We start from the raw sequence: 281827 nt of genomic DNA, 5'->3' as shown, positions 1-281827 counted from the left end.
CAAGGGCATGAGTTCAATCCTTGGTAGGAGAACTAAGATCCCTCAAGCTGTGTGGTGCAGACCAAAAAAAAAAAAAAGTAAAGAAAAAGGCTCTTAGATAACTATCAAATACTGAACAGATAACTAAAAGTTCAAGGGGAATTTTTCCACTGGGCTATAGACCTGCCTGTTCAGCAGCTTCTGGACTCCATAAGTGCAAACTCGAACTCATATTTTGCCTCAAACTGCCTGTGCTCTGTACAGCTATCAGTGTCACCTCCATCCACCTAGCTGACCAAGTTAGAAACCTGGATTATCTCTGACCGTCTCTGTCCTTTCATTCCTGTGTCCACCTACTTGCCAGGTACTGCCCTCTGTGTGTGCATGCTCCGTTGTGTCTGACTCTTTGCAGCTCCATGGACTGTAGCCCGGCCTGGGATAGAACCCACGTCTCCTGCATTGGCAGGCGAACTCTACCACTGTGATATCCAACACAGCTTCCCTGCATCTGACCTCTCTCTTCTTCACTGCCAGGATATGCTTTTTAAAGCCCAAATATATGTCCTTACTTGCTCAAAAGCCTTACTTTTTCTCCTGTTTCCTATGGAATAGCCAAAACCTCTTAGAATAGCACCCAAGGCTTTCCATTATTCAGTCCACTCCCCCACTGCCTCTTGTTTGGGTGATGCTCAGGGTTTAACTTCCATTGGTCACTGAATGGTGACCAATTGCACAAAGTGGTCAACCCCACTGAAAGAAGTTTTATTACTCACAGTTCCCAAGAGAAAGGGGCATACACCAAGCCATGCAGGGCCGCCTGGGGAAGCCCTAGGTTCAGTCAGGAGGCTGAAGGAGGGAGGGGAGAAGATGGCCCAGAATTTAGGGTGGTTTCTGTGGGAAGAAATAGGTGAGGTAGAGTAGATACGTTTGAGCAAACTTAGGATTGGGTAGTTGGAATCAGGTTGGTCTCTAATTGTCCAGTACTTGGCCCTAGGGTGATTTAGGGAAGGGGAAATATTGGCTTGGTATGTGGGAGTTAGATAAAGGAAGTGGTTGGGATATGGGCTTTGGATCAGTTGCTTTGTCCATGGAAGGCAAGTGTTTATTACTCCCGGAATTAGCTCATCCTCAAACGAACAGTTCTTCCCAGGGCTACAAGGCCCTAAAATGTCAAAGCATTGTAAAGTGTAAAATAAAAAACATGAGTAATACACATTCCTTTCCCATGAACCCTCTATTCATAGCTCTAGTTGCCCCAGAAAATGTCCTTTATGAATAAGTTCTGTAGTGCTTCAACACTCTGCCACCACCCAGAACCCTGACTGAGTGACGCCCCCAAGTCTGGTACCATGTAACATGACCCCTCCCTGTCCCTCTCCCCCGGAGCAGTAATGGCCCTGGTCACAGGCAACCACTCTATAGAGAGGCTGGTCACCTGTGACCAGTGTGACCTGCCTGAAAGAGATGAATTGGGCCGATCAGATTTCCTCTTTTAAGGATTTAAAATGAGAGCCATAAAAAGAGATAGCAAATTGATGTTAAGACGAACAGGGAGGTTCTTAAGTAGCCTCAGGACCTTCCCTCCCACTGTAATCTATACCCACTCCAAAATACTACAACTAGTCTATAATAATTATCTGGGGCTAGTGCTAGAGTTCTGCTCTGTTTTATGTTTCTTTCAAGTACCAGCATTAACAGAGATTCACAGAGACTGACAAAATGTAAATTCAGACTGGATCAGGTCAGAGAGGGAGGGTGCAATGAAGCCCCCAAGTGTGTTGCAAAATGTTTTAAATTTCATATAAACATTTAAAGGACTACGATCTAGTGCAAATGCATTTTGCAGCTTCAAAGCAATCTCCAGTTTTATTTAAAGTTCTCACACCGGGCTACACTCCTGAAAAAAAAAAAACACTTTGGGCGGAGCCAAGTACTGCTCCTCCTCCTCTGGGTCGCGCAGAACCAAATCCGCAGACTTTGTCGATTGCTTCTGTCTGGGCAGACCAGCCTGGATCGACTGCTCCCGTCTGGCCCGTCCGCGGGCGCGGGAAAAGAGTTTGAATCCAGTCAGACTGCCGCGGCGACCTCCTCAACCTTCACAATCCTCACCAGCCTCAGCCGCCTCCTCTTTTTACATCCCTGACTCCAGGAGGTCTCCCGAATCACGAGAGTGGAATCGGAGACGCTCAAGCCGCCGCCATGTCCGAGGCTTATTTCCGGGTGGAGTCGGGTGCGCTGGGTGCTCAGGAGAATTTTCTTTCCTTGGACGACATTCTGATGTCCCACGAGAAGCTCTCGGTGCGCACGGAGATCCCCATGCCTCGCCTGGGCGCTTTCTTCCTAGACCGGAGCGGAGGGGCCGAGACTGACAATGCGATCCCGGAGGTAAGCGATCCCGTCTGGAGAGACTACAACTCCGAGTAGGACTTGCGGGCTTTGGGGCGCTGCGTAGCCGGGCGCGATGCCCTCTGGGATTTGTAGTTTTACAGTACAGGGAGGCCGAGCCGAGCGCTGAGTCCTGTTCGCCGCCCGCCCCACTCCCAACCCCCAGCCTTCGCGACCTCTGCGGAAACTAAATTTATACTGGGTCGTCAGGGGCCCTCCAACACGGATTTCTTTTTTGAAACTATCCAAATTCAGCAGTGTGTTTTCTCCCGGTGTGTGTTGATGCTTAAGGATAGGCGCCTACGGACCAGGGTTCTGATCAATTTTTGCCTTAAAGCAAAACAACAGTTTTGGTTTCTGTAGCAGCAAATGATGTCTGGGAGCTGCAAACTGCTATATTCGTTCCTGAAATGACGATGACATCAGCAACCAGTTCCTGAGAGATTTTAGTGCAGGGATCTATTACCCCTTTAGTCCTTTAACAACCCTATATTCAGATGTTGTTACACATAAAGAAATTGAAGCCCAGATATGTTGGGTTTCTTGGCCAGGGTGCCAGGGTCTTATTGTAAGTGGGGAACTGGGATTCGAACTTAGAACTGCATGACTTCAAGTTCGAGTTTGTCCCAGGAACATGGCTTGTAATGGTTCTTATTTTAAAATATTTATTTGGCTGCGTGGGGGTCTTAGTTGCCATGTGCGAACCCTTAGTTTTGGCATGTGGGATCTGGTTCCCTGAACAGGGATGGAACCCGCCCCCGCCCCCCACCCGCAGTGAGAGCTTGGAGTCTTAGCCACTAGACCACCAGGGAAGTCCCATAATGGTTATTTTTTATTTCCAATTTAACCCAAGTTTTGTTTAGAAGGGCGTTTTTGTTTGGTGTGTTTTGAGTTATTTTTATCAAAGTGAGACATATGCAAAGTTTAAAAAGACAAATAATACCCAAAGATTTATAGAAAAAAATAGGAGGCCCTGCCTTGCTCTCCCTTGTGTCCTTTCCATTTCTACAGGATCTGTCTCCTTTTTTCACAGTCTCTTCAAAATTCACCTCCATATTTCTAATTAATGTTCTTAAATGTATCTTGAGTTTTTAAACATTTAGACATTATTTTTTGACTTTCTATTAGAGTACTTAATTAGTTGGTTCTCTTACACACTGATAAACAGAGGTGTCCCATCCATATCTTATTCATATTTCCTTCGTTTTTACTTAATGTCCTTTTTCTGTTCCAGGTTCCCATCCAGGACACCAAATTGCATTTAGTAATTGTATGTCCTTAGGCTCGTCTTGGCTTTGACAGTTTATCAGCCTTTCCTTGTTTTTAATGACCATGAATTTTGTGGAGTGCTGGTGAGGTATTTTGTTGAGAATATTCCTCATTTGAGATTTGTCTGTTGGTTTTCTCATGATTAGACTGTGTTTTGAGGTGGAAGACCATAGAAGCAAAGTGCCATTTTTACCACATCTTAACAAGGGTACATGCCATCAGCATGACTTGTGTTGATAGGAACCTTGATCACTTGAGCTATGTGGGATTTGTCAGGATTCTTCATTGTAAAGTTACTCTGTTTTTCCACCTTCCAGACTGTCTCTCTGGAAGGAAGTCTTTATGTACAGCTATACTTAAGGAGAGGGGAGTTATGGTCCCCTTCTTTGAGGGCGCAATGTCTACATATACTATTTAGGATTCTTCTGCATGGGAGATTTGTGTAGGAAGGTTTTTACTGATATATTTCATTTCATTCATAGACACAGGGCTATCAGACTTTCTATTCTAGTTTTACTCTTGGTACATGGTTTTTCCACCCTGGGAATTTGACTGTTTCACCTAAATTTTCAAATGTAGTGGTATAGTGTTGTTCAAAATATCCTTTTACTATCTTTTAAACATCTGTACAATTGTAGCTGTGTCCTGCTTTTTATTCTTGATATTGAGAAATTATGATCTCTTAAGAAAGATCATAATTTCTCACTAGGAGTTTATCACTTGTAGCAGTCTTTTAAAAGAACTAAATAATGGCTCTGTCAGCTTTCTCATTTGTACCTTCATTTTTAGGTCATTTAATTCTTATCTTAATTAGTTTTCCTTCTATTTTCTTTGGGCTTAATTTTCTTTGTTCTCTTGCAACCATTCACATTTTGAGATGGGTACCTAGGTCATTGATTTTTCAGCTTTCTTTTTTACATTTTTAGCTGTGCTTTTTCCTGTAGCTTTAACTACATTTCACAAGTTTTAATTTGGTTTTCTAATTTTCACTATGAATTCTTCTTTGACTCATGAATTATTGAGAAGACTGGTGCTTAGGTCCAAATATCTGGGGACTTTGCTATGTACAGTTTGGATTTTGATTTCTGGCTTAGTTCCACAGTGGCCAAACAACATAGTCTGAATGATTTCAGTTTTTTGAAAGTTAGCATTTGCTTTAAACGGCAGCATAAGATAACCATTCAGTTTGTGCTTGAAAGGGCTTCCCTGTGGATCAGCAGTAACAAATCCATGTGCCATGGCAGGAGACTCAGGTTCGATTCCTGGGCCAGGAAGATACCCAGGAGAAGGAAATGGCAACCCATTCCAGTAGTCTTGCCTGGGAAATCCCATGGACAGAGGAGCCTGGCAGGCTACAGTCCACGGGGTCACAAAAGAGTTGAACATGACTTAGCAACTAAACACCAGTGATATGCTTGAAAAGTTCGATATTGTGAAGTCATGGTCTGCAGTACATAATCTATACATAAATTAGGTGAAGTTTTTATTTGTTTTGTTTAGATTGTCTATGTTGTTATTGATTTTTTGTTTGCTACTTCTCATTTATCAAAAAGAGAGATGTTAAAATCTCCCATGATGAGTGTAGATTTGTCATTTTTCCTTTTACTTCTGTTAATTTAGACAGATATTTCTATTTTTCTAATAGATTTAATGACCATTTTATTATCAAAGTTCCCTCTTTATCTCTAGTAATGCTTCTTTCTTTTGGTTACTGTTTGTATAACATTTTTTTCCACCTTCTATTTTCTGTTATCTGCAGTTGGGTAGTTTTTATTTACGTTAGTTAGGAAAACCTTCCCTTTGTGTCACATTTTTGTTCTTCGCTGTCTTTTGGGTATAAATGCTTTTTCTCTCTCTGTTCCATCATGACATAAAACGTCAGCCCACACAGTTCATTTCTTAAGTCACAACTACATCTTCTGTGTTTGGCAGTCATTCCCCTAGAGAGAACAGGCAGTACTGATATTCATTCATTCCCTCAGGTCACGTGCACAGTAACACATTAACTATGTTACTCGTGTTTAAAACCTACAATCCTGTGTGATACAGGGCACAAAGCTTGAACTCCCTTTGTGGCTGGCAAAGGGACTTTTTGACAACAAGCGGCGGATCCTTTCAGTGGAACTTCCCAAGATCTACCAGGAGGGTTGGAGGACTGTGTTCAGTGCAGACGCCAACGTGGTGGACCTCCACAAAATGGGACCACATTTCTATGGGTTCGGCTCCCAGCTCCTGCATTTTGACAGTCCAGAGAATGCCGACATCTCCCATTCTCTCCTGCAGGCAAGTAACTGACATGAAAACCTATGGCACTGCACAAGACTCAGGAGATAGCTGTGCTGGCCACCAGATGTTACTCTTACCCAGGGGAGTGTATGATTTATGCGATCAGTGTATTGTTATTCTAGGTCAGCCTACAGTTAGGCTGTGTTTGCCTATTACATATGCATGTAACTATGACTTGTGTGCTGCTCTTTATATTTGCTTGCTAAGAGTTGGAACCAACAGGAAATCCTGGAAATAAGAAAGGGGTAATGGTTGATCACAGGTGATATGCAGAGGAGGCTCAGACCTCCTTCTGACTGAATCCCAAACCAAATTCTTGCCTTTAAGTGTTCAGGGATTTTAAAAAATGTATCTGATTTCTCTCTGGCACTTCTTCTTCAGACGTTTGTTGGACGTTTCCGCCGCATCATGGATTCTTCCCAGAACGCTTACAATGAAGACACGTCGGCACTCGTGGCCCGGCTAGATGAGATGGAGAGAGGCTTGTTTCAAACAGGGCAGAAAGGACTGAATGACTTTCAGTGTTGGGAGAAGGGGCAGGCATCTCAGCTCACAGCTTCCAACCTGGTTCAGAACTACGCAAAGAGAAAATTCACTGACATGGAAGACTGAAGGCCAGAAGAACACAGAATTTCTCCCTGTAGACTTATCCCTCTGTGCATCCCTGATAGGAGCCACGTTGACCTTGTAAAGGGCCAGAATCATGTCCCATCTTGTGGCTTATTCCCTGTAGCAGTGTCAGGAGTGATATGATATGCTGGGGGTTGTCCCTGGCCCTCTAAGTCTTCCAGGACTGTCCCACCTGCTGACCCACAGCCTAGGCCTCCTTAGGCGAGGAACCCACAGCCAAGGTCCTTCATAAAGAAGGATTATTAACACATATATCGCAATAGAGTTAGAACCAGGATTCCTTGTGCCTGGGAGTTTGGACAGCCTTCGATATCCAGTTTCACCAGCTCCAAAGGATGGGTACAAATGGACCTTTCCTGCCTGTTCATAAGACGTCCTCTTGAGCTGAACTGCCTCATCTTCCTTGTGGTTGTACAAAGGACCCCCGGAGATGCTGGCCCTCCTTGTAAGTATCACCTGCCACCTTCCCATGGGGAATTACCCAGTTTCCAAAAACAATTGCCAAGAATAAGGAAGGAAAAGGGGAAAGGCTGATGAGTGGCCTGGCTTTTACTAAAGAGAAGATGTTGTTTTCCTTTTCTGTGATGAGGGCTTCATACACTGGTCTTCACAGAACTCTACAGTCAGCCTAGACGGGAAATGGTTAAACTGAGCTTGTTTTTGCCTCTGAGATCCTCAGTTACTTCATGCCCTCCCTAGGAAAGCTATCAGAGAGTCCTTTGGAATTGCAAAGTAGTTATTAAAGGGTGTTAACCAGCCCTTCTTACATTCAGATCAGGACTTCAGTATTGCTGATTAAGAGCTCTGTTTGAGGAGCTTAGCATGGCAGAAGTGAGTGGGCAAGAGACCTCGGTCATGGTTTTTTCCTCTTCAAGAAATTTTGCAATATGATTATATGTGGATTCCTGACCAGTTACCAAGAGTCTCTGTAAGCAACCACGAAACTCTTTGCTTGGAGATCAAGGAGGAAACCTCAGCAGAGTAGGAAACAGCATCCCTGGGGCCCATTGGACCTTTTGAAGGACAGTTCTCTCCATGCCATGGCTCCCCTCCCAGCTTCCCACAGCCGGTGAAAATCACCTTTGTCAGTGGAAATCACAGTGGAATTTGGGTCTCCAGATTGTGCAGATGTCTAGATGCAAACTTAGAATGTCAGAAATGTTTTTTAAATGCCTGTTTTAAGATGGAACTGATGTTTTTAAAGTTTGATTTTGGTGCTAAATAAATGATCCATTTTGCACATGAACACATTCTGTACAAGTGATGTTTCTGGAACTCGAGTACTACAGATGATCAGACAAAGCTCTCAGAGAATTTTATCTTTGATCATACTTGACAGTAATGCCCAAATAAATCCATGTTTTAGCAACTGCTCTTTTGTTTGCACAACACTCATAAATATGGAAGACATTCCCTATAGGGATGGGCTGTGTCCTAGAGAAGAGGGACTTCCATTGATATCACAGCATTCACATGTAGCCCGGGCCCCCAGAGATAATTCAGAGTCAGTGAGAAAAACGTTTTATTTAATTTTTGAATTCACAGACATCTTTGTTTGTAAAGTCAATCCTAAGGCTGCTACCATTTTTTTTTTGCCACCCCACTCCGCATGTGGGATCCTAGTTCCCTGACCAGGGATGAAACCCATGACCCCGGATGCTCAGAGTCTTTGACTACTGGACCACCAGGGAAGTCCCTGGTACCATTTTTTTTATTTTATTAGAGACAATTTTTTGCTCAGAGGCCACATGTCAAGAATATGTGAGTACACACATGAAAAATATATTTCATTTAAAATTTTGAACAAATTATATTGCAAGGAGTTTCTGAAGCCCCATCTCCAAATTACAGATTTGCTTTCCAGGCTGTCAATTCCGAACCTTCTTCCCCACAACCATCCCCCAAATCAGTCTCTTGATGCCTTCAAAGAGGTGAATTTTTTAAGTCAACAAATTGGCTCAAATACTAAATCACTCTTAACAACTTATTGACTAGAGATATATTAATATGTCTTCTGTTACCCAAATGTTATTGACTGGAGTGTTTCAGTATTCACTTACAAAACAAATCGCTGACCACAAGTGTCAGTTTCTGCAAAAATCCCCCAGTCAATAAAAATCAAGGGGGGATGTACACTCTTTCCTCTTAAAGGCTCTTTCCCCACGTAATTCTGGCCTTAATTATATACAAAAGACCTCGCCATCTTCAGGCTTTTCCTTCAAGTACAGGTTGGGCTGCTCGGAGGAGTGGAGGCTTGGTCTCCTAGGTCAGTTCCTTGCACTCTCCTGACTTCTGTGTTTTGGACGGCTCCAGCCTCAGTCCTTGGACCTCTCCTAACCATTCTGACTCCCTCCAGTGTCGTTTGTCAAGTTTTAAATACCACCTCCTATACACTGAGGACCCCCAAATTCCATCTCCAGCCAGACCTCCTTTAAACTCCAGACTTGCAGGCAACCACCTTGACCTTGCTCTTCAACATCTGACCCCATGTGGCTAGAACTGAAGCCCTGATCTTACTCTCAGTCTCTTCTCGTCCTCTCTGTCATCTGTTTCTGACCACTCCATCTTTTCCTACTGCTTATGATAAGAATATAGGAATCCTCCTTGGCCATCTTTCTCTTACTCTCCTTATCCTTTGGGTCAACTTTCAAAACATTGGCAGAACCTGCCCACATCTTCCCCATCTCCACTCCTGTCTGGAGTCTCTGTGGCTACCTTCCACCTGCCTCCCTGCATTCATTCACCACCCCCACCCCTAGCCTTCAGATTCTTCTTACCAAAGCAGCCAGAGTAGTCTTGTTTAATCAGGGACTACCCTGGTGGTCCAGTGGTTGAGACTCCTCACTCCCAATGAGGGAGACCTGGGTTCAATCCCTGGGTTGGGAAGATCCCCTGGAGGAGGCCATGGCAACCCACTCCAGTATTCTTGCCTGGAAAATCCCATGGACAGAGCAGCCTGGTGGGCTACAGTCCATGGGGTTGCAAAAGAGTCAGACATGACTGAGTGACTAAATAGCAGCAGTCAGAGAACTGAGATCCCCACATGCCAGGGGGTACAGAGGGAAAAAAGCAATCAGAGCTTATTATTTCTCTGCTCAAAACCACCCCCCGCCCTTGTCAGAAAAAGGCCACTCTTGTCATCAGTTCAGTTCAATTCAGTCGCTCAGTTGTGTCTGACTCTGCAACCCCATGGACTTCAACACGCCAGGCCTCCCTGTCCATCACCAACTCCCGGAGCTTGCTCAAACTCATGTCCATTGAGTCGGTGATGCCATCCAACCATCTCATCCTCTGTCATCCCCTTCTTCTCCCACCCTCAATCTTTCCCAGCATCAGGGTCTTTTCAAATGAGTCAGCTCTTTGCATCAGGTGGCCAAAGTATTGGAGTTTCAGCTTCAGCATCAGTCCTTCCAATGAACACTCAGGACTGATCTCCTTTAGGATGGACTGGTTGGATCTCCTTGCAGTCCAAGGGACTCTCAACAGTCTTCTCCAACACCACAGTTCAAAAGCATCAGTTCTCTGGTGCTCAGCTTTCTTTATAGTCCAACTCTCACATCCATACATGGCTATTGGAAAAACCATAGCCTTGACTAGACAGACCTTTGTTGGCAAAGTAATGTATCTGCTTTTTAATATGTTGTCTAGGTTGGTCATAACTTTTCTTCCAAGAAGTAAGTATCTTTTAATTTCATGGCTGCAATCACCATCTGCAGTGATTTTGGAGACCAAAAAAAAAAAAAAAAGTCTGCCACTGTTTCCACTGTTTCTCCATCTATTTGCCATGAAGTGAATGGACTGGATGCCATGATCTTTGTTTTCTGAATGTTGAGCTTTAAGCCTACGGTTTCACTCTCCTCTTTCACTTTCATCAAGAGGCTCTTTAGCTCTTCTTCACTTTCTGAGGTTACTGATATTTCTCCTGGCAGTCTTGATTCCAGCTTGTGCTTCATCCAGCCCAGCATTTCTCATGATGTACTCTGCATATAAGTTAAATAAGCATGGTGACAATACATAGACTTGACTTACTCATTTTCCTATTTGGAACCAGTCTGTTCCATGTCCAGTTCTAACTGTTGCTTCCTGACCTGCATCCAGATTTCTCAAGAGGCAGGTCAGGTGGTCTGGTATTCCTATCTCTTTCAGAATTTTCCCGTGTATTGTGATCCACACAGTCAAAGGCTTTGGCATAGGGAACTCTCTTGCTTTTTCAATGATCCAACAGATGTTGGCGATTTGATCTCTGGTTGCTCTGTCTGTTCTAAATCCAGCTTGAACATTGGGAAGTTCATGGTTCATGTCCTGTTGAAGCCTGGCTTGGAGAATTTTGAGCATTACTTTGCTAGTGTGGGAGATGAGTGCAATTATGCAGTAGTTTGAGCATTCTTTGGCATTGCCTTTCTTTGGGATTGGAATGAAAACTGACCTTTTCCAGTCTTGTGACCACTGCTGGGTTTTCCAAATTTGCTGGCACATTGAGTGCAGCACTTTACAGCATCATCTTTCAGGATTTGAAATAGCTCAGGTGGAATTTCATCACCTCCACTAGATTTGTTTATAGTGATGCTTCCTAAGGCCCACTTGACTTCACATTCCAGGATGTCTGGCTCTAGGTGAGTGATCACACCATCGTGATTATCTGGGTCATGAAGATCTTTTTTGTACAGTTCTTCTGTGTATTCTTGCCATCTCTTCTTAATATCTTCTGCTTCTGTTAGGTCCATACAGTTTTTGTCCTTTATTGTGCCCATCTTTGCATGAAATGTTCCCTTGGTATCTCTAATTTTCTTGAAGAGATCTCTAGTGTTTCCCATTCTATTGTTTTCCTCTATTTCTTTGCACTGATCAATGAGGAAGGCTTTCTTATATCTCCTTGCTCTTCTTTGGAACACTGCATTCAAATGGGTATATCTTTCCTTTTTGCCTTTGCTTTTTGCTTTTCTTCTTTTCACAGCTCTTTGTAAGGCCTCCTCCGACAGCCATTTTGCTGTTTTGCATTTCTTTTTCTTGGGGATGGTCTTGATCCCTGTCTCCTGTACAGTGTCACCAACCTCCGTCCATAGTTCATCAGGCACTCTATCGGATCTAGTCCCTTGAATCTATTTCTCACTTCCACTGTATAGTCATAAGGGATTTGATTTAGGTCATACCTGAATGGTCTAGTGGTTTTCCCTACTTTCTTCAATTTAAGTCTGAATTTGGCAATAAGGAATTCATGATCTGAACCACAGTCAGCTCCCTGTCTTGTTTTTGCTGATTGTATAGAGCTTCTCCGTCTTTGGCTGTAAAAAATATAATCAGTCTGATTTCAGTGTTGACCATCTGGTGACATCCATGTGTAGAGTCCTCTTGTGTTGTAGGAAGAGGGTGTTTGCTATGACCAGTGTATTCTCTTAGCAAAACTCTATTAGCCTTTGCCCTGCTTCATTCTGTACTCCAAGGCCAAATTTGCCTGTTACTCCAGGTGTTTCTTGACTTCCTACTCATGTCATACTAGTACCATTTGTTAAAAGTCTGTCTTTACCCCAGTAATTAGGTATTGAATTTTCTGCTTATTTAGCAGAAATAACTTGTTCCTCATTTTAAATAAAAATTTCACCATCTAAGAGATTTCTGAGCATTTTAGAGACCTTCTTTTTAATCTCTCAGCACCACTGAACCTCCGAATCACTGAACCTGAGAAGTTTCTGGAACCACTGTGTCTGACATCGTGAAACTGGAATGCAGAAATATGAGCCTCTCACTCAAGTTCATACAGAAGTTAGTCCCACTCAGTCTCTCTGTTATTTTCTGTTCCACCGTCCTCCAAGAAAATACGAGGAAAGCTTTTCATCTTCATGCTTGAGACAATTGTGTTTAAGTAAAAATATTTTACACTGATCTTGGCAAAAGAAAATAATTATGGAGGCCATACATGCATTTCTGAAGTAGGTGTCTTTGTGTTCAAGAGAATAATCTATACTTGAAGTAACTTGTTGCACAAAATATAGGCTAGATGCCTAAACTGTAAGAATTACTCCAAGAACCTTAATTTCTTCTAGAAACCTGGCTTTCCCTAACTTTAATTAGTCCTTATCTAATGTAGGTAAACTGAAAATTTCAATATTGATTGCACATAGAAACAATTTTTAAAAGACAACTGAATGTCCTGAACCTAAAGAAAAGTGTCTGTGATTTGGAATTCTCTTGCTATTTCTTGATAGTGGCATTTTGAATGAATAATAAATCTTCCATCATTAATGAGTAGTGAATAAAATATATAGGGAATCAAGAGCAAGTCTGAGAAAATATGCAGCTACCCTCTCATGAGAGCAGATGATTAACACAGGTGACAGGCCCAGCCTGTCTTTGTTTGAGCTCATTTCGTTGGTTTTCCAGGCTTCTGCCTTTCTGCCTTGCTAATTAAAGGAGACGTGGTGCAGCGAGACACAGCCAGACAGAGCTTGCTTGCCAAGCAGCCTTCCTCTAGGATGCGAAACGAACCTTCTCCTTCCTGGGTGTGCTCTCCTGTTGCCTGCATTGTGAGCTAAAGGAAGGTATTTGGCTGGGCAGAAAATTTGTTCTGGTTTTTCCAAAAAATCGAATGGAAGCCCAATGCACAGCAGACCACATCTAGAAGCCAGATCCTATCTGTCAGAGATCAGAGTCAAGTCAACTAAAGGGGCGTCATTTCATTAAACGTTTTTATTTGAAAATAATTCCAGACTTACACAATAGTTGTAAAACTAAAATAGAGAGTTCCTCTATATCCTTCACCCAGCTTTCCCTGACATTTTACACAATCATGGTACATTTATCAAGTACCGTTAACTAAGTTACAGGCTTTAGTCAGATTTCACCAGACTTTATGTCCTTTTACTCTTCCAGAATCCAATCCAAGCTTCTACTTTGTATTTAGGGAGCAATATTTGTTTTTGATGTGGACCATTTTTACAATCTGTGTTTAATTTGTTACAATAATATTTCTGTTTTGTGGTTTTGGGGGGTATGTTTTGGCTGTGAAGCATGTGGGATCCTAGCTCCCCAACTGGGATCAAACCTGGCCTTGCTGCATTGGAAGACAAAGTCTTAATCAATGGGCCACCAGGGAAGGCCCTGGGAGCAGTGATTTTTGAGAGGAGTTTCGACAAACAAAACAGCATCAGACTCTTCCCTCTGTTAATTTCAGAAGGCTCGTTGAAAAGGCGTCTTTTCCTTGGGTGCATACCTGGAGCCAAGTAGGAGCCTAGCAGGGATTGCTCAGGAGCAAGCTGTCGGTGGGCTCCTCAAGAAAGGAGAGAGGATTTGCTTTTCACCTGAAATTTTCACTTTCCCCCCAGTCCTTGCATCTAATGGGAAACAGCTATTTTCATTTTACCTCAAGCTTTTCACTTTCTCTCTGTGACAGCAGTAACTTGATTTTCTCCCCTTTCCATTCTGACACATACTCGCTAATTTTCTTTGCGTCTAAATTAGTTTAAAATGAGCTCGGCTTTATACACCAACATTATTAACAAATGTCAGCACGGCTCTGAAAATAGTGCTTGGGACCTGCTGCTGTTTCAGAACCCATAAAGGGAGTGCAGAGAACCGGCTAATCCTTGCAGTCTTCTCCCACCTATGGCCAATTTAAAAGAAGAAAAAAGAAATCCCAGAGGTTTATACCTTTGTGACATTCTCTGCTCCTGTATCACCCTTGAGACAGAAGTTTTTTTTGATTCTGGCATGATTTGCATGACTCTCTTTCTGGGCAACTAAAATTCTTCCCTGAAGATAGTTTCTTTGGCTGCAGGAAAGCAGTACCGCGTGCTAAGTTGATGCAGCCATGTCTGACTCTTTGCGACCCCATGGACTGTAGCCCACCAGGCTCCTCTGTCCATGGGATTCTCCAGGCAAGAATACTGGAGTGGGTTGCCATGCCCTCCTCCAGGGGATCCTCCCGACTCAGGGATCGAACCTGCAACTCTTAAGTCTCCTACATCGTCAGGTGGATTCTTTACCACTAGCACCACCTGGGAAGCCCATGATGGGGAGAAGCAGGAAAGCAGATGAGATCCTAAAAGTTATAGATGTAGGTGCAACAAACGAGACAGGTGAGAGAAAGATGGTGTGATTTGTTGAAAGAAATGTGTAGTGAGGAGGCATGTTTTGATGCTTGAAAAAAAGACAGAAACCAGTGGTCAAAAGTACCATTGTTGGGGTCACTGGAGGGAGAGATGACAGCAGTTGTTCCCAGAGAGTGGCTTTATCTTAATGGGAACAAGAGAGCTTGGCGCTTGGCTATCTCTTAGGTTCAAGAGCAAAACATTTTAAAAACCTTTGAAAAGACACTGTCATTTTCTAATTTAGCATTGTATGTTCACGCATTTCTGCATCCAAGAGGACAGATAAAAATTAAGTAAAGTGCTTCTCTTCCAGTCATTGAGCAGTCCAGGAAGTGTTTTCTGAGGTTTTGAGCCAACTTAGCCCCTGATCAACATTTCAGAAGGTTCTACTGGCTGAATTTTCAGATTGTTTCAAAGATTTGCAGGGAGTGAAAGCAAAGTGTAAGTTGCTCAGTTGTGTCCAATTCTTTGCGACCCCATGGACTGGAGCCCACCAGGCATCTCTGTCCATGGGATTCTCCACACAAGAATACTGGAGTGGCTTGCCATTCCCTTCTCCAGGGGATCTTCCTGACCCAGCCAGACTCTTTACCATCTGAGCCACCAGGGAAGCCCCAAAGCACACCATATAACACACGTTTATGTATGGTCCACAGTGAAAATTATGTTCTCCAATGTTTAAGGCATTTCTATTTATGTTTTAAAAATTGTATTTACTTTGTTTATATTGTATGTATTTTGTATCTATTGTATATATTTTATTTGTCTTGTATGTATTGTATGTATTTGTCTTGTGTCTATTGTATGTATTTGTCTTGTATCTATTGTATGTATTTATTTTGTATCTATTGTATGTATTTGTATCTATTTTATGTATTTGTTTTGTATCTATTGTATGTATTTGTCTCCTATCTATTGTATGTATTTGTCTTGTATCCTATTTGTCTTGTATCTATTGTATATATTTGTCTTGTATCTATTGTATGTATTTGTTTTGTATCTATTGTATGTATTTGTATTTGTCTTGTATCGATCGCATGTATTTGTCTTGTATCTGTTGTATGTATTTGTGTCTGTCCTATGTGTTTGTCTTGACTGTTCTGGACCTTTGTTGCCGTGGGGGCTTTTCTCTAGCTGTGGTGAGCAGGGCTCCTCTCTGGGAGCAGTACTCGCCATTCTCATTGCGGTGGCTTCTTGTTGCGGGGCACGGGCTCCAGGACACCCGGGCTTCAGTAGTTGTGGCTCCTAGTTATTTCCACAGACCATTGTGATTTGAAAAGGCTTTTCTGCTGCTGTAAAGTCAAACAAAGAAACCATAGGGGAAAAAAAAATGTCTTGGCTTATCGTAGATGCATCTGTTGAGTCAAGTGTTTGGCTGAGTTACACGGAGGTGGATGAACTGCCTTGCTTAATTACGGCTCAAGCATATCCACCTCCTTCAATGTCATCCACACCACGTGGCAAGGTCCCTTGGGGACTCACGCGGTGAAATAAATCTCTCAGGAAAGAGCTTGTGTCTTCAGGCCTCCAAGATGGCCTTTAACCCAGGAAAGCCAAAGACAGAGAATTAATGTAGGGGTGACTTCTCAGTATTATTCTCTAGGGGACCCCTTTGTTCAGTGATGCCATGCCTGTTCCCTTTGTAGAAGTGTAATGGACAGTAAATGTCTCCTGGATGGCCCACTCATTCCCTGTCTGATTCGGGCCAAAGTGCAGGAAGGTGCAAGCCAGTTTTCCCAGTTTGAGGGCAGCCTGGGAGCCATGTCAGCCACAGTTTACCCTGTCCACAGGATTGTTCTCTGCCTCTTCTCACCTCTTCTCCAGCCTCCAGTCTGGGTTTTGTGCCCAAGATTTGTTTTGGAGGCTTCAAAGACAGCGTCATGCCTGCCCCTTCCAAATTCTTCCCAGAATAAAGAGATGGTGGAGGAATGGAGAGTTTCTTATTGTCTCCCTACATTGGTAGCTGCTACCAAGTGGTTTAGAGCTGATGGGGCCAATAAGGATTAACTGCTTTCCAGGCTGGTAAAATAACTCTTTATCATGTTATATTTAATACATGGAAAGGAATTCGTGTAACATATCTTTAGATTATGAAGTGTTATAATAACAAGGACACACAGGAACTTCCGGGCACTCAAGTTCTAGAAAGTTATCAATGCTTCTGGTTCCTTCTACATGATTTCCTGCTGCCCCCCACCCCCAAAGTTACCATGATCTTGGGTTTTATGTTTATTATCTCTTTAAGAAATGTTTTTCAACTGGGAGAGTAGCACTGACTATATACACTACCATGTGCGGAACAGACAGCTAGTGGGAGGGAGCTCAGCTTGACGCTCTGTGAGGACCTAGAGGGCTGGGTGGAGGCAGCGGGAGGGAGGCTGAAAGGGGAGGGGATAATGGACACTTAGAGCTGCTTCACTTCATTGTATGGAAGAAAGCAACACACCATTGCAAAGCAGCTATTCTCCAATAATAAAAAAGATTTTACTGAAGTCTGGTTGACTTACAAAGTTGTATTAGTTTCAGGCGTATAGTCCCTTTGTTTCATGTATCTGATGAATATGTTGTTTTGATTTGGTTTTGAACTCTGCAAAAATAATACCCTACCCCACGTGTGTTTCTTTCACTCGATTTTACATTTAAACCTTCAACCATGTTTTTGCAGTTCATTTTTACTGCTGAATGACTCTGTATTCCGGGAACATGCCACGATCTCTATAAGCATTCTCTCATTACTGGACATTTGGTCTGTTTCCAGTCCTTTTGTCTGTTACAGACATTGTCACTGTGCATATTTGTGCTCATATCTGAATCATTTACTTAAGAATCTCTCTCAGCGAAGTTTCACCTGAAAGTTAAAATGCTGGCTTGTAAATTCTGTGAGTGCTCAAGTTCACAAGATGCTGCCAGAATGTACCAGATTACTCTCCCATCTGCTATGTATGAGTCCTCATCATCAGAGTTCTTAATTTTTGCCCAGTTAATGGGTATAAATTGATACCTCATAGTGATGCTGATTTGCATTTTCCTGAGCACTAATGAGGCTGAGTATTTTATTGTATGTTCATTCATGCTTCCTCTTCTGTGAAATTCCTTTTTATGCGTCTTATCCATTTTTCTATGAGGACATTTGTCTTTGTCTTACTGACTTATAGAAGTAGTCTGAATAGGAGTCGGTTATCTGTGTTGTAAAATAAAAAAAAAAAAGCTCCCAGTTTGTGGCTTGTCTTTTCATTTTCTTTGTGGTATCTTTTAGTGAATAGAAAAGTTCTTAACCTAGCTTTTTTTTTTTTTAATAGAAGAGAAAATGGGCACAAATAGGTAAGAGGAATTTTCAACATTAAAGTGTTACTACACAAGAATGATATTGGACCCTTACCTAAAACCATACACAAAAATCAACTCAATATGGGTTAAAAATCAAAACAAGAGTTTCAGTTTTGCAAGATAAGAAAGTTCTAGAGATCTGTTGCACTACAGTGTGAATACATATAACACTGTTGAACTGTACACTGAAAGTGGTTAAGATGGTAAATTTTTATGTTATTTTTTACCACAATTAAAAAATTTTAATGTTGTAGCTAATAATAGCTATTATTTGTTGAGTGCTTACTCTGTGCCAGACACTGCAACATCCACTTTATACACATTATCTCATTATCTCATTTACTCTTTACAACAACCCCGAGAGAAAAATTATTGTTTCCCCTCATTTTCCAGAGAGAGAGACAGGCTCAGTGAGGTTAAACAACTGCTCAAGGTCACAGAGCAACAAGTGCTGAGCCCAGGGCTGGAACCCTGATCCAGGTGCTCCTGAAGGCAGATCTTGCTGCTCTACTGCACTGACCAGTAAGCAGCAAGAGCCCAGCCAGGAGCCATGGACATCCTCTTCCCACCACACCACCAGCCATCTTTACTCTTCAGCACTGGCCCTTCCAACACAGCTTCCACACCATTACTTCTAAATACCTCCTTTGGGAACATTGGCCCAAGCTATGCCTACGTCATGTAACCATTATCTGCAATATAAATAGGACTCGTCTTTCTGTTTCAAAACACTGCTCATGTCATTGACAATTCATGCTCATTCCTGAGATACAAGTTACTATTTTTGAAGAGTTATTTTGTGTGGCATCTCGCCCCAGGGGCCCTTGGCCTGCTTAATCTGGTATCTTAATTGGCAGAACACAGTGCAGCCCTCTGGATTTGATTATGTGTCTTATCTGCAACTTTGGCTGTTCCCAAACCTCCCCTTCCTCCCTCCATCCCCACCCCAACCCCTGGCTCAAAACGAAGTGCTGGGTGGCTAAGGGTTGGCCAGATGGCAGGCAGGTTTGCAGAAAGAAGAGCCCATGGGGCAAGACTGGCTGGTTTTCTGGCCACTTCCAGTGTGGATTTCACTGAGAACAGAAACTAATCCCATTTCTTCACTTCTCCAAGGATGCTCTACCCCAGCGGTCCCTAACCTTTTTATCACCAGGGACCGGTTTCATGGAAGACAGTTTTTCCATGGACCAGAGTTCTCAGCGTGATTCAAGCACATTACAGTTATTGTGCACTTTATTTCCATGATTGTTACACTGGGTTATGTAATGAAATAATTATACAATTCACCATAATGCAGAATCAGTGGGAGTCCTGAGCTTGTTTTCCTGCAACTAGACAGTCCCATCTGGGGGTGATGGGAGAGCACTGGGGAGCAGCTGTAAATACAGATGAAGCTCACTTTGCTCACCTCCTGCCGTGTGGCCCAGTTCCTAACAGACCATGGACCATTACCCACCTGGGGGTTGGGGACCCCTGCCCTACCCTGTGACTGTGCCCAGTGCAGGGTCCACAGCGGGCAGAGAAACGTCATTTCTCCCTGCCCTTGTGGGGTTTACATTCCCAAGGGGAGTCAGATCTGATCGACACAGGATATGTGATGTGAATTAAAGAGCGATGGAAGGGGAACAGCTCAGGGGACCTTCTTTCAACTGCGTTCATAGAAGGCCTCTCTGAGTTAGGGTGTGGAGTTGGCCGGGTGCAGAGCCCAAGAAAGAACATTCCAGGCAGTGAGGGTAGCAGGTGCCAAGGTCTTGGGGCAGGAAAAGGGGAGGGATGGTCTGTGGCTTAGGCTGTTCTGAGGAAGAGAGAGCAGGAGTATGGAGGGCAAGGATGAGAGTGACAGATAGGGAGGTGGGGAGAAGGAAGCAGGGGCAGACCTTCACAAACAGGAGGCCATACAAATTGCCTGAGAGCCAATGGCTGAAGCACCATCCCAAGGTTGGGGAAGGAGTGGGAGGGAGGGGAGTGACACTTAAGCAAGATCCTGTAGCAGTGAGTCTCAGAGTGTGGCCCCCAGACCAACAGCATCAGCACCACCTGTGGATTTGTTAGAAAGGCAGGTCTTCAGGCCCCACCTCAGACCTACCACATCCCCGGGAGCACAAAGCACCAAGCTTGTGCCCAGTAGATGCCCCACTGACTGAACGGTTGAATTGCGAGCTGTCCACCTCCAGAATGTGCCCCTGTGTTGAAATGCAGCGTCCTGTGGTGGGGGCACACAGTGGCCAGTGGGTCGCATCCACCCTGGCATTGAACAAGGATGGGGCCTGGCTCGCATGGGTCTGACTGATTTCAAGGTGCAAAAGTAGAGACAGAATTGCATGTCTACAGCTCTGCCAAGTGAAACTTCACACTTGGCCTCCGTGTGCCCTGGGGTGGTGCTTAAGACTTTTACAAGGTGTGGAAGGAATTAACATTCACTGGAAGACTTTCAACTGGTCTTGAGTTATAAAAGTCAGCCAAAAAAAAGAAAACCACAAAAACACAACAAACACCCCACCATGTAGAAGGAAAATGATTTTATCAACCTCAGTTGACTTAAGACCAGCTGCAGAGGATGTAACCGAATTATTTGTTAAGGAAACTTACCTTGAGGGTGAGAGGGAGCCCAAGACATCAGTCCCCCATGAACCCCCACCCGGGGTGCTTTTGGAAAGAAAGTTTTCTGCCTGAGCTCAGAACAGAATGCTCAGTGTTAATAAGCATCTCCTCCACAGTGCTGCAGAGCATCAGGCCTGGACACTTTAATTGCTCTGAGAGAAACAAGTTAATGGGGTTTTAATAAAAATAGACCCAAATAGGCATTGAGTCCCCAATTTTCTGCAGCCAGGGTTTCAATTCCACAGGTGTTAGAGCTGGTCCCCTTTATGCAGTGAGACCCTATTGAGAATTACAGAAGGGAAATGGGCTCATGCTTTCAATATTTTTAAAGTCCACAAAAAGCAGTTTGAGAACTCTCTCCATTATAGCCTGTTCTTAGAGAAAAAACAGGTCAAATCAGGTCCCCAAACCACCATAGGCATTGAAAGCTTGGGGGTGAGCGGTCTGGTGCCAGTGTGGCCAGTGAAGGCCATCAGCTGCTCCTCCAGCCAGTTCAAAGCTTTAGAAAGTAAATAGCGTGCTGGTTTGTTGTTGTTGTTGTTGTTGTTGTTGTTTTTAATCTTATTAGTGGTTTAGGCAGGATCATTTAGTAATGAAAGGTCCAGGCCTTGGGCTGAAGTCACTGGGTTCAAATCCCACCTTGGCCACCTAAGAATGGCCCAGCTTGGGGACAAGCTGGTTATCTGTAAAATGGTGTTGGCGATCGTATTGGTTTCACACAGTCTTGCGAGCACTAGATGAGAGGTCCGTAAAGTGCTTGGAGCAGCGCCTCGCCCATGGTGGTGGTAGTAGTAGCGTTAGTCACTCAGTCGTGTCCGACTCTGCGACCCCATGGACTATATCCTGCCAAGCTCCTCTGTCCATGGGATTCTCCAGGAAAGAATAATAGAGTGGGTTGCCATGCCCTTCTTCAGGTTATCTTCCCGACCCAGGGATCAACCCTGGTCTCCTGCATTGCAGGCAGATTCTTTACCATCTGAGCTACAGGGAAGCCCTTTGCCCATGGTTCTTGAAAAAAATAATGCTGGCTAGTGGGGCAGATTGGGGATCAAGCAGATGTGAGGATTTCAGACAGGCATAGTCCCAAGAAGCAGATACACAGGCTGATGAGATGGAGAGACTGGGAGTCAGAGGGGTGGAGTGTAAGGAGTAGCCAGGTTCACAGGGGCAGGGAGAGCAGAGACCCCGGGGAAAGGCCAAGGTGGGTGGAACACAGTGGAAGAGGAGGAAGTGAGACGTGGTTGTAGCCGCAAGCGAGGGCCAGCTCCTACAAGGGCTCAGAGATCAGGACAAAGGTATTACTATAAAAGCAACAACCAAATTAGGAAGTGAGCGAGCCGAGTTACCTTTTTAAAAGCTCAGAGACCATGCTGGCTGCTATGCAGGAAGAGACGGGGTCCCGGAGAGATGGCCTTTGGAAGCCGGAAGACTTGTTAGGCAGCCACTGCGATCATGCAGGGAGAGACGGAGATGCCTAGACCAGCAGTGGGGATGAAAGAAGTGCAGGGAGCAGAGGACGCGGTGACGACGGATGGTGGGGGAGGGAGAGCGGTGTGGGTCCAGATGACACGCAGGTTTGTGGCCTTGGGAGAAACAGGTTTGGGCCAAGATGCTGTCATCTCACCTGGCTAACCGTGCCGGCCGTGGTTCCTTCACCTTGTCCCTGCACGCCTTGTGCAAGCTTCTCGGGGCCCGCTGGGTACAGTTTCCCACTTGGCTTTTGTCACTTAATTTCCACACTGCTCCAAGATCTCACGATCGCTGCTCATGCTTAGGGCATAAGACTGTGCTGTAGGACTGCTCCCCATTTACATAACCATCTGCCCCTGGCTGGTGACTGAGCCTGTTTCTAATCCTGACAGTAACCAGGACTGTGGTCCTTCCTGAGGCTTCCTGGCAGCTTGGACTTGGAGCCTGTGAGTCAGCCCTATGGTGGGGTGCCAGGGAGCAGGGGAGAGCATTTTGGAGTTTGGAAGCTTTTTTAATTTTATAACTCTTTCGTAGTTTTACTGTGTGCATTTTGTTTGGTTACATAAATAATATGTAAAAGATTCAGACCATCCAGAACAGAACATAAAGTCCCTTCACCATCACCTCCCCACCCAGCTCCCAGGACCTCCCTGCGAGTCACCATCATCAACAGCAGGTGGCTTCCTTCCAGTCGCCTTTCAGCACTTTCACACTCTTACACCCAGATTTTATGTATGTTGGACCTTATTACAGATTCTCTTCTGTAAACTTCCCTTTAGTATTTTGTCTGAGAGAGCTCTAACTACTGTTTTCTCTTTTTAACAACTGCACAGGTTTTATAATATGGTGGTATTATATTTTATTGACTATTTTATCTATTTTATTTACTCACCTTCTCTGAGGGTTTGGCTGTTTACTAATTTTCTCAGTAATGCTGCCGTGAATGTCATTAGGCTTACATTCGGGCTCACATGCAAGGATTTCTGTCAAACATTCCTGGAAATGGAATTGCTGGGTCAAAGGGCACATACCCTTAAAATTTTGAGAGCTACCTCCAAATTGTTTTTCCCAAAGCTGCCTTTTTCTTAAAAAAAAAAAAAAATTCCTTCAGTTACAAAAAGTAATTCGTGCTCTTGCAAAAAAATGTAAAGAATACAAATAAGACCAGAAAAGAAATTTTAGCACACGCATAATTCCAGCATCTTGGAATGACAGTTGTTAACATAAAATCTATTTATTTGAGTCTTTTTATAGTACTTATATGTACATATGGATTTTTAATGAAAATGTATTTATAATGTGCAGTCTTTTTAGAAACCTGCTTTTTGCCATTAACTATATCTGACAAAAATCCTTTTGAGTCATTAAAGGGTGACATTCTAGGTTGCTAATGTGGTTTAGGGACAAGAGGAGGAAGGCTTATGTGGAAGGAAAGAAGCTAAGAAGAGTTTTTCTTAAGACTATGCTAAATAGTTGATAACCCAAGTGCAGGATGTGTTCACGTGAACTATTTATGTAGAAGAATTATTCTACACCCCTGGTTCTTGGATGTATTTGAGAAGCTGATAAAGCCATCTTCTTCCCAGCCATGTGTATGATCACCCAATTTGAATATATTTCTAAAGGTTCGTGTCCCTTCTCTCCCCAGTGGGAAAAAATGCATTGTCTACATCATCATTTTAAATGGTTGCACTAACTGCCTCAGTGTGGCTAGGGCACAGTTATGTAACCACAGGTTGCTAAGAATATGGACTCTTGAGTCAGGCACACCTCATCAAATCCTGGCTCCACTGCATGCCCTTCAGCCCCTCTGCCTGTTCCCCTACATGTAAAATCCAGACAATAATAGGCGGGTTCTAGGGTTGTCCGGAGATTTAAAAGGTTCGTGTACAGAAAATGTTTAAAACAGAGTCTGGCACATGGTAAGTGGTAATTAAATGTCAGCTCTTATTATTTCCAGTGTTTGGGTTTTGTAACATGTCTAGCTCTCTTGTGATGACTTCCCACGGATAAATTCCTAGATGTGGAATAGCTGCATGGAGGCATTAGTGTTATTTATGACACTTTGGATACATCATGCAGAACCCCTCTATAAAGATTTAGATCCAGTCATTATTCCAGGACTGGATTTCCATTGGTGAAATGGATGAAAATCTCTGCTTTGGTGGAGTTTATATTAAAAATGGGGTAGACAGTAAGCAAAATAAGGAAGTGACCTACTAGAAAGAGATAAGTGCTATGGAGAAGAGGCAGGGGTTGCAGTTCTGAAGGGACAGGAGGTCCAGACAGACGACCTAAGTATGGAGGGCTTGAGGGGCAAAAATATGCCATGTTGCCTGAGGGGAAGCCGGAAGAGAGGAAGGAGACCCAGAAGGGGACAGGGACACGTCACAGAGGGCCCGCAGACTAAGTGAAACTGCACTTTGGGAGCAGCTTTAATTCTGTTCAGTGATCCGTCTAGAAAGGATGAAGTAGGTGTTCAAGGGAACACGTAGAATGAAACTTAGAATGAACACTTAGAACTGAAATTATGTCTTCCTTGTTCCAATGTGTGCTTAAGAGCACTAAAAGGAAAAGGCGGCTCTCAACTTTTCTCAAGAAAATCAGAGGTTCTTGTTTTCTGAGTAAAACATGTGAATGTCTCACATACTCGAGTCCAGTCTTTTTTTTTTTTTTCCTTCCTAGAACAGTGAGAACCAAGAATAAAATGAAAAGACTACAAGCTTGTTTTGTTTGTTCTCGGGCCGTGTTCCCAGGACAGTCTGTTTGCCAGGTGTGTGGTTTTGAGACCGTGTTTATCAGAGAATTTAGGTCTACAAGTCTCAGATGACCTTACCCAGGTTTGAGGGTCCTGAGCCCCCAGGCCTCCCCTGCTCCTGCACCCACAGCCACAAAGCATCAACCCCACAGACCCCACAGCTCAGAGGCTGGAAGTCAGAGCAAAGAAGTAGCAAGCCACACGTTCATCTTGGGGACACCACAGCAGAAATAAGTGGCCTGGAATTTCTACTCACTTCCTCCAGCTGCAGAACTTCTGCTTCAGATAAACTAAGACGTTCTGGGGGCTTGGGAAGGACCAGACTAGGAGCTGAGATGGTTATAAATGGCGGGGGATGAATTTCAGTGTAGCATGGAGGCTGGTGGTCCCCTGCTGCCACATGGGGTCAAAGCTGAGCCCTGACACGACGGCTGCTCCTCCTGTTTGGGCATCATTGTCATCTTCACCGACGCTCCCATTTGTGACTCTGCTTGTTGACCGTGTGTCGTTGATCGCCTCCTGTATACACCAGTTCCCACCCGAGGAGGGAGGGACGTTTTGCTTCACTTGTTGGCTGAATGCCCACCAGCCTCGCCTGCTCCAAGTTAACACCCGTCAGCTGGTTGCTTCTTTGTCTCTATTCTCTCCCTTCCCTCCTTTCTTTCTTTTTGCAGCTGGTACAGTTTTATCATTATGCAGCGGGATTAGACCTAATAGATAACTTCTCCTGATTAAAATTAAACTATACCTCAGTTTAATTTTTTAGCAGATTTCAATAAGCAGGTTTATTTATTTTTTCCTGTGAGGCCTCTTTAACAAGCAAGTGTAAATGCTTGTTGAAAAAAATAAAGCTATATGAAAACATCCAAAGAAGAAGAGCAACTCTTCACAGCTTTTACCTCCTCCTCTTCCTCTCCCGAGATACCCACTGTTAATATATCAATATTTTTACTTTCCAGCTTAGACCTTTTTTTTCACGCACACACCTATTCTGCATATAATTTTTATACAGAAAGCATAAACTCCTGTTTAATTCATGTCTGTGTTTCGAGCTCCAGGAACATGATATTATTCATTCGCGATGTTGTGTCCGACTCTGCAACCCCATGGACTACAGCATGCCAGGCTTCCCTGTCCTTCACCATCTCCTGGAGTTTGCTCAGATTTATGTCCCTTGAGTCAGTGATGCCATCCAACCATCTCATCCTCTGTCATCCCCTTCTCCTCCTGCCTTCAATCTTTCCCAGCATCAGGGTCTTTTTCAGTGAATCAGCTCTTTTCATCAGGTGGCCAGTGTATTGGAGTTTCAGCTTCAGCATCAGTCCTTCAGTGAATATTCAGGGTTGATTTCCTTTAGGATTGACTGGTTTGATCTCCTTGCTGTCCAAGGGACCCTCAGGAGTCTTCTCAGCACCACAGTTCGAAGGGACATGATAGGCATTGAAAATATTTGTTGAACAAATGAATTAAAAATTTCTGAAGTTTGTCTTTCTCATTCAAAAATGCACCATGGACACCCTTCCGTGTTATCTAGCACATTTGTTTTATGGCTACATAGTACTGTACAGGGCCTTCCCTGGTGGCTCAGTAGTAAAGAACCCACCTGACAATGGAGACGTGGGTTTGATCCCTGGGTTGGGAAGATCCCCTGGAGAAGGAAATGGCAACTGACTCTAGTATTCTTGCCTGGAAAATCCCATGGACAGAGGAGCCTGGCAGGCTACAGTCCATGGGGCTGCAAGAGTCAGACAGGATTTAGCAACTAAACAGCAGTATTCTATAGAATGTCTGCACTGTTGTCAAACAGCTCTACTGGCGACTTTAGGCTTCTCTGCGCTTTCAATATCCTCCCACATGCATGTATTTCTGAAGTCAGTTGTGTAAATAAACAGAATAATGGTTTTCCAAAGAGGCCCACATCCTAATCCTCAGAACCTGTGAGTTTGTTTCCTTCTATGGAAGAAGGTCTTGCAGGTGTGAGGCTCTTGAGATGGAGGGAGTCTCATGAATAATCAGGTGTGTCCAATATAAGGCACCTTATAAGAGGGAGGCAGATGGTAATGAGTCAGAAGAGGAGGTGCGGAGGTGCAGCTAGGGGAGGTGAGGACCTGTGCTGACAGAGCGAAGGGTGGGATGACACCATTGCTGGAAGTCCTAAGTCAAAGTATGCCAACACCCTCCAGAATCTGGAAAAAGGCAGAGAAATGGGTTTTCCTCTAGAGCCTAGGGCTTCCCAGGTGGCCCAGTGGTAAAGGATCCACCTGCCAGTGCAGGACATGTGGTTTCGATCCCTGGGTCGGGAGGATCCCCTAGAGAAGGAAATGGCAACCCACTCCAATATTCTTGCCTGGAAAATTGCATGGACAGAGGAGCATGGTGGGCTACAGTCTATGGGGTCGCAAAGAGTCAGACACGACTGAGGAATTGAGCTAGGGCCTCTGGAAGAAATACAGCCTTGCCTCCACATTTTAGACTTTTGACCTCCAGAACTGTAAGATAATAAATTTGTGAAGGTTTTTCAATTATTTTACTGTGATAAAATACATATAAAATTTACCGTCTTAACCATTTTTAAGTATACTCTTCGGTGGTATTAAATACATAATGTTTCATCAACACCATCCATCTGCTTAGCTCTTTTCATTTTGTAAAACAGAAACTCTAGACATGTTAAATGATAACTCGCCATTTCCCCCCCACCCTGGCAACAAATCTTCTACTTTGTCTCTATGATTTTGACTGCTCTAAATATCTCGTAGTGGAATCATACGGTATTTGTCTTTTGTGGCTGGCATTTTTCACCTGGTGTAATGTTCTCAAGGTTCATCCATGTTGTTGCAAACATCAGAATTCCCTTCTTTTCTAAGGCTGAATAATATCCCCAGGGGTGGTGGTGGGTTTCTAGGCAGAATTGAGAGAGGTATTCTTAACAGATTCCAAGAGGAGGTTAAAACAGTATTAGAACATCAAGGTAGCTGATTCCAAGCAGAAAAACCCACTGACAAGGTATCACTCTATTTGAATCAGCTGTAATTAAGATTATTGATAGATGATGGGTTTCCCTGATGGCTCAGACAGTAAAGAATCCTCCTACAATGCAGGAGACTGGGTTTGATCCTGTGGTTGGGGAGATCCCCTGGAGGAGGGCATGGCAACCCACTGCAGGATTCTTGCCCGGGAAATCCCATGGACAGAGGGGCCTGGCGGGCTACAGTCCATGGGGTTGCAAAGAGTCAGACACGATTGAGCGACTAAGTACAGCATGGCACACATAGGTGGCGGGGTGGTGAAGGACCTCTTTGACGATGTTATCAAACTTGTGATGTTTGAATTCAACAAAAGGTTTACATAACAGATTTCAGAAGGAAATCTAGTCTGTTTTATTTTTGCTTTCAAAATATTTTTGGATTTTCCAGTTTGCCTTCTGCTACTGATTTCTAACTTTATCTCATTGTGGTCAGAGGAAATACTTTGTATGACAAGTTATCTTTTTAAATCCTATTGAGACTTTATTTCTGTGGTCCAACATATGGTCTAACCTGGGAAATATCCCTGGGTACATGAAAAGAATATGTATGCTGTTGGTGGGTAGAGTGTGCTATGTCATGTATTGTTGGTTTGTTTTATCTATTTCCTTCTGTCTGCTTGCTCTTTTCATTATTTCTTTTCAGTTCTATCCGTTTTTGCTTCATTTATTCGATTGTCTGTCGTTAGAAACATAAATGTTTATAAGGTTACAGCAAAAAGATATATCGAACTTGTATTAAAATATAATGTCCTACGTTGCCTCTTATAAATTTTTTTGATTGAAAGTCTTTTGTCCAATATTAGTATAGCCTCCCCTGCTCTCTTTTGGTTACTATTTGCGTGGAATAGCTTTTTCTATTCTTTCTCTTTCAATCTATATGTGCGTTAGATCAAAAATGCACCTCTTGTGGAAAGACTGGCATATAGTTGGATCATGTGTTTTTATCCATTTTGCCAATATGTCTTTTGAATGGGGAGTTTAATCTGCTTATGTTTAGGAGTAATTACTGGTAAGGAGAGACTTCTGTCATCTTATTTGTTTTCTGGGCATGTTTTTGAAGCTGTTTCCAGAAGAGATTAACAAAGAGATTAGAAGAAAATCAATAGTAGGCTGACTAAAAAAAGATCTGCCTTCACCAAAGTGGGCAGGCCTCATCCCATCTATGAAAGGTCCGAAGAGAACAAAAGGGCCAAGAAAGGGCAAATTATCTCCCTCTTCTTCAGCTGGGACATCCGTCTTCTGCTGCCCTCAGAGACATCAGGGCTTCTGTTTCTTGCATCAGCAGCCCCTCACCCTCTGGGTCACAGGCCTTCAACCTTTTACTGAATTACACCCATGGCCTTCCTGATTCTCCAGATGGCAGACCATGTAACTTCTCAGCCTCCATAACATGAGCTGACTCCTATAATAAATTTCATGTATACAGATGGCTCAGTGGTAAAGAATCTGTCTGCCGGTGCTGGAGACAAGGGTTTGATCCCTGGGTCAGGAAGATCCCCTGGAGAAGGAAATGGCAACCCACTCCAGTATTCTTGCCTGGAAAATCCCACGGACAGAATAGACTGGTGGGTTACAGTCCATGAGGTTGCAAAGTATCAGATACGACTGAGTGACTGAGCATGCGTGCACATTATATATATAAAAAGAGAGAGATCTATATAGAGACATTAATCTATATATATCATATTGGTGCTCTTTCTCTGGAGAACCCTAATACAGCATCCTAGTCTTTAATGTTTGTCTCTATAAAGGGGGGAAAACAGAAAATGAAGAGGGAAGAAGAAGGTACCAACCCTTTAACTCCCCCGGAAGTCACTTCCACTGGAGGGGGCAGGGCAAGAACAATCTGATTAGAAGCAGCAATAGGCAATGGGAGTGTGGATCTCTAGTATTTGGATCAGGGTCCTTTTTTGCCTACCCTGGCTCCACAAGCTGTGTGCAAGCTGCTTCAGGAACATGTGCACAGCTGCCCACCATGGGGATGGGGGAACAGATAACTGCTATGCTCAGAGCTGAAAGTTACCAAAATGGACCACAATTTACTGTCCAAGTCTTTCCCTGGAAGTTGCAGTCCTTCAACAGACTCCAGAGTTCCAAAATACTTACATCAGATTCTGCTGGTACAATTGTCTAGGGCATATTTAGTCATGTCCGACCCTTTGCAACCCTGCGGATTGTAGCCTGCCAGGCTCCTCTGTCCATGGGATTCTCCAGGCAAGAATATTGGTGTGGGTTGCCAGTTTCTCTTCCATGGGATCGTCTTGACCCAGGGATTGAACCCACATCTCCTGCATCTCCTTGAATTGGAAAGCGAATTTTTTACCCTGAGCCACCTGGGAAGCCTAATTGTCTAGCAAGGGAGACATATTCCCGGTGAGACATATTCCTGGCGCTTCCCATCCCACCACCTCTCCAGAATCCTTTCAATCTGTGTTCTTTTAAGCCACATAGTTCATAGTAATTTGTTACAGTAGCAGTAGAAACGAATTCAGCAAGAGCCCTGGAAATTGCTCGTTCAAATTATAAATTCATTTTCTCACTTACTGTCCCTCATATACACATGGTTTCTATCCTGGTTGTGGCCCTCCAGACAATTCCCAGTGTGCCCATGTTCCTCTCAAACTGTCAATCCCAGAATGACCCACTTCTTTAGACCCTGCCATTGGTACAGAGTAAGCATTTTGTTAGATTTGATCCGTGTGTCTGGGACTTTCCTAGCTCTGCTCATTAGCGAGAAATGAACTGAACATAAAGCTTCCTCAGTTACATCTCTTCTGTCCTGTTCTCATGTCGTTTGTTTTTGACCTTGGGACATGATTCTTTCCTCCTTTCTAAACTTCATGTTGACTAAACAGTGAAATATTAGCACCTCTAGCATCAAGTTACTGATCAAGTTACTGACTAGTTGCTTGTTGGCCATTTCAATTCCTTGTGCTTTTGGAGACTAGAAAGAGCAGGTAGATTTGGCCCCTTAATCTCCAAGGAAGCTAACAGAGGCAACATTATAAATAGTAGGTAAAAACCTTCATATCAAAAATGGCTCAGCTTCATAGCTTTAAATGCCTAAGATGTGATTTATAGGGGAAAATTCACCAGAGAGCCCAGCTCAGAGCAGGGGCCGAATTTATGTTGGGAATTTATTTTGTCATCAGTGCCAGAGTGGTCAGGCCAGCCAAATGTTGGCCCGGGTGCTGCAGGCCTCCTCCAGTGCCAGCAGAGAGGAGGTGCCCCTGGGAGCCTGAAGCCTGTGCATACCCATGTGACAGGCATCTCCTTTACCCCTCTGGGGCCCTGCTCAGTACTCAGCTGAGCAAACTCTCAAGGACTGACAATTCCTTGGCTCTTTATTGTCTGATTGGGGGTGGGTAGTCTACAAATTCAAGGGGAATTAGAATTTTGAGAGAGCCAATCCCATCCTGACTTCTTTTTTTACAGAGACATCTGAGGGCTTCCCAGGTGGCTCAGTGATAAAGAATCCGCCTGCCAATGCAGGAGACTTGGGTTCGATTCCTGGGTTGCAGAAGATCCCCTGGAGGAGGAAATGGCAACCCACTCCAGTATTCTTGCCTTGAGAATCCCGTGAACAGAGGAGCCTGGTGGGCTACTGTCCATGGGTTGCAAAAAGTCAGACATGATTGAGCACACACATAAGCAGCCAAGGCTAGTTTGTGTAGACTTCAGAGTTATGTCAGTTATGCTTTGGGGAATAGCCTTATGGAAAGGCTTTGTGGGTATTTTTCACTCCAGCCAATAGTGGGTGCACTGGGCCAGACCAGGAAAAATGCGTGCAGACAAGGCTCACACATGCTCACATTGGAAGCACTGTATCCTAGGGTGGCTGTAACCTAGTACCATAAACTGGGTGAATTAAAACAATGGAAACGTCTTGTCTGTCAGTTCTGGAGGCTGGTGGTCTGGAGCCAAGGTGGCAGCAGGGCCACGTTCTCTCCACAAGCTCCAAGAAGGTCCTCCCCTGCCCCTTCCAGCACGTGCAGGCTCCCGGCATTCCTAGTTGGCAGGTGCATCATCCCGGCCTCTGCCTCCATCTCCACACGGCATTCTCCCAGTGCATCCCCACATCACCTTCCCGCTGCATGTGTCCATCTCTGGGCCCAAACTGCCCCTCTTATAAGAACACCAGTCCTACTGCATCAGGGCCTGCTCTGACTTGACTACCTCTGCAAAGACCTTGTTTCCAAATAAAATCACATCCACAGGTACTGGGGGTTAGGATGTCAATATCCCTTCTAGGGACACAATTCAGCTGTAATAGGAACCTTCTACTAGGAGACGGAAGGAAGCAGGTAACAAAGGTCCAGGGATGCTGGCTCCATTAGCCATTTCTAACTGAGCAGAGACATTACTTTGCCAACAAAGATCCATCTACTCAAGGCTATGGTTTTTCCTGTGGTCATGTATGGATGTGAGAGTTGGACTGTGAAGAAAGCTGAGCGCTGAAGAATTGATGCTTTTGAACTGTGGTGTTGGAGAAGACTCTTGAGAATCCCTTGAACTGCAAGGAGATCCAACCAGTCCATTCTGAAGGAGATCAGCCCTGGGATTTCTTTGGAAGGAATGATGCTGAAGCTGAAATTCCAGTACTTTGGCCACCTCATGTGAAGAGTTGACTCATTGGAAAAGACCCTGATGCTGGGAGGGATTGGGAGCAGGAGGAGAAGGGGACGACAGAGGATGAGATGGCTGGATGGCATCACTGACTCGATGGATGTGAGTCTGAGTGAACTCTGGGAGTTGGTGATGGACAGGGAGGCCTGGCGTGCTGCGATTCATGGGGTCGCAAAGAGTCAGACACGACTGAGCGACTGAACTGAACTGAGATGTGAGGTCACCTGGACAAGCAACCCTCAACACTAGTATTCCTGGCTGACCCTGAGTGGGGGATCATAGAAGGAAGGCCTGGTACAGGGCTGGGTCTCTGTACTGTCCTTTTAAAATTTTTTATTTATTTACGTATTTGTTTACTACACTGGGTCTTCATTGCTTGCCGTGGGCTTTCTCTGTTTACCGTGAGCAGGGGCGAGTCTCTAGTTGCAGTTTTCAGGCTTCTCAAATGTGGTGGCTTCTCTTGCTGCAAAGTACGGGCTCCAGGCACACCGGCGTCAATAGCTGTGGCACGTGGGCCTATCTGCCTCTCAGCATGTGGCATCTTCCCCAACCAGGGATTGAACCCTCATCCCCTGCATTAGCAGGCAGATTCTTAACCCCTGGACCAGCAGGGAAGTCCCTGTACTGTCTTGAGAACCCTTCTCAGACTCCAACTTGCTTCCTTGACTCGGCAAAGCAAGGTCTGGAGTCCATGCATCACCCGGGATCCAGTTACCGTCGTTACGACTTACATTATTCTACCCTTCCAGAGCACTCCTTCTACCCCGCACACAGCGCCCCTGAGAAGAGCTCTGGTTAATTCAGATGATTTTTCTCCCTCTCGCTGCATTTCCAGCATGTCATGTGGCCTGTACAGAGCAGCAGCCCAGGCAGCCCCTGACACACTAGCCCTTTAGCCTCGTTCTCCTCGCAGCTCTCGGCAGTGGAGAGTGAGGCGGCCCCATTCCTGGGCCTTGTCACCAGAGAAGCTGACGTGCTTAGGTGTTTTCTGGTTCTAAAACATTGCCAGTGACCCGCGTGCTGTAATGCTCGATGAGACTCCTCACTTCAGTTAAGGCTTCCAGATACACCCAAATCCATCACCTGGTAAATACTAGGAACCATCGTGTCCTGTTAGCCTGGAACCACTCAGGCCCATCGGTTCCACAGGGGCAGCAGGGAGCTCCACTGCTTCACTCCAGGTTCTTGCACCCTTGACTGGAAACATTTTGCAAGCCCACTGAGGCCTACCTAGAAAGCTACAGCAAGACTTTTCTATCAGGCGGCTCTAGAAATGCCACCTTAGAGAACCATGGACTTGCCTGCAAGAGACGGGACCACAGGTCTTAAAGTGTGAGTGTTGGACTTCCCTGGTGGTCTGGTGGTTAAGACTATGGGCTCCCAAACCAGGGGGCACAGGTTTGATCCCTGATGGGGAAGATCTCACCGGCCATGAGGTGTAAGGGCCCCCCAAAAAAGAGTGAGTGTTCCCCATTGTCCCAGGCCTGCTGGCAAGGGCCTCGACACTGCCCTCTCCATCTCCCTTTATACCCTCTATAGAGGGCGCTGTCATTGCCCGACAAGTTCTGGGAGGTAGAAAGGGGCAGAACCATGCCAAAGGAACTCAGGTCAGTGGCTGCATATTTGCAGCAGGGGCCAACCAGTGCGGCTGTGGCATCTCATCCATGCAATACACTGTGAGCCTCCTGGAGCTGGGCTCTGGCCATGGTGCAGAGGCCTGGCAGGGTGGGGCAGGCATGAGTGAATGAAAAGGAGTTTTCTGGAAAGGAAAGTGTGTAACTCATGGAAGCTGTGTGTGTGGGTTTTTTTAAAAAATATTTATTTATATATTTATTTGGCCGCTCTGGGTCCTAGTTGCAGCATGTGGGATTTAGTTCCTTGACCAAGGATTGAACCTGGGTCCCTTGGATTCTGGAGCGTGGATTCTTAGCCACCAGGGAAGTTCCAAGTTGTGTGCTATTACAGAGGATGGTCACTAGACCGAAAGTGCCTATGCCGTCTGTACCTGAATCCCCTTTGTGCTAAAAAAGGCATTAAACACTTGGGACTTTGGTGGGCTGTGTTTCCTTGAGCCCCTGCCCCAGGAACGGACCACATGAGTGTCAGAACCTCAGTAGGTTTCTGTGTACTTTGCCTTCTCTAATCCTTACAATACCACCTGAGGTGCCAGTGGTATTATCATTCCCATTTTACAGATGAGGAAACCTAGAACCAGGCAGATTAGGAGAGTGGTTGAAGGTCTCCCTTGACTGGTTTGTGCAGAGCTGAGACTTAGAGCCCTGGCCTGGACTTCTCAGTACTTCCCGCCTCCTTGGATCTGTGTGCCCTGAGTCAGAATGGCCCAGTCCAGATTTGGGAATTGGGTGCTCCAATGCCTGGAATTGGCCAGAGTTCTCAGAGCCCTAAATAGACCCCATTCCCAGTGGGTTGTGCTGTGTGGCGACACCGAGTCTCCCTGGAGCCCAGGAAAAGCATCAACAATGCCCATGAGGAGAGTCTGCTGGGCTGCCCAGTGCCCCCCAACCCCTGCGGGGAGAGCACAGAGCTGGCTACCAGTCCTGTGGGGAAGGAAAGCCTGCCCAACCTGCTCCTGGCTCTGTATTGTTACACAGTCGCTCAGTTGTGTCCAGCTCTTTGCGACCCCATGGACTGCAGCAGGCCAGGCTTCCCTGTCCACTATCTCCTGGAGTTTGCTCAAACTTATGTCCATTGAATCAGTGATGCCATCCAACCATCCATCTTCTCACCCCATTCTCCTCTTGCCTTCTATCTTTCCCAGCATCAAGGTCTTTTCCAATGAGTCGGCTCTTCGCATCAGATGGCCAAAGTATTAGAGCTTCAGCACCAGTCCTCCCAGTGAATATTCAAGATTGATTTCCTTTTAAGATTGACTGGTTTGATCTCCTTGCAGTCCAGGGGATTCTCAAGAGTCTTCTCTAGCACCACAGTTCAGAAGCATCGATTCTTTGGTGCTCAGCCTTCTTTATGGGCTCTATGCCTTTCTCCATTTAGCCTACAAACAGCGGGCACCCTCTGAACGCCCCAGGACTTCACTGGCCATGGGGGCCACAATGGCCAAGAGGAGGTAAACGTGAGTGGGTCCTTCCCAGCAGGCTGTGGGTATGAGATTATAAATAAGTGACAGTTTCCATAGTTACTGCACTGTCTGCTCTGAAGCAATGAGGGTCAGGGCCCCAGAGTCAGCACCAGGTTCAAGTCCTGGTTCCTCTACAGTTTTGCCTCGTGATCTCAGGCAAGTGAGCCAGCTGGCAAGACTTTGGCCTTGAACTCGTCTCACCCTCACGACTGCTTTCCCTCCAGACCAGCACCCTCCCCCGCCTCCATCCCCAGCGAGCACACGAGTGGTGCCAGGACTCGAGTGGTGTGGTATGAACTGGACTCCCTAGCACCTCCCGTGAAGACAGGTCCAGAGTTTGGGGTTCAAGCAACCCATGGGGAGGAAGACATCCTCCAGACCAAGGGAACCCAGAGCCTGGGCTCCTGGCACTTTACCAGGGTGGCTGGAGAAGGGGCTGCACCAACCCACAGGGTTCCCCCTCCTTCTGCCATTCCTGGAGCCTCTTTGTCACGCGCTGCCGTATCTGCTGAGCATCTACTCATCTGTCCTGTGCTAAGAGGGAGCCACCCGGTCTCTGGCGTTTATTACCCAGCCTGAGCTAAGACAGTGCAGCGCCAGGCAGAGTGTGCGTCCAAAGCCTCTGGTTCATTTCCACCATTAGGTTCAGAGCCAAGCAGCAGTCAGCCAGGGAGCTGCACCTGCCACCATCAGGCTCTCCAGGGCTGATGGCCGACCCTGCGTTGGCTGTCTGCTTCCTCAGAGCGGAGCCCAGCTCATCCGCCTCTTGGTACCAGGCCTTCCACATGCAGTCCTGAGTTGGCGGGGTGTTTGTGCCAGGCCACTGTTCCCAAGGGCTTCCCAGGTGGCGCTAGCGGTAAAGAACCCGCCTGCCAGGGCAGAAGAAGACAGACACAGGTTTGATCCCTGGGTCAAGAAGATCCCCTGGAGGAGGACATGGCAACTCACTCCAGTATTCTTGCCTGGAGAATCCCTTGGGCAGAGGATCCTGGCAGGCTGCAGTCCATGGGGTCACAAAGAGTCAGACACGACTTAAGCAACTTAGCACACACACACTGTTCCCATGTACCCCACTCCAAGAGAAATCTCTGCATGGCTCCCAGGTTCCTGAGATCTGACATATAAAAGCCTCCAGCCCCATACCCCCACCAGCCCAGCTGGAGGGGATGCATCAGGGACTCACAGGGTTTGCGAATGTGTACATGTGTGTTCACAACACAGTAAGCTGGCTTCTTTCCTGATGTTTGACTTCAGACTGAGGTTTGCTGCCAAAGAAGAGATGGGAGGGGTCACACATGAGAACAGGGGTCAATTTCTGGAGGATGAGAGGCCAGGCAAAGGGTGCCCGTCCAGAGAAAGAGGATGTCCCAACAGGCAGGTATGCAGCATGCAGCCATAGGAAATTCACTCCGTGCACAGGAATTAAGTGCCTGCTGTTTTCCAGGGAGCTCTGGAAAGCTCTGGGATAGCTCTGGGGAGCTCTGGGATAAAGACTGGGCGAAGACCAGGGGCTGCTTAGAAGTCAAGCTCTGGAATCAACCACCCCTGGTCCACTTCTGGCTCCTACATTTTTAGTATCTATATGAAGCCGAGAACATCTGCTTTTGTGTTTTTTTTTTCCTGCCAGCATCCATTCTCAGCCCCTCTGGTAACAATATCCCTATTGTTCTCTGGGAAACCACCCCTGTGGTTCATCTTGTCCTGGAGAAGCTGACCTTAGGTCCAGTTCCTGGGGAGAGTACGGGGCCGCCCTGGCCCCAAGCCAGTCACTGCCTCCCGCTCCTCTAGCCAGGGCAGGAGCAGGGGGGTGACCAAGTCAGGCCCTGGTCAGAACCCTGAAAGTGAAAGCGTTAGTTGCTCAGGCTTGTCCATCTGTAGCCCACCAAGCTCCTCTGTCCATGGATTCTCCAGGCAGAAACACTGCAGTGGGTAGCCATTCCCTTCTCCAGGGGATCTTCCTGACCCAGAGATGGAACCTGGGTCTCCTGCATTACAGGTGGATTCTTTACCACTTGAGCCTCCAGGGAAGCCCATGGTCACAACTCTAGATGACCGTGAAACCAGACAGGTAGAGACCAGAAGTCCTATTTCCACCTGGCCACCAGACAGAGCCCCAAATTGAAGCAAACACAGAAGAAGCAAGAACCAGAGATGGGGGGAACCGAGGCCTGCTAGCATGTGAGTCCTTAGAGTTAGCCATGCCTGAAATAGCTGCATCCTTGCACCTCTCAGTTCAGTGAGTAAATTAATTACCTCTTTCCTTTTAACTTATTTTCATAAGCCAGTTTAAATTAGGTTTCTGTCGAGTGCAACTCCTCTAATGCCCAAACGTGCCCAAAGCAATTGCAGATTTATGAAAACGGAGAATGAACCAAGACAACAGTGTCTTCAGGTTGTACTTGGTTACACGTGGCTGGTGAGGGGTTATGGATAAGGGGTCAATCTATGGTTTGCATGGGTGATTGTCTGATGTAGGCAGAAGGGCTTCTCATCTAAGTGGTTTGTGAGTACCAGATAAAGCCTGACCTTTTCCCCTTCTTTTTTGTGAGTGCCTCATAGGCAGACTGGTTACTCCTTGGGTACCCCAAGGGGTAAGACCTTCACCCCTTGCTCTAGGGACCTTGAGGTTAGAGGTTTTCGACTCCCTGCCCTGATAGCCTATGATGGCCACAGCTCCAGGCAGACTCACTGACCCTTAAGTGAGAGCGCTTTCAACTCAGCGACAGGATTCTTAGATCAACAGAGGGCAAGGAAGAGGGGAGATATATATATAGCTGACTCAGCTTTCCAGGTGGCTTAGCGGTAGAGTCCACTACCAGTGCAGGAGACATAGGTTTGACCCCTGAGTCGGGAAGGTCCCCTGGAGAAGGGAAGGGGAACCCACTCCAGTATTCTTGCTTGGAGAATCCCATGGACAGAGGAGCCTGGCAGGCTACAGTCTATGGGGTTGCAAAAGAGTCGGACACACAACTTAGCGACTAAACAGCAATAGCTGATTCACTTTGCTGTACAGCAGAAACTAACACAACATTGTAAAGCAACTAAGCTCCATTAAAAAAAAAAGACATAAGGGAATGTCTTGATACATAGTGTTTAATGACATGAGTAAATTCTCAGGTAATAATAAATGGGAAGCCAGTTAACAATTTTAAAATATATTACATAAATAGGGCCAAGGAAAATAGAATAAAATATAAACTAAAAATTAGAAAGAGAGGGGCAAGGAAAGGCACATTGCTGGAGAGAAGGCCCTCTGAGCAGGAGATGGAATTCTGAACCCATGTGGGGAGGGGCAGGGGGATCCTAGATATCTGTCAGCTTACAGAGTCTGGCACACATAGGTGCTCAATAAGCTGGTTCTTCTGTAGATATGAATGAGTGAATGAGCAGGCCTCACAGAGGGATGGAGTATAGACATGGTTATTATACAGGGAATTTCCCAAGATGTCAACAGACCTAGGGATGTGCCTCAGATTCATCAGATTTTTGCCACATTTGCATGCCACCTGACTGTTATTACTTAATGTTTTTATTTTAAGTACCCCCTCATTTTTAACTGAAATAAATATACCACTATGGCAAATACATGTACAGTGCAGATGCAATGATTCTAAGCGGAGGCTGTTCTCTTTGTTAAAAAGGATTAGCAAGAGCTGGAGAGGTGTTAAAGACACCCGGCACCTAATAGACACTTCCTCTTTGTATACTAAGCACTGAAAGGAAAGACTTACCATGAGATTTACTGCTCTTTAATTATTTGTTAGGGTATTCACTCAAAATCATGTGTATCGTCTATATCTCAGGAGATAGCAGCATAGCTCAGGGATGTTATGAATTCAGTTCCAAACCACTGCATTGAAATGAATATTGCTTTAAAGTGAGTCACATGAATTTTTGTTTCCTAGTGCATATAAAGGTTATGTTTACAGTATCCTGTGGTCTCTAATTTATTGTCATATTTCATGTAAATATTTATTTAATGTTATTGCAAAAATTACCTCTCTGCCCAGCTTCACTTATTATGCTATTCTCTAGATATATCATGTTGCTGCAAATGGCAATATTCTATTCTTTTGATGGCTGAGTAATATTCCATTGTGTGTATGTGTGACACACACACCCCACATCTTCTTTATCCATTCATATTCATGGGCATTTCAGCTGTTTCCATGTCGTGGCTATTGTTCACAGTGCTGCTGTGAACACTGGAGTGCATGAATCTTTCTGAATTAGAGTTTTCATCTTTTCTGGATATATGCCCAGGAGTGGGATTGCTGGATCATGTGGTAACTATTTTTAGCTTTTAGAGGAACCTCTAGACTGTTTTCCATGGTGCCCATGGCACTAATTTCTATTCCCATCAGCCGTGTAGGAGAGTTCTCTTTTCTCCACCCCCTTTCCAGTATTTATTATGTGTAGACACACCCTTTCCAGTATTTATTATGTTATTAAGTGTAGACTTCCCATGTCAACTTAGGTAATTATTTACATTAAATTCTCTCCATTCAAATATTTGATGTGATTTCTGTCACCTACATGGACTTTCACAGATATACCATCGAGCTGCCAGTTTAAGAGGCAAATACAATCATGCCACTTCTGTTTAAGACCTTTTCATAGTTTCCCATCCCCAACCAGATAAACTGCTTAGCCCATCATTCAAAACTCTTCAACGTCCAACAAACATATATACATGCACACACTATATACCCTAAATTGTGGGCACAGCCGGCAACTTGCTATTTTACAAACACAATTCTAGCTTTTCCACAACCACCACCCGAAGGAAACTTTGTACCTCCTCCTCTCTTTGCCTGAAACGTCTTCCTTCTCCTTCTGGAATGTCACCTGCTCCTCCTGGAAAACTTCTGTGTCAGTTACCTCCTCTGAGAAGCCTGCCTTGATTTTTCTCAGAGAAAAGAACGGCCTCTCCTGGACTTCAGTATCCTCCCAGAGCACATACCCAACTGTGTGGGTGTGGACACCACCGCCTCCCCCAGATCAGGGGCTGCTCAAGGCCGGGGATCCATCCATGTTCTTCCCGATTCCTGTGAGCCTAGAACGCTGACACCGAGCAAAACTCAGTTCATTTAAGGGGTGCTCTCTTTTTTTTAAGATTTTATTTTTTTAATTAATTTATTTTTATTTCTTTATGGCTGCACTGAGTCTTTGTCGCTCCATGCAGGCTTTCTCTGGTTGTGGCGAGCGGGGGCTACTCTCTAGTTGGGGTGCTTATGGCTCTCACTGTGGTAGCTTCTCTTGTGGATCACAGGCTCTATGGCGCCCAGGCTCGGTAGTTGCCGCTCATGGGCTTAGTTGTCCCGCAGCATGTGGGATCTTCCCAGACCAGGGATCAAACCTGCATCTCCCGCATTACAAAGCAGATTCTTTACCCCGAGCCACCAGGGAAGCCCTCAATTCACAATTGTTAAATGAAAGCATAGAAACAGATCTATCCTTCAGCTGATCTGCAAATTTAAGTCAAATTATGCCCAAGGGCAAAGAAAAATGGTGTCTAAGATTTAACAAACGATAAAGTTAACATTTTAAAAACTCAAATCCCATCCCATCTTTTTAAAACACACACACACACACAAATGTATGAACATAAGCATTAGCCTGGGTCTTGTTTTCTCTTTTTGTGCAGAGTTCTGCTCATTTTCAGAGAGAGGTCTGCCTCTTGGAGTGACTTTAACAAATTCATGAAAAATCATTTGACAAGTTATAAAAGTTCACTTCACAGATTCATAAAAGCCAGACTTCCCTCATACTTGGCCAGAAGTATCAGTTTCTTCTTCTTGAATGCATATTATTTTTAATGATACTAACTGTATTCTCATTTTATTATTAAAATTATATGTGCTTTTGTAAATTAAAAGTAATAGATAGTAAAACAGATGATAGATGGGTAAAGACAAAACTAGAAACTCTCTTAAAATCCGCTACCCAGAAATAATCATTCTTCGCATTTGGTGAACAGAATGCACCAGTAAGAACCCAAGCTGCCTCTTTTAAAAATGATCTAGTACTTTAGATTTTTCTTTTCATGATTTCATGAAAAATCTAGAAGTCCTTCTGTCCTTCCGCCTAGTTGCTGAGCCAGGGCACATAGACAGTCAAGACCTGACCTTTGGGAAGCAGGTACCCCAGTTACAAAACACAGGTGTCCCCTCTGAGATCCACAGAGCTGGTGTGAGCATGGATTCAAAGAGAAAAACAGCAGTGGGAAGATATCTGGAGGGTAATGAAATGACAGTCCAGTGAACATGTTTCAAAAGCACATTCAATTTTCAAAGACAGAACTATTAAATTAGAAAAAGGGAACATGTTAGACCCAATAGAGCCAAGTTTCCGAATGTCTTTTTGAAATAATTAACTCCAGGCATGGGGAACTGGGTATATTCACTGCAAGTGGGAAGTGATTGCGGAACCCAAAACTGGAAGGTGGATCTGGAGAAGGGTGTGTGGAAGAGAGCTTGGGGGAGCCCACTGGTTCCATTTTCAGGGTCCTAGGATGAAGGACAAGGAACTAGGAGACAGGATTCTGGAAGGACTCATTCCAAGGGTGTCTGGAATGGTCCCCGACAGGGTGCTTGCCCTCTTACTTGTCACAGTGGGCCACCTGCTTTGGAATCATTAAAGAAGCTCGTTAAAGACACAGAGTCTTTGGTGCCTCTGAGCCTTCCTAACCAGGGTCCTGGGGTCAAGGCTCAGGGGCTGTGTGGGTCACAAGGTCTCCAGATGATTCTGAGAACCTTCAACGAATCACTCAGGACTTGGATGATTCATTGTGAGCACTTAAAAGCGTGGAGGAGAAGCAGAAATGCCTGCCCTCTGGTTTTATATGCTAACATGTGCCAAAAGCCTTAAATTCTGAGGAGGAGGGAGAACATTCAGTCCAAGGAGTGATTTGTTTTGTGTAATTTCCTGGAGTTTTCATTCTTATTTTCCAGAATTCCCTGATGCCAGCCAGGACATTAACCAGCTATTAACTTTAGTCACTGCCCACTTTACAGACATGGAAACTGAGATGAAGGTGACTCAGCTGTTGCCTAGACATCGACCATTTGGGTCTGCAAACCTCTAGCTTCTCACTTCCCCCTCCCCAAGTGCCCTTCCTCTCAAGAGTTTGTAATCCAGACTTGTCCTTCTGGGATTTCCCTGGTGGTCCAGTGGCTAAGACTTCATGCTTCCACTGCAGAGGGTGAGGGTTCAATCCTTGGTCAGGGAACTAAGATTCTACATGCATAGCACAGCCAGAAAAAACTTGTCCTTCCTTGCTTAGAGGAGAAGGCAATGGCACCCCACTCCAGTACTCTTGCCTGGAAAATCCCATGGACAGAGGAGCCTGGTGGGCTGCAGTCCACGGGGTCACTAAGAGTCGGACACGACTGAGTGACTTCACTTTCACTTTTTACTTTCATGCATTGGAGAAAGAAATGGCAACACCAGTGTTCTTGCCTGGAGAATCCCAGGGACAGGGGAGCCTGGTGGGCTGCCATCTATGGGGTCACACAGAGTCAGACACAACTAAAGTGACCTAGAGGGAGGCAGGATAGGGCGCCTGGTCAAAAGATGTTTATCAGCCATCCCTCAGGCCCTGTACTGATTGCCTCATCTAATCCTCCACTCAAGGAAGTAAGTTCAGTTCAGTTGCTCAGTCGTGTCCGGCTCTTTGCAGCCCCATGAATCACAGCACGCCAGGCCTCCCTGTCCATCACTAACTCCCGGAGTTCACTCAAACTCATGTCCATTGAGTCGGTGATGCCATCCAGCCATCTCATCCTCTGTCATCCCCTTCTCCTCCTGCCCCCAATCCCTCCCAGCATCAGAGTCTTTTCCAATGAGTCAACTCTTCACATCGGGTGGCCAAAGTATTGGAGTGTCAGCTTTAGCATCATTCCTTCCAAAGAACACACAGGACTGATCTCCTGTAGAATGGACTGGTTGGATCTCCTTGCAGTCCAAGGGACTCTCAACAGTCTTCTCCAACACCACAGTTCAAAAGCATCAATTTTTCAGCACTCAGCTTTCCTCACAGTCCAACTCTCACATCCATACGTGACCACTGGAAAAACCATAGCCTTGACTGGACGGACCTTTGTTGGCAAAGTAATGTCTCTGCTTTTCAATATGCTGTCTAGGTTGGTCATAACTTTCCTTCCAAGGAGTAAGCATCTTTTAATTTCATGGCTGCAATCACCATCTGCAGTGATTTGGGAGCCCAAAAAGATAAAGTCTGACACTGTTTCTAGTTTCCCCATCTATTTCCCATGAAGTGATAGGACCAGATGCCATGATCTTAGTTTTCTGAATGTTGAGTTTTAAGCCAACTTTTTCACTCTCCTCTTTCACTTTCATCAGGAGGCTTTTTAGTTCCTCTTCACTTTCTGCCATAAGGGTGGTGTCATCTGCATATCTGAGGTTATTGATATTTCTCCTGGCAATCTTGATTCCAGCTTGTGCTTCTTCCAGCCCAGCGTTTCTCATGATGTGCTCTGCATATAAGTTAAATAAGCAGGGTGACAATATACAGCCTTGACGTACTCCTTTTCCTATTTGAAACCAGTCTGTTGTTCCATGTCCAATTCTAACTGTTGCTTCCTGACCTGCATACAGGTTTCTCAGAAGGCAGGTCAGGTGGTGTACTATTCCCATCTCTTTCAGAATTTTCCACAGTTTATTGTGATCCACATAGTCAAAGGCTTTGGCATAGTCATAAAGCAGAAATAGATGTTTTTCTGGAACTCTCTTGCTTTTTCCATGATCCAGCGGATGTTGGCAATTTGACCTCTGGTTCCTCTGCCTTTTCTAAAACCACCTTGAACATCTGGAAGTTCACGGTTCATGTATTGCTGAAGCCTAGCTTGAAGAATTTTGAGCATTACTTTGCTAGCATGTGAGATGAGTGCAATTGTGCAGTAGTTTGAGCATTCTTTGGCATTGCCTTTCTTTGGGATTGGAATAAAAACTGACCTTTTCCAGTCCTGTGGCCACTACTGAGTTTTCCAAATTTGCTGGCATATTGAGTGTAGCACTTTTACAGCATCATCTTTCAGGATTTGAAATAGCTCAGCTGGAATTCCATCACCTCCACTAGCTTTGTTTGTAGTGATGCTTTCTAAGGCCCACTTGACTTCACATTCCAGGATGTCTGGCTCTAGGTGAGTATCATACCATCATGATTATCTGGGTCATGAAGATCTTTTTTATATAGTTCTTCTGTGTATTCTTGCCACCTTTTCTTAATATCTTCTACTTCTGTTAGGTCCATACCATTTCTGTCCTTTATCGAGCCCATCTTTGCATGAAATGTTCCCTTGGTATCTCTAATTTTCTTGAAGAGATCTCTAGTCTTTCCCATTCTGTTCTTTTCCTCTATTTCTTTGTATTGATCACTGAGGAAGGCTTTCTTATCTCTTCTTGCTATTCTTTGGAACTCTGCATTCAGATGCTTATATCTTTCCTTTTCTCCTCTGCTTTTCGCTTCTCTTCTTTTCACAGCTATTTGTAAGGCCTCCCCAGACAGCCATTTTGTCATTTTGTATTTCTTTTCCATGGCGATGGTCTTGATCCCTGTCTCCTGTACAATGTCACGAACCTCAGTCCATAGTTCATCAGGCACTCTATCTATCAGGTCTAGTCCCTTAAATCTATTTCTCATTTCTACTGTATAATCATAAGGGATTTGATTTAGGTCATACCTGAATGGTCTAGTGGTTTTTCCCTACTTTCTTCAATGCAAGTCTGAATTTGGCAATAAGGAGCTCATGATCTGAGCCACAGTCAGCTCCTGGTCTTGTTTTTGTTGATTGTATAGAGCTTCTCCATCTTCTCAATCAATCTGATTTCAGTGTTGACCATCTGGTGATGTCCATGTGTAGAGTCTTCTCTTGTGTTTTTAGACGAGGGTGTTTGCTTTGACCAGTGCGTTCTCTTGGCAAAACTCTTATTAGCCTTTGCCCTGCTTCATTCCATACTCCAAGGCCAAATTTGCCTGTTACTCCAGGTATTTCTTGACTTCCTACTTTTGCATTCCAGTCCCCTATAATGAAAAGGACATCTTTTTTGGGTGTTAGTTCTAAAAGGTCTTGTAGGTCTTCATACAACCGTTCAACTTCAGCTTCTTCAGCATTACTGGTTGGGGCACAGGCTTAGATTACTGTGATATTGAATGGTTTGCCTTGGAGATGAACAGAGATCATTCTGTCATTTTTGAGATTGCATCCAAATACTGCATTTCAGACTCTTTTGTTGACCATAATGGCTACTCCATTTCTTCTGAGGGATTCCTGCTCACAGTAGTAGATATAACGGTCATCTGAGTTGAATACACCCATTCCAGTCCATTAGTTTGCTAATTCCTAGAATGTCGACGTTCACTCTTGCCATCTCCTGTTTGACCACTTCCAATTTGTCTTGATTCATAGACCTGACATTCCAGGTTCCTATGCAATATTGCTCTTTACAGCATCCGACCTTGCTTCTATCACCAGTCACATCCACAACTGGGTATTGTTTTTGCCTTGGCTCCATCCTTTCATTCTTTCTGGAGTTGTTTCTCCACTGATCTCCAGTAGCATATTGGACACCTACCAACCTGGGGAGTTCCTCTTTCAGTATCCTATCATTTTGTCTTTTCCTACTGTTCATAGGGTTCTCAAGGCAAGAATACTCAAGTGGTTTGCCGTTCCCTTCTCCAGTGGACCACATTCTGTCAGACCTCTCCACCATGACCCGCCCATATTGGGTGGCCCCACATAGCATGGCTTAGTTTCATTGAGTTAGACAAGGCTGTGGTCCGTGTGATTAGATTGACTAGTTTTCTGTGAGTATGGTTTCAGTGTGTCTGCCCTCTGATGCCCTCTTTCATCACCTACCATCTTACTTGGGTTTCTCCTACCTTGGACATGGGGTATCTCTTCACGGCTGCTCCAGCAAAGCGCAGCCGCTGTTCCTTACCTTGGACGAGGGGTATCTCCTCATGGCCGCCCCCCTGACCTTGAACGTGGAGTAGCTCCTCTCGGCCCTCCTGCACCCGAGCAGCCACTGCTCCTTGGACATGGGGTAGCTCCTCCCGGCCGCCGCCCCTGACATCGGGGGTGGGGTAGGTCCTCTAAAGGAGAAAGCAAATAAGGCACAGAGAGATTAAGCAACTTGTTCGAGGTCAAATAGCTCTAAGGCTGTGGGCTCCAGGGGCCCTGGGGAGTTCTGTTCCCAACCTTAGTGCTTCACCGAAGCACCGTTTCTCAGGCCCCGCGTTGACTTTGCTTGTGGCTTCAGGACCCAGAAGGGGCAACTGAAATGTGTTCAACTGTGAGCACTTAAACCCATGCCCCTTGCCCACCCCATATAGAACATACACTCATGCCCTCCTCTCATGACACACATACACATACACACAACATCCACCCATGCACACACAAACTGGCAACTCAAGCTGGGGCTGTGATAAGGGGATGGTGAGCCTGGACTGTGCTGGCTGCCCCTGCTTTGTTCAAAAAGCCAAGAGCTAGGTGAAAGCATCAACTGGCTGGGCAAAGAGGAAACTGCTTTCCTGGGTGGGAAGAGGGGACCAGCTGTGCTACACCCCAGGAGTCTGCTGAGACCCAAAGAGGCTGCAAAAGAGGAGGAGAGGAAGGAGAGAAGATGAGAGAGAGAGAGCTGCCCTTGGTCCTCTCCAGGGGACGCAGCGAGGTCACAGCCCTGGCAGGCGGCATCTGGGCGACTGCAGGAGGGAAGTAATGGGCCATAAATAATGCATCGGGTAGGCAGGGGGCAGCTGGTAGGAGAGACTCTGGCTTTGGAACCAAGGGAGCCAGGAAGGAATCCCACCCTGGCTTTGAATTAAGGGAGGCCGTGACCTCCCTCTCATGGGCTCTGTTTCCCCAAACGTAAGCCAGGGGCACTCATCATATGCCTGGCCACTGGGAGAAGGACAAGAGACAACAGGATGAGGATGGCCAAGAACAGAAAGGTAGGGTCCAAATGTTAGGCGGCGTTATTGCTCTCAGAATCATCCTTCCCTCCAGAGACAGTAGAGCCCAGTGGGGAGGAACAGAGACCCTGGAGCCCCCTGCCTTCGTTCAGTCCCAATTTCTGGCCCTGACTTTACCCTTCTAGGCTTCAGTTTCCTGATTGGTAAAATAGGGATAATGAAGGCACCTGTCACATGGAGTCGCTATGAGGGCTGAGTGGGTGAAGGATGCTCAGCATAGCAGAGAAGGACACAAGAGCTGGCTGTTCCCTCCCCTGGTGAATCGGCATCATCCTGGGACTTACACAGTGGGGCTTGTTATGGATGGAATGGTTGTGTCCCCCAAATTCATATATTGAAGTCCTAAGGCCTCCAGCCAATGCAATGGTATCAAGAGTTGTTGGCCTTTGGGAGGTGGCAAGGTTATGAGGGTGGGGTGTTCATAAATGGGATTAGCGCACTTATAAAAGGATCCCAGAGGGCTCTCTCTGGTCCACCCCCACCTCCCCATGTGAGGACACAGTGAGAAAACAGATATCTGCCACCCAGAAGAGGGTCCTCGCCAGGACCTGACCATCGTGACATTCTGATTTCAGACTTCCAGCCTCTAGATCTGTTTATTAAGCCACCCAGTTACGGTATTGTGTTATAGCAGCCTGAGCTGGTGAAGAGTTGGTGAAGTCGGGACCTGCCTGCAGAGGTAAAGATCCAGTGCGTGGCCTCCGTTCTGCTTATGGAAGCAGCCGGTGGGCACCCAGAGATGACACCCTTGGTCCTCAGGCCATGGACAGTTGTCCAGGATGCTGACTTTACCGGTAAGCAGCACTGCTCACTCACACCCTGGGGCTCCCTTCCCTAGAAAACCCCTCATGTCATTCTCTGTGACCCCTCCTCTGCTCAGCCTGCCGAGCCAATGGCTTGGTCTCAGGATCAAACTGTAACCCAAACTCTTGTTGTTGTTCAGTTGCTAAGTCGTGTCTGACTCTTTGCAACCCCATGGACTGCAGCACACCAGGCTTCCCTGTCCTTCACCATCTCCTAGAGCTTGCTCAAACTTATATACACTGAGTTTGTGATGGCATCCAACCATTTCATCCTCTGCCACCACCTTCTCCTCCTGCCCTCGATCTTTCCCAGCATCAGGATCTTTTCCAATAGGCCTCTGATGCAATATATCCAAAATATACAAAAATGCTTTTTTCTTGTCTATCTTTCCTGATAGTGAAGTACATACAGTAATAATCCAATTCAGCTCAAGTCATTTAATAAGTGACCACTAAGTGCCTGGAAAGTCCCATGGACAGAGGAGCCTGGTAGGCTGCAGTCCATGGGGTCGCGGAATGTCGGACACGACTGAGCGACTTTACTTTAACTTTTCACTTTCCTGCAGTGGAGAGGGAAATGGCAACCCACTCCAGTGTTCTTGCCTGGAGAATCCCAGGGATGGCAGAGCCTGGTGGGCTGCCATCTATGGGGTCGCACAGAGTCGGACACGACTGAAGCGACTTAGCAGCAGCAGCAGCAGCAGCAGCAAGTATGATCCTTGGTGTCAGGCACTGGGCACCATACTGGTTTTTATTGCTGGTGTGAAAAATTACCACATTAGTGGCTTAAAAATCACACCACTTTTCTTATAGGTTTGGAGGTCTGAAGTCTGGAATGGGTCTCCCTGGGCTAAAAGCAAGATGTTGGCAGGGCCGGATTCCTATTGGCGGCTCTAGAGGAGAATCCATTTCCTTGCTTTTTCCAGCTTCTGGAGACCATCTGCTTCCCTTGGCATGTGGCCCTTTCCTGCATCTTCAGAGCTAGCAATGCGGTCAAGCCAAGTCCTCACGCTGCCATGTCGCTGGTTCCCTCCTGCCTCCCTCTCCCGCTTTTAAGGTCCCGTGTGATCGTATTGGGTCCCCCCAGATAATCCAGGATAATCTCTCTGCTATCAAGGCAGCAGATTAGCAACTTCATTTCATCTGCAACCTTCATTCCCCTCCGCCAAGTCATGTAACATATTCACGGGCTCCAGGGAGGAGGACACAGATGTATTTGAGAGAAGGCATTTTTCTGCTAACCACAGATCATCCATGGTGTGCTAAGCACTGCGTTAGTACTTTGCAAGCATTCACTCATTCACGCACGTATTCAACAAATACTGCTGGAGACTCCCACCTACTGAGCCCATCCTAAGTAGCCCAGTGCTAGGTGCTGAGGCTCAACCACCAACAAGACACAACCCCTGCCCTTGGGAAGCTCATAGTCCAGGGCAGAGATGGGCTGGCACACAGACATCCATTGTACAGTGAAGCCAATGACTTCACTTCTCTGAACCTGTTTTTTCACTTGTAAAATCAGAAAAACAAGGGATTTACCTATCTCTTGAAATGTTGGGAGAATCAAATGAGATCCTGTATGTAGGTAATGCCTTTAGCACTATACCTGGCACATAGTAAGGGCTTCCTAAACGGTATACGATGATTAGTGGTATTATTATTGAGAATGTGATATGATGGGAGCACAGAGGAAGGCAATCAGGTGTAGTCTAAATTGACATTCCCCAGGGATAAGCAGGATTAGTCCAGGGAGGTATAGGAAGTGGAAGGAAGGGGTCCCTGGGCAGACAGAATGCATGTGCAAAGGTCCTGGGGTAAGCAGGCCTCTCCATCCTCATGATACCCCAACAGCCCATCAGATCTCTTCCTGCTGTGTACATGAACTGTGTTCCTACTCCCAAAGTCCAGAAACCATAGGGAGCCCTGGCTTATAAACACCCAGCTCCAAGGCAGCAGGATGTGTCATTGCACCCACTGTTCTCGTCACAGGGATCCCACCCACCCCCATACATTGTGCCTGGAACCACAAAATTCATTGTCCTAAGAGCCACTAGTCAATGGGCCCCAACTAGGCCCTGGGCTGAGGGCTCTTCAGTCAGCAACTCATGACTCCTTACTGCTTAATGTTAGACCTGTTTGAGAGAGGAGGAAACTCTGCAGGTTTGTGATTTTACCCAAGGCCACTAGGGAGTGGGTGAAACCCAAGGCTGTCTGACTCCCCACCTCGAGGCCTGCTCAGGCCAACAGCCTAGGCTTTGATGGCTCAGCTCCATGCGTGGAGGCTGGACTGTGAGGAGATGGGATGAAGTGGGACCTTAGAAGAAGATCTGGTCTACCCTAGAGTTGACCTAGGGGTGCCTGGAGTCTGGGCTAAGGGCCAGGGCAGGGACTGTTAGAAAGACCGGGCTCCTCTCTTTCCCAGGATAAGCTCCAGATAAGAAAGGACAAACGGCTTGGACACTTCAGGGAGGGTCCCAGACTGAGCCCTCCCACCCTCAGCAGAGCCTGTTCTTTTCCAAGAGCAGGGACATCTGACCCGAGCTCACGCGGGAGCCAGAGGAAGCTTCCCAGTTCATCTGTTCCTTGACTGGGGACAAAACTGTGTGGACAAACAAGAATAGCGTGTATATCAGATTCCTGATGTACACTCATGGGTCCTGGCCCTTCTCTCACCTTCAAAACTAACCATGTGGATTCCACGTATCTTCTCTTGGGGAGCGCTAGCCCCTATCACGCCAGGGTGTCTGGACTACCTTCTTGCAGTTAAGCCTCCTTCCTTGTATGACATCACAGTGAAAACAGATGACAATTTGCATATGTAAGTGGCAAAATAAGTGATTGTCATCATTGCCCTAAGGGGTTAACTCAGCAGGCTTGAGTGCTCAAATCCTGTTCTTTCCCCAAAAAGGACTGGCCCTTGGTGATCTCAATGCCTGACAGGAGTGTTCCTGTGTGTCTAAGGCCTTGGGCCACACTGCAGGGTCTAATCAGACAGTGAATGCTCACAGTGTGACCTCTGGGGAAAGCCTGTGTGGCCCTGGGCCACACTCTGTCATTTTCACTTCTGGGCCCCTGGAGACCGAGTAGCTTAGGTCAGTCACTTGGTGCTGTGTGCCTATGTGACTGACTTCCAATTAAAGCCCTGCGCCCAGGGCTCAGGTGCACAGCTCTGGTTGATACACCACTTGTGATGTGACATACCAGTGCTGGAAGCATTGACCGTGCCTGTGTGTGACTCCTCTGAGAAGGACACCTGGAAGCTTGCGCCTAGAGTCTCCCAGACTCTGCTCATGTACCGCTCTCTCTTTAGGGATTTGACCCGAGTCCTTTCACTGCAGTAAATGGTAACCATGAGGGAAGTGATGTTTCTGAGTTCCGTGACTCTTTCTAGTAAACCAAGCTTGAGGGTGGTCTTGGGAACCCTCCACACAGCATCCTGCGTCAGTTCCTCAGTTTTTATTTTCTGGAAACTTGGTTAGAATCTCTGACTCCACCCAACCCTGTTATCATGGTGCCAAGGACACTGTGGGAGCACTGTGGCCCCCAGGAGGGCAGAGTGCCCGGAGCCACTCAGCCTAGGGGCCAACCCAGGTGTGGAGCGTGGCACCCCAGCTCAGCCTACGGCTTTCGCTCGGGTCTGGGGTGGGTTTGGGACAATCACCCTGTAGGAAGTGGGCCATTCTCTCCAGAACTTCAGGACAGAGGCTTCTCCAGAATTGTGTGTCCTCTTTGGAAGGAGAATGGCTTAGCTATCCTCCAAAGAGCAAGTTTTAGCTTTCTGTCTGCTTGCTGCAAATTGCTGTTTACCCAGGAGTTCCCTGGGGTCTGTAGGGGAAGCTGTACCTCCTCCCTGCCCTCTTGGTTCTCCCTTCCCACTGCAAGCAGGGTTGATCAGGCCCCTGAAGCTCACGATTGAGGCCAGCAGCAGAGTTAGATCCAGGAAAGCTTGGAGAGCCACCCACCACCCACCAGGAGAGCTGTCTTTCCCTGGGACGTTTCCCACCCTTCAGGGGAAACTGAAGCAGGGAACTCTTATTTCTGGTCCTTGTGACAAAGTGTAGACTTAAAAACGTTAGTTCCTGAAACTGGGCCAAATAGATCCCTCCAGGACTACCTGAACTTTGTTTGTTTGTTTAAAATTTTATTGGAAGTAATGATAGATTTACAGGAAGTTGAAAAAAAAATTACAGAGAGATCTTGTGTACCCTTAGCTCAGTTTCCCCCATTGGTAACACCTTACAAGATAAAAAAAGATTAGGCTTTAAAATGAAATTAGCACAATTGGGAAGGTGGGATAATCACTCACTTTCCCCTGAGGACCCCTGAATGAACCTGCATAGGTACAAAGCCAATCAGGGCACCACAATACAGGTCTCCTGTTAAGGATAGATGGGCCGACCTTGGCAGAGGTCAGAGAAGGCAGAGGTCAAGTAGCCAAGCAAAAGGAGGCTGCAGGGTGGCCTTAGGAGGTCATCCAAGAGATGTGAGCAAAGTAGCATCTTGGCATAAATTACTAGCAACAATGTTTCTAACTGAAAAATTGGAAACATTCCTTCATGCCCAACACTGTGGGACTAGCTCAGAAAATAATGCAGCACCCACACAATAACGGGCTTCCCTGGTGGCTCAGCTGGTAAAGAATCCACCTGCAATGCGGGAGACCTGGGTTTGATCCCTGGGTTGGGAAGATCCCCTGGAGAAGGGAAAGGCTACCCACTCCAGTATTCTGGCCTGGAGAATTCCATGGACTGTATAAGTCCATGGGGTCACAAAGAGTCAGACATGACTGAGCGACTTTCACTTCACTTCACACAATAAAGACAGTGTAGCTCTTCTAATTGCATTGCAGAAGAGTAATTTGATCAGGGTCAATGTTCATGATCTACTGGCAAGTGAAAAAAGATAGAGTGGCAAAAGTATATGCAGTATGATTCCTTGGGGAAAAAACACAAAGTGCTGAAGGACGTACCCCTCCCCAGTGCTAACGTGAACGTTGGTTATCTTTAGGCAATGGAATTATGCGTGGTTTTAATTTTTCCCTCTGCACTGAGTGTTCTGCATGGAGCAGAGATGACTTTTGGAATTTTAAAGATATATTATCAGATCACCCCTTTGCTGGACTCGGCATATACTGGGGCTGCATATGTCTGGTGAAGATTCCAGGGGAGATGGAGCGCACTCTCAAAGGGAACTGGTGGGTGCTCGGCTGTCCTCTGGCATGGGGGAAGACAGAGTAGGGTGTCTGGAGTTTCCTGGAGAGCAAAGGGTGGACCCTGCGGGGGGTAGGGGAGGTCTTTCCATGTTATGGGGAAAAGGAGGTGGCAACATAGCCAGTGAGTAGTCCGGGGTGGCCCAGGAACAGGGAGCAGATAATCTGGTGGCTGGTGAAATTCCAGAGTGCCTGAGATCAGGCACTTGCCGCTGCCCACTTGCTCATTTCAGCTTCCTTATCATCTGCTCATGCATACCCGGCCTTTTCCACGTCAATCCAGGAGCTCCTGATAGAGGGCAAGGCTGCAGCACGCTCAGCTCTTTGCCTCCCGGAGCTTATCACGGGGCCTGGCTGACCCAGTGTTGGATGGATGGGTGGATTCAGGGATCATCTCTCCCAATCACCCCCTCTTCTATCTCCGTCCTCTGACCCGCCTCTCTGCAAGCTCAGATGCCTCTTCCTCCATGAAGCCCTTGCTGACCCCTCCAGGCCCCCACTGTACTGCACAGGAACCTCAACTGCACATGTCAGCAGAGTCTGCTCAGAACCCAGATTATGGGACTCTGAGCTGGCTCCCTGCACTGGTGCACAAACCTGAAAGGCAAGGTCAGGGCCTGGTCTGCTCTGGTTTCTCCAGTGCCCTCAGCACAGATCTTGGCACCGAAGAGGCACTCAGCCAAGCCTGTAAAAAAGGAGAAAGGATCCTCTCTTCTCTCCCTGAGGCCGTCTGACTCCTGACCAGCGAGTAGGGAGGGTCAGTTGTGTGTGGGGGGGTACCACTTCTGCTCACCCTCCCCTTGCTAAGAGAGGACGCTTCCATGGCCCCAGGCTCCTCTGCGCCCCTGACCCCACCTGCTGGCTCTTTTCACTTGCTCCCAGTCATGGTCACGAGGGGACTGGAGAGGGATGGTGACTCAGCCCAATTCATCACCACAATGGAAAAACACAGTCACCTGTCCTCCTGGCAGCGGGACCAGAGCTGCCTCTGCATCTGGAAGGGCAGCAAGCCATACTGTCCTCAAGGTCCTTGTGTCTTTCACCTGCTGAAAAATCAAAGACTGAAGGATGTAGGAGCATCCTTGCCTGACACTGTAGATTGGCAGTGTGATATGACTTTCAACGACCTAGGATACTGTGTTCCCTCCATGCCAGGCTCAGAGCTGAGTGCCCGTGTGCATCATCTCACAGCAGTTTCATAACGAGTCCATCATTATCTGAAGTGGGCACCCGTCACTCTTTTGGCCACCAGCATCTGACATGCCCTTCCTATGAGGCAGGGTCCACCTCCCACCAGAGGAACTGAAAATACCTTTTCCCAGCCTCCCTTGAAGCTTTGACAGAGTACGTGGTCCAGGCACCTCCAATTAGACATCCCATTCTTGTCTGTGAATTAGTATCTGGTAACATAAGAAAGCCAAGACCATATGAACAATTCATCCTGGTGACAATTCAGAGGCAGCCATGGTCTGATGCTATTATCCCACATCCCTGCCCAGGGGTGGTGCTGCGGTAGCATCTATGGGGGCATAGCATCGATGCTTCGGGATTGGGCCTGCATCCTGAGATCCCCAGGGCTGCCCTCCATCTTTCTAACATAGCTCTGATTTGCTTACACCAGACGGAGTAGGTTTCTAGTTCCTGCAGCCACCCAGACTGATATCTTTGCTTGAGTTTCCAGATCAGGAAATGAAGGCCCAGAGAGATCTTCAGATAGACTGGATCTTGTCTGCAGCTGAGGCAGTCTCTTCCCTGGTCTACAAATGGGAGAAAGGTAAGTCCAGAGAGGGCAGCAACTTTCGCAGCCTTTTTCTCGTAATTAGGAGTGAGGCTTGAGGGACATGTCTTAGAGGCCCCCTCTCCCAGCCAACACCCTGGCCATCTGCCATGCCCTGCTTTCCCCTGTTAAAAACCCTGCCAGGGGCTTTCCTGGTGATCCAGTGGTTAAGAATCTGCCTTGCAGTGCAGGGGACACTGGTTCCATCCCTGGTCTGGGATGTTCCCACATGCTGCAGAGCAACTAAGCCCAGGTGCCGCAACTACTGAGCCCACACTCCAGAGCCTGTGCTTTGCAACAAGAGAAGCCACCAGAGTAAGAAGCCCGCACACTACAACTAGAGAGTAGCCCCCACTCACCAAAACTAGAGAAAACCCATGCGCAGCAACAAAGACCCTGCACAGCCAATGAGTAAATAAAAATTTTAAAAATATATATTTATATATATGTCTAAAACTCTGCCACCCAACCTGCCTCTAAACACCATGCTTCCATCACAAGGATGAAGAAGAGCCCTGGAGAAAAAGGAACGGAGACCTTGTCCATCTACTGACTCAGCTGGGACTCCTCTGCCCACCGTGACTGACTCTTCCAGAAGGGCTCAGAGCCCCTCTCCCTGCCTATACCTGAAGCAACTTTCCTTGATGCAATAGGCCCCGGCGAGGGCAGTGTTCATACAATCACATGGCTTCATCATCTGTTGAATCGCTACATTTTCTTAGGACTTCATATCCTCAACCTGACCCCTTGAATGCCCACTTGGGGTTCATGCATTCTGAGCCAGGTGGGTTGTCCACGTTACTTCAAGTCCCGGGCAGACAGCATTCTGCACAGAGACAGTTGAGTCACAGCGTCAAATCTGTTATCAGGCAGTCTTTTACATCCTCCTGGGGCCTGTCTCCCTCCAGGGAATTTAGAACAGGCTAGGCCTCATGAATTATGTTACTAGAACATCAGCAGTCAGTTTTGTTCAGTGACTAGCTCTGAAATTATTGGAAAGGGTAGAATTCAGAAAAGCCTGGAAGAATCTCTAATACAATAATTACAGTTTTATCATCAGTAATCATAGGGACTATTTACTGAGCATTTCAACTGTGTGTCTGGCACTATACTAAAGCATTCTATGCCATCAGTGAATTCTTAGGCACCCTCTGAGGTCAGCATCATCCCAGTTTCACAGAGTATGACATGAAGCCTCAGAGAGGATAAGTCACACAACCAGGAAATTGTAGAACCAGCCTGTGCTCTTAAGGACCAGCTCCAGACTTGTATCTATAGAACCGGCTTCCTGGGTGTTTTGGATATAGAGGTTTACTCTGTCACCACCTCCCCTCAGCATCCCCTTTGCAAAGGAGGAAACTGAGAGGCAAGGATTTCCCCAAGGTGAGCCCCAGGGTTGTAAGGAGAACCTAAGCTTGCAGTCTATATACTGCACCCCAAGCAGGAATAGGCACCCCATCTGGGGCCACCAAGTCTTACCAGCTTCCTAAACATTGGTGAGTGGGTTAACTCAAGATCATAGTAGCTTCCTCTGAAGCCAGGAGTTGAGGGAAAGATGGGACTACAAACTAGTCCAGATAAAGATCCAGTGAAGAAGGGAGAGACCTTGAAGAATCACATTGACCTCTCAGCCTGAAACACCCCAGACTGCCCAGATGGCCAGGTCCCATCCAGTCACTGTGCACCCGAAAGGCTGGAATCAGGAGAGGCAGAGCCCGCCCAAAGTCAGTGGCAGAACCCAGGTAGAACCCTGGTCTCCAGGAGCCCTCCACTTGAACTGCCCCCCCTCCCCGCAAGTAAAGTTTCTCAGGTCATCTCATTCCCATTCTGCCTACAGTAGGACTCCATCCGGGCACGCTAGCGCTCCCTCTCTTGGGGTCACAGGTGAGAACAAGGTTCCTGGGCCTGACCAGAGGGGAGCGTGAGGACCAAAGGGGTCCCCAGGTTCCTACTGGCTCAGATGATGGAGGGTGAATGGCGGAGAGCAGGGACTTGGACACATTCTGTTAGGGGGGTGGGGGTGGGAAGCTCTGGGCATAGGGAAGGGGAACCTGAGGGCCCCAAACACCTGTGCCTGGAGTTACTCCCGCGTGAGTTTCCCCAAGGAAACCCTCAGGCTCTGCAAATAGGCGACGACGACCCAAAGCCCCGCTGAGCACCTGGCTCTTTCAGACCCCCCAGGACTGTCCCCCAGCGGTTCCCAGCCAGCGACAGGGGCGGCGGAGCGGGGTGCTGTCTCCTCCGGCTCCCGGGGAATCTAAACAAAGACTGTGGCAGAGACCGCTCCCTCCCTCGGGAGCTCGACGTGGTGCGGCGACCAGGGGACGGGCGGGGCGGGCGGGGCCTCCCACCTATCCCGGCGCACTCGGAGCAGCGGGGACCCTTCCTCCGGGCGCGTGCAGGAGGTGAGGAGCAGGCCGATCAAGCCGGGCTCTCCGCTGGGTTAGGGTGTCCCGGTGTCTAGCTCGCTGCGGGAGAAGCCGCGCTCCCAGGAACCGCCTCCCGTGTCCAGCCCCCAGGCCCGGAGCAGCACCGGGACAAGCGCCCACCCTCCCCGCGCCCTCCTGGGCACGCCCCCCGCGGCGCGCCGCCCCCGGCCCGGCCCCCGCCCGGCCCCCGCCCTCAACAGCGGTGGCTCTGCGGAGGGGCCCTGGGTTGCCCGCACCTGCACCCGCGCGTTGGCGGCGGCGGCGCGGAGGCCTGGCTCCCCGCCTGCGCGTCTGTCTTGCTCGCGTCTCTCTAGGTGAGTCGGCAGCGCCCCGAGGCCCATCTCCCGCCACCTCCCCGGCCACTGCAGCCGCGGCTGGCCCCACCGCCTCGGTGCAGCCCCCGCGCGCAACCCAGACCCGCTAGCGGGCCGCCTTGTAGCCCGGCCACACTTCGCCTAGGAGGGCGGCATCTCCTCCCCACCCCACTCCACCCTGCCAGGGCTCTTCCCTTCGCCTCCCCGGCCCGACACGGGGACCCCGCCACCCCGGCCAGGGCCAGGGCCCCGCCGCACCGCGCCCCCCCCGCGCCTCCCCGATCGCGACATCGGGGGCGGCAGGGCCTTTTTGTACGCGCGGCGGGCAGAGGGGCCCCCTCCCGCCGCCTCCCGGAGTGTCACCCGCGCCCACCCCGCGCTCTCTCTCTCCGCCTCCCGGAGTTCACCCGGACCAGGTGGCGGCGGGCGCCTTTTAGGGGTGCGCGGTCGTGCAATTGGTGGATTTTTTTAAACCGGTTTGGAGGGGGGGAGCGCGGCGTGGGGGGCGGCGAGAGAGCTCCCGGCTCCCGGCGGCTCCTCCTGCTCCGCTCCTCGCTCTCCTGCCGCTTCCCTCCTCGCCTCCGGCGCTCCTGTCCCTGGCTCCGCCGAGCGCACTCCCCCGACGCCGTAGCCGCGAGACGGGCAGCGCCGGACGCCGAGATGAAGGTGCTGGGACACAAGATCGAGCTGCTGACAGGTATCGCCGACCCTTCCCGGCCGCCGCCCCTCGGCGCGGCCTCGCCGCCCGCTACTTTCCGAGTCGGAGCAGGAGTCGGGCGCGGTGGCGGCGGCCAGGGCTTTGGGGTGTCTCGGGTTGGCGCAGGAGGAGGGGGTGCGGACACCAGCTAATTCCTACCTTATGCGCTGCGGGTTCCTGTGCAGAGCCGGGCTCCGGGATGGGACTTGGGGCGGTGCCCTGCCCAGCTTTGCTCTGTGAGTCTCCGCGGCCCGGCGTCGGGGTGGGTAGAGCGCTTGCTGCCGGGATGTGGTCGGGGGAGCGGCCCGTTGGAGTCAAGCTCTAGTCAGGTCTTCAAAAGAAGAAAGGGAGCTTGGAGCCCCTGCCCTTCTATCAGTGTCGATCGGTTCCCCCCAAGAAGGGAGCTCCCTGGGCTGGCGAGGGAGGGGGCTCGGATTTCCGGCTCCCTGTGACAATCTGAGCAGCCCTCCCTGGGAGGAGAAGTTACTCGCTGGGAGTAGAGGCCAGTGACCAGGAGAGTGGGGAGCCAGATTGGACCCTGATGACCAGGAAACTTCAGCCTTGGGCCCCTCTGAAGAAGTGGCTAGCCACTCTGCTGGAAATCACATCCCGGGAGCAGTGGCTGGAATCAAAAGAGGACACTGGGTCTGCTCTGGAGAGGAGGAAGGAGACGGGGCAAGGGGTCTGAAGGGTGGAGACACACTCCCAGACAGGAAGGGCCAACCCTACTGGTGGCTCCTGTGGTCTCCCCAGGGGAGAGGTGCAGAGAGACCTAGACAGGAGGATGGGGGCTGGGAACAGCAGGGAGGTCCAGATGCCCCCAGGTGCCGGGCTCTGGGGTGCCCCGGCAGCGTGTACTGCAAGGACACATGGGTTCCAGAAAATGTCCTCTGGCACCTGGGAGGTTCAGTCCCTCACCTGGAGGACCTTGCCACCGGGTGCATGGGAACAGAGGACAGACAGGGAAGGGGGCTCGGTGTGGGGACACACTCAGGAGGCAGGTTGGAGCCTGAGGTGGGAGATGAGGGGAGAGGAGAGATCTGAGCGTGTGGCAGCATTTGAACTGCACCCTAAAAGACAGATTTTCTATTAATGGAGAGGAAGGCAGTGCTACAGGCTGAAGAATGGAGGGACCAACATATGCAGAGGGCTTGGGATATGAGAGAGGCTTGAAGTAAGCAGAGGCTGGAGGGCTGGAGCGTGTGTGATGGAGTGCAGGGGAGGGGTAGGTAAAGTTTGGAGTTGTGGGTACGGGTTCAAGTAACAGTGAGCCCTCCTCAGCTCAGGCCAGGCTCATAGAGAAGAGGAGACGGGCGCTGTTCCTGGAGCACTGGGAACGCTGACCAAGCGCACAGAAGAGCGAGATCTGAGCCCAGTTAGCCAGTGGCTCCCCCGCCAGTTCCCTGCCTGTTTTCTCTGTAGAACTCACCTGAGGCAGGCCAGTCCTCCTGACTTCAAAGTGAATTGCACAGGTGGCTGGACTTGTTAATCCCCCGGAGCGAAAGTTTTCACCACTCCGTGGGTGGGTTTTTAGAGCTCCCCACGCAGGACAGAACTCCTGGATCCTTCTCCTTTAGCCCCAGAAGGGCCTGGAGGAGGAATATGGGTGGGAGACATGTGTGGGGGCTCTGCTGGGGCTCCAGGCTTTGGGGTCCCAATACAGTGTACCCTCATCCTCTGGCTACACAGGTCAGGGCCCCTCCTCCCTCATCAGACAGACTTGCCCACTTCTCGAAGACTCTGTGCCCTGGCCAGGCTGGAACAGGGCTCCCTCGGTCACTGTCTTCAGTCCTGGGTCCCCTTGCCATTTTTTCTCACCAGGCCCTGGGAGACAGGGCATGCCTCCCCTCCAGTGGTTTTTCCAGCCTTCTTTCTCCAACTCCCTCCCATCCTCTTCCTGGTCCCACCAATCTGGGTTCTATCCCACTCCCTCTGCAGGCCAGCTGCATGACCTCAGATAGGTGGCTTAACCTCTCTGACTCCAGTTTTCTCATCTTAGAGGTGAAACTGTTGACCCTTCCCTTTGTAAGCTGGGGTGGAGCTTGCTGAAATGGCACAGGAGACACTCCTGGCTGGGGCCTGGCCCCTGTGGGCACCTCGTGGGCTTCATCTCCCCTCAGGTCCCTTGGTCTTAGCTGTCCCTGTGATGGAGAATCCACCTGCCCTGCCTGATTGGCCGCTGGAAAGTCTGGATCTGCTTTCACCCGCTTTATCCCTGTTGCATGCATCTGTGGAAACCTGACCCATCTGCTCCATTGGGTGATGAGCAGGTCACAGGTGGTGGCTGGTTTTTTGTGGTGGCATACAGTAAGCACTCAATAATTGTTGACTGAGCCAGGCTCAGCAGCATCTCCAGGATAATTTCATAGAGGTCTCCAACTCCCTGCCCGCACATCATCATTAGGAAATTATTTCACTGAACCTCTGTTCAACTCATGTTTATTGAGCTGTTTATAGTTTTCACATTCTCCCATTTCATTATTGTGATCATTTTACCAGGGAGGCCACTCTCTGCCTCACGTCATACGGCTGAGAAGAGGTGGTGCTTTGTTTCGAACCTGAGTCCTGAGCCCTGAGCCATCCTATGCGTTTCTAACTGCCTGGCTCCTCCAGGCCAGTCTCACAGCTGCTCTACCCTTCACTTTCCTCATCTGTGAAATGGGCTCATCCTGGTGCCGCCCACAGTGGTGAGAATGTGTAAAACGTCGAGAGCAGCTGGCAGGTGGGCAGCGAATGGCAGAGGTGGGGCCATTGTCCCTAAGCTATATCCTGGGGTCTCCTCCCCTTCCCTCTGTGCTCCAGTCACCGGATCCCTTCTTCAGGGAATTTCCAGCTCCTTTCTTCCTCGGGACTCTCCACACAATCCAGGCCTCCTGAGATGTGCCTCTGGGGGACTCTGCTTCAGCCTTAGGTTCCCCGTCACATGGGAAGGGGAGACATGATTTTCTAGGGTTGGGTCCTGCTGGTCTGATGCCCACAGCTCTGACACAAGGTAGGGAAAGCTAGATCCCCCTCACTTATGGGGCTGGAAGGATGCCCATGAATTGTTATGGGCAGCCTGAGCCTGTCTTTTTGTTTCAGCGAGACGAGGGGGTGGTCCTTCGCCCTCGAGCAATGCTTAGGCGGCCAGCACCTAGTTTCCAGATGCCCTTCCAGGGTGCTCCCGCACAGGGAGAGCAGGGATTCAGGAATCAGAGGGTATGAATGTCAGAGTCTCCTCTCTGCTCTCAGCTCCTGAGCATATTCTTAATTTCTCCAAGTCTCCGTCTGTTTATCAATAAAATGGGAACAAAGGCCCTCCCTCGTTAGCATGGTAAGAAGGACCCAGGACTCTGTCCTGCCCACGCACAAGCTCTCTGCGGCCTCAGAGGACAGACGCTCGGTGCCTTTTTTTATTCCTTAGTGAGATGGGAAAAGTGGGACATATGTCTGTCTGCAAGCAGGAAGGTGATGGTTTTTGTGCATTTGTTCTCCAGCAGTCTGTCTCTAGGAGGGTTTGAAGTCAGAGCTCTGAAATGGCAGATTTAAGGCTCTGAAAAATGGTCCCTTGGGAGCCTCAGTATTAGACGCTGGAAACTTTCAAAAATATGCTTGATGTGTGATTAGAAAGCCGAACTTTGGCCAGTTCAGTCTGGAATTTTGGTATCATTTTAACGTGTGGAATGTGTATTTAAATAGTGTTAGATTGTGGGCAGGTATATCTCTGACCCATATATTTATATGTGGGGGAAACTGAGGCATAGATTTACCCCCCCCCCAGGACCCTGAATCCTCATTGCTAGCCCATCCATAAACTTCACTGCTTCACTCAGGTGCTGGCGTCAGGTGTGAAGAGACACGTGGGCTGCTGGACCAGGTGGGAGGGGATCCGATCCTTACACGGGGTGTGGGGAGATGGGCAAGCTGTTCCACTGGTGCAACTTAATGAAGGGCACGATGGCAATGATGTATCAAAAGCTCAAAAATATGTATGGTCTGTGACTCAGCAGTTGAATTTTTAGGAGCAAATAAAGATGTGTTCAGAGGTGTTTGTTCAAGGATGTTATCACGTAGTTGCTTATAGAAAGGAAAGAAAAACAACTGGAGACAACTTAAACCCCTAACAGTAGGGGAGGCTAAATAAGCAGGAGCACATTCGCAGCAGGGAACCTCAGGCAGCTGGAATTTGGCTACGGGAAGCCACTCACCCACCTGAACAGATGTCTCCTGATGTGCATATAACAACGTGATGACAGCTCACACTTCTCTGGCATTTGTCGTGCGCCAGGCACAGTCCAAAGCACTTTCTGTATGTTAACTCATCCTCATAAGCACCCTATGAAATATGGGCTGTTATTTCCTCCTTTTAGACAGATGAGGAAACCAAAGCCCAGAGAAGTTAAGTAACTTGCCTAAGGTCACACAGATGGCAAGTAACTGGCTGAAATTTCAACCAGGAGATCTGGCTCCAGAGTCCAAAAGATGTTTCAGAACAGTGTTTTTTTGTTTTTAGATGTACAGATTAGCACTGGAAGTGAAAAGGGATAAGCAAAAATGTTAGCAGTGGTTTCCTCTGGTTACTAGGATCATATGTGATTTTTTACTTCTTCTTGCTCTTCTGTCTGACTTTTCTCAGTGAACGTGTATTGCATGACATTCAAGTTTTATTTTTAAAAATGAAAAATTAACAAATGCATAGGGGAACGTGCGAAGCTCTGGGGGTCTGATGAAACCAGAATTCCTGGGGGAATTCTAAAAGCGGTCTGAAATCTGCTTTTGTGGAGAGGGTATGTTCTTGGAAAACTCTAGGGAGGAAGGGTCATTCGTGGTAGATACTGAACTTGCCTTTCTGTAAGTACAGAGAGGAGGAAGTCATTGTAAGCACAGTGGATAACACACAGCTGGGGTGTGTGTGTGTGTGTGTTTACACACGTGCTAGGGTGAATTTTAGCTCCTGAATATATTATGATCCTAATTCCACAGGGCTTCCCTGATGGCTCAGCAGGTTAAGATGCAGGAGACACAGGTTGGATCCCTGGGTCAGGAAGATCCCCCTGGAGGAGGAAATGGCAATCCACTCTGGTATACTTGCCTGGGAAATCCCATGGACCAAGTAGCCTGGTGGGCTGCAGTCCACGGGGTTGAGAAGAGTCAGGCACAACTGAGCACACGTGCACACAGACCTTGTTTGCAGTATGTGGGGTCTTCAGTTGCGGCACTCTTAGCTCACTCTTAGTTCACACTTCAGTTGTGAACTCTTAGCTGCAGCATGTGGAATCTAGTTCCCTGACCAGGGATCGAACCTGGTCCCCCTGCATTGGGAGTGCAGTGCCTTAGCCAGTGGACCACCAGGGAAGTCCCAATCCTAAGGTGCTTTAAACACCAAACCGACCAAAATGACCATATGTCTTTAGCCCCATAACCTATTGAGGACCTTTGAGGTCCTTTGAGGACCTAGATGTTTTTTCAGTTCATGTTGGGGCAGGGGTGGGGAGAGCAGCGTAGGCCCTGTGTGCCTGGTGATGCTCCAGTCCTGGGCAAATGAGAATCCTGGCCTGTCCCACCTGAGAGCACACACCTGCTCCTCACCCATCAGGTGAGAGCTCTGGGTTCAGACCCCATCTCTGTGGTGATGAACCCAGTCCATCACCCCATTGACAGCACCCCCTGGCTCGAGTTTAAGCCAACTGCCTGGGCTTTCCCCTCAACCCCAACTTCTTTTTCCCAAGGCCTTCTGGACCCATAAACAGCAGCTCTCTCCCTCCAGTGGCTCAGGACAAACCCAAATCACCCTGGACTCTTCTTTGTCTCTCATGCCCCACATCCGATCCACCCGCAGCTCCTGCCGGCTCTACCCTCAGAATATACCCGGCCACCACCTCCACCCGGGCCTCCAGCATCTCTTTCCTGGATTACTGCAATGACTGGTCTCCCTGCTCCCACCCCCATGCCCTAGGTCTGCTCCACACATAGCAGAAGGGAGACTTTAACATGGAAATCCTATCACATCACCCTGCTGCTCAAAACCCTCTAAGGCAGAGACTTCTCTGGTGGTCCAGTGGCTAAGACTCTGCACTCCCAGTGCAGGGGGTCCAGGTTCGATCCCTGGTCAGGGAACTAGATCCCTGGTGCTGCAACTAAAATCTCCCACATGCTGCAACTAAAGATTCTGCATGCTGCAACTTAAAAAAAAAAATCCCACATACTGCAACAAAGACCCCACATGCCACAAGTAAGACCCAGTGCAACCAAATAAATAAATATTTTTTAAAAACCAAAACCTCTAAGGTACCTCAGGAAAAGCCAGAGTTTTTCTAACAAGCCTTCTAGATGAAACGTGATCTGATGCCTCCTCCACTGTTCACTCACTGTTCACCCCTCCCTCCCCGCTCCCCTCGATTAACTCTGCTCCAGCCTCACTGGCTGCCTTCCTCACATCTACCGGAAGCCACCAGGCAAACACCTGCCTCACGGCCTTAGCACTTGCTGTTCCCTCTGCCCTGAGCACTCTCCTAGGCATCCACACAGCCCCCTCCCTCAGCTCCCTTCGCTCTCATCACCTTCTCAGGGAGGCCCACTCTTACACTCTGTTTCAGATCACAGCCTCTCGCTCCTCCCCCTACTGTGAGGTTGCTTCCTGGTGCCCCTGGCATGTCTGGCACACCATGTATTTACTTGGATTTGTTGATTGGAATTCTCCTGAAAGTTCCACAGATGTAGGGCTTCTTGTCTGTAATCATCGGTCTTTTATCTCCGGTGCCTGAAACAGTACCTGGCACATAGTAGGTCAGTATTTGGCAATTGAATTAAATAAGTGAATAAATGAAGGACGTAGACCTGAGCCACTCGGCCACCCTGAGAGCGTGGTCGTTCCTGTACCACGTGGGCTGAGAATGAGGCGGGGGTGACATTTCCTCAACCAGGTACTGCTATGAGAAGAAATGGCCTGGGCTGAGCGGCGCTGACACACGGCCCCACTTCTGCAGACATTGTATGTGACTTGGGGAGACCCTGGGAGTGGCTCGGGGTGGGCGATTTCCTGCCAGCTGTGTGCTGTTCCTCAAAACAGGAATACAAGAGGCAATTCAGAGGGGACGGGGGCTTTCCAGGAGAGAAATACGCAGTCAAGAAGCTGCTCCTTCAGGCTCTCTTTCCTGCAGACCTGCAAGCCGGGGGAGACTTGTTGCCTTGTATTACCCCACTTTGAACCTTACACAAACATCCAGTATCTTTGTTTCCAGGCCTTTGCCAAATTAGACAAAGATACAGGAATGAATCGAGGCACCTGTGTTAAAGAAACTTGAGAATTTGTGGCCCCAAGTGCCAGACTTTTAACTTTTTAACTTTTGAATGTGGGTCATGGTTACCAGTGTTGATGCAGCTTCTATGAGCCTGTGAGGGGTGGTCTGGAAGGGGCTGGCTCACTCTCTGAAGTGACAATGCTGCCTGCTGCAAAGAAGATCTGCAGCCCTGGAATTTCCCTGTGTCCCCTTGGGCAGGCCCCATCCTGTTCCTTTTCTTTGGGTTCCTTTAGCATGTTAGACTGGGACTCCAAGAAAAATGTCCCAAGTTTAAATTAGCTTCGATGGTATGTGACAGAAAGCCAAGGATAATAATAATGGATTAAACAGAACAGAAACACCCAGACATAGAAAACAAATTTATGGCTACCAAAGGTGAAAGTGGGAGGAGGGATAAATTAGGAATTTGGGATTAACAGATACACACTACTCTAAAATAGATAAACCAGGACCTACTGTGTAGCACAGGGAACCATATTCAATATCTCATAATAACCTGTAACAGAAAAGAATCTGAAATATATATGTAATATATAATATATATATATATAACTGAATCATTGCTCAATACCTGAAACTAACACAACATTGTAAATCAAATATGCCTCAATTAAAATTTAGATAAAAGAAGATAAAAGTTTCCCTCTTTTATAAGCAGAGTCTAGAGATAGGCCATCCAGAACTGTGGCTTCATGATTCTCAGGAACTTGGACACTATCTATAGTGCCACCCTAGCACCTTTAGTATCCAGCCTCAGGGTCTAAAATGGCTGCTTAAGTTCCCACCATCACATCTGTATTCCAGTCAGCAAAAGGAAGGAAGGGTTTAAGAATGGCATGTCTCCTCCCTTTAAGACCACTATCCCAAAGTCACATGGTTCCATTTACATCTAACTGGCTGATTGTTGTCATAAATAGGCTTTATTCCCTTGTCTACCTGCTCATCTAAAATTTGGGGATCTAGTATTAAGAGTATCAAGGGGAGAACAGATACTGGGGGACAATTAACAGTCTCTGCCCCAGTAGGACTTTTTCCTGGCTCCATACAGAAGCTGCTTACATGGAATATATTGTTGGGATTCCCATTCTGTCTGCTCTTGGTCTGAGGGTTGGAGGTTTGTTATGTCTGTGTTTAATGTCTGGAACCATGTTGTGTATAGAAACAGAGTTCACACATGGGTGCTGTGCCTCAACGGAAGAAAATTTTATAAAAGAGCTATGTTATGGCAACTCTCAGATGCACATTTTCTTAATAACATCTCTGACATATATCCTCTCTTGGTGAGGTGGGCACCAGGACCACTGTTTTGCCATCACAGTACACCAGAAGGTGTAGTCTGGTGGGAAGTCCTGGAGGTGGTAGCGGAGCCCTCTTGGGAAATGCTGTACCAGTGACATTCCTGATGTCAGAGGAGCTGGGACTCCATGGAAAAGCACAGCTAGCCGCAACCTCAAGACAGAGTGGGACTTCGCTGGTGGTCCAGTGGTTAAGAATCCACCTACCAACACAGAGGATGCAGGTTCAATCCCTGGTCAGGGAAGATTCCGCATGCCGAGGAACAGCTAAGCCCACCACAGCTACTGAAGCCAGCAAGCTCTAGAGCCTGTGCTCCACAACAAGAGAAGCCACTGAAATGAGAAACCCTCGCACTGCAGCTAGAGAGGAGCCCCCTTAGAGAAAGCCCTCTTGCAGCAACGAAGACCCAGCACAGCCAAAAAAAGAGAGCAATTCAGAAACATCAGATACTGAATGTGAAGAAGTTTTAGGAAGAACTGATGCAGTTTATTTCACTTCTTTTTTTTTCCACTTCTATTTCTTTTTAAGAATTTATGAGCATTGTACAGCAACTATACTTCAATTTTTTTTCTTTTAAAAAAATTATTTATTTTAATTGGAGGTTCGTTACTTTATAATATTACAGTGGTTTTTGCCATACATTGTCATGAATCAGCCATGGATGTACACATGTCCCCCATCCTGAACCTCCCTCCCTCCTCCCTCCTCATCCCATCCCTCAGGGTCATCCCAGTGCACCGGCTTTGAGTGCCCTGCTTCATGCATCGAACTTGGACTGGTCATCTATTTTACATATGATAATACACATGTTTCAATGCTATTCTCTCAAATCATCCCACCCTCGCCTTCTCCCACAGAGCCCAAAAGTCTGTTCTTTCCATCTGTGTCTCTTTTGCAGTCTCGCATATAGGGTCATCATTACCATCTTTCTAAATTCCATATATATGTGTTAATATACTGTATTGGTGTTTTTCTTTCTGACTCACTCTGTATAATAGGCTCCAGTTTCATCCACCTCATTAGAACTGATTCAAATGTGTTCTTTTTAACAGCTGAGTAATATTCCATTGTTACACTTCAATTTTTTAAAAAAGAGAAAGAACTTATAAGAGTGATAGATGTGGGTCTAAGTCTAAAAGAATAAAATATTTTTAAAAATTAATTACCAAAAGTTCTGAATGATAGGAACTCGTTATGTTAGTGACAGTTCTGTGTGTATAGTAGGAATGAGCTAATAAACAAAAATATTGGGGATAATGATAGCCAGGTTTCTCACTGTGGAAGAAAAACAATTACAAATAATGAAAGGGGGGAGGTTAGAATAAACTGAGTGGTGTTGAATTGGAATTAGAGATGTCAGTATAAATTCCAGATTTTTAACAGATATACAGATAACATACGTAGATGGAGAAAAGTGTGTGTGTGAGGCAGAAAAAATATAAGATGAGTTTGGAGTAAATTAGAAGGTACTAAAAATTTTAAAAAGACAGTGAATGGTGAAAGGACCCAAGAGCCAACTTAACTCCCAATGGCCAAATCTGGCACAATCAGAACAATAAAATAATAATGGAAATGGATTATAACCCATAGAATAAAATAAGTAATTGAATAAATCAGTGAATGGAGAAGAAAAGACGACTCTGTTTCTTCCAGGAGAAATCCAATTAATAAATGTAGAAGGGACGATGGAAATAGAAAACGATCATCAAGCAAATTCCACTGTAATAACTGTAGGCAAGCCTCATCCACGGTTGCTAAAATTAGTGGGCAGAAAGTATGATGAGAAACAAGATGTCTGCGTAGTCTCAAAGTATCTTCCCATGAGATACGTGTTAGTTACAAAGGGGAAAATAGTAACTTTACACTGGAGAAATCCCAGAACCTGAGTCAGGTGGTCAAGCTTAAGGTTCCCCAGTAATGAGACATCTTGCACCCCGTGAAATGGCACAGTGGCAAGGGCGCATCTCTTCTGCTGTATTCTCTTGAAAAATACAAAACCTCGGTCTAATCATACAAAAAAAAGAGAGAGACAAATCCAGACTGAGGAACAGTCTACAGATTTTAACTACTCAGTGTTTCTCGGGTGTCAGCTTCATAAAAGACAGACTGAGGAACTGTCCCTGAGTGGAGGGGACCACGTGGCAGCTAAGGGCAGAGTGGCATCCTGGACGGGGAGACTGCTGGAAAACTGGTGAAATTCAGTGACCGTCTGCAGATTGCGTCACCAAATTATATCAGTATTTTCTTTCCTGGTTTCTCTAATTGTTTAAGATTCTGTAGCATGGTAACATTCTAGAGGAAGCTGAATGAGGAGTATGTGGGAAGTTTCTGTGCTTTTTTTTTTTCCTGTGATTTTTCTATAAATCTGAAATTATTTCAAAATAAAAAGTTAAAAATGTAGGGGGCAGTATTAATTTCATCAATAATGTTTTTTTTTTTTCTTTTCTGTTGGTACATAAAATGTTAGTGTCAGCTCTAATTGATGGTATCTTAGATTTGATAAGATCTGCTATGTAGAATAAAAGTCTCCTTTTAGACTCTTCCAAATACATATTTTTCCTCTGAAATGAGCATTGTTATAGTTACCCTGATTCATTCGAGGACCTTTTTTCTTTTTTAATTTGCAAATAAATGTATCTGTTCCATGCATGTATTTTTCACATAAATGGGCTTATTTATTTATACTTATTATTCTATGCCATGCCTTTTTCTCTTACCTGCATATTTTAGAATGCCTTCCCTATCTGTTTGAGTGGAGCTGTCTCATTTTTTAAATAGCTGTGTGATGTTCTGGGGTATAGATGTGCCAGGGTTTATTTAACCGTTCTCCTGACATTTATTTTCCCTGTGATGATTCTTTTCACTGTTTTTCCTGTTCTAAAGAGCGCTGCAGAGTGCACCCCTGTGCATAGCCTCTTCGTGTTTTTCTTCAGGATAAATACCTAGAAACAGAATTATTGAGAGAGATTTGCATTTTTACAAACTATCAACTTGCCCGCCAAATCAAGTTGAACCCACTGCAGTCCAGCCAGTGGTGTATGAGAATATGTATTGTTTCCCCACAACCTCATTGACACTGAATGTTACCAATCATTTAATACTTTACAGTCTGAGCAAGGAATCGTTCATTCATTCATTTCATGCCGTTCAACAAACACACATCGTGTCAGAAAATATTAACAATTTATTTTCATTATTATTGCTGTTGTCATTGTTGTGGGCAGGTGATGGGGAAAAGCATTTCAGGCAGAGGGAAGAGCGTGCACAGAAGCACGTGCTTCCTGCAGGAATAATGGGCCGACTGGGTCAGCTGGGGTCTTTAGCTGTGAGTGTCGGCATCCAGATATGGCAGTGGGAGTCTCTGTGTGTGTGTGTGTGTTGGCAGGGTGGCGGTGGTTGTGGAGAGATAGGAATTCACGGGCCCAAATCAAGGAAGAAGCAGGAGACGTGGTCTAGGTCAAGTTCGGCATCAAGCAAAGGGCTGTAATGGGAGAGGAAATGGAGGCTGGGCCAGAACACAAGATCATGTTCGCTGCAGCCTCCTGTTAGGCCATCTACCCCAGGGAAACAGAATCTGTGTAGAGTAGGGTTTGTTTGTTTTTTATGGGGTGGCGGGCAGGCAGTCGACCGCAATGTAGCCTGCGGGCTCTAAGTTCCCTGACCAGGAATTGAACCTGGGGCCCTGGCAGTGAGAGCACTGAGTCCTGAGCCACTGGACCACCAGGGGATTCCCTAGAGTTGGGTTTAAGAGCACGGGCTCTGGGGTTGCTCCCTGGATGTGCCACAGGGGACTTGCACCAGTCACTCCCTCCGTGCGCCTGTTCTTGCCTCACCTGTGAGATGGGGATGCTGAGGGAAGGTCTGTCTCCATCCCAGGCCCGCTGCCAGCACTGTCCCAGCCCTCTGAGGTCAGCGTCCGGACAGTGAGAGTGATATGACGAGGGGCCAGCTACTTGGACAGCTCTCAACCCTCTACACAGTGCAGCTGGAAGCAAAGTTCCTGATTTCTGGGTCCCTGAGTTCTGGGACTTCTTTTCAAACCACAGTGCTGGCGTGGTGTGGGTAGATGGAAGGGCATCAGGTGCCCAGGCTTGAATGTGAGTGAGTCTGAACCTGCCCTAAGCGACCTCCTTCTCAACCTGTGGCACAGACCCTTCCCCAGGGCAGAGCTGCCCAGGTCAGATTGGCTCTGCTCCTTGTTCCATTTGCTCGAGGCTCTTCTCGTAACAGGACATCATAACTAGGGCTTTCAGGAGTGCAGCAACCACTGAGCGCCTTGGACCAAGACCCTGACCATGACCTGCCAGAGACGTCCTCCCTCCAATGACTGAGAAAACAAGGAAGTCCACCTCTTTTATAGTTTGCTTTCTCCCTGTCCCACAAGATCTGGTTCACCTGCATACGCTAACTTCACCCTGTTGGTGTCTGGCCTTCCTTCTCCTTCAGCCCTTGTGTCTCTCAGGGGGGCAGCTCAAGGTGTTTCGGGGTGGGGAGCGATGCTCCACTGTGCTGCAGTGTCCCCAGGCAGCCTTCCTTGCTTCTGACTCCTAACTACTGTAGGCGCCCCCGCTTGCTGCTGCTGCTGCTAACTCGCTTCAGTCGTATCCGCCTCCTAGCGACCCCATGGACTGCAGCCTACCAGGCTCCTCTGTCCATGGGATTTGCCAGGCAAGAGTACTGCAGTGGGGTGCCATTGCCTTCTCCTCCCGGTTGCTGAGACAAGCTCAAATCCCTGCATGTATTTCCAGATGCCCCCGACTACTGACTAAGCTGGGCTTCTACTCAACGATGGCTTTATTCCATAGGATGCATAACTGCCACTGATCAGTTTAATTGAAGCATTTATTGAATAGGTTCTGGGCTTCCCAGGTGGCTCAGTGGTAAAGAACTCACCTAGCTAATGCAGGAGATACAGGTTCAATCCCCGAGTCGGGGAGATCCCCTGGAGAAGGAAATGGCAACCCACTCCAGTATTCTTGCCTGGGAAATCCCATGGACAGAGGAGCCTGGCAGGCTACAGTAGTCCACGGGGTCGCAAGCAGCTGGACATGACTGGGTAACTATGCACCAACTACGCACCGCAGGAACGATCATAGTAATCATTTACATTTTAAACCCTGTTAAGTCTGAGGGTTCACATGGCCCAGGTCTCAGCACAGAATCACATTTAAAGAAGCACAAAATCAGCAACCAAAAGTAATAGAAAAGAAATGCAATTCCTTTTAAAGAATTCACCCACATTCACTCTGCTCTAGGGCCCCTTTCTGTCACCCAGCCAGAGGCATGTCTCTCCCTCATCCCTTTCCTGTCCTTTTATTGCAAACATCAGCAGAGCCTCCCTGCCAGCAGGTATGAACCCTTCTTAAACAGGAGACAAGAGAAAAAGAAAGTCCTCCAAGCAGGCAGAAGAAGGTTAGGAGGACCCCAATCAACCCTGTGATTTTTGTCCCATCCAAATGGGTATAGAAATCTTCTATTTTAAAAGCACATTTCTCAGACTCACAGATTTAGAGAATAAACTTATAGTTCCTGGGCTGAGGGGAAGACTGTAGGGAAGGGATAGGGAGTTTGGGATGGACATGTACACACTGCTACATTTAAAAAGGATAAGCAACTAGGACCCACTGTATAGCACAGGGAACTCTGCTCAATGTTATGTGGAAGCCTGGATGGGAGGAGAGTTTGGGAGAGAATGGATACACGTGTATGTATGGCTAGGTCCCTTTGCTGTTCACCTGTAATTATCACAACATTGTTAATCAGCTATACCCAATACAGAAAAAAAAAAAGTTTTAAAAAAAAGAACACCTGGTATATAGTAAAAATACTAAAAATAAATTACAAAAACACATTTCTATCTGTTGTCTTTGTTGTACCTCAAAGCTTTCTGAGGTGGGCAAAGGGAGGCTACCACTCCCATTTTGCAGCTAAGCAATCCTATTAGTGGCTTGCTCAAAATAAAGCTAGGCAGTGAGTGATACAGAAGAGATTCCGGTAACTGCAGGCCTAACCACTGAGAAGCTGAGGGTTGGAATTCATCCCAGGCCCATTTGTTTCTAACACTCTGTGTTGCCTTTAGAGACTTGGGGATTAAGCGGAGGGGAAAGACAGAGTGAAAAGGCCCATAGCTATGGCTCCAAGACCCCCTCCCCGCCAGGCACCTCCCACCCCACCTGCTCTGTGCCCCCTGACTCTGTACAGACCTGAATCAGGCTTCCTTGTGGGACTTGATAGGAATCTCGCTCTCTTTTTTGAAAGCTTTTTTCCAGCTTTATTGAGATACCAAAGTTGACATATAACATTGTATAATAAGTTTAGGGTATACAATGTATTGATTTGATAGGAATCTCATTTTCTTGTAGGATTGTCTAGCTGCCTTCTTTTAATTGTTAGAAACCATTTCTTTCTTGGCTGTGCTGAGTCTTTGTTGCTGCTCTGGGTCGTGCAGCAGCCGTGCACGGAGCACGGGCTCTAGGGTGCTCAGGCTTCAGCAGCTGTGGCTTGCTGGCTCTAGAGCACAGGCTCAATAGTTGTGGCTCACGGGTTTAGTAGCTCTGTGGCATGTGGGATCTTCCCATATCAGGGATCGAACCCACGTCTCCTGCATTGACAGGCAGATTCTTTACCACTGAGCCACCAGGGAAGCCCTGCCTTTTTTCTTCCGATCACAACTCTCTTAGGAAGGAACTTGTCCGCCACCACCCTGTGGGAATGCCTGCTGTGGCCTCTGTTCTGGAGCCCCACACCACCACCTGCTGGGCTGTGGGCTGTCCCTGTTTCCCTGGGGCTGAGACATCCCCGGTTCTCTGGAGTATGAGGTTTCTCTTTGCAGCCCCCTTCCCCACCACCCCCTCCCTCACAGGCCATCTGTCCCTGCACTGCCCACTCTCAGCCCTTTTAATAGCACCGTCCTTGGGAAGGATGGGTCTCCAGGGTGGTTTCGTAACAGACCTGGGTGAGGGCGGGGACATCCCAGTCCTGCCAAGGCGTTTAATTCAGGGAGGTTGGAGGCAAAAGACGCCCTAATGGGGAAGAGACTTCCAGGCTGGGGGCCCTTCTTTCAGCTCCCCACCGGATGGAGGGATGAAAGTGCACAAATCAGAAACGATGGAAGAGAAAGTGGGGGAGGGGAGAGAGGACGCCGTTCTAAAAATACAGCCCGTGTGCATTGTGTTAGCCGGTTTCCCTGGAAACCACTGGGAACAGAGAGCTCCAGGGTGGCACAAGGTGCGGGGACCTGGGCGCCTGGGCGGGCAGGGGCCTTCCTGCCTGGTCTCTCCGTGCTGGGGACCAGGCTCTGCCAGGGGTGGCGGCACAGAGCTGGATTAACTTTCCAGCAGGCTTGGGTGGCCAGCAGCGCCCAGCCCAGCCTTAGCGCATCTCAACCCCAGACTAGACTGTGGTGGGGACCACCACGCAATCACAAGGCACCATCTTGATAGCACTCTGAGGGCTAATGCTTCCTGCTTCTGATAGCATGGAAGGAAGCCCAGGGGAGGTCTGGAGCTGCAACCTGGTCTCAGGACCGCCCACAGGAAATGAGTTCCAGCCGATGTCCTTGGGTCCAGGCAACCACTGTGCCCACTCCCCATCACTAGGGCTTCTATAGGGAGAAGCCAAAGGAGCAAGGGTGGGCAATGATGGGGGGCACCTTCTTGACCAACCAGCTAGTGGGATGGTCAGCCTTTCAGGGCAGAAAGGAAAGTCTGACGGCTTCACCTTTAAGAAAGACCGATAGAATTGGGAAGGAAGGAGAGGGGAGGGAGGGAGGCTGGGAAGAATAGGAAGCCTTCCTTCCAGGACGGACAGTGTTACAGAACCAGCATGGGGCTGGATGAGGAATCCAAAGACTCCATTTCCAGGCCTGGCCCCATCTGGGCTTGCTGTGGAACTTCTCTGAGCTTTGGTTATCTCGCATTTCCCATCAGGGTGAAATCTAACAACACAGGAACGTGCCTTGGGAGCCGTGGAGTGCTTTGTCAGAATAAAGAATTGTTAATAATCTTCGGTAGTCTTTCTTAATGGTTTTTTTTTCTCCCTGACTTCAGACTATAGGCGCTAGTTTTCTGCCCTTCACTCTGGGATAATACCTGTTAACTTTATAAAAAGCCTTCCAGGCTGTTGCTGTTGTTTTTCTTTTTGGTGAAACTATTCATATTTCTCGTAATTTGGATAATATTGTATGCGTTATAACTTCTTTTTAAAAATCTATTACAACACAAGCATTTTCTCACATTATTAAATAATCTTACAAGTTATTGTCTTCCCTATTTGTGGACACTTGGCTTCTTTTAGTTTAGTTTAGTTTTTTTTTTCCCCTATTATAAATGGCACTGGGGTGAGCTTTCTTAGAGATAAATCATTAGATGCTAGTTTTCCTAAGGAAAGCATATGGTTTCCTTAGGAAATTTCTCCCAGGGAGAGGACTGCTGAGTCCAAGAGTAAGAACCTTTTAAATGATTTTAATTCAGTTCTGTAAAACTGCCCTTCAGAAAGATGTGCCAGTTTATACACTCACAGCCGTATAAGCGAAGTGCCCATTTTGGTGCATCTTTGCCAGTGCTGCAAACTGTACCAATTCCATTAGCCAAAAAAATATATATATCTTTGATGTCTAGTACGCTTTAATATTTCCCCCTGTATTTATTGGCTAATTGTAATTCTTTTATGAGTTCTCAGCTTGTATTTCTGACTAGCGTTTCTCTTGGTGCATTCTTATTTATGCCATCCTGCAGTCCCAGTGAAGAATGGTGGTGCCAGGCTAGACGGATTGTGGGGTCTTGGCACCCTTTCTGTCTGCCTTCCCCCCAACACTGGATCCTCCAGACACACACAGGTGTACATTTGACCCTTCCTCTCCTGGGGTTCAGAGGCCCAGAGTCTCCCCAGAACCTGCAGCCATTAGGCCTGGGCCCCTCCACCTGGTGGCTGTGGTTGAGGGGTCACGGGGTCACCCCTCCCTGCTGGTGGTGATGTCACCCTCCCTGCTGGTGGTCTGTCGACTGGCACCCTTTCCTGCAGTGTCACGCTGCCAGCCCCCTCCCCTCTCAGAGTCCCCCTCACCCAGGCTTGTCCTCAGCACTGAGCTCAGCTCAGTTCCGTGTCCTCCAGACCCCACTGTCCACTTCTGAACACCGGGGGCTTCCCTACACGTGTCCCCCTGCTTCTTAATAAATGGAATTCACTTGAAGTTGTTTCAAGGGTCATCGTATATCGTGTCGCTTTGTTTTTCCTTTCTTTTTTCTTCTCTCCTTTTCCTTCCTCCCTTCTTTTCTTCCCTTTTCGCCCCTTCATCCTTTTTTGCCCCTTCTTCCTTTCTTCGGGTGCTTGGGGGAACGTGTTTTAAGAACAAATAATGCAATGGCCTCCCCTGAGCCTTGCTGCCCGGGAGAAGCGCTGAGCTGGGCCTGCTCTTGGGGACCGAGATCCGGGGATGGAGCGGAGCGGTCGGATGGGGCCTGGTGCCCCTGTCCCAGTGCGGGGTGGCGCTGTCCTCTCCGCCGGGCTGAGACGTCCCCGCCGCACCAGGCCCTAACCGCCCCCGTCCTCGCCCTCCCTTCCCAGGGCTCCTGCTCCACGACGTGACCATGGCCGGCCTGCAGGAGCTGCGATTCCCCGAGGAGAAGCCACTGCTCCGGGGCCAGGATGCCGCGGAGCTGGTGAGTAGTCGCGCCTTCGCGGTCCTGGGGGCGGAGGGCGCCACCTCGTGGCTAAGAAGGAAACTGCGCGCCTTTTCTCTGGTCTGATGGCAAGCAGCCGACCGTCCATCCTTCTAGTCTGGCTGATGGCAAGGAGCTGACCCTGCGAACCGCGACGGAAGCCAAGCGCCAGGAATCCTCAGGCCACCCTGGGAAGCCTTGTCCCTGCCGGGAGAGAGTTCCGCCCGGGCTGAGCGCCCACGCATCTAATATCCAGCCAGCCTCGCTGGGGCTTTGGCTGTCTTTGAGGCAGGGAGGCTCTTTAGAAGAGTTATTCTCATTTCGGTGATGAGAGAACTGAGGCACAGAAAGGGTAACTCACTTGGCCAGGGGCACACAGCTATCAGGGAGTGAGGCCGTATTCAACCCCTGGTCCTGGGAGGCCTTTGGACCCCAACAGGGTCCCAGCTGGCCAGTGCTGCCGCCAGCAGCAGATCCACACTTCCCTCCTCGCTCAACCCCCTCAGGTAGGCAGCTTCTCTTTTCTCCTCAGAAGCCTCCGAGATAGGTGGGCAGGCATTACCAGCAGAGCCCCAAGGAGCAGTGGGCCCAAGGCACTGGAGGTTGCGATTTTACCTGAAAGGGCCCTCATCAGGACCCCAGACATCAGATTCCAGAATTAATTCTGCCCGCACTTTCTAGTAATGGTCACTTCCAGCATGGCTCCCCTTTCCCTCCCTGCAAGGAAAACCTGGGGGTCCACTGCTCGCGGAATTCTGGAGCAGCATAGCCACAGCTGTCTGCTGGTTATGCTGCCAGGCCCCCTCACTTTGCAGATGGGGAAGCCCGGGAGCCCAGTCCCTGGGTGCTCAGCACACCCCCTTTCTGCCCTGCCCCACCTCCCACAGCCTCCCTCCAGAAGGAGGTGAGCCCTAGAGCTGCTGAGCACCGTGTGTGGGGACAGAGTGGCTGTGCAGGCCCCAGGGGGCCAGCCGCATGAGGCTGGCAGTCCTGCCCCAGAGAAGGGCACATTTTAAAAATTTTATTTTTAACTGGAGGATAATTGCTTTACAATGTTGGGTTGGTTTCTGCCATACGACATGAATGGGCCATAAATACATGTATTCCCTCTCTGCCCCCATGCTTGGGTGCATGCTCAGTCACTCAGTTGTTTCTAACTCTATGGACTGGAGCCTTCCAGGTTCTTCTGTCCTTGGGATTTCCCAAGCAAGAATACTGGAGTGGGTTGCCATTTCCTACTCCATGAGATCTTCCTGACCCAGGGATCGAACCTGCATCTCTTGCATCTCCTGCACTGGCAGGCAGATTCTTTGCATTAGTGCCACCTGGGAATCTCTCCTGCCTCCCCCACCCCATCTCTAAGACAGAACCTGGAGCTAACTTTTAAGGCCTGATTGCCTAGGGCAGCCCCCAGCAATGGTCAGGAAACACTGGTGAGCTGGACACTGTAGACTTTTTTTTTAATTTAATTTTTTTAATTGAAGGATAATAACTTTACAGTATTGAGTTGGTTTTTGCCAAACATCGACATGAATCAGCCATAGGTATACATATGTCCCTTCCCTCTTGAACCTTCCACCCACCTCCCTCCCCAGCCCACCCCTCTAGGTTGTAGCAGAGCCCTGGTTTGAGTTTGCTGAGTCATACAGCAAATTCCCATTGGCTCTCTATTTGACATGGGCTTCTGTGGTGGCTCAGACAGTAAAGAACCTGCCTGCAATACGGGAGACCTGGGTTCGATCCCTAGGTTGGGAAGATCCCCTGGAGGAGGACATGGCAACCCACTCCAGTATTCTCGCCTGGAGAACCCCATGGACAGAGGAGTCTGGTGGGCTACAGTCCATGGGGTCACAAAGAGTCGGACACGACTGAGCGACTAAGCACACTCATCTAATTTACATATGGTAATGTATGTTTCCATGTTACTCTCTCCATGCAGTCCACCCTCTCCTGGACACGGTAGACTCTTGACTCTGATTCCACTCCCTCCCTGTTCCAAGCCCCATTGTCTCCTCCAGGTGCCCCATGCCAGTACAGGATGTGCATCTGCGTGTGACAAAGAGAGCTGAGGGCACCTTGACTTCACATGTTCTCTTCCACTCCTCCCCTTGGCAGGGCACCCCAGGAGATGCCCCCACACCCCTTCTTTCTGCTTGGAGAAGCCGCCCCACTGGTCTCCCTACTCTGCCCACCTTTTAAAGTCCATCATGTCCTTCCTGGCATTCTAATATGCTCCATTCCCTTGTTCCAGCCCTTTGTGAGTCCTGCCCTTGGGCTTGGTAAGTCACCCTTGAATCCTAATTATAAATTTCCCTTTTTGCTTAGGCCGACAAGATTTGATTTCTATTACTGGCCACCATCCCTCCCGAGGCCTGTTTTTAACTATTGTTCTTGGCTTTGGTAAGGGACTCGGGTAAATTTATCCTTTTTTGCATACACCAAAAAATAAATAAGACATCCCTGTCATTTTCCGCATTGTTGCCCAGCAGCTGCCATTGCTCTCAGTTACAGCCACAGTCCTTCCCTGGGACCAGCATATGCTCTGTACCACCCCCAACCTCCCCCCGCCCCACTCCTCTCCTGTCTCTTGGGCTCACTGTTCTTCCATGACCCAGCTGATCATCTTCCCAGATGTTCCCTCTGCCTGGGATATTCTGGCTGCAGAATTTGCAGAGCTGGCCCTTCATTTTATTCAGGCTCTGCTCAAATGCCCCCTCTTCAGAAAGGCCTTCTCTGACCACAGGGTCTAATACTGACCCCTCTGCACACCCTCCAGGCCTGGCCCTTGCCACTCTTGGGCCTTACCCTGCAGCTCCTGGGGCAGAGACCTTGTCCGTTTTGTTCCCTGATCCCCCCAGTTCCCAGCACAGCACCTGGTACCCAGTAGGCGCTCAGTAAAGACTTGGGCCAGGTGGAAGCTGTAGACTGTGACAGGTTCCAAAGAAAGAAGTTTTCCAGAACTCTCTGTAAAGTTCCTCCTGCCCACAAACAGCCTGTCTTTCTAGGCATACAGGCAGAGACCGGCCTTCTTGTGAGGGCATGATGGTGGCTCTCAGGGACCCCTGCCCCCATCACCAGGGCTCAGGGGCAGGGGGGCTGCCTGCTGACACAGGGTGTGCAGCTGTGGGTGGTCCAGAGAGATGAGGGCGCCGCGGCCTCACACGTCCTATGCGTCTCTCTCACTCCTCGCCTTGGCAGGACACCCCAGGAGATGCCCCACGCCCCTTCTCTGCCCAGTCTGGCCTGGCACCTTGCTGCCTCTTCCTTCTCTGGTTGGAGTCCCTCTGACCAGCCCCCGGGCTCTGCCTTCTTCCTGCTGCCCTTGGTGTCTCCCCTCATCCCACCTGGACCTGAATATGCCTGTACCCCCAACCCCTCCCACCCACGAGGACCCGCGTCTCTGTTCTCCTCCGAGGCTGCAAATCCCCAGCTCAGTTTCTCCCCTTTCTGCAGTGGACCTGGTCACCAGTCACATCTGCTTCTGAGTGGCCTCAACCCACCGCCCCCCAGATCCCCCTCCGTGCTCCCAGTGTGGCCTTCCCAGGTTTCAGTGACAGCTGGTACAGTCCTGCCTGCCTTGCTGTTGGCCTCTTTCCCAGGTGGTTACATCCACAGAGTCCCCCTGTCTAGCTACACGGGATGACAGTACCTGTCCCCTGTCCTTTTGCACTTTTTAAAATCTTTCACCACCTGCCAGGTGTAAATTCCCTGGGTCTACTGAGGAGTGAATGCGTCCATGATCACCCACCATCCCTCCACTATTTGAGACTCTGAAGTCGTCGCTTGCTGTGTCCAGGGCTCCATACCTGCATCCCCCACCTGGATCTCCTTAGGCTGCTCCTGGGCCTCCTCGCCTCCCCCCATCTGGGCCCTCTCTCCCACCTGTCTTCCTCGAAATGTTCATGTGGTTCCTCCCAGCCTCCGGCATCTCCAGATTGCCTTGTGTTATTCCTGCTGTTTCTTGGTTTGGGGTCCTGCCCCTTCCCTTGAAAATCTCCTGCATGCATCTCTTTCCCTGCCCACCCCCCTTCCCAGGCCAGGTCTTCTGGTGACAAAATTTGTGAATATCCAGCCTCCTTCCTTTCCCCCAGGGCCCCACCCCCTTCCTCGGAGGGCCCGGGAGTGGCTGCCTCTGTGTTCTCCTCCCCTCCCCATGCAGAGAAAGCCCCCCGGCCCTGGGGGAACCAGGAGGGGAAGGATGGCCGTTGTTGATGTCACCTGAGACAGGTGACAGCCTCTTGGTCTCCTTTTCGGTGTGAGAGCCTCTAGTCCCGTCTGATTCTGTCTGCCACGCCTCCACTCCAGCTGCCGGAATGCAGGTGGATGGACTTTGCATTCTGAGAGGAGAACCTCAGCATCACTGGTTTTCTCTCTTTCCCTCTCTTCCCTGTGATGTGGGCTGATTTCCTTCTTGTTGCGCTCGGGGCCCCTGCCCTTCTCTTGCTGTCCTCCCATGACATCCTGGTTCTAGTCTGTCTCCTTTGTCCACATGGTTACCCAGCAGCCTCTGTAGCACCCAGAGCCCAGTGCAGGGGTGCCAGGACAGAATGACTGCTCTCCATGCCCTCAGTCAAGCCTCACGGACACTGAGGCTTGGAGGCTACGCCGCCTGCCCACAGCGAGCAGAGGGGAGCAGCGAGGGTTCTCGGCAGACACGAGAAAAGGCAGAGTAGAGGCCCCAGATCTCTGCTCTTCCTGGATATGTGGGATCCCGCCTGCCATGAGGTTTCATTCCCCAGATAGAGTCCCAGAGAGGGTGCAGATTGTCCAGGGGCCTGCAGGCTACATCAGGGAGAGCCTGGCAACTCAGACACAGGGGGTTTGGGCTCCCACTCCGCTCTCCACCTCCGCCACCTTTTAAGCACTGGGTATATCTGAACCCTGCTCCCCTCCTTGTGACGCCAGACTTGTTCACCCAGGGCTGCTTGAGGAGCCTGGTCCATGCCAGGCTTGATGCTGAGAGCCGAGCCAGACATGGTCCACCCCCTCTGGGTACCTACCGTCCAGTGGGAAGAATAGGTACCAATTAGATGGGCACACCATCAGCAGAAATGAGCCGAAAAGCCAGCCTTTGAGAGGCGGGTCTGAAAAGGTGCGGGCAGCTATGGCACGAGCCCAGGCAGTGCCTTTGTGCAGATCAGCAAAGCCCACTTCTCCCTCAGGGTGTGGGGCTCGGCTTCCCCATCCTCACAGTGGCTGTGACAGTCAGGCCCTCATCCCCCAGCCTCTGAGCTTGTGCCCCAATGGTCGACCTTGAAAACCATCTGAGGGGCCAACAGGCAGAGTGATGAACAGCAAGAATTTGGGGTCAGAGATTGTTCCGTCACTTTCTCGCCATGTGATTCAGCCTCTCTGAGCCTCAGCCTTCTCACCTGCAAAGTGGAAATCTTCACATTTTAAATTAATAGGTAAAAAAACACTAGGAGGTAAAAATCCATGTGTGTAGCTGCTCGTAGCTTCATCTGTCACATACTTAATGGCTTGAAACCTGGTGCATGGAAAGCCCTGGGTCACTTTTGTTCACATTAAGATAGACTAGGGAGGGACTTTCCTGGCGGTTTAATGGTTAAGACTCTACACTTCCACCCCAAGGGATGTGAGTTCAATCCCTGGCCTAGGAACTAAGATCCTGCATGCTGCAAGGCTCAGCAAAAAAAAAAAAAAAAGATGGGAACAGCAAGTGATCCTGCTCAAGGCAGAGCCCCTCCTGGTCACCCTTCCCTGCCCGGACAGCCTGGGGCCTAACAAACCACCTTTCTCTGTTTGCCCTCCTGTAGGAGAACTCTGACTCCTTCCTCTTGGCTGTGGACACAGACTGGAAGGTAGGTCCCCACTCAGCTTCCACAGATAGGGGACCGACTGCTGGCCAGCCCCCCCCGACCCAGCCTATTTCAGACGAGGGTCACAGCCCTTCTGAGTGCCCCCAGCCTGAAGCCACAGGGACTCGGCACCTGGCAGGCTTCAGAACCATCCCTACTGCTCACAGCAGCTTTGCCTGGCCCCCTACCCCATGGAGAAATGTCCCCTCCCTCCCTGAACAGGACAGGGGAAGGTGGGGAGGTCTGGGGGAGTGAGGATGCTGTCATCTGAATCAGCACTTTCCTCCTATGAAAGCCAGGTTGATGCTCCTAATAGCTCTTGTTTCCATGGCAGCAGTTGCTCGGGACAACCATGTCCTCTTCAATTTGATGCCAGCTTCCCTGGGAAAACTGAAATCAGTCTTTGTGTTTATTCCTCCACATGATGATTTCTGATTTCACTCGGCCCGCCATTTCTCCCGTGAGTCCCAAGGTGGCCATTTATTTCTAGGTCTCGGAGAACGCGTGATAGCAGACAGAATGGGAGCCTCACAGGGTTCCAGGGGCCCCATTGGCCATTAAACGCTATTGACCAAAGTCAGACCTTTCTGGGACCTTCCTCCTGCCTGGCGGGAGCTAGCCCTCAGGCCACCATCCAATTTAGGTCAGTCTCTCAGACCCATGACAGCCTCGGCCTCGTGGTTTGGACGCAGGGGTGACGTGGGAGGTGGAGCGGCCTGCAGACTCCTCCCCCAGGAGCATGGCTCTGCAGCGAGGATCTGAGAATGTGGATCTAAGCCAGGCTTTGGACCCTGGGTCACGTGCCCCTTCAAGGACACAGCGGAGGCGTCAGAGCAGTGCCTGGGCACGTGCTCCCGTCTACTGGGAGCTCCAACTCCGATCACAAAGGCCTCTGCTGCCAGGGAGGACAGCTTGGGACCTGGAGGAGTGGGGATCCAAGAGCCAGTGGCAGGGGAGGGGTGTGTCCGCAAGGTAGCCGAGGCCAGCCAGAGTGCCCTTGGTCCTCCTTGCTGCAAGTGAGGGCCGAGGAGTGTGAACACACAGCCCCCTTCCTGTGTGAGGGACTACTGAAATAAAATCCAGGGCAACGAGCCGCTGCCTGGCCCTGAGTGGGACTCCTCAGATGCCAATGGTGCTGCCAGCCCCCAAAACACACACACCCTGGGAGGTGGATTGGGGGGTGAAAGGTGACAGAATCCTGGAGTCCTCTGTACCCATATACTGGGCCCAGGCCAGGGTGGGTCACCCCATGTGTGTGAGACCCTGGTTCTCAAGATCTTTGCTTGGTAGAGGGCAGCATGTATTAAAAAGCACCTTACTCTCTGCTCTGGTTATTCCACACAGGTTGCTTTTTGTTAAGTAAAGCAGCGGCCAGGATGGTCCTTATCTGGGCCAAGGCCTGGCAAGGATTTTATCCTGTTCAGTCCCTGGCCTCAGGGGGCCCAGCTAGTGGGGGAGGCAGAAGGACTTGGTCCAAGTTGTGACCCTGCCATGTGACCACCAGCACAGCTCACTACCTCATTCGTAGTAGCCAAACCCTGGCAGGTTTGACCTCCAGATCAAACCTGGAGGTCAAGTGTGAGGCAGCTCAGACCCCGGGTGTTTGTAGGCTTGATGATGGTGCCCTCGTCCCTGGGCTGACTGTGACTAGTGGCCTCCGTGCAGCCCCTGGCTCTGAGCCCTCTGGCTGTGTGATGTTAGGCAGGACCTCTCTGTGCTTCATTTTCCTTGTTTCTAAAGTGGATGTTCAGAGGACAAAATAAGGTAACATAGCAAAGCATTTAGATAGGAGTCTGGCATGCTAGAGAACTAAGGCACTAAGCATTTACAACTCTTAATAATGTGACCTCATGGGACTTCGCTGGTGGTCCATTGGTTAAGATTCCGCCTTCCAGTCCAGGGGGCTGGGGTTCAATCCCTGGTCAGGGAACTAAGGTCCCATGTGCCTCAGGGTGTGGCCAAAATTTTTAAAAATAATAAAAGATAATAATAATGTGAGGTACCGGTAAGCTCCACTGATTCCTCGCTGAGTGGGAGAATTTACTTCACTGTGCTTCAGATTCTTCATCCTTTCTCATATATGGTCTTGTGAAGATTATGTATTATCCTTGGCAGCTACTTATGCCAGCAGCTACTTTGCTGTTCTCCCATTTAAGATATGACGGCTCAGAGTAGTTGACTGACTTGCCAGAGGTCACACAGCAGAGACTAGCAAGGTTTGGCTCCCAGGACCTGAGCCTGCCTTGTTCAGCCCCAACAACTGTATAACCTCCAGGGAAGAAGAGACCCACAGTTCGGAGAAGCACACAGATTACTGCATTTCTCCCCTGGGCAGGCCTGGGGTTGGGTCTGTAGTGATGTATGTAGCTTCTTATCATCCTCCTAGGAGCTCTGTGAGGAAGGCGCAATTCTTGTTTGATAGTTGAAGAGACTAAGGCACAGAGGAGTGAAAAAAATCTTGTCCGAGGTCATGCAGCTAGTGGATGGGAAAGTTGAGACTTCGACTCAAGTCTAGGGATTTGAAGCCATTGAGCTGAGCAGAATTGGGGGGTCATGGCTTGCAGTGGCTAGTATCCAAGGTCACCTAGGCCCAAGGGTGAAGAAGGCCACTCAGAGGTTCAGGTGGGCATAAGATTGGATGGGGACCGTGGAACAGGGAACGTGGGCAGGACGTGAGGTGCTGGGGGACTCCCGTTCCAGGTCCTGGCTGCCCTTGGAGTGCACAGGCCTCCGCACTCTGCACCAGGCCCACATGGCGAGAGGTCAGAAAGGGGAAGGGAAGTTATTGATGCTCGCTCCCCGCAGGCAGAGGATGTGGCCTGGAATAGCATCGAGGGTGGGTGCTGACCAGGTCACTAGGCACCCAGAGACGGGGAGGTGACTGCCTTTCCCCAGGGCAGCCGGCCAGCATGCACGGCTGTCCATACAGACTGGGGCGAGTGGCAGGTTCCTTCACCAAAGTGACAGAATGGGGGCGCGGGCGCCCGCCCCTCTTTGTTGCTCCTGCTTCTCTCAGTCCTTGGGCTCCCTCCTCTGCGCCCCTCCCTGGCCTATTTCCTCTCCTCCTGTGTTCTCCTTTGCCTCCTGCTTCTCGTCTGAGTACCCTGCCTGCCGGTCTCCAGCCAGCTCCTCACCCACATCCTGAGCCACATAACCCCCAGCACCTGTCCTGCTTCTCAGAGACTCAAGAGCCAAGCCCCAGGCTGGGTGACCCCAGAAAAGAAGGCTGGGTGTGGCTATCCGGAGCCGGGCGTGTCCACGTGGACAAGCTGCCCCGCCCCCGTTCCACCTCCTCTCTCTCCAGGGGAACTCTGGCCTGGGTGCAGGATGAGGGTGCGGGAGGACAGAGCTGGTGTATGCCCACCACATCCCTGGTCCCGAAATCTCTCCAGGCCCCCTGGCCCCAGAACCCTCATTTCCCTTCTCCAGTGGGCAGGCACTGGGCATACATGTGGGCAGATTGGGGAATGCCCAAGGGGAGACCCTGCGGGTGGAGGAGGAGCAGCCTCCTAGAGTAGAGTCAGGGCCCAAGTTGCTGCAGGCAGCAGTGACTCCCCACACCTCTCCAGGTGACAGGATCCAGGCCTTCCCGATGTGGAGGCTGAGCTTGGGAGCTGCTCAGGCTCTCCCTGCTCCCAGGGTATGGGTCAAGGGCTGTGCTGTCTAGGGCACCCTGGCCTGCTCTGCTGTGAGAGGCTAATCTGTACCTGCCACCGGGCGCACCTATACATGTGGCCTCTCGTCTTTCGGGACCCGGTGTGCCGCTGCGGTTCCCAGCCTCTGTGCCGGGGAGGGGGAGGTGAGTGGGTTGCCGGCGCTGGGGACCATCCCGACGTATGTGTTGCTGGGGGTGGGAGGAGCAGAAACCGGGGTGAGCGAGGACCGTGGAAGCCAATCGGAGCCAAGTTTTGTCTCCTGAAAGCCAATCCAGGAGCAGGGGCTCCGGGTGAGCGAGTGGCTGCTCACAAACCCCGCAGGGAGGAGGGGCCAGTCCAGGCCAGGCAGCTCCCCATATAAATGGCCCGCGAGCTGGGGCCCCACCATAGAGCCGCTGGTCTCCCACCTGCGCAGCCCCCTCCCTCTGGACTCGGGTGACTCAGGCCTTTGTTTGCCCTTCCTGGTCGAGGCGGCTGGCCTCCCTCGGCAAGATGCCGGAGTGCTGGGATGGGGTGAGTGAGGACTCTGGGGACCGCGAGGTCAGCGGGGAGGCGGGGGCGTGCTCTGCCTCTGTCCGGCGGTGCTTCTGCTTTCAGTTGGCGCACCCTGGGGGGTCACAAGGCAAGATCAGCGGGTCCCAGGCTTCCTGGTGACCCTGGTCCGCTGCGTGGTTGGGAGGAAATGTTGGTGGGTCCGCGGGGGAGGACGGGGAAGACTGAAATCTCTGCGGAAATCGAAGAGGGCTGTGACTTGTCTGTCAGCCCGTGTGGATGGGTGTGCGGGCGTGTGTGTATCCCACTGACAGTGTGCCCTCTGCCTGGCACGTGCCCAGCTCTGCCTGGCGCCTGTGACCCCTTCAACGCTGCAGAAGCTGTTCCCTGCGGCGTCTGAGGGGTCCGTACCTGCAGGTGTCTGACCTCCTGACCCTGCGGGGGTTGTCATGGTTGTTTGGGGGGACTGCATGCAGAAGCAAAGAAGTCTGGGTTGTGTGTGGTTTTAACTGGGCCGTCAGGCTGGGGTCCCTGCAGGTGAGGAGCTGAGAAGGGGGTCGTCTCTGTGCTTTATTTTCTGCGCATAGAAGGGCAATGCTGGGGCGATGAGCCAGCAGGGTAAGGACCTGGAGGGGCGGGGCGGGGGCGGAGGCGGGGGGAGGGTGGGGAAACAGGACACCTCCTCCCTGGGGCAGCAGGTGCCCTGAATCCGTGCAGTTCTAACTCTAAGAAGGAGAGGCAGGGGCAGACCCATCCCTCTACTCCCTGGCCTACCCTGCGGGGTCCAATAGCCATGGGGCCACCTCTGACACCCGCACCCAAGCAGCGACGTCAGCGCCTCCGCGCCGCTGCAGACTTGGTCCTCTGAATTATTGATGTGGTTGACGAGAAGAATCCAACCAGCCCCACACGTGCGCGTCCTGAAGCCCGAGTCGCAGGGCTCCCCCCGCCACTCCCCGCCCCAACCCTCAAGGTCATGGATGAAGGGAGCGGGACAGGCAGAGAGAGGACATCAGAGCCCCCTCCCCTCTGCCGCAGTGCCTGGCGCTGGCGCCCACCTGGAGGCGGGGACGGGCTCTGACGTCACCGGGAGCCAATGAGAGCCCTCGGCCCTGAGGGTTGGGGGGCTCCGAGCGCGTCCGCCTGCGGCCCTCGGGACGTCCCTCTTGGGGACGTCTGGCCTCTATCAGGATGAATTGGATCTGAAGTTCTGGTTCCGAGCGGGTGCAGGGAGGTCGGCGGAGGGTTCAGCCAAGGTCACTGGGCAACCGGGCCGGCGCCCACGACGGCGCGCCCAGCCCCAGCCCTTCCCGTCCCCTGGGAGCTGAGCCTTAGTGGGGCAAGCGCCACGCTGAGTCTCGCCGTCCTGGGGTGATGGGGGTGGGTCAGGGCGGGGATGGGGACCCAGGCAATCACACCGAGACTGGGGCAGGCACCCCCTCACGCACACACACACACACACACACACACTTAGGGGCGGTGGAGAGCTGCGAAGACCCCTTCTTGGCCCTGACGTGCTCTGCAGGGCTAGAGCTGACCCCACTGCCGCAGGCAGCGCATTGCAGCTCTAGTGCCATGGGGGCCCTCTCCTGCCCCAGCCCCCACCCTCCATAGCACCGAGCGTCCTTCCTGCCCCCATTCCTTGCCCTTCACAGAACTGAGTTCCTTCTGCCCACCCACCCTACCCTGTAGCATTCATAGCACTTTGCACCTCTCCTGCCCCCATCACACCCTCCATAGCAGCCTGGGTCTTTCCTGCCCCAGCTTCTATCCTTCATTGCACTGGGCATCCTTCCTGCCCTGCTCCCTGCCCTTCATAGAACTGAACTCCTTCTCCCAGCCCCCTCCATAGCACCATGCACCCTTCCTGCTCCCTACCCCACCTTCCAGAGCCAAGAGAGCATGGCCGGGGTCGGAGGGGATAAGGCAGGGCCCCCCAGCAGGGACAGGCAACTATGGGGAGGGGTCTGCTCAGAAGTCTCTTGGGTGGAGCTGGATCTCTTCCTCAGATATAGCAGCCTGAGAGAGGCACCCCCAAGGCCCACCCTGCCTGCCCTCTCTGAGCTTGACCTTGGGCAAGTCAGTGCTCCTTGGCCAGCCTCAGTTTCCTCCTCTGTGAGTGAACAGAAAGTACATGAAAAGTGTCTGGTCAGTGAGCAGGAAGTGCTACTGAAGAAGGACAGGCCTGGGCCGTGCAAAGGCTGCGGTGGACCCAGAAGTGTGGCTCCCGGGGTGTGGCCTTGGGCCCCAGGGTTGGCACCACCAGTCCTTCCCTTTTGGAGAGGGGGCCAGGCAGTGGTCCTCTGAGCCCTGACCCAAGAAGGCCAGTCACCTAAGGCTCCCCTTTCTTATCGGAGGCAGAAACTTTGTTTCTCTCTGAATGTGAGTGTACTCCACGTAAAAGGTGAGGAAAAGCGCTGCTTCTGTCTCGCATAACACCTGGCACACAGTAGGTGCTCAGTCACATGGTGATTCTCCTTGACCTCAGCCCGACCTCCAACTCCCCTGGAGGGACCGCCACCTCCTACAGTCCCCAAGACTCTTCCTGAGAGGGCAGGGCTGTTTATTCAGTTTGACAGACCCTCTGGAAGGCTGCCCGTGAGTGGCCAAGAGGGACCAATTCCCAGAAAGACCAGCCAGCAGGGCTCAGGGGATGCACCCACCAGTGGCAGCCCCCTTTCTGGGGCCAGGTATCAGCTCATCTCGTTCTCCCTGAACCCCCATGAGATGCTCAGAAAGAGGTGGCTGAAGCACAGAGAGGTGTGTGTCCCGCTCAGAGTCACACAGTAAGGGGCAGAGTGGGCCCTGAACCTGCAGCACTCCGCTTCTGCTTCCTGAAGGACTGATGACCTCGAGCAGCAAACCCAAGGGGGCTGACCCAGGAGGAGCCCAGAGGCACCACTGCAGAAGGCCTTTGGGGGAGGGGATGGTGTCTAGCCTGGCCCTGCCCAAGGGAGGCCTTGGGGATCTCAGAGAGGCAGGAGCAAGAGCCTGGGGTGGAAACAGGAACAGCTGTGGAGGTGGGCGGCTGGACTGGCTGGCATGGGGTCTTCACCGTGGATTCTAGGTGGGCTGCGGCCCTTTTGCAGGGTTCTGAGTCCAGGGGGAACATGATGAGGGTGGGACTCGGTGGGGATGGCAGAGCTAACCCAGAGGGGCTGCAGTGAGATGGGGAAAAATGGGCCTCACTGGACCCTGGAGGGCTGAGTGCTGCTGGGCTGGGCCGCCCCGCTGGCTGGTTTGCGGAGGAGACCGGAATGTTTACGTGCAGCTCAGTTTATGTTGCCCCTATGCTGAACACCCACGGGGAGGGATGCACCCTCTGGTTTGTCCCCTCCGGGGGCTGCTGGGGGTGATGAAAAGGGGATGCCTACCCTATGGGGGGAGGGGTGAAGGTCCCACCATAGGCCCAGCAGCCCCCAGGCTGCTCCCCAGCCTCGTTTCCCAGAAGAGCCAGGAGTGGGGGCTGCCCACAGGGTCCAGTGCGGTCTCTCCCCTCCAGGAACATGACATCGAGACGCCTTACGGCCTTCTGCACGTGGTGATCCGGGGCTCCCCCAAGGGAAACCGCCCAGCTATCCTTACCTACCATGACGTGGGGCTCAACCGTAAGTGTGCCCTCCTCTGCCTAGGGTCTGCCGGAATAGTGAGGCCCCCTCCCTCCCCACAAGGCTGTGTGGATCCCCACTCACGCTTAGCTCTATGCCTCCAGCCATGTGGGTCTTGGTTTCCCCGCTGAACCATGAGGCTGATCATCACCTCTGCCTTGACCTCCCTCCCAGCATCCGCGGGCCTCATGGGCCTCCCCACCCCCCCATCCCTTCCTCCCACTTCCCCGGTTCCTTGGCTCAGCCAGAGCTGAGAGCTGTGTCTTTGCAGACAAGCTGTGCTTCAATACCTTCTTCAATTTTGAGGACATGCAGGAGATCACCAAGCACTTCGTGGTGTGCCACGTGGATGCCCCCGGTCAGCAGGTGGGGGCGTCACAGTTTCCTCAGGGGTAGGTACCAGGAGCGCCCCGCCCCCAGCTTTCTCTAGGGCCCCCTACCTCCAGCTGCCCCGGACCTGACTTCCTGCTCCACCTGCAGGTACCAGTTCCCCTCCATGGAGCAGCTGGCCGCCATGCTCCCCAGTGTGGTACAGCACTTTGGGTGAGTCCCTGCCCAGTCCCCCACCCCGGAGGTGCCCACCACCGCCACAGAGCCAGCAGCTTCGAGCTGAGGGCTCAGGGCTATGGCTAGGTCTGCACTGGATGGCCATCACGGGAAAAGAAACCCCTGGAGTTGACCAGCATGCTCTCTGTCAGGTTCAAGTACGTGATTGGCATCGGAGTGGGAGCCGGAGCATATGTGCTGGCCAAGTTTGCAGTAAGTCTACCCACCACCACCCCCAGGCCCAGCTAATCCCAGGACTGGTCCCCCCAGGGGCAATCCTGCAGGAACTTTCTGTGTTCTTTCTTCCTCTCTTCCTCCCTCTACTTCCTCTTCACTTAGAAAAGTCCTTTTTTCTTTCTTTCCTCCAAGGAAATTAACTTTAAAAAACAAAAAAGTTAATTTTTTCATACATTTCCTTAAAACACTATACTCCGTAAGTTGCTCAAACCATTATCCAAAACCAACAAGCTATACAACTAATGAGCCACTAAGTAAGGATTATCCTAATTCCTCATTCACTAATTAGAGTAATACTTAAACATGAATAATTTTTTAACCAAAAATTACACTTACATTAAGTTTTGCGGTTTAAAAAAAGTCAGATTTCAGAAACATCATGTCAGGCAGGAGGAGCCTGCAAGCTTTCCACCTCTAAAAAGAAAACCTTAATTTTTAGGACTCAAAGTATTTCTTTCTTCAAAACAAAGAATAAAACAAAAAAACTGACCAAGAATTTTCAACTCCAGTTTCAACTGCAGTACTTAACCACCTTGTTGACTGTCAGTCATTCCCTGCCACCCCAGACAACCTTGACATGACCGCAGTATGTATATATTACCATTTTCTCCTAAACACGGGCAGACAGTCGAATGGAAAACTCCAGTCTCTTTTACAATGTCTAACACAGAACAGGCTTTGGAAAGCTCAGTTTCTTCACATCACTAGGGCTTTTTCTATGAAAGCAAAGAAACAGTATTTTATTGAAGATGTTTAGTCCTCAGTGTTGCAATAGCAACCTCTTCAAGTGAAAGTCATTCAGTCCTGTCCGACTCTGCGACCCCATGGGCTATACAGTCCATGGAATTCTCCAGGCCAGAATACTGGAGTGGGTAGCCTTTCCCTTCTCCAGGGGATCTTCTCGACCCAGGAATCGAATTGGGGTTTCCTGCATTGTGGACTGATTCTTTACCAACTGAGCTATGAGGGAACCTCTTCAAAGATATATTTAAAAGCTGAAACAGTTATATAGGCATAGATTCCAAATAAAAGGATTGTGAAAAGTTCCAGGTGGAGAGGAGGATGAGCAGGGCTGGAAGGGGCGCAAGTTCTCAGTTGAGGGCACTTGGTCATCGATTGCACCTTGGAAGCCCTTACAGAACACGCCCTCCTCTTCAGACCCTTACCACCCTCACCGCCCACGAGACAGGCAGGGTTGTAACTTTACAGTCCGTTTTCTAAGTGGAAAGATTGGGGCTCCCTGCACCCCCTCCCGCCCCTCAAGTCCTGTCTCCCTGTCACGCCAGCTCATCTTCCCCGACCTGGTGGAGGGGCTGGTGCTGATGAACATCGACCCCAACGGCAAAGGCTGGATCGACTGGGCGGCCACCAAGGTGAGCGCGGTCCACCTGGACGGGGCCAGAGCAGGGGGCAGGCCGCAGCCGGAGGTGGAGCGGGGTGGAGCCAGGAGCGGAGCCGGGGGCGGGCCGGAGCCGGGGCGGGGGCGGAGCCGGAGCCGGGGGTCGTGCGAGGCGTCACTTACCCTGGCCTCCGCCCGGCCCGCAGCTCTCCGGCCTGACCAGCACTTTACCCGACACGGTGCTATCCCACCTCTTCAGCCAGGTAAGGGTGTGCGGGACGACCTCATGCAGGAGTGGGGTGGCCGGGCTAGGAGCCTCCCGAAGAGCCTGGTTGGGGTGGGCTGGGGCGGGATCGGCAGTGGATGTAGCATCTGCGCTGAGCTGCCGCACCCCTGCCCTGTGGTGAGCCCGGAGACTGCGACGCCGAGGACTGGGAGGGGCTCCCTCGCCTCTGAAGGTCATGGGCTGCCCACGACAGTCTTGCTGCCTCCCTCTCCCCACCATCACTGGGGGTGGCGCAAGGGCTGCTCTGCGATGCCCACTCTGACGTCCCTGTCTGTGGCTCCCCTCCGTGGATGCCGCTCACCGCCCCCTTCCCCTCCTCCCGTCCCCGGGAATCCAGGAGGAGCTGGTGAGCAACACAGAGTTGGTGCAGAGTTACCGGCAGCAGATCTCGAACGTGGTGAACCAGGCCAACCTGCAGCTCTTCTGGAACATGTACAACAGGTATGGGCGGCCGGGGGGCCGGATGGCAGCACCAAGACGGGAGGGCTCACGTAGCTGGGGGATCCCTGATTCAGCCGTCCGAGGGAGGAGGCGGGTTGCTGGCCGGCTGGCAGAAGAGCAGACTATCCAGCCTCCGATAGGGGTGACCTCTTGCCCAGGGTCACACCCCTGGAGGGGCAGAGGGCGAGCCGGGCTGGAGCAGAGGGCATCGCTGGCAGGAGCAGTCGGGGATGTGGGCGCCACCCCTGCCTCCACCACCCTGAGCCTCAGTGCTGACAGCCAGCCCAAAGTGGAGAGGAGGAGGGATGAAGTGCTCGGTGGAACCCCTTCGGGTTAGTCCCGCAGGGGAGTATCCTGCAGCTCCCAGGGGCATGTCCTTCCTTCTCTTTTTTCCTACAAATATTTCTTGAGCCCCTGCTGTGTGCATGGTGCTAGAGAAACACTGGGGAGGGAGAGGAGTCCCAGCCTGCCTCCCTCTAAGGCCCAGGACTCCCAGCACAATGGTGGTTACAGCCCGTGATGACAGCCAAACGTGAGGGCCCATCTGGCATGAGCTGGAGAGTCTGGGAAGAAGTCACATGCGGGGGGCCCTAAGGCCCTTAGGTCCCTGTCTCCCCATTTCACCAATGGCATCCATGAGGATCTGTCTCACAGTCGAGACACCAGAGCGTGAGCCCCAAGTCTGGGACCAGCCCGGCACCTGGATGGATGTTGGGCCGTAATTGCCACGTGGAGGGATTGGGTATGGCTGAAATATAGCAGGTCAGGCTCGGGGACATGCTCCAACACACCGCCCCGGGATCCCATCCTGGGATGCCCGCCTCTGCCTCCCCGCAGCCGCAGAGACCTAGATATTAACCGGCCTGGGACAGTGCCCAACGCCAAGACGCTCCGGTGAGTGGCCCTCCCCCTCCAGCCTACCTGGCCCTTGCACACACTGCCCCCCACCTTGCTCCGGTGCCCAGGCCAGACGGCCCTCTTCCTCTGTGCCTGCAGCTGCCCCGTGATGCTGGTGGTCGGGGATAACGCACCTGCCGAGGATGGCGTGGTGAGTGAGGATCGTGCCCAGGTGCGGGTGGGAGGCAAGGGTAAAGGGTCACTGGCTCCTGGCCCGCAAGGCCAACCCTTGACCCAGCCCCTGGAAGCCTCGGGGTGGGCCCTGGCTGCCGGGCTCCTCATCCCACTTTCCCCCATCTTGCCATGCACTTCCGCCTGGAGCCACCCCATCCTTCAGGTGAGGGAAGCCTGGAGACAGGAGGGCCCTGGGGCCAGGATCAGGCTACTTATTCCCTCTGCCAGACCCACAGCAGTGCAGCCCCTCTGCAGTCTCGACCCATTTTAGGCCCAGAGACTAAGACCTCTCTTTTCTCTAGAATCTGACTCTGGTTATGAAATAATCTGTGAGCACAGGAGCACATACCCCGTTACATCTGGGACCATGTGTCACCTCTCCTGTTGGAACTCTGACAGCAGGCAGCCTGGGGGTTTTGTGTCCCGCTTAGCACAGAAAGCCGGGGTTCAGGAATGCCCAGGGAAGCCCCCCTGCCCAGTGTGCACCCAGATTGTGCCCGAGGGCCGGGGGAGCGCGGTGGGGCTGTGCCTGCTGTCTTAACACAGGCAGGGCCACAGCTTCAGAGGCTTCAGGTCTCCTGCTGACCTTCGGCCCTCCCTCACCTTGACCCCTGACTCCTGGGGTCCCTGGTGCTTCCCCAGCCTCTCCTGCGGAGGTGGCCCTGGCTTGCTGTGAGGACTGGGCCCAGCCCCCACCCCACCAGCAGTGGTGAGTGGAACAGAGGGTCTCAGGCCCTCAGGAAGCCGCTTCCAGATCCCCAGGGCCTTGACCTTTCTGAAGGTGCCCAGGGAGGTGCTGGCTGGCCTGTGTCTACCCCCTGCACCCCCTCCCTGTCTCCCAGCCCTGGGGAGAGAACCTGCCTTAGCACCTGGGGCAGGGGGCGCCCCTGACCCCCTCAGGTGCCTCACCATGCTGAAGCTGCTCCTTGTCCCCAGGTCGAGTGCAACTCCAAACTGGATCCAACCACCACGACCTTCCTGAAGGTGAGGCCTCCCTCTCCCCACCATGGGCCCCTGTGCAGGGAGGGGTCCCAGCCAAGACGGGAGCAGGATGATGTGTCTGATCAGGGGACCAGCCCAGGTTTGCAAGGGACAGGCAAGGTGTGGTGGGAGGTGGCCCCTGTTCAGTTCACCCCTTCTTTTCCCTGCAGATGGCAGATTCCGGGGGTCTCCCCCAGGTCACACAGGTGAGACTCTTGGCCCTCCTCCCATCCCTTACCTGGCCCAGGGTGGGTGGGACCTCCCCCCTCCGCGAATCCCAGGCCGCCAATCAGACCCTGTGCCTGTCCCTTGTCCTGCAGCCGGGGAAGCTGACTGAAGCCTTCAAATACTTCCTGCAAGGCATGGGCTACAGTAAGTGTACTCCCCCCACCACACCCCGGTGACTAGGGAGCAGGCAGCAGGTGTGCCTGTGAGCACGAGTCCTTTTCCAGGGCCGGATGTTGTGCCTGGGGACTTCTAGGACATCTTCGCCTAGGCAGTTAAGTTGGTGATGCCAGGCCGATCCCTGCCCTCCTGTGCCCTTGGAGAGGGAGGCTTTGGGGCACTGTTTTCATGGCAGGGGTGGGCCTTTTGGGTGAGGGGGTTCTCCCAGCCCTAGGGGACCCAGGCCTGGGGCTGAATCCTGCCAGGGAAGCCTGCCTGGGGGTGAGTCATCCACACCATGCCCCCAGCTGGGCCTCCAGCACCCGAGAAGGGCTGGGAAGGTGCTGGATGGTGCGAGGGGCAGCAGAGAAGCGAGCCTGGAGTCTGGGAACTGGGGAAGGCACAGGAGGCCATCTTGCTGTGAGGAGAGCTGAAAGCAGCCAAGCCTGGGGGCAGCAGACCTGAAGACCCTGAGGTCATAGGGGCTGTGGGTGGGTGGAACCGGCTCCCTGCCGCCTCCAGCTTCCCCTCCCGGCTCCCTGCCGCCTCCAGCTTCCCCTCGTGCTGGGCTGAGACCCTGCTCAGGAGCCTCTCCCACATGCACACACGGCCCTTCAGTGACACAGGCGTATCCCGAGTTCCTCCCGTCTCCCCCTTATGCCTGGCTCTCCTCCTAGAAGCAGACTTCCTCTCCCTGAATTTGTTTTCTTCCCCCTCCACTTCAGTCTCTGGAGCTTGTGTCTCCTTGGTAGGACAGGCCTATAGGGAAAGACCGGGGTAGGAGGGGGGTCCAGCCAGGAATTGAACTCCTCCCGGCCTCCAGGGGACTGGGACCCCTGCCAGCCTGTCTGGGGACAAGTGGGGCAACGAGAGGCCAAGCCCCACAGTGAGACCCGGCAGGGACACAGAGCTGCGGAGGTGCCTGAAGAACACAGCTGGGATGGGTGGCTAAGCGGTACTTGTCTGGAGAACACAGCTGGGACGGGTGGGTAAGCGGTATTTGTCGGGGCTGGGACCTGTTCCTTGAGCCCTGGGAGGAATACCACCAGGCAGCTCAAGACCTGGGAAGATTTGAGAGATTATACAGGCCTCTATCCAGGGCTTCCCAGGCAGCTCAGTGGGAAAAAAATCCACCTACCAATGCAAGAGACCTGGGTCCGATCCCTGGGTCGGGAAGATCCCCTGGAGGAGGATATGGCAACTCGCTCCAGTATTCTTGCCTGGAGAATCCCATGGTCAGGGGAGCCTGGCGGGCTACGGTCCACAGGGTCACAAAGAGTCGGACACGACTGAGCACGCACGCATGGGCCTCTATCCACGGGGATACTGAGCCCAGTGGAGTGGTGAGGGTGCGGGAACAGGTTAGGTGTCCTCAAAGGCCTTGTTGGCAGAGCCCCCAGGACTATAGCCCAGCCTGGAGAAGCGGAGGCAGATGAGTGCCCCACCCTGCTCTCTGGGCTCCTCGGGGCAGACTGACATCAGTGGCTCCTTCTGGGGCCGCTGCAGTAATGGGGGGGCGGGGGGGGGGCCCTGAGGCTCCGGCCCTGCCCCCAGCCTCTCTGTACCCTCCTCTCCTCTCCGGCCCATCTCAACGCCCGGGCCTCGCCCGACCTCCTCTTCACCCGTGTTCCGTGTCTCCCCCCCCGCCCCCCTGGCTCTGTCTTCTCTCTTAGTTGCATACTTGAAGGACCGAAGGCTGAGTGGAGGAGCAGGTAGCCCGCAGCCCCTCCCCTGCTGCATGGATCCCCCGCCCGCCACGCTCGCCCGGGCCCCTCTGCTCCTCCCTCTATGCAGTGCTGCAGCCAGGCCGCATCTTGCCGCTTTTCTGTGGGCTCCATCCCGTTAGGGCTCCGGAGTGGCCAGGCTTTAGACCAGTCGTGCTTCTAGGTTCCCCGGGGCCCCACGGCTTCCAGAGCCCTGGCAGTTGGAGCCAGAACCTGCCAGAGGTGTCAGGCCTGGGGTCAGGGGCAAGCCACGCCTGAGCTGGACAGGTGGCTGGCGGAGGTCAGGACGGAAGCATTTGCTCCCTGCGAGTTTATCTCACTTGTGTGACTCTCTGAATAATGGACTGAGGGCCGTCTGAGGCTACCACACCTTGCCCTTCTTTACAGAACTGATCCCCCACCCGGCCCCATTGTCCTCTTGAGGGAAGCAGAATTAGAAAGAACGTCCCATCCTTCCCCAGGCTCAAGGACACCTGGTCGGTCATCAGCTGCTGCCCCGCTGGGCCACAGCTCTGGCCCGCTCTTGTGAGGAGGGTCCTGCCAGCCCCTGTGGCCCCCGCCCCTTGGGCGCACTCCCTGTTGCTGGCGTTGCATGTCCGTAGAGCCCTGGCTGCGGATGGGCCTCCGTGCCTTCGTCGGAAGAACGGGTCTCGCTGGCCGCTTTGCTTGTGTAAATCCTCCCTTCTCCCACGTGCCCGTGCCTGCCCCGCTGGCCAGTCCTCACCCCCGGTGCCTTCTCTGTCCGCAGTGCCCTCGGCCAGCATGACTCGTCTTGCCCGCTCTCGCACCGCGTCCCTCACCAGCGCCAGCTCGGTGGACGGCGGCCGCCCGCAGGCCTGCACCCACTCGGAGAGCAGCGAGGGGCTGGGCCAGGTCAACCACACCATGGAGGTGTCCTGTTGAAGCCCCAGGTCCTGCGAAGACACCCACTCGCGCCCCCACCCACATCGACGTCCCATGGCCACCCTTTCGCGGCTCATTTCCCCTTTATTTTTGTGAGGGCGAAGGGGAGGAAATGGGGTTACTTCTCTTTTGTTTAAAAAGAAGAGGGGATCCGTCTAGAAGCTGCAGCGGAACAGTCTCCAGATGGTTTGAGGGGCTCACTCCTCCCCACCTCATTCCCCTCACGCACCTCGTTAACTTGGCTGACTCAGTCCCTCTCTTCCGACTCCCCAAGGCCCAGGCACAGTAAGGGCACCGTTCCAGGGAGGGAAGGGGATTAGCTCAGGAAAGACTCAGAGTCCTCCTCTGACCAGGATCCAGGATAACATCCTGGGTCAAAGCAAGCATGGGTTGACCCCCTGGGCCAGGCAGGTTTGAAGATGGGGAGGAGGTTTTGAGATGGTGGGTGCTGGGCAAGCAGGAAAACGGGGTCCAGCTCCTGCGCTGGTGTGAAAACCAGGAGCCAGCCCCTTTACCCTGCAGCCCCAACACCGAGCACATCTGTTTCTGGTCTTAGCACCTATGACAATCGTCTGAACAGAAGCCACAAGGGGGCGCTACTCCCAGGCAGCAGTTTAGCGGTTGCTCTCCTGGCAGGCCTGGTGCTGTAGGGCCAGGCAGGCAGGGGCTGAAGGGGGCTGCTTCGCCTGAGGAAGACAGAACACGGAGGACCTGGAGGCCAGGAACCCCACAGACTGTCCCTTCCAGCCCCACACTCGGCCACCTCCTGGCCCTGGCCCGCTGCTGAGCCAAGGCCCCGAGGCAGAATGTCACCTGGTCCTCTGCCTCCATAGGGAGCTGACTGGGGCTGAGGTTAGAGGCTGGGATAGCCTTTGAGTGTTGGATGCACTTCTGAGAACTTCGTGGTGACTGCTTTTGGAAGCCTGCAGACAGTGGCGGCTCAGAGTTCCCACAGAGTTCCCTCAGAGACCCCCCTTTGTGCCCCCAGGTTCCATGGAAGACAGCTCAGTCAGCAGCAGCGTGGCCAAGGTCACTAGAAACATTTCTAGAGAGAGTTCTCATCAAGCTCTGCCAGCGTTTCATGCGGGCATCACTGAGCATGCTCATGTGGAGAAAACTGTCCAAGGTAGCCCCACATCACCATCCTAGTCAGGTGGAGGAGGCCTAGGCTGGGGCTTGCTGGGTCCAGGGGTGGGAGGTAACATTTCTGGAAGTGAACAAGGGCCAGGCAGAAGAGCAAGGCTCCCCACACACCCCAGCCCCTTCCTGTCACCTGAAGCCCAGCACTGTGCCATATACTTCCTATCCACCCCCCTTACCAGGTAGAATCTCCTGGCCCGGAAACCAGAAGCCATTTGTCTCTGAGCTTAAATCAATTGCCATAAGCCCCCAAATGAGCAAAGAGAAGAGGAGAGGGCAGTGAAAAATGCAGGACTGTGGAGGGGGGTGGGTGCGTGTGGGGCTGAGGGGACGCCTGCATCCACATTTCCTCTGCACACGTCACCCCCTTTTATACTCTTAAGCCATCACTCTAGACTGCTCTAGAGCCCAGTGGAGTGTTAGTCTGCCCCCAGTTCTGTTCACTCGCGTGCTTCCTCTGAATATCAAATGTGACTGTTTGAAAAGCTGGTAGAATTAATCCCTTACTGTAGATAGCGCTGTGAAACTTGGATTTCTTTTCTGTGTTCTTTCAGATGAGATATCTATAAATATCTATACATTATATATATATGTATATTGGGTACCCCCGCGTGTGGCTTTCCATTGGAGGTTGTGTCTTCTTTGGTCAAAGTGAACTTTTAATGGAATTTATTATTTTCCTCTCTGTACAAAGTGAAGAGCCTACTCTTGTGTATTCTGGTGGCTGATGTCGTGAGACTTTGAGATGACAAAATGTAAAACAAAACCCCTTGTCAACATAGAAAGAGTTAACTGTGCTGAAAAACTAATAAAGTAATAAGAAGAATTTGAGTATGGTGATGCTGTGCCTATCGTGGGACGCTTTGAAAGAGGAAGTATAAGCTGGTGAGGCTGGTGCTTCCTGGGTTTTAGGTAGGGTTGAACGTTTATAGTGAAGAAAGGCATTTCCATCCGTCTTTGTATTTCCAGATCTTGTCACATTCCACAAGGTAGATATTAATTATCCTAGTTTCACAGCTAAGAAAACTGAATTTGCCCTAACAAGAGACCAAAGTGGGAGCTGACCTTGGCAGTAATTGACTTCAAAACCCAGATCTGTAATCTCTGTATTTGCTGCCTTTAATTTCTTAAATTTAACGACATGCTATTTCCCCGTGTTTAACCACCATTTCTGATTCATTCACTATCCTGCTGTTTGTCAGTTACGAAAGAACCAAGTAAATAAAAGCAAACCCCTCCTTCTGCTCTGCAGAAGCAAGACGAGGTCTGCTCTAGTTTGAAGAGCCCCGCCCACTCCCCACGAAACAATACGCAAACGGCTCTATTCGCGCTCCCAGCCGACCTCTCGCGAGGCCTTCCCTTCGCATCCAGAAACCAGATTTTGCACTTCAACCGGGCTTTTACCTCTGCTGTCAGAGACCTAAGCGGGAAAGCGTTGTGCCTGGCTCAGACCACGCTCAAGGCGGCAAAAGGACACACCTTCATGCACCCAACCGCACGTCTTCTAAACCCAGCTGCGGACACTTGGCCTCAAAGATTTTTCAGCGGGGATGATATCAGTTCAGTTCAGTTCAGTCGCCCAGTCGTGTCCGTCTCTTTGCGACCCCATGGACTGCAGCACGCCAGGCCTCCCTGTCCATAGCCAACTCCCGGAGCCTACTCAAACCCATGTCCATTGAGTCGGTGATGCTATCCAACCATCTCATCCTCTGTCGTCCCCTTCTCCTCCCGCCTTCAATCTTTCCCAGCATCAGGGTCTTTTCCAATGAGTCAGTTCTTCCCATCAGGTGGCCAAAGTATTGGGAGTTTCAGCTTCAGCATCAGTCCTTCCAATGAATATTCAGGAATGATTTCCTTAGGATGGACTGGTTGGATCTCCTTGCAGTCCAAGGGACTCTCAAGAGTCTTCTCCAGCATATTTCAAAAGCTGCTGCTGCTGCTAAGTCGCTTCAGTCGTGTCCGACTCCGTGCTGAGTGCAAATCCTTGCTTGTCTTCCGCGCGAAGGCGAAATGAACGTCACGTGCTCCGGAGCGGGGAAATAGGCCCCGCCCTCGAAGGTCCGGCCCCCGGACGCCGGAAGCGCCGGTGCGGGTCTACAGACGCGGGAGGCTCCGTGCCCTCGGAGCATGGCGACCCAGGCGAAGCGCCGGCGGGTAAGTCACGGCGGGCGGCGCGGGTGCACCCCTTTCCACCGCGCCACGCCACTCTCCCGCCCTCCTGGCGCGCGCGCTCCGCGCCCTGCCGCGGGTCATTCGCCGCTCTTCGCGTCCCCTCCCCAACCCTGGGCCTTCTTCCTCCGCGCGCGCGCTCCCGTCTTCTCCGCCCACATCGAGCTCTCCCGGGCGGGGCCGCGCCACTGCGCTTGCCTGTCTTAGGTGGCCGGGCCTGCGAGCAGCGACGAAGACCCGGCCCCGGTGGCCAGCTTCCTGAGCTGGTGCCAGCGGGTGGGACTGGAGCTGAGTCCCAAGGTGAGAGGGGGACTGGGGGAGGCGGGTGCAGCGGGGAAGCGGACGCGGGCCAGCTCTGAGCGGCCATTCTCTCTGCTCAGGTCGCGGTGAGCCGGCAGGGCACGGTGGCCGGCTACGGCATGGTGGCCCGGGAGAGCGTGCAGCCCGGTGAACTGCTGTTCGCGGTGCCGCGGGCCGCGCTCCTGTCGCAGCACACCTGCTCCATCAGCGGCGTGCTGGAACGAGGTGGGCACGCCGACAGGGGTGGAGAGATGCGGAGTTGGGCCCGCGGGGTCCCTAATCTCCGTGTCTCCCCCAGAGCGAGGCGCGCTGCAGAGCCAGTCGGGCTGGGTGCCGCTGCTGCTGGCGCTACTCCACGAGATGCAGGCCCCGGCCTCGCCCTGGAGCCCCTACTTTGCGCTCTGGCCCGAGCTGGGCCGCTTGGAGCACCCCATGTTCTGGTGAGAGCCGTAGGATGGGATGGGGAGCGCCAACACCGTACGTTGCCTGGCTCGAACCGCTTGCCCTTGGGACACGGGTGCCAAGCGCTAGTCTCGGTAGATTGGGTGAAGAACCTGGGTGGGGATGTCACTGCAGGCCAGAGGAGGAGCGCCGGCGATTGCTGCAAGGCACAGGCGTACCCGAGGCCGTGGAGAAGGATTTGGCCAACATCCGCAGCGAGTATTATTCCATTGTGCTGCCTTTCATGGATGCCCACCCCGATCTTTTCAGCCCCAGGGTCCGATGTCTGGAACTCTACCGCCAGCTCGTGGCTCTTGTGATGGCCTACAGGTCAGTGAGTAGAGCCTTGCAAAGGACTCTCTTCTTTAGAACTCTGTTGAGTGACCAGAAGGGAAAGAACAGTGGGCCCCACCCCAACACTGGGCTTTAGCCAAGTTCTCTCTGTGGCAGCTTTCAGGAACCACTGGAGGAAGAGGATGATGAAAAGGAGCCAAACTCCCCTTTGATGGTGCCTGCTGCAGACATACTAAACCATTTAGCCAATCACAATGCCAATCTAGAATACTCTCCAGTGAGTGGATCCCTCCCAGTTCTTGTTTCTGTGCCTTGATGCTTGGGCATTTGAATCCAACCAATGTCTTCTTCATGCTGGCCTGGCAGTTGAGCCAAATGGGCTCAGTTCTCCTCATACTAGAAATGAGTAGGTGAAATTAGTTCCTCCGCTATGTACTCTGCTTGCATATTACAGTGAAATTCTCTGAATGCAAATTAAAGCCTTCAAAGAAAGTTGGGGTTAATCCTCTGCTAAACCTGTGCCATCATTGTTTTGGTGCTTTAGGTCTGTTCTGTACAGTGCCAATGAGCTGAGATTGTGTCAGGGCCCTTTGGACAACAATCTGAAACAGCCATAGCGTCAGTACTTTTCAGAAGAGGGGATGTTCCTAAGAAAGGGTTTAAGATGATACCAGGTCTGTGTTTATATCTATTTGCTAAGAGGAAAGTTGCAAGAAAAGATGTAAGTTTACGGAGTTAAAAGTTAGGAAATGGCTGTTATTTTTAAAACCTTGTCTCCATTTGCTGTTCCTTCTTTGATCTGGGTTGTGGTTTTTTTGTTGGCTTTTTTTTTGCAGAGCTGCGGATATCTTAGTTACCCAACCAGGGATTGAGTCCTAACCTCTGAACCACCAGTGAATTTCCTTTGATTTGGGGTTTTTTTTTTGGCTGCACTGTGCGGCACATGGGATCTTAGTTCCCCAAGCAGGGATGGAACCCACACCTTTCTGCAGTGGAAGCTTGGAGTCTTAACCACTAAGACCACCAGGAAGTCCTCCTTAATTCATTTTTTAAAGCTAGCAACTTTTTGAAGTGCTTGAGATGACTGAGCAGAGGTTTCACCTACTAAAGCATTGGGCTGTTTAGACTTCTACAAGCCTCATTTGTTTTATTCTACAGCACAGGATCTTAACTAATAGTAGAATGTTGGTAGGTACAGCATCAGTCTCATCGCTGAACTATACCTGTTGGAGGGAACTATACTTTCCTAGGAGCGAAGTCATATTCTTAGGGATGGTCCGGAAAGGATTTGACCCCAGCTTCTGAACCCTTCCACCCCAGACTTGTCTTCGGATGGTGGCCATTCAGCCCATTCCTAAAGGCCATGAGATCTTCAACACTTACGGGCAAATGGCTAACTGGCAACTGATTCACATGTATGGTTTTGCTGAACCATATCCTGACAACACGAATGACACAGCTGACATTCAGATGGTGACTGTTCGTGAAGCCGCGTTACAGGGTGAGTGGTTTAACTCACACTGGTGTATGTGTCTGTCCTTGCCCCCTTTTTGTGGACTAAGGAGAAATGAGGTTTGGGGTTTACCAAGACTTTCACACCGGTACTTTTCTATCTATAGGAACAAAAGTTGAAGCTGAAAGGCTCCTACTGTATGAACGCTGGGATTTCTTATGCAAATTGGAGATGGTAGGGGAAGAGGGAGCCTTCGTGATTGGGCGTGAAGAGGTACTGACTGAAGAGGAACTGGCCGCTACACTCAAGGTAAATGCTCAAAATGAGTATTTAGAGCTAGAGGAAAGGTGGCCTGGGCAGAGTACATGCAAATGCTGCCGGGATAGGCCAGCTTCTCTGAATCAGTTTCAGAAACTTGCAAGTATTACATCCTACTTCAAAGGGCCCCATGGTTGCTTCTAGGTACTGTGCATGTCTGCTGAGGAGTTCAGAGAGTTTAAAGACCAGAATGGATGGGAAGATGATAAAAGTAAAGAAGACAGCCTGACAATCACAGATATCCCCAAACTCAAAGCATCATGGAGACAGCTTCTTCGGGACAGTGTTTTGTTGACCCTGCAAACCTATGCCACAGACTTGAAAACTGAGCAAGATTTACTCAGCAACAAGGAGGTCTATGCGGCACTTAGCTGGAGGGAACAGCAAGCCTTACAGGTGCGTTACGGTCAGAAGATGATTCTACACCGGCTGTTGGAGCTGACACGTTAGCAGGCTCCCTTCTGCCTGAAGGAGTATCCCAAAGAGGAATTTCATGCTAAGCTAGTATGCACTGATGCTTGGAAAGAAGTAAAATTTGGATCTTTTGCTTTGTGTTTTGTACTAATACCAAAAGGAAAAGTAGCGAAATTGTTAACAAAATAGGATGAACTCCAAGGTAAGAGTGACATGCTGAAGGATCAGGAGCAGTAGACTTGTGAATTGCTGCTGTTACTAACACTGATAAACTTTGTAACTGTTTTGTTATCAAGTTTGAACCAAAGCAGAAATGTGATAGTGACACATTTTGTTGTAGTCTAGCATTTAATAACATGGAGCTTGAAAGTAGACCTGGTAGGTCTATCTTGAGCAACCACTTTCCCTTTTTAAAAAAACTTCCTGTTGGAGGATTGAGTAAGCTATGTTACTGGAACTCTGAGCAGTTATTTTAATTCCTTAGCAGCCTAAGACACCAGTGACATACAAGCCCCCATGTAAGATTTCTATTTATCTTGTATATATTTCAAGTGGGATAAATATAAAATATGTACCTACTCCTATTCCTTTTCTTTTAAAAATTGTATCAAAACACCATGAAGGTCTATTTTTTAAAACTGGCATTTTGAGTTTAACCACAGAAACCTGGTGCAATTAACTTTTAGAAAGGAAAAGGAAAACACTACACAGAAATCACTTCCTTATTTAAAGATGCTACATTGGGAGTGGAAAAACCTAGCATTCAGCAAAAGTTGGTGTTCCCCAATGGGAAGGCTGGGTGGTCCACTTTCCTCCTCACCACCAGCACTGGCTGCTACTGAGAAAGGCACAGTGGACTCGTGTGTGTCATAACTTTAATGTTTGACTACAGTATGCATACACATACAAGAAGTAGGGAGGCTAAAGTCCAGGAACTAGAAAGGCTACGAAATACAACACACGGACCAATACACTTACAAAACATTCAAAATCCTTACAAAAGGGGCTGTATTGGTCCTTTTGACTTGGTTGTTGAATTCAGCCTGTATGGCCATTCATTGGGTTAATGGGGAAGGGCAATTCATACTATTTGGCTCCTTTCTGCACAATTTACAAGTTACTGTAATGAGAGATGGGGGGGCTTTAGGCCTGGTTTGGCTTCCCTTTATAAAAAGTGTCTCACAGGGCCCAAGAGAGTGTGTTCTCTAGCAGGAAAGAGAAAATGATGCTCTCCCAGCAGCAAGCTGTAGATGTGGGGAAGAGGTAAAATAAAAACCTGTGGGATCCCAAATGTGAACTGCACATGTTCCTAGCATAGCAGATTCTACACATCCACATTTTTAAAAAACAACTGGGTGATTTTCAAGGTCCCTGTCCATATTTTTTTTTTAAGTTACACAATATTTAAACTGGCTTTCTTGCTATTCTTTGAGACACCTGGAATGTCAGAAGACATGGTGCTATGCCCCACCCCCACTCCACCCCCAGACAAGTGCATGGCATCAGCAGCTCCTTCCATTATAAATTGGGCAGGTACCAGTTTACCTAGTTGCCTTGAACACATTTTGCACAAACCCAAGAAGTTTCAGACAAAGGTTTTCTCTTTCATATATTTACACAAGTTCAAAATGATATTCACAGCATCTTCTAAATTTTGGCCAAGAGTCAAAAAAATGCATTTAAACTTTGGAACGTGTCCACATAGACAGGTAGCTGACCCAAACAGTAATTGGGGCAGATACCTAAGAACCAAAGGGCTGGGAAAGTCAGGAAGAGCTGAAAGGATCTTCAGCCAGTTTATGAACTTGGTACAGTGGGACCTCCAGGCAGACACATTTACAACAGAGATGTGGTTCCATCTAACTGGCACCTGTCCCTTCCATTACTTGCTGAGCCTGCTTTTGTCCCATGCAGCACTGTGCGACGGACTGGAATAACCTGAAGAATGAAGACAAGTACAAGCTGGTGAGAAAAATACAGGCCTGACCAAACCTTGTGTCTTACTAATTTTGGCTACTACTCCCTTCTTAATCACCCACCCAAGCTGAAGCCATCAAGTGAATTACTTTTGACTCACTTTTCAATTTCTGGGGCACAGTGTACAAATTCATGGTTCCAGAATTTAAATGCTGGATTTTTAATCAGCTCAATGAAGGTAATAAGAAGACCCCAAGGATGTGGCCTATTTACAATCAACCGTTCCAAAAGAACCCTGGAGAATGGAAGAAAAAGTTGATCAATGCACAGGAAAACACCAGATCATGACCACTTCTTCATTAGCTTTAGAAAAGGAAGGTGGATATACAGAATAGTTAGCGTAAATAGACCCTAGAATTACATAAAGTAGGTTTGAACCCCACCTCTTCCCACTACTGAGCCCAGAAAACTAAGGTAAATAGATCATAGATTACATTGCACAGAGAAAATAATCACTTAATACATACTCAAATAATAAAGAATTTTAATACTACTAGTACACATGTAAACGGGGGGGGGGGGATTCTTCTGAATGGCAGTCAGTATTGGCTTAAATATTCACATCCTTTGACCTAACCGATTGTACTTCTAAATTTATCCTAAAGACGTAATAAAGCACAGGAACAAAGACATGAGTACAAGGATGTTCATTGATGCTTTATATGTAATCACTAAAAGGACTTTTATCATCTCAACATCTAATAATAAAATACTAATTTTTAGTCTATAAAACTAAGGAATATTAATACCTAGAAGCCAATAATAGGTGAAGGGGCAAGTCTGGTCCAGTTCTTTAAGTTTGCCTGTATATTTCTCACTAGGATGTACCCATTTCCTAATCTGCAAATGCTGTATATAGTCCAAGCAATCTGCAATAGATTCCTAACTATTGTTAGTAAAACACAAGTATGATCCTGTTATTTCTCCTGCTTAAAACCTTACAACCTATGGGTAATAAAGACAAGTTTAAGCTCTTTAACATGACCTTTGAAAGGCCTGATGCTTCAGGACTCAGGTTAAATATGCTGACAACAACACTTGAGAAAAATCCCTAATCCATAAAAATACTGGTACCTTGTGTTGAAAACTACTTTTTGGTTTCAACAATGATTAGTAATTCTGTTTGTGTGTATGGTTTTTTTTTTGGTGCCCATCAGACTAATTTTCAGGAGGGCAGGAACCAAGTCCTTTTGTTCACAACTATTTAACACATGGGCTTCCCAGGTGGTTCAACTGTAAAGAATCTGCCTGCCTATGCAGATGCAAGAGATGTGGGTTCCATTCTTGGGTTGGGAAGATCTCCTGGAGGAGGAAAGGCTATCCACTCCAGTATTCTTGTCTGGAGAATCCCAGTATTTGTCCAGTGTTCTTGGCTGGACAAAGCAGCCTGGTGGGCTACAGTCCATAGGGTCTCAATGAATCAGACATGCCTGAACACGCAAGTATTTAACACAGATACTCAGTGAACATGGAATGCGTAGGAAAAACACTCAGAATTCATAATAAAAGGGAAGAGATTCCATTTAGAAACTCCAAAAAACAGACTTCTGTCTTACCTTGTGATCTGTTCTTGAATAGCTTCAGTGTTGGCCTCTGCAAAAAGGTACAGCATGGTACAGCTGAAGTAGTGAGTGTGGCTATTTGGGTACCGCAGCTGATTTGCAATTGCATTCAAGAAGAGATACCGACCTAGAAATTAAGACAGCTTAGCGAGAATTTGTTCTTCAAAGGCTGAATCATTCTGACTGGCTAGGGTCTGGATTTCTGATAAAGGCTCTCATGTTATCCTTTAATTTCAACCAGTGGGACTTGGACCCCCAAAGAGTTTTCATTTCTCTGGGTTTTACTTCACTGTTTTCCACATTAAAAAATTTTTTAGTTGAAAACTATTTTGAGAATTATTGCATATTAACATGTAAATAAAAAATTTAAGTATTTCCCCCCCAAAAAAGTTTATTACTGTAGAGTGTCAATGTTTTACATTCTGCTGGATTCTCACTTCTGCCCTTTTGTTCAGTCTGTTCCAGTATGGTATTTCATTCATGTAGCCTCTGGAAACCTTCACTGTACACTAGTAACAAAATGAGTGAGTGAAAAAAAGCAAATGTTTCATTATGAAAATAGTTTTGACCTCACAGTCCCTCTATAAGGGGTTTACCTTGGGGATAACCCACCAAGGGTTCCCAGTCTCTACTTTGAAACTGGCATCATCTTAACTGGATTTGGTTGTCTGTGTCTGCTTGGTATTACTCACAGCTTCAACACTGCCTTGGAGACTACCCTTTTTTTTTTTTGCTGTTGGGCTGTGGATGCAGTGGTATTGACCTGTGTTAAATCTTTGATTTTTAAGCTGTCTCAGACCCTCCCCCCCACCACAAATACGCAAGTAGTATATACTTAAAATTAGCCTCTCAAGGATCCATAGTGGAGTTAAAAAGCCAAGACAAGCAGGACTGTATAGTTGGTCACCACCTACGTGGGTCTCTCTTACAATGAATACAGAACACCAAAAGATGTAGTTCAAGCAAGCGAGATACAGCCTACACCAGAAATTATAACGTGAACATTTTGCAAAGCAGGTAGGGCGAGTCCTATTCACTAATCTTTCTTTACACATGGAATATGTAACATACTGCTTGGCAAAGAGGCACCAATAATGCTGGAATAAAAAGCAGGCTAGCAAAACAAGTGAGCCTATATTTAAAGAGAGGCTAGTAAAAAAGAATGTTTATTTTCACACTAAAAAAAAAAACCAACAACAATACACTTGTATATACTCAAATATTAACTGATATGGTAAGGATTCTGGATGGTTTTTACCCCCTTTATGCTTTTCTGTGTTTTCTGCATTGAGCAGATACTACTGAATTAAAATAATCAGCCAGACCTATAATCATATTGACAGAAAATTCTCTATTGTGGCTTAAAGTATTTTTAGGACCAGACTATGACCAAATACACAGGAAACTTGACTCTGAGAACTGGCTGGCTCCACTCACCTTCAGTGTCCAAATCCACAGCCAGGTTCTGGAAGATGTCCATGTGAGCTGAGTGCGTGATGGTGCTCATCGAAGGTGTGCTGCCCTTGTTGTGGATGTGTGCAATGGCCTGAGTCCCTACATAGAGCACCAGTGCATTAATGAGCTGGAGGTTGTAGCGATTACCAGGCTCATTGGATACCTAAGTGAACAAAACAGAAAGCTCCTGACTTACTCGCACTGATAGATCTAAGAATCCTTTTTATGACTTTCAGAGAAAAGCTGAACTGCTCCCAATATTCTCTGTGACTTAAATTTTAGAAATTTGTTTTGATTTTGTATGGTTATGTAACAAATACACAGATGCTCAAGGACAGTATGTCAATAAAAGAGATATGATTTCCCTTGGGAAACCAAAGCTTTACCAGTTACCAGCACAAAAATAAAGTTTATAAAGCCAAAATATGTATTATCTCACTTATTAAAAAAAAAAATTGAAGAGGGAAAAAGATGTGGTTTCTTGGTATGGGAAGACTGGAAAAATAATACAGCCTCATCATTTTCTATACAGCAAACTGAATCAGAATCCATTTTAGAAGAGTCTTAAGAGTATGAGAGCGATTATCAGCAATCTAGTCTTACAGAAAACCAGTCCATTCCCTGGCTGCCTCTTCCAAGATTATGCTATAGATGTATAGGATAAATATATGTACTTATGCTAAAATGTACAATATAATCTCATCCAACCATTAAAAATGACAATGTGCTTTAAAACCTTTAGAGCAGGTTGAAATGAGACCATGCATAGGACTAACTATGCACATAGTATTTTAATGAAAGACAGAGTTACAGTCAAACCAATTAACCTGTAGGTTGCTGCGCAGATCAGACAGGAAAGTGACGGGTGATCGAGTTTTAAGGTAGGAATCCAAATCCTTTTTGAACTGAGGTGGCATCACTCCAGTAAAATTGGTGAGAATCCGGGGAGCGATGTTAATTTCACTCAACATATCCACCTGCCACAAACAAATACAAGAATCACAATCAGAAGCATTTGTAGGGCCTTAATAGCAAACTGTCTCTATGTTATAAAGTTGTTTATATAAAATTTTGTCTTGAAGAGTATTCAATTGTTTAAAAACATTTTATTGAAATACAGCAATTTATAATGTGTTAATCTCTGTTACACAGCAAAGTGTTATTAATTAGAAGAAATAGATTACTCAAAGGTACCTATATACAAAATGATAGTAATTTCTCATTCTATACTGTTTTATCCTTCTTACAATAAGGCACAATAGGTATCTTTTGTAGAAGTCTAGTTTAAAATACAGAATGAGATTTTTTGCTCACCAAGAGCCCTACTCTTTGAAAAGATATCCCAGCAAAGTAAGACATCATATTCTCTACTTTAAAAAAAAAATCCATGTGACAGAAGAAAACAGTAAAAAATACATAAAAATTACAGTAGCCATGTAAGGGTGGTATGATCTTAAAACAGTCCCTTCTCACTTTTCTTTGGACGGTTTAAACAAAATGCAAGTACACACCTATGAAATGTGGCATTACTAGTGTCTATTCTGCAGTGCTGTGCCACTAGGGCCACCCAACAAATGACTGGCCCAATACCTAGGTGGAGGTTCTGTAAATACAGCTGAATTTAATATCAGAACTGAAAATAGCAACTAGACAAATACTGTGAACCAATATCCAGCAGCAGTCTCATACTTTATCAGGTTTAATAACATAACTGCTTCCCCCCAAAGAGCATCGTTCTGTAACAGGTATCTTGTAGGTATGTGTGTGCTGGGGGCAGCATATACCTCTTAGCAGAGAAAGGACTAAAATACTAACATACAACTTTCTTTTCCTTAAACTATTTAGAACTTTACCTTCAGATTAGGAGTGAATGGGTCTGGGAGCCTCATGTTTCTTGGGAAGGCACTCAGGATCAGATTTCTTAGCTGGATACAATTAGGTGGGATCACGTCACAGAATCCATAATGGTAATCACAAAGGAACTCGGGAAAATCATGCAAAAGAACTAGCAGCACCCTTAAAGTGCCCTATTTTTCAAAAACAAGAAAAACATTGGCTGTTTCCACATTAAGTAAGAAAACAAGAGTAACATTTTTACTATTATAAATTTAACTGAAGGGAGGGGAAAAAAGGCAAAACTAGGTACCCAGAGTTTATAAAAAAATACAACTTACCAAAACCCAAACAAAAAAGAAAATCTGAATAGCCCTTTATAATACAGAAGTTAAATATTTGTTAAAACTCTTTCCTCAAAGAAACTCTAGGGCTGGCTTTACTGCCAAATCCTTACAAATATTTAAGGAAAAATTAATACTATTCAATCTTAATACAAAAAGATTATTTTCCAACCTCTTCAATAAAAGTAGCATAACTTTGATCCCAAGATGACATGAAAACTAAAAAAACAATCCTAAAGTCAAAATGGAAATCAGTGATACATCACAACCAAATGATCCACAAATGAATGCAATGGCAGTTTAACAATCTGAAAATTAATGGACTAATAACATTCACAAAAAAACACATGACCTTGAGTTCAAGAAAGCATCCAATAAAATTCAACACTCATTTTAATGATTTTTAAAACTATCAGTAAATTATGATTAAAAGGGCATTTCCTTAACCAGAAAATGGTACCTACAAAACCACAGATTTATAAAAACATTATACAATTTCACAAAAACATCAATATCTGGGAATAAGTCTAAGGGAAGTAAAATTAAAGACCTAACAACTAAATGGAGATACACATGGGTTGAAAGGTTCGATATTACTAAGGCATCTATTTTCTCCAAGTTGATCTACATATTCTGTGAAATCTCAATCTAAATCCCAGAAAGTTTTACAAGTAAAGCTAATTGCAAAGTTTTATGGGACTGCAAATGATACAGAATAGCCAAAATAGTGTTACAAGAAAGCAAAGTTGAAGAAGATTTTGCTCTACCTTTACAGTAAGTCTTACCATCAAGACCTTTTGATCCTGGGCTAAGAACAGATCAACAGATAAACTAGAGAGATGCCCATACACAGTCAACTAGATCATACAGGTACTAAATCAACTGGTCAGTTTGACTACACTGAATTTAAAGCATCTATCCCTCAAAAAACATATTACTTTTAAGGGAGTGAAAAGGCAAGCTACAGGAATAGGAGATGTCTGAATATACATCATCAAACGGCTTACATCCAGAATACATAAGAATCCTAAAAAAAGAAGAAAAACCCAGATAATCCCAAAGGGATATGAGCACAAGGATGGAAGAGGTACATCATCAAAGGCGGATACCCAACTGGCCAATCTACACACAAAAATCTTATTAAGAAATCAAGGAAATGCAAATTAAATCCACAGTAAGCTCCTTCTGCACAACTGCCAAAATTACTAAAAAGAAAAACAGACAATTTCAAGTATGTTAAGTATGGGGAGAAACAGTTTAATGCGATTCTGGAAGAGTTAACTGGTGCACACACTGATATATGAACATCAAACACTGGTTATACAAATTATGTTCAACTTTTGCACTTTTCTGAATATGTGTTATACTTTAAAAGCTTAATAAAACCAACATTAGCCCTCATACTGCCAGCTGAAGTATTTTTCAAGTGTTTTAAACTGCTTTGAGTGTTAGGTTTTAATTATTCTAATTTTACAACTTCAAATTAATTACCTTGTAGAGGATTTGCATAGGTTTGGTGAGTTCCACATTTCTAAGGAAAGGCGCTAAATATTTGAATAAATCAATCAGTAACTGTGCATACATAGGCCATCCCTGAAAGAAAGAACATATGGGTCATAATTACACTCAGCTGCTGTCCTGCCACCAAAAAGGTTGCCCAAGCAGCTACACTGTGACTATTATTTTCTTCATAAACCTCTCTTAAAGACTGACTGGCATGAAAAAGGAGTAAGCAAAATAATGCAGATAATGGGAAATGATATTTGAAACAAACTGGCTCCAGAAATTACAGGATATATAGGTCCTTCTGCCTGCACCAAATAGGGGAAGGATGTTTCAGCCAGAACACAAATCACCCAGCCAACTAAGAAACTCACATGTTTTCTTAATTTCTTCAAGTCCTGGATCTCAACTATTTATTTTTCCCACGTTCAATTCCTCAACTCTTAGCAAATAACCTCATCCAATTTACAACATGAATCCTTTATTTTCACCCAAATTTGGCCTGCTTACCATATTCCAGTTATACCAATTATGTGCAGTTTGGGTAGATTTTATTCAGTATTGTTCTTCCTCAAATACCAAATCCATTTAAGGATTATTTCACTTTTTTTTTTTAAACCAAACACATAGCAGTCACATTTGTCTTCTGATCTGAAGGGTCAATCAAAGGTACTTCCTTAGACTCATCTGCCATTTAATTGCAAGATGAGAGAGAAACGTTATCATATAACTGTGTTTATTCACAATTATACAAAAAACTCATCTCAAATTTTATCTTAATTCTTCAAATACAGTAGAGACCAGTGGTCCTCAACCCTGAATGTATGAGTCTTTAGTATTCAGAGTGAGAACTTGTAAAAGTGGCAGGTTCCCGAGTTCCATTACTCAAGAGTTTTATAGAACTGTCTACAGAGGAGCTTTAGGGTCTCAACATTTTTTGGAAAATCCCTTACAAGGCTGACATAAGGTGACTCATGACAACTTGGAGAAGCCATACGCTAATCATTGAGGAATGGCTTTCAGGTCAAGTACCTGTTAGGCCTCTCCCCATGCCCTGACTCTACACTAAATGTAAGGACTCCCAACTAAGCCTGAAAGAAGTCCAGTGGCCACTGAATGACTAAGAGTGCCAGTAAGTCCCAGGTAGTTACAGTCTTCATCTGTAGGAGATAAACTGCAGCCACACCTTCTGCTGTGGCGTGTGTGCCAGCATTCTTGCAATAAATATCCGATGGGAGATCAGTTCAAGCCAAGCATACACAAAGCCAGGAGCTTTGGTAGGCCTCAAAATGTGGAATGTGTTGCTGAAAGAAGAAAACCTTAGTCAGAAGCACAGTCCAACTTAAAGTTAAAAAAAAAAAAAAAAGACTAGAAGTAGACAATATGCAAGCTGCATGGTGAAATCAACATGCTTCTAACCCACAGAGTTCTCACATTTTATGACACTAAAACAGCAATCCTTAACATTATTATTTTCAGTAACTCACCAGAAAGCTGTAAGTGTCTGGAAATTAATGGTTTCCAACACATGCTCAGGTGCATTGAGTTCCAGGAGCAGCATGATAAAAATTCGATGGTAGGGGAGTTGCTGAAACTCACTTTGCCGAACATCATGATCCTGTAGGAGAACTCCCACTACTATACCGAGGACCTATAGAGCACACAGATTATACAGCATGTAAATCACAAAGACAGTTCATTTACCAATCTCTAGTCATGCTTCATACCTTTCATTCTTATGCCTCACATGGAAGTAAACAGAAAATTATATACTGGTAGCCAAAGGGACCACACGTTGGTTTGATTTGCCCTGTACTTTTATATGTTTTCTCTGAATTTCCATAACCATGGACCAGACATGTACACTCTCCACAAATTTTTTTTTCTAAAGCTCTAGAAGTCAGCATGGTAACATATTTTATCCTGTTTACACAACCAACCTAATTTTTCTGGTCTGACATTGGAGAAGGAAATGGCAACCCACTCCAGTATTCTTGCCTGGAGAATCCCATGGACGGAGGAGCTTGGTGGGGTACAATCCACGGGTTGCAAAGAGTCGGACACGACTGAGCGACTTCACTTTCACTTATAAAGCTTACAGGAGGCAAATGATGTATAGTTCTCTTGGCATTTAGGAGATGGGAGGTCAGATATACTGTTAGGTTGCAGAAACATTGCAGAACTATCCTGCACTCCACTTGATTTCACCACTGAAGAGCAGGGGACGTGAAACCCATTTGTAACTACCCAAGACCAAAGTCTAAGTTCATTTTTGTACTATCTTAAAATTCAAATTACCAGGAATTCCACTGCAGAAATCAAAGAAAAACTCTGTTCCTTTTCAGAAAATCAAAGACAACTGCAATGTCACTCATGGTATCTGAGTTGTCAATCTTATGTTATCAATGGAGATGCCTAGCCATCCCATTCACAGTTAACTCTGTACTTGGGGGCAAATCTTATACTACCCTAAGTCTCTTCTAATGTAGTCATTACCAAACAGTAACACACTGAAAATACCATATACCTTTTTGTTTTGAGAGAGGGTGTCTTTCAGTTAAGGCACCATACTCTAAAATTCGGTGATTATGTTTACTTATTATCTATGAATTTCATTTCTGGACAGAAAGTGGGATATTACAAAATGTTCTGAGGGCCCTGTAGGGTTGAGAACCACTGATGCAGACTTCAAGTGTGCAAAAGTCTAAGGAAAGAAAGGATTTCAGACCTTATTCAGCAGATTAATCTTTGTGACAGTGTTGGTGGCCTCCCCTGAGTGCTTTACTAGCAGTGCAATGAGTCGGACAAAGGCATCCAGGTTGTGATAGCACTTGGCTCGGATCATGGTGGGATTAGCAGCAGGATTGTGCTGCTGCTCTGCCTGAGCACGGTAACTGATTTCAACACACATTTCAGTACACAGACGGAAGAACCTTGTTATGAGGTCATCAGTCTTCAGGATTCCTTGCTGGTGCATCTACCAAGGGAACAAAAACATTAGAAGGCAGGATGAGATAACACACATGAATAAACGTTAAATTTTCATGCTAAGAAGTATTCTCTCATTTAATCCTATTGTCACATTTCTAACTGTTACTTTGTAAAACAATAGAACCCATGACAGAATTCCATCAATTTTGACGGAAAATGAGAAAGAAGATAATAACAGGGCAATTTTAAACAAGCAGTCCATAGCCAATAATTTCAGAAGTTAACTATGCAAGTTAAACCACCTTTTTAGTAACCCATTAAGTCATATTAAGACATTCTGGTCAATGTGTATTTCCCCCAAGTAAGAGATTAAGTTACATATACTTTATTTCCTCACAAAATTTAAGATAATTTCTTCCATCTGACTTAACCAAAAACAACAAAATTTTTGAAACTCCAACTAGTTGTACTAGGAAAATCAAGTAATAATTTATACAGTAAGTAGGTACCAAATTAAAATGCTCACAGATCATACCCAGCTATTTTAATACAAATTAAGATAAAGTGAAAAGGGTAAGTTTATTTAAAAGAAAGGATAAGTCCAAATTTTACGACATAATCTGGAAGTTAAGCAGAGAAGTTATTTGGCTAGTACAAGAAGAAAAAGAAGACAGTGTAAAAAACATTAAGGCTGCAGAGGGAGGTCAGTGCTTACTAAGCAATGAAACCAAGCCCAGAATGAAAACTTGTTTTAAAAAGTTTCCAAGATAATGGTCAAGTTAACTGTCCCTTGATAAGTAATTAACACAGCTGAACTGATGTTAATAATACCCTAGGCAAAACAGATGGCCTGCAAAGGGACTTCTGTACAATAAAATCTAAAAAACTAAGTGGGGAGAAGAAATGAGGACAGACTGCTATGATCAAGAGGGAGCATAAGAGGAGAAAGGAATTCTCAAAAAGATTCAAAAGCACAGAAAAATATATTATCTTTTTCAAACGAAGAGAAGAAACAAGAGCAAATAAGCCAAGAGGAAGAGCCGAGACAGGTGCCACATCCATACCCATGAAATATCAATGATCACAAAAACCAATTGATTTGAAATTCCTCCATCCAAATTGGAAATCAAACTCTAAGTATGCAGTAGCAGCTTTTCAATAGGGTATGTTTGATAATTCCTTGGCTTCTTTTACAGGAGAAATTTACTTATTATGATGTAACTAAAAAAAAAAAAATCATCTTGAAAAGTAAATCCAATTCCTAACAACTTCTAAAAATCAAACCAGCTCTTCCATATTCATTTGTCATTCAAATGAAAGATAATTTGTATCTTTCTTTGGTGACACACCTAAGTTTTGGTCTCAGTTTGAAGAAATACAATGGTCAAAATACAGAAATAAGCTATTTTAGGAGATAGCTAAGCTAATTAATTTAGAAAGATAAAAAGCACTACCATATTTAAATACTTAAGTTTTTCTGTTATATTTTCAATTTTCAATTTTTTTTTTTTTTTTGGCTGTGTCTCACAGCTTGCAGGATCTCAGTTCCCCAGTCAGGGACTGAACTCAAGACACCAAAGTGAAAGCACCAAATCCTAACCACAAGACTACCAGGGGACTCCTTATTTTACTTTTAAACATGGGCTGTTACAGAACTTTACTTAGCCCATAATCTCATCACTGCTGATAATCAAGCTGGTAAAATTACTACATACATCTGGCAATTTTATTATTCATTAACTGGTCCACTGTATTCTGTAGCTGTGACAACTGAAATCAGATAAAAAGTACTAAAGGGGACAGCAAATGCTGACTTTACTGCTTAGTGACCAATGATGAGAAAATAAACAGTATCAATTTAACTGAGTAATGATGAAGGCATTTTTGGTTTACATGAGTATGGAGGTAACTGACCACAGGTACATAATACTGAGCTTTAATAATGGAGGCATCACACCCTACTTATGTTGAATAAAAAGCACCTTTCTTTCCAAAAGCTCTACCTGTCCAACAAACGCAGAGAAAGCTTTGGTACTGTCACGACCAGCTGCTGCTGAATGGTAGAGATTCACCCATTCCCTCAGAAGATACTCTGCCTTCTCCCTCAGGCCTGGAGGATCATCATACTCTGAGGCTTGAGAGATCCCAGAATGCATCATAAAGTTAGGGCCTCCATGAGCACGATCAATCATTGCTTCATAGTTGGATCGCACTACTTCCATCAGTTGGGGCAATCTAGTACAATAAATCCAGAATGAAAATCAGTCTACTCATGGTTGTGATTTCAAAGACATACAGTTGGAAATTTGCTTATTTAATAGAAACCACAAGAGTGATGATCATTTACCATTCCCATAATTAAACAAAACTATCCTTGGTTTTCTTTGTATCTGTTTACCCATGAGGACAAAATGTGCAAATGACTGACTTCAGTTAAGTCACTTCTTGACCAAAAAACGCCCAATGAAATGGAGCTGATGTCCGTGGTCAAAAAATTATTCACTGCATGCCCACTATGTGGCATGCTTTGTGTTACTTAATTCTCAACAGCTATTCAAGATATTATTTCCACTTTATATAAGAAACAAGCTTAGGGAGGATAAGTCAACTTTTCTAAAATCAGATTTTAAGCAGCTGAGCCAGGCCTTCAACAGAGGACTCTGACACCAAACCTAATGCTGTATGTACTGGTCTGCAGCAAGAGGGCTTGGCAGCAGTTAGTTAAGCTTTCATATTTCAAGGGACAATATTAGGCCTCACCAAAGCTTACCATATGTTGTACGTAAAGCTGTTACGTAACGGTAACGTTAGTAAGTCTACACACTCATTTCTAAAACTGCAGAATGCACAACAACCCCAAAACATTTCCTTCTCACCCTTCAGGAGCATTGCCTCTGGAGTGAGCATTAATCCTCATGAGGGTTTCAATGGTGTGGAACAGATCTGCCTCAGTAACATGGGCAACACTCCTTTCATCCACCAGCAGTATTTTTACCAATTGCATAGCAAATGCCACAGCCATGTAGTTTAAACCATTCTCCATTGACTGGCAACACAGAAAGCACAATGTAAGAAAGACAGCACCGACAGCAAACACACTTCCCAGCTACCAGTCTCCTTTCCCGCTTAATTCTCTCCATACCTGAGCGAGGTGAAGATCATACTGTTGCATATTGACCAAATGATTGCGAATTAGCAACTCCACTGCCTCCACATTATATTTGTATTCATCCCGACACTCAATTAGGCACCTAGGAAAGTCAGTATTCCTTTATTCATAAAGGCTCACCCATACTGTGGATCAAGTGAAATAAAGGGCCTGCTTCATTCAATGTTAACTTATTCCAAATTAAGGATGCCTTGAGTACCAACTGAAAATCAGTTTATCAGTTTCCAAGATTTAAAATAACCAGTAACTAAGGAGAACAGATAACCCAGTGTTAAAAGTTTTGCTAAGTCTCGAAAACAAAGCATTCCATTTAAGACATAATTCTCACAACTTAAAATTAGAAATTCTGTACGTTTGAATTTTATAAACAGGGCCATGTGGTGTGTGGGAAGGCAGTTGAATAAATATTACTCTTCTAGGACAGGGACTGACCTTGTGATCTGTTTGTTACACCATGGAGACCCATATGCCCGGCCATCTTGAAGAGCTTTCAAGACCAAGAGGTGACACTCTCTGTAGCGAAGGAGGAGGTCAGCATCAGCACCACTGGTGGCATCCAGTAAGCCCTCTACAGCCTATTGAAGGAAAAAAAGCATTCATTCAGATTCATGGAAAAGACAATACTCAGCCCAATAATCAAAGTCAATAACCAAACCTCGAAACAAAGTACAATGTTTTCTAAGGCCTCAGTAAAGAATCTCTCCCCACACACCAAAACCCTTTCCACTTGCCTCACACACACCCTCTCCCAGTTCCTTCCAGTTTATACTTACTACATTCCTCACTGTCAGAAAAGGCTTCACTGTCCCAGCAGAGCCAAAACCCATTCTGCCCCCACATTCTGCCCCCCAACCAGTACTTAGATCAACTGTCCCTCAAAACCTAAGGGAGTATCTTTTAAAGTTTCTTAAATAATCGTAATTCCTGAAAATCTTACCTTTATAGGGAAAAAAAGAAAGACTTCCCACTTTAAAATTTGTTAACTATTTGCAACACTCTATTCTGAAGAAAATCACCAGCTTACTACAGAACAGAACCTGCTTTATATTAATTTTTTAAAATCTTAACCATAAAGTAGATAATGATACAGATCACCAGATGTTTACAAACTTAGCGTCTTCTAAAACAAACAGATTAAGAACACTAACCTTCTGGAGCAATCCAAGAGCAGCAATGGCATCTCGAGAGTTCCGTGATAATACTACAACTTCCAGAAGACTTCTGAGGGCCTGAGCTTGGGGGTTCATGGCCAAAGTTGGCGGGATAGCATGAAGATGCTGCTCCAGTTCTGTAATACACTTATCATAAATCTGAGCTACATCATCTGTTGCCCAAGCTTGCTGTTTTGAAGAAACAACCAAAAAGGAGGGGAGGTGCGGAATTAAAAGATTTTCACTGGCACAAGCAGTAATTTAAAACTGGGTATGTTTACTACCCTTAATTTCTTTTCATCAAAAATATGGAAGGGCTCTTTCATTTCCCTTCCTGCACTATTTCTTCTTGATGCTGTTAGGTGGGGCAGTGCAAAATAAGCACTGGGGTGGGGTGGGGGTTTTACTTGATAGTGGAAAGCTTTGCAAACATCAACACAAACAAGTGATGAAAGATGGCATGATAAACAATGAGATAGGCTGAGGGCAGCACCCCTTGTAGCATCTAATAATCTCTTTGCAGCCTATGAAAGTAAGTAATTCAAACCATGGAAAATATAGTATTCAGTCCAACTGTTAAAACTCAGTAAGAGAATAAGAACACAGCATCATTTCTGTGCTATTCCTAGCAAACATGTACTAACTGACTCTATTCATGAGAACATATTGTACAAACCCAAATCAGGTCATTCCACTAAACCATGGGCCTGTAATCAAAGTGTCAAGGCCATGGAAGATGAGAAAAGGAGCTAGGCTAGACTGACTTGGGGGAAAAATTTTAAATATGTCAAGTAAATGAAATGCAATTCTTTTCGGGGGGCTGGAGTTAGGGAACGCAGCTTGTGAGACATTAGTTCCCTGACAGGAAACAAAACCCGGGGCCCCGCAGTGGTAGTGAGGAGTCCTATCCTATCTGCTGGACCACTAAGGAATTCTCTGAAGTGTGTGATTCTGATTTAGATTTACTATAAAAAGACCATATTAGGACACTTTGTAAAACTTGAATGAGGTCTAAGGATTAGATGATATTAACATATCAGTATTAACTCTGATTTTAATGGTTTTACTATGGTCACATAGAATGTCTCTGTAGGAAACACAAGAGAGACTGGGACTTCAAGGACAGCACCTATGTTCAAATGGTTCAGAAGAAAATGTTTCCCCCTCACATTTTCAACTTTTATAACATTTCAGATTTTTAGAAAATCTTTTTACAAAGAACAGGGCAAACCATGAGGTCACCAAGTAAATTCCTTTAGTTATGTCAAACATGAAGGTTAAATCAACCTCATGGATTAAAAGAAAATTCCCGAATGCCATGCTGATGTGATACAAAGGGGAGCTACACTCCATAATGCAACAGCTGTGGGTAATTTTTTTTCCTTGTAACTTAAGCTCCTGGGAACAAGTGACAGATTAACTGACAGAGAAACATTCAAATTAAACTATAAATTCCTCAATTTAATCCAAGACAAGTACTTACCTTCATGGGCTGGGCTAAAAATCCTGTGGGCTGACTTAAATCATTTGTGGGCAAGAAGCCAGGCACATTGCGTGCAAACTCTTCATAAACAGCCAGCTGCTTTGGGTCCACACCACCAACCTTGGAAGAAGAAAACCTGTTTAACAGGATCCTCTTCACAATCAAGGGAAACCTTTTTATCAAGTGGAAACTTCGCATGGGAGTAAGCACCAGGGTTTTGAGAAGGGACACAGGAGTCTTTACAACATTTAACACATGACTGAACAGGCATGCATGTTTCCTATTTTTCCCTGAGACCTGTCAGAGTCACCCTCATTTATAAAGACTTTTCCCACTGGCAAATGCCTAAAGTAAGACCATGCAGCCAGTGCAGTTCTCCAATGGAGCTGTAAAATTGGTAAGATTTCTCAACACTGTCTTCTCACCAACAAGCAACTAGTAATAAAAACTCAAGTATCAGAAGGGAAGACCAAGCTCAGAAACAAAAACTAGAAGGCATATGAACTTTTAACAGCAGCACTTCAACAATAGGGGTAGGGGATACATCTAAGCTATTTCTGTGTCTTCCCCACAGGCAGCCTTTAAGAGAAATAACATGCTTTTTCAGAAACAGAATTTAACCCCTATCCTAGTCCTCAGAAAGAAAACAAAGACAGGGCAGAGAGAGACACAGTCCCAAGTCTCACTTTGAGCCTGATTTGCTCTGGCATCCGCTCAGCTTGGTATGTTAACACAACAGGATCACAATACCTTCGCCCTTCTTGCCTAGCATGTTTTCTCAGCTCAAATTCCTGCAAACAAACAAAAAAATCACTGAGGTTCTTGTTATGAGGCACTTTCTTAAATGGAAAAACAAATGCTTAAAAGGCAAATGCTAAACACTTACAGTTGCTAATCTCTTGTCCATCTCAGGGCCTGCTTTTTCTACTGCAGTCTTCTGAATAAAACAGCAAGCTAATTCACAATTGTCCTGAGCTAATTGAGCAGCTGCCTGATCCATCATTTCCCTTTGTTGTGGGCTTGCAGTCTATTGGGAGGAGAAGAGACAGAAAAAAAATTAAAGTTTTCTGTGGGTAGACAAAACAGATAGATGGGATAATATAAAATGCAATGTCTGGGCAAATTAATTTTACAAGTTCCAACTCTACTTATGACTTATTAGCTGTGACCATGAAGTAATCTAACAATCATCTTCATCTATAAGCTGATACGCTACTCAACTGAAACATCTTACCAGCTTGTTATGAAGATGGTGAACACTATGAAAGCAATAAAGCAGTAAACAAAGGTATTATTAACCATGACATCTGAGACCCCAAATGAGTAACTGAGTTATCTGAAGAGACTATGTGCTTATGTATGTCTGCACGCATGCACAGTCACTTTAAACTGTTTTGTACTGTCCTACTCCAAAGTGCTTTAAATCTATTCTTCATGGTAAACAGAATCAGGAGTGTTAACTTAGGCAGTTTTCAAAAAATCCTTCATTTCTTTAAACCAGTAAGTATCTGGAGTATCTACTATTTGCCAAACACTGATGAGGATAAAATAAACAAAAATAACCACCACCTCATAGAACTGACAAATCTAAGAGGGAGACATCAAACACATATGGTGACTATTAGAGTACGTGGAATGCTCACTGCATGAAAATGAGCTTTTTCAGATACGCAATAATGAGTTTTATACTACAAGAAAATAGTAAACTTACACGAAGGGCTGAGGCGAAACTGTTTTTCAGGTTGGTGGATATGCTCATGAGTAAAGGCTCCCTGCAAGTAATCATGGCCATTCCAGCTGTCAAGTTCCGCATCATGTGATGAGCTGCTATTCGCATTCGAGATTCCTCAGAATCCAGGGCAAAATCTTTCCTGACTATTTGCTCACAAGTAGTCATGGCAATCTTAATTGATCGATCCACCACAGGATGGACCAGCTCCTGGACGGCCCGTTCAATTGCTTGGCGCACACACTGCTTCAGCTGTGGATGGGCCTGAAACAAGGGAATCTAGGGAGGAAAAGAGAAGTCAACAATTTGTTTAAATAAAACAACCAAATTTCTATCAGTAATCACACCCCTGTCTTTGAATTACTTCCAAGTTAACCATGAACTACCAATTTCTACTTTAAATAATGAAAAGCTCAGAAATCAGAAGCTGGGCTCCAAAGAGAGCACAGTAGTCACTGTATCTTGTGATACATGATTACACATCAAGTTTAATGGGCAAACTGTTCATTACAAGATGCTTAAAGACACTACCCTGGTTAGTCAAAATTTGTGGCTTGAGTACTCCTAAAGAAAGTAACTTTAGTACCATGGGGAAATGCAAAAATAATCAAGATAATAGGAAAAAAGGCTTTCTATAAAAACTATTATTTTCAAAATAGCAAGCATTTTATTTAAAAAAATTACATTGAAATCTTTTGCTTTACTTGAGAGACTATTTATGGGTATTTACTGAATTTTTAAGAAACTTAAAAAATATTCATGATGAACTTATACTACACATAGCAATTCCTACTCTCCCCAACAAAAGCCTACACACAACTTTGGAATCCAGATAAGGAAGTAAAAAAGGGAAGGGAAAGTTAACCAGTTGACCTCGTCACAAAGTAACAGTTTACTTACTGTTGGGTTTAGAGTAATGTGTGGTGCCAGGCCTGCGAGGGAATAGACATTGATGTCATGGTAACTGTACTGTGGCTGTGGTGGAACGGTGGCGGTACAGGTGGTGCTGGTAGCTGGTGTTGTAGAAGTTGCTAAATGTAGAGAAAAAATAAAAGCTAATGAAAGAAGCACACTTCCTGACTTTACTATAAAATTAGCAGGGCATCATGTGGTTTTAATCTAACTAAAGTGACTGAATGGGGGTGGAGAGGTGGCACTGGTCACATTTTTCCCACCCTGAATTATCACAATCTGAACAAAGCATGTAAAACTCAGTCACTGGCCATGCACCTGGGCACAGGAATGAATTGAGGGGTCTTGCCACATTAGCTGGCCCAAACCTTGTCCCATTATTCTATATATAATGTACATCAATTTTCAACCTATTCTGTTTCCTAGTTTTACCTGGGGATTCTTGAGGGCTGAGAAAAAAGAAAAGCTGGTTTATTCTAAACACACCTCCTAAAGCTCCCAGTCCTCTTAATGCAGGTTAAATAACCCACTCGCCTAATGGGTTGAGCCCATCTGGCCATCCCCAGACTTGAGGAATAACACAGGTCTTCATGCCAGTGCACTTCTTTCTCTAAGACCTCAAACAATGTAACAGTCTGGCTGAAGGAGAATATGAGGAACAACTGATTAATGATATTAGTTACAAATACCACAGACATAATTACCAGACAGATACACTAAGACAATGCCTAGACATTACTAACATTTCCTTAAAAATTTAGAAGGCTCACCAGAAAGTACACAAAATTGCAACCCCACATTACATAGAAAATTACAATTTGCTATATGCATGCGAATGTACCACTGAAGAGAATGATAAATAGAGGGTTAATTATCATACTTACTTGTGGTTGTGATAGGAGGGAGCTCCTCTGGCTGCTTGACATCTTTCTTTGGAGCAGAGAGTTGCTCATCTAAGTTCTTCAGGCGATCTTTATCCTTTAGGAGGTTTCCAGGTTTTAGCTCATTGATGTCTAATGCAAGATTCTTACAGAGGACCTCAATTTCAAACTTCAAGTTTAACTGTGTAATTCCAATATTCAATGAGAATATTAAAAATGAATATCCAGCTTCATAATAATAGTATTCTCACCCATTTGTCATAGTGCTCCCCCCAACTAAATACCCTCTTTTTCCTGTAAATTTTAATAATGTAAAGGAAGACAGTGTTCCTAAGGATAAAGAGCAACAAACTTACCTTTAAGTCATGTTCCTGATGTAGCTCAGCTAATACATTCATAATAGCCATTGTCCAGGGGTTGGGTGGCCTAAAAACCTGAAGAAAACCATTATGTTAAGCTTGCCCCAAACTCACTCTTTAATATGTATAATCTAAAACAGTTAAGCACTCACACCCATGTGGCCATAATAAAATCCCGAGCCTTCCCACAAATCATATTTCAGAAAAACACCAAAACCCAAAGCCACCCATTAAAGTGAGTCCTGTATACTACTGAGCCTCTCAATTTGGAAATCCCAAGCTTCCCTGAGGAAAACTAACTGATCTAGCTCTATGTTGCTAAGAACTGAGGATATAGCCTCTTGACCTTGTGCCAAAACAAACGAACTCTCATTAGATGACTCAAATCAGTCTTCAATAAAATATTAAAATTTACTCACCACACTACGAATGCTAGATTCTAAGACTTTGGCAACAAAGGGCACTACATAGAGCAACTCTTGCTGTCCTTTAACATAAGCCTCTAGCAGCAAAGATTTTACATCCAAGTCCTAGAAAAACAAACACATTTTTTAAATGCTGGGAATATATTAGAAAACTCCTTATTCAACAACCCCAATTATACTCTGCCACACTCATCCCCAAAACTGGAATCAATAATTGACCCTCACCTTATGAAAAGCCAGGGGTAACAATCATACCTTTTGTTTATCTTGCTAAACATTGTTAAGGCCATGGGCATGCAATTAGGGATTCAAAACATGGGCCAAACCTTCATAGACACCCCGTCACAACAGCCCCAAATAACGTCAAGATTTTTAGGTAGAATATGCTGTATGAACATTCTCAAGTTTTACATGAGCCTTTGGTTAAAACTCACAGTGTGTAAGATGGGTTTATTTTTAGCTAGTGTAATCATTCCTAGCCAATGTCCCAAGTTCTTCAGCAAAGACCGATCGGAGAAATTGGCTGCAGCTTTATCAGAGGTCAGGAGTACCTGAAACAGTGTAGGATTAAGAAAGGCATGAAAAAGAGCTTATAAAAAAACATTCTCAACTAAATGTTTAAGAATTCCATTATTCTACATTAAAAACAAGCCATCAATACTGATAACATGCCCCAAGGTAGATCCTGTCCACGTTATCACTGCAACATTTTGTTGTGTTCAGTGACATTTTTACCTTCAAACGTCTTTACATTTAAAAAAAAGTAAAAAAATTTACAAAACTAAATTTTACAGAAGGTAAAAAATATAAAATACATCATATTGACGTGAAATAACACCACGTATCATGTATGGTCCCAGAGCAAAGTATTTTAAAACTGAAAATTTTAGCTAAGTTTGAAGCAGTGACCTAACTGCAAATCTATTTTGAAGAGCTAAATTCAATTCAAATGAAGACTACCGCTATGATTTTTAAGTCCTTCCCAGACAGCAGGCATACTAAGGAGTGTAAGAAGATTGCAGTGCTCTGTTGTGATCTTTAGCATTATCTTTGGAAACAACTAAGATTACTTTCTGGAATACACTGTAATATCGCTTACACACTTCGAGAAGACCTAATCCATTTCATCAATTCTCTACTTTTAACTTTCTTAAGGGAGACAGAACCAACACTCCAGTGTCTTGCATACACTCATACATTCATTTCCTACATAATACCTTTTATGGCTATTAGTTTAAATTTATACTTTTGTCTAAAAGCAAGAATCTTTGATCCAAATCATGTGAAGAGTTTTTCATATCCCAACAATCCCTATTATCAAATGACAAAGGCTGAATTTACTTATGTTCCTTAACTCCATACAGCAACAGCAGAATGGCACAAAGTCAGCTGTGCAATAGAAAGGAGCCAGGAATTCTTTTGCACTACAGCGTAACCAAGAATAGGGAAAATTCCTATTCACAGGTTTAAATATAGTGCTGGTTCCTAAGCCAATATCCCAAGTTATTCAGCCCAGAATGCTTTCAGCTATATGCTGGTTCACACTGTTTTCTTTAAAAATTATTCCTCCTAAGAAAAATACTTAAGATATTCTAGAACAAGTATTAGCCCATTAGGAAATGTTTGGCCTTAAAAGAAACTGAGAATCTTAAACGGCTATTTTATAACATTCAAGAATCTTGAGATATCTGGCATTTAAGACATAAATGATGATATGGTATAGAATGACGAAAATGAGTATGTCTATAAGACACTTCATGAAAACTCAGTTCTGTATTTAAAACAATGCCTAAAGCAACCTGCATAAATACTGTAACAAATACAACATACAAGAGAAAACAATACCCCCTAATTCCACCTGTGCAATCAAATATTTCCAAACTAAAAACAGTAGTAAAAAGAAATATAAAGGTTTGACAGAAACAAAATTCTGTAAAGCAATTATCCTTCAATTAAAAATTAAAAAAACAAATACAAGAACACTTACTTTGATGTTTCTATAGGTCTCATTCAGAACCATCTTATTAAATTCAGGATTTTTCAGCGTGTCAAGGAAGTTAGAATACAGGCTGTGAAAGTTTGGCTCAATACTGACTCTCTTCATAACCAGGTATTGTGAAACCCAAGGCATAAATTCTTCCTTCACAGTTTCCTTTAGTTCTTCAACCTAGCCAACCATTACAACATGGGAAGTATTCAATTAAGAGGATAAAATACAGTTTTATGTTTCGTTTCTGTGAACACGACTACAGTGTATGGCTCCTTGCAAAATTAGATGCTAAAGCAACATGCTACATCTCCCCAATTTTACACAGTTGCTATCAAGTACAGTATATTCAAGTCCATGTAAGTATAGAGTCAATCATCTCTTAAGCTGGGTAATTATAACTGAAACATCTATGATCACTTTAAGCTGTAAAAATTGCAAAATATGTAGTCCTTCATCCCCATCTTACTTACTCTCCATTTGAACAAAAGAAGATAAATTACTAATGTACAACCTGTTATTAACAAACCTGATGCCAGAACTATGTTTTTCTACATTTCTATCTCTAGGAATTATTTGTAAAGTTTGAAACTCTTCTTCCAAAAACTATGCAAAATGCTTCAAAAATTTCCCCTAATCAATTATGGTGAGATTCTCAAAGACAGTACTTGCGTTATAAATTACATTTCAAACGCTTTTGTTTAGGCTAATCAGTATTGACGAAAACAGACATTTCCAGGTATTATCTTAGCATATAATCTTGTAAGGCAAGCATCAATTCTTTTCACAAGCTGTTAATGATCTCTGGGAGGATGTGAATTGGGACTGCAAATACAAATGAAATTCCCGTCATGAAATCATTTTCAAGTTTACTTCAAAAAGCCTATAACTCACTGGAAAACAATACTATTTGGGACTTCCCTAGAAGTTCAGTGGTTAAGAGGCTGCGCTTCCACTAAAGAGAGTGTGAGTTTGGTTCGATCCCTGGTCAGGGAACTAAGATCCCACATGTCATGCCATGTGGCATAAATAAATAAATAAATAAATAAATAAATAAAATCAATGCTATTTAACATCTACAGAATCTACAACCACTAGTTGTATATCCAAGTTCCCTTCATTTTAATTCTATTATCTCCACCTTTAAAGATTAAAAAGGATAGAGAATATCAAATATAAATCCCCCAATCCATCAAGAAAAACAACAGAGAACATTTGTAGTGATACATAAACTATTACTTCAGACTCACCTTTTGTGTCATATTTGACTGGGAAAGGTTGTTGAAGATAAAAGCAATTTTCTCCTGGATATTTTCTGGGGGCTCTACGATTCTCTCAGTTTGATCTGTGGCCACAAGCAATGTATCTATATTTGTTGTATTAATAGAAGGCTAAAGAAATAAAATACATAAAATTAACAAACTGAAATCCTTACTAGACAAACTCTAGGGGTGGGGTATGTACACAGATTCCTTTAGTATATAGAATACATACAGTATGTACAACTGTGCACTTGAAGTGCTGGCAAGAACATGTACTGAACTATTCATGGGGGCTGCATGTGGGAAATCGGGGTGGTAAAGGGAGAAATGCTGATCTTTCATGCTTTTTTAATAGGCATGTGTTATTTATAATAAAGTACATGCTCACTACTGGATATATTGCAATGCAACAACAAATACAACAAAGAAAGTAGACCTACTTACTGGCACATCTTTCTTAAAGCTGACTCCAGTTGGCCTGGTGACTGTAACCGTTTTAGCAACAGTGGTGGTTGTTGAGGTGGTTACCATAGTGCTAACCTGGCCAGCAAGGGGAGCTTTTGCTGGAACCTGGGCCTGGGCCTGGGCTTGAGCCAGTGCAATACTTCCAGGGGTTGTGATAGAGCCCTGCATTTTCACAGGAGGATCTCTAGATTGCTGTCCGTACTCAATATACTATAGGGGTAGAGAGAGAAAAACACATTAAATAAGAATTCTTAACAGAAACTGAAATACTTGAATTAAACTCCCCTCACTTCTGAGAGACTGGAAATCATTTCAGAGCACTCTTCTGGTTTATCTATCTCCCTTATATCTTGCCCCATTCTGGTGCATATCCCCATATGTGTAATATGTAATTGGATACCACGAACTTCTGAAGAAATAAAGCTAAAATGTTACTATGCTTAAGTATTTATAAGAGAACCAGTTAACAAAACAAGTTTTAAAAAGGTAGCCACAAATGCTTGCCTGTAAATTTCCTTAAATTCCTTCACATAAGTAAACTTAAAGGTTCTAAAATTTACATAATAAACTGATTTCTATTGGATGCTAATGAAAAAAACCACAGCCTAAAAAATACTGCAGTGTGAGTTCCCTCTCAGTAAAGCTAACAGCACAAAACAAGAACAATTTATACCACCTAGCCAACTGAAGGGTAAGCAATGTTCTAGGATAAGTTTCATCCCTCTCCTCCACATTTCCCAGTCCAAAAAAATTCCTTCTCCCACACAAATTAGAAGACTGACACAGCCTTCCTGATACTATTACCAACAGCTTGTTCCCGACCAAGAACTAGTACCTATGTATATATACCTAACTTTATTAAAAAAAAAAGGAGACGTTTTCAAGAAGGAAAAATACAGCCCTTTAAATTGAAATATAAAGAATGATTTCTCTCCCCTTCTCTGGGTAATAAATGTGTTAAAGTGGGAACTTAGGATCACTGTTAGTGTGATCATTTTCGTACCACCTCCCTTATTCTCCCTCTCTAGTCCTTCAAGGTCCCAGATCTGAATTTCAAGCTCATCTGATTGTAGCAGCCTCTGACTTCCCATCCAAGCTTTTCAAACTCTCCTTTCTTGTTTAGTTTTCAGTGCCATAATTTTGGCATAGCCCTCCAAAACCCCTCAATAGGCATGAATATACTCCTGCCTCCCATGCTATAGTTTCTGAGGCTAAACCATCATAATGACACTCTGCACTCCTACAAACCAACCCAGTGGAATGAGGTATAAAGTGCTGGATTAAACTACACTACAGAATTAAAATCAGTTCAAATTCTGATCTGATTTCTTAAAATATGATCTTATAAAGGAGTTCATCTGCTTTGTACTGATAAAAATAAAGTTAACAGAGATTAATCAGCTTTCTTTTCTTTTTCTCTGTAAGCTGACTTAGACCAAAGGTAAGATGAAAATGTGAATATTTAGTAATCATGTAAGATAATCAACCATTAAAGAAATATTTACAAGTTTCAAGAATAGTCACATAACATGGTTTAAAATATTCTCTAGGTCCATTTCCTTATAGACTGTCTCCTTTTTAACCTCGAAGGAATCTAAACAGATAGTTTAAGAAGGCTGTATTTTTAAGAAACACTGATCTAAAAACTTTTATATGCAACAGGTTTGGGGAATTTCCTGGTGGTCCAGTGGTTAGGGCTGGGTGCTTTCACTGTCACGGGCCAGGTTCAATCCCTAGTCAGGGAACTAAGATCCCACAAGCCACACAGAGCAGCCCCCCAAAACCAAACCAAAACAAAAAACCTAAACAACAACAGAAACAAATAGCTCTAAATTAACATCTAAATCAGGGGAACAACTTACATTTTTAGACTCAGGCAGGGATTCTTGGTTAAGAGTGAAAGATTTCTACTCCTTGATACAATTATTAGGCTAAAAGAACTAGCAAAAGCCTTTGATCAATCAAGCAAACCCGCTACTCACAACATATAAAATTCCTATTTTTTCAGGGCTAAACTACAAAACAAGCAACAATAATATATATACCTATGTCAGAACAATCATTAGGCAATCTTAATGCCACTGCAATAAATCCAAATTAAAACAGATAAACCCTTCAATTACTTAGGTGCTGAAGATACTTACCTCCTGTAAATGATGTGGAAATTGCATAAAGTGACTGATCGAAGCCAAGTGCTGACAATACTGGGGATAGTCCTTCAATCTGTCAACAAAAACATTTATTCATTTACCATTTCATGTAAGAACAGAGGCAATACAATTTCAAATTTTTCAAAAGCTAATCTAGGCCATTTCTCCCATTTCTACCTTTGAAATACCTTATTTGAAGACAATGCCAAAAGGAAGAACAAAGGAGAGGGAAAATGTGAATTTCACACTTTCTGTATCAAAAAAACCTTGTATTTTAAAGGATTTGTTTTACTTAAGATTACAATGAGCCACTAAAACTACTATCTTTCCAGCTAGCTGAATTCCAAATGTTCATGAACAGGTGAAGAGAAAACCAGCTTGCTAATGAACCCATACAATAGAATACTATTCTGCAATAAAAAGAAACTGAAACATGCAGTAACATAGGTAAATCTTGGAAGCATCATGCTCAGTGTAAGAAGTCAAACTCATATACATTGTGTAGGACTCCATTTAGATAATACTCTGGAAAACCCAGACAAATCCAATCAGGGATTGCCAGAGGTTAGATGTGCAGGAAAGTTAACTACAAAGGGGAAGTTTGAGGGTGACGAAAATATTCAGTATCTTGACTGTGGTGGTAGTGGTGGTGGTTACACAACTGTTTGAATTTCAAAGACCTATTAACCTAAAATACTGACTTTCACGTATTATAAAGTATAGTTCAGTAAAAAAAAACAAAAAAATTTGCTATATTTTTCCAACCACTTATTTGGTAACTGTAACGAACTGTTTTCACTTCTTCCTTTTACTTCATACAGTCATTAAGGTTAGTTAATACACATATAAAAGAATTAGCTGAAAAGCAAGCTACTGTTTCTTCTTTCATTAAAAGAGAGAACTTTCACAGAAAACCTATCCACTCACCTATTTTTAAATCTATCTAGTGCAGCAATCCCAAAATAATACATTTTGGATCCAAAAGGCTTGCGTAAGGCTTCAAGAACGTATCGCAGGGCCAAACCTAATGCCATGTAAGTGACCAGTCCTTTTTCGATTATTCCACCAAACAGGCAAGCTGTTATATGTAACTCTTTATCAGGATATTGGGGGAAGAACCGATATTCTTCGAACAAGTTCCTTAGCATACAGTTAAATACTTCTCGTTCCCTCTTTATGGTAGAATCTTTAAATCTCTGTAGCATTTCTAATACCTGGAAAAGGCAAGACAAAAATCATATACACATAAAGGAAACCATTATTAAGGAAGTGAAGTGAAAGCTGCTGAGTCATGTCCAACTCTCTGTAACCCCATAGACTATATATAGTCCAAGGAATTCTCCAGGCCAGAATACTAGAGTGAGTAGCCTTTCCCTTCTCCAGGGGATCTTTCCGACCCAGGAATCAAACCTGGGTCTCCTGCACTGCAGGCAGATTCTTTACCAGCTGAGCTACCAGGGAATGCACGCCTCAAATATTCTTAATTGATAAGCAGAATATTTAACAATAAACTGAGCTTGAAATAAATATTAAAGAGACATATCAAAACACTTGGTGTTATATTTCACTTTGAAAGAGGCATTTATTTAAGGTTTACCTAAACCATAAAGAATTAGATCATTCTAGACACTCACCTCATCAACAGACATGGTTGGATGTGGTGGGTGATTATATATTCTCTGGAAATAGCTGTTTGCTTCATCATCTATCTCTTTACTAAAGTGCTGATTTGCCTCTGGCCACACCTGAGACAAGTCCGCTGTTAAAAACAGAAAAGCAAACAGTAGGCGTTTAGGCTCTTCCTTTACTCCCCCACATTAAGCACACAGAGCCAGAGAGACCAATGTAGTTTGAATTTTAAGAAGAAAAAAAAAACCTAAAATGACGTGTTAAAGGGGTCAAGTTTCAATATTCAACTGCTCTAAGGACACAAGCGATTTTAACAAAACTGCCTTACAATCACAGTTCTATCTCAGTACTTTATATAACGACTTTTCACACCATGAAAGTTCACTAGGTTCAAATTTATAATGCACTTACCCTCAATACAACCTCATTCAAGGTTACTTTATCACCTCTTACATGTAAGAATTACCAATGCATATGCATGACACATTGATAGAAACACAAAGCATGCTACAAAACAACATTCAGACAAGACTTTCACACTAACATTTTCAATCAGTTTGTATACTTTCAAACCTTGGATAGTGAATATTTAGTCCCAATGCAAGGACATTCATAAGTCAATGATATATATGTATTTACAAAGAAGACTCCTATGACTTTTAAATACCTTACTGAAGGAGATTAAAAGTTTAAAATTTGTTTTTTAACATATATGGCAATAATTATGTGTACTTATATATCATAAAGCTGTAACATTAAAGTATAGTTATTTACTTTATAAACTGGCAAAACTGAAACAGAAATCTGAGATTTTCCTGGCTGCTCTTGATTTGTTTAAAAAACAAAAAAGGTTTATATACATAGATTTAAACTACTGAGTCTTTTTTCTTTACTTTGCTCCTCATTCTTAGGATAATACCTTGAAGAATGCTACCTCTTAACTGTCACCTTCTTCTGACAATCCAGGATGAAAGGTGGAATAATACCTCAAATTTTTGTTTTAAAAATTTAAATTCATGATACTCCCACCGATCTAGGAGGCATATCAACATAATGGCCTTATAACAACATATTAAGACAAAGTCAATGTTCTTGTCCATATATCTCTGGGGACAACAAATTGGACATGTAAGTTATATATGTATCAGTCACACTTCACAATCACAGACAACACTACCACTTACAAGGTTTCATCTTACTCTGCTGGAATGTAGGCTGGTTCAGTCCAGAGGTGCCCAGTTTCCTCTGTACAAAAGGATCACTATTCACTGCAGGGAGTCCAAGAGCCCCAGTTCCTATACCAGTCAGGCTGCCTGTGCCAAGACCACCTACTAGAGAGAACGAAGGCAGCCAAAAGTCTTGTCATTACTCATCTTGACTTTATCAAAGACACAAATTCTCAATTAAAAAGTCATGGTCTTTTGTTAACTCAGTTGCAACTAGGTTACAGAGTTATTACACTGCAGTGAGTCCAAGAGCCCCAGTTTCTATACCAGTCAGGCTGCCATGGAGTTCTCCAGGCCAGAAAACTGGAGTGGGTAGCCTTTCCCTTCTCCAGGGGATCTTCCCAACCTAGGGATCGAACCCAGGTCTCCCACATTGCAGGCAGGTTCTTTACCAGCTGAGCCACCAGGAAAGCCCAAGAATATTGGAGTGGGTAGCCTATCCCTTTTCCATCTTCCTGACCCAGGAATCAAACCGGGGTCTCCTGCACTGCAGGCGGATTCTTTACCAACTGAGCTATCAGGGAAGCCCAAGTTATTACAACATTTCAGTAATTAGGTTTTAATACTCTAAACTTACACTCTGGCAATAAAAGGTGCAAACAGCTTAGGAGAAACATGTCAGTACTATGGAGGAAAATGTAAACTTCACTTCCACATTAAGTTAAAAGCCAAAATATGTGGGAAAGTTCTACTGATTTCCTATCATTTTCAAGGTAGGTGCAAAACGGCAGGACATATACCTGAATCTGATGTATGAAACATTTTACCTTTATTACACGAACACTGGGTAATTTATAAAGCTGTGAGTTTTGATCTAAGCCCAAGTTCTTTAGAACGTGATTAACAAACTTGTTACTGTTTATAGTATCATGTGGTGATAGAATCCTTACTGAATAACTCAACTAAAAAATTCATAAGTATAAATATCCTCATTACAATTTGACTAAATTAATGTAATAATATTTTTCTCTTCCCAGCTCTGGATGTAAAAACAACTTTCACAATTTAGTTTAAGCATTTTTCCTTTATCACAGTGACTCAGAACACTTTATATACACTACGGCACAATGACGCTTACAAATAATCTTTACCCCTACCCACCACTCCTCTTACCTGGAAGCTGTGATGAAAGTCCTCCAATACCACTGAATGCAGTTGTCTGATTTGGGGTTGAAAGGGGTGGAAATGCTTTTGCTGGTGACTGTGGGGTACTGAATGCAGAACCCAAATTTGGAGGAAAGCCCTGCATACTCTGGGTGTGAGGGGCAGCTGAACCACCTATACTAAGAGATGCCATTCCAGCAAGAGGGTCAATCTAAAGAAAAACATTATAAAAACGTATTAAACACACTTCAAGCAAAGGCAGATAAATGACACAGGTAAAGCAATCTTTAGCAATAGCTCTTCAAATGCTTAATAAACTGCAAAACATGATGATGCTTAATCCCCAAATCAAGTGTACCAGTCATTTTTCTTAATATATAACTATATCACACAATCTGTGATATAGCAGGTTTAAAGAGTCCCTGCCAAAGAACCAGAGCCACAATATAAGGGCTATAAAACTTCAAGAATAACATTTCAGATGAAGTTCTCTGAGGCTGTACTACTAAACATTTAGTAGTGACATGGGGCAATCCTTATAATTTCCAATAGGCCCCTTTAATATAAACAAATCTCAATTAAATTAACTTTTAATACAACAAAAGCATTAGAAATTAGAAATCTAGTCAAAACAAATCTTGTCAAAGTTTGAGAATCTTGGGGTTGGAGGAGATCAGCTCTAATTTAAAAAAAAACAAAAAACAAGGTATACTATTCATACCAAAAGATTTTATAAAATATCTAATAACTACACTTCCAAACTTCTTAGTTTGTGACATTATTTCAGACTTCTGTGACTATAGAAAATAATATATGATATGCCTTTTATAAAGTGGTCACTGAAGTGGTTCCCTAAATGCTCTTTTTTAAAATAAACCCCAACCTGCCATTCAATGCAGCTGAAAATAGAAGCGGAATATGTTGCTCCCAGAGAGAAGGGGGTGGTTGGTGTCAGGGAGTAACTTAAATGTACCTTGTTTTTAAAAGAGCAGTTCAGTTGAGAGCTGAAGAGCCCCAGTTATAACAAGTCCTTATGCTCTAGCACTGTTGCTTGGCCCGTGAAGCTACAAACAAGACACATCAGGTTCAAAGGCAGTGCTTATTTCTCAAGTCTGTCATTCTTACTTTAAAAAGAAGCCCTCACCATATACCTAACCAAGTTGTTCTGTATCTTTCCTCTCATAGTCTGTTCAATGATTCAAATCTATTCTCAACCACAATGCCTATTTATAGATCTCCTTTCAGTGGATACTAGACATGCAGTTATCTAAAATGTAATAAATTCAGACAAAAATCTCCTCTGAGTAGAATATTAATGATGATGCAGAAGTTTATTCTATTTCAAATCTATGACCAAATGGAAAGGTACCAAATGTAGTGTTCATTTACCTGAACGGGAGAAATGGCGTCCAAGCTGCTAGCACTAGGAGGACGTCCTTTTGGCATAACTCCCGGTGGTGGTTGCCTGGCCTTGTTCATAACGTTACTGCAATTGGCCACCATGGTGAGGATGGTTTCTGATAACTCCTGAGAAACACTCCTGAAGAGACACGAAAAGTGAAAAATATCATTAATTATTCCCTAGAACACCTAAACAAACAAATCTGGATTTCTAATAAATAGAAAACTTGCTGGAACCTATGGCTCAATTTCCACCATATCCCATGTCTCTGCATCTGTCATTAATCACCAGGATTTTCTGAGCACTGCCTTTCTTGAGAAAATATTTTTTAATACCTCTGAAATTAACCAGGTTTGGGTACAGTGCTGCCCATATATTTTGAAATACTGCTCTAAGAAACATTCCATATCCTCAACTACTTCATCAAAAATTATGCACAAAAGTGGACATTATCAAAGTAAACAGATAAACAATCTTTAAAAATGCCATACACGTATTCAGTAACTATATTAGGCAAGCATGTAAAAAACTGACTTCTAAAATGTGAAATAGGCTATATGTTTGACAGGAAAATCCACCTTCCTATCACAGAGTGCTATTGTCTCCTAAAACTGTGGAACCACTTGCACTCATAAATGCTATGCAAACTTCCTACTGTCTTATATCTTACCCTCGAAATTCTTAATCATACTGTTGACTCTAAAAAGTAAAAGCAGTCACTCAGACAAGAAAGTTGTTTCTGAGGGGAGGGAGATGACAGATTAGGATATTAAAAGTACCAAATAAAACTCTACATTAAACAGTTCAGAGAATTCTCTGGAGGACCACTGGTTAAGACTCTGAGCTTCCACTTCAGGGGGTATAGGTTCAATCCCTGGTCGGGGAACTAAGATCCCACATGCCATGAGGCACAGCCAAAACAAACAAATTATTTTTCAGATAAGCACAAAACTATGGGGAAACAGATCAACTGCCTCTGGTTATAATAAATGGAAAATTTGCTATGGAGAAAAATTTTACAGCACCTAACAAAACTGCATATGCCATTTCCCTTTAACCTAACAATTCCACTTCTAGTGGGCCCAAAAATACAATGGCAAAGACGATGGATGCAAAATGCTATTCATTGGAACATTATTTGTGATATACAGTGAAAACAAACTGAACATTCACAAATAGGTACTAGTTCACTAAGGCACAAAACATCTATTTAGTAGAGTGCTGCTGCTACTGCTGCTAAGTCACTTCAGTTGTGTCTGACCCTGTGCAACCCCACAGATGACAGCCCACCAGGCTCCCCCATCCCTGGGATTCTCCAGGCAAGAACACTGGAGTGGGTTGCCATTTCCTTCTCCAATGCATGAAAGTGAAAAGTCAAAGTGAAGTCGCTCAGTCGTGTCCAACTCTTAGCGACCCCATGGACTGCAGCCCACCAGGCTCCTCCGTCCATGGGATTTTCCAGGCAAGAGTACTGGAGTGGGGTGCCATCGCCTTCTCAAAAAAAAAAAAAAACTTTAAATTAAAAGGAAAACCGTTTTAAAGATATCTATGCCATGCCCTGGGTTAATGGCTACAAGTAATAGATAATAATTATCATATTGTGTTCAACACAAAACACCTTCAATTGTAAGGCACACCATTATTTTACATGCTCTACAAAATTAACTGGGTTAATTCTAATTGTAAGAGGTCACCAGTGAGATGAATTATCATTTCAAAGATGTTACAATATTAAAACTGTGTATCTTATGACTGATAAAAATGGTTAATTGAAATATTATTCCTTGCTATTTCAGAACCTGCCATAGCTGACAAAATTCCAAACTTAACAGACCAGAGTACTAGAAGGAACTCCCATAATTGCTTCACTCACCAATTAGCTACATTTTACCCTATTTATTTAACCATTTTTTCTATAATATCCACTTCTCTCCAAAACATTTTAGATTAGATACATCATGTATCTTTTATCCCTAAATACTTTATTACCTGTTTTCTAAGAACAAGGGCCTTTTCTTATATAACCTTGTAAAACAATCATGAAATCCAACACAAGCTGGGTAAGGATAAAATAAAATAGGCCAGATTCAAATTACATCAGTTATTCCCATAATGTCCTCAATGCTCTTTTTTACCCCTTGGATCAGAATCCACTGCACTGAGTTGTCACATCTCTTTTGCTTCTTTAAACTGTCAAGAATTCATCAACTTTTATTTCTCTTTCTTAAACTTGATTTTTTTTAAAAACGTAGAAGCCAGTTTTTTGTTTTTATACAATGTCCCTTGATTGTGTTTGTCTGCTACTTTATATTTTGCATGTACTGACAGAGAGATTACCACATAACTTACACAATGTTCTTCTCAATGGCTTTTTATCATGAGGCATGTGTAGAATGGAGCTGGCGACCCCCTGACCAATAAATTAATGTCGTAAATGTCAGATCCAGAGTTCTCTACTGAAATGTTACTAGTTTTCCCCTTTGAGAATCACACAGGTATTCATTTTACTATGCTTCAGAAATTACAAAAAAGAATATATAGGACAGAACAAAAGGGAGGATGGCGGAGAAAAAAAACCTCTAAATATTCTCTCCTCCATAAAGCCAACTACAACACTAAAAACTAGCCAAAAAAAGGTAGGAGTTGATTTTTCCAGAACTCTAGAAATGAACCAAAAGGCTTTACGACAGTCAAGGGAAGGAATTTCCTGTCAGTCCAGGAGTTAAGACTTCTTGCTTTCATTTCACTGCTGGAGCCAGGGATCAATCCCAGGTAGAGCAGCGCAGAGTGGCCAAGAAAAAAAAAAAACAAACACGAGGGGAATTTTTCTTCCAGAAAGATGATTACTACTTGGTAACAACAGCAAGCTTTATGACATCTTAATTTGCCCAACTCTGACGCTTCACTCAGAATTAAAACACAATCACAGTGAAAACCAGCAAGCAACCTGACAACTACCAGATCAAGAGGGCTCAGAACCGGGCTGAAACATCTTCAAAGTTCATTCTCAGAGAAAAGTGAGGTCGCTCAGTCATGTCCGACTCTTTGCGACCCTGTGGACTGTAGCCCACCAGGCTCCGCTGTCCATGGGATTCTCCAGGCAAGAATACTGGAGTGGGTTGCCATTTATAATCATTATTTCACCTATCTGAGGATTCCCTGTGAGACCACAATGGCCGGGTTGTCTATACTGGACCTAAGAACTGACTCAGGGCAAATAAACTCTTCCCCATGGTTATCTGCAGAAAACATTTTAAAGGTCATTGTTTTAACTTCCTGAATGCCTAAGGTGTAGAAAATAACAGTCTGACCAAACAACAGGCTAACCAAAAGTTTAAAAGGAAAACTTCAGATGATTCCCATGGGTGGAAATCTGAAAAGCTCTCCCATTTCCCCAGGAATCTAGAAGGCATGATGAGGTGTATGTAGGGTTGTGCTAGCATCTAAAGCTGTGAAAGACCTAAGAAGACCCAAGTTCTTAGGTTCAAGCCCAAGTTCACTTCAAGCCAACCTTCAGGTTCTGACTAAGAAGCAAGTGAATATCAAAGTGGACTTGTCAAGAGACCAACTTAGGGTTAAAGATGTGCCTGGACACAGCACACAGAATCACAGGGTAAAGAATAGCTTACTGATTCCAGAGTTTAGTTTAACAAAACCTCCAATCTTAGCTAACCACAAAGCTTATCCAGAGATATCAGTGACCAAAGAGGACAAAGAATACAGATATTACCGAATTCGTTCAGAAAAGAACATTAACAAAACAAAAAACCCTTGAGTGGGTTTTTGAGAATTGTGATTTTGAGAATTGCCATATTAAACTTTCCAGCTTTCAACCACAAATAAAGACATGCAGCACACACACATATAACCAAACTAACTAGAAACAGAAGATAAGGTAACTCCCTTCAATGTGAAATGTAACTATAAAACCCATAACTAACATTATAGCTAATGGTCAAACACTGGGTACTTTCCTCCTAAATCAGCAACAAGATAAGGTTGTCTGTTCTCACCACGTCTATTCAACTTTAGACTGGAGGTTCAAACAAGAACAATTAGACCAAAAAAAAAAAAAAAACCACCTCTCTATTCAGATACCATGACTTGTATCAAATATCCAGCAAAAAGCATGACTAAAGAAATGCAAACATCACTGAAAGAAATTAGAGAAAGCTAAAGAAATGGGACAATATCCTAGATTTGTTAATTGGAAGACTTAATACTATTAAAATGGCACTATCCCCTGAGGTGATCTAAAGATTCAACATAATCCTTATCAAAATCCCACTGGGCTATGTAATTTCTCTGCAGAAATGGACAAGCTGACCCTAAAATTCTTATGAAAATTAAGGAACCCAGAATGACCAAAACAATTTTGGAGAAGTAGAGAGCAAAGTTGGAGAACTCAATACTTCAATTTAAAAATTTACTTAAAAGTGAAAGTTATCAAGACAATGTGGTACTGACATAAGGACAGGCATATAGATCAATGGAATAGAACTAAGAGCCCAGAATAAATTCATATTATGTGCAACTGATTTTTCAGAAGATAGTTTCAAACGGAAAGACCAGTCTCTTCAACAAACAAATGTCTATTCACATGTAAAACCATGCATTTGGGATCCTATCTCACATCACACATTAAAAAATTAACTCAAACAGATCTCATATTTCAGTAGTATAGTACTTTGGACTTAAAACCCACTGGATTACCTTAAATGCTGTCGTTTTTAATCATTCAAACCCTCTTTCTCAAATCAACAATTATCCACACAATCCAGTTCCAGTATTAAATACTCTTCTTACCCTGCACAAGCTTGTAAACAGGCCAACATTGTCGCCAGGGTTTCTGGAGGAAGTTGAGCACTTTTGGGCTGATCTTTCTCTGGGGCAAGTCCACCCAAAATAGAAGGACACCGTCTCTTTAAAAAAGTCATACAAGCCTGGATAAAAGGCTCCTGAAAAAGAGAAAGTCTTTCAGTGTATTTGAAACTCATCATTAACTGATTTCAGACTAAGCACTACAACTCAACTCCAGAATATAGTAATAACATTTTCATTGCCATTTTCTTCAGTTATCTTGACCATCAAAACTTAAAAGCAGTAATAAATGGACAATCCCACTTACTCCATGCTCTCGAATTTTATCTGTGAGCCACTTGTCAAGTTTGAGGTATTCACGACGTGAAGCAAGTGCAGCAAGGTCAATAACAAAGGCAAATGGAGTACCATTTAGCAGCATTGACAAAGCCTAAAGAAAAAGAATATTAGAAACTACGAGTCAAGCAGTTGAGTGACTTTTCTGTCCTATTTTCTGTTTCCAGTTTTTATTTTCACAAACAAGTCTAAATAAAACATTGCTAATATTTTCTTAATCAGAATTTTTAAACAGCTTAGTGTGTATCAATGGTAACACTTGTCCCTAACTATAAGATCACATTTCAAAGACAAACACATGACTTTACCTTCACAATAAACTTTACCCTGTGTTTTTTCAAATAAACCTAAAGCAAAGCAAAACACAAAGCATGAAAAATTATCTTTATCCATTAAAAAAAAAATCTAAACTCAGGCTTCCTCTAACCTAAGTACAACTACAACACCAGTACTGTGTACATCAAAGACATCAAGAATCAGACTATTTGTCAAAAAAATCCGTTAATGCTAATGAAATCTGTAAAAGAGTCGACAGCCAACCAGTTTCTCCAAAAATTGTATCTCACAGATTACATCTAAGAAGATATCAATAACACTTGCTTTAAAACAGCCCTTTAAATATCACAGAAGACCAAACAAAACTCAGTGAAATGTAAATGAAAACATTTTTACACCTCTAAGGAACCACTCTTCTTCCAATCTCTTTCTACCTATAAGGAAAAACTCTAAATTTCATCCATTCTAGCTTAGAGTTACATGTGACTTATTCCTAAGACACTTGGAATTTTTATCATCAATAAATGAAGTGTTACTCTGTCCCTCCAAGCTCACCTTCAAGTCCTGGGCCACATCAAGTATTCGAGACAATTTGGCCTGGTCATACTGCTCCCCTCGCATGTACCATTCTGCCATTGCATGCATGATAAGTTGGCGGATTGAGGGAGACTGTCCCTAAGAAAATAAAAAAGGGAGTTAAACAGCAATACTACTACTAACGATTTGGATACGCTGTTGCAACTGCTATTACAAAGGCTGATTTCACCTGTACTCGTAAAATTGAGCTGTATCAGTGCAAATGATAAAGCATTGATTACAGTGACTTGTGTGTTGCTGGGGGAGGGGTGTTATTTCCACATCTTCTAAATGATGCCTACCCCTAAACCCTTAGGTCATATACTCACTACAACAAATCTGTCCTATAAAACATTTTCAAAGGCAAAATATGATGTGAACATGAGGGTGCATCAAGTTTACATGATCCCTTAAATTCAATTACATATTACTGGCCTATAAAGACAAAACAGTTTCAGATAATCATCTCTCATGTTGCACAGGGCCATATTTTTTCAGTATTTCTGGGACTAGAGTTTGTACATCCTAAATTTAGCTATTTTCACAAACAATAATGCTCATTTTCTGTAATTATTCAAAAAAAAATTTAAGCAGAAAACAGCCTGTCTTTGCAATTGAATGGTAATTTAGCTAATGTCTCTCAGAGAAGCAACAGCAATTACTACTACTATCTAAACCACTTTTCAGTAACTGTCTCAGAGTGACAGAAAGCCCAAGTGGAACAAGTATCTAATCAGGAGTGGTGATGCATGTCCCTTCACTGTGCCCTCTCTCTCAGATGTATTGAGTAAAGTCTAAGAAGGCCTATGCTGCAGACTTCTGGTTAAATGTTTGATAAACACTTTGTAAACTCTTATCTCTCATGTGATTTCAGTCTCCAGCAATGTAGGTGGCCTGAGGAAAGGAATGGAACCAAGGCCAGTGTTTTTCAAGTTTATCTGATATGTAACAAACAATAGCAGGAATATCTTAGAGGGGCACTTGGTATAAAGGGGAAAACAACTGCTTTTTCTTAACGCCTCTATATATATCTGCATTTAAAATGCAGGCTAAAGGAAGGAGGGGAAGATCAATGGACAGAAGAGTATTTACTTGTCAAATACATCCTACAAAATTGGCGGGGGGTGGGGCACAAGGGCTTGAAAACTCAGCAGGAACCAAAAAAAAATTTAAATGCTGGATTTAAATTTAAAGTAAAATTATGTCAATTCAATTGATCTGTGATATTCTCTCATTTGCTGTTAAGAAGTAAAACGAGAACCTCCTGTTTCTATTAAGCTCTGTACTGGTACCCTAGTGATACAGTTTTCATAATACTGAATTTTTTTAAAAAACTGTCCTGCCTCCTTGCTCTTTCAAGTTTTATACTTAATACCTACATGATGCTAAAAGATAAAATAAATTTTATGGAAGTATGACTTTCTCAAGAGTGTCAGGATTCCAAGGTTGACAATTTCTCTAGTTGAACATCATCAAAAGAATGTCTATTATGCAGAAATAGAATCACAGATAGTTATGGGGGCGGGGATTGGGAATGACATACGCACACTACTATGTAGAAAACAGGTAACTAAATAAGAACCTACTGTACAGCACAGGAAGCTCTACTCAATACTCTGTAATGGCATGTATGGGAACAGAACCTGAAAGAGTGTGTACGTGTAACAATTACTTTGCTGTACACCCAAAACACAAATAACAAAAAATTAATGTTGATTATTAAGACAAAGAAATGGTCATATCTTACCTGTCCATGCCATGCATAGTGCAAAATTATAGCTGAGTTAGGGTGGTTTCCAAGGAAAATTGGCATCAGAGTGGAGATGAGTTCATGGCGTAAGGTGTGCCAGGAGGTGTTGATTTGTAATAAGGCCAATACCAGCATGTCTGGACAGTGTTTGATAGGGAAGCTGAAGAGCTGTTTGACTTGCTCATATTGCCCTACCTCTGCAAGCCTTAGCAGAGATTCAATCAAATCCAAGCTCTTCCTAACAGGAATGGAAATAAGATAATCTGTCAGTGAAAATCTAAGGACACAAAATCCATTTTCCAAATAAATGATACCAGCTATCAAGACAAAACCAAGTTGCTGTCATCTTTTAGTATTTGAAAAATATTTAAATTGGTGCTGATTCATCTCAAATATATAATGCTGGCATACTTTCAAACTAACTTTAAAAGCCATCCAAATTAACAAAATAAGTGATGAAGGAGCAGATGTGACTAACCATTTGCATAACCATGGACCTCCTCACCATGAAAAACTTTTTGTGATTAGAGTGAAAAATAAGAGTATCAGAGTTTAGAAACAGTCAAAAATTCAATAAAACATAAACACAAGAAACTTTCTACATAAAAATACAGCCTGACTCACACAACACTGCAAATCAACTATATTTCAATTTAAAAAGAAAACCCAGCCGGAACACTTACTTTGGTAACACAGTTTTACTTATGTGCCCCTCTTGATGTCATACAAGTTCAGAAGTGAACAATACCTCCTATGAATTATTCTTGCCCTAAGAAGCTAAATGTGCTTGGCTTCAGTCAAGCCTCAAATCTTACTAATCCTAGTCCATAAACACTATGGGATAGAGATCAAATTAAACACCATGAGGAAACAGATACCCTATACCATAGGGAAAACTATAGGATGCTACTTTTCCATTAAATCAATGGTGAAGAATTGTATTTTTTAAAAAAGGAGGAAGAAGACTTATAGAATGAAACTATGTATGTAGACCTTGGACTCCCAATCATACAAACTGTTACAAACCATTTTTGAGACAATCAGGGAAACCTGAATATACAGGTATATCAAGGAGTTATTAAATGTATAATGACATTTCAGTTTTATAAATTGGAAAGAGGTCTTTATCTGTTAAAGTAAAATGAAGAAACACTGCTGTATACATTAGTCTTAACAGGAGGAAAAAAAAAAAAAGATCAACCAACCCAGTAGATCCAACATTGGCTACCACCTGAACATCTGGGGAAACGATACACTTCAGAACAGACCACTGCTTAGGTCATTCTTTCAGAACAGGTATCAGCAAACAACATTCACAGGCCCAATCTCACACTGCCTAATTTTTATAAATACTGTTTTGCTGGAATAGAGCCACACCCACATTTATACTGTGCTACAATTTAAGAGTTAAGTAGTTCCACAGAGACCATCTGGCCTACAAAGCCAGATGTTAAACCCTTTACAGGGAAAGTTTACCATCCTTTGTTTTATAAGATGATGTCAATAGGGCTTTGTGCGTGCATGCATGCTAAGTTGCTTCAGTTGTGTCTGACTCTGTGTGACCCTATGGACTGTAGCCTGCCAGGGTCCTCTATCCATGGGGATTCTCCAGGCAAGAATACTGGAGTGGATTGCCATTTCCTACTCCAGGGGATCTTCCCAACCCAGGGATTGAACCTGCATCTCTTAAGTCTCCTGCATTCTCAGGAGGGTTCTTTACTACTCGTGCCACCTGGCAAGCCCAATAGGGCTTTATACTATCCTAAAACTAACAGCCACAACACGTCCTCCTCCCTCCCCTCTCCCCCAAACACTATCTGTTCATGTTGGGAAAGTGTCCCAGTAGAGTATGGTTGGAAAAAATGGAAAAAAACATTATAAAGCAGATGTCTTTGAGGACCAAAACAGCCCATGCCCACTCCCTATAGCCATGAGTGTATTGTAATAGTAATGGCACACCCATCCCTCAGAAAGGAATGACTTAAGTTTCAGGAGAAACCAACTCAGCCAGTCAGATTCTCCCTCAGAAATTTGGAATTGAAACTCAGAGAAAATAGATAATTAACTTAAAGTTTGAGATTTCATGAGTTGGCCACTTTGAGCCACTTACAAAAGCAAGCAAGCAAAATCTACAGAGAAAAGAAAGGGATTTAACCCTAACAGAGAAATGCAAATCTCCTTCTAACGTGTCTGATAGTTTCAGAAAATATACAATGGCAGATATTACAAGAAGAGAGATGTATCTAGTGATAAAAAAAAGACTAAATAGAGATTTTCACCCAAGAACATCCTACTATATAAAATTTAGGGTAAGCAGGCTTGCTAAAAGTACTATTTCATTTAAACCTTTAACTATGTAGTTGGCTAACTATTAATCTTATATTTCAAAAAAGTAGAAGTGATCCTTTCAAGAAAAGCTGGATGAAGAGTGTTTACCATGTGGCAATTTCTCGATTGTCATCCTCTGGTGGTGCTTTCAGAATATCAGTGGCAACAGTATGACAGGGATAGTCGGCAAAACAGAAGATCTCTGGATTTATAAGGGAATACTGAATGAAGGAGAGCTGGAAAAAGAGAAAAAAGTCCTTACTACTATAAATGACTGTGGATGTTAAAAAACTGAAACATTTTAACAAGGCTAATTTTCACTCTTAAGGTTATCAGAAATTTCCCTTTAAAATCTTAATTATTTGATCTTTCAAAACCACAGGTAATTAAGACAAAATAAGGTGCATGACGACCCTGGAGACAAAAATCCTTAAAATACTGGGAAAACAGATTGATTGCTACACTTCAGCTGAGTCTGATATTAAACTATAATAATGTTTCTTCGAAATTCACAGGAGTCTCTGCTTTTCTGAGCAATGCAAAAGAAATTCTACTTTAAAACAATATTTTAATCAAAGGATAGATGTCACTATGTTAGTTGTTATTTTGTGTCTCTTCTATAGCTAAACACTATTCACTTACCTGGCCTTCTGCATGTTTCCAAGGTCTGTATATGAGATCTACAGGGAACACTTCCATACCCAGACCCCTTTGAATGCCATAGACTACATTATGAAGTCCTTTACTGTCACGAATTTGAAACCCAGGATGGTCCAGTTCATAAGTTACTTCCTTGAAATTCAAACTCGGGTTCTAAAAAAGAAAAGCACTTCAAAGTTTAAAGAACAAAAGTGCACATATTTTGATTGCTTTATCCAAAGAGTCACATTAAATCTTTAGCTCAATTATGATGGTCTAATTATAGACACAAAATCATCTAAATCTTTCTGGCATTACCAAAAAGTCTCACAAAAGGTATATTCTTTTTAAAATTTTTTATTTTTTATTTTTGGCTGTGCTGGGTCTTCATTGCACCACATGGGCTTAGCTGCCCCACGGCATATGGGATCTTAGTTTAGTGACCAGGGATCCAATCTGTATCTCCAGCACTGCAAGGCAGATTCTTAACCAGTGGACCACCAGGGGAGTCTCAGAAAAGCAAATTCTTAATATTCAAAATAAACCAGCTCTACTAGTAAGTAACGCCAATCTTTCAGTAAGCAACTCCAACCTTTCAGCTCATGATACACTTCTGAATATATCTGAGGACATAATGGGGAAATCTCTCTTCCTCTACTTCAGTGCAATGAACACACCCATCCCAATAATGCCTCTTCTTTACAGCAAGATTTCATTACTTTGGAACAAAGTGGCAAAGATAAATCAATTATCCCAAATGTCAATCTTAAAGCTCTTCCCTAAAAGTATCTCAATGTATGCATTAGGAAAAATGATCTAAATTCTTTATGTCAAAATGACTAAAAAATTCTATTCAAAAATGTTTTATGAAAAGGTATTCATAAAAGCAGTATGAGATTCCTTAAAGAAACACAGAGCACAGGAAACAAGTTTATAGATGATCATTTACCAAACACTCTGCACCAAGCAATAAGAATATTTTGTGCTTGGGACTTCTCTGGTGTCCCACACTGTGTGGCCAAAATGAAAAAAAAAAAAAAAAAAAAAAAGAATATCTTGTGCTTGAAAGGGGAAAAAAAAAAAAAGGATGTGCATACTTCAAAATTAAATCTCCAACCAAAGCATCATATCCAGTTTAGTTTTGCTTTAAGGTGACTTCTCTGAAGACTTTAACACTTGCTTTGTATATAGTACAAAGAGTAAACCTCAGTTGGGATATTCACTCTAAGGCAACAACAGCATTCAGAGTTGAGATTTTTTTCTACAATTTGTTTCAAGGACTGAATGTGACAGAACAGAATCATAAATATACTATTAAACAGCATTCCTAGAAAGAGGTTAAGTTTGGGAAGTCCACAAGTATGCCCCTATGGTTTCCTCCTTCCATCTTGGGTAGTAAACAAAAACAAATTATTAACCCAATGTGTGTCTGAAATTGTCCTCTGCTCCCTGTCTACAAAAAAAAAGTACAGAAACTCAAATACATGAGAAGAAAAAGGAAGAGGAAAGTATTTCTAATTCAACTATTCAAATACACACTGAAGGTATTTAATTTATAGCCTTTGCACTCTGAAATCGAAACAACATAGGTTCAGATAACATGGAACACTGTCCTTGTCTAACAATTAAAAAGAGAGTATTGTCAATAAGGCAATAAACTACTGCGATCAAACAGAGAGAAAAGCATGTTTTCATTTTATAGACAACCACAGGTTAAGAGCAAATAACTGGTTATCCATAAGTGATAAAACTGATTTTATTTTGCTTTTCTTTCATTTCACTTTCCAAATTTTCTGCCATGATCAGGTTATTTTTTTAATAGGTTTGAACACCATAAACCCATTTACTATTAAGAAAAATAAAAAGAAACCCCTTTGATGTTAAAGTCATACAGAGAATGGTACGATTCCTTGTTATTCAGTTCTGCCTCTAAGTACATATGTAGAAAACTAAAACTGAAATATGGGATAGATAAATGACCTGACACCTTACCAAGAATGTTATGTGTGTGTGTGTAGTCGTTAGCCTTATATGTAGTTCCTTGACATTTTATGAACAAGCCTGGAATATTACATCTTGATCTTGACTCCACACTCCCTTTTAATAACTAGAAGTTTCACCCTTTTATTTAACATTTCAACATTTTAGGAGAGGTACTTTTTATTTTAGGAGAAGTACTTTTTATTTGGGAGCCAATGATTTAGTTATGGATATTCCAGAAGTGGAACTAGTAAGAGATGTATTGATTTTTATTATTCCTACCCACCATAAACAAAGTTGGCAGGGTTTTTGTTACACCTTCCAGAAAACACTCAGACTTTCTTCTCAATAATTCTTCATATAATCATTACTTGGTAACAAATTCATCCTTCCCAAAAACCACACAGTAACCACCAGCAAATCATCTCATCAGTGTGATTCAGAACTGCATAGCAACAATTCATTATGAACAAAGCTAGAGTTTGACTATGTGCTATTTCCAGTACATAATTATTTCTGATGTTTCATTACATTTAAGCCAATGAAGTCAGAAATTACAAAACAGTGCAGCCCTCATTCAGCTAGGCACTTCACTCATTAAAATTTTCATTCTCTGGGCTATACCTTGCTAACATCATAAATATACATTACATGCACTCACCAATTCTTTGAGAACATCGATCAAGACTTCTACATTCCATGTGTGTGCCTGTGCTCCATCACTTTTATCTTTTCCATCACTCCAGATTCCACTGCCAGGAGCAGAGATACTCTGTAAGAGTAAAAAATGAATTAAACAAAGCCAACTACTGCATGTGTTCAGCTCTGATTGATAGAACAATCATACTGACTTAATAAAATAAAAAGGGTAGGACATTAATTCACTTTGTAAAATAGTTGATCGCCACACTTACCTGTAATGGAATTCCGTCTGTTAATCCTGAATGAGTTCGAGCCATCATTCCTAAAACTCTTGCAACCTGGGCAGCTGTGACCTCCCGAACACCAAACTGCATGATTATATTGCGACATTCTTCAATACTGGAACAAAAATTTAACTTCAGAAAAATAGCACCCTCAACACCAAGGTTAAGATAAACACTCATCTGAGTCTTTGAGTGAAATCACTAGTCTTACTAACAGAGTAATACCCTTCATTTCTTCTTACTTTTACACAGCAAGTAATAGAAAAAATGCCCATTTAAGAAAAAAGTTTAAAATACTGATGAAAGAAGGAACTATGAATTAAGAGAAGTATCTTTCAAAAAGAAACAAAATTATTCTCCTCAATCTTTGAATATCAGTATTTTAAAGAATAACTTGATTTATACCAATCAAGGGTTATTCTGATATGTACAAAGCCTTGAAAATGTACTTTTTTTCACTTTGCATCAACACAAGTTTTATGCCAGGCACATACATACACATAAGAAATACACTTTCAAACGTAAGTGGAAATGTGATTTACATGAGTTTTAAAAATATTAAATGTTACACTTACAGTCAAACTAAAGCACATAAACGCCCTTAATAATATATTCTCAGAAGAAACATTAATGATCCACTGTTTAACAGTCTTAAGTGCTACCATTAGGGTAAGCAATTTCCTCTGATGCCCCTGGCAGGTGGGGAAAATGTTTGAGAGGCAGGGTATGAAAGACCAGAAAAGGAAGACTGTAAAAATCATGGCACAGTGAGGAAATTGAGGGTGGGAGCAGGCAGGAGCAAATCAGGCATGCTGGATGGGACACAGTCCCATTAACACTTGCCGCAATGCCTTTTCTCTCAAAAGCTAAAAATGCCTAACATGCCAACTAGGCTAGGAACCCCTGAACCGTAAATGTGAGCGATTAGGGGGGATGGAGAAGTAGAAATTTAGCCACCAAAACACTAATAGGTGGCAGCAAAACTAATATGTGGAAGATTGAATTTAGAAACAAAATTCTTGAGAGGCAAAGAACTTGCTTTAAAAAATGACACTGTACTTGTCCTAAGAGTAATCAGAGGTTTAAAATGCCTTACTACCAACCTTGCACAAAAGCCATAGCCCACTTCTTGCATAAAATCAGCCAAAGAGCTCTCCATCATGGTTTTAGCTACCCCTCCAGAATCAGGCAGGATTCTGTCCATTAGAATGTCCCGTTTTTCAGGGTATAAAAGTGGTGCAAGCACCACGGGACAGCGTTCCTGGGGAAAATCTGAAAAAGGAAGAAGATAATTATAACTGTTATATTGATTAAAAACGAACTGTCCTCTTTTACTCTTTAAAAGTCCCTCAAACCTGAGTCTTTGACAAGTTCATACTCAAAGCAAAGTTTATTCAGTTTTTTCCAACCTGGCTAGCCCAGTCCAAACTATGACTTCAACACCAATTCTAAAATTTGAATGTTCCTTTGTCATATATAACGGTCATGAGTATATTTTTAATTCTTTTAGATCCCATTATCTATTGACCAAGTCACACCCTATCAGTTCAGTTCAGTCGTGTCCGAAGCTTTGCGACCCTATGAATTGCAGCACGCCAGGCCTCCCTGTCCATCACCAACTTCTGGAGTCCACCCAAACCCACATCCATTGAGTCGGTGATGCCATCCAACCATCCCATCCTTTGTTATCCTCTTCTCCTCTTGACCTCAATCTTTCCCAGCATCAGGGTCTTTTCCAATGAGTCAATTCTTTGCATCAGGTGGGAGTTTCAGCTTCAAAATCAGTCCTTCCAATGAACACCCAGGACTGATCTCCTTTAGGATGGACTGGTTGGGATCTCCTTGCAGTCCAAGGGACTCTCAAGAGTCTTCTCCAACAACACAGTTCAAAAGCATCAATTCTTTGGCACTCAGCTTTCTTCACAGTCCAACTCTCACATCCAGACATGACTACTGGAAAAACCATAGCCTTGACTAGACGGACCTTTGTTGGCAAAGTAATGTCTCTGCTTTTCAATATGCTGTCTAGGTTGGTCATAAGTTTCCTTCCAAGGAGTAAGCATCTTTTAATTTCATGGCTGCAATCACCATCTGCAGTGATTTGGGAGCCCAGAAAAATAATGTCAGCCACTGTTTCCCCATCTATTTGCCATGAAGTGATGGGACCAGATGCCCTGATCTTAGTTTTCTGAATGTTGAGCTTTAAGCCAACTTTTTCACTCTCCTCTTTCACTTTCATCAAGAGGCTCCTTAGTTCTTCTTTACTTTCTGCCATAAGGGTGGTGTCATCGGCATATCTGAGGTTATTGATATTTCTCCCAGCAATCTTGATTCCAGCCTATGCTTCCATAAGCCCAGCATTTTCTCATGATGTACTCTGCATATAAGTTAAATAAGCAGGGTGACAATACTCCTTTTCCTATTTGGAACCAGTCTGTTGTTCCTATATATCACTATATACTTCACACCCTATATATCACTCTAAAATGTCACACAGAGCTATCAATTCCCATGCAAGGAAGGCATCAGAAACAACTGATACATCCATGTCTCTTCATTTCACTGACAAGTGGAAAACTTCCTATTACTGAGAAAGTTAATGCAGTTTAAAGTTATATAAACTTTAATTTAAATTATATAAAATTTAATATAAATTGTATAAACGTTAAGAAAACAATAATAACAGTAAAATTGGATAGTGGCTAGTCCACTATAAGATTTGCTTTAAAGATCTCTGAAAGGAAGATGGCAGCAACAGAACCAGGAGTTATCCAAGCACAACAATGCCAACAGCCAAAGAGGTAAAGTGGGTATATCAAAAGTGATCCATTTCTTTCAAACCAAAAAGAACATGCCACAATACCGTAGTCTGTCTCCCATAAAAGGGAAAAATCTGACCACACAGAAATACAACAAGTCCAAACTGAGATGGCACTTAGACAACAAGATTGTCCGTGAAGTACTCTTCACATTATACTGTTTCCATAACAAGGCTTTTATCACTTTTGTATTTTAAATTATAAAATACTCTCTTCCTTCTCAAAGATTATCAACTTAACAGAAAGGCAAATCACTGTCTTCATTTGTATTCTAAAATCCCTTTGCCACGGGTGTTCATCCAAAAAAACCATCTTTTGTATCATCTTTTATAGGCTACAGACAGTCTTTTTACCTCTGCGCAGCGTCTTAAGAAAGGCGTCTATCTGTTCCTGTCCAACTCCAAAGGCTCCCTTCTGCCCAAAGAGGAGATGGGACAGGAGGAGGTGTAGGACCTCTATTGCTATATCTTGGAAGCCACCTTCCTGATTTCCACTGACGTCTGCGTCAATGTAAGAACGCAGAAGATCTGGAAGCTTCTGTTTGATAAACTGGGCAGCTAGAAGGGAAGTAAACAAACAAACAAACAGAAGTTATTTTTGCACCACAACAGGTCAGAAGTCACATACCATCAAAATGTAGATAGATGACCATCGTTCTCATTCACCAACTCACCCTTCACCCTCTGTGTTTTCACAGCTCTAGCTGGCAGACATAAAATAAAAGACCAATTGCCAAGGGCTTGGTGAGGGGGTAGAGAATTTCTGAACAGGTACAGAGCTTCAGTTTTTCAGAACAAAGAAGTTCCAGACATCCACTACATAACAATGTGAACAGTTAACCCTACTGAATTATACATTTGAAAATGGTTATGAAGGCAAATTTTAATGTGTTTTTACTACGTACACACACATAAAGGAGATCAAACAAAAATAATCATACTCTCTAAACTATGGAAATTCAAGATTCAGAAATCCATAGATTTTAAAGACTCTAACCTCACTACAGGAAAGAAGAACTTACCAAAACCTCTGAGATCTGTGCTGGAAGAATTCAAGAGGGCAAGGCCAAAAATTACCTGAAACAAGAAGGGTCAGATTGACCAAAGAGTACAAATAGTTGTTTTATTTCTAATTCTGCATATCTCTTTTCTTAAATCACTTACCTCTTGTACTTTGCTTAACTTGAGAACTTTACTCAGCTGGGCAAATAAGTGGGGTGCAGGCTTTAAACTCTGAAACAAACCAAACTTTATTTTAAAATAGGAACATACAATTTTCAGATCTATAAAAGCATCTGTTCACCCAATTATGGTGCTGCACAGGAGTGACAAATCTGTAGTGAGGCTAGCAACAGTTGTGGAACTGTGTTCTGACAAGCTTAAGCCTTGATATGACCTGGTTTTATTAAGGTTCTAATTATTATCAAACTACCTTGACTTTGTTAGAAAGCTATAAAACCCCCCAAAGTAAGTATTTGAAGTTTTTAAATTAAAATATGATATGAGATCAAGGATTAAGGGTTTTTTACAACATCTAATAAGAAATTACATCTTAGGGCTACTAAAAGGAATACCAACCTTCTGATAGTGCAATGGATTATCAATGGCATAGGACAGCGTTGAGATAAAATTTGGCTTCGTAATCAGTGACGCACACTCCTGAATCAGAAACTGAGTCTTTAAAAATAAAAAATAAAATTTCATTAGCACTCAGTCATTATCTTGCATAAACAGATGCAGCATTGCTCAGAATATTAAAGGGTAACCTGATACTGTATACTGTTCGTACATTATCAAAATCAGCTCTTTAAAAATCCCACTGAAACTACCAAAGTCTATTAACAAGAAGTGTTAACCAAAACCTCTGCAGGAGAGAGTCCACTGACAAGGTCACCATAATATCATGACAAACTGCTCCCAGATTAAGAATCAAGCCATAGAATTCGATCTAGGACAAGAAATCTTTCTGCCTGACTTACTTGTCAAGCAGGACTGCCCTACAGTCCCGCTTCCTTCAAGCAGGTCTCATTCCCAGTTCTCTAAGCCTGAATTGTGTAGCTATAATGGTCTGCTGGTGCTGCTGCTGCTAAGTCACTTCAGTCGTGTCCAACTCTGTACGACCCCAGAGAAGGCAGCCCACCAGGCTCCCCCATCCCTGAGATTCTCCAGGCAAGAACTGGAGTGGGCTGCCATTTCCTTCTCCAATGCATGAAAGAGAAAAGTGAAAGTGAAGTCACTCAGTCATGTCCGACTCCTTGCAACCCCCTGGACTGCAGCCTACAAGGCTCCTCCGTCCATGGGATTTTCCAAGCAAGAGTACTGGATTAGGTTGCCACTGCCTTCTTCAGCCAGGCAAGAGAAGAGAAGGACAAGAAAAGGAGAAGTCCCTCTATCTTTAAGCCATTCAGCTAAGATTATTTCTGGATCCTATTTGTATGTGTGATCTGCTATGCAACTATGCCCAAAATGCAACTCAGGGAACAACTGGATCTAAGTGAATATATACTGTGTAAGCCCCAAATACCTGATGAAAATCTTTGCCACTGCTTTTACCATCGCCACTGAAATCCACATGCGAAAATAGGCAGCGTAACAAATGCCTGTCTGCCTCAGGACCGTGCCGATTCACAATCTAAAAAGACCAAAAATACGAGTTTGTAGTCAAAACTGAGTGATTTTTTTTTTTTAAATTCACCTCTAGGACAACATTCCAAATTATATAACTGTTCATTCTGGAATAAGAGTTCTAGGAATTGAGATGGAGGTGCCAATATTTTGTGATTACGTATTTTTTAAATGCTTCCTACAGGCACTAGCAAGAAGGAAAGAAAAACAAAAACTATCAGGAATTAGCCCCACCTAATTGTGTACGTTGATTCCGCTCTACACCAAAAACATCAAACAGCACAAATGACACACTGAAGTTGTAAGGCAACAATTTTATAACAAACTGCACTCGTGGGAGCCTCACTTTTTCTGTCCATTGTTGTTTTTACCCTCAAGAGTATAACCTGAAATCTAACACAACTGCAACTTTTATAATAATAGCCCACAGGGAACAGCCCTAAAGGAACTGATCTTATTATTAGTACTGGCCCTAAGCTTCTGGCTGTTGCTCAAATTTACCAACGCTATTCCCTCTAACTAAAAAACTCCAGATATCTAAAAATGGTTTATCTTCTCACCTCCTTTAGGTTTCTGCTCTAAAATCACTTCATCAGTGAGAGGTTTCCTAATTACCCTCCCTAAAATAGCAATATGACCTGCCATCATCACCCCTCACCCTGCTTTACTTCTCTCCATGGTACTTACCATCACCAGATAATTTTCTATTTTCTACGTCTCACTAGACTATAAGTGAGAACTGGGAATTTATGTATCTGTGCTCATGTCATATCTAGTCAAGAAGAGCTTCAGTTCAGTTCAGGCAACCACATGAATTGCAGCACACCAGGCCTCCCTGTCCATCACCAACTCCCAGAGTTCACTCAAACTCACGTCCATCGAGTCGGTGATACCATCCGCCATCTAATCCTCTGCCGTCCCCTTCTCCTCCTGCCCCCAATCCCTCCCAGCATCAGAGTCTTTTCCAATGAGTCAACTCTTTGCATGAGGTGGCCAAAGTACTGGAAGTTTCAGCTTTAGCATCACTCCTTCCAAAGAACACCCAGGACTAATCTCCTTTAGAATAGACTGGTTGGATCTCCTTGCAGTCCAAGTGGACTCTCAAGAGTCTTCTCCAACACCACAGTTCAAAAGCATCAATTCTTCGGCACTCAGCTTTCTTCACAGTCCAACTCTCACATCCATACATGACCACTGGAAAAACCACAGTCTTGACTAGACGGACCTTTGTTGGCAATAACGTCTCTGCTTTTGAATATGCTATCTAGGTTGGTCATAACTTTCCTTCCAAAGAGTAAGCATCTTTTAATTTCATGGCTGCAATCACCATCTGCAGTGATTATATAAAAAATAAAGTCTGACACTGTTTCCACCGTTTCCCCATCGATTTCCCATGAAGTGATGGGACCAGATGCCATGATCTTAGTTTTCTGAATGTTGAACTTTAAGCCAACTTTTTCACTCTCCTCTTTCACTTTCATCAAGAGGCTTTTTAGTTCCTCTTCACTTTCTGCCATAAGGGTGGTGTCATCTGCATATCTGAGGTTATTGAAAAGAGCTTAGCACAATGTATATGTAGAGTCATAATCTGTCTATTAAATAGCACATTAACAGACTCCATGAGCCAAAAGATTCGTTCTTGGTTTTTAGTGTATTATCTGTATGAATGCTTTGGATTACTTTATAAAAAACAGTGCACCTATTCAAACAGTTTAACATATTGAAAAGAACGTGAAAAATTTTTGCAGGAGACATAAAAGATTACTTTCAACACAAAAGACATTAATTTAAGGACAAAACTGTCAAACTCCTAAGTAAAAGATGGTGGAACTAAGACTACTTTTTTCCTATTCTAGCCTCTCATATTAAAAAAAAAAAAACTTCAGTGACTTCCTTGGTCATCCAGTGGTTTAAGAATCTGCCTACCAATGCAGGGGACATAAGCTCAATACCTGGTCCAAGAAGATCCCACACATCATGGAGTAACTGATACCATGTGCCACAGCTACTGAAGCCTGTGCACCTAGAGCTTGTGCTCTGCAACAAGAGAAGGACCACAGTGGGAAGCCGGGACACTGCAACTGGAGAAATTCCATGCAGCAGCAAAGGCTCAAGGAAGGAAGGAGGAAATTTTTTTTTTTAATTTAAAATAGGGTCAAAGGACTTGGAAGCCAATAAGAATAAGCTTTCACTGGCCAAAGAGGATAATGGATAAATATCAAGAATACTTTCAATGGATTCAAACACATCAAATATGTTAAAAAATATGCAGATTTCTAATATTAAAAAATCATTCATTGGTCTTATTTGGAGGCTAGGAAATAAGTCATTTTGAAAACTAGCAAACAGAATCAAGCCCTTCCTCTATATAAATCATACTTCAGGCAACCAGACAATTACAGGTGGTAAGGGCAAGTTTCAATTTACAGAACTATTTCAACTAATAAAAAATGCTAACAATTAGAATGTTACCACTTTGCAATCCTTATCAATCAATGAAATCCAGTCAATGAACAATGCCTGACAAAAATCACAAAAATAGAGACTAGACATTACGAACCTCCTAATTAAATTCACATTGCCACCCATAAAATTGTCCTAAGGGAGAAAAAAACCTTAATCTGATTAAGTTCCCAAATTTAATTATCAATTTATAGGAAAGTAAAGAACATGTAAAATACCACCCCGGGGAATGTAATCAGCAATATTCAGACAGTGGGTAACTACAGGACAATCTCATTTCTTTAACAAAAAAATTGCAGGGGGTGGGAAGAGAAGGATTAACCACAGATTTTAAAAGAGATTTAATAAAAATGCAACAAACTATGGGGGAGCAGTCCTGACTCAAGTCAACAGTTTTTACATTTTTTTAAATAAGGCAACTGAAAAAATGCTAATGTTAACTGGATATTTGATGCTTAAGAACTATTCTGCTGGGGGGAAGGGTTTGGAGGAGTATTGGGAATTTGAGAGTAGCAGGTGCAAACTATTGTACAGAATGGATAAACATATCCTACTGGATAAAAACCCTATTCTACAACACAGAGAATTATATTCAGTATCCTGTAATAAAACAATAATGGAAAAGAATACAAAAAATAATATACATACACATAACTGAATCACTCTGCTGTACACCAGAAACTAACCAACACTGTAAATCAACTATACTCTAATAACATTAAAAAAAAAAAAAAGACTTACTGAGCGTTTTAAAAAAAATGTGATAATGGTATTGAGATTAGGTTTATGGTAAATGAAACCAGATGACAGATTCATGGGGGTTCTATTATACCTACTTGTGTGTGATTGAGATCATCTTTAATAAAATCTTAAAACTGTATTATTACATTTTATAAATGAAATAATTGAAATTTTAATAAAATTTTTAAATTTATTAAGACTAACATTTAAAGAACAGTATAAAATGTTTTTATAAAAAATACTTTTAATGCAAACCAAAAATTATTCAAGTATTAAAAAGCTGAGTAGGAAATTCAGGCTTGATTTTATTTTTCTGTATTTCACTCATATAGTACCTTTTTAAATATTTACTAATTTATTTGGCAGCACCAGGTCTTAGCAGCAGCATGAGGGATCTTTGATCTTTAGTTGTAGCATGTTGGAGCTAGTTCCCTGACCAGGAATCGAACCAGGGCCCCTGCATTGGGAGTGTGGAGTCTTAGCCAATGGACCACCAGCAAAGTCCTCATATCTTCTTTAATAATGACAACAAATATTTTCAAAGAAAATAACAACTATAGGAGTTACTCTCTAAAGGACATCGTAAAATCCTGACTGAGGGGGCAAATTAAATTCTCAAGTTGCTTTTTCACCTATAGCACAGTAATACTAGCCAGCTCATTCACGTTTACAGATTTCATACATCTAAAGAAAATCTGATAAATATTCCTTCTTCTTACTTGTCAGCAGAAAGAACAAAAGGAACACAATTCCAGTCAACCTATTTAAGCCACAACAAGTGAAAAGTGTTAGTCACTCAGTTGCATCCGACTCTGTGACCCCATGGACTATACAGCCCACCAGGCTCCTCAGTTCATGGAATTCTCCAGGCAAGAATACTGGAGAAGATCCCTTCTCCAGGGGATCTTCCCAACCCAGGGACTGAACAATGGTCTCCTGCATTGCAGACAGATTCTTTACTGTCTGAGCCACGAGGGAAGCCCCTAAATATTTATAAAAATAAATACTAGGCAGCTAAGAACTGCAGTAAGCCTTTACCTATCACCAAAGGAAATCGAGAGTCAAGAACTAGAACCCTATTCCCAACCCAGTTCTAAATTTCTTACCATTCTCAAAGTAAAAGAGAGGGGGTTATCTGCAAAGGTACCAGTGAGGCCACACTTGTCTAAAGAAAATCTGTACACACTGAAAACCTCAGCCCAAGGCTAACACCAAACATTCTAGCATCGATGTTCAAAATTAATTACTAAATAATTTATTCCTTCTTTCATTTCAATTCAAATGCACTTGAACACTAAAGGTTTAGGAGACAGAGACTAAAGGACAGTCCCACACCTTGAGGTCTTCAGAGTAGAGAAGACGATCAAACCAATTATACTATACTATTAAGTTGACCACATTGAGCCTTGCTGGAGGAAATCCAGGCAGTGCCACCATATTTCCCACTTCAAGGTGAAGTTGTAGGTGCCCCTGCAATCGGCTCCTTCCGTGTTCGTCTAAGCTGAGTAGTATTACTCAAGGACACATGGTCTTTCTGAGGCAGCCCTCATATAACAACACGGATACAAAGGCTAAGCCATCTGGGACCCCCAGGGGACCACTGTGATATCCATTCCAGCTCTCCCTGTGGAGCTGGCCAAGATTTTTACTGAGTTTCCACCACAGTTCTCCTGAATCACCATATGACCCAGCAATTCCATTCTTTGGTATATACTCTCAAAATTTAAAATAAACATCCACCCAAAACGTGTAAATGAATGTTGATAGCCACAATATTTACAACAGCCAAAAAGTGGAACCAAACCTAAATATCCAGATGCATGCTTCAACATGAATTAACCTTGAAAATTTACGCTAGTGAAAGAAGGCAGAAACAAAATGCCTCATATGGTATGATTCCATTTATATGAAATGTTCAGAAAGGCAAACCCATGGAGGCAAAAAGTAGGTTGGTGGTTGCCAGTGGCTGGAGGGAGGGAGAAATGGAAAGCAACTGCTAATGGATTCAGGTGTTTCCTCTTGGGGTGATGTGAACATTCTCGAGTTAGATGGCGACAGCCAAACAACTTTATGAATATACTATAAACTAGCAAATTTTACATTTTAAAAGGATCAGTTTTATAGTTTGTGAAGTATATCTCACTTTTTTTAAGGCAGAAAAGAAAACGGGACCGACTAAAATGAAACAGACCAGATTTCCTAAGCTTTATAGAAAAATCAAAATCTGTGCATCCTAAAATGTAGAAAAAAACCAATGAAGTAAGATCTCTTCTATATATTAAGCTGAAATCACTAGAAATAAGAGGCAAAGTTATTTTTCATGCAGCATACCCCCATAAATTTCCAATTTTCTTCACTGTATTCCTTTACTCACTTCCTTCACTCATTCCTTTAATGATGCTTGCTTTCTCACTAGTTTACTTACATGCTGTATTTCCTGCTGGCTGGCTCGGTAGTTTTTCTTGGTTAAATTGTCCACCAGGTAGCTGATTTGAGACAAGGCCAGCGAGAGCGAGTCAAGATTCATTGCTGGTTGGGGCGGAAGCAGGCGGCCGAGCCCGGCGCAAAATCACCATTATTCCCCTTTAGTCACCTCAGAGGCAGGTTACTGCTTTCTTTGTAATCAGCCTGTATCTGGTGTCCGTACAGTGTCTTCAGTTCTTTTTTACCAGGAGTCTTACTCTGTTCTGAAACATGGCACCTATTTAGAATAAAAAAAAATTTAATTAGGTAATTTATTAGGATTAAAAGAGGTTAAATAACTCTCCATCTTAAGACCTGAAATACCACCAAGGACCTTTTTAAAAAATTATGATGTCTCAACTGTTACTGATAAAAAGATGTCAAGTTTGACAAATTAGGTAGGGGCAGTATAAAAAGAAAATACATCCATCCTCTTCAAAAAAGATTGTATTTTTAGCAAGATGTCCTATAACATGAGGCTTCTCCTTTAACAATTTCAATGATAATTTACACTACATTCTTTAGAAGCCACACGAAAGTATTACCCTAAAATTAGGGCTTGTGGAAAGAAACATTCATCTGACATTCTCAATCCCTCTTCCCACACTGTCTACAACTTATTTACAGATTCCATTTTAGGTATTGCTTCAGAATCAGACAGTAGTTTGGTTTTAAAGCTGTATTTTAGGATATATGTTTCAGTATTTGAACAGCTGACTTAAAAGTAAATTAAGGGCCCTAGAACCCAAATTTCTTCCTGCACTGTTCAAACTTCTCAGTAACAGAATTTAGAAAGGAAGCTCAAAGCAGCAATATAGCTAAAATGACAGGATGCTTACCATTTTATTAATTCCAACCACCTGCTGAGTCAGGAACTATTCTGTATCACAACATATACATACACACACACCCCACCCCAAGTTTTTAAGAATTCACCAAGTACCACTGCTGACACAAGAATCTTTGAATGCAAGGAGCTGAGCTTATCCACAGCTTCATCATCAGAAATCTGCTCATAACTTCATTACCATCAGAACTTACTACGTAAGGTAAAGGAAATTCATGAAGATTAAAAATCCCCTTGGTAAGGGCATTTAAACCTTTAATAACTTCTTAACAATGTAGAAAGCCTACCCTGCTTTGTTCTGTTTCTACCTATGCTATTCTTCTCTACATCTTTCTGGGGGAAAAAAAAAACAGTAAGAGAATCTTGGGGACGTGGCAAGGCATTTTTGTTTATTCTAAAGTAATACCATATAAGAAGTCAAAAGATAAACTGATGATATCTATCCATTATATGTAACTAACATGCTTGCTATGAATTCTTAGAGCAAGCTGTTTCCTTCATATTATGCTGATGGCATATTTTACCATGACTGTTAACATTATTAACTGGTACAACCTTTTCTGAAACTCAAATTGGCAATATTGTAGAAAGTGATTTTTGCATTACTCTGGAAACCATAATTCCACCATTAGGACTATATCTTTTGATGTATATTACCTCAAGAACTCAAAGGAAACAGATTTTCAGTGAAATACTGTGTATCACAGCAAATAGAAAAAGTAGAGCAAAAAGTAACTGCTTAAATATGAAGAAGTACAAGAAGAAATAAATTATGGTATATTGAAACAAGGCAGCTGTTAAACAGAAATGAAGCAAAACTGTGCAGGAAAGACACTTATTAAGACAAAAAAAGGGACACTGATAGGAATTCCCTGGCAGGCCAGTGGTTAGGACTCTCACTGCCAAGGCCCAGGTTTTATCCCAGGTCAGGGAACTAAGATCCTGCAGGTGGGGGTGAGGACATAGGAATTTTTGTTGAATAAGTATTTAATAGCTACCTCTGAGTAAGAAGGTAAAGTGTGGAAGACTGCCTTTTATATCTTCTTTAGTTTCTAACATTGTTTTCCCATAAGTATGTATTTTATTTTCCACCTTTCTTTTTCAAAGAAATGTTTAAAGAAAAGTCAAAGAAAGGGGGGAAAACCCATCAGAAGGGTAGGTAAGTTTAGAATAAGTAGATTACTTGAGATTTTGGTAAAATATCAGCCAAAGAAACTAGAGGAAAAATGAACAGAGCTACACATATATACCACTGGTTGTTTCAAGAATCTTCACATCCAAGCTAAACCAGGCAGCTTATATACAGGTCATTTCCAGAAAAAAAAATGTGCAAGAAACCACTCAATACCCTCCGAAGTTCAAAATAAAAACTCTAAGTCAGAAAGTCCTTGGCTAAGATGCCTTCAGATAACATTATCATCAGAACTGTGTGAATAAAAGGGATCAAAAGAAGACCTCTTTATTAAAAATCTAAAATGCTCATTTTGGGGGATTTTTCTGGCAATTCAGTGGTCAGGACCTATCACTTTCACTGCCATGGTCCCATATCAATCCCTGGTCAGGGAACTAAAGGTCTTGCAAGCTGCATAGTACAGTCAAATAATAATAACAGTAAAATAAAATGCTTGTTTTTAGTGGCAAGTATAAATCAAAGTATTTTTAATTTTTATAAGTTGTGTTCAGTTAAAACTGTATTATTCAAGGTCTTTCCTGGTGGTCTAGTGGTTAAGAATCTGCCTCCCAATGCAGGGGACACATGTTCAATCCCTGGTCAGAGAACTAAGATCCCACACGCCATGGGGCAACTAAGCCCTCAAGCCACAACTACAGAGCCCACACACCGCAACTACCAAGACTTCACGCTCTGGAGCCTGTGCTCCGCAACAAGAGAAGCCCTTAAGCTGCAATGCAAACCCAGTGGAGCCAAAAAGAACCCTAAATTTGTATTATTCAAAGTATATTATTCGTATGAACAGTAGTTACTTTACACTATATTGTTGTTTAGTTGCTAAGTCATGTCCAACTCTTTTTGTGACCCCATGGACTGAAGCCCACCCAGCTCCATGAGATTTCCCAGGCAAGACTGTTGCCATTTCCTACTCCAGAGGATCTTCCCAATCCAAGGATCAAACCAGTGTCTCTCTCTGCGTCTCCTGTTTTGGCAGGCAGATTCTTTACCCCTAGCACCACTTGGGAAGCAGGTTTACCTGTGGAACAGCACAAATCCAGCAAAGTAAGTGTTCACTGACCTTCCAATAAAATGAATTCCTGCTTACTTTGGCACTTCAAACTATATCTTCTCTTCTGACATGAGCTCCGTAACAAGGGTTACAACTTTTTCGCATTAACACCTAAAGACTACGAAGGAGGGAGTTCCCTGGCAGTCCAAGGGTTAGGACTTGGTGCTTTCACTGCCGGAGGCCAGGATTCAGTTCCTGGGTTCAATCCTTGGTCTGGGAACTAAGATCCTGAAGCTGCAAGGCATGGCCAAAAAGAAAAAAAGAACTGCAAAGGATAAAAATACTACTCTAACACACTTTTCAACAAGTCAGTCTTCATTACATAAGCAAGTTAATGCATTAAACTAATGCCCAATTGAGCCCTCACTTTATGAGATCTATTAGTAGGGTGACAACATCATTTGTTAACCAAACTAGGATGCTTCTGAAAATAAAGGAGTACCGTTAACAATTTACACCAAGACAACAGGTATAAACTAGGACATGTGATCACCTCAGCCATCCAGAAGCCTCAGACAAACTGATCTGTCACCTTAGCCATCCAGAAGCCTTAGAGAAACTGATCCATCTGTCCAAGTTACACTTTTGTTAATCTGTTTCTAAAATGCCATGTCACTGGTCTCTTCCTTAGTCTTCTTTACCAGCACTTCCTCTTCTGACCTCACAGTACTGGAATCTTTGGACTTCTCTACATTCACTTTCTTGATATACTTCAGTCTTACAATGTTAGAAACTATATATAGCAATAACTTCTATAAATTCTATCTCCAACCCAAATTTCCCTCATATATCTAGAACTGTATTATATAATTTCCTAATGATACCTCTACTACAACATGTTCAAAACTGAGCCCCTGGGATTTCCCTGGCAGTCCAGTGGTTAAGACTCTGCTTCCAGTGCAAGGGGCATGGGCTCGATCCCTGTACCTGTTTTCCCCATCTCAGTTGATATCAACTCCTTCCTTAAGTTACTCAGGCCAAATTCTTAGATTTCCCATTCACTGTAATCAATCAAAAAATTCTTTTGGCTCTACTTGTAAAATATATGCAGAATCTATTCATTTCTCACCACAGCTATAACCAAGAATCATCACCTCTCACTGGGATTATTATGTTAACCTCCTAACTAGTCTCCCTGTTTCCACCCTTGCTCCACACCAGTCTATTCTCAACACGAGAAAAAGACTTTCCAAATATAAAACACAGGTCATCCTGTGCTCAAAACCCTCCAATGACTCAGAATGGAAGCCTGAGCCCTTACAATGGCCTATGAATAAACATAGCTTGAGGGAACCCAGCCACTGGTGCTGTTCTAGCCTTCTTCTTCACTCCCCTCTGCTCAGTTCTCTTTAGCTACAGTGGCCTCCTGGCTGCTTCTCCAGCATACTCTCACCTTAGATTCCTCTGCCTGGAACCATCTTCCAGATGCCAACATGGCTAACTACTTCAAGTCTACACAAATGTCATCTTCTCAGTGAGTATTACCCTGTCTAAATTGCAATCCCCCCCCACCAGTCTTTTTTCTTTCCACCTTATATCACCAAACATAGGTAACGTATTTGCCTATCCCTTCATCTGAAAGTTCCACGAAAGCAGTGATCATAATTGTTTTACCGTTCATCAGCTTATTATAAGCACTACATGGCCCATACAAGGAGTTAGTTCACTGCATATCTGAAAAACTATAAACTGAAGCTTAGGATTTTGCACTTATATTCCAGCTCTACCGAAAGGTATGACAATCCACTGAAATTTTCCTAGTCAGAAGTACAATCACATGAGAGTAAATGATAGATAATTTTTAATTTAACTGCCTCAGGAACTGCAGTATTAAGTTGTTAAGACCCTTCCAATTAACCTTTAGCATCATAATGTATATATAAATTGGGTCACAATGTCTTTATAGGCCATCTTTATTGAAATAGATGAGTGCAAAACAATAAAGTGTCTTCCAACAGCCTTCCTTCAAAATGTTTAGATGTTAAATTATTTCAAGATCACTAAATCTGAGAGTCTAAGATACTCCTCAACTGTAAGGGATCTGTGGCCCAGGAGCATTTCATGTGCATATGCAGTGCCTAGTTTTGGTCTCCATATATATCAGGGACTCAAACTGCTAAATAATTACTAACTTCAGGGACTTCTCCAGTGGTGCAGTGGCTAAGACTCCACACTCCCAATGCAGGGGGCCCAGGTTCAATCCTTGGTCAGGGAACTAGATCTCATATGCTGCAATTAACAGTTTGCAGGCCTCAAGTAAGAGTTTGAATGTTGCCACTAAAAAAGATCCCAAATGCCACAACTAGAAGATTCCACATGCTGCAACAAAGACTGTAGATCCCACATGTTGCCAACTAAGACTGGGTACAGCCAAATAAACAGCAAATTAATTTTTTTAAAATCTACCAAGGATAAAAGAAATCTACCCAGGATATGGCTATGTAAAGATTAAAACAGCAACTTTGGAAGACAAAAATTTTTTAAGTGTATTCTTGGTATTTTTCCTAATATTAAAGATATTAGAAACAATATATGTATATATTACATATGTATATATACTGCTCAAAGTATATATTATATTGTTTATAGTTAATCTTTTAAGTGTTAACATAAAAGAATATTCATGACACTGAGTGAAAAGCTGCAGTACTCTGAACAGCATGATGCCATTGCATAAACACACCTCAGTTTACATGTGCAGAGAAAACAAGCTACAGATTAACAGAAATTACAGAGAGGCTTTCATTTAAAATTCCATTTTTTAAAAGTCCACTAAGAAATCTATACATGTCACACATGTAACATAACACATACACAATATTATTCGCTGCAATATTTATCATAGCAAAGGAATGGTCATGAGTTGGTGACTGGAGAACAAACATCTCGGATAATGTACAAAGTATTCTACTCTTTGTTTAAAGCTTTAATTTCTATAAATGCTACTTTTTATTTTGTATATATGCACACATAAACACAGTTGCCTTTTTTTTTGCAAAAAATACATGGAAAGATCAGCCATTAACTAATAAAAAGCTACCTACACTGGAGTGGGTGAGAAGGGGGTAGTAGACAGGAATCAGAACAAAAATTCACTGATTATACCTTTTATATGGTTTTGACTTCTGAACCATTATTTACATCTTTGATATTTAATAAGAAAAAAACTAACAAAAAGAATAAATGAACCTGAGTATCAAGCTGATAATAAAGAACACAGTAAAAACAAATATTTCAACTAACACAGTATCCTGAACATTCTTGATGTAGAGTGGGATATATTTTTAAGGACAGAAAGAAATCAAAGAAATTTGACTCAACAGGTTTACTTTCAGCAGTTAATATTTTACTGCAATTTTATGCTACATTTATGTATTACTGGATACAGTAAATAAGTGAATAGACATCCAGAATCAGTACAGATCAGTGTAGTAAAGATCAAAGTTTAGTTTGACAGAAAACATGAAAATTCCATAAAGAAATTATCCTTCAATTAAAAAATAAATTTTTAAAAAAGATAAAAGTTTTTAAAACCTGAAATATTTTATTTGAAATGTAAGTATCAACAGGAACTCATTTGAAAAATTTCTGGGACTTCTACAGTGGCCCAGTGGTTGAAGACGCCACTCTCCCAACAAAGTGGGCCCAGGTTCAATCCTTGGTCAGGAAACTAGGTCCCACATGCTGCAAACTAAAACCTAGCGCCACTAGGTCTTAACTAAGACCCATATGCCACTAAGACCTAGTGCAGCCAAATAAAGAAAAATTTCCTGAGTCTAATAAAATATATTAGATTGTACAACAAAAACTACAAGACTTTGTTGAAAGCAAGCATCAGAAAAACAATAGTAATAAACACAGGAAGGACAGTGTTACTTAATACTGTTAAAATGTCCATGCAACCCAAAGCGATCAATAAATTCAACATAATATCAAAATTCCAATGGCTTTTTTCATAGAAAAAAAAAATTCTAAAATTTTTATGTAACCAAAGGATCCTGAATAGCCAAGGCAATCATAAAAAAGAACAAAATCAGGCCACAACAAACTTAAAAGCTTCAGTGTAACAAAAGAATAAAATGAAAAGACAACCTATAGAATGGAGAAAATATCTGCAAATCATGTATCAAGAGGTTAATATCCAAAGTTTATAAAGAACTCATACAATTCAGTAAGAAAAACAAATATGACTTAAAAAAAATATTTAGACTGGGAGTTCTTTGTTGCAGCATCTAAAATCTACTTTCCCAACCATAGATTGAACCCCCTACCCCTGCACTGGGAGCTCTGAGTCTCAGCCACTGGACCACGAGGTAAGTTCCAAATCTGATTTTAAAATGAGCAGAGGAACTAAGTGGACAAAGAAGACAACAAAACAGCTAGCCAACATTAAAAGTGCTAAACATCACTAATCCTTGGGGGAAATGCAAATCAAAACCAGGGTATCACCTCACATCTACAAGGATGGCTATCAACAGGAAGACAAGAGGGGTTAGCAAGGATGTGGAGAAAAGAGAAGCCCTATATACTGCTGGTGGAATTATAAACTTGTTCAGCCACTATGGAGAACAATATAGAGGTTCCTCAAGATATTAAAAATAAAACGACCAAACAATCCAACAATCTCACTTGCATATACATCCAGAAGTAATGAAAACAGGTTATTAAAGAGATATTTGTACTCCTGTATTTACTGCAGCATTATTTTCAATAGCCAATATGGAAATAACGTAAACTTCTGTCAATGGACGAACATATGAAGATGTAGTACATACAATGGATCCTTGAAAAACACAGGCTTGAACCGAGTGGGTCCACCAAACAAAAGTTTCACAAAGGTTTTTACACTAAAGATGTACTATGGCATTATATGATCTGTGGCTGGATGCCAAACTGCACATGCTGACACCAACTACAAATTATACATGGGAATTCATGCCCCTAATTCCATATCATTCAAGGGTCAACTCTGTATACTATGGAATTCTCTTCAGCCACGAGGGGGAAAAATATCCTGCCATTTGTCCCAGCGTGGTTGGGTCTGAGAACATTATGCTAAGTGAGATAAGTCAAAGACTATGACTTCCCTTCTATGTGGAATCGTTAAAAAAAAAAAACAAAAAAAAAACTACCATCAAACTTATACAGAGAACTTATAACTGACTGATGGTTGCCAGAGGTGTATGCATTAAGCATGTGAAGGTGGTCAAAAGGTACAAGCTTCCAGTTATAAAGTTTAAGTCCTGGGGATATAATATACAACATGCTGACTATAGTGATTAATAGAATAAATCTGAGAAGTCAGGAAAAAAGGAAAAAAACAGATTTAACAACTATGTGTAATAATAAACATTTAGACTTGTGATCATTTTGAAATATATGCAAATTTCAAATCATTTTGATGTATGCCTGAAACTATTATATTGAGTATAACTCAATAAAAAATAAGTTAAAATGTTAAAAAATCAAACTTGAAAAAACAAAGTGGAATGGTGGTTACCAGGGGGTGAGGGAATGTATGTTTAAAAGGTACATACTTGCAACTAGCAAATAAGTCCTAGGGATCTAATACACAGTACAGTGATTATGGACAACAAAACTGTATAATAAACATTAAACTTATTAAGACAGTAATTGTTCTCACCATAAGAAATAATTATATGATGTTGACAGATATATTAGCTAACATTACAAAGGCAATCATATTACATTATAAATGTATCAAACCAGTATGTTATACACCTTAAACTTACAATGTTATGTATCAATTCTGTCTCAATTTTTTAAAAGTCCTAGAAACAATGATACCCCAGAAGCAAGGAGCTCATCTAACTTCTGGATCTTGGTTTCTAAATACTAAGAAGAATCAAGATTCCTTGGAGATATGACTAATTCCAGGATTTTTAAACAAGGAAGATGCAAGGTGAGTTTGGATCATCCTGTGACAAAAATGGGAAACACTCAGAAGTTTCAGGGGGATAATGTCAGAAAGACACAAGAGCCAATTAAAAGGACTGTTACTAATGCTAGGTCTATTTGAGCACTAGAAGGGACTTATGAACAATGTTTCTATAATTTACCCCAAATGCCACATCACTTAGAAATGCTTGAGGGAACAGAACATCAAACACACATTTCTGAATCCACACTGGTGATCAAATTCGCTTTTGGCAGCCACAAATTTCTTTCTATGAATTCTAAGTTCTTCATGTGTGCAGATGAAAATAAAATCCAAACAGTTAAGCAGTTAATCATTCTGACATAGTTAGAAGATTATCCAACCTGTAATAGCAGTAAGCTACTATGGGTAAAAGTTCGTTCCAATAAATCACAGGGTAAAAAAAAAAATTGCCTATGACTGTAACACAGTGAATGAGAATTCCTGAATCCATGATTACACTTAAAGAGAAAGGACAAGATGTACCTTGTACAGAAAGGTACTGGCTAACAAATTTTAAAAGTATAAAAGATTAAGTTGCCATTTTATAATACCCCTGCCCAGTATAAAAACCAATTCAGGCAAGAACCACCAATAGTATAGGGCTTCCCCAGTGGCGCAGCAATAAAGCATCTGCCTGCAATGCAGGAAACGCAGGTTCTATCCCTGGGTCAGGAAAATCCCAGAGAAGGAAATGGCAAACCACTCCAGTATTCTTACCCAGAAAATCCCATGGACGAGGAGCCTGGCAGGCTATATAGTCCGTGGGGTCACAAAGAGTTGGACACAACTGAGCATGTACACATGCATATGGCAGAAAGTCTTAATTTGTAGGAGATGCATGCTGAAATATTTGTGATCAAATACTTCAGTAAAAATATAGAAATGTAGAGAAAATAAACATGGCAGAATGTTAACTTGAATCTAGGAAGACGTTAGAGGGTTGTTCACTGTACTGTTTTTTTCTGTACATGTGAAAGAATTTTTCTTAACAAAACTGGGGATGGGAGCATGTATAACCTTCATAATTATAAGCAGGAATTACTAGCATATGATGAAATTTCCAAAAACTGACTTTGTACTCAAGTTGTATTTAAATTTTTACAAGTACATGGTAATTTAAAATTTTAAGGTAAGTTTAAGCAATTATTTTTAAAAATTCAAAATTTAAAACCATTAAGACCAGTAAAGGGTAAATGACCTTGAATAAGTGACTAAACATATGCTTCCCCCTCCCGATTTGTAAAATGAGGCCTCAGCTATACCGTGTGTGTGTGTCTGTGTGTGTGTGTATCGGCAGTACTCAAAATGCTGATTCCTAGGGCTTCCCTGGTGGCTCAGTGGTAAAGAATCTGCCTGCCAATGATGCACAAGACATGGGTTCAATCCCTAATTCGGGGAGATCCCACCTGTCAAGGAACAATTAAGTCCATTTGCCACAACTATTGAGCCTGTGCTCTCTGTCTCTCCAGTTGTTCGACTCCTTGCGGACTACAGGTTCCTCTGACCATGGAAATTTTCTAGGCAAGAATACTGGAGTGGGTTGCCATTTGCTCCTCCAGGGGATCTTCCCAACCCAGGGATGGAACCCCCATCTGTACTTGCAAGTGGATTCTTTACCACTGCACCACCTGGGAATCTCTCAGCTATACCAAAGCTTTCCCAAAAGGGTTTATCCTTCAGGGGCAGAAGGTATAGCAGAGATAAGGATTTCCCAAGCCCTCATGGGAACAACAGAAGGGACCCATCACAAGCACAGTAGATGATGCTCTTTCACCTCAACATCAGCTTTAACAGCTAGCTGAAAAGTAAGCAACTGTCAGTCTTTTCGGTGGAGCTGCTGGAGAAGTTTACATACCACATGCCAAGAAGGGTAAACAGGCAGACCAAGATGTGACTGACTGGTCTCCATGATGATATGGTAAAGCTGAGTCGTTGGCTCCTCACAGGAGCAACTGAAACCCTTAAATCTCTTGTCTTCTCTGTTCAAATGGCATCCAAGACAGCTGCAATGCTGCTATGCACACAAATTCTCAAATTAAAGCTATATCTTTACTTTTACATCATTATTTTTAATGTTGGGCTCAAAATACATTCACATTTTTCTAAAAGTCAGTACTAAATAAAAAGGACAAGCCTTTCTCTTTAAGCACTTCAATTTAAAAATTTTGAATGTCTTGAAAAAAATGCTCTGAATGTATCATATATTTATGTAAGTGAAACTTCTTGCTGATGATGACTGTCAATAATTTGGAGATTAAAGTATGTGTAGCTCTTTCAAGCATAAAACCAACATACATCTTACTACAGAAACAAGATCAAGTTCATTAAACTTTGAAAATATTTTTAATTGGAAAGTTTCACTATTATTATTCCTTTTTTATCAGGATTATACAAAATGTCTAATGATACTTTTGCAGTTTACTCCACTATACTACACCATAAGAATCATCTTCTAGAGATGGCCTTCCTATTAATTCACAGTTGAGCCTAACCATATACCATGTGCATACTTTAGATGCTAGAGAAAACAAAAATAAACACTGACCTCAAGAGGCTTAACAGAATACAGAATTTACTGCGATGCTTGCAACAAGGCAATCATATATAAGGAGTGGGAGGGGAAAAAAGGCGGTATTTAAAATGCTGATTCCTGGGGCTTCCCTGGTGGCTCAGTGGTAAAGAATCTGCCTGCCAATGCAGGAGACATCCCTGATTCGGAAAGATCCCACATGTCGAGAAACAAGTCAGTCCATTTGCCACAGCTACTGAGCCTCTGCTCTAAAGGCTGGGAGCTACAGCTACTGAGCTCACGTGCCACAACGGAAGCCCACACACCCCAGAGCCGAAGCTCCACGGAAGAGAAGCCACCACAATAAGAGAAGCCATCACAATGAAAAGACTACACACAACTAGAGAGTAGCTCGCACATCAAGGAAGACCCAGCACAGCCAGAAATAAATGAAATTCTTTTTTAAAAAGCTGATTCCTGGGAATCCCCTAGCAGTCCGGTGGTTAGGACTCCCAAGATTTCACTGCTGTGGGCCCAGGTTCAGTCCCTAATCAGGGAACTAAGATCATGCAAGCTGCATGGCATGGCCCAAAATGATGATTCCTAAACATTACCTTACACCAAAAGAGTCAAAATCTTTGGGCAAAGAGAACAGAACATTACGTTTTAAACTCTGGAGATGGGTTTTTGTGAATTTTAAAGTTACAAAACCACCGATTTTACAAATAGCTCTGGGATTAGTATAAGAAAAGTATAACTTGACACAGTCTGTTGTTGTAACATAAGGAAAGTCCCTCCCACTGATTCCTTTTTTGGCTAGACCAGAGACATCTTTGTAAAGGTAATTTGGTTATTCATAGCAGAGGCCAGCAACCTTCACAGTACCACCTAACTTGCTTGCTCTACGTTTAAATATGGTATCAATAGGTACTTTGAGAAGCTCCCCCCCGAAAAAAGCCAAATAGACTAGGCCCAAGGCTATCAGGTTTACTGAACCCCCAACTTCCATTATTAAAAACACACAGAATTCTTAGGTATACTCTACTAATACCAAAGGCTGACCTTGAAAATTCTTCTCTAAGTCTTTTTTTTTTAGGCTCTGCCTGTGATAGGCTTTAATTGGAGGATAACTGCTTTACAATATTGTGTTAGTTTCTGCCATATATCAACATGAATCAGTCATAGATACATGTATGTCCCCTCCCTCTTGAACCCCCCATCCCACTCCTCCAGTTTTTCACAGAGCACCAGTTAACATCATTCGGCAAATTCCCACTGGCTATTTTACATATGGTAGCTGACTCATTAGAAAAGACCCTGATGCTGATAAAGACTGAAGGCAGAAGAAGGGGACGACAGAGAACAAGATGGTTGGATGGCATCATCAATTCAATGGACATGAGTCTGAGCAGGCTCCAGGAGATGGTGAAGGACAGGGAGGCCTGGCATGCAGCAGTCCATGGGGTGGCAAAACAATCCCACAGGACTGAACAACAACAAAGGTTTGTGTCAATGTTACTCTTTCAATTGTCCCTCCCTCTCCTTCCCTGACTGTGTCTACAAGTCTGTTCTCTTTACTGAGTCTTTAAAAGTAGCATTCTGACTAAAAGGGGCTGAGTTGAGCCTTCTTTTCTCATTCCTTTCCTTCGATTATGAAAATGTTCTACAACTGCACAGTTCAATATGGCAGCTACGAACATGCGGCTACTAAAATGTGACTAGTGACCAAAAGGCTCAATTTCTAAAATATCACTTAATTTTTACTAATCTTAGTACAAAATTAGGGACTCCCCTGGCAGTCCACTGGTTAAAATTACGCACTTCATGTGCAGGGGACTCAAGTTCGATCCCGGCTGGGAAACGAAGTTCCCCCGTGCCGCACTAAGCCGTATGTGGGCAGCCACACTGGACAACGCTGTCAAGTGCTATGGCCCATATGAATCAGAGCAAGTATCTACTCTTGCATCCTGAAGCGACCAATACTAATTTTCCCAGATGTCCCCCTTTTCACTTTGGTTGCCTTACGAGAGCTCACTTCATGACCAACTAAACCCTTCTTGCTGTTGTTCAGGCGCTAAGTTGAGTCCAGCTCTTTTCGATTCCATCCACTGTAGCCTGCCAGGCTCTTCTGTGCGATGGATTTTCCCGGCAAGAATACTGGAGTTGCCATTCCTTCTGCAGGGGATCTTCCCAACGCAGGGATCAAACCTGCCCTAACTTAAAATATATATCCTGATGTTTAATATTTCTCCAGTAGGCAGGGACTCTAAATTGTGTGTACAGCTCCAAGTCATTCATCCAAAATGTTGGCTCACTTATTAAAATTCTAGTTATAATTACTGTATACATAACTTAGAGAAGCATAATCACAACAAATACTTTAATATTAGAATTATTCTAAGCATTTTACCTATAGCTGACCCTTAAACAAGGGTTTGAATTGGGAGGGTCCTCTTATATGTGGATTTCTGTTTAATAAATGCATACTACAGTACCATACCCAAAGTTGGTTGAACCTACAGATAAAAACTGTAAAGCTGCCCATGAGTTTTTTATTGCAATGGAGTTGGTGTCCCAGCTCACACATTGTTGAAGGGTCAACTATGTCAGTTTATTTAAATCTGGTAACCTGTTGAGGAAGATATTATCCCAACTTTAAAGAGAAATAGCTGAACTTGCATCTACTAAGTAGAAGAATTATGAAGACATGGTAATAACAGGGCAGGAGATACAGGATTTAAAAAACACAACTTGCATTATAACTTCCAAATAAGTATTTTAAAGAATATAATTGTTTTAATGCCATTTCCTGATATAAGTATCGCCAATCTTACAGAAAATGATGAATAATAAGAGCATATGCTGCACAGTGTGGCCAAAAAGTAAAAAAGTAGGATAGATAACTAAATTTGAATTTCAGATAAATAATACATTAAAAAAAAAAAAAAGAGCTTTAGGGCCCTAAGCCCCCTATCTCTGCACTTTGTCTTTTAATTGATTCCTTCTTCATCCAGGAAATGATCAACTCTTTAAAAAACTTACTGAGAACTGCCTGGGATCCACCAAAAGGGCACTGGTTAAGCAAATTAAAAAATGGAATATTATGTAACACTAAAAAAAAGAGCTACCTAGAAAGACTGGAAATATCTATTAGGGGATAAAAGCAAGCTACATGTGTGTATATATCCTTATATGCGGACTATCTAGAAGAATACAAACAGCAACCATACATGAAGTTAGATGAGAGCAGCTAAGATGGCAATTAACCTTTTTTTCCCCACTGATAAAAAAGCAATTTTCAAAAACAAAAGTTAAGATCAATAAAATTTTTTTGCATATTCCAAGATTCTCTATATAGAAATCCCAATCTACAGAGGTCTGAACCTCACTCCCTGTGCAGAAAAGAGTTAATTTAACAGAGAAGGCCTGAGATCGGTTCTCCTTAGGAAGACTTGCCAGGTTGGCTCTTGGCTGTTGTCAGTACTTGGATTTTGAGAGAACTGCCATTCCCAGAATGAGGCTCACTGTGCCTAAACTGTACCCAAAAATGTGACTTATGCTGAACAGCTGTTTTCCCTCTGGGAATCTGAAATTTTTCTATGTGGTAGGCAGAAGGTGCCTTCATAACCAACCAAGGCACTGAGTCTCTATGAGCTTCCCTGCCAGGCAACATTTCATACACATGTCTTGTCACAAGTGCTAGAAGAATTAAGTGAGTCCTCTGTGACTCCCACTGGGAGAGGCTCAGGCACGGGAGAACAAGCCCTACTTCTCCTTGGCTGTTGTTTAATCACTAAGTTGTGTCCAACAGCCTCAAGGACTGTCTGCTGGCAGGCTCCTCTGTCCATGGGATTTCCCAGGCAAGAATACTGGAATGGGTCACCATTTCCTTCTCCAGGGAATATTCCTGATCCAGGAGTCAAATCTGCATATCCTGCACTGACAGGTGGACTCTTCGGCATGTTTGCTTTCCTGATTTTGCTTTGTATCCTTTTGCTGTAATAAATCACAGCCCTGAGTAGAGCCATATGCCAAGTCCTGTAAGTCTACAGAATTACTGGGCACCCACCTCCCAACACATTCATTCTGTTACTAGCCAAAAAGAAATGCCTTCTGAAGGTAAGTGGACTCAATTTGTGGGTCTCTCTTCTCTAGAATGTGCAGAATCCATTTGAGAATTTTACATTTTATCATAAACACAATTCTGGAAGCTATTTGGATTGGCTTAGATATGCACATTCTAAAGGAGATCAGCCTGGGTGTTCTTTGGAAGGACTGATGCTAAAGCTGAAACTCCAGTACTTTGGCCACCTCATGAGAAGAGTTGACTCATTGGAAAGACTGATGCTGGGAGTGATTGAGGGCAGGAGGAGAAGGGGACGACAGAGGATGAGATGGCTGGATGGCATCACCGACTTGATGGAAATGGGTTTGGGTGAACTCTGGGAGTTGGTGATGGACAGGGAGGCCTGACGTGCTGCGATTCATGGGGTTGCAAAGAGTCGGACATGACTGAGTGACTGAACTGAACTATGTTTTAGGGAAGAAGGAAGTGACAGATTCTGGTTAAATGCTCACCAAATCTGTTTTCTCTTCCTAGCTCAATAGCTAGACTTATTTTTCAGGCTCCTGCACAGGTATGGCAAACAGACTAAGCTCTACCCAATGAAATGTAGGCCAAAAATGATTATCAGCCACTTCCAGAGCCAGTCCATAAAACCTCATATGCATGATCCTCTGATTCTTCTACCAACTGCCAGGTGAATGAATAGAACTCCCAGCACCTAGAGGAAGGTGGCATCACAAGATGGAAGGAACCTGGGTTCTTCAATTACTACTACACAGAAGGCAACCTAAATGAACACTCTCAATGAAAGATACAAATGTCTACCCTGCTAAGCCACTAATATCTTGGGGTTATTAGTTACAATGTTAGCTTGCTCTGCCTACTAACAGACATGAATGGGTGAAATTAAAAGTTACTTTTGACAATGTGAAAAATTGAGAAGTTGTCAGAGAAATTAAGGCTATCAGTGAGAAAAAGATGTGAATGCATTCAAGAGGGAATTGCAAGGACTCTTAACTGTGGAGAGTAAGGAAAGAAGTGAAGAAAGAGGAAAAATCAAATATTCACCTTTCTAGACTAAGCACCGGAGTTCTACTTACTCCTGACATGAAACAACTGAGGAAGAAAGTGTGAAGGGCAAGAAAGATAATGAGGAATGTCTGAAGTGAGGCATACAGATAAAATCCACTGGACAGTTGTACGTACAGCCAGGAGCACAGCAAGTGTGGGATACAAATAACAGATCTCAGAATCAACATACAGATCATCAGTTCCGTTCAGTCGCTCAGTCGTGTCCGACTCTTCGTGACCCCATGAATCGCAGCACGCCAGGCCTCCCTGTCCATCACCATCTCCCGGAGTTCACTCAAACTCATGTCCATCGAGTCAGTGATGCCATCCAGCCATCTCATCCTCTGTCGTCCCCTTCTCCTCCTGCCCCCAATCCCTTCCAGCATCAGAGTCTTTTCCAATGAGTCAACTCTTCGCATGAAGTGGCCAAAGTATTGGAGTTTCAGCTTTAGCATCAGTCCTTCCAAAGAAATCCCAGGGCTCATCTCCTTCAGAATGGACTGGTTGGATCTCCTTGCAGTCCAAGGGACTCTCAAGAGTCTTCTCCAACACTACAGTTCAAAAGCATCAATTCTTCGGCACTCAGCTTTCTTCACAGTCCAACTCTCACATCCATACATGACCACTGGAAAAACCGTAGCCTTGACTAGACGGACCTTTGTTGGCAAAGTAATGTCTCTGCTTTTCAATATGCTATCTAGGTTGGTCACAACTTTCCTTCCAAGGAGTAAACATCTTTTAATTTCATGGCTGCAATCACCATCTGCAGTGATTTGGGAGCCCAAAAAAATAAAGTCTGACACTGTTTCCCCATCGATTTCCCATGAAGTGATGGGACCAAATGCCATGATCTTCATTTTCTGAATGCTGAGCTTTAAGCCAACTTTTTCACTCTTCTCTTTCACTTTCATCAAGAGGCTTTTTAGTTCCTCTTCACTTTCTGCCATAAGGGTGGTGTCATCTGCATATCTGAGGTTACTGATATTTCTCCCGGCAATCTTGATTCCAGCTTGTGCTTCTTCCAGCCCAGCGTTTCTCATGATGGACTCTGCACAGAAGTTAGATAAGCAGGGTAACAATATGCAGCCTTGATGTACTCCTTTTCCTATTTGGAAACAGTCTGTTGTTCCATGTCCAGTTCTAACTGTTGCTTCCTGACCTGCATATGGGTTTCCCAAGAGGCAGGTCAGGTGGTCTGGTATTCCCATCTCTTTCAGAATTCCCCACAGTTTATTGTGATCCACACAGTCAAAGGCTTTGGCATAGTCAATAAAGCAGAAATAGATGTTTTTCTGGAACTCTCTTGCTTTTTCCATGATCCAGCGGATGTTGGCAATTTGATCTCTGGTTCCTCTGCCTTTTCTAAAATCAGCTTGAACATCAGAGAGTTCACGGTTCATGTATTGCAGAAGCCTGGCTTGGAGAATTTTGAGCATTACTTTTCTAGCGTGTGAGATGAGTGCAATTGTGTGGTAGTTTGAGCATTCTTTGACATTGCCTTTCTTTGGGATTGGAATGAAAACGGACCTTTTCCAGTCCTGTGGCCACTGCTGAGTTTTCTAAATTTGCTGGCATATTGAGTGCAGCACTTTCACAGCATCATCTTTCAGGATTTTAATAGTTCAACTGGAATTCCATCACCTCCACTAGCTTTGTTCGTCGTCATGCTTTCGATGATAGCATAGGAGAATTACAGAAATGAGCATAAGACAGACCTACAAAGAGTCCTAAGGAAGCTTAGAATTTATGGAAAGGTTAAAAAAAAGAACTCAAAAACAGAACTACATATGATCCAGCAATTTTACTCCCAGGTATGTATCAAATGAAAATTAAAACCCTAATTTGAAAAGAAACATACACCCCAATGCACACTGCGGCTTTATAATAGCCAAGATATCAAAGCAACCCATGTCCATCAACAGAGGAACAGATAAAGATGTGTCCATTTACATATATACAGACACACACATATATAATGGACATATATAAATATATATATAATGGACTATTACTCAGCCATTAAAAAAAAAATGAAATTCTGCCATTTGCAACAATGTGGATGGACCTAGAGGGTATTATGCCTAGTAAAATCAAAGACAAATGCTATAAGTTACCACTTGTGCAATCTGGGGGAAAAAAATGAATATAAGAAAACAGGAGCAGATTCACAGAACAAACTAGCGGTTAAATGGAGGAGAGGAATGGGAGGAGGGGCAAGATAGGGACAGGGGATTAAGAGGTACAAGCTATTATGCAGATATACTGTACAGCATAGGAAATATTGCCAATATTTTATAATAACTTTACATAGAGTATAACCCATAAAAATACTGAATCACTATGTTGTACATCTGAAACAAACTACCACTATAACTCAACTATACTTCAATAAGGAAAAAAAGAGGTGAACTCACAAAGGGACGAGTGGACAGAGAGGTGGAAAAAACTTGAGAGTTGTTAACATCAGAAACCAAGGAGAGTTCTTTACTTAATGGTAATAACTAAAACCTAGCAACAGATAACATCCATAAGAGAGCTCCCAGGAAGAATCTGTCCACTGTGGCAGGCAACCTGTAAAATAACCCCAATATTTTCTGCCTAGTATTTACATCTTTAAGTAATCTGCTCCCTTAAATGTTGGCTGGACCTTAAGTGTGACTTCAAAATAAGAGACTAGAAAGTCACTTCCAAAATTAAGTTACATGAAGACTGACTTCAGCTTTGTTTACCTCTCTAAACCTGTGCTCTGAGAGAAAGCAGCAAGCTGTCATGTTGTGAGTAACCCTGTGGAGAGGGCAATATGGCGAGGAACTGATATCTCCTAAACAACAGCCAGCAAGGATCTGAGATCTGACAACTGCTACATGAGTAAGCTTGTACCCTTCAGACCCTCCTTACTATCCTTCAGGCACGAGATGATTATGGCCTATGGATACCTGCACTGCAACTTTGTGAGAACACTTTGTCAGAAGCATCTAGCCAGGCTGTGCCTCTGAATAAAAAGCCAAAAAGATTTTTTAAAAATAGGTAAACTTGGGAGTTTAGCTATTTCTAAACTCATTGTGCAGCAACCGATAACTAACACATCAATAGTAGTCTATGAAAACCATGGAGAAGGGATTTTATGACACATATCTGGCAGTATAAAAAAGAAATTATTGTAAATTATCAAAATTACTAGGAGATCACTAATGACCTCCATGAGAGGGACATTAGTGGTCACCAGGAGACAGGCCAAGACTCCTCCATAAAGAGGATAAAACCATTAGGTAATAAGACCAGGGCCCGGCCCAAGCCCCAGTCCCTCCAAACCCTTCCAAACACATCAGATGGTCTACAAATTGAAGTGCTGACCCATCTCCCCTTCCCTTCAGTACGCATGCTGAGTACTGTTAAAATTTAATCACACTGCTCACTATTGTTTCACGTGTATTATCTTTTCATCAGTTCCTGAGGACATACCTTGGGTTTGCTTCCTATCTCTTCTTTGCCTCCACTCCTAACCAAACAACTAGCTTTGAAGGCATCAAAAATTTTCCATAACCCTTCTAAGTCCAAAACCAGTATTCCATTTCTAGGTTTCTAAAATACAATTTGACTAGACTCATCAGGAAATAAAATGTATTAAAAATTTGCATTTCTTCCACCTTCATCACCCATCAAAGGTGGAGATAATTTTCCATAATCTCATTCTAGGTTGGTTTGTCTTCAATTGTGATAACAATTGTGATCATTATTTTATGTTATCACTTACAAAGTTTATTTGGTAATATTTCTTCTGACATGATACATCTCAATTCCAGAGGTGTTAAAATGTTAAAAATGTTTTAGAATCAGTGAAACATGGTATTCCTTTTCCATATGTAGTGTTTCACATATGCCAGTCTAAAATTAAAATTAATTTTAAGTAAACTTGTGACTTATCTCAAAAATATATGAATACAAAGTAAGCAAAATAACCCTGACAACAAATCTGAACCCCAAAAGGGTATTCACTGGAATAAACTAGGAAGCAATATTGTCTCCAAAAGCATTTTGAAATGTGAATGACAGAGTCATTGGAATTCAGTGCAAAGGAGAGATGCAACAGACATCTTGCAAAGAAGGAGAACAGCACCAATAAACTATTCTGCCCAAACATAAATAGTGCCCTTGTTCAAAAAACAGCTTTTCCATCCACTTTCTGCAGGGTGGGCCCTAGAATGTGAACACCTCAAGTGTGGCTTTCCACCAAGTTAACATAAAGTCAAGCACAACTCATATCCACCAAGTGGTAGGAAATAGTATATAGCTAATGTGAAGTGGCTACCAAAACTTATCCAAGAAACAGTTTGTGTCAGGTATTTGAGCTACACCAGTAAACAGCCATACATCCCTGCATTCCCACTGTGAGAACAAAAATCATAAAAAATTATCAAACATATTTTAAAAGACACTACATACTATGGAAAAATAGCAAAGTAAAGTGAACCAAGTTGGAAGGGGGTACAGGGTGCCATAGATTTTAAAGTAGGGTGGTCAGTTAAGTCTTATGGAGAAAGCAGTTATTTAAGCAGATTTTAAGGAGTTGAAGGGTTTAGTTAGCCATGAACACATCTGAGAAAAGAATGTTCCAGGCAGAGAGACTTGTCAGTTAATGCAAAGGCTTCCTCAGAGAGGAAGCATGTGTGAAAAGAAAGACATGGAGGTCAACTGTAGCTGAAGTAAACTTAGGGAGGGAGAGAGTAAGTTGGCGGGGGGAAGGTGGAATATATGAGAAGGTACAGGGCAGGGCTAATGATGAAAGGACTTTCTTTGGCTTCTACTAAAGACAAATGGAGAATCAATGAACAGTTTGAACAGAAGACACAACCTCAGTTTTAAAAATATAAGAATCACTCTATAGACTCTGTGGGAGAGGGAGAGGGTGGGATGATTTGGGAGAATGGCATTGAAACATGTATACTATCATATAAGAAACAAATCGCCAGTCTAGGTCTGATACAGGATGCTGGGGGCTGGTGCACTGGGATGACCCAGAGAGATGATATAGGGAGAGAGGTGGGAGGGGGTTCAGGATTGGGAACTCATGTACACCCGCGGCGGATTTATGTCAGTGTATGGCAAAACCAATACAGTATTGTAAAGTAAAATAAAAATAAATAAATAAATAAAATAAAAATATAAGAATCACTCTAGATGATGAGAATAAACCATAGGGGAGCCAAGGGTAGAAAGCAAAGTAGATAATAGTACATTAAGAGAATTAGTGACTGAAACCCAAACACAGAAGAACTCTAAAAAGCTATACACATATCCCAAAACTAGGTTAGTATATTAAAGCCATTTGTCATACCAACATTTTGTAGTTGCCAGTCCTTGAGGGCTTAGTGATTGGAGAAGACAAAAATCAAATACTTTCAAGGAATTTTTAAAGTTTACCTTTGGACAGACAATCTCAACTTCTGTAACATCTAGCGTTAACTGTTTGAAAAGGGAAGAGGATTATTCCTAAAATACTCATGTCATGATAATGACTATTTATACATGGTATACATATCTCTTCATTACCTAAAGAACAAAGAGCACCAGCATGAATAATTCAAATTGTGGACACCCCCAAATTATGTATTTCCAGGCTTAGAAAGGTTTAGTGTAAAACTTTCTCTTAGAACCCACCTGGCAAGGAATAAGGAAATATTCAAGGGCATAAGAGTAGACAGGTAATAAATTGGTTTGAAATGAAAGCTCTGCCAAGGATAAAAACAAATTGATCAAGAGTTGACTTACTTCATAACTATGTCACTTCAAATATGCCAATTTTACTCAAGGCAATGGAACCTTAATACTAACTTAAAAAACATTTAATAGCCTTGTGTGGATAGCTTCACAATTTTATTTATTTTATGGCCACGCAGCACATGGGATCTTAGTTTCCCAACCAGAGACTGAACCAGCTCTCCCTGAAGTAGAAGCGTAAAGCCTCAACCACTGGACCACCAGGAAAGTCTCTTCACACTTTTAAAATCAGCATACTTTAAACAACTGTTCAGTTCAGTGTTAGCAAATAACAATTTATTTATAAAAAGTGAAAAGAACTCAAAAAGCATGCTTACTCCAAAATCAGAAAAGAATCAGTTCTTGATCTGAAATCAAATATTCAGAAGCATCTTCCCAGTAACATGTGCAAAAGTACAAAGCTATGGCGTATATTTAAGACTGCTAAAAAATAAGAGAATTCTTCTTAGAGCTATACCTTAAAACTAACTACACCAAGAGAAAACTTACTCAAATATCTGTCACAATTCAATTTACAGTGAAGAACATTTTACAATTTAAGTAAAAAAAAATTTTTTTAAGCCATTCATCCTTTGAAGGCCTCAAAAGAAATAAATGCAAGTTTATTACACTGAAGTTCAGTAATGCCCACTTTCAATAACTGTAAGAGAAAAGACTATATTTTCTGTCATACTTGAGTTTTATATTTTTCACACTGAAGAGATGAAAAACTCAAATTTTGTATCTTGTCCTCCAAAAATAAGTGGTTGATCATAGATTATCCTCACCTTTTTGATGAACGATCAAAGTTTTCCTTGTATTTTAGTAGTATGGCAAGACAGAACCAACAGTGGGCTAGAGTAAGAAAATCTGGTCTAACAATAATCTAAGGAAGTCACTTCAATTTCCTGGGCTTCAATTTTCTAAACATGCCATTAATTCTGTATGACTAGATTTCAAAGTTTAACTTTCTAAAAGATGTCAACTGAATTTTAACTATATATAGCTCGAGAGAAACAGCCTGTGCCCTCAAAGAACAAAAACCAGGGTGTATGGTTTTCCAAGAACGCCATGTTCTATAAATCTACCCAAATGTAACAAATGGAAGCACTATTCAATTACAACTCAGGACAACTGTATGTGTTTGGAGGATGAGACACTCCTTACCTACTACAAAGTAGGATAGAAAACTTACAAATCAATATATGGTACAGGTAAGTGAAACTAGCCAAGAGGAAGAAGAAATTAATTTTGCTTAGGGAAATCAGGGAAAAGATTATAGACAGTACATGTGGATATGAATTGGAATGGTAATGTTTTGCTAACTACAGATGATGACACTCTAGATAATAGGGGCAAAAATGCATTTGGGAACCACTCTGCAACAACCTTTTAACTACACCATAAGTTAGTAACATGTTGCTATGAGTACAGAGGGGTCAATACTTAAACAGTGATAGGTCAAAGTACTGAAAAACTTGAGTACAAAATGCCTAGATTCAAACCAATGACTTGGTAGACAATTCGTCTTTAATATAAAGAACTAACTGCATTCCTGGAATCGTTTACATTTACAACATTTTCATGTATTATTTACGTAATAAAGAAATCCAATAAACAAAAGACACTGGAGATCAGTTAGAAAGTTAATGCAAAAAAGACAGGGTCTGAAACAAAGAAGTAACTATTCTGATTATGAGTTCACAAAAAAATTAACAGTACCGCTGCATTTCAAACCTAAGAGCTCTAAATCCAAGGTGACAAACTTTCAAACTAATTATCTAAAAGGGGAAGTGTTGAGCTTTTAATACGAAGCTTAAGAGCAATAAAATGGTATCTTTCAAAATAATGCTTTCACTTTACATTTCATATAATTAGTCCAACACCACAAAACAAAAACAAAAAACTCCACAACAAAACCTACACCTCCACTGCAGACACTTTAACATCTCTTTCAACATTCTAATTTAGCCTAGAGGCAGAAATGCATTTTTTTTTCCCCAGAAATGCATTTCTCAAACCTATACTCCATACTCCCAAAGGCTGTATTTCCTTCAAATCTCAACACAGGATTTCAAATTAAGTCTACACCTCTACTGACTTCTCAAAGGAGTTTTTCAACGAATAATTTGTTTTATTTGCTTTGCTACATTCTTGCAAATACATGAATGAAAAGTACCTTAAAATTAACTATTGTGTACATAAAGGATGCAAAGGATTTGAGTCCATTTTAGCTTTGAAATATGCTTCTTAAACATTGTGAGCAAATAGGAAAGGAACTGCATGATCTTTCTTTATATAAGGTCTTAAAATAAGACTCAGTAGGATGCCATTTTGAAACTTCCCCGCAGGAAGTTCAGTTTGGAAAGAGGGCCAGTTAAGAAATGCTTCAACCAATATTTTTTAAATGACTTACAAGTTAGTTTTGCTCTCTTACCAAAAAAAAAAACAAAACAAAACACCACGTTTATGACTGGTACTGCTGCTGCTGCTAAGTCGCTTCAGTCGTGTCCGACTCTTTGCGACCCCATAGACGGCAGCCCACCAGGCTCCCCTCGTCCCTGGGATTCTCCAGGCAAGAACACTGGAGTGGGTTGCCATTTCCTTCTCCAATGCATGGGAAGTGAAAAGTGAAAGTGAAGTCGCTCAGTTGTGTCCAACTCTTAGCGACCCATGGACTGCAGCCCACCAGGCTCCTCCATCCATGGGATTCTCCAGGCAAGAGTACTGAAGTGGGGTGCCATTGCCTTCTCCAAATTTTGTTAATTCAAGAATCATAAACATCTTACCAAAAATAAGTGTCTTGAAAAATCTGGGCATCCAATTTAAATTACTGTAGATAAATTCTCTTCCATAGTATTGAGTAACAAAGATTTGTTACACGGTAAAATGAAATAAAGATTCAAGTTCATAAATTCATAAACTTAAGCTGGTTAAAAAGAAACTTCTCATAACTAGATCAGGATCTAACCAAAAATATACTTGGAAAAAGCAACATTCAAGCAAATTTGATATTAGTCTTTAAGCATGTTGTCAATAAATAAGCATTTCCTCTTCTGTCCTCCGAGTTTTTTTTTTTTTTAATGACTTAACCCAAAGTTAGGAGGACATTACAGTACTTAGCCTGACAAGATCCATATTAAAGAGACCAGTACTTAAAACCCCAGCAGAAATCTAAGAGACTATATTTCTCTCTGGCTAAGCCAGAGATCCATTTGAGTTAGAAACCAAAAGCATTTCAGTTGTTCCACAATAATGCCACAAAAAGGTGCCTTGAAACTGCTAAGATTACAATATTAGGCAAGAAAAGGGTAAAACGTTGTTACTGATGGTCAAATTTATGCCTTGTTTCTACGGAAGGAATTGGGATCCTTCACTTGTTGAAAAGGGACCAACTCTCCAAACAAGTATTATCATGCGACCATTTCAAAGCACAACTAGATGCCTACAACGTTATGTATCATCAGCTCATTTTCTCCTTAGACAAGGTAACAATTTGGAATGTCCTAAAACAGGATAATTTAAACTGTTAGCAAATATCTTATTAAGAGCTAAAATACTACACTGCCAAATCTCTGGAAGGATAGATATGACAACCTGAGGATATTAAACCCAAATACTTCTACATAAACAAGCGTGTTCTTAATCTGTTTGACCTACTTCCTGATTTTGTATTTGTCCAATCATTTTTCCATCCGTGTATCCCTACTCCTATCAAACGGACTGTCACGAGGCAAACAAGAATTTTCTCCGCAAAAAGTAATCAACTACACTCACTCAATTATTAACTGTTAAACTCCCCAAGGCAATTGAATTACAGAGAAATAAAAAGAGAGACCAAGAGTTAATACTCTCAGGAAAAAATACTCTTAAGAGTCCTAAAATATGTGATGTTTGAGTGACTTCAAAGGGAAAAGCTTCCTGCTCAAAGTTTATTTTAAACACATCTCCAAACCCACAGACATCAAGCATTAAAGTTTAATCCTAGGAAGGGTACTCATCTGTGGGAACCCAGTTGGGTGAAATCTGCAGAGGGGGTGGGACTGAAAAAGAACATTTGTGCTTTTGGCCTTATGTAACCCCCTGGAGACCCATAGTATCTCTCACGGAGGCCTCCCAAATGCTCGGCTCACTACGAAAGCTCTTCTCCTGGGCGAGTAGCACCACTACTACAGAACAGATACTGAGCCAGGTGGGTGGGGGCCGACTTTGGAGACTGAGTGAGCGCCCGGGCGCGCGAGTGGAACAAAACCTGTGGCAAGAAGTAATGAGGAAGTGCTCGCTCCCGCCCGCCCCTCCCACCGGCGGACACCCGAAACACCCGGGGTTTGACAACGTGCTGGGGGCGGGGGAGGGGGACTGGCAGCTCCAGGTCCACCGAGAGGAACCCGGAGTCGGCAACTACTCCGAACACGGGCACCTCGCCCCCGCGCCTCCCCGGAGCTAGGCCTCCGAGGCCGATGCCCGCAGCACCCATCCGGCAGTTGAGAAGCTCGTGGACTCTGCGAAGGGTGCAGTCCGCGCGAAGCGAGGGCCCAGCCGCCCCAAGTGCCGCCAACACCGCCCTCAGAGTCGCCAGGCCCGGGCAAGGGGGGGGCCAATCCCGGGTCTCATTCCGCGCTCTGCCCTCGGTTTCCTAGAGCTTTTACCAAGCCCTCTTCTCTTCAGAGGCCGAAGACTCCTCGGGCCGAGGGGAGAGAGTCCGCCCTCTCTCGCCTCGCCACTTCCCCGTCCCGACTGCCCCTCACACCTCGGAGCCCCGGGAAACGCTCCCAGTGGCCCCGGGACCACCCCCGTTCCTTCCCGCACCGGCACCCAAGTTCCTTAGCTGACACCGCCTGTCGGCCTCGGCACCCGACCCCAGCCCACCACACCTCAAGCGGCTCCGACGGCGCTGGACACAGGAAACTCCTGGGTCCCCGACTCCGGTTCTCGTAGACCCCCTCTTCGGTTAACTCCGCTTGTTTCTCTACAAAATGGCGCCGGAGGTCGCGCGCTCACGTCGCGGCCTTTCCCCTCCCCGTTCCTATTTCATCATTTGCTGCCCGCCCGAGAAGGGATGGACCCAGCACCAGCCAATGAGCGCACCCCGCCTGTGGCTCCCGCCCAATCATCGACAGGTGCCCGCGGATTTAAACCAATCACACACTATCACTTGCAGAAGACAAGGAAGAAACCAGGCTTCTGCTAGCAACTACCAATCCAGACTCCTACTTCGCGGGCTTTGGCCAATTGCCGTTCACCAGTCCCCAGGGACTGGAGTCGGAGCCCTCGCGCCTGCGCTCGAGGCGAGGGCCAATGGGGAGAAGCAGATAACTTCGATTTGGGGCTTCACGGACTTCCCACCTGCCCTCGAGATCCTCGACCAATGGGGGTCTGGCAAAGCCTCTGAGAAACAATAAATAAAGGAGGGGGCCCTTAAGCCCTCTCCACCTTGCGCGGGAACTACTCTGAGTTAGAGTGAAAAACAGCCTTCCAGTACTCTCCTTCCTCTTTCGAAGTGTCAAGTGTCCGGTAGACCACGGGGATTCCCAATCTTAAACACTCCCGTCCTCCCCCGCGTCTCTTTGGCGCGGAACGCCGGTTACGAGAAAGCTACAAGCAAGCCAGGCTCTAACTAGCGCTCTGGCGCTTTTCATCCTGGGATGTGTAGTCCTCCCCCTCCGCCCATCCCTGTCGCAAAAGTAGTGCGAGTTCCTCCCTCATTTACGACGCCCCAGGAAGAGCAATGCATTCTGGAGAACGTAGTCCCGTTTGGTCCTCTCATGCTCCCGTCAGGAGAACTTTCCCGTCTAGTTCTGCCTCTGGAAGAAGGCACTCCTTACGGAGAAATAGGAAACTCTCGGGTTCTTTGTTTGGCTTAGTCCCTGTTAGTGGTAGCAGAAGGAATACTTATGCCCTTTGCTGTCAGGAGAAAAAAAAGTAGAAACATTTTTTTAAAGATTTTGTGGTTAAAAAAAGATTTTGTGGTCACCTGTATCCAGCGAAGTGAGGGAGGAGAGTGAAGACGTTGGCTTAAAGCTCAACATTCGGAAAACGAAGATCATGGCATCTGGTCCCATCACTTCATGGGACGTAAATGGGGAAACAGTGGAAACAGTGGCAGACTTTATCTTTTGGGGCTCCAAAATCACTGCAGATGGTGACTGCAGCCATGAAATTAAAAGACGCTTACTCCTTGGAAGGAAAGTTATGACCAACCTAGATAGCATATTCAAAAGCAGAGACATTACTTTGCCAACAAAGGTCTGTCTAGTCAAGGCTATGGTTTTTCCAGTGGTCATGTATGGATGCGAGAGTTGGACTGTGAAGAAAGCTGAGCACCCAAGAATTGATACTTTTGAACTGTGTTGTTGGAGAAGACTCTTGAGAGTCCCTTGGACTGCAAGGAGATCCAACCAGTCCATTCTAAAGGAGATCAGTCCTGGGTGTTCTTTGGAAGGAATGATGCTAAAGCTGAAACTCCAATACTTTGGCCACCTCATGTGAAGAGTTGACTCATTGGAAAAGACTCTGATGCTGGAAGGGATTGGGGGCAGGAGGAGAAGGGGACGACAGAGGATGAGATGGCTGGATGGCATCACCGACTCGATGGATGTGAGTTTGAGTGAACTCCGGGAGTTGGTGATGGACAGGGAGGCCTGGCATGCTGCGGTTCATGGGGTCCCAAAGAGTCGGACGCGACTGAGCAACTGAACTGAGCTGAACAGGTGGACTCATGCAAAATTTGTCTTTTTGTGACTGACTGATTTCTCTAACCTCCTAAAACTACTTTTTGACACCTGCCTTCGTTGGACGCCAACTCTTCCAGCAAACTTTTACTGAGTATCTGGTGGTTTCAAATACCTGTAGGATACCCAAGGGCCCCATGTACAATAAGCGGAAGGGTTGCTTCAGTCTTGTTCATAGCTGTATCCCAGCACCTAGCACAGTGCCTGGCACTTGACAGACACGTGAGAAAATAAATGTTGAAAAATCATGCGATGGAGAATTGGATTTAAAACATTATAATGTTAGTGATAGAAGACTCCTTAAACAGACCAGTGAGTGAGTGAAGTCTCTCAGTCGTGTCTGACTCTTTGCAACCCCAGGGACTGTAGCCCACCAGGTTCCTCCATCCATGGAATTTTCTAGGCAAGAGTACTAGAGTGGGTTGCCATTTCCTTCTCCAGGGGATCTTCCCAACCCAGGGATCAAACCCTGGTCTCCCACACTGTGGGCAGACGCTTTACTGTCTGAGCCACCAGGGAATCAAGGATGAGAATATAAGTCCTTCCTATACCTTGTTGTTGTATAAAATTGCTGAAACCTCAATGGATAGCAGAATTTTAGCCAGATTTATCAAAACTGAAAAGGCATAGACTCATTGATCCAATATCTAAGAATTTACTCCACAGGTGAATATTGCAAATTTGTACAGAGATTGATATTTAAAGATATTAATTGATGGGGTTAATGAGGTCCTAAAAGGTTGGACACAATAGAAAAGAAGATGAATAAGAGTATGGAATACCACAAAGTTTTTTAAAACTATAAGTCTGTAGGTACTAATATGGAATGATTCAAAGATTTATTGTTAATCGTTAGGTGCAGAATAAGAAAAACAAAACCAAAAACGGATGGCATAATCAGTATTTTACCATTTGTGTAGGAGAAAGGAACTATATTTGTATTTACCTGTAAATAAATGTATTAAAAGATTTGAAAAGATACACCATTTCCCCCAACTGACATCAGTGGTTATCCCTGGGTATGAAGTGGAATGAGGAAGGGTAAAGGGAGCTTTTGCTTTTTGTTTTATTTTCAGTCAGTCAGTTCAGTGGCTTAGTCCTGTCTGACTCTTTGCAATCCTATGGACTATAGCATGCCAGGCTTCCCTGTCCATCACCAACTCCCAGGGCCTACTCAAACTCATGTCCATCGCGTCGGTGATGCCATCCAACCATCTCATCCTCTGTCATCCCCTTCTTTGCCCACCTTCAATTCTTCCCAGCATCGGGGTCTTTCCCAATGAGTTGGTTCTCTGCATCAGGTGCCCAAAGTATTAGAGTTTCAGCTTGAAAATCAGTCTTTCCAATGAATATTCAGGACTGATTTCCTTTAGGATTGACTGGTTGGATCTCCTTACAGTCCAAGGGACTCTCAAGAGTCTTTTCCAACACCACGGTTCAAAAGCATCAATTCTTCAGCGCTCAGCTTTCTTTAGAGTCCAACTCTCATACCCATACATGACCACTGGAAAAACTATAGCTTTGACAAGATTGACCTTTGTTTTGTTTTATTACCATACTATTCGAACTTTTGAAAATAGGATGTATTCATGTTTCATTTGTATAATTTAAAATATATTTTTTTTAAAAAGATACCTGTAGAGGTCAGCTATCTAAGATCAATGCTGTAATTCTACAACTAGAATTGTAGTTGGTCTTAGACATAAATCTCCTAAAGTAAAGTAAGTTGAATGAAATAAAGCTAAGTTGCCTTTCCCCACTTCAGCTTGTCTTTACCCTAAGGCTGCTCTGGGAGACCCTTCTATCCACTGCCAACCCCTCCCTCCCACCCCCAAACTCGCAGCCCCAGCTACACCAACACTAGTCCTAGAATTTGACTTGCTTTGGGGACTTAGCCTAGTACCTGCAAGGACTCCCACATAAATAGCTTGGAGATCAAAGGTTTTCAACTGTGTGTTATGAATTCTGAGTGGCTTCTATACTCACTAGAAAGGAGAGAGATGCATAAAATGTTTTCCAGTTGGAAGGGTTAGTGGAGATCACCTGGTATACTTTTTTCATTTTATTGAAAGACGTAGTTGGAAGTCATGCCCAGACAAAGTAGTTTACTAGAGACCTTCACAAAGAACTGAATCACCTTGTAACTCAGCAATTATGTGTTCTGGGGTTCAAACATAATTAGAAACATGATATTTTTACCAACTGTTAATTACTCACCTGGCCTCTTTGCTCAGCCTTCTTCCAATCCTTCACCCCCCAATTAATGGTGCATACCAGACTCTGGAAGAACTATATAAACTCTTTTAATTGTTTCTTAAAATAGCCTGCAGAAGAATATATAAGTGCTAGGAAACAAAAGCCTTATTGAATTGGCTTGGGGTGGAGGCAAAAATACCTAGAAGATGAAGGACTTTGAGACTTTGAGGTCTGCAGAAAACTGTGTTATAAAATGTTTGGAGGTGCTTAAAGTAATGCTCAAAATTCTCCAAGCCAGGCTTCTGCAATACATGAACCGTGAACTTCCAGATGTTCAAGCTGGTTTTAGAAAAGGCAGAGGAACCAGAGATCAAATTGCCAACATCCGCTGGATCATGGAAAAAGCAAGCGAGTTCCAGAAAAACATCTATTTCTGCTTTACTGACTATGCCAAAGCCTTTGACTGTGTGGATCACAATAAACTGTGGGGAATTCTGAAAGAGATGGGAATACCAGAGCACCTGACCTGCCTCTTGAGAAACCTGTATGCAGGTCAGGAAGCAACAGTTAGAACTGGACATGGCACAACAGACTGGTTCCAAATAGGAAAAGGAGTACATCAAGGCTGCATATTGTTACCCTGCTTATTTAACTTCTGTGCAGAGTCCATCATGAGAAACGCTGGGCTGGAAGAAGCACAAGCTGGAATCAAGATTGCCGGGAGAAATATCAATAACCTCAGATATGCAGATGACACCACCCTTATGGCAGGAAGTGAAGAGGAACTAAAAAGCCTCTTGATGAAAATGAAAGAGGAGAGTGAAAAAGTTGGCTTAAAACTCAACATTCAGAAAACAAAGATCATGGCATCTGGTCTCATCACTTCATGGGAAATCGATGGGGAAACAGTGGAAACAGTGGCAGACTTTATTTTTTTGGGCTCCCAAATCACTGCAGATGGTGATTGCAGCCATGAAATTAAAAGATGTTTACTCCTTGGAAGGAAAGTTGTGACCAACCTAGATAGCATATTCAAAAGCAGAGACATTACTTTGCCAACAAAGGTCTGTCTAGTCAAGGCTATGGTTTTTCCAGTGGTCATGTATGGATGTGAGAGTTGGACTGTGAAGAAAGCTGAGTGCCGAAGAATTGATGCTTTTGAACTGTGATGTCGGTGAAGACTCTTGAGAGTCCCTTGGACTACAAGGAGATCCAACCAGTCCATTCTAAAGGAGATCAGTCCTGGGTGTTCTTTGGAAGGACTGACGCTAAAGCTGAAACTCCAATACTCTGGCCACCTCATGTGAAGAGTTGACTCATTGGAAAAGAGTCTGATGCTGGGAGGGACTGGGGGCAGGAAGAGAAGGGGACGACAGAGGATGAGATGGCTGGATGGCATCACCAACTTGATGGACATGAATTTGAGTGAACTCTGGGAGTTGGTGATGGACAAGGAGGCCTGGTGTGCTGTGATTCATGGGGTCGCAAAGAGTCGGACACGACTGGGCTACTGAACTGAACTGAAAGAGGAGATACAAGACCTTTTTTATTCCATGTTCTTGTTTTTCAGTCCCATTTATCAGAGAGTCAGTAGCTTCAACTTACAGTAGTTTTGACTGTCTTATCCAAAACAACTCACTGACAGCCTAAGTCTGAATTCTGATCTCCTTCCAGTCCATCACCACTGCCTAGCTCCAAAACCTTCTGGCTCCCTGGGCACCCAAGCTTTGATATGAATTCGGTGACTCTACTCTGATGTGGAAGGAACAAGGAGGCATGTTCTATGAAGGCCATTGAAGAATTCAAAAATCCAGTCCCTAAGCCAGGCTGTGCCCTTAACTTTCTGTGTAACCTTGGGAAAGTCACTTCCCCTCCCTGTATTTCTTTTTCCCCCTTCATTATTCTGAGGATATTTGATGTGACCCCAATACTTGAGGATACTTGGTGTTCTGTGGACCCCTACGAAGGCAAGGACTTACTGTGGGGTCCTTATGTGCACATAGGTTTATTAACTAATAATATATCAAGTACTATACTCTAAAGGTAAAATTTTACATGCTTTATCTCATCCATACCTCAAGACCCTGTAGGATAGGGACCCCATTTTACAGATCATAAAACTGAGGCTTAAAGAGGTGAATCACTTGCCCAAGATCACATACCTAGTCAATGGCAAAGCATGCCTTGCAGCCCAAGCTCTCTGACTTCATGGCGTACATTCCCAGTTATCGCCCTCTAAGCCTTCAGTTGGAAACCCCCGTGCCTAGGTGATCTCCCAACTGTCATGTTCAGTGATCCAGGAATGACCAAACAGTTTTCAAGCCAAAAAAATGTGATGCATCATCTGACAGGGGTATTATAAATTAGTGACACAGGTTCTGAAAATACTGCCATGAGTTTGGAGTTTTCCAGTTAGGTTTACATTTGAATTTTTAGATCCTCTCCTTAACAGGGGATTCTGTCCAAAGACTGTGTAGAAACTTTTGACTTTTTTTTTAAGATTGCTTATCCCTCTGTCTCTTTTCATGAATGAACAGGGAAGAAGCTAAGAGAGGAAAGGAAAAGCTGTGAAGCATTTCCTCTGGTTCATGGTTAGTTTGTGGTTAGTTTTACACTGAGTGAATGCTTGCAAACAAGCTGGAGCAGGTCTGAGAAACCTGCCTTGGGCTGTAGACAGACGTGTGGACTTTAGGACTATTGATGGAATTCTTCTGAGCCGGGCAGAGTCTGTGTGACTCTGCCCTAATTTTCTATGTTCTCTCTGATTACAGACCTGTATGTTTGAAACGATTGCCTGAAACTTGCACCATTAGTCTGAGCTCTTCATCCTCTGCCCATCTGGGCCCCTGCCTTCACAGATAGTTCTCGTTTAGTTCTATAGACTTCTCTGTGCACTGTCTCAATCCCTCTGCCCCCAGCTTACACTTAACATCATTTACCTAGCACCCATCTCTACTGTTATCTTAGAGAAATAAACTTTCACGATATCCTGAACTGAAGTGGGGAGGGGGCGGTAAGTTGAATATTGTCTTCCAAATTCCCCTTTTGAGGGGTGCCAAGCCACCCCTCCCAGGTGGCTCAGTGGGAAAGACTGCCTGTCAATGGAGAAGACTTGGGTTCAATCCCTGAGTCAGGAAGATCCCCTGGATGAGGAAATGACAATGCATTCCAGTATTCTTGTCAGGAAAAATTCCATGGACAGAGGAGCTGGTGGGCTACAGTCCACAGGATCGCAAAGAGTCAGACACAATTGAGCACGCATGCAGGCCTCACAGCTTATAGGATCTAAGTTCCCCAACCAGGGATTGAGCCCTGGTCAATCAGTTGAACCCTGGGCCAGGGCAGTTCAACATACCCCTCCCCGACCCGGGCAGAACCCTCATTTCTTCAACAGATAATCGTGGATTAAACATCTGCTAAAGAGTCTGCCTACAATGCGGAAGACCTGGGTTCAATCCCTGGGTCGGGAAGATCTCCCGGAGAAGAAAATGGCAACCCATTCCAGTATTCTTGCCTGGAGAATCCCATGGATGGAGAAGCCTGTTAGGCTACAGTCCATGGGGTTGCAAAGAGTTGGACACGACTGAGCAACTTCACTTCACTTCTCTTCACTTCACCTCTGTCCTGCTCAGAACACAATAGGCACTTCAGGCACCTGTGCAAGTTAATGTTGCTCATTATCCTCTGCTCAAACTAGTCGAGAAGCCAACTGTCAGAAGAAAGGATTACAAATGCGATCAGTGTTAACAAATGGGGAACATAGGGAGTTTGGGAGAAACCTGCAACCTAGTCTAGGAATTCAAAGACTCTCTAAGGATGTGAAAGGAGTCGGGGTACTCTAGACAGAGTGGCAGTACCTTCCAGCAAAGAGCTAAGCCTCAAAGAGATGACTGCTGGCATTTTTGAGGAATTAAAAGAATGGCAAGGTTGGAGCTTAGAGAAGCAGCCAGAGGCTGGCTTAAGCCTCTGTGGTCAGCCCTTTATCCTAAGGGCTCTAGGAGCCTTTGAAGGGTTGGATGAAACAGCTAATGTGCTAATATTTGCATTGTTTGAAGGTCAGACTGGCTGTGGCATGGAGAAAGGACTGGTGTCAAGCAAGAGACATAGCTGGGAGACTAACCAGGAGGCCACCACAGAAATCCAGGGGAGGCGGGAATGGAGGGAAGTGGGGCCACCAGAGATGTGGGAGCTCAAAGCACCAGGCTTTGGCAACTAATTGAATGTGAAAGGTGAGAGGGCAAAAGGAAGGATTGTCTGCTCCTGGGTACTCTCCCCCACCCCCACCCCCCGCCGCCCCATACCCCGCAACCCCATCCCATAAAGCAAGGAGACTGGAGGAGCAGGTTTGGGGGCAGAGATAGTGAGTTCAATTTAAAAGTGCATATGTTTCACACAAGTGGAGTGGCCCCCTTGGGCTAAAGCCCGAGGCGACTGAGAGCTGGAACTGCTGATGGAGACTTGAGTCATTGACCAGCAGGTGGCCCTGGGGGAGCCTTTAGAGAGCAGAGGCCCTGGGGCCCTGAGAAAAGCTATGCTCAGACTCCTGGTTGAGGAGGGAAGAGTCCTTAGCTTGCTGGAAAATAGACCAGCCCAGGAGGCCTGAGGACTGCTGGAGGCTGAATGCAGTCACCCTAGCCAGGAGACAGAGGGACTCAATGTTTTTGAGCAGCCAAGCAGGGAAGAGATTGATAAGGCCTTAGGCAGTGAGATAGGGCTATGTGACCTTGGAGAGAGCCTTTTCTGTGTATGGAGAGAGGGGACCTTAAACTAGAAGGGATTAGGCTGCCAGGAGAGCTGTAGGTGGAGGGGAAGTTAGGGTTTGTTTTTAAGATAAAAAAAAAAAGAATTTTCCACAGTTTGCTATGATCCACACAGTCAAAGGCTTTAGTGTAGCCAATGAAGCAGAAGTAGATGTTTTTCTGGAATTTTCTTGCTTTTTTGATGATCCAACAGATGTTGGCAATTTGCTCTCTGGTTCCTCTGCCTTTTCTAAATCCAGCTTGAAATACAGAAATTCTCAGTTAACGTACTGTTGAAGTCTAGCTTGGAGAATTTTCAGCGTTACTTTGCTAGTGTGTGAAATGAGTGCAGTTGTATCGTAGTTTGAACATTCTTTGGCATTGCCTTTCTTTGGGATTGGAATGAAAACTGATCTTTTCCATTCCTTGGCCACTGCTGAGTTTTCCAAATTTCTTGGCATACTGAGTTACACTATATTTCATTAAATGTGCAATAGATTTGTGTCTAAAAACAATGTACACAGCTTAATTTTGAAAATATTTTATTGCTAAAAAATGCTAACCACAGTTCAAGCCTTCAGTGAGTTGAAATCTTTATGCTGATGGAGGTTCTTGCCTTGAAGCTGATGGTTGGTGACTGATCAGAGTGGTGGTTGCTGAAGGCTGAGGTGGCTGTGGTGATTTCTGAGAATAAAACAACAATGAAGTCTGCTGCAAAAAATAATAAGATAGAGATTAGGGCACATTTCTATCACAAGATAGAGATTGGGGCACATGGGGACCATCCCCATGGGAAAGAAATGCAAAAAAAGCAAAATGGCTGTCTGGGGAGGCCTTACAAATAGCTGTGAAAAGAAGAGAAGCGAACAGCAAAGGAGAAAAGGAAAGATATAAGCATCTGAATGCAGAGTTCCAAAGAATAGCAAGAAGAGATAAGAAAGCCTTCCTCAGTGATCAATGCAAAGAAATAAAGGAAAACAACAGAATGGGAAAGACTAGAGATCTCTTCAAGAAAATTAGAGATACCAAGGGAACATTTCATGCAAAGATGGGCTGAATAAAGGACAGAAAGGGTATGGACCTAACAGAAGCAGAAGCTATTAAGAAGTGTCAAGAATACACAGAAAAACTGTACAAAAAAGATCTTCACGACCAAGCTAATCATGACGGTGTGATCACTCAGCTAGAGCCAGACATCCTGGAATGTGAAGTCAAGTGGGCCTTAGGAAGCATCACTATGAACAAAGCTAGTGGAGGTGATGGGATTCCAGTTGAACTATTTTAAATCCTGGAAGATGATGCTGTGAAAGGCTGCACTCAACATGCCAGCAAATTTGGAAAACTCAGCAGTGGCCACAGGACTGGAAAAGGTCAGTTTTCATTCCAATCCCAAAGAAAAGCAATGACAAAGAATGCTCAAACTACCACACAATTGTACTTATCTCACACGGCTAGCAAAGTAATGCTCAAAATTCTCCAAGCTAGGCTTCAGCGATACCTGAACCGTGAACTTCCAGATATTCAAGCTGGTTTTAGAAAAGGCAGAGGAACCAGAGATCAAATTGCCAACATCCGCTGGATCATGGAAAAAGCAAAAGAGTTCCAGAAAAACATCTATTTCTGCTTTACTGACTATGCCAAAGCCTTTGACTGTGTGGATCACAATAAACTGTGGGGAATTCTGAAAGAGATGGGAATACCAGAGCACCTGACCTGCCTCTTGAGAAACCTGTATGCAGGTCAGGAAGTAACAGTTAGAACTGGACATGGAACAACAGACTGGTTCCAAATAGGAAAAGGAGTACATCAAGGCTGTATATTGTCACCCTGCTTATTTAACTTCTATGCAGAGTACATCATGAGAAACACTGGGCTGGAAGAAGCACAAGCTGGAATGAAGATTTCTGGGAGAAATATCAATAACCTCAGACATGCAGATGACACCACCCTTATGGCAGGAAGTGAAGAGGAACTAAAAAGCCTCTTGATGAAAATGAAAGAGGAGAGTGAAAAAGTTGGCTTAAAACTCAACATTCAGAAAACAAAGATCATGGCATCTGGTCTCATCACTTCATGGGAAATCGATGGGGAAACAGTGGAAACAGTGGCAGACTTTATCTTTTGGGGCTCCAAAATCACTGCAGATGGTGACTGCAGCCATGAAATTAAAAGATGTTTACTCCTTGGAAGGAAAGTTATGAACAACCTAGATAGCATATTCAAAAGCAGAGACATTACTTTGCCAACAAAGGTCTGTCTAGTCAAGGCTATGGTTTTTCCTGTGGTCATGTATGGATGTGAGAGTTGGACTGTGAAGAAAGCTGAGCGCCCAAGAATTGATACTTTTGAACTGTGTTGTTGGAGAAGACTCTTGAGAGTCCCTTGGACTGCAAGGAGATCCAACCAGTCCATTCTGAAGGAGATCAGTCCTGGGTGTTCTTTGGAAGGACTGATGCTAAAGCTGAAACTCCAATACTTTGGCCACCTCATGTGAAGAGTTGACTCATTGGAAAAGACTCTGATGCTGGGAGGGATTGGGGGCAGGAGGAGAAGGGGACGACAGAGGATGAGATGGCTGGATGGCATCACCGACTCAATGGATGTGAGTCTGAGTGAACTCCGGGAGTTGGTGATGGACAGGGAGGCCTGGCGTGCTGCAATTCATGGGGTCGCAAAGAGTCGGACACGACTGAGTGACTGAACTGAACTGAACTGAAAGTCCTTGGAGTTTGTCTTAGCAGTTTTAGATAGCTGGAGGGACCGTTTTTTGGAAATACTTGGGCTTTGATCTTCTCCAGCCCTCCTCCTCCTCCTTCTTCTCCTGAGGGTTCTTCTCCAAAGCAGAATGTGTCCAGCAACTGCCCCCATGGGAAGTGACTCTTCCTCTGGCTGCTAAGTTTGGGAAGAAGAAAGAACAGCCACCCCACCACCACTCCCACCCAGACCGCCCCAGTCTACCCTTCTCCTGGGGTATCATGTCCTCACTGGCTGCCTCGGGGCCTCCACGCACATCGCCCTCCCCAAGAAGTGGTCAGTGTCCCCCTTATAGACAAGGGCTCAGAGGTCATCCTGCAGCAGCTCTCAGGGGAGAGTGGTGGTATCTGGGGGCGGCAGGGAGAAGCAGCCGAAGGTGTCCAGACAACCCATGTGTACTCTGGAACACAGGGAAACTGGGAACTGGAGTTCCAGAGCCCCTTTTCGGCCTCACTTCTTTTTTCAAAAAGAAATATGTATTTGTTTATTTTTGGAACCCTTTGTTGTGGCCCTCTGGCTTCTCTAGTTGCAGCTCGTGCGTTTAGTTGCCCCAAAGTATATGGGATCTTAGGTCCTCATCTAGGGATTGAACCTGTGTCCACTGCTTTGGAAGGCAGAGTCTAAACCAGTGGGCCACCAAGGAAGCCCCAAGCTCACCTCTTAATCAGTTAAAAGTTGCTTCTCGATATGGGCCTATCCACTCTCCCAGGATAACGATTCCTTCCCACACCTCTTCCTGGACTTTCGGACTGCACCTCCATCCCATCTGCTTCCGACTGTAGCAGGTGCCTCTGCCTCATCCATCTCTTCTTTCTACAACTATTTGAGTCTCTACTGTGTTCCAGTCACTGATACAAGTGCTAGGATCCTAACAGTGAGCAAACAGCCTGCCCTCACCTACACCTTAGTGCTGTTATCTCTGCCCTGGGCTAGTGCCGGAAACAGGGTATAATTCCTGGGTCGGGAAGATCCCCTGGACAAGGAAATGGCAACTCACTCCAGTGTTCTTGCCTGAAGAATTCCATGGAGAGAGAGGAGCCTGGTGGGCTACTGTCCATAGGGTCACAAAGAGACATGACTTAGGAAGTCACACACACACACACACACACATCTGCCCTACCTCTCCGCAAGAAAGCCCTGTAATCCTGGGAGGTCATATCCATACTCGCATGTCTCTGCCAGGAGCTGCTAGATCTCCTCAGGCTTACCTACACAGTTCCCAGGCAGGAGGGGAGTTGGGGATGTGTCTCAGCTCCATGGTTGAAACTCAGGTATGTGGTGTGGCCTGGAGACATTCAGGTACCCCAGAGATGGGGCCATTAGGAGACTGGAGGCAGAGTATGGAAGGGATTAGGGGTTGAAAGCCTCAACTATTCCCTCCCACCATCCCATTTTCCATGCCAGTCCCCCCAAAACTTGGTGAGCCTCATAGAGATGCTATTTTGGGATCCCACAAACTCTTCCCATGTTGTAAGCCCCTGAGCCCCTACTGTGATTCTGCTCGTCCCTTTCCCCCTCTCTAGACTTCAGAATCCTCTCCTGTAAAACAGAAGAATTGACCCAGGTGATCTCAAAGTCCTTTCTATCTGGAACTTTTCTGGCTTCCACAGAAGCCTTTGGTCCACCCTGTACCTCAAATAGGAATTGTCAGGGAGAGCTGCCTGAAGAAGGCTGGACAGAGAGAGGAGGGGCAGCCAGGCTACTTTGCCTGCCTTCCACTCTCCCCATCACCACATGATTGTTCCAAGAAGTGAGGATTCCAAGGACACACCTGTCCTGGTCAGGGGAACCTGGGGAAGTGCTGCCTCTTCCCATTCCCACCATCCTGAGCACCCCACATCCTGATCTCTTTTGGCTCAGACCATGCTGTCCACAGTCCAAGGTTGCCCTAGGTAACCTTGAACTGGGATGTTGTCTCTCCTAAGCTTTAGTTCCTTCATCTGTAAAGTGGGGTCACCATAATACCTACTGTGGAGGTTGTTTAGAGAGTTATACGATCTGATGAAGTACATAAATACTCAGTGCCTGGCACAGAGACACTTCATTTATTCAGTCATGGATTCAACAAATAGTTTTCAGAGTTTTTTTTTTTTTTTTGGTTGTGCTGGGTCTTAGTTGTGGCACACAGAATCTTTTAGTTGTGACATACAGGGTCTAGTTCCCTGACCTGGGACTCAACCTGGCCCCCTGCATTGGGAGCACAGAGTCTTAACTGCTGGACCACTGGGAAAGCCCCAACAAATAGTTTTTAAGTGACTCTTGTGTGCCAAGTGTTGAGACTGTAGCAGCTAAAAAGCAAAGTTATTGCAGTCATTGATCTTGATTTTAAACAGGGGGTTGCGATAAACAATAATACTAAAGAAATCATGTGAGGCAGTATAAATGCTACAAAAAGTGATGAAGCAGAACAAGGTGCTAGAGTGACAGAGGAGGCAGGTTAGGAAAATGGACAGCTCTTTTTGTTTAGGGAGACCTCTCTGATAAAGGATCTGAGCAGAGCCCCAAAAGAAGTGAGGAAGGGAAACCATGCGGACATCTTGTGGCAGAGGGTTCCAGGCAGGAGACCAGAAAGTATAAAGTCCCTGAGGCTGAAGGGTGGTGAGTCTGCCACTGCAGCTGAGCACTGGGAGAGGAGGAGTAGCAGAAGATGAGGTCAGACGGGAACCGGAATCGTGGGGCCCTGCCAGCCATGGTGAGGACTGTGGGTTTCATCCTAGTAAGACGAGAAAGCCATACATAGATTTTGAACTGAGGATGATGTGAGCTGACCTTAGTTCTAAAGGGTTACTGCAAGAAGAAAAAATTACAGGAGAGCAAAGGGGCAGGGAGTAGCAGTAATCTCCAAGTTAGAAGGATGTAAGAATCCAGGCAAGACATGTTGGTGGATTAGACTAGTTGCAAAGGTGGAGAGAAGCATTACCTGTAATAGTTATCTCCAGACTACGGGGCACAGCTCTCACCATCCCCCATCCCACCATTATTGTTGTTGTTGTTGTTCAGTCGCTAAGTCGTGTCCGACTCCTTGCGACCCCATGGAGCACTCCAGGCTTCCCTGTCCTTCACTGGCTCCCAGAGATTGCTCAGACTCATGTCCATTGAGTCGATGATGCCATCCAACTATCTCATCCTCTGTTGCCTCCTTCTCCTCCTGCCCTCAATCTTTCCCATCCCACCTCACCAACTCAGGGGCCCTTTTGACCTGGTATATATATATCTATTTTTTAGCCAGGGGTAGCTTTTTAAATTTCAGGTATTTATTTGGCTGCATCAGGTCTCAGTTGCATCGTGCAGGATCTCCATCACATCCTGTGAGCTCAGAGACTCTAGTTGTGGTGCTCTCGGTAGTTGCAGCTGGGCTTAGCTGCTCCATGGCATATGAGACCCTAGTTCCCTAACCAGAGATCAAACCCCTGTCTCCTGTGTTGCGATGCAGGTTCTTGGCCACTGGACCACCAAGGAAGTCTTGACCTGGTATCTTCAGAAGAGGTTGCTCGTGTCAGCAAGCATAAGGCCCCTGGTAGCCATGTGCCCCCCAGCAGGGTGAGGAGAGGTTGCAGATGTTGAGGGCAATGCCCTGAGTCATGCCATAAGCTTCCAGAACCTGCAGAGAGGAACCAGTCCAAGGGCTTTCCAGGGTCGAGGGTAAAAATACAGTTTGCTGGCCTTTCAGGCACACTCTATTGACTTTGATACCTAACGTGGTGAAAGCAGTCAGCAAAGCATGAGGGACCGGAGCCTGTGCCCCTTGGTCTCTTGGATGGGCAGCAGTCTTGGCGCTGATCCGGGGAGACACATCCAACATGAAAGGGAGCTGAGGGCACTGCTGCTTCCTTCCTCATGGGAGAGAACCACCAAGTGCCAGCCAGCTCCACCAAGTCAGTGGTGTGGATTATGCTCTAGAGTAGCAGTCCCCAACCTCCAGGCCACAGACCGGAACCTTCTGTCACATCAGCACTGGCATTAAATTAGGAGTAAAGTGCACTATAAACGTAATGCACTTGAAGCATTTGGAAATCATCCCCTCCGCCACCCCCTCCATGAAGAATTGTCTTCCATGAAACCGCTCCCTGGTGCCAAAAAGGTTAGGGACCATTGCTCTAGAGGCCAGGATTAGCAATTGATTTTTTTTTTTTTTTTAAGTTTGGCCCATTTAGATAGGGTCAAAGGTTCTGTGGTCCTCTTATCTTCCCCATTCGTACTCCTCATGGTATTCCACTATCTTCGTGTGAGCATGCATAGCAGGAATTTTGCAAGGCTGCATGGCAGGCAAACTCCTTGGCAGAAATCTGGAGTTCAATTGCTCAGTAAACACTCCTGAAATGCTCATCCTTATTTGCAAATCAAAATTTGGTGAGCCGGAATAGCTCCCTGTACAGTAACCCTTTGTCAAGGCTCAAAGGAAGGTGTGAGGCATGTTCCATTTGGGGTTCTGGCAATGGCTAACCAGAAACTTGAGGGCTGGGACTTCCCTGGTGGTCCAGTGGCTTAGACCCCACACTCCGAATGCAGGGGGCCCAGGTTCAATCCCTGCTTAGGGAACTAGAGTCTACATGCCACAGCTACAAGTTTGCATGCTGCAGTTAAAAGATCCTGTATGCCAGGACTAAGACCTGGCACAGCCAAATAAATAAATACTTAAAAAAAAAAAAAGGACCTTGAGGGACAAGCACCAGCCCAGGGAGCAGAGGCAGAAATGCTGCTCTGGGAAGGTCATCCCCTCAGTGTTGTCATCTTTCCCAGTGAGACCTCCTGCTGCATATTTGGCTTAAAAGATCATAGAGTGCTAAAGCTTGCACTCAGATTTGCTTCATTTGCATTCAGATATGCACACCCTCTTGGGAGGAAAAGACTAGAGTGGTATGACAGCAAATACTGCAGGAGCAATTGGGGACAGTCCTGTCTCCTGAGGGAGAGTAAATGTTATCTGATGTGGATCGGGGCCTATCTGCTGTTTGTTTGCTAAACGCTTTGTAGGTTTCTTCTGGATCAGGGCAGGGTAGGGGACAGAGGTAGAGGCCTTCTGGGAGGCCATATAGCCCAAAGGACAAACTTGGCCTTTAGACACAAAATATCCTGAATTCTAGTGCACACTCTGCCTCTTACTGGCTGGAAGGCCTTGGGGTAGTTTGTTTTTCTGCAAGATGGGGAGGTAATATTGCCTGAATTTTTAATGAGGACAGTATATTGTATTTACAATTGAAAAGCAAAAAGAGACAGGATGTTTTTAAATTTTATTTTTACATATTTAAATTTTTTCTGGTTTATTGATATACAGTTGACACATAACACTGTATTAGTTTAAGGTATACACCATAATGATTGGACATACGTATATATTGCAAAATGACTACCACATTGTTGTTGTTCAGTCTCTCAGTCATGTCTGACTCTTTTCGACCCCACGGACTGCAGCATGCCAGGCTTCCTGTTCTTCACCATCTCCTGGAAGTTTGTTCAGACTCACGTCCAATTGAGTCAGTGATGCCATCCAAGCATCTCATCCTCTATTGTCCCCTTCTCCTGCCTTCAATCTTCCCCAGCATCAGGGTCTTTGCCAATGAGTTAGCTCTTCACATCAGGTGGCCAAAGTATTGGAGCTTCAGCTTCAGCTTCAGTCCTTCCAATGAATATTCAGGGTTGATTTCCTTCAGGATTGATTGGTTTGATCTCCTTGCTGTACAAGGGACTCTCAAGAGTCTTCTCCAGCACCACAGTTTGAAGGCATCACTTATTGTGACTACCACAATAAGTTTAGTTACTGTCAATTGCCTCTTATAGTTACATTTTTTTCCTTGTGAGGAGAGCTTTTAAGATCTACTCTCCTAGCAACTTTCAAATATACAGTAACAGTATTATTCACTAGTGTCTTCATGCTGAATTACATCCCCAGAACTTATTTATCTTGTAACTGGAAGTTTGTACCTTTTGACCATTTTCAGAAATTTCCCCACCCTCCAGAAATAAGACTTTAAGAATGTACATATTTATTTATTTGACTATGCCGGGTCTTAGTTGCAGCACTCGGGATACTTTGCCGAACACAAACTCTCTCTAAGTGCAGCCCATGGGCTTCAGTAGTTGCTCTGCGGCATGCAGGCTCTTAGTTCCCCAACCAGGGAGTAAACCCAAGTTCCCTGCATTGCAAGGTGGGTTCTTAACCACCAGACCACCAGGGAAGTCCCCAGAAATAAGAATTTTTAAATCACCATATGAGTCCCACCAATTTGCCTGCCTCACAGGGTTGCTATAAACCGACTTAGGAGCATGCACTGTGTTGGGAGCTCTGCCCACTGGGGTTCTGAGCTCCTCTTTTCCTTTACTCTCCCACCAGCTGAGGAGGAAGGAGGTGCCCTGTTTCCAACCCTCATGGAGGAGACGGGGACTCATGGCGCTGAAGCAGTTGTCCTCTGTGGTGTACCTGTGGAGCAGTGGTAGGTGTTGGGGGAAGGCCTGAGGATGTGGGCTGAGACCTGGAATCAGGCAGTGAGGGTGTGGCCACCTGGGCTCACCTCCACTCCCATGGCAGTTACCCCATTGCCTGCCGTATTAATTACCTCTCATCAATGTGAACTGGCCTGCCTGGTGGCATCACCTGCCTCTGGCCTATGGATGGCAGAGAGCCAGCTGCCTCAAAAGTAGGCATGCCAAGGAAGGAAACAGGACTTACTCATTGCCAATGAGCCCAGGGTAGTAACCATACTCTATCAGTGCATCATCACTCAGCTGGTAGTTGCTCATTTCCTTTCCCATGCCAAAGCCCAGACACCAGAAGACACAAATAAGTGCTGAGAAGTCCCTCCTGATGGTAACAGTGATAATGGCTGAGCTTGAGCACTAGGCCCTGCTCTGAGCCCCGTATATTCATTGTCACTGAATATGTTTATTCACCGTAATCCTGTGAAGCAAGTACTAGTTTGTGTATCCCCATTTTACAGATAAGCAAACTGAGGCACAGAGAGGCTAAAGAGCTTGCTCACGACCATATAGCCAGTCAGTGTCAGAGCCAGGGTTCAAACCCAGCTTAGTGCCATTTCCAGGTCTCTATTCTTGGTGCCTCATGCATGATTAACACAGAACCATACTCAGTTATCTTAGAGCAGCTGACTTCTCTCAGATTAACCTTATGTATAGATGGGAAACAGGCCAAGGGGATAGGACTCAAGATCAGAGATTGATCTCTGTCTTCCAGACATATCCCAAATCTTTCCATTCATCTCCACCTCCAGTGCTCTCATTTTAGTCAATGTGTCACCGTCATCTGCCTGGATCACTGCAACAGGCCCTACTGGGTCCCTTCCTTCTGCTTTCCCTCCATCCCCTGCAATCCAGCCTCCTCCTAAAACCCCTCCAGTGGTTTCCTGCTTCTGCCGCTGCTCAATCGCTCAGTTGTGTCTGACTCTCTGCGGCCCCATGGACTGTAACCTGCCAGGCTCCTCTGTCCTTGCAATTTTCTGGGCAAGAATACTGGAGTGGGTTGCCATTTCCTCCCCCCAGGGATCTTCCAACCCAGGGATCAAACCCAACCAGGGATCTAACCTGTGTCTCTTGTGTCTCCTGCATTGGCAGGTGGATTCTTTACCATTTGTGCCTCCTGGAAAGCCTGTTCCAATGACTTCTTAGAGAATTTTTACTATGGCTTACAAGGCCCCCAGGTTCCTGTTCATCTCCCCAGTAGCACTTTACCACGTGCTCCTATTCATTCTCCTCTATCCAGTGGCCTCTGTCCACCTGGGCTTTTATGCCTCAGTCTTCATTTGTTTTTCTCTCTGCCTGGACCACTTTTCTTGAGGCTTTTCTCTTGGCTTCCTGTCATTTAACTCATCTGTCTCCTTCTCAGGAAGTTTTTCCAACTATGATCTCTAAAGCAGTCCTTAGCAGCCCTTAACATTCTATAAAATGACCTGGTTTATATGTGTGTACATTGATTGTCTATTTTCCCCCCACCTAGAAGGCAGAGACTGTCTTGGTCACCATCATATCCCAGTCTGTGTCAGACTGGGTGCTCAAAGAATATTTGAAGAGTGAAGGACAAGATAAAGATTATTGGGCAGTGTTGGCATTTGGCTCCTGTTCAGCCATCCAGAGACCCGAGACTCACCTTGAAGTTGTTGGAAAATGGATCCTTGAAAAGTTGTGCACTCGGAGTGGGGGGGATGTATATACCCCCACCCCCACCCCCAAGCACTGTGTGTGTGCTTAGTTGCTCAGTTGTGTCCAACTCTTGCAACCCCATAGACTATAGCCTGCCAGGCTCCTCTGTCCATGGGATTCTCCAGGTAAGAATACTGGAGTGGGTTGCCATTTCCTTCTCCAGGGGATCTTCCTGACCCAGGAATCGAACCAGGGTTTCCTGCATTGCAGGCAGACTCTTTACTGACTGAGCTACGAGGGAAGCTCCATATATCCCCATCAGTTCAGTTCAGTTCAGTCCCTCAGTCTTGTCCGACTCTTTGCAACCCCATGAGCCGCAGCACTCCAGGCCTCCCTGTCCATCACCAACTCCCAGAGTTTACCCAGACTCATGTGCATCGAGTCGGTGATGCCATCCAGCCATCTCATCCTCTGTCATCCCCTTCTCCTCCTGCCCCCAGTCTCTTCCAACATCAGGATCTTTTCCAAAGAGTCAACTCTTCGCATAAGGTGGCCAAAGTATTGGAGTTTCAGGATCTTTCTCCAAAGACATATAAGTCATGGCTGGAAAAAGATGGGGAACTTTTCAAACCCACAGCAGCGGGGATTCCAGGTCTAGAACGTGGGCCACCAGGTTCTGATTATGTGGACCCATGTAGAGGGATTTGTCAGCATTCCCTCTATAGGGAGGAGGGAGATGTGTGGGAGTCCTTCGGGCTGCAGGCACAAAGGGCACCCACTAGGCTGAATGCAGGTGTTGTGGGCCTCTTGCCAGTGCCTCCTAACCAGATGGCAGCCAAGGAAGAGCATAGGTGGCTGCTCCAGCCTGGGAGTAGGTGGCTCCCGGGTTTATCCCAGGTTGGTATCACGAGGGAGGCGAGGGAAGCCCTCTGTCTTCCAGCCTCTCCAACCTTCTCTGGAGAGAATCCTTCCACCACCTAAGTGACAGAGGGTATTCCCATTTCATGCCAAACTTTACAATGGAGCTTCTTCCTGAACCTCAAAACTGCCCCTGGCTTGTCCTGTTCTCTCTTTTGTGGATAGATAATTTGTCTGCCAGCTATTGTACTAAGTACTCTACAGGAATTGTCTCCTTATTCCTCACAGCAGCCTTTGAAGTAGTTTTTTTTTTTTTTTTTTCTGGTTCTGTTATACAGCTTGTGGAATCCTAGTTCCCTGCCTGATGAGGGACTGAACCCAGGCCCTTGACAGTGAAAGCATAGAGTCATAACCACTGGACTGTCAGGGAATTCCCATGAAGTAGGTTCTTTTATTATTCCCATTTCTTAGATGAAAAACCTGAAGCCCAACCAGATTTATTTACCTAAAGCCATATAACTAGTATATGGCCGAGCCCACATTTGAACTAGTCAGTTTCCATGGCACATATACGCTAAACTTCTCCTAAATGATCTATATCTTCACAATACTAATATTGTTTTCCTCTTCACAGAGACCTGCAGAGAGAGGTTAAATAGAGAGAGGTTAAGTAATTTGCCCAAGTTCCCACAGCTGGGAGGTGGCCTTATCATAGCATATGAACTGACTCTGCAGCTTTAAAAACATATCTATTTATTTATTTCTTTGGCTGTGATGGGTCTTAGGTCTTAATTGTGGCATACGGGATCTAGTTCCCTAACCAGGAATTGAGCCTGTGTCTGCTGCATTGGGAGCTCTGAGTCTTAGCCCCTGGGACATCAGGGAAGTCCCTGACCCTGCAGCTTTTAGTAATGCTTAGGATGGTTTGCTTTCCATGGAATGTTATTCACCTGATCCTAAAAAGTCCATAAGGAAATATATGGTTCATAATCCTGGAATTCAGAGATGGGGAGTGACTGGCCCAAAGTGACACCAACTACAATTCATGCCCCCTGAACCTAAGTCCAGCGTTCTTTCCACCACATGGAGCTGCTGTCTCCAGTTGCTCCCCCAGAGTTTTGGCTCTAAAGGCCTGAGTCTATTTCTCCAACCCTCACCACCTGGCACTAGGTGGAGCAGGGCTCCTTAGGGAACCTCACTATAGCTCTGACTTAGATCATCACGGAAAAAGCAGACCACATGGCCTTTATCCCTCCTGCCCCACCCCAAGACAGCTCCCAGGAAGCCCCTCCCTCACCCAGCAGCGCCCACCTCAGCCAGAATTCCCTGCATGGAGCTCCGGCGCAGACCATTCAGCCAGATGGTTCGACAAGGGGTTCTCCTGGGACTCCCCAAACCTGCAGGAGAAAGAGAAAGGGGTCCTCCGGCACCGTGTCCCAGAGTTTCCAGGCAGGCCAGCTTCATGGGTGTGTTACCTGTGCAGTCGCACGGTCTGATATTTAGAAGGTCCCCACTCTTGGTTGACTGCTGTGCTGTCACTGTCTTGAATTCTTAATAACTTTTGTGGAGCAAGGACTCCACAAATGGTGTGGCAGATCCTGTGGCCAGGAAGCAGCCCAGCTGCTTGAAAGTGGGCCTCCCTACCTTTCCCCCCCACTCCTACAGACGCCCTGTGTTGGGGAGGGAAATGACTGGCTTCTCTTTTTTTTCTGGAGTCCTCACTGAAGGCTCAGGCTGCTCCAGTTCTTGTGGCTAATTCCTGGCCTGGCTTCAGCCCCATCAGCCATGTGTGATGGGTTAGGGTTTGGGAGGTGTCTGCAGCACAGTTAGTGGCAAATTCCAGCTGGACCCACAGAAGTCAGAAGGACCTCAGCAGTCATGTGCTTCAGCCCTCCCACTGTAGAGGAAGAGAACCTGAGATCCAGAGAGAGAAAGAAACCTGTTTAGACTAACAGTGACTCTTCCCTTACTGTCTGTACCTTGCTGAGGGCAGGCAACCAGTGATGAGAAGGAGCACTCATTTAGCATTGGTCTGGGCCTTGGAAGTCTTCTATCATTTTTCACGCCCAGTCCCACTGGGGCAGAAAGTTCCCTTAAAATGACCAAAAAAGAACAACAAAAAAAAGAGGCACAAGATTTTTAAAAAGAATGAAAAAATTAGAACCCAAATCTGACTGCCCAGCAGAGCATCTTGGCAGGACACGTTTGGAACGCCCTGCCAGGCTTCCCAGGTGGTGCAGTGGTAAAGAATCCACCTGCCAATGCAGGAGACTCAGGAGATGTGGGTTTGATCCCTGAGTCAGGAAGATCCCCTGGAGTAGGAAATGGCAACCCACTCCAGTATTCTGTCTGAAGAATCCCATGGACAGAGGAGCCTGGTGGGCTACAGTCCACTGGGTCGCTAAGAGTTGGGCACGAGTGAGCAACTGTGCACACACTCAGGTCCTGGCTACCACACCTGCCGTGTACTCACCTTGACCCAGACCCAGTGTGGAGGACTTTGCAACACTGAGCTCAGTTAATCTACCCAGCAAACCTGTCAGATGCTTTTTTTTCTTTTGTTACTATCTGCACCTCTCTGTCCTCAAGCCTAGACAGGGGGTGACACATCACAGATGCTTAAAAACAGCTTGTGGAGTAAGAAAGAAGGAAGAAGCTCTCTGCCAGACCTTTTTTCCCCAAAGATTCAGTTGTCTTGTGTTTATGAAGTATTCTTTGCTAAAGAGGAAAGCATTCCTAACACATTTTAGAATTTAAAATTTTAAACATCGAAGACATATAGGTTAGAGATATACAGGTTAATCAGGAATTCAGTTAAGCAGAAGATGGGTCGCTGATTGTGGTTACTTTGTTGTTTATTGCTCAGTTTTGTCCGACTCTTTGCAACTCCATGGACTGCAGCATGCCAGGCTTCTCCTTGTCTGTCACTATCTCCCTTATACTAATATGCATGGTGCCCCACAGGCATGGCTCAGAAGAAGGCACAGTCAGCTTCTCCTTGGCCTCTGTTAACCATAAGCAGCCAGGCAAGCCTGGAGGATGTTGGGGTCTGAGAACAGCCAAAGTTCATGGTGAAGCTGGAGGCCACATCCATCTCGCTTCACTCCCTACACTGCCCTGGCTAGTATTCCTGACCAGTCCCACTCCCTCTGTCAGCTTGAGCTTCTGGGCAGAGGCTGATAGGACAGCTGGCTCCAGTGCTGGCTGGCTCCTGCTCAGCCACTGGCATTTCAGAACCTCAGGACAGATGCTGGCTCACAGGGTAGTGCCTGGGTGGGCTGGGATTGGCTGATTTGGTTCAAGGATCATTGCAGGGCTCCAAAACCCAGATATCCCCAAGTGCCAGGCAGGAAACATACATGCAAGAAGCTTCCAGGTTGGTACTGTACTGAACTGGAAATTGGGGGGGTCTACCCAGCTCTAGCTGGTGGTTTCCAGACAGGATTGAACACATTGTTACTAGACATGGTAGTTTCTCAGAGAAGCTGGACATCCAGATTTCTATCTTTGCTCTTGTGTTAGTTTCTGCTGTACAGCAAAATGAATCAGCCTCATGTATACATATATATATATATATACACACACACACACACATGCGACTTCCCAGGTGGCTCAGACAGTAAAACATCTGCCTGCAGTGTGGGAGACCCGGGTTCGATCCCTGGGTTGGGAAGATCCCCTGGAGAAGGAAATGGCAACCCACTCCAGTACCCTTCCCTGGAAAATTTCATGGACTGAGAGGCCCCTCAGAGCCTGGTAGGCTGCAGTCCATGGGGTCGCAAAGAGTCGGACATGACTGAGCAACTTCACTTTTACTTTCACCCTCTTCCTTGGATTTCCTTCGCATTTAGGTAACCACAGAGCATTGAGCAGAGTTCCCTATGCTCTACAGTAGGTTCTCATTAGTTATTAATTCTTCTTCCTTTTTTTCTTTCCTTCTTTCGCCCCTCTCTCTCTTCCTTTTTTCTCTTTCTTTCTTTTCTTTCTTCTCCTTCTCCTCCTCCTTCTTTTTAAATGATAAGCACACAGGGCTTCTATTGACAACCCCTGTGATAAGGAACTGAGGAGGAAAAGGCTGAGGACAAGATAATCTTCCAGAGCTGGGAGGGACCACAGAGTCAGTCTCACTGAGAATAAACAAGTGGCCTGTGGACGCATCCGCTCACTCCTCCACCCTCAGCTTTGGTCATCAGGAGTCAAGGCCTGGGGACATCATCTAGTCTTAGTAGGCCCCTGTTCCAACCACTGTCCCTCCAGGAGATGGAGCTGGTCACGTTCCCAGCAAGAGCCTCTTTCTCCAAGCTGACCCTTCAAAAGACACCTCAGTGAGTATGAAGGGTGAGTTCTAGCTAGTAAGATGTCGGTGAAATAACATAACCCAAGTCCTCTTTTCCAAGGAGATCTTGCTGTTTAGAGACTTGAGGTGTATTCTTGTAAATGAAGAATTCTATCCTAATTTATTTAAATTATTTTCTGGGAGTTCCCTGGTTGCCTATTGGTTTGGATTCTGGGTTTTCACTGCTATGGCCCAGATTCAATCCCCGGTCAGGAAACTGAGATCCTGTAAACCACGGGGCAAAGAAAAAAAAAAAGGTACCCTCTGATGCCAAATGTGACCTCTTAAAAAGGATAACAGTAATAAAACATTTATTTATTCCTTAGTATAGGCAAGGCACTTTTTATAAATTGTATATAATTTTTGCAACAACCCTTTGAGCTAAGTATTTATGTATATTTTTCCAGAGTATGTGGTAGATAAAGATGGCCACAAATTGTTTGTCACTTCCCTCTTGGCGGGGTGGGCCTGGCTTCCCCCAGTTGAATCTGGTGGCCAGCTATGGATTGGGGTTCCCATGACTCCCACTTCAGAGGTTAATCGATTGCTACAATAACTTACAGAGCCCAGGGAAACATTTACTTACATTTGCTGGTTTATTGTAAAGGATATTATAAGATACAGGGCTTCCCTGGTGGTTTGGTGGAAAAGAATCTGCCTGCCAATGCAGGAGATAAGAATTCGAGATGGGGAAACAGTGGAAACAGTGTCAGACTTTTTTTTTTTTTTTTTTGGCTCCAGAATCACTGCAGATGGTGACTGCAGCCATGAAATTAAAAGACGCTTACTCCTTGGAAGAAAAGTTATGACCAACCTAGATAATATATTCAAAAGCAGAGACATTACTTTGCCGACTAAGGTCCGTCTAGTTAAGGCTGTGGTTTTTCCACTGGTCATGTATGGATGTGAGAGTTGGACTGTGAAGAAGGCTGAGCGCCAAAGAATTGATGTGTTTGAACTGTGGTGTTGGAGAAGACTCTTGAGAGTCCCTTGGACTGCAAGGAGATCCAACCAGTCCATTCTGAAGGAGATTAGCCCTGGGTGTTCTTTGGAAGGAATGATGCTAAAGCTGAAACTCCAGTACTTTGGCCACCTCATGTGAAGAGTTGACTCATTGGAAAAGCCTCTGATGCTGAGAGGGATTAGGGGCAGGAGGAGAAGGGGACGACCGAGGATGCGATGGCTGGATGGCATCACTGACTCGATGGCCGTGAGTCTGAGTGAACTCCGGGAGATGGTGATGGACAGGGAGGCCTGGCGTGCTGCGATTCATGGGGTCGCAAAGAGTCGGACACGACTGAGAGACTGAACTGAACTGAACTGAGCTGATCCGGGAAGTTTCCACATGTCTCGGAGCAACTAAGCCCGTGCACCAGAATTATTGAGCCTTTGTTCTAGAGCCTGGGAGCTGCAACTGTTGACGCCTGCTCACCCTATAGCCTGTGCTCCGAAACAAGAGAAGCTATTGCAATGAGAAGCCCATGCACTGCAACTAGAGTAGCCCCCCCTCTCCACAACTAGAGAAAATCTGAGGAGCAATGAAGACCCTGCATAGCCGAAAGTAAATACATAAAACTGTAAAGGATATTTTAAGATACAGATGAATGGCTAGGATGAAGAGGTACGCAGGGTGAGGTCCAGAAGGGTCCTAAGTACAGGAGCTTCTGTTCCCATGGCGTTAGGATGTACCACTCTCCTGGCATGTGGATGTGTTCACCAACCCAGAACTTCTGCCAGCCATGCACTTTTAGGATTTCTGTGGAGGCTTCACACATAGGCCTGACTGATCATTAACTCAGTCTCCAGCTCCTCTCCTCTTGCCGGAGTTTGAGGGGTGGGGCTGAAAGTTCCAAGCTTTTAATCATGGCCTGGTCTTTCTGGTGACCTGCTCTAATCCTTCAGTTATCCAAGAGCACACTAATCATTGCCCAGGAAATTCCAAGGGATTTAGTAGCTCTGTGCAGGAACCAGGGTCAAACACCAAACGTTACAACAGAAGATGCTCCAAAGCGCCCTTATCATTTAGGAAATTACAAACGTTTCAGGAGCTCTGTGCCAGAAATGGTACAGAGACCAATATATGTATTTTTTAAAAATTATTATTTCACAAGTTGTACTGTTGTCTAAGAATGGAGAAGGCTGACCAGCAGTCTTTGCCACAACAAATATTGTAATCCATAGATAAGGAAATCAAGGCCCAGATAGTTTAACTAATTGCCTAAGGCCTCATTAGAAGCAGCAAAGCTAGAATTCCAACATGGCCTATAATAGACATTCAATTTTTACTTCTCTTATTTAAAAACAAATTGTTTTATGATCACTTTTAACAAGCACTTCTGAAACTGCTTCCCTGGTGGCTCAGATGGTAGAGAATCTGCCTGTAATGTGGGAGACTTGGGTTCAATCCCTGGATCAGGAAGATTCCTTGGAGAAGGGGATGGTAACCCACTCAGTATTCTTGCCTGGAGGATCCCATGAACAGAGGAGCCTGGCAGGGTACAGTCCATAGGGTTGCAAAGAGTTGGACACGACTGAGTGACCAACATTTTGACTTTCTGAAATTGTGCAACTCAGATTGGGACTTGAACCCACAGGCTGGGATGCAAACCCAGCCGAAATCCAGATTGGGACTTGAAACAATGGTCTTTTAACTGAGATTGTATACCTGGTCTCAGGACTTAATGAAGCTCAGGTTCTTTGATGTCTTGTCACAGGAAGAATCCAGTGAGAGATAAAGTGATAGGTAAGAAGTGGATTTATGTAGAGAAACTCACTCCACAGACAGAATGTGGGCCATCTAAGAAGGAGAGAGTGGCACCAGGGTATGGGGTTGTCAGTTTATACAGGGGTGGGTGATTTCATAGGCTAATGAGAGGGAGGAGTATTACAGCTATTTTGGGGAAAGTGAAAGTGTAGTCACTCAGTGGTGTCCCACTCTTTGCTACCCCCTGGACTGTAGCCCGCCAGGCTCCTCTGTCCATGGAATTCTTCAGGCAAGAATACTAGAGTGGGTTGTCATTCCCTTCTCCAGGGGATCTTCCTGATCCAGGGATCGAACCCAGGTCTCCCACATTACAGGCAGATTCTTTACCATCTGAGTCACCAGGGAAGTGGTGGGGATTTCCAGGAGTTGGGCCACTACCCACTTTTTGAGCTTTGGAACTGTTATGGTGTCTGTGGGTAAGTCATGACGTGCTGATGTGTTACAATGACCATATACAGAAGCTCAAGGTCTAGTGGAAGTCCGCTCATCTGCCACCTTGGATTGTTCAGTCACTCAGTGGTGTCCGACTCCTTGTGACCCCCATGGACTGAAGCAAGCCAGGCTTCCCTGTCCTTTACCATCTCCCAGATCTTGCTCAAACTCATGTCCATTGAGTCGGTGATACCATCTACCCATCTCATCCTCTGTTGCCCCCTTCTCTTCCTGCCCTCAATCTTTCCCAGCATCAGGGTCTTTTCCAGTGAGTTGGCTGTTTGCAACAGGTGGCCAAGTATTGGAGCTTCAGCTTCAACACTAGTCCCTCCAATGAATATTCAGAGTTGATTTCCTTTAGAATTGACTGGTTTGATCTCCTTGCTGTCCAAGGGGCTCTCAAGAGTCTTCTTCGGCACCACAATTTATCCAAAAGCATCAGTTCTTCAGTGCTCAACCTTCTTTATGGTCCAACTCTCACATCTGTACATGACTACTGGAAAAACCATAGGTTTGACTAAACAGACCTTTGTCGGCAAAGTGATACTCTGTTTTTTAAATATACTGTCTAGGTTGATCATAGCTTTTCTTTCAAGGAGCAAGCATCTTTTAAGATTTCAAGGCTGCAGTCACTGTCCGCAGTGATTTTGGAGCCAAAGAAAATAAAATCTGCCACCGTTTCCACTTTTCCCCCATCTATTTGCTAGGAAGTGATAGGACCAGATGCCACAATCTTAGTTTTTTGAATGTTGAGTTTTAAGGCAGCTTTTTCACTCTCCTCTTTTCACCCTCATCAAAAGGCTCTTTAGTTCCTCTTTGTTTTCTGCCATTAGAGTGGTATCTTGGACCTATTTGGTTTTAATCACTTTATGTCATGGGCTTCCCAAGCGGCGTAGTGATAAAGAATCTGCCTGCCAAGGCAGGAGACACAAGAAACGTGGGTTTGATCCCTGGGTTAGGAACCCACTTCAGTATTCTTGCTTGGGAAAATACCATGGAGAGAGGAGACTGGCAGGCTACAGTCCATGGGGTCGAAAAGAGCAACATGACTTGGTGACTAAGTGCACACACAGCTTCTGCCAGGTCCTTAGGCTGCTGCTGCTGCGAAGTCGCTTCAGTTGTGTTTAACTCTTTTCGACTCTAGACTGTAGCCTGCCAGGCTCCTCTATCCATAGGATTCTCCAGGCAAGAATACAGCCCTCCTCCAGGGGATTTTCCCTACCCAGGGATTGAACCCATATCTCTGAAGTCTCCTGCATTGGCAGGTGGGTTCTTTATCACTGGTGCCACCTGGGAAGCCCTATCCTCAGGTTATATCATTGTTTTTTTTTTTTTTTTTTAACTTACTTGACTGCTTTGGGTCTTAGTTGCAGCACGTGGGATCTTCATTGCATCACATAGGATCTTTTGTTGTGGAGCATCAACTCTCTAGTTGAAGCACAGTCTTCGGTGGTTGTGGCACTTGGGCTTAGCTGCTCTGCAGCATGTTGGATCTCAGTTCCCCAACCAGTGCGTGAAGCCGAGTCCCCTGCATTTCAAGGCCGATTCTTAAACACTGAGCCACCAGGGAAGTCCCTGTGTCATTCTTGTAAAGGTTGTGACCTGACCCCTTCCCTCCTGTTTCAGTTCTGCTGTAGTCTTTCTTATTGTTATTTTAATTTATTCTTTCTTCCAGTTTTATTGAGATATAATTGACACACAGCACTCTGTAAGTTTAAGGTGTATGGCATAATGAAATGACTACCACAATAAGTTTAGTGAACATCTGTCATCTCATATAGATACAAAATAAAAGAAACAGAAAAAAAAGTTTCTTTCCTTGTGATGAAGTCTTAGGATTTACTCTTTTTTTTTTTTTTTTCTTAGCAAAACATTTTTTTTTTCCTTTTGTACTGGGCTAGGGTTGGCATCTTACAATTTCGGGAATTATGCTTTCTCTTTGGAAACAAAGTGCTGAGATTGTAATCTCTTTTTGAAAATAGTGAGAGGATTTTACATGTTCATGACTGTGATGAGGATGAGTTGGTTGTATAAGGGTGTACAATGGGGAGGATTTACTCTTCTAACAACTTTCAGATAACATGCAGTAGTATTAACTATATTTATTATACTGTACATTACATGCCTAATACTGATTCATCTTATAACTAGAAGTTTGTATCTTTTGACTAATTTCATCAAACTCCCCTACCTCTGGTAACTACAAATCTGATCTCTTTTTCTATGATTTGGTTTGTTTGTTTTTTGAAGTATAATTGACCTACAACATTTTATTACTTCCTAGTATACAATACTGTGATTTGATATTTCTCTACATTTCAAAGGGCTTCCCTGGTAGCTCAGCTGTTAAAGAATTTGCCTGCAGTACAGGAGACCACAGTTTGATTCCTGGGTCAGGAAGATCTCCTGGAGAAGGGACAGACTACCCATTCCAGTATTCATGAGCTCCCCTGGTGGCAAAGATCATAAAGAATTCACCTGCAGTTTGGCAGACCTGGGTTCGATCCTTGGATTGGGAAGATCCCCTGGAGAAGAGAATGTCAACCCACTCCAATATTCTTGCCTGCAGAACTCGCATTGACAAAGGAACCTGGCGGATTACAGTCCATGGGGTTGCAGAGTCAGACACGACTGAGCAACTAAGCACACATACATTTCAAAATGATGGCTATGATAAATCTAGTTACCATCTTTCACCATACAAAGATATTATATAATTGCTGACTGTATCGCCCGCTGTACATTCCATACTCATGAATCATTTATTTTGTAACTGGAAGTTTGTACCTCTTAATCTCCCTTATCTATCTTTCTCATCTCCCCACCCTACTCCTCTGGCATCTACCTGTTAGTTCCTTGTATCTATGACTCTGTTTACATTTTGTTGTGGTGTTAAGACTTCACAAATAATTGAAATCATTGTCTTTGTCTGACTTATCTCATTTAGTATAATATCCTCTGGGTCCATCTATATTGTCCCAAATGGCAAGATTTCATCCTTTTTTTATGACTGAAAAATAGTTCATTGTGTATAATCAGTCACTCTATAAAAATGATCAGTTCAGTTCAGTCGCTCAGTCGTGTCCAACTCTCTGCAACCCCATGAATCGCAGCACGCCAGGCCTCCCTGTTCATCACCATCTCACGGAGTTCACTCAGAGTCCTGTTCATCGAGTCCGTGATGCCATCCAGCCATCTCATCCTTGGTCATCCCCTTCTCCTCCTGCCCCCAATCCCTCCCAGCATCAGAGTCTTTTCCAATGAGTCAACTTTTCTTGTGAGGTGGCCAAAATACTGGAGTTTCAGCTTCAACATAAGTCCTTCCAAAGAAATCCCAGGGTTGATCTCCTTCAGAATGGACTGGTTGGATCTCCTTGCAGTCCAAGGGACTCTCAAGAGTCTTCTCCAACAACACAGTTCAAAAGCATCAATTCTTCGGCGCTCAGCCTTCTTCACAGTCCAACTCTCACATCCATACATGACCACTGGAAAAACCATAGCCTTGACTAGATGGACCTTAGTTGGCAAAGTAATGTCTCTGCTTTTGAATATGCTATCTAGGTTGGTCATAACTTTTCTTCCAAGGAGTAAGCGTCTTTTAATTTCATGGCTGCAGTCACCATCTGCAGTGATTTGGGAGCCCAAAAAAATAAAGTCTGACACTGTTTCCACTGTTTCCCCGTCTATTTCCCATGAAGTGATGGGACCAGATGCCATGATCTTCATTTTCTGAATGTTGAGCTTTAAGCCAACATTTTCGCTCTCCTCTTTCACTGTCATCAAGAGGCTTTTGAGTTCCTCTTCACTTCCTGCCATAAGGGTGGTGTCATCTGCATATCTGAGGTTATTGATATTTCTCCCAGAAATCTTCATTCCAGCTTGTGTTTCTTCCAGTCCAGCGTTTCTCATGATGTACTCTGCATAGAAGTTAAATAAGCAGGGTGACAATATACAGCCTTGACGTACTCCTTTTCCTATTTGGAACCAGTCTGTTGTGCCATGTCCAGTTCTAACTGTTGCTTCCTGACCTGCATACAGGTTTCTCAAGAGACAGGTCAGGTGCTCTGGTATTCCCATCTCTTTCAGAATTCCCCACAGTTTATTGTGATCCACACAGTCAAAGGCTTTGGCATAGTCAATAAAGCAGAAATAGATGTTTTTCTGGAACTCTCTTGCTTTTTCCATGATCCAGCGGATGTTGGCAATTTGATCTCTGGTTCTTCTGCCTTTTCTAAAACCGGCTTGAACATCAGGGAGTTCACGGTTCATGTATTGCTGAAGCCTGGCTTGGAGAATTTTGAGCATTACTTTACTAGCATGTGAGATGAGTGCAATTGTGCAGTAGTTTGAGCATTCTTTGGCATGCCTTTCTTTGGGATTGGAATGAAAACGGACCTTTTCCAGTCCTGTGGCCACTGCTGAGTTTTACAAATTTGCTGGCATATTGAGTGCAGCACTTTCACAGCATCATCTTCCAGGATTTGAAACAGCTCAACTGGAATTCCATCACCTTCACTAGCTTTGTTCGTAGTGATGCTTTCTAAGGCCCACATGACTTCACATTCCAAGATGTCTGGCTCTACATTAGTGATCACATCATCATGATTATCTGGGTCGTGAAGATCTTTTTTGTATAGTTCTTCCGTGTATTCTTGCCACCTCTTTTTAATATCTTCTGCTTCTGTTAGGTCCATACCATTTCTGTCCTTTATCGAGCCCATCTTTGCATGAAATGTTCCCTTGGTATCTCTAATTTTCTTGAAGAGATCTCTAGTCTTTCCCATTCTGTTCTTTTCCTCTATTTCTTTGCATTGATCGCTGAAGAAGGCTTTCTTATCTCTTCTTGCTATTCTTTGGAACTCTGCATTCAGATGCTTATATTTTTCCTTTTCTCCTTTGCTTTTTGCCTCTCTCCTTTTCACAGCTATTTGTAAGGCCTCCTCAGACAGCCATTTTGCTTTTTTGCATTTCTTTTCCATGGGGATGGTCTTGATCCCTGTCTCCTGTACAATGTCACAAACCTCATTCCATAGTTCATCAGGCACTCTATCTATCAGATCTAGGCCCTTAAATCTATTTCTCACTTCCACTGTATAATCATAAGGGATTTGATTTAGGTCATATTTGAATGGTCTAGCGGTTTTCCCTACTTTCTTCAATTTGAGTCTGAATTTGGTAATAAGGAGTTCATGATCTGAGCCACAGTCAGCTCCTGGTCTTGTTTTTGTTGACTGTATAGAGCTTCTCCATCTTTGGCTGCAAAGAATATAATCAATCTGATTTCGGTGTTGACCATCAGGTGATGTCCCTGTGTAGAGTCTTCTCTTGTGTTGTTGGAAGAGGGTGTTTGCTATGACCAGTGCGTTTCCTTGGCAAAACTCTATTAGTCTTTGCCCTGCTTCATTCCGTATTCCAAGGCCAAATTTGCCTGTTACTCCAGGTGTTTCTTGACTTCCTACTTTTGCATTCCAGTCCCCTATAATGAAAAGGACATCTTTTTTGGGTGTTAGTTCTAAAAGGTCTTGTAGGTCTTCATAAAACCGTTCAACTTCAGCTTCTTCGGCATTACTGGTTGGGGCATAGACTTGGATAACTGTGATATTGAATGGTTTGCCTTGGAGACGAACAGAGATCATTCTGTCATTTTTGAGATTGCATCCAAGTACTGCATTTTGGACTCTTTTGTTGACCATGATGGCTACTCCATTTCTTCTGAGGGATTTCTGCCCGCAATAGTAGATATAATGGTCATCTGAGTTAAATTCACCCATTCCAGTCCATTTTAGTTAGCTGATTCCTAGAATGTCGATGTTCACCCTTGCCATCTCTTGTTTGACCACTTCCAATTTGCCTTGATTCATGGACCTGACATTCCAGGTTCCTATGCAATATTGCTCTTTACAGCATCGGACCTTGCTTCTATCACCAGTCACATGCACAACTGGGTATTGTTTTTGTTTTGGCTCCATCCCTTCATTCTTTCTGGAGTTATTTCTCCACTGATCTCCAGTAGCATACTGGGTACCTAATGACCTGGGGAGTGCCTCTTTTGGTATCCTATCATTTTGCCTTTTCATACTGTTCATGGGGTTCTCAAGGCAAGAATACTGAAGTGGCTTGCCATTCGCTTCTCCAGTGGACCACGTTTTCTCAGACCTTTCCACCATGACCCGCCCGTCTTGGGTTGCCCCGCAGGCATGGCTTGGTTTCATTGAGTTAGACAAGGCTGTGGTCCTAGTGTGATTAGATTAACTAGTTTTCTGTGAGTGTGATTTCAGTGTGTCTGCCCTCTGATGTCCTCTTGCAACACCTACCATCTATCTATATATATATATATACCAGCATCCCTACTGGCTCAGATGGTAAAGAGTCCACCTGCAATGCAGGGTTTGATCCCTGGGTTGGGAAGATCCCCTGGAGAAGGGAATGGCAACCCACTCCAGTATTCTTGCCTGGAGAATCCCCTGCACAGAGGAGCCTGGTGGTTTACAGTCCATGGACACGACTGAGCGACTAACGTGTATATATATATACACCACATCTTATCCATTCTTCTATCACTGAGCACTTAGGTTGCTTCTATACCTTGGGTATTGTAAATATAAAAATAATTTTAAGTTTAAAGCACCAAAACAAAACAGGACTTCCCTGGTGGTCCAGTAGGCAAGACTCTGTGCTTCCACTGCAGGGAGCACAGGTTCCATCCCTGGTCGGGAAGAGCACTGCATCCTGGGTGGTGTGGCCAAAAGCAACAGCAACATAAAAGCAACTAGTCACGCATCTTGTTTTAAAGAAACCAGTCCTGGGACTTTCCTGGTGGTCCAGTGACTGGGACTCCACCCTTCCAATGCAGGGGACCTGGACTGGCTTCCTGGTTAGGAAACTAAATCCCACAGGCCACAACTAAGATCCCACAGGCCACAACTAAGATCCCACACGCCACAACTAAGATCCCACATGCCACAGCTAAGATCAGAGATCCTGCATGCCACAACTAAGACCAGGCACAGCCACATTTTTTTTTAAAGAAAATCCAGTGGTAATAAAAAGCTCATATGAAATGCCAGCAGTCCTTTGTCCTAGCTTTGCCCACCTCCAGCTTGCTGTGTTGCCTACATTTATCTCTTTTAAGCTTTCTTTTGGCATTTATCTCAGTATTTTAAGATAATGTGCTTATATTGTTATTTCGTGATTTAAAAACTAAAAGCAGTAATTACTGATAAAAGATTTAGTTTTCTTGCTCCTGCACCTTGAAGTCCTTTCCTCCCCTTTAAAAATGAAGTTACGTCACAATACAGCCCATAGGGTTAAATAATCAGTACGGACATTATTGAGTATGCAAATATCATTCACTGCTGTGCTTAGTAGTTTACTCTGATTACCTTTCCTTTTGTGTAAATCTGGTTTTTCCTGTGATTAATAATGGCCATATTTTCCCATTTGCTTTGTTACATGCATACTTACCCAAATGCTCCAACAGATCTGTCAGTAATTATTCCAAATGCTTAGACAAGTCAGATAACCTCTTAGTTTTATTTCTCCCTGGAGACTTTCCTTTGATAGTGCTCCATATTCTTGCTCCAACTGAACTGGCCACATTCTGGTCAGCTGCCCAGCTGTCCTTTGAAAACCTCTTGGTTGTTCTTCTCAGATTGATTCTTGGTTTCCTAGATGCTTTCCATTTCCTTGCTTTACAGCTCTATTTTGCTGAAACATATTCTGCAGCGACTTTCTGAGAAAGGTAAAACAGGATGTAAATTTATTTAACCTTTATTTTTCTGGAAATATTTTTATTTCCGCCTCATACTTGATTGAAAGTTTGGTTGCACATGAAATCTGCAGGTTGAAAAGTTTCACTCAAAAATTATGAAGGCATTGGAAATTCCCTGACTATCTGGTGGCTAAAACTTCACACTTCCACTTGGAGGGGGCGGGATGTAGTACATCCCACAGGCTGTGTGGTGCAGTCAAAGAATTAATTTTTCAAAAATATAAAAAATTATGAAAACATTGATGTGTTATCTTCTAGCCTGCAGTGATGCCAAGAAGCATGACATCCCTACCCTACCATCTCAGAAAATCTTTAAGGTTTTCTCTTTATTTCCAGTGTGCAGCTGTTAAAATTCAATTCACTGGTTCAAATACTGAGATTCATGTCTTTGTTTGCAAAATTTTCTTGAGTTATTTCTTTGATAATATCTCTTTTTCTCTGGTCCACTACTTCCTGTCCCTGTCCATTTTCTCTGTTCTCTATTTCTGGAATTCCTGTTAGTCAGATGTTGTAGCTGAGCTGAAACTTAATTTTCTTATCTCTTTTTTTCCATCTCTTTGTCAGTGAAGCTGCTGGGCCTGAACAACTGGGCAGCCAGGGAATTCCCTCCATCTCTTTGTCTTTTTGTTTGGCTTTCCAGGAGATTCTCTTAACTATCTTTAACTCTTCTTTTGATTTATTTTTAAATTTGGCAATCATACTTTTAATCTTTAGGTGCTAGTTTTCTTTTTGTCCATTTTTCAAAGTATTCTCTTCTGGCTTTATAGTTGTGATATCTGCTTTACTTAACGTCCCTTCTCTTGGGAATCCCCTGGTGGTCCAGTGGGTAGGACTCTGAACTTCCACTGCAGGGGGCCTGGGTTCTAGTCCTGGGGATCCCACAAGCCAAGCCGGGTGGCATGTCCCCCACCCCCCCCAAAAAATTCCCTTCTCTCTAAATAACTCCTTTTAACAGTTCTTTGAAGGCAAGTCTATTTTTGTTTGTCTGAGAAAGTATTTCTCCTTCACTTTTGAAGGACCATTTTACAGAATATAGAATTCTAGGTTTCTCTTAACGTTTAAAATATTACACTCAACTCTCTATGCTTGGGTAGTTTCGGAGAAGTCAGATGTGTAGTACACTCTTGAACAACATGGCTTTGAACTGTGAAGGTCTATATATAGTGAATTTTTTTCAGTAGTAAATACTACCACACTACATGATCTGCAGTTGGTAGATGAGAACTGTGGGTATAGAGGGCCAACTATAAATTATATAGAAATTTTCAAGTATGTTGAGAGTCAGAACCTCTAACTCCCCATAATGTGCAAGGGTCAATTGTAAATCTTTTTTTTTTTTTTTTTTTTTGGCCACACCTGTTGGCTTGCAGGATCTTGGTTTCCTAACCAGGAATTGAACCCAGGGCTGGGCAGTGAAAGTGCAGAGTTCTAACCACTGGACTGCAGGGAAGTCCTGGGAATTTTCTGTAATTCTTTTTTTTTTAATTTTTTTGTGGGGGGATGGAGGAGGAAGGCAGGTTTTTTATTTTTTGTTATTTTAAAATATTTATTTATTTTTGGTTGCACTGGGTCTTCGTTGCTGCATGTGGGCTTTCTCTAGCTGTGATGAACAGGGGCTACTCCTCGTTGAGGTGCACGGGCTTCTCACTGTGGTGGCTTCTCTAGTTTCAGAGCACAGGCTCTAGACATGTGGTCCTCAGTACTTGGGGCACGTATGCTCTATAGTTGTGGCTTGAGGTCTCTAGAGCTCGGCTCAGTAGTTTTGGTGCTGGGGCTTAGTTGTTCCACAGCATGTGGAATCTTCCCAGACCAGAGATTGAATCTGTGTCCCCTGCATTGGCAAGCAGATCCCTATCCACTGTACCACTGGGGAAGTCCTGTAATTCTTAATCTTTGCTTCTCTGTAAGAACAGTGTTTTCTCCCTCTGGCTTCTTTCAGGGGTTTTTTCTTTGATTTTTTTAATGTTTTTGAAAATGATATGACTTGGTGGCAAACTTTTTGTCATTTATCCTGCTTGGTGTTCTCTGAACTTCCTGAATCAGTCATTAGTTAATTCAGTTCAGTTCAGTCGCTCAGTCTTGTCTGACTCTTTGTGACCCCATGGACTGCAGCAGTGCCAGGCCTCCCTGTCTATCCATCACCAACTCCTGGAGCTTGCTCAAACTCATGTCCACCAAGTGGTGATGCCATTCAGCCATCTCATCCTCTGTCATCCACTTCTCTTCAGAGGATTAGTTAACTAGGTGCCTAAAATTAATTTTGGGGAAATTCTGTCATTATTGTTTCAAATATTTTTCTGTTCCTTTCTCTCTTGTTCTGATATTCCTATTCTGTGTGCATTATTACTTTTGGTTTTCTACAGTTCTTGGATTTTATTTTCTAAGTTTTTTTTTCTTTTCAGCTTTGGAGGTTTCTACTGAGATATCCCAAAGCTCAGAGATTCTTTCCTAAATTGTATCTAATCTATACTGTGTGTTTGTTTCCGTTGCTAAGTTGTGTCTAAGTCTTGCAACCCCATGGACTGTACCCCACTAGGCTCCTGCATCCATGGGATTTCCCAGGCAAGAATACTAGAGTGGATTGCCATTTCCTTATCCAGGGGATCTTCCCAACCCAGGGATCAAACCCAAGTCTTCTGCATTGCAGTGAATTCTTTACCACTCAGCCACTGGGAACTCCCCTATATAGTATAGGCCTATCAAAAGCATTCTGCATCTCTCTTAAAGTTTTTTTTTACTTCTTTAATCTTTAGCATTTCTTTTTGGTTCTTAGAATTTCCTTCTCTCTGCTTACATTGCCCATCTCTCTCTTCCTGAAGGTTGTCTGCTTTATCCATGAGGGCCCTTAGCATTTTAATCGTAGTTGTTTAAAATTCCTGCTCTGATAATTCTAACACTCCTGCCATATTTGAGTCTAGCTCTGATGCTCTGTCTCTCCAAACTGTATTTTTTGCCTTTTAGTATATGTTGTATTTTAAAAAGAATTTGTGGTTGTACTGGGTCTTCATTGTTGTGTGAGGGCTTTCTTTAGGTGGGGCAAGCGGAGGCTACTCTCTAGTTGTGGTGGCTTCTCTTGTGCAGCATGGGCTCTAGAGTACACTGGCTTCAGTGGTTGCAGCATGTGAACTCAGTAGTTGTAGCACTCGGGCTTAGTTGCTCCATGGTATGTGGGATCCTCCTGGATCAGGGATCAAACCTATGTCCCCTGCATTGGCAGGCAGAGTCTTAATCACTGGACCAGGGAAGCCCTCTTATAAATTTTTTTTTGATAGCCAGACATAATGTACTAGGGAAAAGGAATTGCAGTAAGTAGGAGAAGGCGATGACACCCCACTCCAGTACTCTTGCCTGGAAAATCCCATGGACGGAGGAGCCTGGTAGGCTGCAGTCCATGGGGTCGCTAAGAGTCCGACACGACTAACTTCACTTTCACTTTTCACTTTCATGCATTGGAGGAAGAAATGGCAACCCACTCCAGTGTTCTTGCCTGGAGAATCCCAGGGACGGGGGAGCCTGGTGGGCTGCCGTCTCTGGGGTCACACAGAGTCGGATACGACTGAAGCGACTTAGCAGCAGCAGCAGCAGCAGCAGCAGCAGCAGCAGCAGCAGCAGCAGCAGCAGCAGCAGGCCTTTAGTAATGAGGTTGCATGTTATAAGGGGAGGGAAAGTGTTCCTGTAGTCCTATGGTTGGATCACATACTCTTAGCCTGTGTGCTTCTGGACTGTGGACACGTTATGTTTCTCTGCTCTCTCTCCAATCCCCCTTAGGTGGGACACAGTGGCTAGAGTGGGATGAAGTTGTGTGTTTCCCTTCCCTTAGGTCTATTAGGCTCTGATAAAATCCCAGTAGGTTAGGCTCTGGTTAAATTTTAAGTGTCTCCCCCAGGGCATATCTTTGTTAACAAGAACAGAATGCTCTAGCATTTTCAGAATGGTTCTTTTTACCCTTCTCTGCTGGAATCATGATGGATTTTTTTCCTGATGTTTACTATGAGAACTTGGTTGAACTTTAGGTAAAACCCACAAAGTCTCAAAGTATGCCTCCTTCTCCCCAAAGAATTGGGCTCCTTGGTGTTTTTCTCCCTCAGATTTGTCTGCACTGAACCTCCAGAAATTCATCAATTACAGTTTAGGTTCCCTTACTCTGTCACTGACTCCCACAGAGGTTTCTGCTTGTGGGTTTCTGCCCTGTATTTGTGTCTCTCTCCAATTTGAGGGGCAGGGGTGTGCCTTATAGTCTGACTTATCTTACACATTTTAGAAGAGTTGACTTTTTGGTTTGTTCAACTTTTACTTGTTAGGATGGAGTGACCACTTCCAAACTTCTTACATGCTGGACTCTAAAACACATCAATTAAATCTCTTTTTTTTTCAATTTCATTTTTAATGGAAGAATATCCAAATAGGTGAATCATGTGCCTATTCCTCTCCCCTCCCACCCCACCTCTCAGGAAACATAAAGTATTTGGAGGACAGGGTGTCTGCCTTCTTCCTTCTTCCTGGCTACATTACCTCTGGCCTTCCTCCATATTGACTGAAAAATTTTTCATTGTATCCCAGCAGTGAATTACCAAATCTGGATTTGTAATACTGAATCTACATTTACCACATGTACCTACATAATTAGATTATTTGACTGGTCTGATTCCCCCACTCGGTTGGAGGCCATGATCTAGAAGCGGCCCTGCCGCAGTAGAGGGACATCATTCAGAAATGCTAGGCAGCAGGTCACTAGGAACCTGAGGGACTCAAGGGACCGGAGTGTCCTCTGAAGCCATACTGCTGCTGCTAAGTCACTTCAGTCGTGTCCGACTCTGTGCGACCCCAGAGACGGCAGCCCACCAGGCTCCCCCGTCCCTGGGATTCTCCAGGCAAGAACACTGGAGTGGGTTGCCATTTCCTTCTCCAATGCATGAAAGTGAAAAGTGAAAGGGAAGTCGCTCAGTCATGTCCGACGCTCAGCGACCCCATGGACTGCAGCCTTCCAGGCTCCTCCAATAGGTGCCTCTCTTTTACAGGCTGAAATTATACAAAGGTGACCTCTACTGACCAAAGGATGGAACTGTAGTTACACACCACGCGCCCCTTGCCCTGCTCTTCCTTTCCAGTATGAGGAAATGACCAGCATGATCCCTGCTATCTACCAGGTACTTCACGTATATTATACCATGTGTCCTTGGATTTTTAATATTTTCATCTACAAGATGGGCACCATAACTCCTACTTCATAGTCGAGGAAAGTGGGGTTCCTAGAACTGAACTGATTTCCTGAGTTCCCAGTGTAAAGAGGTATTGCTCAGATCTAAGCCAGCTCTGTCTGAAGCCAAAGCCTTTGCTTTGTCTACCAGTCCCGATACTCAAAGTGGAGTCCAAGGACCAGCCTGGGCAAAACTGGGAGCATTTACAATGCAGACTGAAGCCCCACACCAGATCTGCTGCTGCTGCTGCTGCTGCTGCTGCTAAGTCGCTTCAGTCATGTCTGACTCTGTGTGACCCCATAGACGGAGGCCCACCAGGCTCCCCCATCCTTGGGATTCTCCAGGCAAGAACACTGGAGTGGGTTGCCATTTCCTTCTCCAATGCATGAAAGTGAAAAGTGAAAGGGAAGTCGCTCAGTCGTGTCCGACTCTTAGCGACCCCATGGACTGCAGCCCACCAGGCTCCTCCGTCCATGGGATTTTCCAGGCAAGTGTACTGGAGTGGGGTGCACACCAGATCTACTGAATCAGATTTTGTATCCTAAGCAGATAAAAATTTTGTAAGTACGTTAAACTTTGAGAAATACCCTGGCTCCCAGGAAGTGTTAGGGGAAACTTGGCATGTGGCCTCCTGAGGAGAAATTGAGTTTTCACATTTCTTCTGTCAATGTGGGTTTCCGGTCATAAAGCACTTGTCATTTTTTCATGTACTTTCTTGACACTGGCTCCCCTTTATCCTGGGAGGTAAATAAGGTCAGTGATGATCAGTCCCACATTAGAGATCGGGAAACAGAAGCTCAGAGATGGGAAGTGACTTGCCTAGAGCCACGGGCCAGCTGACATGCCACCACTTGATGTGGTTTGGCTGGGAGGATAAGCCAAGGGCCTGATGGTGGTGCCGGCATGAGGGCTGGAAGTTCCTAAGCTTGCATTCTGGGGTCAGAAGTCACCAGGCTAAGAGCCCTTTGCTCACTTGTTCGTTCATGCATGGCAAGAGGGCTGTCTGGCTCCAATATTACTGCCTGTATGTCCCTGGGTAAACTATGTAACATCTCTTAGCTGTTACTTCTGCACAGAGTTGTCGTGAAGACCAAATGTGAATGATGCAAGCGCTAGCACGAAGTAGGAAATCAGCAAGTCTTCGCTGATATTCATTCATTCATGCAACAACTATTGAACACTTGCTAAGTGTGTTCCAGGCACCGGCTAAGATAACTGATGGATAAGGGAGATGTGCCTGCTTCCATGGAATTTACAGTCTAATGGGGAAGGAAGACAGACACTGATTAAGTACTTACAAGTCTTGGCTACAGTGGATGAATGGATGAATTTGGCTATCTGTTTGCCTATAGCCTAGATGTAAGCTTTTCTTCCCTCTGTTTACTCAGAGAAAGTGAAACCACCCTCAAGCTCTTGGCCCACTAAGCAAGTGTGAAGCGTGGCCCAAAGCTGTCCCACCTGTGTAGTCTTTTTTATTTGGCTGCATACCATGTGAAATCTTAGTTCCCCGACCAGGGATTGAACCCATGCCTCCTGCAGTGGAAGCCTGGAGTCTCAGACACTGGACCACAGGGGAGTCCCCCACCTGTCTAGTCCTACATCATGTTTCCTCCTTGGAGAGAGTCTCCATCTCCACCAGGAGTGGGAGAAGGTGAGCTGGTTAGACTTTTAAGTCTAAAGGGGCGGCCATTGACGACTGAAGCCATCCCAGAATGCTCTGCTCTCCTCTGCGACTCCCCCACACCCTGGCCATGCTCCACCAACAATGGCCACTTTCCAGTTCCTCAAACCATCATGTTCCTCCCACCGTCGCAACTGCATTTCCCATGGCCTGCAAAGGTCTCCCCACCTCTTCACTTAGTTCATTCCTACACATCCTTCAGGGGCCAACTCATATGTCACTTCCCCCAGGAAACCTTCCTTGACTCTCCAGAGAAGTGCCAGACCCCCAAATGTAACATTCTGTTATTTTCCCTTCTTGGCATGTATCACAGCTTGTTTGTTTATATTTGTGATGACTTGCTAAGCATCAGTCTTCCCCAGCAAAGGGAGAGCAGAGCTGGTGTTTTGCCAAGTATCTTCTCCCCAGCATTTGAGCACAGTGACTGGCTCCTCAACTGGGACAATGGGGCCTGCTCTCAACACCAGCCTCTGAAAGGACAAAGTGGGGATGCTCAGGAGTTTGAAGCTCACCCCAAAACTTGAGGTTGGGGGGCAGGAGACATACAACACAGAGGCCAATGTGTGCCTGCACACGGTGGGTGTGAGCCAAGGCAGAGTCCCAAGTCAGCGGGGAAAGGCTGATGGGATGTGGAAGAAGGCAGAGGTGTCCAAAACCACTCGAGGTTTCCTGCTTGGTAAAGGGAGCGCAGTGGGCCCATTCTCAACTCAAGGGTCATATAGATGGTGAAGCCAAAAGGGGCTTGCCACATCCCAGCCCCTACTGCCCACCCCAGTCCATCTTCCTTCTGCCAGTGGCCTGGAATGTCCCCAGCATCAGACACAGACCACGCAGCTCAGCAGCACAAGTCCCTTTTTATTAACCATCCTTCCTGGTCTGAATGTGCACAAGTAAAAAAGAAACAGTAAAATGCCCAGGCAGGGAGGGCAGGGGAAGGGGATCCTGAGGTTATTAGGCCAGATTCCAGCTCATTTCCCCCTTGCGGACCCCCACCCGTGATTGAAATGCAACATGAGGCGGCGGTGCAGCCCTGCTGATGTCCATCCTCCCAACCTTGTACAGATGGGCGCTGGCGGGGCCTGGTGCTGTGTAGCAGGCTGAGAGAAGACGGCCATGTGGGCCTGGCCCTGGGGGAGCCTAGAGGGGATGTGAAGAGGGGCAAGTCACCCAGGCTGGGGCTGAGCAGAAGTCTATGTGGCTCCAGCCAGCCTCTGCTTCTTGTATCTCATTGCCCTGAGAACGTGGGTCCCTCTCACCCCCACTTCTCCATTCACAGGTTTTGGGCAGGAGAGGCCAGGGAAAATGCTGAGTGTTCCAGGCAGAGAAAGCCTGATTTGGTGCCTGGGGTTGGCCTGAGTAGCCAAAGTGTTCAAAATATGAAGGCAGAGAATATCCCTCCTCACCTCGCGTGGGGCACACCGTAGCTATGTCCTAATGTGATTGACAGGCCTCGAGGCCAGGCTTGGTGGACACGTGGAGCTGAGGAAGTGGACAAGAGAGGGTTTGGTCCATTCCTCTCCCATACTTAGGAGAGCAGGAGAGACTAAGCTCCATAGGAAGATGGGGTGGGGGTAAAGAGGTGATGGGGGAAAGGAGCAGACAAGATCCAGACTGGAAGGGAAACTTCTAGGCCAGCATGACTACACTCAAATGTTGTCCAGACAATGACATATCAGCTGCCTTTCTCGTCTTGTCTCCAGGTCCCAGGCTGGGGTTGACATGGAGGGCAGGGAGAAGAGAAGCAGCCATTGAAAGTGAAGATACCAGACACAGTCACCTTGATCCTCATGAGCCCAGCCCGCGTGGCATTTCCAGCCTGCTCCACCACCCACTCTTGGGCCTTTGTCCCATTTTTAACTTTTTTTCAGATCGCACCTCGCGGCACGTGGGATCTTAGTTCCCTGTCAGGGACTGCACCCGTGCCCCCGACACTGCAAACAGAGTCTTAACTACTGGACCACCAGGGACGTCCCCACTCTTGTTGCTTTGAAAAGAGGGGCCCATCTGGAATCTAAGAGAGAAAGCAGACTCCCCTCCGTGGGGTGAGTTCAGGGAGTACTCACAGCACCGTGGCACAGGGTGGCTCCTGGCCCCTGGCTCAGAGCTGGGCTGGCACCGTTTGTAAACATTAGACTTGGTGATGTCTGGGATGGAGGAGCAGAGGGATGCCTGGACCATCAGGTCTGGGTAAAGAGGCAGGGTGAGACCCCAAAAGCCTTGGGAAATGTCAATCAGCCATGGGCAAGGGGGCTCTTGGGCTCTCTGCAGGCCCAGCAGGCAGTGGCCAGGCATCCATCTACCTGCCTTGGTGCACTCATATGCTTTCAGGCTTCCTCTGGGACTTGCGAGAGGCAGCCGCTGGTGGCTGGGCTGCCGACACACGGGAGCAGGTGCTGAGTCCGGGGTGATGAGCAGAGCCTCTACTCGGGACAGGCTTCTCTGTGGAGGAGCGCACCCCTTGGTGCACACTCTTTCTCCAGAGGCAAGTCAGGCGGAGTTCTTTCTTTGGAGACCTGCTGACACTCTTTACCCATGGTGTCCAGGCATGGAAAAGTCGAGAGGTGAAGGAGGGGAGGAGGTTCCCCTGTGGCATGAGACTTCCTCCTACCATCCACGGCACTGCCAGGATGGGGGAGCAGGAAGGGAGCTGAGTTTGCACTGTCCATGGGGGTGGGGCCTGATTTCACCCCAGAACTGTTGCTGGAAAAGGATGTGCGGATGTCATCCCACCAGTGGAGGAGAATGATGCCGGGCCCAGGGTGGTCCTGAAGCTCTATGAGATGGGTTCCTGGGTCCAACCACAAAGGCTAAGAATTCTCTGGGAGGCAGTAGTTATGCCAAAAGATCCACAAAAATGGCGTTGGCTGTGGTCTGGCCAAAGATGAAGGCTCCCAGTGTGACCAAGAGGACTCCGTAACTGACCATCGCCCACCAGCTGTAGAGCAGAGGGTGAGAGAGGGCCTGGTCAGTCAACCACTCATGACCTTACTGACTTTCATATATATGTAAATGTATGTACTAAGTCACTTCAGTCATGTCTGAAGTCATGACTCTTTGTGACCCTATGGACTGTAGCTAACCATGATCCTCTGTCCACGGGATTCTCCAGGCAAGAATATTGGAGTGGGTTGCCATATATCAGTTAATTACTGTAATTACTTACACCACTTCTGTGAGTAGAGCACTTCCTACTTCTCAACAGCTTTCACACAAAGTTTTATGGGGCTGAGTGTATGACTGCTAGACCACGGGTAAGGAGACCAAGACCTAATGCGATTAGCTGACTGGTCACAGAACACCAAGGGCAGGACCAGAATTAGAATGTATGTCTCCTGATGGGAAAGATGGTCAGCAAAAAGCAAGTCACATGGAGTGATCCATTTTATTAAAAAAATAAGTCAAAAGACATCTGCAAAGGTATGTATCAAAAACAGCTGCAGGGTTATAACTGGACTTTTTTTGGGGGGGCCTTACCACATAGCATATGGGATCTTAGTTCCCGATCAGGGATCAAACTCATGCCCCCTACATTAGAAGAACAAAGTCTTAACCACTGGACTGCCAGTGAAGTCCCCACAATAATTTTCTGTTTGTTTTTTTTTTAAAGCATGCAACCTGGTCATAACCTCTCTACCATTCAGGAACATGTACACATTAAAACCAATGCGGTGTTTTACAAAATGTGGCCTGTACATACAATGAATATTATTCAGCCTTAAAAACAAAGGACATTGTGACTCATGTTACAACAGACAGACCTTGAGGACATTATGCTAAGAAGCCAAGTACAAAAAAGGCAAATACATTTCCAGTTACAGGAAGTACCTAGATGGCTGGTGGTGACCGTTACACAAAAATATGAATGGAATTAATACTATGGAACACTTTAAAAAGGTAAAATTTTTTTAAATGTAGTGTTTTGTTTTCAATAGACTAAGAAATATTGAAAAAGCCTCTATGTACTATGGTGGCAGGGATATGGGGAACAGGGCACTTTCTTTCACTGCTGCTGGGACTCTGACTGGTACTGCCTCTTGAGAGGGTAATGTGAACCCATGTGCTGAAGTGAAAATGGGCATGCCTTGTGATAAAGCAACTTCCTTCTAAGAATCAATGACACTAAGATCCTTGAACAGGTGTGCCAAAGTGTATGTGCAGAAGTGTGTTCACATTCAGGACACATTCAAACAACAGATTCTACAGCCACTGAAAAAGGAAGCAGTAGATCTTGTGTGGACAGAGAGTGATCTCCAAGATACATGGTTAAGTGAAAAAAAAAAAAAAAAAAAAACAAGGGGTAGAAAAGTGTGTCTGGCTTGAAACAATTTTTGAAAAAAACCTAACCAGACACAAAAACCCATGTGTCTCTGTATACACACGCATCACTTTGTGTACACAGACATCTGTGCACACACAGCAACAGTCTACAAGGGCAGAGGCCACGCTCATGACATGAGCTCTCTTAGGAGAAGGGAGAGGGCGGTGGGGAAGGATGGACTTCCCACGTTTTCCTCTAAAGTCCTTCAGAAGTGTTTGAACTGTTACAACTAACACGTTACTCATTTTAAAAGAAGTATTTTAAGGAACTTCCCTGGTGGTCCAGTGGCTAAGCCTCCATGCTCCCAAAGCAGGGGGCCTAGGTTCAATCCCTGGTCAGGGAACTAGATCTCACATGCTGCAACTAAGACTCAGCACAGCCAAATAAATAGATATTTTTTAAACAGTATTTTAAAAACTCCTGTTTTCAAAGTACACAGGTCTCCTGATTCCAACCAGTTTAAGGGTACCTCCCCATCCAGCACCTCCCCGAGAGGCCCACAGGCTGGGCCCTGCTTTACCTGGCTGGCTTGACTTCCTCCATCTCAGAGAGTTTGGCCTGAATGAGGCACAGCCCTGGAAGAGAAGAAGTGGCCCTGAGAGCTTGGCTGGGCTCCCCCCGTCACAGGCCAGCCTCCACCTTTGCCAGGAGACAGGGCAGGTGGACGGAGAAAGGCCTGTGTTTCCTCCTCCACATTTTCCATCTCTGCCTCCACTCTGCACCCAGCTGGAAGCCTGGCAACTGGTCTCCCAGGAGAGGTCCTTGGGTGGCACACAAGACCTTGAGCTAAAGGGGCAGCACTGGGAGGCGACTCTGCGGTGCCCTCACTGCAGGGCTTTTCCAATGCACTTCTGAGAAAGTGTGGCCCCCTTGCTCCAGGCAAAGTGGCAAGGGCTTTCCAGCTGGCCTCTTGGGTAGAAATAAGCTGGGTATAGGCAGAACTCGTGACTGGGCAGACAGGACAGTTTCCAACGGATGTGGTGGCAGACTGTCTGAAACTCAAGTCTCCCAACCTCCGTGTCAGGGTACCACTGCCAGACCCTAATTACCTTGTCATGGGCTGACCCAGCCAGATCCCTGACAGTCACGGAGGAACAGGTTCTTGAAATAAGAGTTAAGACTATATAGACTGTGGATCTGGACAGACTTCGGTTTGAAAAGATTCTGTTCTTCCTTAGTTGAGTTTGTTAATCTCTAGGGAAGTTTGTTACCCTCTCTGAACCTCACACGTCCTCATGGGTAAAATGGAGATGACAATTACACCTTCTCTGCAGGAGGTGATGCTTAAACAGGGGTTCCCAAAGAGCCTGAAGGTGATTGATAAATGCTGGTGATTATCCTCCCCCACAGGTGAGCACGAGAGGAGCTGAGGCCAGGAGGGTCTGGGAGTGAGTGCTGTGGGTCACTGGGGGTCCACACCTGGGAAAACAAAGATGAAGCAGGCGGCCAGGCCTCCGATGACTGAGATGACCTTGCCGATGTCAGGGATGAAGAGCGCCAGCAGCAAGGTGAGCAGGAACCAGACCAGCGTCTGCAGCACTCGTCGCCGCCGCTCCCGGCCCACGTCCTCCTCCACCGGCATGCCCTGGTAGCGCAGCCACAGGCCTTCGATCACCGCCCTGCCCACAGAGAGGGGCTCAGAGGCATACCTGCTGACAGCGCCACTCCCCCCTCCAGCCATGGAGCCAGACCCCCAACTGGATGGACTGTAGGTGAGACAATCTCTGGGCCTCAGTCTGCTCTACTGTGAAATGGGTCTAGTGGCATTCTTCTCAGGGTTGCCATGGGAACCGGATGGGATGGTGAATGTGAAAGTGCCTTGCCTGGTCCAAAGTTTGCACGCCCCATGGGAACTGATTCCACAAGACTCCTGGAAAGGGAGGGTCTGGGGTATCCAGAAGACAGGGTGTTCAGGAAGAGACCTGATTGGAGGTTTTCAGAGCACTCACAGATTGTTCTGGTGACTCTGGGACAAAGGTGGCCCCCCAAGACCCGGCTGGGGGTGCTTGCAGGGCCATCCTAGGCACTGACTGTTTCCTATGGCCTTTAGTGTCTCCCTCTATAACATGGATGTTACACAAGGCCCAAGGCCAGGTTCAAAGGGCATCCAAGGGCCCTGGTGAGAAGCACCACCTTCAAGCGGTGGGGTGGGGGGCTCACCGTCCGCAGAAGTGCAGGATGGGGTAGGAGGTGAGCACACTCAGGATGATGAAGGCACGGGCCACAGCCACAGCCATGTCCTCTGACGGGTAGGACAGGAGCACGTCAGGGTCCACGGCGGCTCCAAAGGTCAGGAAGCCACAAATACCTGAGGGCGAGGACAAGAGGGCTGGGTCAGAGCGACCCTGGGAGGGTTAGGGAGATGGACCGTCCCTTGCTCAGCCCAGCAGCAGATGGGGAGGTGAGAGAGCAGCCCTGGAGGCTAAGACTGAGGCGCAGAAGGGTGTCGGGGCTGGGCTCAGAAGGCCCCTTCCCTAGCTTCTCCCATTCCCATCCCTATACTGTTACCGCTTTGATCTTGAACTCCCCCAGCAGTTCCTGTCTCAGAGCTTCTGCATTAACTTCTGTCTACCCATCTCCTCATCATTCAGGTCTCAGCTCAGAGGTCCCTCCTCATCCACAGTGACCCCTGACGCCAGGCACTCTCTCAACCTCACCTTGTTCTCTTTTCTTCACAGTGTTCCTCTGAGGTTTTTTTTTTTACTTGTTTATCATCTGTCTCCCTCAACTAGGAAAAACATGAACTCCAGGAGAACAGGTGCTCTGCCTATTTGCCTCCCTTGTGCTTGGCTCCGTATTCCTGGCTATGTCTGCAGAGACTAGTACAGAGCTGGTCCTGAGACCCATCTGTGGGAGCAATCACTGGGCCATTCTTGGTCTCCCAGGCCTGCTCCCTCATCCATACCATTCTCCACACAACACACAGCGCCAGCCCTTCTCCGAGCCACACCCCTGCTGAAAATGCTTCCTCTCTGGCTCCCACTGGTGCTCAAGGATCTGGCTGTGCTCTTCGTTTGGCTGTGCCCACCACCCACCCCCACAGCTTGCTCCACAGACCTTCTTCTGTCCCGGCCTCAAGGACTTGGCATTTTCTCGTTCCTCTGTCTAGAACGCTTTTCCCCCGGGCTCTTCAGATTCTAGCTCCTTTTCATGGTTTGGGCTTCCCCAGATGCCACCTTCTCTGAGGGGAGCTGTCTGTGATCCACCCCCTAAAGCCAGCGCCACTCACATCTTCCCTGGTTCGCTGTTACTGTGGTACACATCTGGATTTCTTTACTGATTGCCGGTTTACTGTTATAAGACTGTCTCTCTGAATAGACTGTCAATTTCATGCAAGCAGGACTGGACCTCTCTGTCTATGGCATCCCCCCCATGCTGAGAACGCTCCTGGGACTGACTGACTAGGTACCCACTGAGAGCTGCTGAATGACTGCAGGCACACACCTTTCATTTGGGCGGGAGGAGGCCCAAGGCACCCCAAGTTCAAGCCAATGCCAACAGGAGTATTTGACGTGCTGGGAATGCAGGGTGAAGCCCAGGAAATCCTGGGCCAGAGGACTTGGGGATGAAGGCGGAGAGTGGGAGCCCTCTAAGCCTGGCCCTCAGAGGGGAGCGCTCACCCGTGCCCATGTAGACGGCGAGGGCGATGAGCATGGCGGCCGTCACCACGCCGCCCCAGGCCTTCACCTCGGGCCGCCGCGTGCTGTTGAAGACGGGCACGCTGCTCACGTGGCACTGTCAGGGTGAAGGGCAGGGTCAGGGAGGGCGAGTGACCTCACCCCAAGGGCAAAGGGCAAAGTCCTAGGGCTCCCACTCAGCTCCCCCTTCCCTGACCACCGCCCTGCCCCGCCCCACTGGTAATGTGGACTCCATCCCAGGCTGAGGAGGGAGCTAAGGGAACTGGCACCTGAAATCCAAAGCAGACGGTGGGCATGGCATTGAACACGGCTATCCAGGAGGCTGGCCTGCGGACAGACACACAAGATGCTGCTGCCCGTGAAGCCCTTGGAGTCCCCAGTGGCCCCACGCCTTTACTCTTCAGTCAGCCCCCACCAGCCAGCTACACACATCCCGCCCACACAAGCGTGGAGTCAGGAGAGGACACACTTCACAGGCCAGTAAACTGAGGCTCTGGAAGGCCCTCCTGGGACTCAAATCCGGAAGTTCTGGTTCTTGCACTTGGCCTTCTGCTTCTCTGGTTTGTTCCTTTCAATAAAAAGGAAACCAAACTTATCCTCAGTGGTAAAAAATATACCTTGCCTGCCAATGCAGGAGACATGGGTTTGACCCCTGGTCCAGGAAGAGCCCGTATTTCAAGGAGCAACTAAGCCTAGGAGCCACAACTGCTGAGCCCACGTGTTGCAACTACTGAAGCCCGAGCCCGTGCTCCACGAGAGAACAAGAGACGCCACTGTAAAAGCAGCCTGTGTGCCGCAACTAGCGAGCAGTCCCCACTTGCCACAACTAGAGAAAAGCTCTAGAAGCAACGAAGACCCAGCATGACCAAAAATAAAATAAAAAAAGTTTTAAAGCTTAAAAAAAAGAGAAACTTTTTTTAAAAAATGAGAAAATTGATTCATTTTCACAAAGAAGATACGGGTAAGCACATGTTGAAACAATGTGCAGTTCCACCTTGGCAGGATCTATAACCTAAGGCCTAGTCTCACACTGGTTCATCTGTTGGACGTCAATGGCAAACTGGCCCTCATCTCTGGTTCTTACCCTTCTCTCCAGTAAAAAGAGATCAGGACCTCTTGTCTCCTTCCTACAATGACCAATGAGTCAAACCCCTGGTGAGCCTTAGGATTTTTTTTTAAATGTATTTATTTGGCTGTGCCAGGTCTTAGTCCTTGCATGTGGTATTTAGTTTCCTGACCAGGGGCCCTGCATTGTGAGCATGGAGTCTCAGCCACTGGACCACCAGGGAAGTCTCCTGTGTGGCTTTTTGAGGCCTGACCCAATACCTCCTGGGGCCCAAGTGCAGCTTCTACCCTGTGTGCCTCCTGGGGGCCCTCACTCACCTGTTCAGGATGTCTGCTGGGGTCATCTCTTTATCAGGCCAGATGTACTTGATGATAATGATGGCAGTGACATACCAGGTGCCCACGACGCTCAGGAAGCTGCCAGGAAGGATGAATTAAACCTCCTCCTCCCTAGTCCCAGCTGCCTCTTCTTAGATTCTATCCCCAGGGACATCCATCCTTCACCTTAGTGACCAAAAGTGTCTAAGGAACCAACTGGGAGATCATTCCAAACAAAGACTTAAGAAAGCATGAGAAATAAATTTAAGAGAAACAAGCCACAGTTAGGAAGCCAAGAGGGGACCAGACTGACATGTGTGGCCACTGGGAAATGAGGTGGTTCAGCTCCATAGCTCAGAGACTGCAGCAGGGGGCGCTGGGCTTCAAAACACATCTGCTACTTCAATCCAAGCAGCCCAGGTATGCAAGCAGGGCCTTTGAGAAGCAGGAAAAGCTGGAGGTAGAAGGCTCCAAGGCACTAATACCAGAAAGTCAACATTAAAGGGAACCTTGCGGACACTGAGTGTGACCCCTTCAATTAAGGAAACAGGTTAGAATCCCTGTTTTTCAGACTCTGAGCCAAGAAGCTAGTACCTTCCCTTCACACTGAGCTGCATGGAAAATGCTGCAAAGCTAACAATCCCAAATGATCAAAAAATCCCATGCTTTGTGAGAAAGACAAGGCCCAGGCCAGGAGAGGCCTTCACATTCAGGATTACTATCTGTTCCTTCTTGGACAAGGACATTTGGAACCGACGCTCCCACTGATGCAAACAGCCACTGTCTCCCTAGCTGCTGACACAAAAGGAAGGTCTTCTGCTAGAACCTCTGCAAGCCCTGGTCTCCCCTTGCCTCGTGCCCTCCTTCTGCCCCTGGAGGCAAGGTGGCATGGAGGAGAGGGGTTCCCCTGCTACCCTTGGGTCTCTGACTGCCTGTGACCAGAACTGCTGTCCAGTGCAGGCTGGGGTGGGGCCTCCAAACCTGGCATATTTCTGGAAGCCGATCTCTCTGGGGATGGAAAGGGGCAGGATGAAGAGGAAGGCAGTGAGGCTGATGGTGAACTTGCGGTCTGTGTACCAGGGGCTGCCGCCGGGCCCCTCAGGCTCCTTTGCCATCACAGCTATAACTGCAGAGGGAGGAAGGAGGGAAGGTGATGCCAGGCTACTGCAGGGTATGGTCCTCCACCTCTGCCAGGATCTCCAACTGTCTCATGGGCCCAGCAGCCAGCGGGGAGGATTTCCAGATGAATGCCAGGCCTGGGCCTTGGGTGGGTATTCCATGCTCTTCCCCTCCCGCCGCAAGATCCCCAGGGCCAAGGGGGAGGGATGAGGTAGATACTGAGGGGGGACCTCACTCTTGTCCTGCTGGTCCCCGATGATGATGAGGAAGGCGATGCAGGTCCCGAAGGTGTAGGTGGCAATGGCGACCTCACACAGCACGCCTGTCAGCTTCCCACACACAGCCCACACCACCTCCTGGTAGGTCCTCTCATTGCTGGCCTGGGAGCAGTAGGCCAGGATGACGAGGCCACTGATGATGAAAACCAGCATGGCCTGCAGGCAGGGTGGAGCAAGAGTGTGTGGGAAAGGCCTGGCAGCAAAGAGTAGCCTGGTTTTGCTCAGCGTTTACTGGCCTGGTGCCCAAAGCCCATTTGTCAAACGAGCCTTATCCTGCAGGGCAATTTTAATAGATTACTGGAATCGACATTTTCCTTAAAGACAAAAAGTTTTGAGGAAAATTTCAAACATCGCTCAAATCTCAAATTCAAAAATCATCAATTCAGGGACTTCCCTGGTGGGGCAGTGGTTAGGACTCCATGATGCCAATGCAGGGAGGGCAGGTTCAATCCCTGGTGGGCAACTAATATCCCACATGCTATGTGGTGTGGCCAAAATATTAAAAACAAAAAAATCATCAATTCAAGACCAGTCTTGTTTCATCTCTTCCCTCTCCCACTCTGGATTACGTTGAAGAAAATACAAACTACCATATCATCAGTAAACATTTCAACATGCAGTTCTAAAAAGTGTGGGCCCGCTTTTTAAACATAACCACATAACTATTAAATATGCAATTGATGTCTGAAATTCCCTAATTGCTAGGAAGGCTTTTGAAACCTCATCTGGCCTCAAAGGAAAGAATGCTACAGTAGTTTAATAATGTCAGCCATGTGTGGCAGAGGGGAGAGTGATTAGCATGTGTCACTGACCACTCCTGATCCCGAGCCTCCCTTTTGAGGCCAGGAGCCCAGACCCACCACTCTGCATTTCTGCCTGCCAGGTCCCCCTCACTCACCATCTGCAACGTGATGCCGGCTGCCACGCCCCCGGCAGTGCTGAAGGCTGCCGGGAAGTTGAGTAGCCCCGCGCCCAGGCAGGCATTGACAACGATGAAGATGGCTCCAAGTGTGGAAGTGGTGCCTCCGCCTGCACCCCCAGGAGGGGCCTCCCCCTCACTCTTGGGGGCTATGTCCACAGAGGGACTCTGCAGCAGACGGGCACGCTCCCCAGAGTCCGTGCTTAAGCCCCATTCGCCAAGGTCTCTGTTGATGCTGACCTGGGCCATGGCCCGGGGAATCCTGTTCCCACACGGTCTGTGGGTTCTGTCTCACGGCCTCATCCGCTGGGGAACTGAGGGAACACACGTTCAGCTGGAAGGGTGGCTCCAGCCTGTGTGGGGCTGTTATCCTAGGAAGCCTGTGGGTTCTGGCTCTCCTAAACCTAGATGGGAAAGGCAGGTATACTGTTATCCCAAGATAACAACTTTCCCAAGATCAGATGGCTGAGATCCAAACCCAGGTGTGCCAGTATGTGGATCACTGCACTGGGTGCCCCAGGGTAATGGCAGACACAGAAAGATGTCAGACGCAACTCCTGCTTCAGGCTCACGCACTGATCAGGTAAGACACAAACCCGTAAGAGAGGGGTACCGACATGTCAGCACTAGAGGCCATGCATCAAGCAGGAGTGTCACGCACATATCTTATCTCACTCATTCCTCAGATTACAGTGGTCATAAGGCTCAGAGAGATCAAATCACTCATTCAGGATCACACAGTAGCAAGCTGCAGAGCAAGATTCAGATCCAAATCTGCCTGGCTTCCCAACTGGTTTCTATACCGCAGGGTCTGAAGAACAATCCTCACCTAGAACTGTGGGTATTTCAGTTTCTTACAGCCTGGCATACCTCCCTCCGGCCCAGAGTCTAAATGCTGTGAAGCTTTCAAAGCCCTTCAAAATTTCAGTGAGGATTTATATTCTCTTCTCCCACATGACTGACCTCACCACTGCCCATCACAGACGCATTCCATCTCATGCCCCCAGCACACTGTGGGGCTTAAAATGTCTACTGAGGCCTCCTGGGTGGTCTGATTTTTGCCATGGCTCCTCCTGTGATGGGTGAACAAAGTTGGGAGCTGTAAACTTATCAGAGGGAAAAGGGGGCGTTTGGGTGCTCTCAGACATGTCACCAAGCATGCAACCAAGGGACACAGCTCTGGGGAAAATGTCTCCCTGCTGGCTCCAAATCCAGAAAGATCAGTCAGATGCCATAGGGCTCCCTCTTATGCAACTTGCCACCCAGCCAGCAACTCAGCAAAAAATCAAAGTAGTGAATGAGTACTGGAGGCACTTTTGATCTCAGGCTTCCAGTGTAGCTCCGGAGAGAACCATGTAAAGCAGGTGCTCCCCACGCTGTGAGACCCCGTCCTCCATCCTGCTCACCTCTCAGACACAAGAGGTCTCTGCACTGGTCCGGAATCTCTTAGCCTCCCCTCCCCTCAAATTACTCTGCTCTATGTTCCCCAGCTTACCTGCTCTTTCCACCCTTCTGGCTTTAGTGGACAGAGAGCTATTCCTTATGGCACCTTCTCCCCCAAACTCTGAGATCTGATTCTCCTCACTTCCCTGTTTGCCTTCAATTTTTTCTTTCTCAAACTTCACCAGTGCTGGTCAACAGAGTGAAGGGAAGTGAGACTCTCTGACTCTTAACTCAGAGTGAAGCACCAGCTCAGTTAGGGAAACAGACCCACGGAGGGAGAGAGGTTAGTGTCCCAGAGGCTCGTTGGCAGAGTCAGAACTAGCAGCTTAATGCCCACGCGCTCAGGCCACAGCTGTAACCATTGCAGTAGGCCCCTGAGAGCCCAAAGAGGGTAAGTACCCAGGCCAGCCTGGGGCCGAATCCCAGAAATAGAAGGGGTAGGCTGCATTGGAAAATGGGCCACGGCCCACCCAGGACAGAGAGTGGGCTGCTGTGTGGTAAACTGGGGAGGGGGTTCCGGGGCACGACAGGTAACCAGGTAGGGACAGGCCGGGATAAGGCGCGGCAAGGGCCGGCCGACCCCGAGCTGGCGTGGGACAGAGGATGCCAGGCTGCAGAGCCCTGCAGCGAGTGAGTAGAGTTCTGCCGCGGTGGGGCCCTTGGGGACTCAGATTCCACCCTCCACCAGTCTGTACCTCCTTCCACCTACCTGCGGTCTTTCTAGCCCCGGCCGGCAGTGGAGACACGTGAGCGGCGATCACATGACCTTCGGGGCAGGGGCAGACCGTAGGGCACGCTGGGAGTTGTAGTTTTCTGCGGGCTTCAGTGTTAAGATTGTTCAGTCGCCTAGCCGTGTCCGACTCTTTCCGACCCCCGTCAACTTCAGCACGCCAGGCCTCCCTGTCCCTCACTAACTCCCGGAGTTTGCCCAAGTGCATGTTCATTGCATCGGTGACGCCGTCCAGCCATCTCATCCTCTGACGCCCTCTTTTCCTTCTGCCCTCGATCTTTCCCAGCATCAGGGACTTTTCCAATGAGTTTGCCAGCTCTCTAATCCTCATCCTGAAAGCACTGCCCCAAACTAGTCCTGGGACCCTGCCCGCCCGTATTTATCCGTTTACTTTTGGTTCTGGGTCCCTTGGCCAAACCACACACTTCTGCTTCCTTTTAGGAAGAGCTTTGGGATGTTTGGTATCTTTGCCAGTCCCGGTGCCCCGTGGGCCCTGGCTGTTTGGCTTCATTGCCCTTCTTTGTTTCCCTTCTTGCCTTCACACCCACAGACAGGGACTCTGGACTTTTTAACTCAGGATAGAGAGGGGTCATCTGTACCTCCTTGAGGTGTAGCTGGCCTGAGGGTTGTTCATATTAAAAGTTATAACCCCAGAGCCTGGATTCTACAACTGAGAATCTGAGGTATTGGTGTCATTCAAATAAATAAATATTTGTTGAATGAAGGAATCAGTGTCCAGAGCCCTGGCTTCTGTTTCTGGCTGTACACCACTTGAAAGTTGTCACATAACCTTTGGCATTCCAATGGCCTCATCTATATTACCTCCACTCCACGCACCAAAGGTCCTTGCTGGTGAGATTCTGTGTACTGTTTACCTGGTTTCCCTCAGTGGTGACATTTTGCACAATTACAGCACCATATCACAACCAGGATACTGACACTGACTTGATCCACTGATCATGTTCCATTTCCTCAGTCACATTTATAGTCATTTTTGGTGTATATTTAGTTCAATACAACTTCATCATGTGTGGAGTTTACAAATCTACATACACCACATTCAAGATTCTGAATATTTCATTCATCACAGGGATCCCTCCTGTTGCCCTTTTGTTAACATAACCACACTGACTTCCCTCTAGCAAGGCCATCCCCTTCTGTAACTCCTCTCAATCACTCATCCATGGCAGTTAATTCCACTTCTAAAAGGTTCTCATTTCAAAAAATGTTCTATAAATAGGATCATGAAGTCTGTAAATTTTTAGGATTGACTTATTTTTATCCAGCATAATTGCTGGAAGACTCATGCAAGGAGTATATGTTTTGTTACTGAGTAACAATATTTCATGGTCTGTTCACAGTTTGTGCAACGAATCACTTCTGAAGGATATCTGAGCTGTTTCAGGTTTTTTAAAACATAAATGATTTTGTTGTGATTTATGAATTTTACCACAGAATTCATACTTTCGGTGCCCAGTACAGTGGTTTTTAGTGTATTCAGAGTTTTGCTCATTACCACTACCTAATATCAGAACATTGTTATCACTCACCCCAAAACCCTGCAACCATTAGCAGTCATTCTCCATTCCTCCCTCTCCCAAGCCCCTGGCAACCACTAATCTACTTTGTGCCCTGCATGAGCTGTTTTCAAGATTCATTCATATTGAAGCGTATTTTCATACTTTATTCCTTTTTATTGCTGAGTATTATTACATGTATGTATGTGTGTGGCTATATAAAATTTTGCTTACTCATTCGTCAGTTGACTGGACTTTTATGGTCTCCATTTTTGGGTTCTTATGAATAATGCCACAGTGAACATTCAGGCACATGTTTTGTATGCACGCTTTATTTATTTTGTATACACATAGAAGTAGAATTGCTGGGTCAAATGGTAACAACGTCTAACCTTTTGAGGAATTGCCAGACTGTTTTCCAAAGCAATTGTCCCATTTTACATTCTGACCAGCAGATGTATAAATGTTCTGTTAACTATAACTGCACATGTGCTCCGTCGTGTCCAACTCTTGGCAACTCCGTGAACTACAGTCAGCCAGGGACCTCTGTCCATGGGATTTTCCAGGCAAGAATAATGGAGGGGGCTGCTATTTCCTACTCCAGGGGATCTTCCCAAACCAGGGATCGTACTAGCATCTCTTGCGTCTCCTGCATTGGCAGTGGATGCTTTACCACTGTGCTGCCTGGGAAGTCCATAAGGGTTCTAGTTTCTCTGTATCCATGAAAACCCTTGCTATTGTCTGATTCTAACCCTCCTAGTGCGTGTGAAGTGACTCTCATTGTGGTTTTGAGTTGCACTTCCCTGATGGCTCATGTTAGCATCTTTTCATGTGGTTATTAGCTATTAGTATGTGTTCTCTGAAGAAGTATCTATTCAGACCCCTTTTCCAGTTATTGTTTTTTTATTGAGTTGTAAGATTCCTTTATATATTCTGGATACAAATCCCTTGTCATAATTATGTGATTTGCAACACTATTCCCCACATGTCTATAAGACTTTTTTAAAAAAGAAAAAGTTGGTCTTTCAGTTATTAGATAGAAATAAACCATTAATTTCTATTAAATTTTTTCCAATCAACATACTCCAATAAAAATGAATTAAAAAAATTTTCACAGCCTAGGAGTAAGGAAAAAATTCTCAAAAACAAAATTCTCAAGTTGGTTGAATGAGCTGGACTTTGGTTGTTTAGAGGTAAGCATGGGGCAGTTTGGTCTAATAGCACCCAATGGCTGGCCCATGGGTCAGCTGTATCTCTGTATCACCTAGAAAGTTTATTATTATTATTATTAAAAAAAAATTCCAAGCTTTACCTCAGATATACTGAGCTAGAATGCCTGGAGGTAAGACCAGGGAATCAATATTTTAAAAATCCAGATTTGAGAACTATTCTGCCTTAAATTATAGTGAAACAAAGGCATGACGTCTCTTTCTGGGCAGGCAAACCACCTCCTCTATCGAGGGGAAGAACATTAACATCTTAGACTTTAGTAGGAAGCAAGGAAAAGGTTGATGGCAAACAGACTGAACTGTCAGAAAAAATCAGGTTCACACCCTGCATGACTTTTCGGTGAGGAATAGGACTTAGTCCAGGGTGAGCTGGAAATGCATGTGTTTAAAAATAACAAGGTCGGCCGCGTGGTCAAGTTCCTTTTCCAGCTGAGGTCTTGGTGGCCAATGTTCAACCACTTTGGCTCCAGACAGGGCGACTTTAAGCAGTTTCTTCTATGATAAGCAGTCAGCTCCTTTACATAGCCGCTGACTAATCTGTTGCCTGTTTCCCCATTTAAGATACCTTCCCAAAGATATCCAGTGAATCAGTCCATTCACTTGACCTTTCATCACCTTGGGATATCCATTAGCAACAGGAACACGCAAGGCCAAGAGGCTGATCCCATTATGCACTGTGTCTGAGTGAGGAGATGCAAGGGGGAAGGACCAAGGTGAGCTCGTTTTCCCCTCCTAACTATAATCAAAACACTGTGGATGGGCTCTGGGCCTGACCCCTGCTCCACTGCCTGTCTGTCCAGAGCTGTCCTGTCTTGAATGGCCTCCTGGCATGAAGTATAAGGTGACAGGAAAATCTTGGGATGTTTGCTGACAGAGGACGTGACTTATGGTAGAGGCTGCACACTGGTGATCTAGTTTGCATCTTGCTTATAAGTCATTAAAAAAAAAGAATTAGTTGCCAGCTTTTAAGCATCAATAGACCTCCTTAAACAAAAAACAACAGGATTTCCATTTTATTTGAAAAATTGAAGACCTGCAACCTGGGTTTTTGTTTTCAGAGTACCTGTCAATTACTTCTCTATGTCTCACTCTGAGGATGTTGGCTGGTCACCAATAAGCACCTCATGTCAAGTTCACATCACTTTTTTACTTTACATGCACTATTTATGTACATTACCTGCTTGAATCCTGTAGACATTTGAAGTTGCCACCTCCCCATCATCTCATCACTGCCTATATCCACATCATTTTGAGGTGCTCCACTTACTTGTTGCCCCAAGGTCCAAACGATTATACCCACATTTTCAACATTATTGGACTGGATATAAGGAATGACACCTAAGATGTGGCTTTAGTTTACATTCGAAACAGCTAAAACATCTCTTGGCTTACGGTCACCTGGACACAATTCCAGATTCCGGGGATATACACCCACTCATACCTTTTCATCCCATTAAAGAAAACAGATAACAAGGTAGACAGGTTGAGTCTACAGTAACTTTATTGTAACAGAGAAACCAGGGTGCAACAAGTCTACATGATTAGAGCAAATGGTGGTTTTCTTTCCAGAGGGTGAAGCCTGAGCCCAGCTGGCAGCACACAAAGGTTAAAACTGAAGCCCAGAATATCCTCTTTCCCGGTTCTACCCTGCACTGCCTGACTCCTGATGAGATGACTGACCGCACAACCACACTGCACAAAGGTACGAGGGCCAGCTGGGCAGAGGCAACATCCCCACATTGAAGAGGATGCCAAAATAAAGTGCGGTTACCTACTCTTTGCTATTCTTTGCTGAGAAAAACGAGGGTATTGGGATGAGCAGTAAATAATGTTCTTCGTTCTTCAAATAAATAAATCCTATGGGATGGGATTGATGGTCACTCAGGGAGTAAGTAGGACAGGATGAATATCTGGGCTAGTTACAGATCTCTGGGCCCAAGGGAAGGAACAGCAGTGATTAGGGAGAAAAGAGGAACATTAAAATCTTGCAGGTACTAGAAAGAAAAGCCTTCTTTCTCTTTTTCTTAAATAAGATGGGAAAGAGCATCTTTTATTTTCTCCCACTACAGTGGTAGCAGACTCGCTATAAAACATGATTTCCATAATACAGTTTGTTGACAAGTTGCTCAGTCACGGGAGGACAAACATGAGGCTGACTGATAATGTTAGAACTTCATCTTTTCATAAAGCCTCTAACAGGTGCTGTTTTCAGGCTGGTTCTCCAGAGAAACCCGTGACACCAAAAGGTGTTTCACTTAAAGCTTCTGAAATATTGCAATGGTGTGATTGACAGGGTTTTTTTTGGGGGGGGGCTTTCTCGTACATGTAGACTCTGGTGGAAAAAATGGAAATAAAGGATGAGGGCGAGTTTGGTTTACAGCCACAAAGCTCCCGACACCAGTCACAGGTGCCTCCGCCCTATTTCACTGCACGTTCTTTTCTGAGAAACACATTCAATCGCTGAGTTTTAAAGTACTGTGGTTGGAAAAAAATGATCCGCTCACCACCATCCACCCTCCCTCTTCCTCCATGTGGACCTCATAACAGCAGAGGCTGAAGACAGGAAGGCTGTCTCTGTTCCCGCTGACCAGGGGAATTACTTGGTGACCTGGTGAATGGCGTGAGCAAGGTATGCCACGTTGCCCGAGGTGACCCCTGCCACAGAGATGCGGCCATCCTTTGTCATGTAGATGGAGAACTCCTTGGTCAGCCGCTCCACCTGCAGAGAGGAGAGTGTGTGGGTCCTTCCTGGTCGAGGGGGGTGCTCTCCCCAGCCCTGGCACAGCACAACTAGCCAATGGTTAGAACAGAAAAAAGATAACAGACGCTCTGTTTTCTCACTTAAACCCATTCCTAGAGTTTGGTGTGCTAGCTTAGAACAAAAGAAGAATAAATAGCTATCTTGAATTCTGAGGTGGGGACAGGTGGAAAAAAATCTTAGATTCAGCATTTCTAGAAAAATTGATCCAGAATCTAGCTATGGAATAGCTACTTCTCCCATCAATATTCAGGCTCTTGCTTGTTTTGGAATCTTTTCTGAGAAACAGTGCTAGTCATAAAAATGACCAAGGCAAGCTCTGTTCTTCAGAAGTTTGTAACCTCACAGAGTAAACAGATGGGTAAAGTACTAACAAAAGGTAAAGGACTAACAAAGAATAAGATGAAATGAATGCTTCATACTTCTTACCTAAAAAGGCTTCGAAATGATTCTTCCTAGAGTAATCCTAAATACACAGGTGACCTGAGGAATTCTGGTTGGCAAGGACAGATCAATTAGTCAGCGGAGAGAAATGGGAGTCTACTCACCTGTTCAGGCTTTAGGCCTGTGTAACAAAACATGCCAATCTGGTCAGTGATGTGCTGCCAATTGTGGGAGGAGCCCTCCTTCTTGAGATTGGACACCAGCTGTGTCCGCATGCTGATGATACGGTCGGCCATGCCCTTTACTTCTTGCAACCTGTAAAAAAAAATCCCCCAAGATGTAGCTCAGTTCTGGCCAAGCACTGAGAGATAAGCCAGCTCTCAGCACTTTGTTCTTGACCAAGTCCTAGTCTGGGAAGAAAGCTATTTGATAGCTTTCTGCTTTATATCAGAACACTATGATCAGGCAACTAAAATAGTTGACATAATTGAGTTATTAAGGAAAATGAACAGAGTGCCTTTCTAATTACCAGATGGATACTGCCTAATTTATGAATTATTTAATAAAGCCAATTAGATTTTCAAATTGAAAAAAAGAATGAATAAATCATTCTAAAACTTAGGAGGGCTAAGGCTCTCCATCTTTTTTTTTTTTTTTTTTGGCTCTCCATCTTTTATGCAGGGGGCAAAACCTTCAAATTAAACAGTAAAATACTACCTTATTCTTTAACATGGATGGCAGGAACATTCCCACCTTCACACTTGAGACAGTGTGCCGTGAAATGGCCACACACCCAGCCGTGTCTAAGTGCTGAGGAGAAGCGGAGGGCTGAGACCCGGCCCTTGCCTTTAAAGGCTCGCCACCTGCGGCCAGGGCATACCTGTAAAAACCGACTACGGAACAAAGCAGGACAAGCCGTGAACCAATAGATTTGTGCTGTGCTGTGCTAAGAGAGCCCTGAGAAGAGAGGGTTAATTCCATCTGGGGAGCAAAGAAAGCAGTCCTCTGGATTCAAGACACAGTCTCCCCCTTCCTCAGGATCTACCCTTTCATTCCATTCCTGTGGAGCTCTGGGCAATTCTTGTGGGCTCTTACCAGCTAGATGACTGTGAAGAATTTACCTCCTTGTTCTTATGGGTTCACTTTTCCAAACCATCTCTCTATGATGATGTCATGCAGAGTTAGAAAAGCGGTTACATGTTGCCAAGTAAAGGTCAAATAAGAGTCTTAGTAATAAGAGTCTTAGTAGTGTCTTATTTGACCCAGTTAAACATTCCTAAATTTGGCACTTGCACACAAAGATGTAGATTTGCAGCCTCTCTTAAAAAACAAGAAGCTGGCAACATTGCATCAGCAGCGTGATTACTGGCTGGAGCTGGAACCCCCGGCCCCACTATGCATGGCTTTTGATTTTAAATTTCCTATAGTCCTATTCACTCACTTTGCCTGGGTCCTAAAGGCACCGAGTGCATGAAATGGCTAGATGCAGGGCCACCTCAGCAACCACTGCCCTCAAGGGTCACATCCATGATCCTTGCTGTCCACAGAATGAAGATCTGACTTCTTACAGTATCAGAGTACTTCCTGATCTGCTCTCACTTTCCCAGCTTCGCTGCCCTCTCCATCCTCCTTACACTCAGTGTTTCTGCCACAAAACTCACTTGCGACGTTCAAAGCACATCCTGTGCCTGTGCTGATCCTCACACACATCTCTCCCTCCAAGTTTCCTTTCGCCTTCCTTTCTTTGGAAAAGAGCTCCCTCTCTCTTCAAGGCACAGTCAAATGATGCTGTCTGCATCACATCCTTCCTCATTTCCCACTAATCAATAGCTCTTCCTTTACTCAGCATTTATCCTATCTGTCTGTCTTGTATCAATGCTATACACGTTATCTCTCTCACTAGATTATAAACTCCCCAAAGGGACAAACATCTTAGTCACCTAGCACAGTATCTCTGTCATCTCTGTACACTAGAGACTTCAAATGAATATTGAAATGGACACATTAAAAAAAAAATCTTGATAACCATTAAGGACCATGGAAGTCTTATTTAAAAACCACTTAAAAATTAAGAAAAAAGGTTATAATTCTTTGTGACAAAAACAAACCAACCCTACACATATATATTTAATATATACACACATATAATAAATATATAGACATATTATTCATGTTACAATAGGAATAATAATAGGCAAAGGGAAAAAAAATCTGGGTTATAGTGACTTGCCCAAATTTTCTGAAATGTAATCACACAATAATTTTGTAAAGGCAAAAAATAAAATTCTAACTTAAAAAGTGGTTGATTTTTTCGTAAGCCTAGCATATATCTGAAATATCCCGAATCAGGCTCTATTTACCCTCAGTGTTCATAGGATTAATTTAAGGTAGAAACAATAGTTGTCACACGATAGCCAGGTGAGCTGAGGATGAAGTTTCTTACAGACTTAGCTTTTCTATCCCATTAGCTGCTTAGGGATCTACCCCTCAGCTAATCAGCTATACAGGATAAACTCTTACATAACAAATCCCATCTTCCAAAACTCTGAATTATATAGAGCAAGGGTTGGTAAGCTTTCTCTAAAGGGCTAGATCATAAATATATTAGCTTCTGTGGGCTGTATAACCCTCTGCCTATTGAACTATTGAACTCTGCTGTTGTGACATGAGAGCATCCATACAGATTCATCAAGAAGAGGGTAGGGCTGTATGCCAATAAAATGTTATTTATTAGAACTGGGGCAGCCTAGATTTGATCTGCAGAACATAGTTTGCCAACCCTGGATCCAGAGCAATGTTTTCTAAACTGTGGCCATGACCCATTAGTAGGTCATACATAAACTCAATATAGTTGGGGGCAATTGGCATTTAAAAAAAAATTGGAGTATAACTCAGGAAGACCAAATACTGAGTTTTGAAAGCTATGTGTGTGTGTGTATATATATATATATATACATATATACACATATACAGTATATATATGTATATAGTTTCAGTCATATATTCATACATACATAGGTGATGATGTAAGACATAAGCTTTATGTGGATTGTGATTAAAAAATCTTTTTTTCCTGAGTAACACTAATTTAGAGCACAGGTGCCAAGAGATTCAGATAGTATAGATAATACAAAATATGCAGAAGTACCAATTCAATGCTCGCTATTATTAGGATAAAAACAAAAGATATAACATTCGTAAGAAAGTTTTCCTACATAAGACACTTCAGTTTAGGAGAAGGCAGGTTTTACTTAACATGGAGATAACGGACCACAGGGAACTCCTGTTTCTGAATTAGGCCTGTCTCTTACAGGGGAGAACCAATCTATTCATTCGAAAGTGCTGATAAAATGCATACTCCTCTCTCCTTCCCCTTTCACCTATGGAAGCTGAGTGATAACTGCATGCCCCTATAAGCCAAGTATAAGGGAGCTTTGAAGGATCAGTGGTGGGAAAGGCAGATGGCTGGGGAGGTGCAAATCGCCTTTACCATTGTTTCCGCAAATCCGGGCTGGTGAGAATAGTGGAGGCAATCCGGGCCCCATTGATAGGGGGGTTGGAATACATGGGACGGATCAGGATCTTCAACTGGGACTCAACTCTTTTGGCTTCCTCGGCATCTTTGCAGACTACAGTGAAGGCTCCCACACGCTCACCTGAAAAGACAAAATGGATCTTGTCCTCTGGTTCTCTGATTGAAAATGATAAAGGCAATTATGATTAAATTTGCTATCTCTTATATGTTTCCATTAGAAGCACTGCAAAAATAACTCTGTTATAACACACATCCTCATGTGCAATCCCTCCCCGCTCGACTCTACACTTTTGTGGCCCCCTCTCCCAGCATTTCTTTAATCTCAACAAAGCACACATCACCCTCAGTCCTTTAGCTTACCATATAAGCCCATGTTCTTGGCATAGGACTGGCAGAGACAAACATTAATGCCCTGTTCGATGAAGTGGCGCACAGCCCAGGCATCCTTGTTACCATCGCCACTGGCAAAGCCTTGGTAGGCCATGTCAAAGAATGCAAAGAGATTGTTTTTCTGGGAAGGAAAGAAAAGATAACCAAAGCTTTAGGCAGTCCTTCTCAAGATGCCCCAGATGATTACCTGTGCTTATCGGGACCATGCCTGCTTTGCTTAGAGTCAACAGTTTTGTCCACAGGTGTCAGTTTGGAGATGTTTAACTTTCCTAGAGTTAAGATATTAACATATATATATTTTTTATGTTGGTGGATATCAGCCTTCAAGAAGACATTAAGAAAAGATAATCCAATCTGGATAGAATGCTGTGTGGTCAAACAGGAAAACTGCGTCCTTGTTTTTCGGCCTAGCTGTGCAGCGTGTAGGATCTTAGTTCCCTGACCAGAAATTGAACCTGCGCCCACTACACTGGAAGAGCAGAGTCTTAACCATTGGACTGCCAGGGAAGTCCAAACAGGAAGCTCTTCTAAGGCCCACAGTGGTCTGGGTAATTATTTTGGTCCAGTCAACATAGGACTAGCTTCCACCATTCCTGGGGCTAATGTGACTCTGGCAGGCCATCTTATTCCAGGCCACGTTATAACCATCTCATCTGGAAAGTGCTCTCTGAATGCTGTTTTTCTGTCTCATTCTGTTCGCAGCTTAGGTTTGACAAAATCGAAAGAAAGGGGAAACCAAAAAGAATGAGAATGGGGACGTGAGGCAATAGGAGTATCTCCCTCCTTGGGAACTTTGACGAGTGCCTTCTCTCCTAGAAGAATAGACTCACTGTGAATACTTAATGGCAGTGCTGAGAAGAGTGGCAAAGACAGGAGGGGATGTGAACCAGTGGATGAAAGGATGACCAAGTAACCACTGACCAGGGCAAGGGGAGGCACCACCAGCAGACGCCATGGGGCTGAGGAGGCCAACCGTGCAGGCTAGCCAGGGACAAGTTTTATCAGAATCCCATACATCTTGGCTGAGGAACAAAAGGTTATTTTCAAACTCCTGGTGTATCATGAATTACAGAACTGCTAATTATGCAAATGAGGAATTCTCTTCTGGTGACTACACAATGAGTGGAAATTTCATGCAGCCTTGAGGTTAATTCTCACTGCTAAGACTCTGCCAAGTGAAGCGTCCAAGGCTAGTTCCTAAATGCAGAACTGTCACCGGTCAGTTCACCCCCCTCACCTTCACCACTGTCGCCATCTCCTTCCACTGCTCAGGACGAGGGTCCACTCCCGTGGGGTTGTGGGCACAGGCGTGCAGGAGAATGACACTCTGCGCTGGTATTTTCTAAAAAGAACAAGGACCAAGAGATTACTCTGCAGCTTTACAGGAGATCATTTACCTGAAATGCACAGGGTCACCATTACTTGATAAGTAACGAAGATAACATGAGGTCTGGAATTAGCTCATCTTGGTTTTTTTTTTTTTTGGCTACTCCATGTGGCATGAAGGATCTTAGTTCCCCGACCAGGGATCAAATCCATAATATCTTGCAGTGGATGGAGAGGCTTAACCACTGGGCCACCAGGAAGTCCCTCATCCCAGTATTTTAAGTTGGATATTGGACTCAAGTAGGGAGACTTCAAACCTCCACAAGGAGGTTTATTCCTTGTTCCCTCCCCCTCCTGCCCTGAGAGCCCCACTTACTGAAATGTCCTCAATGGCGCCTGTGAAGTCAAAGCCGCACGTCTTGGGGTCATAATACCGATAACTCTGGAGTTGCATGCCAGCATCCCTGAAGATGGGGGTATGATTCCCCCAGGTTGGTTTGGGCAGGAAGACATCCCGGCTGAACTTAAAAAATCTTTGCTAAAAGATTGAATAAAAGTGAATGGAAAAATGAAGAAAGGAGAGGCAAAAAAAAAAAAAAAGGTATATTTTACTGAAAGGACGTTTTTCTCTACTGAAAGTCAGCTTCTCTCTATGACTGAGAGACAGTGGTGACTCAGCAGTGAGACTTCCTGGGTTGGTTCAGGCTCCGACAATTATAATGGGCTGTGTCGCCAAGGATTTGTCTGGGCTCACTTTCTTCCTCTGTAAAATGGCATTAACTAAGTCTCCCTCAGAAAGATAAAACATGTTAAAATATAAAAGCTCCTAGTTACAGTATGTGCTCAGTAAGTTGTACTTCATAATAATCTCTTCCTTATTGTTTTTTCTAAGTACTTCCATTCCTCCCCTCCTCAAACTTCATTTATCAGAGAACAGGAAATCTTCCAGCCTTGTGGAAAGAGAAAATCTACTTGCAGGTCAGAAGTCAAACACATATGGAGTTGGGAACCCCATCATCCCTAACTTACAGACCGTCTTACAGCTCTTTCCTGAAGGAGTTTCCAGACTCACCAGAAAATTGGCTCCGATCCTTAAGGCCCCGGTTCCAGAAATGGTCTGCACGGTGACATACTGAAGGAGAGAGGTGAGTGGTCAGTGAGGCGCAGCCCTCTCTCTGCGGGCCCACGACTTACCCAACCCGTGCCCAAGCCCACAGAGAGGCACTGGACAGTCAGTACCCCTCCTTCTTCAGAAGCCGAGGACACCCTTCCAAGTGAAGATTTGGAAACAAGAGAACGGCACTATTGTTTTCATTCCATTTTCTGAGAGACAGATAGACTCTCCTTACTGCTGCTGCTGCTAAGTCGCTTCAGTCGTGTCCGACTCTGTGCGACCCCACAGACGGCAGCCCACCAGGCTCCCCCATCCCTGGGATTCTCCAGGCAAGACTCTCCTTACAGGTTCTCAAAAGAGCTGGCTCTTCACCTTCCAGCACCTTTGCTGATGTGGATGCTAATTCCTTATGGCCTGGCCTGAAAACCGTCAGTGTCATACTGTGTTGTAATAGAAATTTTCAGGACACAACTCCCGCCTCAACCAGATATGAAAAAGGACTGATTTATATATAGAAAAAAAAGACATGACCAACAGCCACTACATTAAAATATTATTCTAGACTTAGATAAAATCGAATGACTCTCTGAACATGAAAAAGCAAGTCATCTTAAAAAGTCAACAAGTATGTTAGAATAACATTATTACATGAATCATAGCCTATGAGTTTTCATAATCTGAAAATATCTTTTGGGTAACAGGGAAACGGCCTCAGTAAATCTTCAAATTGGTCAACTTTAGGGGATGAGGAAGAAACAACAGTAGGGTTTTTTTGTTTGTTTGCTTGAAGGCACCACAAAGTACTATGCTCTACAAAACATAAGTCTATTTTCTGGACTGGGAGGCAGTGCATTAAATGGTAGGAACCACTACTAATGTACTCTTTCGTAAACAAGTTTGCCTATGCAAACTTCAGCATGATAGAAATAAAAACCTAACTGTAGATCTGATAATAAGACTGACAAAGGCATGGCAATTTATAGAAGAGAAACTGATGTTATTTTATTTAAACTGTTATTTTAAGATAGGCCAGTCTTATACTTAGTTGTAATTCGCTGAAGGAACACAGACTAAGCAAAATTGCAGAAAAATAAAGACATTTTAATGACTCGTAAACAGGTGGTTGGATCTTCCCTGGTGGCTCAGATCGTAAAGCGTCTGCCTGCAATGTTGGAGACCTGGGTTCAATTTCTGGGTTGGGAAGATCCCCTGGAGAAGGAAATGGCAACCCACTCCAGTACTCTTGTCTGGAAAATCCCATGGATGGAGGAGCCTGGTGGGCTACAGTCCATGGGGTCGTGAAGAGTCACAGACGACTGAGCGACTTCACTTTACTTCAACAGCTGGTTGGTTGACAGACAGCCATCAGACCATATTTTGTCCATGACTTACAATCAATACTACATGACCCTGGGGTTGAGGGTGTATGCTTTTCTTGGAGTTAATGAACTGATGTACTGACTTAGACCAGTCTTATATTCAAACCATTTATTCTGGCCTAGGGAATGGGGAAGGGAGATGTGTTAGTTTAGCTTTGCTACTTTGTGTGTTTTCCCCCAGACTTACCCAGAAAAGTAAATATTTAAACACACAAATGTATCTATTTAAAAAATATATTTGCTTCAGAGGCAAGTAAACTGTAATGCACATGAGCCCACCTGTCAGGCTAGCTGGCTGTATCCCACGTGCATGAAGTGGCTTATGCTTTCTCTGTGGGTGCATACAAGAATCTGTTTGTAAAAAGCTTACGTCCAGTGCCCTTTAGGGCCCTCTTTCTTTCATAGAAAGGGAGGGAGGGCGGAGACATCTAGCAGTCCCTTGTGCATCCTCTCATGGCTATAGTGAGGCTCTCTGCCCCGAGAGGACGGAGACACTCAGAAGTAAGTATGGTCTGCTCTCTTTCTACATGCAAGCTGGCTGTGAAGAGGCGGCAGAGGACTGCCAGACTTGTCTTGGCCCCAGCAGTCCCCCTGTGGCTTGTTTTCTGCCTGTTTCCTGTATGTACCTAAGCTGGAAGCGTGGGGGCATGAGGGTGAGAGGGCTAACTTCAGGCCTTAAAACTCGGCATAGTTTGGCACTCTTAAAAGCCATTCAGTGTAAAATGAACAAAAGCTCACACAGACTAACAGCAAAAGCAGTGGCAAATCTTTGGTCAGATCACAACATTTTCATATTCCTACTCCATTTTGGGAATTAGTATTATAGGAAATCTTTCATTGAATGAGTGCCAATTTACTATCTAAAGGAAGAGATATTAGTCATCATGTAGCCACCTCCAAACAATCATCACACACAAAGTGATACATCTTGTTTAAATTATTTCCAATTTCTTTAATCTGTTAAATTTAAAAATAGACCCTATATGATGCCAGAGTCTGTGCTACTTACCCGGCCACTTTTCAACACTTCATTGTTCTCACCCAGGGCTAGTTCTGCAGATGCCTTACAAAATTCAGCCAGTCCCCCAATGGGCAGGTATTCTTTATCCAAATTTTTTGCAGCAATCTGGGCCTCCGCCTAGATAAGGAAAAAATGTTTTCTAAGTTAAATTTTGGAAGTAAAGCCTCTTTTAAAAAGTTTGGAGATACTGTCCAAGAAGAAGGGTAACTAGAAATATATTTTATAAATAGCACAGAAATTTTATATTTTTTAATCATATTTTATTATTTTTTAAAGTTAGGTTTTATGTGAATGGGTAGGTATATGATATCTCTTGGTTTAACAAAAAAAGGCATTCTCAGGATGCATAAGAGCAAAGTTTAAGAGCAACATTTAAAATAAATATAAGATGATAAAATCAAACTGAATACATAAAGGAATATTTCAAGATATATACCAGACTAAGAGGGCTTCCCTGGTGGCTCAGATGGTAAAGAATTGTCCTGCAATGTGGGAGACCTGGGTTCGACCCCTGGGTTGGGAAGATCGCCTGGAGGAGGGCATAGCAACCCACTCCAGTATTCTTGCCTGGAGAATCCCATGGACAGAGAAGCCTGGCGGGCTGTAGTCCACAGAATCTCAAGGTTGACAGTTATAGTCACGTAGCTTCATGCTTTGTAGTCAGAGGCCTGGCTGACCCTTACTAGCTGTGTGACTCTGGGTGATTTATTAACCTCCTTGAATCTCAGTTTGCTCAACAGCTGTTTCTACACCTCATATGACTCAGGTAAAGAGTTAGGAGGTAATATACAAAAGTGTGTGGTAGTGTTTCAGCTTTTGTCAATAGCTAGCACATGCTAAATATTTAATTTTTTAAATTAAATTTTATTTTTAAAAAATTTGTTCAGGCAGATAATCTTTCTTTCTTCTTTTTAATCCAGGTCTTAAAAAAATTAATTAATTAATTTTTGATTTCACTGGGTCTTCATTGCTGTGCGTGGGCTTTTTCTAGTTGTGGCACACAGGCTTCTCACTGCAGTGGTTTCTCTTGTTTTGGAGCATGGGCTCAGTAGTGGTGGCACATGAGCTTAGTTGCACCAAGGCATGTGGGATCTTCTTGACCAGGGACTGAACCCATGACCCCTGCACCGGCAGGCGGATTCTTATCCACTGGACCACCAGGGAAGCCTCACGCCAAATACTTTAACTCACTGAGAACAAAAGTAACCCCTGCACGACCTGAGACCCAGGAGCCGGCAGTTTTTGTGAGTCTTCTCATCACAGCTATTTCTTAAGTCCTTTTTTTCTACTTAGAGAGATGACACCTAATCTGTACTCCTACACACTCAGAAATTTCTTCTTTTGGTGGTTCATTCAGCCCCTGCTCTGTTACTGCAGCAGCTCACAAGGGCCTGAGCCAGCCTACTGAAGCTCAAATGCGGTTCTTTACTGTCACCTGAAACTATGCTTCTGTGACTCTCACTCAGGATGCCTAGTTCTGCTGTTTGTAGGAACACCACATCACTACCCCATGTTTGGAAGTGACACAGCAGCACATTGATATTTCATCAGAGGAGGTCCAGATGGAAAGGAAATACTTTCTTTTAAAAAGTTGTTAGAAGGTAATTAGTTACATTATTTAGAGTTGTGATAACCAGTAAAAAGACTACTAATAAAAATATAACAAAATAAAATTATTTAATAGTTCAATAGGATGAAAGGACAGAGCATGCCTAGGTAGTTGCATCTTATTAAGGCAATCAAAATGGGAGAAATGGAAAATAACAATGGTAACCGTCATCCACAACGGGCTATTCCTATCACCAAGAGACAATGTTTAAATTCTTGGTCCTTTTGTGCATCTTTAGGATTAATCATTATAGTCAGTTCAGTTCAGTCACTCAGTCATATCCGACTCTTTGTGACCCCATGGACTACAGGACACCAGTCTTCCCTGTCCATTACCAACTCTTGGAGCTTACTTAAACTGGTGTCCATCAAGTCGGTGATACCATTCAACCATCTCAACCATCATTACACTCTGCCTGTTTTACAGATAATCATAGAAGTTCAATCGTGGAAAAGATCATATAGTTCCAACCTCTCACTTTTATAGCTAAGGAGACCACCCCAGATAACACATGTGATTCAGGTAGTGAGAATCAGAACTAGAACCCAGGTCTCCTGACTCCCAATCCAGGAGTCTGTCTTCAGGAGGGCCCTTCAGTTATTTATCCCCATCAAACAGATGTCTATCAAGCTTACCTTCCGGACACTTGGAAGCACGTAAGGCTTTCCATTATCATCCCGGTAGGCACCGACTCCCAGGTTCATCTTTTTGCTGTTGGTGTCTCTCTTAAAGGCTTCTGTGACTCCCAGGATGGGATCTGGGGGTCCCATCTCCACATGAGCCCACCAGGAGCTGAAATGGGAAAAATAAGACATCAGTCACAGTACCTAGATTTCCATGGCCAGAGACAACTTAGATCTGCCAAAAATCCATTTCAAGAAATGTTTGCATGTCTACTATGCATACAGTATAGCAATAGACACCAATATAATACAATAATACCTAAGACGTCACAGCAGTTGCTGAAGAGTGGAGAAGGCCAATAATAACAACACAAACGCTGTGAGAAGCAAAAGGCAGGGATACCTGAATCATCCTGGGAAGGACAGGGTGGATGTACATGCTTTCAACGCAGTCCAAACCTGACCTGAATTCCCAGGCAAAGGATATTGCAAGTAATTTGGCAGTAAGAAGCTGAGTGGTAAATGATGAGACAAGAGAAGGAAGCAAGGCCAATGTAAAGTTGTTATGTAATACACTCAACCAAGGGGGTTGCATTTTAGCCTGTTTACCAACTTGTTAAGGGCATCATTTGGAAAGCCTGCTAAAATAGATTGCTGGGCTCTACTTTGGATGCAGCGAAAATATACAGAATCATTTAAGTGTTTTTTGGAGGGCAGATGGTGATCAGGTAAGAACAGTGATGTGAACAGATTTTTATAGCTTGTCTGGTCACAAAAAGGTCACTGAATGCAGAGAGGGAGAGGAAATGCAGAAGGATCACTGAAAAATCTGGTTCCTTACCCAACAAGAGAAAGAGATGAAGGCTTGAACCAGGTGGGGGCAGTAGTGGTGGAGAAGATGACAAAGAATTGCCAGGTATTCAGAGCCAGTTGTAACACTGCACTGATTTCCTTATTATTTATTGAGTTAAAATCTTTAACAGTGCTCAGTATTTTATATTTGTATGAGTCATGATTTTACCTTAAAAGATATCCTTTGAATGAAATCTTGCCACTTGCAGCAATGTGGATTGACTTGGGAGGGCATTATCTTAAGTGAAATTAAGTCAGACAGAGAAAGGCAAATACTGTATATCACTTACATGTGGAATCTAAAAAATACAACAAAGCTAGTGAACCTATCAAAAAAGAAGCAGACCCAGAAATACAGAAAACAAACTAGTGGTCACCAGTGGAGAGTGTGCAAGGGCAATATAGGGGTGCAGGGGGAGTAGGGGTACAAGCTATTGGGTATTAAGATAGGCTCAAGCATGTATTGTACAACACAGGAAATATAGTCAATATTTTGTTATAACTGCAAATGAAAAGTAACCTTTGAAAAGTTGTATAAAAATAAAAGAAAAACCTTATCCTTTCAGTGTTTGGGGTCATCTACCACTGCCCAGTGGATTTACCTGGTGGGGCCAGATGAACTGCCTTGCTGGGAGAGTGCACTCTCAGAGTGAATCCCAAGAGGGAAACACACCTAAATAGCTGTTTCTCTAGCTTGTTCCCCACTCCCTACTAATTTGGGGGTTCTGGTTCCTTTATGGTCAGTTGTCAGCAACATAGACTGTGAATGTGGTATTATGCTTTGACCATTAGTGATTTCTGGAAATGGACAGTAGAGCACTATTCTCCATTGGGTGAGATGACAGATCCTCTGGTTTGTTGTTGTTTTGCATCTTTGTTTGTTTGCTTATTTGGCTGCACCAGGTTGTAGCTGTGGCACATGGGATCTTCGATCTTTGTTGTGGCATGTAGGATCTTTAGTTGTGGCATGTGGGATCTAGTTCCCAGACCCGGGATCGAACCCAGCCCCTCTGCATTGAGAATGTGGAGTCCTAGCCACTAACCACCAGTTAAGTCCCTGCGTTTTTTTTTTTTTTTTTTTTTTCGGTTGTGCTGAGTCTTTGTTGCTGTGTGTGGGCTTTCTCTAGTTGCAGAGCACAGGCTCTAGGCATTTGGGCTTTAATAGGTGCAGCTCCTGGACCCAGTAGTAGCAGTGTGTGGGCTCTTGAACTTGGGCTCAGTAGCTGTGCTGCATAGGCCCAGCTCCTTTGTGGCATGCAGAATCCTCTCAGACCAGGGATCAAGCCTGTGTCCCCTGCATTGGCAGATGGATTCTTATCCACTGGACCACGAGGGAAGTTCCCTGCACCTCTTCTTTTTTTAAAATAAGACTTGAGAGTGTGTGTTTTTACCCCTCACCTGTAACTGAAGTTATAGTTTTTTCTTTTTGGCATGCAGGATCTTAGCTCCCAGAGCAAGGATCAAACCTGTGTCCCCACCGGACCACCAGGGAAGTCTGAAGTTACAGATCTTAAGAGATATAAGGTCTCCATGTATAATTCAGAAAGTCTTTTTTTGTTTGTTATATCTCTGAGTGTCTGAATGTTAAATGTTTTCCATCTCTGGTGAGAGATGGAAAACACTGATTACTCTATTTCTGATAAAATAGATTATAAAAACCTCAAAGTAAAGGTGGTCTGTTCTAATTGTTACAGAAACTGAATTTTTAGTGCTTAAAATGTGCTAGACTCAATTTTTCTTTTCTTAAACAGCTCAGAAACATTTTAGAAATTCAAGTTCATATAAATTAAATCCTTGATAGGTAAGACTAAATTTGATTTTAAAACCCAGCTATATATTTTATTTATTCATGTTAATACAAGCATACATTTTATTCTACGTGGGTTTTTCTAAATTTACACTAGTTCACTTGATGCTAACAGCACTCCTACGCGTGCATGCTCAGTTGTGTCCAACTCTTGTGATCCTGCATGGACTGTAGCCCACCAGGGTCCTCTGTCCATGGGATTCTCCAGGCAAGAATACTGGAGTGGGTTGCCATTTTCTTCTCCAGGGGATCTTCCCAAACCCAGGGATCAGAGCCACATCTCCTTCCCCACCCCACCCTTCAGCCTGTCGCAGAGCCCGTTTTGAGTACCCTGAGTCATATTCCCATTGATTATCTGTTTTACACATGGTATTGTAAATTTCTATGTTACTCTCTCCATACATCTCCCCTTCTCCCTCCTCTCCTCCCACTTTGTCCATAGGTTTGTTCTCTATGTCCATTTCTCCATTGCTGCCCTGAAAATAAATGGCTGATTCTTGTTGATGTATGACAGAAAACCACAAATTCTGTAAAGCAATTATCCTTCAATTAGAAAAAAAAAAGCTGCATCTCTTACATCTCCTGCAACGGCAGGTGAATTCTTTACCACTCAGTCACCTAGGAAGGCCAAAACTACTCCTAATGTCCAAAATTATGGAAAATGTAAATTTGTGTTCAACCATATTTTTGACAAATTTTAAATTTCAACAGTAATAGTCTATTTTTTAATATAGTTTTAAAATTTCACTTATGTGGCTGCACTGGGACTCTGCAGTGGCACACGGGATCTCTGATCTTCACTGGGGCATGAGGGATCTTAGTTGCAGCATGTGGGCTCTAGTTCCCTGACCAGGAATCGAACCCAGCACTCTGCTTTGGGAGCAGAGAGTCTTAACCACTGGACCACCAGGGAGGTTCTCAGTAATAATATACTTTTACTTTTTATTAACAGACTTTATTTTTTAGAACAGTTTATATTTAGAGAAAATTGGATAGATAGTACAGAACTCCTGTACACCCACCCCACAACAGTTTCCTCTTAACATTTTATATTAGTACCGTACACTTTTTACAATGAAAGATCCAATGGTTGCTACATTAAGTCTACAGTTTATTCAGACTTTTTAGTTTTTACCCAGCGTTCTGTATCTGTTCCAGGTCACCACATTACACTTAGTTGCCATGTCTCCCTAGGCTCTTCTTGCCTGCAACAGTACCAGACATGCCTTATTTTGATGATGTTGACTCTTTGGGGGGACTGGTTAGGGATACTCTGTAGGATGTCCCTCTCCTGGAATTTGTCTGATGTTCTTCTCATGATTAGACTAGGGTTATGGGTTTTGGAGAGAATTTTTGGGAGAACTGTAAATTTTGGAATACTTGAAGACAATTCCTCAGATCTTTGAATAACTTAAAATCTTGGATTCATATATAATGAGTTAACAGAGTAATTAATCACTGATATGGAGATAACTTCTAAGTATGACAAAACACTGAAATGCTGATTACTAAGTCTAATTAAATGCTGTGTAGGACTGACATCAACTTTCTCCCCTGTTTTATCTGTGAGATACAAGTTACTTTGGTTAAGATTATAATTATTGAGTGGTTGAGACTATACTATGATCAACAGTGACACGGAAATAAATGTGTAAGTTTTTGTATTTCAAGGGAAAAAAGTGTTGTCCTAAAGCTGCTACTAAACTTCAGTCGTGTCCGACTCTGTGTGACCCCAGAGATGGCAGCCCACCAGGCTCCCCCGTCCCTGGGATTCTCCAGGCAAGAACACTGGAGTGGGTTGCCATTTCCTTCTCCAGTCCGTGAAAGTGAAAAGTGAAAGTGAAGTTGCTCAGTCGTGTCCGACTCTTCACGACCCCATGGACTGCAGCCTACCAGGCCCTCCACCCATGGGATTTTCCAGGCAAGAGTACTGGAGTGGGCAGTTGCTCTCAAACATTTTGGTCTTTGTATCCCTTTATTCTCCTAAAATTTACTAAGGATCCAAAAGAGCCTTTGAGTCTTTATTTATATGGCATATGCCTACCAAGATTTACTATATCAGAAATGAAACTGAGAGACTATCTAAAGTGTCAGTTTGTGAAAGAACATGTAAGACACACGTTAGGGGAATTGAGTTCTATGGTAGCCTCATGGGTAGGATTCTGGGCTTTCATTGCCGTGGCCTGGTTCAATCCCTTGTCAGTGAACTGAGAGTCACAAGTGGTGTTACATGACAAACCTTAGAAAGTGAATTTTGTTTTGATTTATAATAACTGGGTCTGAAAAGAAGCTAGAAATATGTTGCCATTTTAACAAGGTTTTTGCTCAATCATTCTTGGTGATTTTACCAACAATATGAAAGGTTACTTTTTACCTTTCATGTAATCTGTCTAGATGTTAGAGATTCTGTGTTTTAGAAAGCAGAATACTTCTCTATGCTTTATGTAGACTCTCATGTCTTTGATTATTTAAGGATAAATTAGAACAAATTTAGTAGATTAATCTTAGTTTTGGCTAGCAATTCAGTGAACAAAAGAATTTAAGGTACAATGAGTTTTTTTTTCCTGTCTATTTTCCAACTCAAAGTTATTTTTTTTGATGTTCTGCACATTTGAAAGAGCCAGGTTCTTTACAATCACGTTATATGTTTATATTATTTTGTTGTTGTTTTGATCATATAGGTAAGCAATGATTATTTCTCTGGCACTCACAATCCTTCACTAATCTTAATCAAGGGACCAAATATTAATAACATCTAACAACACTTTCATTTGACCTTCCCCAAATTGAATCCTAGCTACAGAAAACATAAAAATTTCAGGCTATCTTTTACCAAAAACTATCTTTGTGATTGACCCTTGAAAAGCACTGTCCTTTTTTTCCCCCTAATAAAACTCCTGGCAGCATGGATGCATTAGTGGATAAAACTGAGGTTTTTACCTCATGGTAAATTACTGTTCTGAGAAAAAGATCATTCTACCTTTTCCTTCAGGGATAATGAACATAAAGAGTTTTTTTTATAGTTTCATATTATAGAAAACGAAGTCTTTATGATCTCTAAATCAGTTGCTGAGAACCTGTTGTGTGCTAAAAGCTGGGTATTAAAAAAAAAACAAAAAACGAACACAATCCCTCACCACCAGATTAGCCCAGTGGAGTGACCAGTAGGGAGTTATAGACAATGTAGGCTGGGGGGTGGAGGTGAGGGGGATAATGTACAGTGATGAAGACAGGGCATAGATTATTATTCATGGGGGCCCTGAGGAAAGGGCCTGATAGCCTGGGAAGGGGAGTAAAGTACAGGCTTAGGAAGGCTTCCAGGAGAGGGTGACCTGAGAGCTAAATGCTACAGATAAAAGGAGGAAAAAGACATTCTAAGTGGAGGCTAGGGGTAAGAAAGAGCCAAGGGTGTTGCAGTAGAAACTGGAAGCTAGGGAAGCAAGGTTCCCAAAGACTTAGGTGAAATAGCCCACCTTTTTCTGGTAATCATTTATCCAATCCTAACCAATCAAATGTTTCAGCACGGCACAGCACATTATCCACACTGAAAGCCTGATGAATTATTATTTCATTAGAATTTCTTTCCCAACAATCGTTCTCTTGTTGAACTTGTGGCCAGTCAGCACTAATATACCTCTCTCCTCCACAAGGCACACGGGATGGCTGTTCAGACACGGCTGCAGAGGTAAATTTAAGCTCTCCTGACAAGCTGAAAACTGTCTCAGTCTCTGGAGCTGTAATTGGTGTGTACAGCTAATTTTCTCTTGTCAAAGGGTGGATTATGCCATTTTCAGATTTCCCAGGCTTTTACTTCTTTTAACAGCTTGCCCTGGGCAATGTCAGGATGGGGCAAACAGCATGGATTCCAATGCTCAGTCACCTACGAGCTGTGTGAGCACTGGCAAATCAATTAACTTCTCTAAGCCTCAACTTTCCTTACTTGTAAAATGGGGGCACAACAGTACCTATCTCAGAGGGTTGTTATAAGGATGAAAGGAGTTATTAAATGTGAAACACTCAAAAACAGGGTCTGGTACACAGTGAGTGCTTGATATTAGCTGGTATCACTGTTACTAAGTAATTACTACTACTTTTTTTTTTTAAACCATCTTGCCACTAGTACAGACTGGTGAGGTAAGTATATAAAAAATTCAAGGAGTGTAAGTTATAACTTTATGACTAAATGCAGGCCTTTCTTGCTTTTCAATGATTACTACTCAGTTTTTTTCTGGAGTCTTGGGAGATACATCAATTTTCCTCCTTACTAGCGCTCCTGCCAGGAGTCAAATTCCTTCTTTCTTTTTCATTGTTCTAGGCTGCTAGGTTGTTTCAGTACCTAAGCAATAGTAAGAAACAGATATCCCGAAGCAATTTCTGAACTGTGCCTGGCGAAAGCTTTCATTATATCCTACCCATGATTCAGACCCTGAAAACATGTAGCCATCTGCCCTTCTATATCACTATCATTAAATGATGAGTGCAAGGAATGTCCTGAATGCCTAAGGACATAGAACTTTTAGTATGCAATTTTCACTTTTAAAAACGCAGTTCTATTTCTAAGGCCTTCCATCAACAATGACAGAGCCACTGCTGCTAAACCACAAGGAGAAGGCACCCTTCTTATTAAATGGTATGAAAAGCAATTATTTGTTAAGTTCTTTAAAAAGTTTATCTAGTAGAGAAATTTCTTCAGAAATCACACCTTGAGTCTTCTGGCAGAGAACTGACTGGGAGTGCTATCTTTTAAGAATTCTAAAAGAATTTCAAAATATTAAATCTTAATCTAAATAAAGGAGCAGGGATATTTCATTTGATTTAGTTCTACATCAGTAAGGATGTTTGAGTTCTTTATGCTCTTTATTATTCTATTGCTTAAAAGGGTAAAGATTATACCTATACTGCAAGAACTCTGTTTTTAAGAGAGTACTAGTGGGAACCAAGAGTGCTCCAGGGACAAAATTGATGCTGATAACTTGTGGCCTACAAAGCACTCTTATCTATGCACTTTGGACAAAAGTGCAAAACTTCAGCCATTGAGCAATATTGACCAGCCAACCAAAAGATGTCAGGTGCAAAGTATGCAGATAAGCATCTCCAACTCAAAAACTCTGCAATTTTTCTGCAGGTCTACCTAGTGCTTCACAGTTTTTAAAATGCTTTCCCTCACATTCTTAATTTAAAATAAGAGAAGTTAATTAACTTGCTTATGATCATAGAATTAAAAACAACAAAGACGAAACAACAACTATGATCTTCTTACTGGTTACTGTACCACTAATGTACATGGCCTTTTTAAAGGGTCTTCTGATACTCTTTCAGTTATTTCACTACAAATTAAATAATCAGAATTAATTAAATAAGAACAGATATCTATAAAATACATCAGCATATTTTCCTTTCTTCACTGTCCTGTGACTGTCCCTTTTCATGTTACTGTGTTTTTACAGCACAATAAGGAAAGGTTAAATGTTTAGTGCTTTCTGTATAAAAAAATGCAGCTATATGAAACACTTGAACTTAGTTCATTTAAATGACTTAAGTATGAAAATTATAGTATTTCATAGGATAAAAACCCAGTTCTTCAGAATACCAACTGCCAAGGTTTCACTGTATTAGAATGAGCTGTTAAAAAAAAAAGAAAAGAAACTTCAACCAGTTGAGTTTATTATTTATAAATGTTTTCCAACTTTACCATTTGGCTTTAGGTAAAGATCACATCCACAGTGGCAGGAAAGGAGGTTCTTACTTTCTTGTTGTCTGAACAGTTAACAGCCATAGCCAGGCCTGGCACCTGTTTCTATCAGTCAATCATGCATCAATGTTAAACCTGAACACCTCAACTGCAGGTGCTCACATACTTTAAGACTTTTTGGTACACATTTTGTACCACTCTGGTTCCCCTATGTTTAGATTTTGAACTAAGATACAACGCTAAAATGTTGTATTTGTCTCTGTTGCATTAATTTAAAAATCAAAGTTTAAAGTTAAAATATTTCATTTGAAAGGCATGCCAGCCAACGTTCTAAATGCTGAGACAGAACAGTAAAGGTAGTAGGTATAGTCTCTGCTCTCATGGAATTCACATTCTAATGGGGAAAAGACACAAAAGAATCAGGCTGTCAAAGTGAAAGAATGACTAAAAGGTCAGAGCCACAGGGATTTTCACCAGTCACTTTGTAAGTAGAGCTGAGGGCACTCAGTCAAATCCAGAGAACAAGAGATTTACAATGGTGAAACAGTCACTTGGCTATAATTTTAGGTACTACTTTCTGTTCTCCAAATTTGCTGCATGAAGGATAAGCCCTCCCTAACTCTGGCCCACTAGATAGGCTGCCTTAAAGAGCACAGCTTGACAGTGGGCCAAGAAGGAACCAAATCAGGGAGAGAAGAAAGTGAAAGCCTGGGCAAACCTGTACAGGGTTTGGAAAGGACATAGTGTCCCGCCGGCTTAGAGGCTTCCTGGATGCATTCAAACGAAAAGGCCAAGACACGTCCGAGAGGTCAAGGCTTCGCTCTTTAGAGTTAATATCTGATTGGGGTGGTTTTGGAGACTCGGTTCCTGATTAAGGAGTTATTAAGGACACTGTCCCAAATCGGCTTCTTGAGTGAATTAAACAGCCTGGCTTAGGTCTCTCCACTAGGAAGGGATTACTGACTCATTTCATGCGCTGCAACCTTTTCTCTGCAACACATCACACAGTTTGAAACGACATATTTGGAATTTTTGAGTGGCACCGATGCCTCCCTCGGGCTTGTTTGTTCACTGCAGTATCTATCTAGCACAGGTCTAGTGCCTGGCTCTGTGAAACTAGGATGAAGAAATACTAGATCAAAAAGCAGAGCGAGCGGGAGGGGAAGAAAGGCAACTTTCCTACAGCTAGACCTCCTGAGGGATAAAAGGCGGGAGGGGGGAGTCACTCCACCCGGACTCTTACATCCAAGGGCCAAAGGGCTGGGGGAGGGGTCACTGGTGACTCAGAAGGCGACTGGCGGGAGGATGCTGGGAGCCAAGGCCACAGAATGCAGAGAGGAAAGCCGGGCCCGAAAGCCAGAGCCCGAGAATCTTCCTCCTTTGAGCTTCCTTGCCCCGACACACAAACGGGCCGTCAGCCGCAGTCGGTCCAAGCCTGCAGCGTCCCAGGGAGACTACTACGGGTGAGCCCTGCCGCCCCCCAAGAGCGGCCGGGTCAAGGGCACACGCTCCCCCGGCGCCGCAGCCAATAGGCGCGAGGCAGTGCCGGCGCCGCAGCCAATCCGCGCGAGGCCTCCTCTGCGCTGCACCCTGGGTGCTCTCCCCTCTCTCCCACCCCCAACTGAGCCGAAACTGAGATCCTACCCCCGCCCCCAACCCCTAATGGAGTCCGGGTGCCTTAGAGGGACATACTTCCTAACCCAGGGGAACACGTTGGCATGCTCTCCAACAGTCCCAGGGACATGGGAGCGGTGGGATGCAGGACCCAAAGGGTCATTGTAAGATGTGGACGCTCAATCATCAGCCCCCTGTGAATCCGAGAGGGGAGCGGAGAAAGTTGGTGTGTGAGGGTGCCCACGTGTGCCTTCAAGGCGGGTTAGACGTCCTGGGGCGCCGGCAGCTCGGCTGGGCAGGCCCATCGCCCCGGCTCCTTTTCCCCCTGCTTACCTGGCTCTGGCAGAAGCCGCGGCAGCGAGGCCTGGGTGGAAAGCCGCGGCGACTCCAGACAGGAAACGGCCAGAGTGCAGCAGGGCCATGGTGGGCGGCAGGCGGGCAGTGGGTAGCTGGAGAACTGAGCGGAGATGCCAGCGGGCGCGGACCCAGAGGCGCGAGGTCCTGCTGAAGGTAAGGGCAGCGACTTCCCCCAGCGAAGCTAGAGCGGCCTCCCGCCAGGCCCCGAGCTGCGTCACAGCGCACCCTGGCGGTCGGAGCGGAGAGGCTGGATTTCTGTGCAGCCTTGGGTGGCGGGTCCCAGGGTCGGCGCCACGTGGTCCCGGAAAACAGTGACAGCACAGTTTATCGCAGTTTACAGCGCTCGACACACTTCATTCATTTAACGACGACGGACCGGACCGAAGGGGTAGCTGCTATTATGCCACTTTAAAAGATGGGAAAAGGTAGGCTGACGTAGGTGAAGTAATTTGCCTAAGACTATAGAGCCAGTTACCTAAGCGGACGTTCCTAAATCTTCAGCCGGATGTTTCCGTAAATGCAGATCACCTCATCTTGTTCCTGAGTGGTTTCTAATCTCTGTTATGGAGAAGATAACCTGCGTTATCTCCTGGGACACTTCTGAGGATTAGGCGAGATTAGCCGATTAGGTCGAAAAACAGGGTCTGGTTTAGTAAACTAGAAACAACTGGTGGTTATTAATGATATTGTGTTTGTCAAATCCTTGCAGTTGTATGTGGAAGGGAATTAATCATTCTTAAAGGAAAAAGCAGAAGAATTTGCGACTCCAGACGTGGAAAGATTCAAACAAGTCCATTCTAAACAGTGGCTGTTTCTCATATTTTGGGCCATGCTGCACAGTTTATGGGATCTTGGTTCCCCCACCAGGGATTGAACCCTGGCCCTTGGCAGTGAAATCACAGAGTCCTAACCAATGGACCGCCAGGTAATTCCCAATGGCTGTTTCTGGGACTTTCTTCTCTAAAACCCAAGTAGAACTGTGTCTCTTGCCGACTTAGTTTATCTTCTATGGCATGACAGTATGTAAATGAGTAAGTCTAGATGCCTACCTAGTGTCACATTCTAGGCTCTTCTGAGTGCAGCCCCAACTTACTGTCTCAGACTCATCTGCTCACTCTCTGACCTCAGCCTTTGCCCTCACAGGCCATGATTTCCATTCCCCGTCTGCATTAGTATCCTAACAGAAGCAAATTACCGTAACAAATTATTACAAACTGGATGGTTTAAAGCAACAGAAGCATATTCTTTAACAGTTTTAAGTGGCTAGAATTCCAAAATCAAGGCAGGGTTCATTCCTTCTGGAGTCTCTGAGATGGAATCTGTTCCATGCCCTTCTCCTAGCTTCTGGCAGTTGCCAGCAATCCTTGCTAGTTCCTTGGCTTACTGACAAATTGCTCTAACCCCTGCCTCCATCTTCATGTGGTGTCTCTCCCTGTGTGTCTCTTCACTTCTTACACGGATGCCAGTCATATGGGGTTAGGGACCACCATAAGGGCTTCACATTAATGGCTTGATTACATCTGCAAAGACCTCCTTTGCTAGTAAATCACATTCCCAGGTATGTGGGTTGGAGCTTCAAGCTACCTGTTTTGCAGGATACGTTTCAAAGCATAACAATCATTGTCGCCAGAGCCCAGCAATTATACTTTCTGGGACAGATCCTAGAGACCTTGTGTATGTTTAAGGATGTCAGTGAAACGTATTTGGTAAAACTAAGACACAGGCAACAACCTAGTTGCCTATCAATAGAAAATTAGACTCATGTGCTGTTACAGTCACACAGTGAAGAATTACAGACTGCTGACATGAATGAGCTCAGCTTATAGGTATCAACATGTATGACTTCAAGAACATAAAAAAGCAAGTTACAGAACTATAAGTGTAATATGGAGCTGTTTAGATAAAATTTTATTTATTATTTTTTAAAGAAGTGATCATATTTACTTATTTATTGCTTTGGCTGTGCCCTGCAGCATGCAGGATCTTAGTTCCCCAACCAGGGGTCAAATCTACAGCTCCTGTGTTGGAAGACTGAGTCTTAACCACTGACTCAGTCTTCTTAACCACTGGACTGCCAGGGAAGTCCCTAGATAAAACTTGAAAATACACAAAACCATAGCATACATTCACTCATAAACATATGTAAAAGTTTGAAAGAATGCACCAAAGATGCAGTTCAGTTCAGGATCAGGAGGGCACAAGAGGGTGTTTGCCCTTCTGGAGGGAATAAGACAACTTTGTCATATTTGCTTCATAAAAAATTACAGAAAATATTACCAGTTATCACCATTCTGGGTGTGGAACTCTGTAATAAATACATTTTACTTTCTCATAAGAAAGTGAATTTGAGTTACTGGTATGAAATGTGAATTGGAAAGGACAGTTGTTAGGGGTAGGGTTGTTGTTATTTAGTCACTGAGTCATGTCCAACTCTTTGCGATCCCATGGAGTGTAGCCTGCCAGGTTCCTCTCTGTCCATGAGAATCCATGGGATTCTCCAGGCAAGAATACTGGAGTGGGTTGCCATTTCCTTCACCAGGGGATCTTCCTGAGCTGTTAACTTGCGTCTTCTCCATTGGCAGGTGGATTCTTTACCACTGAGCCACCAGGGAAGTCCAAGGAGTAGGGAGGCAAGGTCAAAAGAAGGCTGACAATAATCCAGGCAAGAAATTCTCGATTGTCTGAGTTCAGGTAAAAGTAGCAATGAGGGAGGAAAGGTTACAGATCTAGACTTATCAAGGAGGAAGAATCAAAAGTGTTTGGTGATTAAAATGCAGGTAGAAGTAGAAAAGGAGAAATAATTCCCAGTTTATCAGTTAAAATTAGGGTTATCTGCAGGTAACAGCAGAGAACACAATGGCAACCCACTCCAGTACTCTTGCTTGGAGAATCCCATGGATGGAGGAGCCTGGTAGGCTGCAGTCCATGGGGTCGCTAAGAGTCGGGCACGACTGAGCGACTTTACTTTCATTTTTCACTTTAATGCATTGGAGAAGGAAATGGCAACCCACTCCAGTGTTCTTGCCTGGAGAATCCCAGGGATGGGGGAGCCTGGTGGGCTGCCGTCTATGGGGTCGCACAGAGTCAGACATGCCTGAAGCGACTTAGCAGCAGCAGAAGCAGCAGGTAACAGAGACCCCAAATAGGCTTAATCAAGATAAAATATATTTCTCTAACTTAAAAATCTGGAGATAGGCAGTGCAGGGCCAGTATGGCATTTCTGCCCCACACAGCCCTCAGCAACCCAGCTCGTGCCTCCACCCTCCATAAGGTGTGGCCCTTACCCAGTGGTCCAAGGAGGCAGTCACAGCTTCAGCCCCCACGTCTCCATTCCAAGCAGGAGTCTAAAGGAAGAGGCGCGCACACACACACACAATCAAGTACAAAGGTTACACAGTATTACCTTTTTTTTTGGCAGGTGGTTTTTGGGATCTTAGTTCCCTGACCCTGGCTCTTGGCAGTGAAAGCATGGAGTTCTAACCACTGGGATGCCAGAGAATTCTCAACCAGTTGCCTTTTAAGGGAGCTATAATAGAATGAGGCAGAACGTGGCAAAGATGAGCTGGAGGAGAGAGAGCCGGGGAGGGCCCAGGACGTAGGACTCAGTGCCAGTTGTGGAAATCAGGGAAGCCTTCATGGAGGAGATGGCATTTGATCTGAACTCTGTAGGACGTATGATGGTTTGCATGTTGGGGAGGAAGGAAGGAGAAAACACGGCCAGTGTTCCACCTCACTGTCTAACTTGTCCTTGCTGCCCCCACTGGTTCCTGTCTTTCTTCTCAACCATCATCAGGGTGGCTCTCTACCTTCTGACTCGTATCTTCAGAAGACAGTGGCTAGCTGGCTTCCCTCTTCTGACTGATCACCTCTTCTGGCCATTTCCTGTTTTTTTTTTCTCCCTCTTACCTTCCACTCCCAACCCTACTATTGATGACCTGGACTCCTGAATCCTGCATTTCAGATTTTGGTCCTCATCTGCTAATTAGCTGGGAAAGATCGAAGGCAGGAGGAGAAGGGGACGACAGAGGATGAGTTGGTTGAATAGCATCACTAACTTGATGGACGTGAGTTTGAACAAGCTCTGGGAGTTGGTGGTGGACAGGGAAGCCTGGTGTGCTGCAGTCCATGGGGTAGCAAAGGTTTGGACATGACTGAGTGACTGAACTGACTGAATTCTTTAATCCATCCATCTGCCATTGCAATCAGAGAGCCTCTGGCAGCCTCCTCTGCCCTCAAGTCAACCATGTATCTGTACTTTATTTATATTCTCTTTATTTTACATATAAACTTCCAAGTAAGCACACACACACATATATATATATATATATATATATATATATGTCAAGTTCATCAGTTTTTTTTTTTTTTTTTTGGCTATGCTGTGTGGCTTTGGGATCTTAATTCCCTGACCAGGGATTGAACCTGGGCCCTTGGCAGTAAAACCATGGAGTCCTAACCGCTGGACTGCCAGGGAGTTCCCATTCCCTTTAAATCAGTTTTAACAGACCATATGCAAGCCCTTGGTCCAGGCAGTCTGGGTGACGTTTGGATTCAGGCATTCACAGGCTCTGGATTCCAGCAGTTGGAAATGACTATTGATAATATCATGCCCTGTTACATGGTGTCTGGAGCCTTTCTCCCATTTCCTGGTCACCCTCAGGCAGACTCAGAGGAAGTGTTTCCAGAAACTTTTCTGAGCTCAGAAAAGTCAGCCCTCTGGGCTCCAGGTAGATCCAAGTATTTATTGGATTCTCCTGGGTGAAAGGGGGCAGGAATGTCTAACAGTGAGGAGATCCTGAGTCAAAGAAATTCTTCACCATACTCCACCCTCATCATTGCTTGTATTATTATTTTAAAAATTACTCTTACCACACAGCCAGGAATTCTGGAGTTCCATCTGCCTGGAACTGAGCTGTCTATAGTCATGAGAGAGCAACAAAGACAAAACTTCACTAGCAAATCAATAAACCCTCTCAACCCAAAGGCCCACACTCTCCATCCCAATGCAGGTGAAGTTGTAGCTCACAGAATCTAGAAACTGAAAGGGCTTTCAGGGCTCCTTCAGGACAGTGCTTCTCATGCTGTGATGTGCATCGGAACCACCCAGGGGTCTTGTGAAAATGCAGGCTCTGATTCAGCAGGTCTTAGTGGGGCCTGTAATTCTGCTTTTCTGATAAGCTCCCTGGCTAGGCCGGTGCTGCTGGCCAGTGGACCACGTTTGGAGCAGCATAAATCTAGACCATGCCATGCAGCCCTTTACAGATGTCAGTGGAAGCCTGTGTCCCAAAATCCAGACTTCCCACTGTATATATGGAGAATCTGAGGTCAAAGGAACGAAATATTACCTAAGGTCACCTGGCCAACTGGGGCTTGGGACTGGGAACAAAAGCACAGATGAGGGGTAGATTCCTTTTACCAATTGCAGATGACTGTGAGGATCCCCTGATCTCTTCCTGACCTGGAGTCAGCTCCTTGGTGGCCTGTCCAGGAACCATCTCCAGGCTTCTGTTCCAGGCCCAGGCTGTGGATCAGTGCTGCGGGTCAGCCTCAGGCTGAAGGAAGAAAAGGTATAGTCTCTTCCAGGCCAGGGGACTGAAGACCCTTAAGGAAAGAGAGACCTTTGCACAGACTTGTACTTTTAGGGGAGTGCTCTCGCCATCACCACCTGGGGGAATGACAGAAGCAGGACTGGGCAGTAAGAACAAAGGCTCTGAAGCTATAATGGCCCTGAAGAGTGGTCCTGAACTGGGGCGAGGGGTCTGGCTTTTATACCTGCGCATTGACCTCCCCCCAGTCCCTTGTCCTGCTGCATGACCTTGCCTGGCAAGTGAATGCTTCAGTGGAAAGGGAGAAGGGGATCTGAGCAGCTGCCCCCAGCAGCTACCACGTGGATGTTTATATAAACTGTGTAAGGAGAGAGTGCTTATGAGGGGCCCACTTGTATGTGGGATGTGTGTGTGTGTGTGTGTGTGCGCGTGTGCACACGTGTATATGGTGGCTGTATAGGAACGTGCCTCTTTGGAATCTTCGGAGAATGTTCATGGGCACTTGGGATGACTGCATTTGAGTGTGACCTTGTTGTGTCATTCATTTGTGTGTACACGTGGAAGTCAGCAGTGTGTGGCTCTGTGCCGACGTCTGGGTGTGCCCCATTTGTGTGCGGGTGTGGAAGTGGTGGCAGGTGTACATGTACTGGCTTCCAGACCCATTCGATGAGAAGCCCTGTGGCCTCCTGTTCTGAGGAGAACAGAGGAGGCCCCTGAGCCAGGGCAGGGGATGCTGGGCTGTCTTTGTGGCCTTGGGTGGGGAGGGGATGGTACGGCTGAAGGCCACATCATCTGAAGAAGCAGCCCTTTCTCTGGATGGACCGGGGCCTTCTGTATCCCCTCAACCCTTGTCCTCCACGCCCAGCCTGCCCCAGGAAAAGGTGCAGCCCTGGAAGAAGAGCTTGCGGGAAGGCCTGGGTGCAGGCACTCTTACCAGAAGGAGGCTGGAGGAGAAGTTTCTGGTGACTCTGCCCCTCCTCAGGGTTGGAGGGCATCTCTAGAGCCCCCACAGAATGTACTGGGGTCTTTGGCTGGTGGACCATCTGGAAACCTCTCCCCCTGGCTCGCAGAATGTCTCCAGACACTTTTCTGTGCATGTGAAGTCACTCTGGAAAAGCACACCTCCCGTTTTTACCTGTTAACTATAAGGATTTCAATAAATGATTTTTGAAAACCCTTTATTAAAGGTGTCCAACTGTGGCTTCCTGTGTGCGGCCCTTGGGTGTGTCTTGGTTTCCCTTTGTTCTGCTTCACACTCAAGACACTTCACCTGAAGGACCCCAGCTGCCCTTTCAGCTAGAATCATGACTAGCTCTGGGTTCTGGACCAGCCCTGGGCTCACGCCGGTCACCTACATGAGAGGGAGGTGCACACGTGGCCTCACGTGTCCTGTGTATGCCCGTCTGTGCTGGGGTAGCTGTGGGGTACCTGTAAGTAACTGTGGGGTAGCTGTAAGTAACTGCCTGTCATGTGGTGGTTCTAGGAGCCCAGAGTCTAGAGGGGTTGCCTCTGAATGGGGAACCAGGAGGGGTGACATGGAGAAGGTGACTCACCCAGGGCCACACAGAGCACCTTTAATTGGGCCTAGCCTGTCACATAGTTGGCCTGTTGTTTTTCCCAAACAGTTCTGTCTCTCTGGCTGCCTCTGCTGGATCCACCCTGCCCTGCCCATGGGGGTGAGGACCAGGATTCAGGTTGAGATGTGAAGGCCTGAACCTATTCCATCTACAGATCCCAAATTCGCCCTCCCATCAGGACTTGACATGCTCAATGTTGAGTCATTTCTGACTTTACCCATTTCCAGAAATCCAAGTCATCCTTGATCCAGCTCTCTATCACCTCCCACACTCCCCAGTTGGCCCCCAGAATATACTAATAAACGGCTACTAAAACGTTTATTCCCTCATTTATTCCTCACAATAAGTTGGAAGGAAGTTGGAGCCCAAAGTCTATAGCATGGGAGGGGTTGAGTTGGGGATCAGGCCCAGCTCTCATTATCACAGGAAGTAGAAGGCACCTGCCTCTCATCCATGTGATCACATCATAGCACTCTCTTGGGTCACCCCCCCCCACCAGATGCCCCTCACTAGACTGTTGGACTCTGGTCTTGCCCCTTAGGGCATTCTCCTTAGGAATAGCCAGCAGTATGCTTCTAAAACATATCATCACCCTAGGGGGATGTTGCAAAAAAGGGCAATTATAAAGGAAGATGCAGTATCTGCCATAAGACAGCATTTTGAAGGGCAGAACTGATTTGGGGTTCTCTGAGTGTGATGATAAATGTAAATACAGATGCTGCTGGCCAGAAGTGCAGAACAGAGACATCCGACCTGAGATGGCAAGTAAAAGCACCTGGGTTTTCCAAAGAAGACATACAGATGGGCGACAGGCACACGAGAAAGGGCCCTACATTACTAGTCGTCAGTTCAGTGCAGTCCCTCAGTCGTGTCCGACTCTTTGTGACCCCATGGACTGCAGCACGCCAGGCTTCCCTGTCCATCACCAACTCCCGGAGCTTGCTCAAACTCATGTCCATCGAGCTGGTGATGCCATCCCACCATCTCA

The 281827-nt window shown here is 45.0% G+C and overlaps 6 protein-coding genes and 3 non-coding genes across 22 annotated transcripts; 4 read left to right on the top strand and 5 right to left on the bottom strand.

The window, feature by feature from the left end:
* The first annotated feature begins 1975 nt into the window (after positions 1-1975).
* GINS3 (GINS complex subunit 3) lies at positions 1976-7912 on the top strand. Its single transcript, XM_040253876.1, has 3 exons — positions 1976-2364; positions 5683-5916; positions 6301-7912. Exons 1-3 carry the CDS (start codon positions 2179-2181, stop codon positions 6529-6531), a joined length of 651 nt encoding a protein of 216 aa, XP_040109810.1. The 5' UTR covers positions 1976-2178; the 3' UTR covers positions 6532-7912.
* A 50081-nt stretch (positions 7913-57993) lies between these two features.
* On the top strand, positions 57994-100460 carry NDRG4 (NDRG family member 4). 5 transcript variants are annotated; one of them, XM_040253873.1, is made up of 17 exons: positions 57994-58070; positions 76908-77002; positions 82780-82824; positions 90472-90577; positions 90849-90969; positions 91058-91120; positions 91276-91336; positions 92647-92733; positions 92906-92962; positions 93323-93426; positions 94264-94320; positions 94423-94474; positions 95434-95481; positions 95649-95684; positions 95799-95850; positions 97536-97574; positions 98335-100460. In XM_040253873.1, exons 2-17 carry the CDS (start codon positions 76931-76933, stop codon positions 98487-98489), a joined length of 1155 nt encoding a protein of 384 aa, XP_040109807.1. In that variant the 5' UTR covers positions 57994-58070; positions 76908-76930; the 3' UTR covers positions 98490-100460. The 5 variants fall into 5 exon arrangements, with proteins under 5 accessions (XP_040109807.1, XP_040109805.1, XP_040109806.1 ...); XM_040253871.1 differs by lacking the exon at positions 57994-58070 and adding an exon at positions 58563-58767; XM_040253872.1 differs by lacking the exons at positions 57994-58070; positions 97536-97574 and adding an exon at positions 58578-58767.
* Positions 64791-64863, top strand: TRNAG-CCC. Its single transcript has one exon. It is a non-coding gene; the product is annotated as a tRNA-Gly (tRNA).
* A 1116-nt stretch (positions 100461-101576) lies between the features above and the next one.
* Positions 101577-106304, top strand: SETD6 (SET domain containing 6, protein lysine methyltransferase). Of its 3 annotated transcripts, XM_040253869.1 has the most exons (8): positions 101776-102098; positions 102179-102323; positions 102397-102538; positions 102675-102869; positions 102990-103110; positions 104154-104334; positions 104453-104595; positions 104749-106304. In XM_040253869.1, the coding sequence occupies exons 2-8, from the start codon at positions 102218-102220 to the stop codon at positions 105052-105054; spliced, it is 1194 nt and encodes a 397-aa protein (XP_040109803.1). In that variant the 5' UTR covers positions 101776-102098; positions 102179-102217; the 3' UTR covers positions 105055-106304. The 3 variants fall into 3 exon arrangements, 2 of the variants coding, with proteins under 2 accessions (XP_040109803.1, XP_040109804.1); XR_005723384.1 differs by having other exon boundaries at positions 101577-102098; positions 102179-102869; positions 102990-103239; positions 104749-105597; XM_040253870.1 differs by lacking the exon at positions 102990-103110 and having other exon boundaries at positions 101781-102098; positions 102179-102538.
* Positions 105877-190163, bottom strand: CNOT1 (CCR4-NOT transcription complex subunit 1). Of its 7 annotated transcripts, none has more exons than XM_040253865.1 (49): positions 190005-190163; positions 162662-162937; positions 156932-157039; positions 155986-156084; positions 155572-155640; positions 155430-155484; positions 154762-154965; positions 152693-152861; positions 151578-151704; positions 151325-151435; positions 148687-148857; positions 148153-148280; positions 145714-145954; positions 143946-144065; positions 143086-143208; positions 142764-142915; positions 137945-138095; positions 136565-136766; positions 135410-135556; positions 134231-134355; positions 133524-133810; positions 132591-132669; positions 130426-130656; positions 129970-130110; positions 128720-128899; positions 127167-127283; positions 126727-126837; positions 126305-126382; positions 125952-126129; positions 125056-125186; positions 124138-124434; positions 123313-123453; positions 123113-123217; positions 122427-122546; positions 120941-121132; positions 120225-120367; positions 119766-119874; positions 119500-119669; positions 118627-118858; positions 116421-116669; positions 115180-115343; positions 114879-114996; positions 113681-113782; positions 111866-112039; positions 110840-110989; positions 109995-110175; positions 108552-108684; positions 107096-107230; positions 105877-106956 (listed from the first exon to the last, which is right to left on the bottom strand). In XM_040253865.1, the coding sequence occupies exons 2-49, from the start codon at positions 162761-162763 to the stop codon at positions 106878-106880; spliced, it is 7131 nt and encodes a 2376-aa protein (XP_040109799.1). In that variant the 5' UTR covers positions 162764-162937; positions 190005-190163; the 3' UTR covers positions 105877-106877. The 7 variants fall into 7 exon arrangements, 6 of the variants coding, with proteins under 6 accessions (XP_040109799.1, XP_040109802.1, XP_040109800.1 ...); XM_040253868.1 differs by having other exon boundaries at positions 106602-106956; positions 135425-135556; XM_040253866.1 differs by having other exon boundaries at positions 106602-106956; positions 135410-135553.
* On the bottom strand, positions 128074-128212 carry LOC120873407. The gene has a single exon (XR_005723475.1). It is a non-coding gene; the product is annotated as a small nucleolar RNA SNORA46 (small nucleolar RNA).
* Positions 137521-137656, bottom strand: LOC120873349. The gene has a single exon (XR_005723426.1). It is a non-coding gene; the product is annotated as a small nucleolar RNA SNORA50 (small nucleolar RNA).
* Positions 190164-233516: 43353 nt separating the features above from the next.
* SLC38A7 (solute carrier family 38 member 7) lies at positions 233517-246541 on the bottom strand. Of its 2 annotated transcripts, XM_040253861.1 has the most exons (12): positions 246489-246508; positions 245832-245966; positions 244316-244740; positions 243375-243573; positions 243002-243146; positions 242021-242119; positions 240907-240964; positions 240620-240734; positions 239160-239307; positions 238419-238618; positions 237520-237574; positions 233517-235616 (listed from the first exon to the last, which is right to left on the bottom strand). In XM_040253861.1, exons 3-12 carry the CDS (start codon positions 244583-244585, stop codon positions 235514-235516), a joined length of 1392 nt encoding a protein of 463 aa, XP_040109795.1. In that variant the 5' UTR covers positions 244586-244740; positions 245832-245966; positions 246489-246508; the 3' UTR covers positions 233517-235513. The 2 variants fall into 2 exon arrangements, with proteins under 2 accessions (XP_040109795.1, XP_040109794.1); XM_040253860.1 differs by lacking the exon at positions 245832-245966 and having other exon boundaries at positions 246489-246541.
* Positions 246542-250738: 4197 nt separating this feature from the next.
* Positions 250739-273938, bottom strand: GOT2 (glutamic-oxaloacetic transaminase 2). The gene is made up of 10 exons (XM_040253859.1): positions 273693-273938; positions 263407-263563; positions 261151-261279; positions 258721-258780; positions 258025-258186; positions 257560-257664; positions 256293-256443; positions 255888-256053; positions 252562-252712; positions 250739-251974 (listed from the first exon to the last, which is right to left on the bottom strand). The coding sequence occupies exons 1-10, from the start codon at positions 273779-273781 to the stop codon at positions 251852-251854; spliced, it is 1293 nt and encodes a 430-aa protein (XP_040109793.1). The 5' UTR covers positions 273782-273938; the 3' UTR covers positions 250739-251851.
* Between the last annotated feature and the right edge of the window lie 7889 nt (positions 273939-281827).

Source organism: Oryx dammah, unplaced genomic scaffold (assembly GCF_014754425.2).
Source record: "Oryx dammah isolate SB20612 unplaced genomic scaffold, SCBI_Odam_1.1 HiC_scaffold_13, whole genome shotgun sequence".
Taxonomy (NCBI): domain Eukaryota; kingdom Metazoa; phylum Chordata; class Mammalia; order Artiodactyla; family Bovidae; genus Oryx; species Oryx dammah.
This window is presented reverse-complemented; position numbering and strand designations above follow the sequence as displayed.

Coding starts and splice junctions, on each gene's coding strand:
- GINS3 (XM_040253876.1), top strand. CDS start 2,179: ATGTCCGAGGCTTATTTCCGGGTGGAGTCGGGTGCGCTGGGTGCTCAG. Junction 2,365..5,682: donor CTGACAATGCGATCCCGGAG/GTAAGCGATCCC, acceptor TGTGTGATACAG/GGCACAAAGCTTGAACTCCC. Junction 5,917..6,300: donor TCTCCCATTCTCTCCTGCAG/GCAAGTAACTGA, acceptor CTTCTTCTTCAG/ACGTTTGTTGGACGTTTCCG.
- SETD6 (XM_040253869.1), top strand. CDS start 102,218: ATGGTGGCCCGGGAGAGCGTGCAGCCCGGTGAACTGCTGTTCGCGGTG. Junction 102,324..102,396: donor CAGCGGCGTGCTGGAACGAG/GTGGGCACGCCG, acceptor TGTCTCCCCCAG/AGCGAGGCGCGCTGCAGAGC. Junction 104,596..104,748: donor AACTGGCCGCTACACTCAAG/GTAAATGCTCAA, acceptor GGTTGCTTCTAG/GTACTGTGCATGTCTGCTGA.
- NDRG4 (XM_040253871.1), top strand. CDS start 58,731: ATGAAGGTGCTGGGACACAAGATCGAGCTGCTGACAG. Junction 91,337..92,646: donor ATGTGCTGGCCAAGTTTGCA/GTAAGTCTACCC, acceptor CTGTCACGCCAG/CTCATCTTCCCCGACCTGGT. Junction 95,685..95,798: donor GTCTCCCCCAGGTCACACAG/GTGAGACTCTTG, acceptor CTTGTCCTGCAG/CCGGGGAAGCTGACTGAAGC.
- CNOT1 (XM_040253862.1), bottom strand. CDS start 162,763: ATGAATCTTGACTCGCTCTCGCTGGCCTTGTCTCAAATCAGCTACCTG. Junction 152,862..154,761: donor TCTTAAGACGCTGCGCAGAG/GTAAAAAGACTG, acceptor TTCCTTTTTCAG/ATTTTCCCCAGGAACGCTGT. Junction 120,368..120,940: donor CTCTTGGATTGCTCCAGAAG/GTTAGTGTTCTT, acceptor TTCCTTCAATAG/GCTGTAGAGGGCTTACTGGA.
- GOT2 (XM_040253859.1), bottom strand. CDS start 273,781: ATGGCCCTGCTGCACTCTGGCCGTTTCCTGTCTGGAGTCGCCGCGGCT. Junction 258,187..258,720: donor GGATCGGAGCCAATTTTCTG/GTGAGTCTGGAA, acceptor TCAATCTTTTAG/CAAAGATTTTTTAAGTTCAG. Junction 256,054..256,292: donor CAAGAACATGGGCTTATATG/GTAAGCTAAAGG, acceptor TTGTCTTTTCAG/GTGAGCGTGTGGGAGCCTTC.
- SLC38A7 (XM_040253860.1), bottom strand. CDS start 244,585: ATGGCCCAGGTCAGCATCAACAGAGACCTTGGCGAATGGGGCTTAAGC. Junction 240,735..240,906: donor CCGTCTGCTTTGGATTTCAG/GTGCCAGTTCCC, acceptor TCACCCTGACAG/TGCCACGTGAGCAGCGTGCC. Junction 237,575..238,418: donor CTTCATCTTTGTTTTCCCAG/GTGTGGACCCCC, acceptor CTTCTCTTCCAG/GGCTGTGCCTCATTCAGGCC.